We start from the raw sequence: 277,782 nt of genomic DNA on the forward strand, positions 1-277,782 counted from the left end.
TAGCTCCATTTTAAGTTTTTTAAGGAATCTGTATACTGCTGAAATGATCTTCTTTATACCTTCTGCCTAACTTTGGTTTGAAGTCCACTTTATTTGATATGAGGATGGAAACCCGTGCTTGTTTACATGGTCCATGTGAGTGATAAGTTTTTTCCCATCCTTTCACCTTCAGTCTGTGGATGTCTTTTCCTATGAGATGAGTCTCTTCAAGGCAGCATATTGTTAGGTCTTTTTAAAAAATACAATCTGCCAGTCTTAATTGATGAGTTTAGGACATTAACATTCAGAGTTATTATTGAAAATATGGTTTGTATTTCCAGTCATTTTGGTTTATTTTTGGTTTTTAACTTGACTTGGTTTCTATTTTGTTTGGCTTTTCCTTTAGTATACTTCCTCCCTTTGCTGATTTTTCATTGCTGTTTTTATTGTGGCTTTCTCTTGCACCTTTTAAAATTCTATCCTTATTCTGTATGCTAGGCATTTTTCATTATAAAGTGCATTGGTGTGGATCTGTTGTAATTTTGTACATTTGGTGTCCTGTAAACCTCTTATATTTGATTTTCCAATTCATTCTTCATATTTGGGAAATTTTCTGATATTATTTCATTGACAAGATAGATTGTACATTCTTTTGATTTGTATCTCTATGCCCTCCTCTGTCCTAATAATTCTTAGATTTGGTCTTTTTATGTTATCCCATAATTCTTGGAATTTTTGTTCATGGCTTCTTACCATCTTCACTGTGTGGTCAACTTTATTTTCAAGATTATATATTTTGTCTTCATCGCCTAAGGTTCTGTCTTCCAAGTGATCTAGTGTGTTGGTGATGCTTTCTGTTGAATTTTTTACTTGGTTTATTGTTTCCTTCATTTCAAGGATTTCTGTTTTGTTTTTTGTTTTCAGAATCTCTGTCTCTTTCTTGAAGTAATCTTTTGCTGCCTGTATTTGCTCTCTTATCTCTTTGTTGGAGTGATCAATTGTTGCCTGTATTTGCTCTCTCATATAATTCTTGGCTTTGCAGATCATTTTAATTATGTACATTCTGAATTCCTTCTCTGACATTTTATCTATTGTGCTGTCAATGGATTCTATTATTTCACCATCTTGGTTTGTTTGGGGCACTTTCTTCCCTTGTTTTTTTCATGTTCCAAGTGTCTTCCTCACTAGCAATGCGGTTCTGAGGTGTTACAGTTTCTACCCTACAATCTTGTAGTGTCCCTGCAGGTTACCAATACCTTGCCTTTAAGGGGGAGAACAATATTTGCAGCAAACAATATGCAGCCTTAAAAAACAAATAGCTCCTAGTTATACAATTACAGTTTTGTCATAATAAACAAATGATGTGTTTGATTAATATCTACAATATAAGTAGTAGGTTTGCATAAGGGCCTACAGTTTCTAATGGTGGACAAAGAGCGGGGGGTTATAGAATGTGGGATATATGAAGTAGTAGGTGAGAATATAGAGGTATTAGATCATAAGTATTAGGTCATAGGTATTAGATCATAGGCATTAGATCATAGAAGGAGGAATCAAGAGGAGTAGGCTACCAGGGTTACCTTGGTGTCACCAGGTCTGCAGGGACCTTGGTGATGGTCATCATCCTGGCTGTTGTCTCTAGATGGAAGCAGGCTGGGAGAGCTACTGTTGGTAGATAGGAGCCCTAGCACCGTGGATCCCCTCCTCCACCTGTATGTGGTCACTTTGCTCCTCCTCCTCCGCAGCTCAACTTTGCTCTTTTTGCTAAAAATTACTTTGCCTAATGAGGATTGCGAGATCCAAGCCAGCCTCAGCAAAAGCAAAGCACTAAGCAACTCAGTGATACCCTGTCGCTAATGAAAATACAAAATAGGGCTGGGGATGTGGCTCAGTGGTTGAGGGCCCCTGAATTCAATCCCCGGTACAACCCCCTCCCCCCCCAAAAAAAAAGTTACTTTGCCTATTTGGCTTTTCTTGGGGGGGGGGAGTTCTATACAAATTTTAAGATAGTTTTTTCTATTTCTGTGAAAAATGCACTTAGATTTTTTTTCATAGAGATAGCATTTAATCTGTAGATTACTTTGACAAATATAGTAATTATTATTATTAATAACTTTTTGCTTATCTGTATCCTCTTCAACTTATTTCAGGGTTTTATAGTCTCCAGTTTCCAGATCTTTCACCTCCTTTGACAAGTTTATTCCTAACTTAAAATTGTTTGCGTTTATCTGGGCACCACACTGTGGGGTGTGACTCTATAGTACCAGCCATTCAGGAGGTTGAGGCAAGCGGATCTCTTTTTTTATGGGGGGGGGGCGCGGGTACTGGCGATTGAACTCAGGGACACTCAATCACCGATACACATCTGTAGCCCTATTTTTGTATTTTATTTAGAGACAGGGTGTCATTGGGTTGCTTTGCAACTGTGTATGATAAATTTTCATCAAGAATACTTGATTTGTATTTCAATTTCATAAAATTTAGGGTTGAAAAGATAGATTCATTAAAATTAAATTAACTAAAGTTTAAAAATAAAAAAAACTAATTCATTAAAATTAAATAAAAGACTAAGCTGCTCAGTAGCACCAGGCACATTTCAAGTGCTGCTTGCCCTGTGTGGGTAGTGTTCTGGGCAGCACAGTGCTGAATGTTTCTATTGCTTGTTGTTCATACATTAAACCTGAACAGACTGTAAATAGCAGGATGCTTCCTACAGTAATCAGTGTGGCTGAAGTAAAACCCAAAAAGCACAGCATTCCAGAAGGTAAAAAAGCAGTTTTTAAGGAGAGAAGAGTCAATAATATCAAATGTTGCAAAAAGATCAGAATGTATCATGTCTAAGAAATCTTGTCCTAACTCCAGGCCAGTACAATTTTCTTCCGCCTTACCCTTTACATACATATAGATCTGTGATCCACTTTGATATTTTAAAAATCTTTTTTTTTTTTGTAGGTGTAGATGGACAGAATGCCTTTATTTTGTTTATTTTATGTGGTGCTGAGAATCGAACCCAGTGCCTTATGCAGGCTAGGCAAGCGCTCTGCCACTGAGCTAGATCTTCTTCAAATATACTAGCATTTTGTAATATTAAACATCTCATACATAGTGTACTTGTAGTTGTTTTCTGTATTTAATTTTTTTTTTTTTTTTTGGTACCAGAGATTGAACCCAAAGAAGCTCAATCACTGAGCCATATCCCCAGTCCCCACTACTTTTTTTTTTTTTTTTTTTTTTAAATAGGGTCTCCCTAAATTGCTTAGGGCCTCAATGAATTGCTGAGGCTGGCTTTGAACTTATAATCCTCCTGCTCAGCCTCCCAAGAGCCTGGGATTACAGGTGCGCATCACCATGCCCACTCTTATAGTAGTTTTTTTTAAATCATACAAATGCTATTGTATTTTAGATTTTAGCTTTCTATTGTACATTAATAGTATAAAAAGCACATTTTACTTTTGTGTGTTGAACTTGTATCTTGTGATATTATTAAACTCACCTATTCTAGGAGGGTTTTTGTTTGTGTTTTGGTGGTATGGGGCATTGGACATAGGGCCTCACGCTTGCACTACCACTGAGCCTTATCCCCAGCCCCTTTTCTAAGAGATATTTTGTAGGTTTGGGGGTTTTACACATAGGAAATAGTTTTATGTCTTCCTTTCTAATCATTATGCCTTTTATTCATTATCTTGCCTAACTTTAATATCTAGGACTTAAATTGTACAAAGTCTAGTGAGAGAGGACATTCTCTCCTATTTAATAGTGAAATTAGTTGTAGATATTTTATAGATGCCTTTATCAGACTACAGAAGTTTTCTTCTGTTCCTTGCTTGCAGTTTTTCATAATGGATGAACCCTGAGTTACGTCAATATTTTTTTTGCATCAGTTGATGTGATGCAATTTTTCTTCTTTAAGTTATTAATATGGTCACATTGATTTTAGAATATTTTAGCATCCTTAAATTACCAGTATAAATCCTAGTTGTGATGTCTTTGTTCATTTATCATGATAAAACACATAATGTAAGCTTTATTTTTAAGTGTACAATTCACTGTTATTATGTACATTCACAATATTTTGTGATTACTACCACTATCCACTTCCAAAGCTTCCTGATCATCTCAAATAGAAACTCTATATCCATTAAACAATAACTTCCCATTCTCCCCCTACAAACCTCCAGTAACCTCAATTATACTTTCTGTCTCTATGAATTTGCCTATCCTGAGCATCTCATAATAATGTCATATTTGATATAATATCTGTCATATTTGACTTAGTATAACTTGTAAGGTTTGTCCATGATATACCACTGATGAGAATTTCATAGCTTTTTATGGCAGAATATGTGTTAACATTTTATATATTACCTGCTTCTGTTTTTTAATATTTTTAAACTAAATATAGTGTAAATAAATAAATATTTTATACTTTTTATGGCAGAATTTGTGTTAACACTTTATATACTACCTGCTTCTATTTCCTAATATTTTTTGAGAATTTTTGCATCTAAGTTTTCCTGGAGACTTCCTCTTTGATACATGGATTATCTAGAAGTCTTGTTTAGTTTTCAAGTTATATTTGTTGTACTAATTCCTGGTCTACTTATGGCCAGAGAACATAGGTTTTTTTAAGGTTTGTCTTGTAACAGTCCACTTGATGCTTTGAATATAACCCTTGCTGCTCTGCCACTGTGGCTTATTTTTTTTTAAGAATTTTTAATATTTATTTTTTAGTTTTCGGTGGACACACATCTTTGTTTGTATGTGGTGCTGAGAATCGAACCGGGGCCGCACGCATGCCAGGCGAGCGCGCTGCCGCTTGAGCCACGTCCCCAAGGCTTATTTTTAAAATGGTGTTTCTTTCTCTTCCTCTCTCCCTGCTCCTCCCTAATCTCTCCCTTCCCTAATCTCAAGGGAAATAGGATTACCTTTCTTCCTCATCCTAGACAGAGTTAATCTTCCTTGAGTCCCTTGTGTTTCTCTTTTGGTAGTAAAAGCAGTAAGCCTTTTTCCTTTTTCTCAAAACCGTATCATTACTGGATTGGCATCAGGGACAAGGATTAAACTTTTGGCAACAGTCTTACATAGTCTATTTTGGCCAACAGTTCTGTGTGCACTTGAAAACAATGTGTATTCTGCTGTCTGAGGTAGAGTGTTTTACAAAGTTCAATTAGATCCAGTTGGTTGGTAGTGTTGTTCGGTTTTCCTATTCTTAGATGGTTTTCTAATAGTTCTTTCAATTACTGACAGGAGTATTGAGATCTCTTGACTATAATTTTGAATTTGTCTATCTCTCCCTTTAATTCTGTCAATTTTTGCCTTGTGAATTTAAAGTTCTGGTGTTAGATGCAAGCACATTTAGGATTGTTATGTCTCTTGGTGAATTGATGCTTTTATCATTATGTAATAATAACCTTTAACCCTGATGGTTTTCTTGGCTCTGAAATCTGCTTTATCAGATATGGCCACTGAAACGCTTTTTAAAAAATATATATATCTTTATTTTATTTATTTATTTTTAAATTTTTATTTATTTATGTTTGCATTACAATTCTTAATACACCATTATACCATAATCTATCATATCTCTGATTATATATAAAGTATGCTGACAACAAATTCACATCTTCATACACGTATTTTTTATAATGATGAGGGTCTCCTTTCACCATCCATGCTATTCCCCTTCTCCCTCCCTTAAACTGTGGAGCCAACCTAGGTGTCCTTCAGTGGATGAATGGATTAAAAAATGTGGCATTTATTTATTTATTCTAAGGTAGTGCTGAGAATTGAACCCAGTGCCTCACACGTACTAGGCAAGCCACAACCCCAGCATCAAACTCTTTTTTAAAATATATTTTTAGTTGTTGTTATGGTTTGGATGTGAGGTGTCCCTCTAAAGCTGTGTGAGACAATGCAATAAGTTTCAGAGGAGAAATCATTGGGTTGTGAGAGGCTTAACCTAATCAGCAAATTCATCCTGGATGGAATTAACTGAGTGTAACTGGAGGCAGGTGGGGTGTAGCTAGAGGAAGTGATTAATTGGGGGCAAGGCTATGGGGTATATATTTTGTATCTGGAGAGTGGAGTCTCTCTCTTTTGCTTCCTTATCCTCATGTGAGCCGCTTCCCACTGCCACACTCTTCCATCATGATGTTCAGCCTCACCTTGAGCCCTGAGGAATGGACCTGGCTCTCTATAGACTGAGACCTCTGAAAACCTCCAAATAAAATTTTCCTCCTCTATAATTGCTCTGGTCAGATCTTTTAGTCACATGGCAAAAAAAGCTAACTTAACCAGTTGTAGATAGACACAATACCTTTATTTTATTTATTTATTTGTGGTGCTGAGGATAGAACCCAATGCCTCACATGTGTTAAGCAAGTGCTCCACCACTGAGCTAAAACCCCGGCCCCTGACCACTCCCATTCTTTAAAAAGTATTTTTTTTTGTAGTTGTAGATGAAAAGAGTGCCTTTATTTTCTTTTTTCTTGTTTATTTTTTATGTGCTGAGGACTGAACCCAATGCCTCACACATGCTAGGCAAGTGCTCTGCCACTGAGCCCCAGCCCCAGGCCCCGCTCCCATTCTTGGTTAATATTTTATGGAATGTTTTTCTCATCCTTTATCTTTAATCTACATATATCACATTTAAAGCAAATTGCATGTAAACAGCATACCTCTGGATATTGTTTTTATACATTCTGACAATATCTTTTAATTATTAAGTTTATTTCTTTTGTATTTAATGTGATTATTGGTGTTTGACTATATATCATCTTATTATGTTTCTGTTTATCCCATTTTACATGAACCTCTTCTAACTTTTTTCTGCCTTCTTTTTGGTTATTAGAATAATTTTTAGCATTAGGATTAATTTATTTATTGCTTTTGAAAATATTTCTTTGAATACTGTGAGTGTTGATACTAAGGATTGCAAGTTATTTAACTTTGTCAAGACTATTTAGGATGAATATATTACTATTTCAGGCAGAAATGTAGAAAAACATAAACTATATACATATCTTTACCTTTCCCCTCTTCATGTAACATTTACATGCATCATAAACTCCACTAATGTTATAATTTTTGCTTTCAACCATCACTTTTTTTTTCTTTTTGCTGTACCGGTGATTGAACCTAAGAATGCTCTATTACTGAGCTATATCCCCAGCCCTTCTTATTTTTTGAGACAGGATCTTGCTAAGTTGGCCTCAAACTTGTGATTCTCCTGCTTCAGCCTCCAGAGTAGCTGGGATTATAGTTAGGTATACCACTCCCAGCTCAACCACCAAATATTAAAGAACAATCTTGGATGGATACACTAGATCCAGATAATAAAGGAAATAGAAGACTTGAACAATACTATAAACAAACAAGATATCTATGAAACAACTAACAACAGCCAAATACGGTAGCACACATCTATAATCCCGGCTACTTGGTAGTCTGAGGCAGGAGGATGACAAATCCAAGGACAGTCTGGGCAATTTAATGAGACCCTGCCTCAAGAAAAAAATGACAAGTCTGGAAATGTAGTTCAGCAATAGACAACTTACCTAGCATTGGGTTCAATCTCCAGTCTCCCCCCCCCCCAAAAGAAAACAACAGCAAAACACATTCTTCTTAAGTGCACATGAAACGTTCTCCAGGACAGACCATATGCTAGGGCAAAAGACAAACATCAATAAATTTCAAAGAACTGGAGTCTTAAATGTTATGGAACTGGAGCCTGCTGGGTTGAGTCAGAGCAGCCACTGTAGTCCTTGTGCTGGGCCTTGTGACTTCACCAGAAAGAATTCAAGCGAAACAGAGTAGTAAGCAAAAAGTTTAATAGAGTGAAAGGAGAGGATTACCGAAAACAGGATTCTCAAAAAGAAAAGAATAGGATTACCATATAATCTAGCAATCTCAGTTCTGGGTATCTATCTAAGAGGATTAAAAACAGGACCTAGAAGAGTTAATTGCACATATATTCATAGTAGCATTATTCGCAATAGCCAAGAGATAGAAGCAACCCAAACGTCCATCAGCAAGTGAGTGGATAAACAAAATGTGGTGTATATACACAGAAAATAATAGTATTCTGCTTTAAAAGTGAAGGGAATTGTTACATGCTACAACAGGAATGAAATTTGAGGTCATTATGCTAAGTGGAATAAGCCAGTCACAAAAATACAAATACTGTATGATTTCACTTGTATGGGGTATCTAAAGTAGTCAAATTCATAGAATAGAAAGTCAAATTCTGGTCACCAGTAACTGAAGGGTATAGGGAGAAAATGGGGAGTTACTGTTTCACACGTCAGTAGATTCATCTCAGTAGATTCAGAAAATGCACTTAACAAAGCCCAACCACCTTTCGTGATAGAAAAACTCCACACACTAGGAATAGAAGGGAATGTCCCCAACTGATAAAAGGAATACACAAAAGCTCCACAGCTGACATACTAATTGTGAAGGGATGAATGGGTTGCCAGGTGCTGTGGCACATGTTTGTAATACCAGAAGCTTGGGAGGCTGAGGCAGCAGGATTGCAAGTTCAAAGCCAGCCTCAGCAACTTAGCAAGGCCTTAGGCAACTTAGTGAGACCCTGTCTCAAAATAAAAAATAAAGTGCTGAGGATGTAACTTAGTGGTTAAGTACCCTGGGTTCAATCACTGGTACCAAAAACAAAACAAAACAAACAACAACGAATGAATGGGTCAGACAAGAATGTCTTACTTCACTACATCTATTTGTTGTACTGAAGGTTCTAGTCAGATTGATCAAAAAGAAAAATAAATTAAAAAATCCATGTAGGAGGCTGGGGTTGTAGTTCAGTGGCAGAGTGCTTGCCTTGCATGTGTGAGGCACTGGGTTTGATCTTTAGTACTACATAAAAATAAATAAATAAAATAAAAATATTGTGTCCATCTACAACTAATTTTGTTTAAAATCCATATAGGAATGTGAGAAATAAAATTATATTCACAAACACCAAGATCTCAGACATATAAACCCCTAATCAATCCTACTAAAAACAAACTAACAAAAAAACTTACAAACTATCATAGATAGGGGCTGGGGATATAGCTCAGTTGGTGGAGTGCTTGCCTTGCATGCACAAGGCCCTGGGTTCAATCCCCAGCACCCCCCCCCACACACACACACACAAAAAAAAAACTATCATAGACAACAACTCACTAACGTTGTACAATATACAAAAAGCAGTTGTCTATGCACACTAAGGACAAACTGAAATTAATAATCCCATTTACAATAGCATCAAAAATAATTATGAATGAATTTAATCAAAGAAGTGTAAAACTTGCCTCACATGTGCTAGGCAAGGGCTCTACCACTGAGCTACAACCCTAACCCCCATTTATATATATATATATATATATATATAAAATATTTGTCAATGTACCTTTATTTTATTTATTTATATGAGGTGCTCAGAATTGAACCCAGTACCTATACATGCTAGACATGCGATCTACCACCGAGCCACAACCCCAGTCCCAGCACCATTCTTAACAGCCCAAAGTGAAAACAACCTAAATGTCTATCTGCTGAAGAGCGAATTTTTTTAAAAAGTAGTATAGTCATACAACAGGATTATATTATTATAAAAGGACTGAATACTGATACACATAAAAAAGAAACAAATCATAAAAGCCCACACTATATAATTTTGTTTTTATAAAATGCCCAGAGTAGGCAAATTCAGAGACAGAAAGTAGACAAGTGGTTGTGAAAGGAGGGCAGAGAAGGGATGGGGGGAAATCTTGTGACTGCTACTATGAATGGGGCTCTTGTTGCGAGTGAGGTAAATGTTTTGTATAAGACTGTGGGATCACTGTATAACATTGTGGAGTTGAAAAAAAAAATCACTGAAAGAAGTTATATCCCATTTAGAATTTTTTTTTTCAGCACTGGGTATCAAACCCAGGCTCTTGCGCATGCTAGGGAAGCACTCTAGCACCAAGCTAAACGCCAGCCGCACAAATACAGATATTTTTGTCAAGGTAGGCAATCTTCCTGGTTAAATTCAGTCCACAAGTTCTAATCCTTCTTCAGCAATTTATTTAGTTCTGTCTCACTTGGGTGCCACCCAGTGGCCACTTAGGGACCATAGCATGTGTGCATATTTGTCAGCAGGAATTGCCCAGTTCCGTTCTCGTAAGTCCTTGGTGTGTAAAATGGGATCCTATGGATCTATGCAGGAACCATTTAGGAAGGAGCCCAGGGGTTCATAACATAAAGTTTTTGCTTTCCTGAGCAACTCTTTCAACAACCTCCCTGTTATTTTTGTTTGCGGGAACTTCTCTTACAGTCTTCCAATCAGAAAATTGAAGCTTTTTAATTACATCATAGAGAGCTGGAGGACAGAGCTGGAGCAACAGCAACATGGGTTGGTTGGGTCTTTTTGAGATCAGATCTAACTCTCTGGGCATGGGATAGAGGAGGCCTGGGCTAAGACTTCAAGTTCCAGAGGCTGCACCACAATAAATAAGGGTATTCATTTGGGGAAGAGGAGGCAAAAGCAGTAAATCTAAATGATGGAGGCCTCAACCGAGGTGAGAGGGAAAGTGACAGAACTTTCAACTTGGGAGGCCCTTCTAGCCTCCTTTCCTGCATGGCTAACTTCTATTTCTCACAAGGTACAGCTCCTCTAGAAAGCCTTCCCCGATCCCTGGAGGTCCTGCCGCTGCCATGTTACTCCATCAGGATACTTCCTATATGGAGTTGTAATGGCCTGTCTTACTTTCCCTGGGAAGGAAAAGAAATGCCAAGACTCAACTCACACAGAGCCCCAGGAATCTCCCTATTTAGGAAGTTTTAAGGCAAGTGAAGAGCCAAGGGATGACTGAACATTGGAAGGAAATGATCTGGCTACCAGCATCTTCCCAACATGCTACACATAGTGACTCAGGACTTGATGATTTCTGTATTAAGACATGTATGTACTTTGCTAAGAATCAAAAAATAGCATGTATAATGAGCAGAGCATGTTTTTATAATATTGCATAAATATTTTGATCTTCATATATATTCTTCAACTATGTCATTCAAATTAAATGATATACAACAGATTATTGTTAATAACTATGAACATTTATTAAGCACCAAGAGTACACTGCAATGGTTGCTATATAAAAACGTAATTATTGATATAGTTCCCTGCCATTGAGCTTACAATCTAAAATGAAATACAGAATGCTTATAAGCCTATCTCAAAATTTCCTTATCTGAGAAATGGTTATTTTGGCAAATGGATGAGGCAAAATGACCTATTATTTCAGGTACAATGTTAATAAGGCTTTGAACATTATCCATAGAATATTTTACTCATATTACATTAGGCTTGCTAAGAAAAAAGAGCACACTGAATTATTTCAGATTGCCTTGTAGGACTTTGTTTTAAACAAAGAGCTGTTTATTGGCCTGAGTTTTTCAGCAGCCAAGGGAAGTCCAATGTAAAATATGAACTGGATCAAGTTTATCTTCTATTTCACTTAAAACTTCAATTTCTTCCTCCTTTCCCATGCATAAGGGCTCCAATGATACCCCTATCAAGGAAGAAAACACTGTATCTAGATACTATAAAGTACTAGAGGTCTAATAAGTTGAACTTTGGGAAATATTGTTAATTCATATTTTAAAGGAGGACTAAGCGAAGACAGCAGTGGGCCTCTGGCTATCGGAGGTACCTGGCTATGTATGACTTGTAAACAAAGGCAAGAGAGTTCAGTCCATACATCTTCAGAGTGATCAAGAATATACATAAACGAGGGCTGGAAATGGAATTCAATGTTACAGCACTTGACTAGCATATGCAAAGCACTGGATTCAATCCCTAGTACCATACACACACATACAAAAGCTTGCTTTTCTGACCCATATTTCTAATGTAGGGGTATATACAAGACCCTATAGTATAAACTGTCCTATTTTGCCTATGTGCATAGTATAATATTTAATAAATACTTTCAAGGTTTTCATTGCTGGTCATTATTAGCTGACAAAGGCACACCAATGGGATTTTGATTCTAGTCAAATGCAAAGATTGTTTTAAACTACTGAGCACATACAATCTTACAATATATACTGATTATTTATTTTTGATCATTTATAATTCTTTTATCTCTAAAAGAACACTAAAAAATAAATTGGTTAAAAGTTATCAAAAACAGAAATAGAATTTATTCTATAATATGCATGATCAAAATTTACTTCATGCATAACAACATTTTAATGGCAGAGTGGTAGCATCCTGAGATATTCTTTATGGCAAAGTAATATGTCAGCAATTTTTTGAAAAACCAGTAATTTCCTTCTAGAGATCTATCTTGGCAACTTTCCTTTTAAATAATACAGCAGCAGTAACATTTTTAAAATGTTCATAAAGCTTTATATAACAAGTTTATCCAAAAAGAAAGGACCGGAAATTTCAGGATAATTTTTTAAAATGAAATAGAATAATTCACTAATTTTGACCTAAAAGTGATATTAAAACATCCCTCTTGCAGTTTAAGAGTACTATTTTATAATTTATACCTCCTACTTACAGTAGATAAATCCAATTGATCATGAGATTTGAGATGGAAAACCTGAACATAAACATCATTCTTGTCTAATAAGATGATGGGAATTGATATCTATAGGCTTTCTCCAAAATTAAGGGAAAAAACTTTTTAAGTTAACTGTGATAAGTGAATTTGAGTTTACCAATCTCAGACAATGCACTTATTTTTAGCTTTTAGTTGGTATTATATGAAATAACTATAATTCCTGATTAAAGTGTATTTTTCTAAGGCAAAGCAAGTTTGATTATGTACGAAGCATATGTATTAGCATGATTATAAAGGAAATATATGACCATTACATACACATCCTTTTTTTTTTTTTTTTTCCTTCTTTTTTTGCAGTGGTGGGGACTTAATCCAGGGCCTCATGCATGCAAGGCAAGTGCTCTCCCGCTGAGCTGCATCCCCAATCCCACATTCACTTTTCTTAAGTGATACATTCCAAGCTACATAAATTTAATTTCATATCCTATTTGAAGAATACGTGTTTTGACATTAAGCTTAGAAGCATAATTGATGTAACGCGTTAAAAATACTTTATTTTTCCAATATTATAAAGTATGTTGTATTTTCAGATACCTGGTGTCATTTTTTTTCCAGAAAAATTTAAATGTATACTACTAGCTAGCTACAACTATGTATTAAGTAAATTATAGAGAGGAAGAGTTCACAAACAAAATAGAAAAGTAAGCATAATAATTATTGCATTTGCCAAAAAAAAAAAAAAAATCAAGTAGTTCTGAACACACTTGTTTCTTGTCTTGGTAATGTGTATACTCATTTTATAGCTACCAGCTTGATAAACATACTAAGATTTGCTTTTCTTGGGTGGTTATTTTTCTTCCCAATATCCTCTCCAACAGCAGTGGGAGGCAATTTTGACCACAAAGTAAATCAATGTTTATATTTGTTTAAAAAAAAAAATTGAGTCAGGTAAAAGCCCACTCCTTTCATTTTGCACAGTTATGCATCACTTTAGAACCTTAATTAAAATTTAACATTTAACCATGTGGGTTTTTTTTGCTATATAGTCAAAATGTCAATAAACTAATATGGGTGAATAGGCAAATCTTAATTTCATCCGTGTTTTAAACATGATTATATTACTTTTTGAATGCGACAGAAGAGATGAAGAAAACTATTCTTAACTCTCAACAGTTTTGCAATACACAGTTTTAAATAAGGGTGGATCAACTCAAGTAACATTGGTAATCTCATCTTTGTATAGAAAAGAAAAAGTATAATGAAGTTATTTCCTTCCTAAGGTCTCAGCTAGTTTCTTAAGTCTTTTCTTCAGCTCCAGTGGAAACTTCTCATAGCACTTCTTACAGACTGGCTTCATGTCAAACTCCACAAATTTATTCCTAAAGACAATGATTAATATATATGAAAAAGATATTAGTGGAAATATAATAAACACAGACATAAATAATGTGAAATAATTCAGTTAGACTAAATAAAGATAATATCTATAGTCATATAAATAAGGAACTATAACTCCAATCTTAATTCTTACTGTGATAAATGTAAAAATTCACATTATCAGTTTAAAACAACAGTCCTTAAATTTGTTCCTATACATCTATCTGAATAACACAGAATATATATTACATTTTACTTAGTACTAAGTAAACAGGAAAATTAAAGTAAACATAATTTAGATAAGCAAAGTCAATCGCATTTTAAAGTACCATGAGACCTTAAAGAATAAATTTATTTAAAGCAAATTGGTTTTTATAATGTGAATGAATTCTTTATTTGAGGCAAAATAATCTTACCTAGTATTTTAAATTAGCTCTAAGTTTTCATCTTTCTGGGTATAAAATGCTTTTTTCATCCTACCAGCCAACAACAACAAAAATCTCACCTTAATCTTTTTTTAATTATTTTAAATCATAATGGGTTAATTAATTTAGTTGCCTGACAAAAAGTTGGGGAGGGAGATAAAGGAAAGTTTTTAGTCACTCTTAAGGAACACAAAGGTAATCAGGTCTCCCTCATATATTTCATAATTGGTGGTTGTATGGAAAACTCAATTCTTTTTTTAAAAGCTAAGACAAATACATATGACCAATTTATTTGTAAAAAGCCCTGGAGAAGAAAACTTTTCAGGGCCTCTGGACCACCTGTAATATACTTCCAATAGGAAGTACAGTAGCTTATTCCCATTGGAATACAGGCTGTTTAATTTTGAGCTAAAAATAGAAAACCTTATAACTTAATTTGTAAAATTAAGTTATAAGATTATATATTTTTAACTGTATATAAATCTGTAAAATTATATTTAGAAAACATCGGCAGAACAAGCCTAATGGTGCATTGTCATCTATTACAAACATAAAATCTGCTGATATAGTTCTTACCATATTTTTTTTTTTAGTTGTATCTGGACATAATGTCTTTATTTATTTTTATATGGTGCTGAGGATTGAACCCAGTGCCAGGAAGTGCTCTACCATTGAGCTACAACTCCAGCCTCTTTTTACAGTACTTTTAAAGTACACTAGACTTGGTTCAGGGTAATTTTATTTATTTATTTAAAATATTTTTATTAATTGTTGATGGACCTTTATTTTATTTACTTATTCATATGTGGTGCTGAGAATAGAACCCAGTGCCTTACAGGTGCTAGGCAAGCACTGAACCACTGAGCCACAACCCCAGCCCCAAGGGTAATTTTAAAGAGCAATGTTAATAACAAAGCTAATTCCAATCCTCACACTTAAAATGAAAATGTTTCTATTTTTAGAATACTAAAGTAGGAATTATTTTCCAGCTGTGTTTCAAAGAGACACTATGTTGATGGTAATTCAAATGTTACATTTCAACTGGCAACTCAAATGCTTCAAGGAGCTACAGTTTGATTTAAATAGTATGATTAAGTTAAAAACTTATTCCAAAATCTTGTAACAAAAACTATTAAAACTGCCATTTTTTAAAAGTTTAAATTATTCCTGCTTTCAGAGAAACTATTTAGTATGCATTCCATCATTTTAAGTTTATACTTGCATTTTAATTCCTCTATATAAGGAAACATGAAAACTGAAACAATGAAAAGTTTTTAGAGCTCAAAACGATGATAACCATGAGGGGAAAATGAAACAAATGTACTTAGTAATTCAACAGACAGAATGACAAAGATTGAAATACTACCCATAAAAATCAGGGATCAAAAAGTTTGAAAACATCGAGGATATGCATTCATGAATAGAAGTGCACGGGCACTATGTGAAAGCACACTTTCAACCACCACAGAGAGAAGATGCCTCACTGTGTGACACAGACTTGCTTAATGTGAAACATGCAGAGAGAACTGAATACAGAACTTAGAACACATGTGGTTTTAAAATTATCAAACAATACTTATAGTTTCTCAAATTATTTAAGACAAAGAAACTAAAGATAAGGATTTTAAAAGCTGAGGTTATTAGACAAAAATATTTTCAAATTTTTCCCATTATTGAAAGATTGGAACTCTTTCCCTTGAAAGAAATGATATCTATGCTATACTGTGATTTTAAAAAAGAGATAAATCTACAGATTAAGGGAAAGATATGTGCACAAGCTGGTTTAAATATGCATCTTAATAAGCTTTATAATATTTTATAATAATTAATAAGCTTTTTAATAAGTAAGCCAAAAGATCAACTCCATATAGGACAAATAGTTGTATTTCAATCTCTGATGGCTACAAAAACATGCCAAAAAGAAAAAGGGAAAGGAGGGGAAAAAAAGCAAAAGCAAAAGACATAACAGAACAAAAACATTCTGAAGGACTAACCAAAGAAGAAAGTAGTGAAAATGATGATAGAAGGGACAGAAAAGTTTACAAACAGACTGGCTTTTTCTTTTTCTGCTTGTCCTTATCCTTTGCTTCTCTCTCCCGTTTGGCAAGTCGCCTCTTAAATTCTTCTGGCATTTTCTCATAACAGTGTTTGCAGACTGGTTTTAGATCAATTTCAACAAACTTATCCCTTTGAACAGAACAAAGAAGGAACAGAAGAAAGAATAGGGAACAATTAAAGGAAGAAACTTTACTTTCAGAAGATCTCAAGAGAAAGAAGAAATAAGGAATCAAATAATTCTTTTTAAATTCTAGGAATATTCTTTTAAGCATCACCCCAAAAGTTTCAGTCTTAAGATTCACACTAGACCACTTCAGAGCCTTACTTGAGTGTTAACTTGGTATTGCAGGTGGAACAGGCAAAGCAGCTCACACACCAGGCCTTGTTAAGGGCAGAGACCACTAGAGAGAGAGAGAGAGAGAGAGAGAGAGAGAAATCTCATCATTTGGAAATACATTGTTAGGGGAAGCAGGAGAGCTTCAATAAACTCCGTAATAGAGCTAAGGCTATTCCCAAGGCACTTGAATGAGGGCCTCAACAACCTTTTTCTTGAGAGTTTCTTCTTAAAAAAAGAATCAAACAGCTGAAAAGCTAAGTGCCATTAAATAAAGTGCTTTGAATCAACCCATTTTGTTAATTTATTAGGTCTATTTTTCATATTATTAAAAAAACATACAGACTACGACGTATTTATACCTTCCATGATTTAGGCTTCAACTCAGGAAAATTACTGCTGCCTTTTCCAATCCTTATAGTTAATTTTTCTTTAAATATTTTTTAGTTATACATGGACACAGTATCTTTATTTTGTTTATTTATTTATTTACGTGGTGCTGAGGATCAAACCCAATGCCTCACATGTGCAAGGCAAGCTCTCTGCCACTGAGCCACAACCCCAGCCCTAATTTTTCCTTTTCCTTAAGAATCTGTGAGGTATTCAAATGGTCTGAACTATGTCTTACACTACAGATTGGGTCCCTTCAGTCCAGTGGACAGTGCAGCAACCTGTATGTTCATTTATGTTGCTCAGACAATTTTTTTTGACACAGTGTTTGCAAGCTAGTGCACTGTCTGCTATGTTTTTGTCCCTACCAATGTTGGTTCAAGAAATATAAACCAGATAAGTTAACTTTAAAAGATCTAGACATTAAGTTTTTTGCCAGTAGGAGTCTTTCATTCTAAGTTAACAATTAAAAAAAAAAAAAAAACCAGCTTCCTTTGATAGCTTCCCTCACTTCTCATGTAGAAGGAATTAATTTTGGGGGGTACTGGGGCTTGAACTCAGGGGCACTTGACCAGTAAGCCACATCGCCAACGCTATTTTCTATTTTATTTAGAGACAGGGTCTCACTGAGTAGCTTGGCGCCTTGCCATTGCTGAGGCTGGCTTTGAACTCAGGATCCTCCTGTCTCAGTCTCCACAGCCATGGAAACTTTTATTTATTTATTTAAAAAAATTTTAAATATACATATATTTTTAGTTGTAGTTGGACACAATATCTTTATTTTATTTATTTTTATGTGGTGCTGAGGTTCGAACCCAGCGCCTTGCACGTGCTAGGCAAGTGCTCTACTGCTGAGCCACAACCCCTGCCTGGAAACCTTATTTTTAATGGTACTAAAGATTTTTCTAAACTGCCCATTTCACAAACTACATATGAACAATGTTTCAGAAAATATTTCCTGAGTTAGGTGATGTCTGCCGAGAACCATGAAGCATACTGAAAACAGGATTGTTTAAAACCCTGTCAGGAAGTCTGTAGAAGAATTGTGCAAGTGAGTATTAGCAAACACAGCTGCTTCCTCTCTGTTTCAGTCAATCAGCCCTGCCTAATTACCACCATACAAGGGTGATAAGTTCTAGTTACATCTGCAGACAACTGCCAGGTTTTAGCATGTACAGGGTTAAAGTGACTCTTCCTAATTGTTACAGCAGATTAAACTGTTCCAAGTAAATATGACAGAGCATCCAGAGAATAGCTGTTCCAGAGGGCCTGCCAGGAACAGCTTTCACAATTACACGTTTAACAACACTGTGGCAGTGGCCTAAAGTACATAAATGAGTAACAAATCCAACTCTTAGATATCATCATCTCTCTGCTACAGTTTAAATCAGAAATATTCCAAAGACAGAGAAAAAGTAACTGATGATAATAACATCACAAACAGTAACAATCATCAACCTCTTTCAATTTTACATTACCCAAGTGTTTTTGTGTCAAATGGTGCAGATAAAACCTACAGATACTTACCATCACCTTCTATAACACGGTTGCAGTGGAAACAAACATCACCAAATAGCTGAAAAATTTTAAAAAGTTCAAGATATGGATTAGAATCAAGTTTTCGAACAATGAACATTCAATATAATTTCAGTTCTTTCTATAACTTAAAAATAAGTAGCTGGTTACCTAAGTTCAGACTTTACAGAAAATCAGCAGAAGTTTCTTTACTAGTTTTTACTTCTTACAATGTAAATGATTTACTTTTCATCACTTAAGAAAAATCTTTCTAGATGATAAAACAATTAATGAAAAATACTAGAATTTTTGAGTCCAAGTGGATGAGAAATGGATAAATCAGTGTACCTACAGACAGGAAAGAATAGTGGGTTCTTGCTCAAGCAGAATGTTGAGGGCTGACTGAGGGAGGAGCACATAGGGGCTGGACAACTATCATTTTTAACCTGAGCAAGCAAGAATCACAAAGGGGTGCCAAATCTTGGGGGAGTTTTGATGAAGAACAGGTCCTAAAGTGGTTGTCCACAGACTGCTTATTAGATGCAAGGGAAAGGGGGAAACAGCAATTTACAGTACACCCAGCATCATGCCTAGGGGGTTGCCATCAGGTAGCAATGGGTCCTGAGGAGGACACCCTGCCACTGCAGTGTCCTCGCCAGCAGCACACCACCTCAATCTAATCAAAAAGAACCAGCCAATGAGTCCATGTGAAGAGCAGTCTATTAAAGGCTCTAGAAATGTTCCAGCATTGAGGAAGCTAAAGAAACATGAAAACCCTGGACTGTGTCTAGTCTTAATAGGAAATATATGCTAAAAGTACATTGTCAGGCCACGTGAAAAAATGGAATAAATGTGTTAAAGTATTGTATCAACACTCATAATTATAGTTATGTAAGAGAGTTTAGAATTCTTGGACAACACACATGAAGTATTTAGGGATAAAGGACCATGATGAATTTATCATCCAATGTGTTTTTATACACACACATATAGGTATTTGTAAATATATATATATATATGAATGTGTTTTTAAATATCAAGATCAAACATATGGGGGCTGGGGTTGTGGCTTGTCGGTAGAGCACTTGCCTAACACGTGCAAGGTGCTGGGTTTGATCCTCAGCACCACATAAAAATAAATAAATAAGATAAAGGTATTGTGTCCAACTACAACAAAAAATAAATAAATAAAAAGATCAAACCTATGTAATGATCAAGCAAATGGTGAATATGAGTAAAAGATATACAGGTAGTCTTTGTATTTTTAGTTTACAACTTTTCTGAGTCTGAAATTATTTCCCAAAAAGTTAAAAAACATATCTCTGCAGACCAATGTATATTTTCCAAGAAGTTTTCTTTAGCTAAAATATTGATTAGCTTGAATTCATAAAAGTACATCTAGTATCCAACAAATGTAATCAATACCTGGTTATAGTGGGTTTCACAATATGCCAAGCCCTTCCTCTCATAATGGCGATGTCCAAGAAATGGTTTTTCACACTTGGCACAAACAAAATGCTGAAAAAAAATTAATACAAGTAATTAATAAATTGCCATGTTATATTGATCTAACAGTGAAACCTCAAAGTTAATCTATTCTCAGAGAAGATATATGATTAACAACAGAATGATCTTAATGCAAGTGTCTGTGAGTTTTTGATAGGTTACTTTAAGACACAGCCTCAAACAAAACAAAATGAACATCTTGTGTCCATAATAGAAGAACAGCTGCTGAATATGAACCATGACACTGACTGCCTCAAAAGAAGGCTTTAAGAACAAGGTGCACATCCCACATCATTACTCACAGATCACAACAGCAGTGTATATTCTGTATTCTTCAACTATCTTTAAAATGCTCATATTAAACCTTTAGAATCTCTTAATCTTGCTAGCATGCCTGAGCCATGGAAATTCGAAATACTGACTACCCCTGCCATTTAGCACTCACCTCCACATGCCACTGTTTACCCATGGCATTTACTACTCGTCCCTCAATGGGTCGCCGGCAGGCACCACAGATGGGGACTCCCATCTTATCATGGCATGGCAGGCAGTATAGTTCCCCTTTCAGCTCCCGGGCATCAGCAGTCAGCTCTTTCCTGTCCATGAGAAAGATACCCAAGTGAATACTACTACTAAGAGAAAACAAGCAATCAATATGACTAACACACTTTTTAGAAGGTTTTAAAATATATTACTATAATACTTCCTGGTAACATCTTTCCCTCTTAGAGGTGATCAGAGTAACCTGAATTAATAGGCTTGAATAGGTTTCATATTATTATCAAAACATCACCATCCCTTGTTATATTGTGTATATGTATGAACATGCAGCAACAAATCCTACCATTAAATATAATTATAATGCACCAATGAAAAATTTGGAAAAAAAATCAAAATCTTTATAGTAATACTAAGATACATCCAATTTATCATATTATACATCTACATACTATCACAGCATATTTTTTATTTCCTTGTCATAGTATCACACTTACAATTCATTTTTATTCCTTAAAAATTACAGTAGTGATTTCCAGAGTGAGCAGACTCAGTACTACCTCTTCATAAAGTAAGAAATTTAGAGACCAGTTCCATTTACTAACAATCACTGAAATTATAACAAGGTGTTTAGAACGTAGTTCATTGTAAACTTAGGTCAATGGAAAATAAACAACAAAATGTCCCCAATTTTACTCTCCAAATGCTTAAGTTAGCTATTATTTTGTGCCAATAAACATTTAGCCAGAGATGGCCCCAATTAGCCAAATGGACTTGTTTGAAATTTATCTGTTCCCCCCCACCCCAATCCAGTACTGGGTATTAAGCCCAGGGCCTCGCGAATGCAAGGCAAGCACTCCACCACTCCCATTTTTTAAAAAATTTTTTTATTTTGAAACAGGATTTTGTTATGTTGCCAAGCTCAGCCTCAAACTTGTGATCTTCTTGCCTCAGTCTCCTGAGTAGCTCAGATTACATACAGGCTTGCACCATCCAGCTCAGCTTCATCTATTTTAAATAATTTTTTAGGAATAAAACTAATGAACAATGGGCAGATAAAAATCATACAAGAGGAAAGATATGCAAGAAAACTAGATAAGGCACAAAATGATAATTCAATTATAAAAAATAACTTGTCTGAACTTATACCACAAATTGTTTTATAAATTCTTAATCTACTGTCTTTCCTTTCTATTATAATTTAGCATGTAAGCTCATGTCGACCACAGTAACAAATCTTTTTATATTAAATTTTTGTACTAAAGCTGGGCATGGTAACATAACACCTAAAGTCTCAGCTCCTTGGGAGGCTAAAGATGGAGGATCACTTGAGCCCAGCCTGGACAACATCTCATCTTGGGGAGAAAAAAAAAAAAAATCAGAAAATTCACACCCTAAAAGTGGTTTATCATGTTTTTTTAAAATACCTTTATTTTATTTATTTATTTTATGTGGTGCTGAGGATCGAATCCAGAGCCTTGCAAGTGCTAGGCAAGTGCTCTACCACTGAGAAACAACCCCAGCCCTTATCATGATTTTTTGAAGACAAAAAATTAAATATAAATTTAATTTTGTATATTCAAAGACAGCACCCTAATTATCACAACTGCAAAAATTATGTGTGTATAGAAAAAAGATCTTTTGATACTATATTGGAAAAACATAATGATAAAAACACTTTTATGGCTAAATGTAGATGTTTTAATGTGGACTGAATATCTGATGTAAAATTGTTGGTGATTTCCTTAGATATAATAAAAATACTATGATTCTATAAGAAAATGTCAGTATTCTTCAGAGAAGCATATTGAAAGTCAATCAGGTCTAAAACTGGCTTTCAAACTGTTCATTAAAAAAAATGTCAAGGCTATTGCATATGCACACACACATACAGACACATGTAAACTGAGGGGAGAGTGCGTATACTGCACACACTCAAGTGTGGCAAAACACTAACTGGTGAAACTAAAGGCAGAGTTTATGGGTGCTTGTTACATCACACTCATGACCTTTTGACAGGTCTAAAATTTTCCACAGTAAAATTAAAATGTGGAGAAAAATAATTCAGTTTGCTGGATGAAAAGAAATGTAAATAAATGTGATCTTTTATTTTGGTTTTACTGTTTATGCAAAAAAACAGGGAAAAAACCAGAATACCCGCAGTTGGCACAGTTGAAGTGGTCTGGGTGGTAAGGGTCATTCTTGAAGATCAAAGGCTGTTCGTCAATGATGGCATGGCATTTCTGGCAGATGTATTTTCCAAGGCCTCTGGCTTTCTCACGATTATGACAGGGGCGACATAAATGTCTAAATAGAAACAAAATGGAAACTTAAAGAGAAAGTATTTGTTTAAAAAATCTCTTCTGTGCTTAATAGAGCAGAATCACGCTACAGGAAAAAATTATTCCAACCCCAATAATCAGAGCTCCACCTGTGACCGTGTTTGTACTGGCACATAGGCCTACACAGCAGCTGTATGTGTCATATAAAGGTTGTTTCCCAGGGCACCAGATTAGCAGCATGGCAATGTTTTGGGTTCCTACACCCTTCAGCAGCACCTCACATCCCACAGGCAAAATGCACATGACTTGCAACAGACACTTCAGCCACCCACATCTGACAAGGAAGGGAAACTCCTACCTGCCAGCATTCTTGACAAATCCAATGTCTGCCAGAACTTCCTGGCAGAGGTCACAGCGGAAGCACTCAGGATGCCAGCTGTTATTCATGGCTTTGATAACTCGGCCAATGATGAACTCACCTGTGGGAAGTAACGCAAAGGATGTTCAAAACTATTTGTTAAAAACTATCTACCAGAGTAAACACCATTTAGAAAAAAACGGTCTTTATTTCATCTGGGTCCTTGTTTTGGATTTTGTGGCCATATTTGGGGGCTGATTTATCATATATCTGAATCTGGCTTTCCTTTTAATATCCGGGGCTTTCTTGATACGGTTTGGTTATTTCTGGTCATTCTTGACACAGACAACAGAAATCCATAGCATCTTCTTCCTTTCCTTTTCTTTTGTGCTGGGATTGAACCTAGTACCTAGCACATGCTACCCTCTGAGCTAACACCCCAGTTCCTATTGTACATTTTCTTATAATCCATATTTAATTTCTTCCTTCATTAAACCTTTACAACATTCTGTTCAGTTTCTCTAACCCCTGGAAACCTTCTAGTAGAGCCATAAGCATGAATTGTCTTAAATACAAGTCAAGCACTTAAATTCCTAAAATTCTCTACTCTTTTCTCTATAAAATTCAATTCTCTCAGGATCAATCTGATACTTTTCTATTTGTTATATGTTAATAAGAACGGAACAGATAAAGTACATCTTATAATAGTTATTTATAAGGAGCATCAAAAACCATTTTTACTGTTGGTATTTTAGAAGTTTTATAAATGACTTCAATCTTTTTGAAATTGCTTTTTACTTCACATTCAGCAGCAAAACTTACCACACTGATGGCAGCAAGGAGCAAAGAGCATCTGAAAATCATGTTCACAATATTTCCTTCCTTCAAACTGAGGAAGAAAGAAAGTACCATTAGCTTATAAATATGACACAATCACAGGAGAAATATAATTATTTCAAGGAGACATATAGGAAAGTGTTTCTATCAGGATTTTTTTCCTTTGAAGGGTAAAAATGTTTTAGAAAATTCATACTGCACATTTCAAAGAGGGTTACAGAAGAAAGCAAAAATGTTATCCTCCCCTCATTCTAGAAACAAATAAATAGGATATAACATTTCTTTATAAATCATGACACTTGAAATTTAGCACCAGCATTTAAAATGAATAAAAAAGGAACAAAAAGCATTTACAATATACTTCAGATTTCTTTGTTTGGGGTTATCCCTATGTGTCATTAATATTTCTTCTTTCAATTCATATTACCCAACATTTCTTTGTTTGGGGTTATCCCTATGTGTCATTAATATTTCTTCTTTCAATTCATATTATCCAAACAGTAAAAGCCAGGGAAAAAAATGTAAACCTAGTAATTGCTGAAACTGGGGGGGCTGTTCTCTTGTACTCTGTGCAGGCATCCCTGGAATTACCGTTTGCTGGAAAAATATGCTGACATTTTCATTTTGCAGTTGTTAGTTTCTCAAAAGAATAACAATAAACATTCTAATGTCCAAACCTTGATTAGTCTTCCACTTCACTACTTGATATTTCTTTGGGGTTGGTAAGGTCATGCTTTTTGCTTTACTTTTGAATGGTCATTAATTCTTTACTAAAATTCAACATTCTCCTCCATTCTCCTACAGATTGACGCAGGAAAGATAAACTGAATAGGTAGTTATTAGAATGAATGTTGTGCCTCCAGAGTCTAGGGGTCTCTACTCTGACTATGCTTCATTTTTTTTTTTTTGCTCACGCACTCTATTTGTAAGAATCCAGTGAAAACTGAGGAGTGAGGCAAGAGGGACCACAAGTTTGAGGCCAACCTCAGCAACTCAGTGAGACTGTTTCAAAATAAAAAAATAAAAAGGAGCTGGGATATAATTCAGTGGTAAAGCACCCTTGGGTTAGTGCAAGAGTACCAACTCCCCCCCCCAAAAGGATCAGTTTTTATTGTGTTTCATGAAAAAGAAAGATACATAGGTTAAAAAATAAAACATGAATCTGGCAGTTAACATATATATTGTATTTGTTAGTAGAAGACAGAAAATTGATATAAACATTACATAACATGACATAAAATTAACACTGACTGTAATTTGAATACATCATTTTTGGCAGAGTCAAGGACTAAACCAAAGGCTTTTGCACAATGCTAGGCAAGCGCTCTACCACTGAGCCATACCCCCAGTCCCTGAATAAATAAATCTTCTAAGATCTGATTCATTACAGGTAGGACATCACTTGGTGCATCAGGGTGCTACAAGTGTCTCTACAGTGTGCTTGTTACCTGTTCACAATCTTCTGACAGAGACTAAAAATTAAAAGAGAGATAATTTGGGGGAGGAAGGGAGGAAGTGCTGGGGGGTGATATTGGACAAGTCACATTGTTATATTGTGTGCAGGTATGAATATGTAACAACAAATCCCATCATTATGTACAATTATAATGTACCAATACAAAAATGGGGAAAGAAGGATAATTTATAATAGTTAATATTTATGTTATTTAAAATTGAAATGCAAAAATAGACTATCTGAATAGAGGAAACCCAATTTCAGTTTGGGAAACCCATGCTAATTACTACATGTGAACTGTGTATTTCTTTCTACTAAATAAAGATATTACCATCTTCATTATAAATAAATTGAGTGAAGAACTTCCCAGAGATGGTATATACTCCTCTTCCCTTTAATCCAGGATTTTGTACATGCTAAGCACCTGCTCTACCACTGAGCTACACCTCCAGCCACCCTCCTTGAGTTTGTTTGTTTTGTCATGCTGGAGGTCAAACCCAAAGCCTCATGAGTGCCAGGCAAGGGCTCTACTACTAAGCCACATCTCCAACACACCACCCTTGGGTGTTTTTAAACAAGAAAAAATATACATTCTTTAGGGCCTTTGTTAAGTGAATTCTTTATAAAAGTTCTTTCTAATTAAATTTATCACACAAATGGGAACTCTGACTGAAAATTCTTGAGACAAGACTATGATAGTCTGTAAAACTATGCTAAGATTATTTTTTAAAAATTAATATCTTTGCTGAGCATGTTGGCACATGCTGTTGAGCATGTGCCTATAATCCTAGCTACTCAAGAGGCTCACAGCAAGCTTAAGGGCTCAGCAACTTAGAGAAACCCTGTATCAACATAAAAAATAAAAGGGGCTGAGGATGCAGCTCAGAGATAGAGCCCTTTCCCTAGTGTGTGTGAAGCCCTGGGGTTGATCCCCAGTACCAAATAATAAAAATTTAAAAATAAAATAAAAATGATGACAACTACCGCTTTAAAAAAAGAAAAAATTGTTTACCATTTATTAAGCTTTTACCATGTATCAGGCACAATGCTCAAGCATTTTAAACATCATCTAGGGGTTGGGGGAGTCTGTTCTTAGGTAGATTTCTCTTTTCCCCACTACTGATCATCCCTTGATACTGTTTTTGTGTCTAATTATCGGTAGTTTGACCTTGCTCTAGTTTAATCCACTATACCATAACTTCCTTTAAGACTACGTCTACTGTTTCCATTCTATTCCTAGAATAGAAGAGGTGCTTGGCACACTGTAACTGCCTAATTAACAATATAAATGTTTGTTGGATGGATGGGCAGATCAATACATGAATAAATAAATGTCACTAAAAATCTCACAGATAGTCAAGGGTCTTTCATCCCCTTGTAGGACTTTTAAGAGTATTGCTCAGGCATTTTGTAAATGTCTGTCATTAGGAGTTTCTCTCACTTAGACTCTGATCATGGATTTTGGGAAAGAATATCATGGAGGTAATAATGTTGTTGTATCATATCAAGAGATGATATCAACATGACATTACTGGTGATGTCACCTGATCCCTTGGTTAAGGTGATGTATTCCCCAAGGTTTCCCTACTGCAACGTCACTACTTTAAACCTTCTTAAAAGTGAATCATTATGCCCAATTCATACTCAAGGAGAAAAGTATTAAGCTCTTTCTTTTCCTTTTAATGTACCCTCAGAAACGGAGTTGAAAATTATTTTTAAATTATCAGAATGGGGGGCTGGGGCTGTGGCTCAGTGGTAGAGCACTTGCCTAGCATGTGTGAGGCAATGGGTTCAATTCTCAGCACCACATACATAATTTTATATATATATGTCCATCAACAACTAAAAAATATATACATTTAAAAAACATTATTGGGGGGCTGGGGTTGTGGCTCAATGGTAACCATCTAGCATGTGTGAGGCGCTGAGTTGGATCCTCAGCACCACATAAAAATAAATAAATAAAATAAAAGTATTGTGTCCAACTACAACTAAAAAAAAAAAAATTATTGGGGTGGACTTTAAATTCCAAAAGTGATACTCTAACTGCTAGAAGTTGTTATTTTTTTAAAATTCGGACTCAATATATTAGATTCCCAATTTGATATGTCATAGAATATTTTCAGAATGCCAGTATCCCCAAAACTGTCCACCCCCCACTTTTTTTTCCCTTTTCAATATTGGGTATTGAACCCAGGGTGCTCTACCACTGAGATCAAAAACCCCTCCTTTTTTTAATTTGAGATCAGGTTTCACTAAGTTTCCCATGATGGCCTCAAACTTGTGATCCTCTTGCATCAGCCTCCCAAGTCACTGGGGTTATAGGTGTGTGTCATCATGCTTAGACTAAAAACATGTATTGTTCCTCTTCCACTGCTCCCCTGAAAAGAGCAATTACCCTTACAAGTATTTAAAGGCAAATACAGGAAATCAAAACTATTCAATTTCATGTTTACAACTCACAAATCATTTGTCAAAAAAATCAATGTGGTATGTACGTGACATGTATAGGGCTCACTGTAGTATTCTCTCAACTTTTCTGTAGGATTTTAAGTTTTCAAAATAAAAAGGAATTTCAGGGCTGGGGTTGTGGCTCAGTGGTAGAGCGCTTGCCTAGCATGTGTGAGGCACTGGGTTCGATCCGCAACATCACATAAAATAAATTTAAAAAGTAAATTTATTCAACAAAGCCTCAATGGCTTTAATCAACATATCAAGTCAGTGGTCTACATATGGTAACAACAATACATTACAGCTCAGAAAATCTACTTGAGGTTCTACCCAAAACTGGACTTTCTAGTTTCCATTTAAAAATTAATTTCTTTCATTCACCTTAACTGTATGCAGGCATGATAAAGCTCAGACAATGTTTATGTGATAAACAATAGGAACTAGGTAAAGAGTACCACAGTTTTAAAGAACAGCCCATTAGAAAATGTTTGATTTAATTTCTAAGTTAATATGTTAGCATTTTCTTGTAATTACCATCAAAGTACTGTGTGTGTGTGTGTGTGTGTGTGTGTGTGTGTGTATATATATATATATTACTGTATTTATTAAGTACCTACTAGACCTACTCTAACCAAGTGTTAGAGATACAAAATTAATTTGGACAGTCCTTGCACCAGAGGTATTCAGTTATATGGAACGATAAGCATATAAAAGTTATATATCACTAATAATATCATGTAATAAGAAATTTTATGATGGAAGCTAGAAAACAGGAATCAAGTGCTACCTTACATTCTTTCATGGGATAGATTACCACCTCAATGATAAACTTCAGGTTTAGGTTTTAAACCACATAATCTAGTAGGATATATGTTTACCATGAATAGGGAGCCAGTATGGGTAATAATCCTGGTAGGTGTTATATGCAGATAAGCTAGAAATACCTGGACTTATATCTCCAGAAAAATGCACAAGTAATCAGGTAGGAAACAAGGGTCTCATTCCAGACTTGTCCTGTGGCCCGAGAGAAGAATGTCCTGACTACCTAATCCAAAGCATTAGGAAGTTCCACAATAGAAGTAAATCTCATTTTCAAGGGGAAAAGTGAATAGAACTCCCCTATAGGTCTTCATAGTTAGTTTCCTAGATAAAAGAAAGAGTAGGGACTGTGGAAATAAGGGAAAGATGATGTTTTGATAGTAAGACAAAAACAATAAGAAAGATAGACTGGAAAAGATGCATTTTTTTTTTTTGGAGGGGGAGTACTGGGGACTGAATCCAGGGCCTTGGACATGCTAAGGCAAGTGCTCTACCATTGAGCTACAGCCCCAGCCCTGCCTTTGTTATTATACAAAATCTAAAGCACCTAACTCAATTTCAAATGGAAAGCAAACCAAGTAATAAAGCTCCCATTTCTAGAAAACATTTTATTGCTGGATGTAACTGGAAAGCTTATATCTAGCATTTGGATGTATTTGTTGAAAGCTATGGAAAGCTTTTCTCTAATATTACTCAACTAAGAGGAAAATTCTTATTTCCCACATACAGGTTTACAAATCCCTGACCTGGAAAAGAAGTTTAGACAGTAAACAATGTAGATAAAATAGTCATCTTCCTTGGGACCCAAAGAGCTTAAGCTGGGCAGTAACTCATTAATAGCCTTGTTCTTAGATTCATAGCATCTTCTGGAATAATACCAGGGAAGTTATTTACAGTTTGGAAGTGAAAGGGAGTGAAGGGTGGGCAGGAGGACAAGTGTGAGTCATACTTTATTCTGTTCTGTTTAAGGCCGTTTCTAAGCCTTTCCTTATGACCAAGTGCAACTGACAGGACAGGATGCACATGCAGAGCAGGTGTGCTGGTTAACCAAGGTAGCTCAACAACAGTATTCATCCCAAAGTGGCAAGCAAATGGTCAATACATGAGAAAGAATGTGATGAGGGAGCTGGGCACAGTGGCAAATGCCTATAATCCCAGAGACTCAGGAGGCTGAGGCAGGCGGATTGAGAGTTTGAGGCCAGCCTGGGCAACATGACCCTGTCTCCAAAAAAAAAAAAAAAAAAAAAGAAAAGAAAATGTAATGATGTAATGAGGAATTGGAGTTCCAGGGTACTCTCAGAGGAAAGAGTAGGCAGGGAATTATGAAAGATGCTGGGAGAACACAGCCTGCCTTTCAGAGTTCTTCTCCATTGCTCCTCAGGGTTGGCTCGCTCTTGAGGCCTCACCTTAGTTGGCATTTGAATAATAGTATCTTACATTTGAAAAGAGGACCTAAGGGAAAGAATACTATATATGATACTAGCAACCAATAGTTTTTCAGGTCACAAACCTGTTGTGTTTCAACCTCTCACAGCCACAAGGAAGAAAGAAAGGCAGGGTAAAAAATAGGGCTTATACAGTATGAAGACTAAAGTTCTCTTTTTTGTACTGGGGATTAAACCCAGGGGCACTTTACCACTGAGCTATATCCCCAGCCCTTTTTATTTTCAGACGGTGGCATCTCCTTCCTTGCCACAGTTTTGCTTAGAGGATCACTAAATTACTGAGGCTGGCCTTGAACTGGTGACCTTCCTCCCTCAGTCTCCTAAGTGGCTGGGGTTACAGGCATGCGTCATCATACCCAACCAATGTTCCCTCTTCAGCCCTATTTCTGGGACCCCCTTCCATTTGCTCTAACAGTGAGTTCCTATGGTTTCATGTTACCTCAATATCCACTGTCTATCCAAGCTGACTTTCTTACACCAGACGTGCAACTCAGTCACCCTGGGCACTTTCCAGACCTATATCTCCCCTAGTTCCTCAGTGTGGACAGTCCAGATGTCTATCTCATGCAACTATTCCCTGGAGACTACCTCTTCAAAGGTCAGCTAGATGCATCTTCAATGTCTCCGCTGACTGCATACCCCACATGGCTGTGCAGAGGTATGACACAGTAACTACCTCTCCGTGTGAACTAGAACTCATGCCTACTGCTTTAAACCCACCAAATAAAACTTCCTGAGAAGCCTCTTTAGATAATGCTTTGCACCCAGTGAAGGAATTGGCCCATTGGTTTTTGTATTTCTTTCTTTCTTTTTTTTTTAAATATTTTTTAGTTGTTGATGGACCTTTATTTAATTTATTTATATGTGGCACTGAGAATCGAACCCAGTGCCTCACACATGCTGGGCAAGTGCTCTACCGCTAAGCCACAACCCCCTTTTTTATTGTACTCCCTGACTGTACATGTATGGTCTTCCCAAGGATCTGTAAGTAATAAAACCTTTATGTTTATTTTGTGTCTCTTCTAATCACTGGAGGGGTGCTCTCCATTTTAATAATCTTAAATCAAACGGTCGCATCTCCTTCCTTGCCACAGTTTTGTGAGATTAGAACCTTTTGTTATAACTTCTGAGAAGCAGCTCCTTAGGTCCATTTCCCTAAATTGAGTCATGGCAACCACCAGCAGCAAGTCCCTTTCCCACTTGCTGCCTCAGCCCCAAGAGCTTCCTTGTCCCCCTCTTTACCAATCACAGCCTACCCATAGTCTCAGTGGAGTCTGACCCTGAAACATCCCCAGGAATTCCCTTCCATCCTCTGTTCTCTCCAGCTCTTGGACACTGGCCTGTCTTGCTCCTGTCACACCCATTGTCACTTCCTATCCCCACTCCCCAAACCACCATCCTTTACAAAAAGATTTCCACCTTAAGAAAGAAGTTAAGAAGATCTGCAAGAAAAAAAGAAAACAAACCTCTTTCTACTGCTAACGTTTTTGTTGTAGGAAAAGTGTGTTTCTGGGACCCAGAAGAAGCTCAAAAAACCCTTAAAGCTATTTCCCAAATTATTTTACTACAGACACATGTGCTTTGTGTACTCATGTATGGTAAATGGTTGTTTGGGAGGCAAGCCTGCAAACCTCACTCATGTAGGGTTATTTCTTTGAGAAAATGTTGCCTGAATGGTGAACAACTTTATAAACTATGTTTCCTTCCTTAGGCATGGCTTGTAAGGCATGGAAATCTAAGTCAGGAAAAAAAAATTTTTTTTTAAAGAAATCAAACAGCAGCCATCTTTATCTACAACATAATTTTATATACATAATTATTATATAGAGATGCACATATATACACAAATATGTAAGAACTAAGATGGAAAAGTAAACCACCAAATTGGTGTCTCTCTCTCACACACACACACACACACAAATGTATTTTCATTTACAACATGGGGTTAACCTCCCTAGACTGTCCCCATGAAATACATGTTTATTATGAGAAAGGGATTTCAATAATGGTGAGAACACTGAATATACTACAAAGGAAGTGTCAATCACATAATAACACCCAAGGATCAAGAAAAACACGTGTTTTGAAAACAAATCAAGTCCTGTAGAAGTGCCAAACATAGACAATTCACTCCAATACTCATTTCCAAACAGGATATTCTTTAGAAAACAAACACATGGACATTCCTGCTCATGACTGAGAAGTCAAGGAGTAAGACTTTAGAGAGGAGTCTAGTGGTGTTCTGAGAAAGAAAAGACACAGAGATGGGAACTGGCAAGCTATATTATGTAAGGCCAAGCCATGTGCACCGTGTGGTGAAGCCAGATACATTGCAGCTGAAGACTGAAAGGAGTTTGATTTGGAGCTGAACTGCTTGGGTCTGACAGGCAGTCACAAGGTACTGTCAGTTCTGAAACAGGAAGATCAACTATTCAGTGGTGAAGTCTGTAAGGACATCCCATCAAGGATATGGCCCATGTGTTTAGTACATATGCCATCAATGACATCCCAGGTACTAAATAACTGTCATCTTTGTGGCACTTCAATTCAATCTTTGATAATGAATTTGAAAATTAAGATGGAGACCTCAGAAAAGAAGGGAAGGTAGGGTGGAGAATGCTGACTTTCTGCTCCTGTCCAGCTTGACCCACCTCATAGAAGAGTCCTTCTGGGAACTGCTGGAAGCACTGCGCACACACGAAACACTGCTCATGGTATAGCTCGCCGTTACTGTTCACGATCTTCTCAGCAGGTGCAAAGCCTCCCTTGCAGCGCTCACAAGTGGCGCTGGCCAGGGCATTGGCCATGTTGCTGTAACACAAAAAAGACATCAAGTCACTGACTGTCAACCTTTTTCTTAGGCTTAAGACCAGACAACATGAAGAACTAAGGAGCAAATTCTATCTGATTACAAAACTTGTATTTTATCTATAAAGCCAGTTTATTGCTACTGCCTTAAGTCTTTCGATGCAATTTGTCTCAGTCTCTTTACCCCAGCACATTAGGTTCTAAAAGAGCCTCCTGCTTTGATTCTGTTTTTTTTTTTTTCTTTCTTTGGTACTAGTGATTGAACCCAGAGGTGCTTCACCACTGAGCCACATCCACATCCCTTTTTTATATTTTATTTACAGACAGGGTCTCACTGAATTGCTTAGGGCCTTGCTAAGTTGCTGAGGCTGACATTGAACTTGGCATCCTCCTGTCTCAGCCTCCCAAGCCTTGGGATTACAGGCATGCGCCACTGTGTCTGGCTTGATTTTATTTTTGTTTAACATGTTGGGCATTCTTCGTTAAATAAGAGAGAGCATTTAAGATGTATTAGACAATAGGGATAGAAAAGGAAGACACGAGATGCTTTCAGTCCTATACACAGTGCCATGAGCCTATGATCCCAAAACTCCTCAGGAGGCTGAAGTGGGAGGATTGCTTGAGTCCAGGAGTTTGAGGCCAGCCTGGGCAACACAAGTAAGACTCTGTCTCCAAAAACAAACAAAACAGCAACAACAACAAACTGCCCTTATGAAACTCAGGTTTCTGTTGGGCTTGGTGGCACACACCTGTAATCCCAGCAGCTCAGGAGGCTGAGGCAGGAGGATCATGAGTTCAAAGCCAGCTTCAGCAAAAGTGAAGTGCTAAGCAACTGAGTGAGACCTTGTCTCTAAATAAAATACAAAATAGGGCTGAGGATGTGGCTCAGTGGCCAAGTACCCCTGAGTTCAATCCCTGGTACCAAAAACACAAAAACAAACAAAAAATTAGACTTTAGTGAATGAGGGGTGCACACCTATAATCCTAGCAACTTGGGAGGTTGAGGCAGGAAGATCGTAAGTTTGAGGCCAACCTCAGCAACTCAGTGAGAACTTATCTCAAAATTTAAAAAAGGGCTAGGGATGTAACTCAGTGGAGAAATCCCCTGGGTTCAATCCCTAGAGTACCATAAAGAAAGAAAACAAGACAAAAAAGCAAAAAACTTGACTTTCTTTAAGTAGGCTTGAAAAAATGTCACCAAAAAAACGGAAGGAAAGAAGACAGGGTAGCATACTACTGGTCAAACCTGGCCAAACCTCAAATTAAATGAATTTCTACTATGTCATTTCAAAATTATTATGGGATGGGGAGAAAAATCTAGTTTCCTTCTATCCACATTAATTGTGACAGTTTCAGTGAAGCTCTGAAGAGGTGTGTGCTGTTTCTTTTCCCCTGACTAAAGTGCACAGGTGTCCGAGTGGAGAAGTATGGTGAGCCCCACATCTGCCCCAGTAATTCTCAGAACTGCTTTGAGAATGAAATAAGAAAAAAGTACACAAAGCCACTTGGGAAACCAGAGGATGATACTTAAACATGTGGGGTTATTAATAACTCTAAACCTTTTGAAAGATTCTCAAAACCTCAAGCGATCTTACAATGGAACTCCAAAAATGCTGAGAAACGTATTTTTTGAATGTCCTACTTTGTATTGCCAAAATCAGTGGTTTTCAGAGTGTATGGGTCACCATGACCCTTTAAGAGGATCTGAAAGGTCCTCTCTTTTCCAACCATATCTTTTTGGGGACAATTTTTCTTTCCTCATCCCTCATCTAAAACAATACACTGCAACAGGCTGAATATAGAAGCAGATATGCAAAAGTGTCTTTTATCAAGACAGACATTAATGAGATTTGAAGAAATGTGAAAAAAAAAGTCATTCTTCCCTCTAACCATTTTCTATTTTGGAAAATAGTAATTTTTATAAAACTATTAATATCATCAATTACTAAGATTATTAACATGTAATGAGTTTATTGTTATTTTAAAGTGAGTTAGTAAATATTTAGGATCTTTCTCAGTTTAAATTTCTCATACAGGACTGGGGTTGTGGCTCAAGTGGTAGAGCACTTGCCTAGCATGTGCGAGGCACTGGGTTCAATTCTCAGCACCATGTAAATAAATAAATAAATAAATACGGCCATCAACATCTAATTTTAAAAACCATTTAAAATAAATAAATAAATAAATTTCTCATACAGTAAATACTGATAATGAAGTTATCTGGAACTTCAACACTTGTTTATTTATTTACTTATTTTTTTTGGGGGGGGGGCAGTGTTGGGGTGAGTGTGAAGAGGTTCCAGATCAAAATGTTTGGTTACTACTGACATGTTCATACTTAGTACACTAGAGACTGTTTATATTTAAGTTCAAATATTCAAGTAGAATTAGCAAAATAGGTAGACACATAAAAACAAGCAGTTATTTCCCACACACAGGAAAAATAAACTGGTTTAGAGATAAAGCATTCCTTTTTAATAACAAACGGGAAAAAAGGAAACAGAACAATCACCCTGCTATCCTACTGACCCACTCATGCTTCCCTTTCCTTTCTTGTCTTGACCTTCTGGCATGGTGCCCTTCTTTTACAGTTTACTTTATATCTAAACTGCATATGATAGAAATTACTTTTTAAAAGTCACAAATGAATTATAGCTGCCATTCTGCCTTAAAACCTTCCTTGTTTCTAAAAGTCCTAGAAATGGAAGTCTCCTATGATAAGCCAAGCTGGTCTTCAAATTTGACACGTTTATCTGCAGATACCCACTCAGAGTACAAGCTCTACCTGCATGTGGGGTCCCCTAACACAGCTTCTAAGCTCCTAGGTATTTCATTAATCTACTTTGTATAATTACTTTCAGGGTTCTCCTGAATCTTCACTGTGAACCTGTGAGCAGATGATACAAAGAGGCTCCATTTTCAGACATGTTAATTAACTGTTTTTCTTCTATCAGTTTCCAAGTTTTACTGTAATTTTTCAGAATGATTTTTCACTAGCCAGGCGCAGTGGCACACGCCTGTAATCCCAGTGGCTTGGAGGCTGAGGCAGGAGGATCACAAGTTCAAAGCCAGCCTCAGCAAAAGTGAAGCGCTAAGCAACTCAGTGAGATCCCGTCTCTAAATAAATATAAAATAGGGCTGGGGATGTGGCTCAGTGGTCAAGTGCCCCTGAGTTCAATCCCTGGTCCCCACCCCCATCCCAAAAGAAACTCAGGTTTCCAGTTGGACAAGTAGCTTAATTAAAACATCCATAAGACAACATCTCAAAGCAAAATTCTTTCCTCAGTATCAAAAAAAAAAAAAGGGCTGGGGATGTGGCTCAGCGGTAGCGCGCTCGCCTGGCATGCGTGCGGCCCGGGTTCGATCCTCAGCACCACATACCAACAAAGATGTTGTGTCCGCCGAGAACTAAAAAATAAATATTAAAAATTCTCTCTCTCTCTCTCTCTCTTAAAAAAAAAAATTCCCGTGTTCCTGCTGATGGGCAGAATCACAGCCTTTAGGACAGGAGGTCCAATTGAGGTCTGCTCCCATTTAAAAAAAAAAAAAAAAAAAAAAGGTTTTAACTAAAAAGTGTTGATGATAAGGGACATAATCCTAACTGGCCAATCATGATTGATTTCACTGATCTATTTCAATAGGTCAACTCACACAGCAAATGGTATCATCCAGATTTTCATTATTCAAGTGCCTTACTTATGATATATAAAACACCTTTTCTAGTATTAAAAAAATGCAACAATAAGCAAAATCTAAAAATCATTCGGATCATCACTATGCAGTTAAAATTTCGGTTACAAGGATAATTCCCCCAACAAAATGTTCATCAATTCAATTTTTTACTGTTTCATCCAATCTGCCCCTTATCTTTGACAAGTTTAGAATATAAATTTTTCCTACTATAAATCCCAGCAAGACAAACTCTCAGCTTCCCTCACAGATGACACAATGAAAATGTACTATTACTAGAAATCTACTTAAGACAAGAACTTACTACTCTTCCTGTGAAGACAGCACTTTCCTTCATCTCTGTGTGTCCTCCAGCACAAGCTTTACATGACAAGGCAACCTGTTTGCCTCCCTGGAATATGCTGCATTGTGGGCCACCCTCGGGGCCCCAGATAACCCTGCAAAAGCCCTGCTAAATAAAACCATATTAGCCAGATCAAAATAGCTAGGGAATCAGGAGTTGAAGAAAGAACTCAAAGTCTGGAAGGGGCATTCCGAGAGGGAGGAAGACTCACAATTTCGCATAAAAGTCACAAAACTCCTTGTAGACTTTTACATCACTCTGTCTGCGCTGCAGTTTGGACACAGCTCTCTCGTCTTCATTCCCATTAGCCTCCTGGACACTGTTAAGAACAGCCCGGGGGATTTCTTCATTCTCTGGAATAGCACAGGGGCGAGCTCGGCCTGGGAAGGCCATCGTGGGTACTGAGGAGCACAGAGCTCAGGACGAGAGCAGCAGGAAGCAGAGACAGGAGAAACAATATCCAGGCCTCCCAGCTTCCTAGCCAGGGTCACTCCCACTGTTCCCACGCACGTCAGTCTGGCTGGCCAGGGTGGCTACCAACACTTCATATTAAGAGCTCGGTAGCAGAGCATTACTGGGCACAGCAGACTGGATTTACTGAGGGTTTCTAGAAGTTCTAGAAAACATTCCACAGAATAGTGGCAATCTTTTTCAGAGCTGCTTTCCTGGTGGACTGAGCCCATTAACACTGCTATAGGAATAGAAGGTTGCTTTGTAGGCTTTCAAGAGAAACGAACATATAGGGCCCTGGGTGTCTGTCACCAGGCTTCAACTCAACATCACCAACACTGTGAACTCAACATTGGTATGCACAGAACCTTTGGAGAGCTTGTGGAACACCCCCTGAGAAGCTCTGATGAGGCCATGATAAGAGCACACTATGAGGTATATCTGTTCCCTTCCCTGGCATGGGGTCCCACAACCACAGAGCCCAGGAATCCCTGAGCCTCTGAAACCAAGAGCTACATTTGTCTTCTATTATCTTCACTTTTGGCACATAGCAAGAGTTCACTAAAAGTTTCATTGAATGAATACAAGTGAAAATAGGCATATCCTACAGTTTACTTATAAACTGTGTTCTATTTAATACCAGTTAATCCTGCAATAGGTAAGTCAGGCTTCCCTAGTCTCTACCATGACTAAGGGAGTGATCACATGCTCTGGCATTCTGACTATATTCAGTTTGTACTACTCTCTTGTGATGGTTTTAATGATAATGACAATGATGTAGCACCAGCGGCTTAGAGTCTTTCTCTGTCTCCAGTCCTCTCAGCTCAGTAAGCTGTCTCACCCAAAGCAAGCAACAAAAAGGAGCTTGTGAAAAAATCTACAGAGTAGGCACAGGTACAATGATGAACATCTCAGGTTACAATGGAGACAGGAGAGCCTCAAGAGCAGAAAGCAACATGCAGCTTAGACCTGAATAACAACAATAAATAATGATATAAAAGTTAGTGAATAAGACAGGATTGATAGATAGTAAAACAGGCAGACAGTTAAAAATTAACCTGTTCCCAACATTGTAGCCAACTTCTTTGTCCCAGGACAGCAGGAAAAGGGGAGGCAGGACAGACCTGAGTGAAAGCTACAGACTTAAAGGCTAACCAATCAGAATGTTGGGGGCCGAACCAATAGCCTTAGCACTTTTCCAAAACCTGATCAGCATAAATATTGATCAATGAATGGCCCTGCCCAGTCACCCTAGACAAGTACAGTTAAGAGGCAACTTGTTATCAGATTCTCTTACTTCTGGCAAGAGCTCTGCTGCTTCTCACTTAAGTAAATCCTACCCTTTCACTCTCACCTTCTGTTGTCTGGGTTTCCTTCTTTGAATTTGCAAGACAAGATCCCAGAAAGAAGCTACTGACAGGGCTGGCTTGTGGCTCAGTGGTAAAGCGTTTGCCTCACATATGTAAGGCACTGGGTTCAATTCTCAGCACCACATACAAATAAATGAATAAAATAAAGGTCCATCAACAACTTAAAAAAAAAAAATGAAGCCACTGACAGGTATCCAGGGTCTGCTGCAACAACACAGCAGCAGTGGATGAGATTCTGATTTTATTAGCAGTTGCCCCAATCACGTCAGTTAATCTTCACAACATACCTATGAAACTGGTATTATTTACAGGTGAAGAAACTAAGGCACAAAGGGACTGAATAACTAGTATAAAGGTGCTATAGAGTATGTTTTGAGGTTAGGTATTATAATTCCTCAGGTGTATATTGGCTCTTCGGGGGTCTTTGTGGTTCCACACAAATTTTAGGAATGCTTTTTCCAATTCTTTGAAAAATATCATTGCATTTTGACAGAAAATGCACTGAATTTGTAGATAGCTTTGGAGAGTAAAAAGACATTTTAACAATCTTAATTTTTCAATCCATTAGAATGGATATTTTTATTTGTGTGTGTGTGTGTTCTCTCCAATTTCTTTCATCATTGTTTCGTGATTTCCATTGTAGAGATCATTAATTTTCTTGGCTCAACTTATTCCTTTATATTTATTTTTTGTAGCTATTATAATGAGATTGTTTTCTTGTTTTCCTTCCCAGAAGCTTCATTATTGAAATATTAAAAAAAACAATGATTTTGGTATTTTGATTTTATATTATGCAACCTTATACTGAATTTGTTTATCAATTCTGAGGATCGAATCCAGTGCCTCACCCGTGCTAGGTGAGCACTCTACCACTGAGCCACAACCCCAGCCCCAATTCTAACAGGTTTTTAGTGGAAGTTTGGGGTTTTTCTATACCTAAAATAGTGTTGTCTAAAAGCAGGATAATATGATGTCTTCTTTTCTATCTGGATGCCTTTAAATAGAAGTTACTTCAACATGAATTGATTTTATGATCAAAGAAATATATCATAAACACATTTTAAACTGTTTAATCAATCAGTATAATAGCTACTCTTTAGCAGCTATTCTGATAAGATCTATGACTTCTTATTTTTTTTTAAATATTATTTTAGTTGGACACAATTTTTATTTATTTATTTTTATGTGGTGCTGAGGATCAAATCCAGGGCCTCACCCATGCTAGGTGAGCACTCTACCACTGAGCCACAACCCCAGCCCTAAGGTCTATGACTTCTTAAAAAGTAACTGCTCGTTTTGTTCCAAGATTTACTTTGCATCATATAGAACACATGAAACTTATACTATATGCTCAGGATATAGCAGATCCAAGGGGGTTTTAAAGACATATCTGTCCCACCCACTATTAGTAGAAAATATTACATATCTGTTGAGTGAATAAACAAGTAAATACAAGACAGGCATGGTGGTGCACACCTGTAATCCCAGCAGCTTGGGAAGCTGAGGCAGGGGGACCGAAAGTTCAAAGCTAGCCTCAGCAATTTAGCAAGACACTGTCTTAAATAACAAATAAAAAGGGCTGGGGATATGGTTCAGTGTTTAAGCACCCCTGGGTTCAATCCCTGGTTTAAAAAAAATGTGAATACAAGTCACAGCACTGCTTCTATGAGTATACAATGTAGTCAGGGAAACAATATATAGATATACATATGGTTTCTGCCACATGCAAGCAAAATACGAAGCAGATTTCTAGGTCAGTGCCCAGTGCTGAATGAACAAGGTGGTCTGTGTATCCCTAGTGTCCTAAATAAGGATCATTTATCAAGAAGCCAACAGAAAGGTTAGGCAGCATCATTCTTCCACAAAGACTACACAGGCAGTCACTTCTCTGATTTAGCTACCACAGAGCAGAGTTAAAAGAAATGTGTTATGTTATTTTTCCAAGGAGGACAAGGGACTAATTTAAGGCCAAATAATCAAAATGAACACCACTGCTCAAGTTCTTTATGCATGCATTTTGTTACTTTTAAACCTTTTTTTTTGGCAATTATGTCACTTGAAGAAATGCAAACAATGTTTCGGACTGTGACTGTAACCTTGAGAAAAATATTTATCACAATGTTCTGAGTGAAACTGCTACTGCTACTACAGCAGCATCAAAATGGTCTTTCAAGTAGAATGAGAGGATATTTTTCAAAAATACCAAAAAAAAAAAATGCATTTTAGTTGAAGAGCTAGTCCATTAGTTGGGTTTTGTTGAAGAACTAGGGTCACTTGAGGTCCTCAATTAAGGATTCCTCCAAGAGGTTTTATGATTTAATTAACCCTCCTCATCACCAAGGCTAACTTGGGGCTTTGGGAGATCCTCCATGGCAGGTCTGAATCCTAAAACTCCTTAAATCCATCCAGACTACAGGGATTTCTCTTTCATAAAATCACCATTTTCTGACCATTTACTGTATGCCAAACTCTTATCATGTCCTGAAGGATTGATTTAGGCACTGGTTGAGTGCACCTGACATTTTATTAAGGGTCAAACCACAGCCACATCTGGTATTAAGCTGATGCACCAGTAAAGACACTGCAGTGCCTCAGATTCCACCAGTCTGCTAACTTCACCACTCCAGCCAAAACAAACTCCACCTCTGACACTCACTACCAAAGACAAATAGCCTACTGGGAGATATTACACAAAACATTTCAGTTATTTCCAGGACCTCAAAGTACTAGCTGACAAAATAAAAAAGAAACTTTTTTCTTTTTGGTGATGTTCAGGGTCTAACTCAGCCTCACCTCATGCTAGGCAAGCACTCTATCATGAGACTACACCCAAGCCCTCAAAAACATCTGTTTAAAATTGAAAGTTTAGAAAAGTTTGTTAGAGAAGGAAGGGAAATATCCTCAAGAGAGGATGGGTCATTTCAGAGAGAAGAGTGATAAAAATGCAGTTTTTTAAAAGCTGATATTTTTAAATTAAAATGCTCTCAAACTGAATCATGTTCATCCCTATGGCATCTGTAGCATTTACAAGCCAAACTAGACATTTTGACCAACTGCTCTAACACAAAGGACTTTAGTAGAGTTGTCCTTTAAAATCTGTGGATTCTGCTCATAGATTAAAACCTCAGATCAAACATATTTGTTTTAAAAAACTGCACATGTACTGAACATGTAGGGTTTTCTCATCATTATTCCCTAAACAATATCATATAACAATAATTTACACAGCACTTATATTTTAGTAGGTATTAATAAGTAAATCTAGAGATGAATTAAAGGATATGGGAAGATGTGCATAGGTTATATGCAAATACTATGCAATTTTATACAAGGGACTTGAGTATCCCTGGATTTTGGTAAGAGGGTAGGGATGGGATATAGGGTAGTGTTTTGGAACCAAATTCTCCTCCACACTAGGTAACTGTAGAGGAAAAGGGGAGTGCTAATAAATGCTTTACTCCTTTCCACATATTTACACAATTTATGACTAAATAAAAAAATCAGCAGGAAACCACTAGGATAAAACTTCTCCAACTCTAATAAAAGACTTTTGTGACATACAGGGTGTTTAAATTGGTGAGGTGGCCTGGCTAAATTACCACCTGGCAAAATGAACTATTTTCACTATTATTCTCCATCTCACTCAAATGGAAAATTTAATCTGATTTCTCCCAGACTACTAAAAACAATCATGACTTGCAAGTAAAGATAATGGAGCTGGAAAATTCTTTCCCATTTCCCAGCTTCCAGAACAAATGCACTGTGTTTTCCTTCAACAGACAGTGAAGAAACAGACAAAGGTTAGCCAGAAAAGGATATGAATTTATAATTAATATGTCGTTTTGTCTTGTGTTAAAACTATTTCCTAATTCTTAATTGCGCAAGCAAAAGAGAGAGAGAGAGAGAGAGAGAGAGAGAGAGAGAGAGAGAGAGAGAGAGAGAGGCTACCACAGAAGCACTAGAGAGGTGAGAAAGAAATAAGGCATACGTTTCTCAAACTGCCTTAAAATGGTGCATTTTTTACATGTTTGCGCTAGTGTTGTTTATCAAAGTAGAACAGAGGTACTTTGACTTTGTTCTTGTATGCTGAAGAAACTAAGTGAAAAAAAGTTATCTCCTAACAACCATGAAATAAACAGACTATATTATTTCCCTGCACCATCAAGGCCCTGTCTTAGGGACCAGGAAGTCCATCCCTAAGTCCAGCAATTACAATGACTGGGATAATGCTGTTTGCATCAAGAATCTCCCTTTGTGGGGCTGGGGATGTGGCTCAAGTGGTAGCGTGCTCGCCTGGCATGCGTGCGGCCCGGGTTCGATCCTCAGCACCACATACCAACAAAGATGTTGTGTCCGCCAAGAACTAAAAAATAAATATTAAAAATTCTCTCTCTCTCTCTCCTCTCTCACTCTCTCTTTAAAAAAAAAAAGGAATCTCCCTTTGAAACAAAATGTTTCTAAAAGTAAGAGACTATTTTTGGTGTGCATATAGATTTATAGAGAAGTGTGTTCATTTCCTTCAAGAGGAAAATGAGTGGAATGCTATTCAGTTGGTGGCTGAAAACTTTCAGGAAGTGAATTAGCAGGAACATACTTAGTACTAAAATCTTAGTACATGGAGGCTGGGCAAAAATACTTCCTCTGGTCTCCAAGTCCATGGAAATGAAAACTGCAGAAGAAGATAGTCACTCAAGAGCCACAGCCAAGAACGCACCATAGGGCAGCAGGGCAGGCAGAGTGCTCTGATTCCATGCCCACAAGCGCTCTGCAATATAAGCCAGGTCCTGAACATGCTTCCACAGCATTAGAAATACTCTGCCCAAGTCATCAAAAATACAAACAATAATAAATGCTGGAGAGAAATTTGGAGGAAAAGGAACAGTTTTACACTGCTGGTGGGATTGTAAATCAGTATAAACACTATAAAAATCAGTGCAGAGTTCCCTCCAAAGATTAGACACAGAACCACCAAATGATCTAGCTATAACACGTCTCGGTATTTATCCTAAAGAATTAAAGTCATCACCATGTCATCATGATACATGCACACCCTTATTTATAGCACCACAATTCACAAAAGCCAGCCTAGGTGCTCATCAATGGATGAATAAAGAAAATGTGGTATATTTACATAATGGAGTTTCACTCAGCCATAAAGAAAAACAAAAATTATGTCATTTACAGGAAAATAGAACTTGAGAACATTACGTTAAGAAAAATAAGTCAGGACTGGGATTGTGGCTCAGTGAGAGTGCTCGTCTAGTATGCGCGAGGCGCTGGGTTCGGTCCTCAGCACCACATAAAAATAAATAAATAAAGGTATTGTGTCCAACTATAATTAAAAAAATATTTAAAAAAGAAAAAGAAAAAGAAGTCAGGGGCTGGGGATATAGCTCAGTTGGTAGAGTACTTACCTCACATGCACAAGGCCCTGGGTTCGATCCCCAGTACCACACACAAAAAAAAAAAAAAAAAGTCAACTCAGAAGGTCAAGGGTCATGTGTTTTCTCTCATATGTAGAAGCTAGAGAAGAGAAAGAGAAAAAAAAGTGGCAGCAGGGGGTGGGGGTTGTTAGGTAGTTGGAAGCAATGAACAGTGAAATGTATGGTAAGATCATAAGTATTCCTTAAATTATTTTAGGGTCTTTTTAAAACTGCTTTCAAAGTAGACAAGAATACAAAGTATGATATTTAATTTGTAGAAAATAATAGAAGCCAAAGGAGCTAACTGGAAAATATGTCAAAAGAAAAGGATTAATGAGGGGCTGGGGTTGTGGCTCAGTGGTAGAACGCTCATCTAGCATGTGTGGGGCCCTGGGTTTGACTCCCAGCACCACATAAAGATAAATAAATAAAGGTATTGTGTCCATCTACAACTAAGAAAAATATATTTAAAAAAAGAAAGAAAAAGACAAGGACCATCAAGGTTAGAGTGAAGCTAGGAATTATGGCTATAGCTGTCTCCATTTGTCTAGGAAGGAAGATTCCTTTGGTAGCGCAGGCACACTAATGTAACTTCTGACTGGCTACTGATCCCAGTGTCCATATTAACATGGGACTGACTTGTAGAAGAAGCTCCCCTGAAAAGGATGGTCACCATGTCAGTGCTGGAGAGGACAAACTGAGGTCAAAAACATCATCACCTAATGTGAAAGAGGAGCTGAACACTTGACTGGCAAAGAGTACAGAAGGTGGTCCCCAGCTCTCCTGGTAAACATCAAACAGTAAATTATTTGGAAACAGAAGTATTTCCTTGTCATTCTCTTCATTGAGATGATCCACCTTCTCTCTCGACAGTGTTCTCTGCTTGTACCTTAGTTTGCTTTTACTTTAGTCTCATTTATAATAAAGTTTCTCTTGCTTGGCTTTTGGTGTCTGACTTTAAATTTTCTTTCATCAGAACATAAGAACCAAACTTTGAAGTTTCAGCTCTCTGCTTTCCTGTGACAGGGGTGTCTCATGAAAAGCAAAGGAGATCAGTAGACTAAAGGAAAGAGACCAAGGGGAGGAAGAAGGGGAGCAAAAAGGGAAATACTGGGTAATGACGTTGGCCAAATTACAGTGTTAAACTGTGTACATGTATGAATACGTAACAACAAATCCCACCATTATGTACAACTATAATGCACTAATACAAAAAGGCAGGAAAAAATACTTGGCCAACAATAGGCAGAAAATGTTGCAAATCAGTAGTTAATTTACTTAATATTAACCATTTTTTTTTCTCAATACTGGGTTTCAAACCCAGAGCTTCCCACATACTATGCAAACACTCTACCATTGAGCCACAACTCCAGACCAGTACTAACCAATTTAACAAGTACTGACAGCCTAGAGAGGCCTATTTTTCATGAAGGACTTCTCTCTGCAAGATCACTAAAACAAACTTTCAACATGACCTAAACAACAAAATTACATGCCTCAAAAGGATTTCAGTGTATGAAAGATATGAAGCCGGTAAAATTGAAGAGAGAGATGGAAATAAAGCTCTTCACAGCACTCTCCTCTTTCTCCAAGACTCTCTCTGACATTAACATTCTGAACACAATACAGCTGACTGGCTGCCTACACCTAGGGATCCTGCTCTACAATAATGAAGACATTTCCTCATACATCTCAACCCACTACAGAAAAAAAAGATTCAAGACTAGACCAGGAGATCAGCAGAATGTGCAGCAAAAGACACAACTACTAATGGCAGAACACTAAGAAATGACCTGAACGCCAGAGCAGCATATTTCTGCACACCTGTGCATGCAGATGTGTATGTATGCTGGGACAGGACCACTGGCCTGCACTATTTTGTTTTGGTAAACTGTAACATATCTCATTATAGAAAATGTACAAAAATGTAAAGTGTAGCTGGAAACAAACACTTTAACAGTTTGGTCTCTAAGAACATGTACATGCATGCGATTTTAATACAAGGTAACTATTTAGCATTATCTTAGTAAGTGATGATCAGCATTTCCAATTCTGGGTGACAGATCTAAAAGGATGTAAAATTACTGCCCCTTCTCTCTGGAACTCTGCCTCAGTCCTGCCCAGGTCTTCTCTTAGCTCCTTCTTGGGGAGTTGCAGCCTTCACTCATGAGTTCAGCAACTGAAATGTTTACTGTACATCTTGTTCAATGGATACGATTTTAGGAAAACAATATTATGCTCTGTATTGTAAAGGTACTCCTTATCTCCTCAAGGACATCAAAAGTCCCTGAAAGAACTCCTACAGCCTTTGTACCCCTCCTGGCACCAAGTACCCTCTCAGTATGCAAGTACTGTACATCCTGTAAGAAACAGAGGGCCTCTGACAAGACTGTGCACTGGTAGGCACTGACCCCACTTCCCACTCCGAAAAGTTCAGTGTCCTTAGTAGGACTTTGTGTCCTCAGTACAGGCAGTTGACTCAATGAGAATCACTGCAATTTAAACTCTCTCTCAATTTTTTTCCTCAACTGAATCTAATGGCCACTCAGGAAAAATGTTTGATTAATTTTTAAAAATTCTTAAAAATTTACCTCCTAGGTTAGGTGATTTTTCTCTGAAATTTTAATGTTTTCCCTGAAAAATGTCTCTGAAAGCAGTTCCTTCAATGTTTAAGTCACTTCTCCCTTTTATTCATATTGAGATCCATTAATATACTCTGATCCCTAAATGTTTTTTGAAAAAGATATTGCATTCTGACCAAAATAGATATATTTGAGGAAGCCCTGTACTTCAAATATAGACCAGGAGTATTTTTAGTAAGTGTTGACTTAAGAGATGCCCAGATTACTAGGGAAACCTCTGAGTGCATCCAGGAGCTCTTTATATGGCCATGGTGGCCAAGGAGCAGACTTTCTGGCTCTTCATTACATTCTTATTTTAGTTCTGACTCAGCAGGGCTATCTCATCCAGCACTGACTATCAGCTATGTCGTAGAGGAAGTCAGTGGGAGCTTTTATTTTGTGACTAAGCTTAATGTGAGGCCTACTTTCTTCAATGATAAGCTAAAAAGAAAAACAATTTCTGTATGGAAGGACAAAGGGAAAAAAAAAACATTTAACTTGTAAAAACTATTAACCCTTTCAAATTCAAATATACATATCTTTCATTGCCAGTACTTCCTGACAAAGAACACACACATTTTAATGTATGAATCAGCATTTGAACATATTGGCCAAGATTAAGCAGAGACACTGAAATTTCATTTTTGGAAATTTAAAAGGTTTCTTCTTTTTCAATAATTTCCAACTTTGTGATGTACAAAGAAAGGCAGGAAATTATTTTGGCTACCACAACTTAGTTTATCTTGCAATAAAAAAAAATAATGACCAGCTGGTGCGGATATATTGATGGCCAGCTCACAGTTGGGGCTGCAGCCTCTCCCAGGAATCTTTGGATACTCCTCCTCTTTTTTCTGGCTCTTGTAATTCAGCCCCTTTCTCATCCCCATAGAGTTCTCCATTCTCTCCCACAGAATGAAGTTCTAATTTTTGAAAATCACTTAACCCTGTGACAGCTTAAGTAGGAAGCTCTTTGGTCAGTTTCTTATCTCTTCTCAAGAAGAGGAATTCTATAAATCGAGCAATAGTGGATAAAATTATGTTAATTATGATAGAACCACTCATTTTCTGAGCTTTGCTGGAACACTGGGTCATGGTCACTGCCCCATGTTTCTCCTTTGTAAGCAACACTGAATCAGTGTCAGTAGAGGGCGCTGGAGAGATTATGTGCAGGAAGGGCTTGCTTCTGGCTCCCTTGGCAAACTCCTGGCATGCAGGGCATCCAAGGCACCAGGTTCCTACAGCACATAAGGCTTCTTCAGGGTTCAGCTCCCATAGGGCATGGTACCCAGTGGCAACTTTCCTGGTGTTAGCCCCTTGGTGGTTTTGCAGCAGAATATCCTACAGTACTGTAGGAGGTGCCTCAGGTTCCTGGTGCTGCAGCAAGCTAGCCAGAGACTTCTCTACTGTTCTGTGAGCCTGGCAGTGTGTCCTCAAGGAATGGAGGGTGGACTCCCCCTTGGGAACTCTATATCTCAGCCCTAGGGGCAAAGACTGCCCTAAGGCAGCTCTCTGATTATACTGTTGCTTTTTCTCCTCTTAGTAGACAATCCCTTATTACTCTAACACCCGTTAGAGTTAATTATTTGTTGTACAGATTAAGCTTTACTTTTCAAAATACCATACAGGTTTCCTTTCCTGATTGGACCCAGACCTTCAGAGGCCTATGTCAGAACTCTGTAGTTGAGTGTTTTTAGACATTTGAGCTCCTTACTCAATATGAGGAATGAGTCTCACTTAGTAACTTAACTATATTTACATCTGAAACTACAAAGGGGTGGAAAGAGTGGGTTACTAAGTAAAGGTATAGCATAGTAAACTGGTCATTAAATGGAAGTCCACATTAGTCTGCTCCATTCTTTGTTTGACAGTGGGCTCATTACTCAATGCAAGGACAGAGGGTTGCATGGCAGCCTCCTACTCCAGTATAGACCAGGGACCACCCCTCACTTCCTGACAGTACTCTCTGGTACTGGTGACATACTTGGGGCCAATCTATCTATGTTCCTGGAATATTTTTTACACTTGTGTCACCCTAGCAAAAAGGCAAACGGGGCACCCAGCTCTCCTCAGTCCTCAGAAGCAAGGGGAGAATGGAGGAACCTAAGGTCTTCAGTAAGCTCTCAATAATTGCCTCTGAAAATGGCAGCTAGAGGAGGAGAACGCAAGTTCTCAAGCATTCATTAAATGCTGACATAGAAGGTACTCTATGCTGTTTTACTGTGAGTGTCACATATCTTTTCTTGTCATGGCCATTCCTGTGTTTTCCCTCCTGTCACATTACTCCTAAATAAAATGAAGCAACAACCTGGTTTCTAAACAGTCCTTCTATTTCCGAATATTTTGGTGAAAAGGACCATAAGCACTACTCAACATTGTTATGTGGCATCTCTTCAAAGATATGGACATGAAAAGGTGCCACAGACAGAAAGCACAACTGGGGAGTGGGGTGTGTGCACACACGATGTAAAACAGCCCTGGGCTGGGCACAGTGTCACACAGCTGTAATCCCAGAGACTCTGGAGGCTGAGGAGGATGCTAAGCTTGAGGCCAGCTTCAACAAGTTAAGACTCAATTTCAAAATAAAAATCAAGAAGGACTGAGGATGTACTCAGTGGTAAAGCACTCTTGTGTTCTACCCTAGTACCAAAAAAGAAAAGAAAAACAGTTCTGCAAGGGTTAGAAGAAGACTCAGCTCATGCAAACACCAAGGACAATGTTCTAAACAAGCTTTCATGTTTCCTAAAAGGGATTGGGCAAAATCTGAAATGTAATACAATAATCATATGAACAATTTCTGTTACAAATTGAGATTTTATGAAATGACATTCCCTCATTCTCTATTTTCTTTCCCCACCATCCACCTCTCCCCCAAACCTCACAGGTATAAATTAAATTGAACAGTGGAAATATTGAATTAATGTCAGAGTTACTAAAAAATGAGTATTATGTGGAAGAGCGCAGTTGCCTATCAGAACATAAACTAGCCCCATAGTCATTCCTTCCCTTCCCTTCTGCAGACACCCTTGTAGGAGGAGATCTCAGCCTATTGGAGGACTATGATCCAACTCCCTCCACAGGAGCTCTGTTCAGCAGGCTTCTCCTTGCCTGCTCTTGCAGGAGCCGTCCCCTGAAGTCTGGCCATAGGCCATAGCCCAAAGTCAGCCACAAATCTCCACGCATGTTATTTCTTAAGAACAGTGTGCAAGAGAGAATCCAAAGAAACAATGGTGAAAATGGAAAGAACACCAATACTCAAGAGTATTCAGTTACTTTGGTAACTGAAGCACAAAGACACACATATACAGGTACCATGTAGCCTAAGCCATGTGTGTGTACACACCTCTTAATAGTTAATTACTGGAAGAATGTAAAATGAAACTTAAACCTTCCTGGAGGGCTAGGAACTCCTTGCTCTAATCCTTTTATAAATAGAACTGTTGCCAGGCATTTCAGTTCAGGACAGCAAAGGTGCACCTGAATGACTCTTGAGTCTATTCAGTCCTTTAATCCAAACTTTTAACCAAGAATTAGTGAAGAATAAGACAGAAAAATCTCTGTCATGGCAGTTCATAAGAAAGAAAGAATGAAATCAAAATTAACTTGGCACAAAGCCAAATTATTAGGCTGGGGAAATAGAAGAAAATAAGTTTTCGAAGAGCTTAGAAACTATTAGCAAATCAAATGATGAAATACAAAATGGTTCAAATAAACTAGTAAAACCATATGGATTTAACACATATAAAAGTACTATCTAGCCCTCTAATGATAGCATCTGTGCTGGTTCTATTAATGATTTTATTCTATTTCAAAGCAGTAGTCATTTTTATCCTTCCACACATGATACTAACCTAATCTATTAGAGACAAATAACCACATGATTATTTCAATAATTAGTTTTATCCTTCTATTTAAAACTGCTTTGAAATAAAGGAACTAATTCTATTTAAAAGGTTGAATTTTAAAACAGAATAATTGCTAAGAATTAAGATGCCAGCAAAAGTGAAGAGGAGGAGGAGGAGGAGGAGGAGGAGGAGGAGGAGGAGGAGGAGGAGAAAGAAAAGCAATTCAAAAGAGCAAAACCAAAAGTTTACACTGCTGTCATGATTTAACTTTTCTTTTGGGGGGTAGTTACTGGGGATGGAACCCTGGGGGTCTCACTAAGTTGCTAAAGCTAGCTTTGAACTCAAAATCCTCCTGCCTCAGCCTCCCAAAATGCTGGAATTATCACCACACCCGGCCTGTCATGATTTAACATTTCATTACCATATGGATGCATGAATAATTCCTAGAATGGAGGGGGCAAAATGTGTGTGGAGATATAACCTGGTACAGTTTCTTAATCTGAACACACATATAATAAGGAAATCAATAATATAATGTTTTCTCATCCAGAAATCATTGTGTACTCTTGCTAAGCAGTTATAGATTGCCTCTAAGGAAACTGCTTGTATAAACAGACTTTGAAAGGTCAATTTACCTTCCTTTTGTTTAAGATTTTCATCTAAATTTAGGCAGTCTGAGTCAGTATTCTAGTGCTCAGAGACCACAAACCCAGGGAGGGCTCCCATACAGCTCTATAGAAGCTGCTAAGTCATGCCATTATTCATATTTTGGCTCTATAGTAATATTTGTATTCCTTCTTACATTTCCAAAGCCAAGGAGGCAAAGAAAGAAGTCAGGAGGCTTTTCTCCAACTCATTTACCATTCACTCAGTCCTAAACATCATTTGTGCCACATGGGATGGGACTACCTGTCAGAAGACAAACTGTCTAGAAAACTGAGCACCTGCTCCCTTAGACTTTCCTCCTCATTTTATCACAATTTCTGAGAAAACTCTCTGCTCAACATGGAGACACTTTGCTCCTATATGTTTCACTGATTCAACATTTAACTTTTTTTTTAAAATTATAGTTGTAGATGCCTTTATTTATTTATTTTTAATTTAATTTTTTTTCAGTTGTAGAGGGACACAATACCTTTATTTTATTTATTTACTTTTATGTGGTGCTGAGGATCAAACCTAGTACCTCACATGTGCGAGGCAAGCGCTCTGCCATTAAGCCACAATCCCAACCCTTATTTGTTTATTTTTATGTGGTGCTAAGGATAGATAGAACCCAGTGCCTGACACACGCTAAGCAAGCACTCTGCCACTGGGCCCCAGCCCCAGTCTCTAGGCATTTAACTTTTTTTTTTTTTTTTTTTTTAGTATTTGGCGGACACAACATCTTTGTTGGTATGTGGTGCTGAGGATCGAACCCGGGCCGCACGCATGCCAGGCGAGCGCGCTACTGCTGAGCCACATCTCCAGCCCTATTTATTTTTTTTTTAAATGTTTTTTTTTTAAGAGAGAGTGAGAGAGGAGAGAGAGAGAGAGAATTTTTAATATTTATTTTTTAGTTCTCGGCGGACACAACATCTTTGTTGGTATGTGGTGCTGAGGATGGAACCCGGGCCGCACGCATGCCAGGCGAGAGCGCTACCGCTTGAGCCACATCCCCAGCCCCGGGATTTAACTTTTAACATGTGTTTTTAAAGGGAGAGAAGAGAGATAAATTCAACAGATAAACTCACTAACACAATGTACTTAGGCAGCAAAGAGCAATTATCTTTCTGCTTTTCAAATAGATGTGGTTTCCCAAATAGTTAAAATAGGAAGATTCCAGGCATTTGATATTTAAAATTTATTTAAAATAAATAAATCTGCTTGATCTATTAATAACAAAACAGTTTCTCCTTTAAAAAATTTATCTGTTTGTTTCTGTAGTGTGGGAGACTGAACCAAGGGGTGCTTTACCACTGAGCCACACTCCCAGCACCCCCTCTTGCCTTTAAAATAATTTTTAGTTGTTGAGAGACCTTTATATTATTTATTTATTCATATGAGGTGCTGAAAATCGAACCCAGTGCCTCACACATGCTAGGCAAGCGCTCTACCACTAAGCTACAACCTCACCCCAGTCCTTTTTATTTTTTATTTCACTAAGTTGCCAAGGCTGGCTCAAACTGGCAATACTGCTGCCTCACCCTCCAAGTTGTTGGGATTACAAGCATGTACTTTCTAACAATAAAGAAACACTGTTCTTTTTCAACACAAAATATGAAAATCTTAATAATCACCATATCTAGACATCCTAGATTAAGGTAAAGAATCTTATTTCTTTCAGTCCCCTTCTCCTATTCAACCTCCAAATTACACATGTCACCATCACAAGTGCTGAAATTCTGGTTTGGCTTCACACACATGGCCAAATACAGAAGAGGCCACTAAAGGATCTGCTATGTATCGGACTATTGTTATAGATGTTTGGATAGGGCACAACCACTCATAAGCCCCAAATAAAAAAAAGATTATAATGCAATAGTTACAAACATAAAATGTGCCATTCATCATGATACACAGACCCCAAATTTAAACCTCTTATTATTGAAGAATTCAACTTTTATTAAACTTTTATTATTGAATGTAATAAATCCCATTAAACCATTACCCAACTGCAATAGTTATCAAATCATAGTCAATTTTTTCATTTATTCCTCAACCATATATTATTTCATGGGGTGGGAGTAGGGATTGAATCCAGGGCCATGTACATGCTCAGCATATATTCTACCTCTGAGCCTCCATACAGTTATTTATTTATTTATTCATTCATTCATTCTATTTTTGGTACCAGGGACTGAGCCCAGGGGTGCTTGATCACTGAGCTACATTCCCAGACCCCCCCCCCTTTATTTTTAAATTTTGAGGCAGGGTCTCCCTATGTTGCTTAGAGCCTCACTAAGTTGCTGAGGTTGGCTTTGAACTAGCAATCCTCCAGCCTCAACCTTCTCAGCTGCTGGGATTATAGGCATGCACCATCATGCCCAGTTGCATAAAATATTTTGAAGCTAATTCCACACATAGCATCATTTGATCCATAAATAATTCAGCATATAAGCATAATATATTTAGGCTCTCATTTCCTACATTGGTGTTTAGTAGCAGAACGAAGTCTGAAGGAGCCTTGGTTCAAGTTAGCAAAATCACAGCCTTTAAGTAAGGATAGGCTGTCCTCTGCTGGCTTTCAGAGCACCTTCCCCTGAATGAAGGTTCTTTGGCTGCTGCCATAGGACAGTTGAAGGTGATCAGGACAAGAATCCAGGGCTGCGAGTCTAGCCATGAATTCCATTCCCTTCTCACGTCACAGAGAACTGCTGATTTACTTCATATAAATAGTACCCAGGGAAATCCTGCCAGGGAACCAATATCTCTTTTAAAGCTTCTGACTAGACCAACCCTGTCTTTTTACATTTAGAGGAAATTGATGTTCAGAAAGACTAAAGTTCACAGTCCCACTTCCTAATGTGCTAAACAAACAAGCTCACAAAGGTTACTAAAAGATGAAATGTCAAACAAATATAGTAACTACCTGCTCCTTTTCTCAAATGGAAAGTTTGCTATGTAACTCATAGTTGCATCTTTGGGTCTATTTTTATGATAATCAGAAGCTCTAAAAACACTGATTGTTTTTCTGAAATGATCACATATTTAGCTGTTTCTATTACAAATGAAAGTTCAACTCACTGGTAGTTGAGTCAATCATTTTCAGTCACTGTCTCCTTCTCTCTTTCTTTATAAACACCTCAGAAGGCCAGGCTAGGTTCATGCAAACAGAAGAAACCATTTTGTAAACAACACTGTAAGTCCTTTTTTCCACTCAAACATGACTTAAACATTACAAATTAGAACCTCACATTTAATCTGTGATCCACTCCTAGTTTCATGCATACTCATACTTCTTTCCTATAATCTTTCCATTTCTTCATTTCCATTACCTGTAAGCAATTAGAATTCTGAAAATAAAATGTATCATTTCATCTTAATATTACTGAACAATGCTTTCCTTTAAATAGTTATAATGGCAGATGGCAATAACAAGAAGCACAAGGATGATAGCAAAAAAGTTTCTGCTGAGCTGCAGAGCTGTTATGGTGGTCACTAAATCTATCGGTATTGCTTCAAGCAAATGTGGTCAAACATGGCTTTTTTTTTTTTTTAATTATACAACTAATCACTATCATATTTGTCTTTAAAAACAAATGCACTGAAATTTCTCTCCACATTTGATCATTTTATTTTATTTTGAGACAAGGTTTTGCTAAACTGCTTAAGGCTTCTTTCACTAAGTCGCTGAAGCTGGCTTTGAACTTGGAATTCTCTGTACTACTCAACTGGATAATAAGATTCTTTACTTTGGTGGGGTAGAGGTTAGAAGGAGGTACAATCACAAATTTGGTTTTTGGTGCTGGGGATTACCCTAGGGATTTGCACATGCTAAGCACATGTGCTACACTTCAGCTGCACCCTCAGCCCTACACAATATTGCTTTTAAAATCCTCGTTTATGCTATATTCTATCATTTTTATGACTTTTTTTGTGGGGGGGGGGACCAGGAATTGAACCTAGGGGCACCACTGAGACACATCCCCAGTTCTTATTTTATTTTGAGACAGGGTTTTGCTAAATTGCTTAGGGCTTCATTAAGTCGCTGAGGCTGGCTTTGAACTTGGAATTCTCCTGCCTCAGCCTCCAGAGCCACTGGGATTACAGGTGTGTGCTACCACACGCAGCTCTTTTTATGACTTCAGGTTTAGTTTGGAAAGAAAAAACCCAAACACACTATTTGATTTCATTGTCTATTCAATAAATGATCTGATAAACTGCTTTCATAACTAATTTCAGGCATTTATTCATTCATAAAGTTTATCTGAACTTCCACTAGTTTAAATTGTGCAAGTCATTAAATAAGAATTAGGAATGACTCCTAGCCTGAATTAGACAGTCACCTTGACATAGATGGTATCTGAGGCCATGAATACTGAAGAGCTTTGAGAAATACTGAAGGGAAGAAAAAGGAGAAAGTGAAAAGAGGTGGTAACTAGTAGGAAAACTACTTATATCATCATAGTCCCACTGAACTCCCCGGTCCTACATCACAAGTCCATTATTAACACTACTAAGAAAAGTAATGTGGAGATGAAGGGAAGAGAAATTTTTGTAAGTTTTAAAACTGTAAATTCCCACTGTAAGTTTTAAGAAGTAAAGGGAAAATAATCTGAGTTATGGTGAGAACCCTGAGGCTGGGAGATGGGCTTCCTCCTCCCTGCTCCCTAACAGCACAGTATTGGCATCTGGGTTCCCCCATGCCCTTGCCTGGATAACCTAGACTTCAGTGATAGTCCCTGCCTAGGTCTGTCCCAGCAATAAAACCTTGGCTATAAGGTCTGCTAACTGGTCTTCCTGGCTCTTGCCTATTCTGGTCCTGATTCTTCAATCTTCCCATTTCTGTTGATTCTGTGTGCAATCTGAAATCTTTCCAATAAAGTCATTCTCCACTTAAGTTGCCAAAGTCTGTTGCTGTTTCTCCCACTAAGAACCAAGAATGACCAAATTGGTCCAGGGCAGTAGATCATGGTGGGAATAGACACTGGACTACAGAGGTTTAAGAATCCAAGTTATGGGGTTGCTGGGACTGCCTGCCACAGAAGGAAAAGCTGGCTTTGAGGACTGCAGGGCATTAAGCATGTTCGCAAGAGGTTGGCAAGCTGTGCAAAGAGGGAGAGTGGTAAGTCAGAGGAAGAGAAAGAGACACATGACTACAGATGCAGGAGAGAGATAGTAGAATCAAGGCTACTATCAGAGGGAAAACACAATCTAACTCATGGATTGTGATGTAAGCCAGGAGGTCCAGCAGGACCATGCTAATACAAGCAAATATGATGAATATAAGGCTGACACCAAGCTATCATGGGTCTCATTTATTCATATAACTCAATGAATTTTTACTGAGTATTTATCAAAGCCACTGTGAAGGAAAAAGTAGAGAGAAAAAAACTCACAAGAACCCATACAAATTATCGAGACTTTGCCTTTAGACATCTTATACAGTGGTGTAAGAGCTGAGATATGGTTACAACTAACAGTAGCAAAAAGTGGGGTTGTGTCCTGTGATACCAGAGAAGCACATGGTGGTGCAGGGAGAACAGAAGGTGAGAAAACTGGGCTTGGAGCTGCCAGTCTCACCCCCTTAATAACTGGATAAAGAAGGAATTAAATAAGAGAACATGGGAAAATACCTAATAGTGCTAGGGTCACAGCTCTCCATGTGTTTGTTTTTGCAACACCAGGGGACTGAACCTGGGGCTTTGTGCATGTTAGGCAAACACTGTACCACTGAGCTACATCCCTAAACCTACATTTCTTAGTTTCTTTCTTGGATTCCATTTGATTTTGTTCAATAACTATTTACTGAAGGCTACCAATGAAGTAAGAAATGGAAATGAAAGTCAGGAAACATAGAAGATGGGGAAATACACGGGAGGCAGATGTGTTGCTGCTACATCATTCATGAAGATGCAAGTGGATCTTCCCTTCCTTCCTTCCTTTCTATCTATCTATCTATCTATCTATCTATCTATTTATTTATTTTTGTGGTGCTAGGAATTGAACCCAGGGCCTTGTGCATGCAAAGCAAGCACTCTACCAACTGAGCTATATCCCTGGCCCTGGATCTTTCTTTTTTACCACAGGGGAATCAGATTTTACTACATGGCTTCATGCATGCTAGACAAGTATTGTCCCATAGCGTTATACCCTCACCTTTTTTAAATTTCACTTTATTTGAGGCGGGTTTTGCTAAATTGCCATACTGACCTCGAACTTGAAATCCTCCTGCCTTAATCTCCTGAGTAGCTGGGATTGTAGGGATACACCACTATGCCTGGCTGCAAGTGGATTTTATTAAGACAGTAGTTATAGATGGCATGAGATGATTCACAGACATAAATACATATCCTAAGCAAAGAGAAATAGAGGGAAGATTTAACAAGCAGATAATTGACACTACTTGGTGATATCCTTATGCAGAGTATATCAGTGATTCTAAAGTACCTTGACTTCACATCTTCTGGAACCTGAGGCTTAGTTCAGTACATGGTCAAACCCCGTGTGGTTGTCAGCCACTGCAACCCTGATGGCCTCATCTCCTGGTTCTCACATCTTTGTGTCATTCTTCCCTCTTGAGCAAGGCAGGGACTTACTGCTTTTAATGAAGGCAATGCAGCCAAAGTGACAAAAGGTCATTTCTGAAATCATGTTACAAAAGACTATGGCTTTATTCTTGATCTGTTACTCTCAGATCACTGTTTCCACTGAAGTCCTGAGAAGATCACAGCCCAGAAACTCAACAACAAGCTCATCAAAGACCTTGAACCCAGAGGCACTCAGCTAAGCTGGGCCTGGATTCCTAATTCACAGACACTGTGAGATAATAAGTGTTTGCTGTTTTAAGTTTGCAGTCAGCAAATCAGTACCCACAGGCCAAATATGGTTCTCATTTGCTTCTGTAAATAAACTTTTATTAGAACACATAAGGTTAAACTCGTGGTTACAGGGTTTTTGTTTTGTTTTGTTTTGTTTTGGTACCAGGCTTTAAACCCAGGAACACTTAACCACTGAGTCACACTCCGAGCCCTTTTTTATATTTTATTTAGAGACAGAGTCTTGCTGAGTTGCTGAGGGCACCGCTAAATTGCTGAGGATGGCTTTGAACTCACAATTTTCCTGCCTTAGCCTCCCAAACTACAGGCATGCACCACAGCACCTGGCTCATTTATGTATTTGCTACAGCTGCATTCACACTACAATAGCAGAGCTGAGTGGTTGTGGCACTGACTATATGGCCCACAAGGCCTAAAATATTTATTACCTGGCCCTTTATCAAAAATAAAGGTTGGGGTTGGGGTTGTGGCTCAGTGGTAGGTAGAGTGCTCACCTAGCATGCATGAGGCACTGGGTTCAATCCTCAGCACCACATAAAAATAAAAAAATAAATATATTGTGTCCACCTAAAACTAAAAAATAAATATAAAAAAAATACACTCTGGTCAGGTGTGGTGGTGCACACCTGTAATCCCAGTGGCTCCAGAGGCTGAGGCAGGAGGATCGCAAGTTCAAAGCCAGCCTCAGCAAAAGTGAGGTGCTAAGTGCCCTGGGTGCAAAACAAACGAACAAAAAAACACACAACTCTGTTCCTACATTATCCTTGCCATCCTTGGGCAATAAAGTATATCTTAATTATTTATCTGTGCCTGTTTTTCCCACAATATGCTAAGTTACATGATTACATGTTAGTAGATAATGAATACATTAATCAATGTCATATCCCCAATTCCCTAGCACATAGCAGGACCTCAATACATGTAGACTGAAGCAAAACTTTCTAGAGAAATATATGTTACATAGTAAACCAGAAACTTACAATCTAGCAATATATCCCTTCAGTAAAGTACAACAGTAAATTAAGAAGATCCAAGACTATACTTTGTGTTGAACAGCTGAATCCATTTTAAAAGGTATTTGTGAACTGCCATACAAAGAATAATCCCAAATCCAGGAGGATTTTTGACCTTCTAAACTAGCTATACTCTTATAAAATCTCACTGTTTAAAATAACTATGACATCAATTTATCTCTGATATTTTTTAAAAATTGCCATTATTTTTACTGTAAAACAACGAATATCTTTTATAGCATTTGGAAATGTCAAAATTTTCCAAAACACTGCAGAATTTTAGATGGTCCAAATAATTCTATACATCTGAGTTAAAAATTAATGCTGGCAACAGAAACTGTCAAATATAAGTAAACACCCTACATGCAATGCTTAGGTGTAGCTTCTGGCCTCATTCTGGTTCCCCTTACACACTTTTTGCTATGGGCAAGAGGATAATATTTTAGGCAAGAGGAAAACACGGATGTTCTGGCAATGTTTAATTTTAAGTTACATATTCATTATGACTTATGCAAATGGAATATTTTCAGCTTTTTCAACCTAGATATTTCTCTGGCAAATATTTATCAACAAGAGGCAGGAAATTTTCATTTTTGTTTTAAACATATTACCCACAGGCAAGTGCAGGAGGTTAACCTTTATTTTTAGATTCAATGTTACATTTTTAACTTTTAAGATGATCAAGAGCATTCAGGAGTTCCATGTAACAAATCTTATTCTAAAACCTAGTGAGGCCACACAGTTCCCTGGATAAGAGCTCACATTTTTTCGAATTATATATAAATAAAATCATGCAATTTATATATAATTTTAAAACTGCAAACTTATCCACAGTGATAAAAAATGGATCAAAGATTGCCTAAGGCTTGAGGGGAGGAAAGGGAAAGATGAAAGCACTATAAACGGGCATGAGAAAACTGAGGAACACACTCGTTTTCTTGATTGTCGCTACGGTATCACTTGATATACATATCAATATTGATCAAGCTGAACAATCCAATTGGGCACTTTACTGAGATTCATTACTTTAACCTCAACAAAACTTGTTTTTAAAGACCCTGAAGACTGGAATGTTCTTTAATTTTTATATACTCTTATATACAAAGAGACCATTATTGGGTAAAAATTACATCCCCTGAAAACATTAAAATACTAACCTCTGGTACCTGTGAATGTGACCTTCTCTGTCACTGCACATATAATGAAGATTTAAGTTAAGACAAAGTAATACTGGAGTATTGTTAAACTCTTAATCCAACATGGCTGGTGTCCTTATAAAAAAAAGGAAGAGGAAACACAGATACGGCACAAAAAAAGGAAGAAGGCCTTTTGAAGACACAGACACAGGGAGAATGTGGCCATGTGAGAAAAGAGGCAGGACTTTCAGCTAGGCATCTATCTGTAAGTCAAAAACACCTGAAGCTGGACAACCTCAGCCTTAGCAGCTAAGAATCATAAGCATGTGCCACTGCATCCCAGTGAACAGTGCTTCAGTCAAAAGAAGACCAAAAAGCAATCAGCAAACTGCAAAACAGTAAGGAAACTCTATCCTAGATGGATCTATTCCAACCCCAACTGAACTCTATGCACTGACTTATCTGAGTCAAGAACAGGAACTGGTTGTGCAATGATGACCACCTTTTATAGCCTCCAGTTCTTCCTCTGTTACAGGATCATAAGAAGTTACACACACACACACACACACACACACACACACACACCTTTAATATGAGGATCCATAACAAGCATTTAATAAACTGTAATGTTTTATTCAGGAACACATGATTTGAGTATTCACTCTGAAATCAAGGCAAGGACATTTCTGTTTAAAAATGATTTTATATGCTATATCTAGAAAGATATGAGCTGAGAACGTTTACTCAATAACCAGAAAGAAAAGGTTATTTTTTCTTTTTTATGTTCCTGGTTATCCTAGCCCATTTAGCAACCAGAAGAAGGTCACTTCAAGATCAGTGCTAAAGGAAAAGAGAACATGAAGTTCTAAAGAATGACCAGCTTACTGCTACATTCCATTAACTTTACATTTTCATTATATTTTTAAACTATTGGAGATGCATGCAAGTTTCATATTACACTTTTTGACTAACATTCATTTCACATGGCCAACACAACCCTGATTTTATCCAGGCATAATAAATCTAACTGGGAGATGGGGAGAGGAACAGGCAGAAACATTAACAAGAAGTATCAGGGAATGATCTAAGGGTTCTTTATCTTAGCACTAGACCGTAAGTAAGCCAAGGGTTTCTGTAAAGGGCTAGATAGGAAATATTTTTTGCCTTTGTGGGCCATACCAATGTGAGTTACAACTGAAATCTGGCAAGCTTAATACAAAACCACTACAGACAACACCTACAAATAAGTATGGCTATGTTCTAATAACACTTTATTTAAAGATTCCAAAATATGATTTTCATATAATTTTCACATGTCAACAAATACTTTTTTCTTTTTCTTATTATTTTTCAATCATTTGAAAACATGAACTACATCACAAGCTTGTAGGCCACACAGAAACAGGCAGTGGGCCAGATTTAATTTGAAGGTCATTGTTCACTAACCCTTATATTAAACTAGATTTTAAACCCGGCTAGCAAAGTCTTGAATTTTGAGATGCCCCTATCATTCATTTGCAGACTGTGTATATCTGAGGCAGAGCAAAAGTGATTCTTTTTGGAGAATTTTTAAAGCACAAAATTTAACAGTTGTATTTGTCATTAAGGATTCCTTAAAAATCACCACATTCACGTACAACATAATTTAAGAAAGAATAAATAACTAAGAAGTAAGTATATGTACATGGGTATATGATAGATGTTATTTGGGGGCATTAAAATTTTCAGGGAAAAATGATTGATATCCTATAGAAAGAAGTGTGAGGCTCAGATTGATTTCTGAGTCCCCTGGAACACTATGACCTTCAAATACAGGGGTAATGTGCCATTGTTCAAAGTTAAGTACAATTGAATATTGCTTTACACAAGTAAAGTAATTTTCAGATCAGATGTAATACTGGAAAAAAAAAAGTAGAAACCCAGTGTTTATCATGTTGCATTTACATGTGTCTGTTTTGAACAATTTCAAGTTTGAAGCCAACTATTTTCACATATGTCACAGTGCTCTTTAAAACACTTTTATTTTGTGTTTTGGAGTGTAGTTTTTTTATTTATTTAAACTAATGAGAAAAATTTTTTTGGCAGTGGGCATGGCCCTTTCTAGTCTCTAGTGTTTTTTTCTGTTAAAGTTCACACACATGCCAAGAAAATGAACAGGGGAGTAGAGAAGGAATCAGAGTAGAAATGGTTCTTGAGCAACACTTGAGACAGCATGAAAATGTTTGATAGTACATGTATTCAAAGTCAAATAAATACTCATATGAAAAATGTTAGTCATATTCAGTATGCCAAAACCTAAGTGTTCTCTGAAAGGAAGAACTGTGTCTTATTCATAACGGCATAGAGTAGCCACTCAATAAAAATTAGGTGAATGGTACACTAACCCTATGATACCATCAACCCTTCAGCACCAATCACAAGATAAGACACTGCCTCAGGGGATTTTGAGATAGTAAACAATGTTGGATAACAGTAGTCATTTTCATCCCCATTTTAAAGAAAACCAAACCAAGGCTCAAAAATAATATATAACTTGTCAAACTGGCACTGAAATTGGAATGTAATGAACTTCAAATTCCTAAGACTTCCTTATTCCTATGAGCTGAAAAACCTGAGGCTTAATATACCTAGAGAGGGGAAATTCTCTCTCTCTAAACTGACTAAAAAAAAACACAAGAAAATGGAAAATTGTCTACTTTTCCTGGTAGAACTGCATCTCTAAATAAGGAAAATGGTCTTTTTCTCTGCAATAGGGGACAGCAGGGGCAGAAAAAAGTCCCTTATATCACTAGGGAACTACATCAGCAGAATGGGTGGAAAATATTTCTTTTCGACCCACCGGAACAAGAAACATTTAACCCTAACCTTTTAATTTAATTTCTAGATTAAAAAAAAATCTAGTATTTCAAAGGCCATTGTCAGTACATAAATAACCACCCAAATAGGTAACTGAATTCAAGGTACTTTTGGCTACTATCTCAAAATAAATAAAAGAGGTTGATTTAGAATGTTGTTTTATAGATCTCAGTTTTTTAAAAAAGAAAACCCCTAAAATGCAAAATATAAAACTAAAACTGTTTTTGGTAACTTCACTCTTGGATTCAGAGAAGATTGGAGTCTACAAATAAATGTTGATTTCAAAGGTCACTTCCAACCACCTACTCTGGTTAGCAATACAGAGCTCAATATTTTCACTAACTTCACACTTAAACATTGTAACAATAGAAACTGAAGCTTTTCATTTGTACTTAACTCTAATCAATTCAAAGTTCATACATTAAATTAGCTAAGACACATCTGACAGAACAAATGACAATAATAGCATCAATAACATTTCTTTAATGCTATTATTCTTTTCAAAAACTGAAGTTAATAACTTTAAAAAAAACATTTCCCCTTCTAAAGTTCCCTTCCAATACTATCATCTATATTTGGTTATAAAACACTTAAGTATAAATCTGGAGTTTAAAAAAGCTTATTAATTTCTTCACTGTCAAATTTAAATAGAGAGTTTAAAATAAACTCTGAAAATGAGTTTATAGGAAAAAGAACAATCGTACACAGGTAAAGATAGCCCTTCCACCATCTAATCAAAACACTCAAACACTTAAATTAATAATCCAAAACAAACTACTTTTACAGTAAATGAAATTTTAAAAAGAGGGAAGTCTATCTTTACTGCAGCCTGTCAGCACTGAAACAGGAACACTTCATCTCAGAAACAAAATCCAAACCTTCCTTCACAGTTACACAGTATTTTAACATGGGCTTAATGTTGTAGGGACTTTTCAGAACCACAAATCTGAAAAGAAATTTCCAGATAGTTAAAACAAAAAAACTACAATTGTGTTGTTATAGGCAAATTAACTTTGAAAACCAAAACCCTAACTTTTGAGTCAACACAAGTCTCCAGATTTTTGATGTCCTTCCTTCCTAGGTTACATTCAACATCTCCACTGCATTCCTTTGTTACGCCATTTCAATAACAAAGAATTCCATAAGCCCCTCCCTACCCCAAGCACCACAACTACCCCCAACAATGCTTAAAAACCTCCTCTCAGAAATGTACTCTAAATAAACCAAAACAAACTCTAAGCTATTTAGGGGGGAACCAACTGTTCTCAGTTTAAAACTTCTCTGATCAAGTGGTGCTGAAAGACACAATACTGCAGTTTTGAAGAGGAGCTACAACAACTTAAACATCTTGTGAAGAAGTGGGACAGAGTTCTAGTTGTGCAGGGTTCCAGTCAAGCACAACAAGGGGCTTGTGTGCACTCTAGTTACAGACTAAGAGTTTCCTTCTCAATGATTACTTCCCATTGCTGTCTCCACTTAGGCAGGAATCCCCACCACAATTATTAGGAGCCCTGACCTTTCACCAACCCTGACTTTGCACTCACCTTAGCTCTTCCTCCGGTAGCCCATTTACTTTCAAACTATCAGGACGCTCTCGTCTTCTCCTGTAGAGACCTGAATGTGAAAGCTCTTTAAGCTGTAATGCAGTCATAGTTCTCTCCATATACATCAATTACTGACACTTTAAAGCATTTATGCTCAGCAGCGTAGCTGCCGGCGCTCAGAAAGGCAGTGTTCCTTGCCGAGGGACCTCAGCACACCTGACTCAGGGTTAGAAACCTCCAGGCAGTGCTGGCCAGGCCGCTGAGCACAGCTTCCTGTTTCTCACTGGTACACACCCTCCTCAGAAAGGCATGACTTGCCGTGTCTCTGGGCCTTGCACCTTGGGGAGGGGGAGTCAGTGATGCACAGGGCGGGTTGCTCACATGTTTACAAATACGCAATATTCAATTGTTATGGATAATCAAATAAATTCCTTTATAAATCTCTACAGGATCAATTAAAATTGGCTAAAAAGCTCCAGTAAGGTAATAACTGGAAAAAGGTCCAGCCCTGTTTTATTTGCCAAGAAATCCATTAACATTTCACAGGCAGCTGTCAGTTTAAAGACGTGCCTGATGCATCTAGTGGCTCACAAGGACATTTTCTTAAAAAAAAAGGGGGGGGGCGGGGCAGAATTCTAAAGGGAAATAGTCCAATTCCTCCCTCTCACCACTCCATTTAAAATCCTCTTTAGAAGGGAAGGAAGTGTCTGATCCACCCCCTTCCCACTAAATATTACTCAAAAATTCATAACTCCCTTCATAAAAGGGAGACAGTTTCTTCCATCAGCTCCATTAAATAAATGATTTTCTGAATCTAACTACTCATTCTGAATAATCCCTACTCATAAAGCCATCTGGTTGGACATACACCATCTAACACCATCGGTCTAAAGGTTAGTTATGGTGCCAATGCAGTCTATTTATTTGTGTATTTGTCTTTTTTGTTTTTGAGACAGGAGTCTCACTGTGTTGCTCAGGCTGGCCCTGAACTCCTGGGCTCAATTAATCCTCCAGCACAGCCTCCTGTGCCACCATGGCTAGTTATCTGTGTATTTGATCTTAGAAAGAAGTACTGGATTGGGGTTGGGAGCTGGGGGTGCAGAAAATAGAAGACAAATATTATGGGCAAGTCTTTGTTACCAGCTCCAAATTATGTTAATACCACATCAGGCAAGGCTCTATCTTGTTTGAGTCAGACCCACTCAAGACTGGCAAGTTCTTAGGTAATAATCTGACTTCATAGTTATAAGCAATTTCTTGGGCAATTTATACCAGTCTCTTTGTTATATTCTTTTTTTTTTCTTTCTCTCTTTTAGTTGTTGGTAGACTTTTGTTTATATGTGGTGCTGAGAATCGAACCCAGTGCCTCACACATGCCAGGCAAGTGTGCTACCACTGAGCCCCAGCCTCTGTTATACTTGTTTGTCTTCAAATGTCCAATGGGAGGCTAAAGCAGAATTAAAGACTTGGCATTTCTACCTCCATTTTGCATCCATCTCCTTTGCTATAACTCACCTTAGATTCCAGGAACAAGGTCTGATTTGATAAACATATTGTGATGAGTTCAAGTACCACCCACCACCACCACCATCACAATTTTAGTATCAGAGATCAAGATCCTACCTGACAAATCCTGATGGACAGAACAAGTGATCAAGACCACACTTGATCAAGATCACCTGCTTTGACCCCATGAAAAGCCCCCTAAACCCTTACGTTCATTCTCCTTTCTATAAAACCTCACGGTCACTATCAGCCTCTCAAAGACTAGACTAAGGACACAGGTCCCCTAGCCTTCCAGGTGTAATTACACTGATTAAAAGTTCCTTTCATGCTTTTCACCATTACCTTTTCTGTTTGGTTTTTGGGGCAAGTGGCTGGACCTAATTTCTTGGATATCAGAGTCAGGCCTCTGGCCTAGGTCTCCAGTAACATTTTTTCCTTCTAGAATCCCCTCAACCATAAAAGCACAAGAGAAATAAGTCTGATACTTTTTTCCTTTTTAATATACTAAGGGTTAGGGAGTTAATATATTTCCTTAAACGTATCTATACCATAAATAGAAAAATTAAGGTACATATCTGCCCAAACGGAATTTATATCTTATTCCTTCATTCAAGACATAGATGCAAGCTTCCCTTGGTGCTACCTCTGTTACCCACATCACACTGGAAAATATGACTTTTTATAACTTCCATTAAATATAAATGCATGTTTAAAGATGAAGGAAAAAAGATTAACACGTTTTGTCATTAATAGTAGGTTTAATTAGCCTTGAGAGGTGTTTCACAAAAATCAGGTAACAGTCATATCTTTCTCTCTCTGGGAGGATATCTGCACACACCCCGAAATTTTAAAACAAAGGTAATATTGGTTGCTTCTGAAAAACCTAGAGGATAAGAGCAAATACATTTTCCATTACATATTATTTTATACCTTCTAAATTTTGAAAATATTGCCTATTCAAAGAAAGATAGTAGAATGAAGCACACATTATTACTTTATATATGTATGTGTCTGTAGGACCAATGTGATTCTACAATATGCATAATCAGAAAAATGAGAAATTATATCCCATCTATGTATGATATATCAAAGTATATAAGTGCATTCTCCTATCATGTATAACTAATTAAAACAAATAAAATTTAAAAAAAAAGAAAAGAAAATATTGCCTATTCAAAAATAAGTAGCAGGCTGGGAATGTGGCTCAGTTGTAGAGTGCTTGCCTAGTAAATCCTAAGACCTAAAATACAGGAAGATTTAAAGTTTACATTAATAAAACATAAAATTTGCAGTCTTAATAAAATTCTCTCGTTTTACATAAAAACAGATGATTAAAATGAAGAGAAACCATTACCAATCTTCCCCCCACCTCTATCCATCAAAATAGATGGCTGATGAATAAAATACAAACTAATTGTATACACTCTGCTAACACAGAAACTCCAACATGAAATATGACCTTTTTCTTGGGCCAGGGCTATAGCTCAATGTCCTTACCATGTGTGAGGCCCTGGGGATAATCCCCAGTGCCCAGAAAAGGAAACAAGCAAACAAAAAAGACTTATTTCTTTAGAAAAATGTAATTGTTTTTTTATTTTTAAAAGCTTTTAAAAAATTAATGCAGCATGCTGACAAGGAAACAGAGATTTGTGACTACTGAAATTTACCCCAGACAGGAAACACCAAACTGTGTGGGAGGGATCCTGAATCTGATGAGTCTAGGCTTAAGAGGATGTGAGGAAAGGAACAAAACACCAGTTCCAAGCCCTGTAACAAACAAGCTGTGTCAACTCTTGTCCCTTCACTTCTCTAATGGCTGGACCGACAAATAGGAATTTCAGTAAATCGATGCTTATGTTCTAATGAAACTGCTATAATAGAGTAAAATTAAATTCTAGGCCTTTGGGGAAGGCTCTTATAAGCACTGTCTTTACTGAGACGAGAGACAAAGGACCGCCCTCTTTTACCACATCCCTTCAGATATGTACCAAGACCTGACTGCTATAAGGAGAGCTGGGGAAGGAAACAGAGGCATCTTCATGCACCCCCACAATTGTTGAAAGTGAAATTCACAAATGCCACAAAATACACGACTGACTAGAACTCAGGCTGCATGCAGTCAGATAACCAACTGTCCCTACACAGGGACATCAGTACTGGGCAGGAGCACAAACCCAGCACATACAGCAGGCGGGTACAAGAAAGGGAGGTCTCAGGTCTCTGATCTTTTTTCCTTTTAAACATAGTTTCCCACAGAAATAGAATTCTCAACTGTGCCTGAATTCTCTATTTAAAAAGAGTTTCAAGTTTCAAATAGCTGTCTTAGAATGATTTTGACAGTACCAAGGGAGGCCTGGATTGGTGCATTTTTCATGGGTCTCTAAGAAACTTTTCATTTTTGTATTCTAAAAAGTCTTGGAAGGTGAGTTCCAGCCTCCTATTCAGTACAGAATTCCCCATCCTCAGTTTCCACAATGTCGCACCCCTATATAACATCACTTGCAGTGATGGGAATCTGCTGCATCATAAAACTTCCTAGGGCTTTCTTTCCCCCATGCTCAGTGTTAACCATGTTAACTGACAATAGTCTCTACAGGCTGTTAAGCCAAGCATCGTCCAGACTGCTTCATCTGTAAGCCTCATTACAACTCTCCATCTAACTCTGTCCTTCTTTCCAACCTGCCAGGTTCTCACTGAACCTGTACTTTGACTCCAGGCATAAACAGCAATCTGTTCAAATTTAACAACATCAGCAAACCTGATAATAATTTCTTCTACAAGTTTAGACTCTTAGTTGAAATGACTAAACCAATTTGGGGGAACTTGGAAGACCACATGTAACTCCTACTTTAGTCCCTCTCATTCATACTGATCTCCCCCTTCTCAAAAAAACTCTCTAATGCTGTAGTATAAGACTCTTAAATGTCACTTTTCGTTTGTTATATCTTTACTCTGAGCCCTGAAATGGGTTATATTCTGTTTTAGTAAAATTACTTTTGTCTCCCTATGATTTCTCTCAGTCTCCCAACTGATCTACCACCAATCTTATTCTGCTCTAATCCAAGCAAAGTGATCTTTTACAATATAAATCGATCACTTATTGACTCTGCTTAAAAGCCTTTTGATGGTTCCACTGCCTTCATGATACACAGCAAACAAGGGGAACAAGGTATGCTAGTCATCTGGTGCCAGCTGAGCCCTTCTTGATACTCCTCTGGCCCCCAGCATACTGGATGTCAGGAAGTTTCCAGGACAGACTGTGCTTCCACTCATTTCCTGGCCCTTCCACATGCAGCCTTGTTAAGACAAGGAGGATCCCTGGCAGGACCATCTCTGCCAAGAATCCTTTCTAGACCTCAGGCACCACAATCCCCTTTTGACTCCAAGGATCCCTGTATTTGCTTGTGATCCTATCAAAATCACATGGTCTCATGATAGGCTGATTTTTTATTCACCTCTGTCCTTGAACAGCAGCTCCTGGAGGGCAGTCATCTATCCAACATTTCCCTGTCTATGGGACAGGGACATGCAGGCATTCAAACTTGTTAAATAAAGAGGTTCTTTTTGTGGGTGTTAGTCTGTCTTTACTTCAAGACCTAATCACTCTGTAATATTATGTTTGGGATGAACTCTCCAGAATTTTGAAACTTTCTGGTTTCCCATTTAACATTCCATATTACATAAATAGATGTAAAAGGACACATCCTTTCCACAGAAAAACATGTACTTTTTTTGTGAGATTTCAGATATGTAGAATTAAAGAGTACCTTCCAAAAGTATAAACACTTATGGATAATAATAATTTAAAAACCCTTGATTTTTACCTAAAGTTGTCATAATCAAGTTTTCTGCATACTGTTGTAAGTAAATCCTCAGTCATAGAAGGATAAAGAAACCTAAATGAACATTAAGCCCTAAAACTGATCATTAGTGTTACTGAATTGTCCATTCTTTCCCTTTTGCAAGAGAGCTGCAACTTAGTGAGACCCTATCTCAAAATAAAAAATAAAATGGGCCAGGGATATGGCTCAGTAAGCACCTCTGGGTCCAAGCTCCAGTAGGAAAAAAAAAAAAAAAAAAAGTCTCTGAAGTCAACAAACACAGACACAATATTGCAAATTTTCCTGGTATATTTTCAAAAGAATTTAGAATGAAATTCCATGGCAGAGTTATGATTAAAGGGGCTCCTTACCAGGGCTGGTGTTGTGGCTCAGCAGTAGAGGGCTTGCCTTGCACATGTGAGACACTGGGTTTGATCCTTACCAGTAGCTTGGTACTAACGGCCTCTAAACTGTTTAAAAAGCTGTATATTTCCAGGCCATTAACTTCCTTGTATAATATCTAATAAGAGAAAAATTTTATGTTTTGCAACTTTGGACTTGATGGAAACAAGTCCTTTTTTGGTTTAAGTTTTATCTCATGGATAATCATTTACAGGGAAAACCAAACTTTCTCTAATTCAGCAAGAATATCTTTCTGCACTATGTCCAACACACATACATCTCATAAACGTTTATTTGCCAGCACACTACCTTCCTAAATGAGGTGTTTTGAGTTATCACTATGAAGGAAGAACACAGTGTTAGAGATCTGCTTCAGGAGAGTTCAAACAAAGCTATACCACTGGGAGTGGGTTCAAGTTAAAACTAACAGAATAAAGAATTTAAGAAGGCAGCATCAACTGTCAGAAAAATTATCCAGAATGTCCCATTCACAAGTAGATGACACTGCTACTTTCTATAGGTTCCTCTGATTTTTTCCTTAATCAGGCTTTCTGTAATCATGATACATCCAAACTGCCAGGTTGAGCTGTCATCAAAAGATTATGTGAGCCAGGAATGGTGGTACATACCTACAATCCCAGCAGCTCAGGAGGCTGAAACAGGAGAATCACAAATTCAAAGCCAGCCTCAGCTGAACAATTTAGTGAGACTTTGTCTCAAAATAAAAAATAAAATGGGCTAGGGATGTGACTCAGTGGTTAAGTGCCCCTGGGTTCAATGCCCACTATTAAAAAAAAAAAAAAAAAGTTCTCAGAAGCCACTGACACAATATGGCAAATTTTCTTGGTATATATCCAAAAGAATTTAGAATAAAATTCGAAATAACCTAGGCAAGTCTATATTTTTTTCCTTTTATTAGTGCATTATAGCTGTACATAATAGTAGGTTCATTTTGACATAGTCATACATGCATGGAATTTAATTTACTTCATTTCAATCTTTGTGGTCCCCCTTTCCCCTCCCACCTCCCTCTGTCTATATTCCTTCCTCTACTGGTCTACCTTCCACTCATTTATTTATTTTTAATTGATGCTTTATAGATATACATGAAGGTGGAATTCACAGAGAATATATGCACAGAGTGTACTTTTGTCAAATTCATTCCATATTTCCTCCCCTTTCCTGTCCCTCCTCCTTCCCCCTCAATCTCTTCCTTCTATTCTACTGATCTCTCTATCTTCATGATATTAAGTCCACACTTTTAAGGGGTCAAAGGAGAGCACAGGAAGGTTGGTAGAAGGATTCAAGAAGGAACCAGGAAATATTTAGCTGATAATTTTGTTTGGTAACTTATTTGCTGTGACTGCCATAAAAGTACACAGGAAGTCATGTAACTATCAAAGTCCTCAATTTTTGCATTTGGAAACAGAACTGGCTGAATTAGATCATCTCCATAGTCTTATCCCCAGATTAACATTACTCAACTTTAGGAAAGGACCTAGGATCCCTGATGGAGCATTCTTTACTTCTTCCTTGCTTCAGTCAGAATCCCATTCCTGAATAAAACAGGAATCCAAGGGCAGGCTTCATACCTTCTGCTACTCAACAAACATTTCTTTGAAGACCGCCTACATGCCCAGCCCTCAGAGTGTAGAAGCACGGACAGAGGAGAGAGACACTCACAGCCTTTCAGCTTTTCCTGTTCATTAACCCCTGCTCACTTTCTCTTTGGTCAGCGGTTCCAAGTATGCACGTGACACAAGATACAGAAGATCACAAAAAGGCATGCTGACCATCCTAGTCCCAACATACCCCTGCTGAAGGAGAACACAGACTCTGCCTCAAGAGACCACCTAAGTCTCAGGGAAGGAACAGGAGTTATGTCTGTAGGAGGACAATATTCTTTCTCCATGAGGGTAAATTATTATGTACCTCATTCAAGGTGGTAAACAAAGTCTCTGGAAAACTACAAAGTTAACTATTCATTCTCCAAATGAACTTGTTTTATAAAGGAATTCTAGTGGTAATCTTTTCACAAGAGCTGTATGTAAATCCATATTTTCACACAATTTGGTTTAAAACAAGATATACACATAGATACAACTTTTCAGATAACAACCATAACTACTGCTTGCCCACCTACCATACACTTGGGGTGTGTGAGTGTGTGTGGTAATTTGTATACATTTGCTAAGCACATTGCTAGACTATACCTTCATAAAAAAAAATCCAATAAGTGAAGTACCTATTGTATGTGAGAGGAGGAAAGACAGAGTTATTTTTACATTCCAAGATAGGCAGGTGCAAGCAGGCAATTCTGATTTTCTGAGAACCAGGAAGAACAAACATGGTTCTCCCTGCCTTGAAATTCAAGAAGTGTTATCTTAAAAATTAAATCACAATTCCTGTCTCACTCTAGCATAGGTTTCATTACTATAGTCAGTATTGTCAACACATCAATTGTCAAGTCATCATTTTCACTAATCATCATGTTCTGTGTAAAACCGCATCTTAAAGGTAAAGAAACAGTTGTGTTGCCTCATTTTGATATCAGCTTTATCCTATCATCATATGCAGAGGGTCTGTTATCTTTTTACCTTTTATCTTTTTCTTTCTAACTCAAATGAATGTTTAATGATGAAAGTAGGATTTAGATATATAATGACAGCCTCCTGCGGTCAAAACATGGTGAATGGCACCAGATAGCAGATGTGAAATCGGGCAAAATATGTGGACGAAAACAAACATGGAGTGGCCTTGCTTTATTAACAGCATTCCAAGGGTACTATTCTTAACCTAATTACCACCCACCAGGCCCCAACTCTTAAAAAGTTCTACCACCTCCCAATACCATTACATTGGGGACCAAGCTTATCCAAATTACCAGTGTTCATGATATACTAACTGTTAAATGAAAAAGAAAAGACCATAGGATACTATACACCAGAGATTGTATCCTATGAAAAGACCACATATGTATGTACCATATATGTGTATTCAGACATAACACAGTCTAGAAGAATATTTACCAAAATGTCTTTGGTTGATAAGAACTGAAATACCAGAAAAGATGTGAGTGGACAAAGGAGAGGAGACATGGAAGGCACTCCAAGTAGAGATCTCTATGTAATGTGACAACCTATGAGGGGACAAAACTGGAAGAGCTTCAGACCTTCCAAACCAAGAACATAGGTTTCAGGTTAATGCAGAAAAAACAGAAGTCATATGCAGGGGGTCTGTTGTCACTCAAGTTTAATGAGCACCAGGACAAGGCGATTGTGATGAAGGGGTAGAAAGAAAAACAACATTACCATGGTCTGATGGGAGGGTGGACTCAGCAATGGGCACAGGAGAAGGTACTGTGCCCCCCCCCATTCAGTCATTCAACTCTCACACCGTTAGTGAGTGCCTAACACATGCTGGGCCCTGCTCTAAGCAAAGACTCACTGACCTGGTGGTACCATTAGTGGGAGACATTGGCCTTAATTATATAATCACGCAAATAAGACTATAATTTAAAACATGTCAAGTTGTAAAAAAAAAAGTAGGGTGCTATGAGACTGCTGACTGCAGGGAGAGGGGTGGCATTCCAGGGGAAAGATTCCTGAGACAGAATCACTGGCTCTGATACCTCAACTACCTGGAAGAGCCTGAGGTATGGAGTGCAACCACGAGGCCGAGGGACAAAGTCCGAGGTGACATGGGATTAGGCAGACAGGCAGTGCCATGTTGCAATGGGCCTGGCATTCTCCATCCTAAGAGTGGTGGGAAGCTGCTGTTTGAAGGAAGGGACGGACAAGATCAAGTATACACTAAATATTCCTCTTACTGCAGGGGCAGAGCCGTCCTGGTCCTGTGTGACAAAGGGAAGAGACAGCAGCTTGGGCTAGGGTGGGAAGGTAAAAACAGAAAGGAGAATGAGCCTGAGGTGTATCAGGAAGCAAAGCCTGAGATGCCAGGGTGATGGACCGAAGGAGGGGCAGGGAGGGAGGCGGCAGGCACTGACATTGTTAACATTTTTCTCCACATTCTTTTATTGAGAAGCCAAAAAAAACAGACTCCTGAGTTGTACTTCACAAGGTCTTATCTTGTTCCCAGAAAGACTAGCATTTTAAATTCAGCTTGAACCTAATAGTTTAAAAAGAGTTCAAAAAGGGAGGGACACAAATATGTTTATCTCACACTACATGAATCTCTGTCAGACTACTTATCTAATAGAGTTTTTATCAGCAGCTGAGGTACAAATACCTACTGAGCACAATGTGTATACTATCTTTTTTATAATCTTCATCATGACCCTATAAGGTGGGTATCATTATCAGTCCCATTTTACAGATGGCAAAACTGATTCCTAAAACTGTTAAATTATAGGACCAAACAACGCAACCAATAAGGGACAGCGTACAGACCCAAACTCATGTCTATTTGACGCAAACATTCCTGTTTCAGCCATCAAACTACAACCCCAGCCCCCATTTCTACTTTCTTATTAGAAAAATTTCTCAATAAAAATACTTAAGTTAAAAAAAAAAGTTCAAAAAGTTGGGAAGGAAAGAAGTATGACTCCTTGAAGTCAGAACATGGTATGCTAATGTCCAGTTTAAGAAAGGAACAACACAGGGCTGGAGTAGTAGCTTAGTGGTAGAGCGCTTGCCTGACATGTGTGAGGCCCTAGGTGTGAGCCTCAGCACTGCATATAAATAAATAAATAAACAGGGCTGGGAATGTGGCTTAAGTGGTAGCATGCTCACCCAGCATGCGTGAGGCACTTAGATTCTCAGCACCACATAAAAATAAAATAAAGATGTGTCCACCTAAAACTAAAAAATAAATATTTAAAAACAAACAAACAAATAAATAAATAAAAGATCCTTTGGCAACTAAAAAATGTTTAAAAAAAAGAAAAAGAAAAAGAAAGGAACAACACACCGTGACAGTACCAAGAAGGTACTAGGCAGGATTACTAGGTTTAGTGGGTGATTTTTCTAATGAGGTTCTGAGGATGATTTATCTAAGGGATGGTAAACGACTTGCTGGAGATCAAATAAAGTAGATTAAAGGAAATGTTAAATTTTGAAAGGAGGTCCCTGAGAAAGAAGAGAGAATATTCTAGGTAGAGAAAAATGGGGGGGGGAGGTATAGAGGCTGCCCCAGGGAATGCTGGGCAGGAGCAGAAGACTGGTGGCCAGTCAGGTATTTCAGACTCTATCTGAAGACTGCCAATGCCAGGCTACATGACTTATGTGCCATGAGAAAAAGCCACAAAGTGTCTGATTTCAGGGAGGGAAAGTTACAAGTCTAAAGACATCCAGTTTTGGAGACTGTTCCAGCAGTAAGAGAAGCTGCTGGGGCAGGAGAGAAGAGTTTGGAGAGGGGTCGGTTGATTTTTTTTTCCCGTTAAACACGTTGCTAAGAACAAATCCAAACAAGAATAGCACATATATCTACATGGGACATTCTTTTGCATGTATGTAGCCAAATCATGCCACAAACAAGGCCAATTCAAACCCTCAGCAATTTCAAATCACCTATCCCAGCCTCCTTTCCTATCACTGTTGGCAGATAACACTCTTACTTTAGGCCTTAAGAAAGAAGCCACTTCAGAGTGGTCTGGAAGTCCTGTTTCCACTATTCTCCCACTTCTTTCAGGATGATTTCTGTTCCACTGGAGTTTATAATGTGTGTGTGTGTGTGTGTGTGTGTGTGTGTGTATGTTTATGTGCATGTGTATGTGTATGCACAAAATCAGCCCCAAGCTAAGTCTATATTACTGTCATCTTGTTTTAATGACAGTTAATAACAACGATTATGGTGTCAATGTTTTAAACAGTATTGTATTTGACCTTCACAATATCCTGTGAAATAAATGGACCTCTATTTTGCACAAGTACAAATGGCACACACACTTGGTACATGATAGCACCAGGATCTGGATGAGCACTGTGTGCCCAAAGGCCCCATTTGTCATCACTCTGACATACAATCACATTGCCTCTCTCAAAGTCAGCTAATAAGAAAATAGATTTTAAAAGTTGTGATCTCTTCAAAGGAATACTAGTTGGCTGTGAAAGAAAAATAATTCACCAAAGCTACATGAATCCACAAAAATAAACATAAAAATAATGAGAGTGAAAAAAATGAAATTTCTACAGTAACACAATAGTATATGCTATATAAAATCTGTAATGAAAGAGACAATCCCATAAACTGTTCATAATACATAAATGTGGGGTTGGGGGTGTGGCTCAGTGGTAGAATGTAAGGCCCTAATTCCAAGCACTGCAAAAAAGGAAAATATAAATTAAGTAATTAATTTAAAAGAGAATATGCCAATGTATAAAAGAAAGTATAAAAACATGCATAGAATTGAAAAATACCAAATTCAGAAAAAGTTGTTTTCTCCTGGAGGAAAAGCAGAAAGAGGAGAAAGAACCAGAAGAGAAAAATACACCAAAAGATTTCGACTATATTTGTAATGTTTGATTTCTTAAGGTTGGTTCGACCTATTCGGAGGCTCTTTTTATAACTTTTTAGGCCTACTAATGTTTTTTTATTTGTTTGCTTTTTTTTTTAAAGAAGAAAAGATGAAGGTACAGTGCAGACAATATCTTAGTGCATGTTTCTAAGCCTACTAAATTTCAAAGCACTATTTCTGCCACCATGTGGCTTCTATAGATATTACATGCGTATAATTTTCAGAAGATGAAAGAAAGGTCATCAAAAGCCATCGCTTAATATGCAACCAAAATTAAAAACACATCTTGAGCTGGGGTTGTAGCTCAGAGGTAGAACACTTGTCTAGCACGTGTGAAGCATTGGGTTCAGCACCATATAAAAATAAATAAATAAAGGTATTGTATCCATCTACGATAAAAAACATTTTTTAAAAAAATCTTGGGTTGGGGGTGTGGCTCTGTGGTACAACACTTGCCCAGCATGTGGGAGACCCTGGGGTGGATCCCCGTCACTAAGTAAATCACCTACATCCATCCATTTCCAAATGATGCCTAATAAAACAAAAGACATAAAACAAGGAGTTCACTCAAGAAAAATAATAATGAGAAAGTTACCGAATATAAACTATATAAAAAAATCAATGTGCTGGGTATGGTGGCACATGCCTGTAATCCCAGCAGCTTGGTAGGCTGAGGCAGGAGGATGAGAGTTCAAAGCCAACCTCAGCAATTTAGCAAGGCACTGAGCAGCTCAGTGAGACCCTGACTCTAAATAAAATACAAAAAAAGGACTGGGGTGTGGCTCAGAGGTTGAGTGCCCCTGGGTTCAATGTCTGGTACAAAAAAACAACAACAACAAAAAATCAATGTAAGATACATTAGAGTTTAAGTCATAAAACTAGCAAAAATAGAAGGGCAAGTTTTGCTTTGGTACAATTACCTAACTATGTAAATGAGGACCCATGTTCAGACTTCAAAACCTACAAATAAACAACAACAACAACAAAAAAAAAAAAAAAAACATACAATTTCACTTGTAAAATTTAGGGTTTTTTTGCTTGTTTGTTTGTTCTGTTTTGTTGTGTTTTTGTTAGCAGTACTGGGAATTGAACCCATGGAAGTGAACCACCAATGAGCCATATCCCCAGCCCTTTTATTTTATCTTATTTTACTTTATTTATTTATTTTGAGACAGGGGCTTACTAAATTACCTAAACTAGCCTTGAACTTGTGGGTCTCCTGCCTCAGTCTCCTGAGTCACTGGGATTACAGGCATGTACCACCACACCTGGCAAAATTTAGTACATCTAGCTGTAATATTTACTAAAGAGATCAATAATCCTTTTTGGAATATCCAGCTCTGAGAGAAATAAGCCTCAAGTTATACTGTAGTGAATACTACTAGATGTATAAAAACACATCCTATATGAAATCATCTGTACTTGTATCTACTACTGACATAATGGATTTCCTAGACAATTGGCATGTTCAATTATGTTCTGTTTGGTTTCATTTGGAGGGAAAAGGTGAAAATTGTGCAGCCCTACCCACCATGTCGTTTATCTTGATTCCATGAGTCCTGACTACATACCCAAGCTAAATTCTCTTCAGCTTCCTCCTCATCAACCCAGTGACCAAAAAGCAGCTTATTTCATGATTTCATACACGAATTGTCAGCTCCTTCCTCTTCCTTCCCTTTCTATTATCATTGCCCACAGGCCCTGGTTATGCCACACTGGCACTGCTACACAGCCAGCTTGACGTCACTGGTAGTCACATTCCCCCTTCCATAGAGGCCTTGGAATGCAGAGGTTCTGAGGCTTACAGTCGTGTTCTCATGACCTCATTTCCTCCCAAATGGTTCCAGCTTGCTAGGTACAGTCAACAAGGTTCAGATTCAGATCCCAGCTTTGATTTACTAGCTGTTTGTCCATTACAGCAGTGAAATTATTTAACTGCTCTGAGCCTGTAATTCTTTTTTTGGAGGTATAGCTTAGAGGTAGAGCCCATGCTTAGCATGTGTGAAGCCCTGGGTTCAATCCCCACCATCAAAAATGGGGTGAAAGGATAGTTATAGCTATCCACCATAGAACTATTATGAGGATTACATGGATTAATGGAAACAAAGTGGCATGTGGCAATACTCAATAAAAAGTACACACCAGGGGCTGAGGCTGTGGCTCAGTGGTAGAGCGCTTGTCTAGCATGTGTGGGGCACTGGGTTCGATCCTCAGAACCACATAAAAATAAAAAATAAAGGTGTTGTGTCCAACTATAACTAAAACAAAATATTTTTTAAATATTCATTTTTTAGTTATAGGTGGACACAAGATCTTTATTTTATTTTTATGTGGTGCTGAGGATCGAACGCAGTGCCTCACGCATGGTAGGTGAGTGTGCTACCACTGAGCCACAACCCCAGCCCTAAAACAAAATATTTTTAGAAAATAATAAAAAAAGTAAACACTACCATTGTCATCAATATTTCTTCTCTTAACTGCTGCCAAGTTATTTTTTCTTCTCTCTCTCTCTCTCTCTCTCTCTCTCTCTCTCTCTCTCTCTTTTTAATGCAAATCTAACCAACTTTGTCTCAGTTTAAAAGACTTTAATGGATACCTATTTCATATGGGATAAAGCTTAAAGGCCTTGGTATCTCTCAGTCCACTTGGTCACATTTGGGCTGGCCTATCAAAATACCATAAATAGGTTACTTATAAACATCAGAAATTCATTCTCACAGTCTGGAGGCTGGCAAGTCCAAGACCAAAGCACCATCAGATTCAGTGTATAGTGAGGGCTCTTTCACAGATGGCACCTTCCCACTGTGTCCTCACATGGTGGAAGAGGTGAACAGGCTCTGTTGGGCCTTTTTTTTCCTCTCTCCTTAACCCCCAAGCCACATCCTCATCCTTTTTATTTTTTATTTTGAGACAGGTTTTCATTACGTTGTTTGTGGCCTCACTAAGTTGCTGAGGCTGGCTTTGAACCCATCATCTTCCAGCCTCAGCCTCCACAGCCACTGGGATTACAGGCATGCACTACTGTGCCCGGCTCCCTTGGGCCTCTTTTATAAGGGCACTGATTCCATTCATGAAGCTCTGTTCTCATGATCTCATTTCCTCCCAAAAGGTTCCAGCTTGCTAGGTACAGTGGCTTATGCCTGTAATCTCAGCAACTAAGAAGGCTGAGGCAGAAGGATCATGAGTTCAAAGCCAGCCTCAGCAACTTAACAAGGCTCTAAGCAACCCAGCCTCAGCAACTTAACAAGGCTCTAAGCAACTCAGCATGATCCTGTCTCTAAATAAAATATATAAAAAAGCTGAAGATGTGGCTCACTGGTTAAGTGCCCTTGGGTTCAATCCTCAGTACCAAAAAAAAAAAAAAAAAAAAGTTCCAGCTTACTAACATCACCTTGGGGTCAGAAGTTCAACATATGAATTTTGGGGGACACATATAGACCACAGAAGTATGACATAACCCTTCACAATTCACGTAACTGGCCTCATCACCAGTGATTTTTCTCCCCCTTCCAACAACTGACCTGCTTCCCCACTACTGTGTCCTATATGCAAGCACACTCTTGCATTGTCTTGATACAACCATTTCTCTATGTAATGGTTAATTTGAAGCATCAATTTGATTGATTAAGAGATACAGAAGGGGTTGGGGTTGTAGCTCAGCAATAGAGTGCTTGCCTTGCATGAGTGAGGCCCTGGGTTCAATCCTCAGCACCACATAAAAAAAAAAAAAAAAAGTGGAGACCCTCTCTAAGTGTGGCAGCACTGTCCAGTAGGATGGTGGCTTGGATAGATAAAGTTGGAAGAACAAGCTGGGCACAGTAACACAAGCCTCTAATCCCAGTGGCTTGGGAGGCTGAGACGAAAGGATTGTGAGTTCAAAGCCAGCCTCAGCAACAGTGAGGCAACTCAGTGAGACCCTGTCTCTAAATAAAACAAAAATTAGGGCTGGGGATGTGGCTCAGTGGCCAAGTGCCCCAGAGTTAAATCCCCAGTAACCACCCCCTTCCCCACAAAAAGTTGGAAGAACAAGGAAGCAGCAATAGATGCAAGCTCTATTCTCCTTGTACAGGTAGGTTCTTGATTACTGCTGGGATCACCTGAGGACATCTGACAATCGTTCCTTTATTCTTTCAAAGCAAACTCTGACACCTGATATATCATATATATATGGGACATAATTTCTCATTTTTCTGAGTGTACATATTGTAGAATCACATTGGTCATGCAGTCACATATATAAAGTAATAATGTCTGCTTCATTCTACTATCCTTCCTATCCCCACATCCCCTTCCTTCCCCTCCTTTCACTTACCTCTACATAATTAATCTAATGTAACTCTATTCTTCTCTAGTGCACCCTACTTATTGTGAATTAGCATCCACATATTAGAGAAAACACTTGGCCTTTGGTTTTTTGGGATTGGTTTATTTCACTTAGCATGATATTCTCCAACTCCATCCATTTACAAGCAAATGTCATAATTTCATTCTTTAAATCTGAGAAATATTCCATTGAAAATACATACCATATTTCCTTTATCCATTCGTCTATTGAAGGACACCTAGGTTGATTCCATAGCTTAGCTATTGTGAACTGAGCTGCTAAACATTGACATGGCTGCATTACTGCAGTATGCTGATTTTAAGTCTTCTGGGTATAAACCAAGGAGTGGAACAGCTGGGTCAAATGGTTGTTCCATTCCAAGTTTTCTGAAGAATATCCATACTGCTTTCCATAGTGGCTGTACAGATTTGCAGTCCCAGCACCAATGTATGAGTGTACCTTTCCCCCACATCCTTACCAACACTTATTGTGCCTGTGTTCTTGATGATTGTAAATTCCCTTTTTATAATCATACTTCCTACTGATTCTGTTCCTCTAGAGAACCCTGACTAATACACTCTCCCTGGATGAACTAGCTCCCTCCTTCTTGGGTTCCCATGACATTCTCATTTTGTGGAGCCTTTCAGAGTTCCCTAAGAAGACAGGGGGAGCTGTTCTCTCCTATGAGTTCCTCCTGAACTTCAGACAAATCTGTTGTGTTGCATTTGTCATATCCTGTGTTGTTTGTGTGTTGGTTTATCTCTCTCACTGAAAGGTGAGCTCCGCAGAGCTGTATAGTAGGCACACAAGAAAAGTTTGCTGAATGACTGAAATTAGTTCTGAAACTTTACAGAAACATGAAAAGGTATTTACATATTTATAAAAATATCTTAGAAAGTTGTGATGCTTTTTATTATAACATGTATACACTCATATTAACACACATACATGAATGCTGAAGTTAAAAAAAAATCCTTGGTACACAGTGACATAGTTTGCCAGAAAAGGTAGATGGCTCCCTATAAATGGCTCACCATGGTGAATTTTGTAAAATGTACAGTCTGATTTTGAGGTTCTGAAAGTCAGCACAAAGCTGCCATCATATCTAAGTGGATCCACTTTTCCAGAGTCGTTTGCCAAGTTTTAGAGCTTGTGTGTAAACCAGAATTCCAACTTTAACTGCCAGGTAAACAAATATCTGGCTTTTCTAAGCAATATGTTATCTCCCTAGGTTTGGCCAATTGAAAAGCTAGATTCAGCAGATTAACTTTTATAAATTCTGATGTGCATGAATTTATAAAAGTTAAGTTCTACAATCTGAATATTCAGTGGCAACAGACTAAGAGAGTCAATCACTGCTCTCCAAAGGGGCAGGGTTGGCAATACTGACGTGATAATTGGACCTGAGGGCATAATTGCATGCTCCCCTGGTGCCTTTTTAACAGTTCATCTCTGTGACTTTCTGTACGTCTTCCATGTTCACCAAACCCTCCATACAGCCACATTCTTTCTTTAATACACAAAGCCACGCCATCCTGTTTAGGTGACCACAGCTCTCTACTCCTACATTAAGTTTGAAGTTTGACTCTCAGAGGATAATCTGAGATAATCTGACTTCCCTTCTCCCCAGGTTGTTGGGTTCCTCACTGTAGTCCCTCTAAGCATGGTCCACAATACATCAACACAAAGAGCCTGGTTACAAAGATTAAGACTTGGCTTGATGTCTTTCTCTAAGTGAGGGTATCACTAAAATCCAAATGCTGATATATTCTTGTGCTTTTTTTCACTGTTTATGTTTAACCATATGTTGGGCATGTCACTGGTACTCAGTATATACTTGTGGAATGAAAAAAGAGGAAAATAGGGACAATAGAAGCTATTAAAGAAAAGAAGTAAAAGTATCAAAATAGAAATTTGTTTAAAATTACAAAAAAGACATTTGAGTATTTCTTATAGCTCTCTACACATACATTTCTTTTTAAAATATTTTTAGAAGTATTTGGACACAATATTTTATTTATTTAATTAATTAATTTATTTTTATGTGGTGCTGAGGATCGAACCCACGGCCTCACACGTGCTAGACGAGTGCTATACGGCTGAGCCGCAATCCCAGCCCTCTACACATACATTTCTAAGATACAAGCAACACAACCCACCTTGTTAATTTTAAACAGGTCTTCATAATAAATATGTCTTATATTTAATAAAGGATATTGGGTTGATTAGAGAACCTGTAGGATCAACAAAGAACTCAGCATGTACCAACACTTTGCCCAATGAAGAAAGTCTGTCACCAGACTGCCACTCTGTACAAAAATCACTAAAGGATACCACCCACTCTGGACACTGGGACCTGCTATTCACACTGGTTACACACCTGTGTCATGGGTTCTACTCAGGCCATGCTCTTCAAGATGATCCCAGGCTCTTCCTGTTTCTTTGTATCTCTAGCTCTCAATTCATTGCCAACACAGGTACCCCTGAGAGCTGAAGCCTGCATCAAATACCTGTGTCCTGGCCACAGGGGAAGCTAAGAAGGCAAGCTTCTGGCATTTTCAGCTACTCAAGAGAGAACAAGCCTCAATATCCTGTTGAGACTCATAAATCAACACAGCATTACAATAAAAAACAAAACTATGTGACATTAGCACCTGCTCAGACCCAGGAAATCTTTTCCATAGGTGAATGGTCTTTCTTGGTAGGACTCACATTTCAGACTGCCAAGAGCTATCCACAGTTCAGATGCTGCCCTACAGTCTATCTAACCTACTTTACTTCCACCTGCTCCTCCTCTCATCTGACTCAGAGGAGCAGAGGGCAGCACAGTTGATCTTGGACAATTCTCTAGTATTCTTCCAGGGCAGAAATAAAAGCAGCTAGTAAATGCTAATTACACAAAAAAAAAATCTTTTCTTGAAGAAGGGGAAGGGTGATGATCATGCTAAGACTTATTTTGATACAATTAATACATGAAATCCCAATGACGCAGGAGACTGAGGTAGAAGGATTGTAAATTTGAGGCCAGCTTCAGCAACTTAATGAGTCCCTGCCTCAAAATAAAACCTTTCCCACTTATAATCCCAGGAACTTGGGAGGCTGACACAGGAGAAAGTAAGTTCAAGGCCAGTCTGGGCAATTTAGTAAGCCTCCCATCTTTAAATAAATATGTAAACAATTTTTAATGGATACTTATTTTATGTGGTGCTGAGGATTGAACCCAGTGCCTCATACATGCAAGGCAAGTGCTCTACAACTGAGCTACAACCTCAGCCCCAAAATAAATATGTAAAAATTTTTAAAGGGCTGAGGATATAGCTAAAGGATAGAGGGTTAAATCCCTAGTACCACTAATAAAATAAGATAAAATTTAAAAGGCTGGGGTTGTAGCTTAGTGGCATAACACTTGCCTAGCATGTGAGAATTCTGTTAAATTCTTAGTACCTTACACAAAAAGTTGATATTTTATCATTTCTACAAGAAGTGGATTTAATTTGAGAGGCTAAGAGTAAAAGATTTAAATGCAGTAATAATCCAATATTTAACAATATTAAACAATGTTTTCAAAAATTGCCTATGGCTCCTTTGTGGCAGGGATTTTCAGACTGCTATAAAGGGCCAGATGCTAAATACTTTATGCCTTTCTCTCTACTATTTTTCTCTTTTATTTTGGTACTGAGGATTGAACTCAGGGGCACTTGACCACTGAGCCACATCCCCGGCCCTATTTTGTATTTTATTTAGAGACAGGGTCTCACTGAGTTGCTATAATGCTTCACAGTTGCTGAGGCTGGCTTTGAACTCACGATTCTCCTGTCTCAGCCTCTCAAGCCACTGGGATTACAGGTATTTGCCACCATGTTTGGCTAGAATTTTCTTTATATGATGCTAACTTCCTTTATGAAACACTGGCTACCACATTTCCAAAGAAATACCCAAAACACCTACACAATCATAACTTTCCGAAAGGATCAGGACTAGGTTTATGATAACACGAAAACCAGACTCAGTTTTCACTATGCCTGCATTGGCACAAATGACAAACAGCTTGATTGGCATACATTTGCCTGGCCAGGCCCTTGCTCCCCACCAGATGACAACAAGTTGAAAAGATCTGACTGTTCAACAGCTGAACAGGAAAAAGGAATCACAACTCTCAGGAAACAGATATGTCCTCCTTCTTCCTCAAAGGATTCCTACCTCTGCAGTCTGCCAATATACATCAATCATAGCTTAATCATAAGCAAAATTCCAAACTAGGTATTTTATCTTCACTGACATTACAGATATAATGCTAACCATTTGGTGAACCTAAATTCAATCTTTCCTTGCAAATATAGTACTGATTAATCTCTCCTTTCTCATAGCTTATAAAATATCACAATTTTCTTCAATTCTATTAAAGGTATGGCAAAAAAATTCTGATAAATTTAAACTAAAATGTTACTTGGTAAAATTATAAATTCCCCACCAAATATCCTCACTTGACAATACTTTCAATATTTGGGCTGGGAGTATGGGGAATTATGTTCATGGTAGGAGTTCTCCCCCAACTCCCATATTGAAGACTGAATCTAGGAGTGCACTACCACTGAGCTATACCCCCATTCTTTTTAATTTTTTGCTGATGGGTTCTCATTCAGTTGCCAAGGCTGGCCTTAAACTTGTGATATTCCTGCCTTACCCACCTGAGTCACTGAGATTACAAGATTGTGCCCCTGAATCCAGTTAGTGAGAGGTATTTTGTTGTTGTTTTTTTTTTTTTTTCTTCAATACTGGGAATTAAAACCAGTACTCTACCACTGAGCTATATTCCCCAACCCTTTTATTTTATTTTGAGAGAGGGTCTTGCTAAATTGTCAAGGCTGGCCTAGAACTTGTGATATTCCTTGCCTCAGCCTCCTGATCACAGGCATATATGCCATCATACCCAGCCTAGTGAGAAGTGCTTTTGAGCATATGCCTGTAAAGAGCCTCTCAAATCACATCTAAGATCCACCTGGTGAAAAAAAAAATCCATTTGTAACCTGATAAGTTTGAGAAAAATCGATATTTGTTTTAGTTTACTGTGAAATCATACACTGGCAAATTTTCTAGTGGGGGCCTTAAATATCCAGCCAAATTCATAAACCAGTATACCCTGAAGGATGAGAGGACATGTTCCTAAACTACCCAGCGCACACAAAAGATACTACTGAGTGGCCATCATGATGACAAAGATAAGAAATAAGGAAATGAAAAAAAGTTTATAACTTTATCTGCAGAACAGGTAGGAGGAAGCTCTAAAGAAACAAATAGCATTTCTAGCTGGTCATGGTGGTATGCATCTGCGATTAAAGTAACCCAACCCGAGGCCGAGGCTGGAGGATCACAAGTTTGAGGCCAACCTCAACAACTAAACAAGACTCTGTCTCAAAATAAAAAATAAAAAAGGGACAGGTATTGGGCTGGGGTTGTGGCCTAGCATGCGTGAGGCAATGGGTTCAATTCTCAGCACCACATACAAATAAGTAAAAAATAAATAAATAAAAGGGACAGTGGTATAGCACCCCGGGTTTTACACCCAGTACTACAAAAATAAACAAATTAATTAATTAAAATAATAAATAAACAGCATTTGTATTATGGACAAGGGAAATGAAAAAAGGAATTCTTCTTCTAATACTGGTGGAGACAGACTATGTGTGTATGTGTGTTGTTTGTGTATGTGTGTGTGTAGACACACAGGCAAAGAACACATACAGGCACACACTGACAACCCACTACAAAGTGCCAGATCTAATCTGTGCTAGAAAACATCACCCTCTAGTGACTGCTACTGAATTTTCTGCATATTCTATGAAGAGCTCTACACCTTAGAATCTCAAAGTGGTCTGTGCACCCCTGAAAGAAGGTGGGGGAAAGATTAAGACATTTTGCTTGTGGGGAAATTAATGAATCATCCAAGTGCTCCAAGCTCCTGTTTTTGTAATGCATTCTTTATTTCTTTATTCCCTTATAAGGAATATAATATCTGACACCTAAATGAAACGTACCCATTTTTTCTATAAATTATGTAACATTAAATTAATTAAGAACACCTTAAAGGGTGTTCCTATTTTCCCCATCCCTTATGTTTGGAATGCTGTCATCATGTATTTGAGCAGACTTCAAGTAATTTTCCTCTTGAATGTGACTACCTCATCTCACAAAATAAAATCTCATTTTCTCAACTGTGTGACTGCATGCTACTTTCTGACAGTTCTGAAGGCTGAGAGAAAGCCACAAAGCCACAAAGCTAGTCTGATGGAGGGGCCAGGGAGGCTCTCTTGTCTTCAATGGATATGACCTCTGGCTGCTCCAGAATCATGAAACTGTAAACCTGCATTCTAGAATATAATCCTGTCAGCTAGAAAAAAAGGATGAATTTAAGGATCATTTTCTGGCTTTAGTTGAGGTTCATTCAGTGAAAATAATTTTCCCCCAAAACACAGAGCAGAAGTAGCTTAGCCTCCCAAGTATTGGCCACTGAAGTCTGTTAACTTTATTTGATTTTGTTTTTGTAGTGCTGGGATTGAACTCAGGGCCTTGTGCATGCAAGACAGGCACTCTACCAATATGAGCAATATCCTTAGCCCAGTTCACTTTATTTGAAATAAATAATTTTGACATCCTGACTGAAAAGAATGTTTAATAATGCATCATCATAATCCCTTAAGGGCAGGGCATGGTTAAAAAGTATTTTATAAAGGGGAAGTGATTGAAAATCTTCATCCTTGCAGACTAGAAATTGCTGAAATGAACAATTATTCTTAAAGCTATTCTTCTGAGGTATGTACTGAAAACTAGCAATGTATATATAGTAAAGTATTTTTCCTTACCTTTTTAAAAATTATTATTATAGGGTACCATCATTTATAAATTGGACAACAGTCCAAATTTTAAGTAAAAGTACAAATTGTATTTTGTTGTTATTGCCTAGGTTGGTCTTTAACTCCTGGGCACAAGTGATCCTCCCGTCTCAGCTTCCCAAGTGCTGAGACTATAGGCATGTGCCACTATACCTAGGTTTAGAGATATTTCTAAAAAAAAGAACTATATAATATTAAACTCATGGCGTTTTTTTTTTAACATTAATAGAACCATGTATAAAATCTGGTCGATGAATAATGTAAATAAAAACTTATGTGGGGCTGGGAGTATAGCTCAGTGCTAGAGTACTTGCCTAGCATACTTGAGGCCCTGGGGTTGATCTCCTGCACAGCAAAACAAACAAACAAAAAAGAAATAAAGAAATAAAGAAAAGAAAAAAATGATGTATATTTCTATCTCACATGATAAACTGATAAAGAGAGAAGGCAGGAAAGAAAGCCCAGAGGGAAGGATAAGGGACAAGGGCAACAAGGCAGTTGGAGGAGCCACCTCAGACAGATGCCACATTGAACTGCCTCAATAAACCCTCAACTGCTGGAGGGTGCCACCACCTACCTGAATTCTGGCTCTGGCACTCCACTGACCCCAGAGGGAAGCTGGACCACACTCATGAGGACATCCTGTGAGACCTCCAGTTACAGATTCTCCTACTGCCACGCACAATCATTTTTTAAGGATTAAATGGGAAGATGTTATGTTATGGTTTAGATCTAAAATGTTCCCCAAAGACCATGTGCTAAAGGCTTGGCTACCAACCTGTGATGTTATTAAGGTGTAGTGCAACCTTTAGGAGGTAGGGATTAGTTGAAGGAAGCAGATCACTGGGGAGAATCCTTTGAAAAGTATTTTGTCCCAGACTTTTCTTCTCTCCTTCTCTGCATCCCAGCTCTGCTCTACCATGCACATAATGTACTATCTCACCAATGGCCCAGCGTGATGGGGTCAAGTGCCCAAAGACTGAAACATAAGCCAAAGTAAATCTTTCTTCCTTTAAGTTCATTATCTTAGGTATTTTGTCACAATTACAGAAAGCTGAGTAACATGAAAGGCAAAGTAATAAAGTACTACACAAATGTTGGTTACTGAATGGCATGGGCAGGATAATGCTACCAGTATACAAGAGGTCAAATAGTATCAGCCCTTACTGTATCTAGCAAAAGTCAAAGCCTCTGACACATGTTCCTTAAGCATGTTTTAAGGCACCTCTGTCTGTACATACCAGAAGATGCCCCCCTATTCCTATGTTCCAAATCTTCACTTTCAAAGACCTACTCCAGTGTAAGCCTCCCACCTTCCAGGTTTCCCCAAGGCTGCCAGCTCTTACTTGACTTCAATCACTAAACAACAACAACAACAACTAAAACCTCACTTTACAGAGTTAAAAATCAGGGCTCTAATCTCTGTCAAGATCCCAGTGACTTTTATTTGAAAAAATAGAAAGTTCATCCTAAAATTCACATCAAATCTTAAGGAAACCTGAGTGCCCAAAACAATCTTGAAAAAGAACAAAGTCTCATACTCTCTGACTTCAAAATACACTACAAAGGTATAGTAATCAAAACAATATAGAACTAGCATAAAGATAAATACATAGACCCACATCTTCCTGTCTATATGGTTGAATTATTTTCAATAAAGGTGTCAAGAATACTCACTGAGAAAAAAAAAAGTTTCTTCAAGAAATGGTGCTGGGAAGCTAGATATGGACATGCACAAAATCAAGCTGAACTCGCCCCTGACACATCCACAGAAATTAAAATGGATCAAATACCTGATAATAATACCTAAAATATAAAATATACTCTATAATGAAAGAGAGGAGAAAAGCTTCATAACATTGGATTTGATAATGATTTCTTAATATAACACCAAAAACAGAGACAACAAAAGGAAAAGCAGATAAACTGGATTACTCACTAATCATTAGGGAAACATAAATTAAAACTACAATTGGATGCTATCTCATATTCATTAGGATGCCTCCTATCAAAATACCAAACAAAATAACAAATGTTAACAAGAACATATAGAAACCAGAGCCTTTTTATAATGCTGGTAGGAATGTAAAATGATGTTACTGCTGTGTAAAACAATATGGCTCATTAATTGATTAATTAATTAATTAATTAATTAATTAACAGCCAAAGGATCCAGCAATTCTACTTCTAGATATATACTCAAAAGAAATGAAAGCAGGGATTCAAAGGAATATTTGTAAACCTTTCATGACAGCATCATTCACAATAGCTAAAATAAAATTTGGATTAAAGAACAATGTAAATCCGATCAGGTGAGAAAAATCTTAAACAGCCAAAAGTTCCCATCAACAAATGAATCTATAAGCAAAATGTGCTATGAACATATATTGGAATATTACTCAGCCATGAAAGGAATCATGGATTCTAACACAATCCAAGAAGAATGAACCTTGAAGACATTATGCCAAGTAAAATAAAATAGTCACAAAGAACAAATACCGTTTAATTCTACTTATATGAAGAGTTCATAGAGACAGAAAATAGAATGATTGTTTTCAGGGGGTTGGGGAGGGGGGTCTATTGAGAATTATTATTCAATGACTCTCTATAAAGTTTCAGTTGAGAATTTTTTTGTCTCAAGTTGGGAAGATAAAGAGTTCTAGAGATGAATGGCACAATGGTTACATAATGTGAATGTACTTAACATTATTGAGTTGTATGCATAAAAATGGTTCAGATGGCAAATTTTATATTGTGTGGTTTTATATTTGTTTTGTGTGATGCTGGGCCTCAAACGCAATGCCTCATGCATGTTATCTACTACTGAGCTACATTCCCAGTTCTGTTTTTAACCACAATATTTTTTAAAAATGAGGCCCCAAGCTGTAAAATGAAGGCCCTGACAATTATAAAGGTTCTAACCTTACTCCTTTTCCCCTTTCAGATGAAGGAACAGAATTAAAGTCCCACAATGAAGACAACCAAGAACAAAAACAAGGTATACTGATTCCTGCAACATAGCTTACTACAAAGCCCACCAAAACCTAAAAAAAAGAAAACAAGAATAGTGAAGAAAGACAACATGAGGGAAGTAAAGTGGGACAAAGACAACAAAAGAGGCAGAATCACAGAAAGAAAGATGAAGGGAAAATTTTAAGAAGAATTTTAAAGTAAAAAGCATGGAAGAAATAATTAAAGATCTTATAAATACGGGATGATCTGTTTTGCTGGAATGGAGGTCTGAAACTTTCATTTGTGTTGCTCTGGGTAGAGCTGAGGTCTGGAAAATCCCATATAAGGTAGTTTGTTCATGGTTATTTCCTCAGGCAGACATTACAGCTTCCATCTGGAAAAGGCATTAGGGAAAAAAAGAGTTTGGCAACAACATCCATATATACATTAGAGGATGTGGTTACCATTTTTAAGGGTTATAATTTGCCAAAAGACGTCACTGACTCCCATTCCAGCCCAAATATAGTTCACCATTTAGCAGCTGACACCACAGAGTTTTCTGTGGCCTCCTTATTGGTGGTGGTGATAAAGGTCAGTCTGATCTTACTGTTCCCCTTCAGGCAGTAATGTCCTTACACAATATAGTCACATTCTTTACTTTCCTTCACAGAGCAACCCCACATTTTCTGTATAATACCTTTCCTTTCATGGAGCTTGCCATTTCAGGGGAAGCTGCTCACCAGCCTGCCATAAGTCCTCCTGATGGCTTCAAAGTGGGGCCTTACTTTTGATTTACTTTTAGGATGATTCTTCCTAACTTTTTTTTTCCAGTTTGGAGAAGTGACATGTTGCAACTTAAATGTGGCTAGTCCAAATTGAGATGTCCAAACAAACTGAGATATGCTTTAAGTGTCAGATATACACTGGATTATCTTGATAATTTAAAAATATTGATTACAAGGTGTGTAATAGCTTGGACATCATAATGCTTCACACATTGGGCTAAATAAAATATATTATTAAAATTAATTTCACCTGGGCTGGGGCTATAGCTCAGTGGCAGAGCGCTTGCCTAGCATATATGAGGCACTGGGTTCAATCCTTAGTACCACAAAAAAATAAACAAATAAAAGCATTCTGTCCATCTATAGCTACAAATTTTTTTTTTCTTAATTTCACCTGTTTCCTTTTGCATTTGGAACATGGCTACTAGAAAACCTCAAATTGCATGTGGGGCTCAGGTTACATTTCTGTTGGATTAGTACCACTCTAGACAACCTAAGCCCTATTTACTGAATTAAGAAATGTAGTCCAGAAAACACTTTGAGGAGGAGGCATGAAAACTCAGCCAGACCTGTTCAGATTCAAAGGAAAAGGAATTCTTGAATCCTTTCATTTCTAACCATGTAGCAAGTGGGGGGGGGGAGTGGGGAGCAGCTGCCTTGAGCAGAATACTGGCCCCCTCTCCTACTTGCTGGGTGAGTTTCTTCACCTGCAACTCAGATATCTATACTGTGAGCGAAATAAAACTCCCTCACAGGCCAGTAAGGACTAAAAACACAAGGAAAACATTTTAGCATTCAGCAACTCGAAGTATGTTCTCAACAAATGCTACTTCCCTTTCTGTGGATATGTTCAACAGTTGATTTAATCATCTTGGGGTGACTCATGGTACATCTGGATTCCAGTCCTTTTTACTTCTCCACTTTAATCACTTCCACAGAATTCACCCATATGAGGCAGGGTTATGTGTTGAATTTCCTCAGCAAAACCAATCCTGTTCCCCAGAGTTGCACTATTTACTCATACCCTGCACCTATTATATCCTGCTCACCCCCTCTCTGCTAGTCCATATACTAATAAGTTATTAAAATTAATCTCAAAATTCTGGCTACTGCTCATTTTACCAACAGCTCATTACTAATGTCTACATTTAAGTGTGGCTTTGTTGTAATTCTGGCAATTTCATTTGTGCATACTTCATTCTCCAAAGATGCATGAATGCATGCTTCATTTACCACTAGGGTCTCATTAGATATAAAGTGACTGAAGATTCTTACCATGTTCTTAGAAATAGGTAAAATAAAAACTGAATGATGAGTTTTAATTATTAGCCAACCAAGATTGTAAAACGATAAAAAGCACTCTTTTGGGGGGGGGGCATGTATTGAACCCATGAGCACTTAACCACTGAGCCACATCCCCAGATCTTTTTATTTTGAGACAGGGCCTCAGTAAGTTGCTGAGGTTGGCTCTGCATTTGCAATCCACCTGTCTCAGCCTCCAGGGCTTCTGGGATTACAGGCCTGTGCCACAGTGCCCAGAAAAAGCACCTTTTTCGACTAGGAAATCCCATCTGACTTGGCAGCCTGGGATTTATTTCTGGTTGTTTTATCTGTAGAAAATTCACCTTTACAATTCTCCCCAGTTATGTAGAGCAGTAACCCAAGCTGGAAGCTTTGGTGATTCAATTTTCCCGTTGGATGATGTTATTTTCTTACTCCCCACCCAAGACTTGCTATTTTTTAGTATAAGTGCTAATCGTTCTGAAAATCTGCTTTAAAGTCTACTGTGAATCAATGTAGTTTAGCCTCTAGGTCTCATTCCACTTCTATGACCCTTTCCAGGGGAACAACAGCTCTGGGTCAGGGCAGGGTTGGAGAGGGGAAAGGAGGACTAATCCTGCAAGATTCCTTCTGGGCATTCCTTTAGAAAAAGCAAGGAATGGCAATAAAGCAGAGGGTAAAGGGAAGATTAGTGAGGGAAAGAAAAGGGATGGGGATTTAAGAAAGAAAAAATAAAAGGGGCTTTGTTTTTTGTTTTTAAAGCAGTGGGGCAGTGGAAGGTTTGAAAGATATTTGTACCCCTTTGGAAATGAAGAAAAAACATGAAATTACCAGCTAAACAGAAGCTAGCTGCTTTCAACTCTAATAGTTCCAGATCTTAAAGAAGATACGCATGAGTGAAGTGGAGGTAGGGCAGAAGGCAGTTAGTTGTGGCTCTGGATATAGTCCCAAAGAACTGAAAATAGGGAAGACACTTGTACTCTCCAGAGCTCAAAGACAGAAACAACTCAGTGTCCTTCTACATATGAAAGGACAAACAAAATGTTGTATACCTATAAAAAGAAATAGCATTCATCCATTAAAAGGAATAAAATTCTGATCAAGCTACAATATAGATAAAACTCAAACCCATTAAGCTAAAGAAAGAAGTCAGACATAGAAGACAGTATGTTGTACAATTCCATTTATATGAAAAAATCTAAAGTAAGTAAATTCACGGAGAGTAGATGAGAGGTTAAAAGGGGCTGGGAGGTGGGAATACAGAGTTATAGCTTATGATTACAGATTTTCTATTTGGAATGATGAAAAGTTTTGGAAACAGTAGTAGAAAAGTATGAACAGTGATTACACAACATGAATGTAGCTAATGCTTCTAAATTTTAAAATAATTAAAATGGTGAACTTTATGTTATATATACACATATATACATGTATATGTGTATATATAACATATTATATATATAACATATATACATATTTTTTTAACCAAAATAATGGAAGGAGGAGGGCATTTGTTGACCATTTAGCTTCTACCAAATTCAAGCCAAGATCCTTTTACATACATTATCTCAATCAATCCTTACCATTCACATATTAAGATACTGCTGCCATTCATAGACAAGGAAATATGACTCATATTAAACAAATTGTTTAAGTGGCAGACATAAGATCTGAATCCAAGACTATAGTTCTAAATCCCATGGTTTCTCAATTATACCACAGTATTCCAAATATAAACAGGTTCAATGAAAAAAAGAAACAAGAAAAGTATATTCTCCTAACAAATCTGAAACTGTCAAATTGGTGAGAAGAAAAACCATGAAAAGCTAAACCCCAAAAATGAGGTGTCTAAATGTCCTTCCCAGGTGGCAAATAAGCTTCCTTTTAAGCACAGTTATTAAGCTATATGCATGTGTGTAATTACACACACACACACACAATTAAGGGACTATCTGCCTCCCTGCCGCGCCCTCATTGAATAAAACTATTTTTCAGTTTTTCTTATTCTATTTTTCCTATTCCAAACTATCATCTGGGATGTTAAAAGTATCCATTTCCCCTAGCAATGCCACCATATATTTAGTAGCAATGTTCAATGTTCATAATACTTTCCCAAATACAACCCTGTTTAATTCAATCACTCTATGGAATACTGACATCTCCTCCTTACTTTGACAAACTAAGCCCCAGAAGCTACATGCTGACTCAAAGGTCAAACAGAGCTCTTCTCTCATGTGTGCCTTGTTCTAAGAATAAATGGACCAATCAACACAGAACTAAGAACTTCTCGGAAAGATCTAATTCAGAATCACAAGAAGACCACTACATTAAAAATAATAAGTCTAAAAACATTTGTCGAAGTTCCCTTAAAATCTTCATCTTTTCTCTGGGAATTCTTTGAGCTGCTGACCCAAAGAAATTGTCAATGAAACTTCACTCTTTTCTACCCTCTGAAAAATGCCCAGGCTCAGATCACCACCACATTATTTGTTCAGACCTCTGCTGCAGAATGTACTGGCCCCACCAACTGCAACCATTTTTCAGTCATCTTTGAATCCCCAGAATCTATCACAGTACTTAGCATAAAGCAAACATTCAAAAGTTAATTGAAGAAACCACTAACGTAATCTTTCGTATGACATTGCCATCTCCACTCTTCCAACCTTCTAATCTATCCTTTATGCTGTAACATTACTTCAATGTAAAAAGCATAAACACTGCCTTTAAGCTCAAAAGCTTCAAGACCAATACTCCACGTGCAGTCTCACTCCCTGTCATTCTCACCCCTCAAAAACATCTTACATTCCAGTACATAAAACAATTTTTGAATTTTGCATTCATTATTTACTAAGCATTTACTGCTCTATGTATTAGGAATACAAAGGTGAGGAAGGGAGACAAAATTCCTGTTTTATGGATTTTACCATCTAGTGGAAAAGACATGGCATCCAAAAGGTATAGAACAGGTGCAGATCAGAATAAAGACTCTGGATCTAAGTAAGATGGAAGACAATAGAGGATTGTGAACAAAATAGTAACACTGACCAATAAACTTTCTCAGGTTCAAGCTGTCACCAATTCTGCCTGGAACCCTCTATCCTAACATTTTTTAAATTCTTCAAGCCCAATTTAAATGATTCCACCCCGAGAATTACAGGTCATTACTCTTTCTGGTTATCTCCCACATTTTAAAGTACTTATGTCAAGATGCTGGGTTACATACATTTTTTAAAATCAAAACTGTCTGTTCCCCTCTAGAATCTCTTATTCATTTTATCAGACATGTACAATGCCTTGTTATCTGTAAGCTAATATATGTATCTTTTTTATTAATTAAAACATCAAATTAAAGTGATCATCCTCTTTTTTAAATTTTTATTTATTTATTTACTTGTTTATTTATTTTAGTTCTGGTTGGACAAAAGACAAGGACTAAAGTTCACTACACATAGTGTTACATGGTATATTTTCTTCCCAAAGACCCTAGACACAAATTAAAATTTTAAATTTGTGTTAAAAAAAACTTAATGTGATACAATGACAAAAAGCATTACCGACGTCTTTTATAGCATAAGGTTTCACAGGAACAGTGAATTATTAAGCATTATTAAGGATAGCTGCCCTTCCACACCTGCCTTTACTTTGAAATAAACAATACATAAATTCAATAATTAAATATATATCTACAAGAAGTAAAAACCACAATCATTACCCTTTGAAGCAGGGAGGAGATTTTAATTAATACAACTAATGGTTACTGTAACTTATCCAAGGATTTAAATAAGTATCTTTCAGATTTGCTTTTAAGTAGTTATATATTTTAATAAAAAAAGTTCAGATATATATCTAAATTCTAAAATTGCTTTTAAATAACTGAGATATGTCAAAAGGAAAAACAATGAAAATACCAGATACAACAATACCCTGTACATGGCTGGTTTACTGTATCAGGTTCTTTTCTATTCCTCCATCTTAAGTCACTTTACACATACAGACCCACCTCTGCAAAGTCAGTGGAGACTGAGCTCTTTATCTGCAGTGTCTTCACGCTCCTTTTCTCTTCTCAAAATTAGGGATCTCCCTACTGGTACTTCTCTTATTTTAACTCAGTTATCTGGGCTTAGGCAGCCAGTTTCACATCACAGTGAATTATCTTTAAAAGTTCCTATTTCCTACACTGTACAGTACTTCCTCAACTTAATTTTGTGTCTGTTGCCTTAATTTTGTGTCTGAGCCAATGAAACCAAGTTGCGGTTTTTCTCTGCATTCAGTCAAATCATGTGACATGGTGTGTTACATGATTACCCCACACAGTTCTGAAGCAATAAGACAACACCCCTAAATGTCATAACTTACATCCTGTTGAGTTCTTTTATGTACTTTGTGAAGTTAAGACATTCATCCAAAAACTTGCATTTGTAATATGCAATTATTTAGAAAAATAGTCAATAAGCAATCCGTATAGGATGTGAACTTTCAGAAAACAGCAGTCTTTACTCCTCTGGATCTTGAAAACAACTGTATGTTTGAATTAATAGAGCTTCTTTACATCTCCTCTGGATGCTTTGACACTTTGGTGTCAAGTGGTTTTTCTTTACTATATCTTCCCAGTGGCAAGGCCCAGGGCAGATTAGAAATAGGCATCCCAGGCTCTGCTAGCTGATCAGGGGAAGCTGTTTTGTACCAGGTATCCTGCAAACAGTACCTAGGAAAAGCATGGTCAGTGTGCTGAGGCCCCACACACCCAACTGAGTCAATTCCCCCGAGACTCCTCAATGCCAAGTTTCCACTGGAGAATAAAGGGATCTTTGGTTGAGATTAAGGAAGAACTTGGGAGCCATTAATATAGACTTCCTCTTTCATAAACGAAGGCTTCCCGTACTGCTTCATTGAGAATAAAATGAAGTACTTTAGTCCAATTCCCTTTTTATACAGCAATGATTTTTAGCATAGTAAGTGCTTCTAGGTACTGGTGCCTGAAGTTAATCTTTTAAAAACAGGACAACTCATCACTTTGTCACCCATCACTAGAGACTAGGTGCTAGTAGCATTTACAGCTGGTGATAAGCAGAAGAGTATAGAACTGAAAGGTACCTGGAGGCAGTCTATCATCTATTTTACAGGAAAGAGTTTAGTACTCAGAGAAGTAGAAGACTTAAGTACAGCACAGTGAATTCTAGAACTCAGGGTTCCATCCAGGATTCTAGGGGAACATAGTCACAGGCTTCACTTTCGTACTGTAATCTAAACTCTATTCGAATAATTACTCAATATTTGGATTTCTTACACAATATTCAAAGCAGTAAAATACCAGGAAGAATGTTTTTCTGGCTTTGACTTATTTACTTTATTTTGGGAGTAGGAATGCAAGCTGAAGGGAAAAGGCTATTTCAGGGCAAGAGACAGCCCACCCTCAACTCCACCATGAACAGTCCTATACCACATAGATAAACCCTAGAAAGCAACTGCCATCTCTCTTGGGAGAGGAAAACCAGAACGGAAATCTTCTGCCCAAGATAATGGAATTCTAAGAAAATGGTTTATGTTATTGAGGTTCAAACCCAAAGAAGGGAGGTAGCTGATATCTTTTTGTGTTCCAGTCCTTTGCTGATCGCCATGCACTGTAAAAGAAACAAGCAGAATGTTGTGATAGAAAAGAGGGGCATACTTGTTAAGGGAGGATGATTAGGAGAAGCTTGAGGAAACATTTAAACTGAGGCTGAAAGAATGAGCAGCAACAATCTACATATTGTGGGGTCGGGCTCCAAATTCCTTAATAGGACGCCCATAGCCCAAGAGTTAATAACAAGAATAAACAAATGGGACTTACTTAAACTAAAAAGTTTTTTCTCAGCAAGAGAAACAATAAGAGAGGTAAATAGAGAGCCTACATCCTAGGAACAAATTTTTACCCCTCACACCTCAGATAGAGCCCTAATATCCAGAATGTACAAAGAACTCAAAAAATTAAACAATAAGATAACAAATAATCCAATCAACAAATGGGCCAAGGACCTGAACAGACACTTCTCAGAGGATATACAAGCAATCAACAAGTACATGAAAAAATGCTCACCATCTCTAGCAATCAGAGAAATGCAAATCAAAACCACCCTAAGATACCATCTCACTCCAGTAAGATTGGCAGCCATTATGAAGTCAAACAACAATAAGTGTTGGCGAGGATGTGGAGTAAAGGGTACACTTGTACACTGCTGGTGGGACTGCAAAATGGTGAGGCCAATTTGGAAAGCAGTATGGAGATTCCTGGGAAAGCTGGGAATGGATCCACCATTTGACCCAGTTATCGCCCTTCTCCGACTATTCCCTGAGGACCTTAAAAGAGCGCACTATAGGGATACGGCCACATCAATGATTATAGCGGCACAATTCACAATAGCTAGACTGTGGAACCAACCTAGATGCCCTTCAATAGATGAATGGATAAAAAAAATGTGGCATCTATACACAATGGAGTATTATGCAGCACTAAGAAATGACAAAAATCATAGAATTTGCAGGGAAATGGATGGCATTAGAGCAGATTATGCTAAGTGAAGCTAGTCAAGCCCTAAAAAACAAATGCCAAATGTCTTCTTTGATATAAAGAGAGCCACTAAGAACAGAACAAGAAGGAAGAGCATGAGGAAAAGACTAACAGTAAACAAAGACGAATGGGGGGAGAGAAAGGGAGAGAGAAGGGAAAGCATATGGAAATGGTAGGAGACCTTCAATGATACACAAAATTATAAGAGGTTATGAGGGGCAAGGGGGAGGGGAAAAAAGGGAGAGAACTGAACAACAGCAGAGGAGGTAGAGAGGGAAGATGGGAGGGGAGGGGAGGGGGGATAGTAGGGGATAGGAAAGGTAGCAGAATACAATAGTCACTAATATGCCATTATGTAAAAATGTGAGTGTGTAACAGATGTGATTCTGCAATCTGTATTTGGGGTAAAAATGGGAGTTCAAAACCCAATTGAGTCAAATGTATGAAAGATGATATATCATGAGCTCTGTAATGTTTTGAACAATCAATAAAAAAAATAAAAATAAATTTAAAAAAATAAAATTTTAGTAATTTTATCAGAAAAAAAAAAAGAATGAGCAGCACTGACAGCAAATATTTGGGAGCAAAGTAAAGTTTATCCTCTTTTGACATTTAAGCCACCCAAATACAACAAACTAGCCATTACCTCCCAGCCCCCAAGTCCCTCAACTTCAACCCCTGAACACTTCATCACTTGGGTCATCGTCTTCTTTCTCCATGATAACCACTATCATAATCCTACTACTTACCTCACTTCCACTTCTGCTCTTCCAATGGGAAGACCACCTGTCCCTGGATCACTCCCATTTCCTCTTTCCCTTTGGGCCTTCCTCTATGTTCATTACTTAGGCTGGATCCCACTAAGTAGATGAACTCCTGAGCTGGCCTATGCTAAGCAGATGACCAGGCTGTAGAGAGGCACAATGTTGTTAACTTCTCTATTCTTGGTTAAGTCCTGTCAATCTTCATCTTGAAGCCATATAAAATTCTCCTTAAGAACTATTTTACCATTCTTGAGGATTTCCCCATTATCAACCTCATCCATTTCTTCTTATCACTAAAAAATGATATTATTCCATTACCTCCTTTATAAAGAAAACATCTTTTGGAAGGTCTTTTTCAATTACCACTTTCCACCTCTCCACTCCAGCCCACTCACATGCTTTCCTCTTACTCTGGCCCTTTAGCCCCAGAGAAGGCCCATGTGAGGCCCATATCTAGACAGCCACTCCCCTCCTCTATGAGCTCTTTCCCACCAGGAGTTTGTAGACAGGTTTCAGTTTCTACTACCTTAAAATGAGTCTGAGTTGTTCTCTAGCTACTATCATGCCTCTCTCCTCTCTTCTGACAGACTTTGGCTCCCCCTACTTCCCTAAACCTTCATCTCGGGACACTTCCTGCCACTCATTTTATGCAGTGACACAGACACCATGCAGGCTCTCAGCTCAACACTGCTGCTTCCACTGGATGCTCCACCTGGAAGGTCTTACCCCAACTTCCTCTTGCTAATTTTAACATTTTGTACTTGGTGGAACATCAGGATTTTTAAAGAATCATTTTCATCCCTTCCCAGTCCCACTCCCCATCTTGACCAGCACCCCTCCTCAGTACTTTTGTGGCTCTTTCTTTAACCTCCTTCAGGACAGATTCCTAGTCATTAGGATGTCCCTTGTGCCTATCCCTAGCACACATATAAAGGCATTTAATATTTATAACATGAGCTCAACTGAAGCCTGTAGGAGAGGCACTGTCATTTTTACACAACACATGAAGAAAAGGAAGCCCAGATAGAGATAACACTCAAGGAAAAATCAGTTGCTACAGATCTACATATGTCAACCTTATATTTCTTTTTTTTTTTTTAATTTCATGAATGAACAATCTGAACTCAGGGCCTTCTAAGCGTGTGTCCAACCACTGAGCGACCTTCCCTAGCCCTAACCCAAGGAAAAAAATAAAGGAAGAGAACACAAAATGAAAAGCACACATGCTAAATTAAAAAGCACAATGCTAAATTTTTCTTGACAACAGAAGACTTCTCAGGGATAAGCATGGTGGGAGCAAGGAACAAGTCTACGTTTTCAAGTCTCGGATGCCTTGGGGCCTGACAAGGTGCTACTAGGCACACAGTTAAGTATTTAGGTGATAATGCTTGCTTACTATGATCACATTTGCATTAGATGCTTCTCTCCAGCAGATGGAGCTACAACTCCATAACACTGCAGCTGGGTCAGGGCCCCCTGGAAGAACCAGTCTTTTTACAATCCTGGCTGTGCTTCTTTACCACTCACATAGAAATGAAGTCAAGGCAAATATTTTCCATAGAATACTCTCTAGACATAGATTTACATTTTAATTTGTGCAACGTCCAATATACTTACATATTTTTCCCTCTCTGGACATTTAATAATTGGGGTTGATTTTACCCTACTTGATCTACCCAATCTACCAAGTAATACTCAAATTCTCCATCCTCATATTCTTCTCAGATCCTTTTATAAAACACAATTATTACAGCAGTTCATGATATTCATCTCTACAAATGTTCTTTTCCTGGCCTTTTACCCTATTTCACTGGAGAAAACATTAGTTTACCAACTATCTTTCCATCTGTCACTATAAAACAAAAAAGCTTTTATTTTTGTGGGGTGGGCTGGATTTGTTGGGGAGTTGTATTAGGAATTGAACCCAGGAGCATTCTACCCCTGAGCTACATCCCCAGTCCTTTATCTTATTTATTTTATTTTATTTTAAGACAAGTTCTTAGTAAGTTGTCCAGCCTGGCCTCAAACTTAACAATCCTTCTGCTTCTGCCTCCAGGTAACTGAAATTACAGGTGTATTATGGTTTGGATGCGAGGTGTTTCCCAAAAGCTCATCTAGTGAAACAACGTAAGAAAATCTAGGGATGAAATGATTGAGTTAAAACAATCTTAACCCAATGAGTGAATCAATTCCCTGATAAGGATTAACTGAGTGGTAACTATAGTCAGGTAGGGTGTGGGTAGAGGCAGTGGTCATGGGGCATATCTTTTGGATACATATTTTGTATAAGGTGGGTGGAATCTCTCTCTCTCTCTCTCTCTCTCTCTCTGCTTCCTGGTGTGATGTCTTGAGCTGCTTGCCTCTATCACATTCTTCTGCCATGAAGTTCTGCCCCATCTCAAACCCCAAATGAACTTTTGCCTCCTCTAAAATTGTTCTTGTTGGATCTTTTAGTTACAGCAGTGAAAAAGATGACTAAAACAAGGTGTGTGCCATCACACCCTATAACAAAACACTTTCCAAATATCCTAACCATTGTCTTAAAGGATTTTATCTTCTAAATAAGATAAAAATTAAGGATAAAACAGGGGCTCAGAGAGGAGGGGATAGCTCAGTGGAGGAGCTTAGTATACAGAAAGCTTAACAATCCCCAGCACCAAAAAAATAAAAATTTAAAAAATAAGGATAAGACAAATTAATGCCACCTATGAGAGTAAAAGCATAAAGTCCCAAGCAAACTTCATTCTTTAGTAGATTTACAATTTCCTGGCATTCCTGGAAAAGTTTAGTGAAACTGAGCAAAAGTACTTCATGATTAAATCTGAAACAGAGGAACTATGCTCAGATAATTATATAAAGGTATTTTTCTGTTGTTGCTACTGTTTTTAAATGACACTAAAGTCCTGTGGATGCATATTCTATGACATCCAGCACCTCTGGTACTATAGGCCCCTACTTAATGCCTATGGTGCATTTTGTCCCAAACTATTGAGATAACCAAAAATGCCCCACATGCTCCTTAGGGTATAGTTCTGGTTCCACCAAAGACTACTGACCCAAAGGATTTCTAAAGCCATTATGCAACCTAATGGCAAAAGCACTGACTACAGTATCTGAAAGGACCACTTGCCAGGATTTAAATTAGCTCATTTGACAAGATAACAACACTAAGTACTATTAAAATTAAAATACTATAACTAAAAACATTTCTACTATAAATTTATCTCTTTAATAAAGAAAGACTCCCATTTGCAAATATTTTCAAGCTCAAACTAAATTATTTTACAAAAACAGTATCATAAAATAGCAAGCTTCTTTTAACCCTAATACAACCCAAGAGAAAGCTCAAGCACTTGGTTCTTAACATTCACAGTTCTGGTAAAAAAAAAAAAAAAAAGCTACAATCCCCAATACCCACTTGGACCTGAACCTGCCCAAAGTATGGGAGCAGAAGAAGAAGAAGCAGTTTGTGAATTCCCAGAGCAAAATTGTGAGAAGGCCCTGGCAGCCCAGGGACACAGGAAAGGAAAGGGACAACAAGGGCAGAGACCACTATGTTGGACTAAGAGGTCTCTGGTGGCTGAATATGAACCATGGAAGCAATTCACTGGTGAACAGCTGTTTATACCTAGGTGTTTTATGTTAAATGTGGTCTGCTTAGTACTCCAACTAACACTTCAAAAAAAATTTAGTTGTAGATGGACACAATACCTTTATTTTATGTATTTATGTGATTCTTAGGATCAAATCCAGTGTTCCATGCATGCAAGGCAAGCATCTACCACTGAATCACAGCCACAGCTCTCCAACTAATACTTTTAAACCTGAATGAAAGTCCTATCCCTCTCCTGAAAACTAGCTCTCCCTGTAAGGAATCCAAGGGTCTTGCCCAAGCCAGAAACGTAAGAATCATCTATAACTCCTTAATCTTTCCAACAAATCTCCTAACTTCCAATTGCAAAGTCCTTTCTTCTCTGCCTCTTAAGTATCTGAGAATCTATTCTCTTCTTCGTCTCCTGAGAGACAATACCTACTTCTGGCACCATCACCTCTCACTTGAGTAATGAACAGCCTTCTACTGGTCTCTGCATATTCAGTCCTTCTTGATCACTACATTCAGTTCCTTCCTTCTCCAAGCCACAACATGCTGCTTTCTGGACAGTGTCCTCATTTCTGAGCACTCTGTTTCAGGTAATGAATCTTGCTATCCTGATCATTACCCAGACTGACTAGACATGGTGCTTGTTTCTGGCCACACAATTGGTCCTGGTTTGGGAGTACACCTGAACTAAGCCAATCAGATCCTATTTCTCAAACATAAATATTCTAAGACCAACAATCCGTGGTTGGAGCAAGTAAACTAATGACACTGCTCTGCATAGAAATTCCACAAGTTCTACTGAGTTGCCAGGAGTTGCCCTACTTGTTTGCCCTCTCAGACATCTGCATACTCAGCCCTTTCTTTAATTCTGGGAACCACCCCACTATTTTTCCAATAAATTCCTCTTTAGTTTATGTTTTTCAGAGTAGATTCCTGTTGTTTGTAACAGGGAAACTTAATTAACAGTAAAAACTGGCCTGGGTGACCCTGCCCCAGAACTCTCCAATTCCCCTCCCTGATTCCCAGGCTCCAAGGCAGCCATGCGGACCTGCCTGCTACATCTCAACATCCTGCTCTTTCCTCTTGGCCTCCTGCCTTCTGCTCTTCCTTCCTTGAAGGGCTTCTTTAGATAATTCCCATACACATATAGGACTCAATCTAGATGTCACTTCTTCTGGGAAATTTTCCAAAGCTCCTCAGGCTGGACACTCGTGCTCCCATAGGAATTTCTCTAATTCTTACTGGTCCAGTCCCAAGTAAAAGTCACTACAAGTGATGATTCTTATTCTCAGCCGTATCCCCCACACCCACGCACATGCCTAACAGAGAAGATAACTCTCAGTGAATACTTCTCAAACAAAATTAGAAACCCACTTAATTCAAACTAGTATTCACAGAAATTTAACAGAAGAATAAAAATAAATAATTTCTCTGGAATCAGGAAGTTCTGGATATTCAATATTAAGTTCATTATATTATATTTTATTTTTTTAATATTTATTCTTAAGTTTTAGGTGGACACAATATCTTTATTTTACATTTATGTGGTGCTGAGGCTTGAACCCAATGCCTTGTGCATGCTAGGCGAGTGCCCTACCACTGAGCCACAACCCCGGTCTTCACTATATTTCAGTATGAATTCATATTCGAAATCGTTTCACCATATGTTCACTTGATGAAAACTTTCCAATCTGCGCACTTACCTCAGCTATAGCTAGTAATAAGTTCATATGCACATAAACATCATACAGCTGTATATGGTACACTGGCAGTAAAATTATAGTCTTAATTGTACCTTTACTAGCTGTAACAAATTGGTTTAGTCAAAATTCTCTATATCCAGTACTGGCATCCATAAAATGGGATAATAACCATTTTGTTTAAATCCTGGGGCTATGGAAAAGATAAAATGAAATCATAATGGTGAAAATTCAAACAATGTATTTCTGTACAAAAGTCTGATTCACTGATTCACCGCAGGGTCAGTAAAACTTGAATTGTAAGAACTCAGCCTACAAATCCCATGAATGTATACTAAAAAGTGATATGGAATAATGATCAAGGATGCTAACCTTGAAATTTAAGATTAAATTTATTCTTTGGTGGGGAGCAGTACTGGAAATTGAATCCAAGGGTGCTCTATCATAAAGTTATAGCCTGTCTTTTTATTTTGAGAAAAGGTCTCCTCAAGTTGCCAAGGCTGGCCTCCAACTTACAATTCTCTCACCTCAGTCTTTTCCAGTCAATGAGATTACAGAAGTGTGCTACCATACCTGGCTACATTTATTCTTTTTTTAAAAAAAAATTTATATATTGATGGACCTTTATTTTATTTATTTATTCATTGCGGTGTTGAGAATCAAACCCAGTGCATTACACATGCTAGGCAAGTGCTCTACCACTGAGCCACAACGCTAGCTCCTACATTTATTCTTGAGGAAACAAAGAAAGGATATCCTAGTATCATTGTTTCTCTTGATAACTAGATTAAATTTTTTTTTTTACATTTCTTGAACTAAAATAAACATTTCTCATGATGACTAAAATGCTTTAAAAGTTCAGCGAAGGGCTGAGGCTGTAGCTCAGTGGTAGAGCCCTTGTCTGGCATGTGTGAAGCACTGAGTTCCATCCTCAGCACCACACAAAAATAAATAAATAAAATAAAGATATTGAGTGTTCATCTATGATCATATATCCATATATATATATTTTTTTCAGCTAAGGCATTGTTTGGTTAAAGGAATGTCAGAGAACGGGGTAGAGGAAAGCATATGCATATTCCTTACTCTATACAGTTAAAAATCTTATGATACCACCAATGTATATTAAGTTTAACATTTGAAAATAATTTCAAAATAAAATGCTTGCATTTATAGAGAGAATATCAAAATAGAATTGGGTATACAGATTGAAAATAGATGAAATAGGTTTATACATATTCAAATGCAAAGGATAAGCTCAGTTAATAATAATTTAATTGAGCTAGGTGTGGTGGCACACACTTATAATCCCAGTACTCGGGAGGCGGAAGTAGGAAGACCTAAAGTTTGAGGACAGCCTGGGCATCCAGTGAGACTCTATTTCAAAATTTAAAAATAAAATAAGGAGAATTGGGTGTGTAGCTCAGTAATAGAGCAACCCTGGGTTCAATTCTAGTGCTGCCAAAAAAAAAAAAAAGTTTAAGAAGGAAGATTAAATGAGTCATAATTAGAAATAACTAATGACTAATAAGCAAATTTACTATATGCTTCACTACAGCATCAAAACATCTACAACCTCTGAGCATTCAATAGTCACTTGGTAGATGGAGAGAACAGATGGGCAAGATTTTACTTCTCAGTAAATGTGGATCTTCATTTTTACCTGCTGAATCCAAATATGTTTTAAGTTACCAGAAATGCTTAAAACATCTGAAACATCACTTTCTTTCTTTCTTAAAAATAAAATATGATGTAGAATAATTGGTGTGTATTAAGAGTATAAATTGGTAAAAACATTTAGCTGGTAAAAATCAACCTTTGAGCAAATGGAGTGAAACTTTTTATTATTCACCCTATACTACAAAACAGAAGCATGAGTAACAAACAAATATGTATAAATGGAAACCTTCCTTTCATTTTCATTTCAGCAAATATTTGCCCAATGAATATATGTAACTATAACTTATAGGTAGAAGGCAGGTAAAGATGAATAAGGCATACCTTGCCCCTGAGTAACTTACAGCAAGGTACTCATGAAGAGCACAGGTTCACAAAGAGCTGTGGCTGGGTCAGACAACAATAGGAGAGGTCTGATGGAATAGGCTGCTGAAGTGAGTCCATTCACAAAGCAGCAGAGACAAAGGAAATTTTCAGGGAAAGGAATAACTTAAAGAGCACCAACTGCTCATTTGTGTCAGGCACTGTGCTAGTCTTAGGAAACAACACCAAGATACAATTTTGATGCTTTCAAAATGAACTTACAGTTCATTTTGAAAAATAAACAAAAAAGACAAGAAAGGTCACTCATGATAAAGCAATATGCTCTGTGCACTGAAAGATCACACTATATTTTGGGAGTTTCAAACCCATTTTCACAGAATTTGGATAAGTAAAGATCAAACAATATGTCAGGAAATGTGAGACCATTGGTGCAGACTTTGGAAGGGACACATGCTGCTATTGGAGAGCACTTTTCCTTCTCCTGGGGGGGTTCTCCCTCACCTTTGGGTCCTGATCACTCTGTACTTCTTAAGATATTCACCATGTGCTGCCATGAATCACAATCAATTTGGGACTTATTTGTTACTCCCTACTAGATTTTCACTCTGAAACCAGAAACTCTGTTTCTTGACCCCCAACTTTTCCAGTGCAAGATAGGTGAGCCTTGATCATTCTACCACTGAGCTACAACTCCATCACTTGCCTTCAGGTTTGAAGATTAGATTTAAAAAAAAAAAAACCCTTCCAAGATAAGCATAAACTAAAAGAATTCATGACTTATAAACCAGTACTACAGAAAACACAGAAATATATCATGCACATAAAGTGCAAACTTAAAAATCAGCAAATGAGTAAATCTCACTAGAAGAGAAGCAAAATAAAGGAAAGACTAGTCTGAAAAATAAATCAGAAATGAATCAAAATGGTAGGAATTAATAATCATCCCTCCATAATAACACTAAATATAGATAAATGGTCTCTACTCTCCAATTAAAAAACATAGACTAGGGCTGGGGCTGGGACTGAGTGGTAGAGTGCTCGCCTAGCACATGCGAGGTCCTGGGTTCGATCCTCAGAACCACATAAAAATAAATAAATAAAATTAAGATATTGTGTCCAAGCAAAACAAAAAAAAAGACATAGACTGGCAGAAAGAATTACAAAAACAGGACCCAACCATATGTTGTTAATAAGAGACCCACTTATAGATAAAGACATTCATAGCCTAAAGATGAAAAGATGGAAAAAAATATACCCTGCATATAGAAATCAAAGACAGGGTTAGGGTTACTCTCATATCTGACAAAGCAGACCTCAAGCCAAAATTATTCAGAAGAGACAAGAAAGGTCACTTTATACTAGTAAAATGACTATCCACAAAGAAGATGCAAAAACTGTAAATATTTATGCCCCAAATGTTGGTGCACCTACTTGCATAAAACAAACACTACTCTATATAATGTCTCAGACTCCAATACAATAATTGGGGGTGATTTTAACACATCTCACCAACAGATAGGGCATCCAGACACAAACTAAAGACTCTTCAGATCTAAAAGATACTATTAATCAAATGGGCTTAACAGACATCTATAGAATATATAATCCATCAACAACAGAATTCATTTTTTTCTTAGATGCACTTGGAACCTTCTCCACAACAGACATAAAGCAAGTTTTTTAAAAATATATATTTTTTAGTTGTTGATGGACTTTATATGCGGTGCTAAGAATCCAACCCAGTGCCTCACACATGCTATGCAAGTGTTCTACCACTGAGCCACAATCCCAGCCCATAAAGCAAATTTTAGTTGGGGGGGGGGGGTAATTCCTTGTATCTTATCATATCATAATGAAATGAAATTAAAAGTCAATAACAAGATGAAAACCAGAAAACAGAAGACACAGAGATTAAATAAATATTTTTTTATTATTGTTTGATACTGGGGATTGACAGGGGCGCTTAAGCAGTGAGCCACATTCCCAGCCCTTTTTTATATTTTATTTTGAGACAGGGTCTCACTAAGTTCCTTAGGGCCTTGCTAAGTTGCTAAAGCTGGCTTTGAACTTGTAATCCTCCTACCTTAGTTTCCTGAGCTGCTGGTGTTATAGCTGCTGCATTAGGCTGAATAAAGAACTTTTGAACAAGGAATAGATCATAAAAGAAATCAGGGAAAACTTTAAAAAAATCTTTGAAACAAATAAGAACAGTGATATAACACATCAAAATCTCTGAGACACTACAAGGAGTAAAGTTTATAGAACTGAGTGCATACACTAAGGAAAAAAAAAAAAAAAGATCCCAAGTAAACAATCTAATGTTACTTTGCAAGGCTCTAGAAAAGCAAGAACTAATCCCAAAGCCAGAAGACAGAATATAATTAAGAACAGAGCTGGAATTAATGAAATTGAAAATAACAATTTAAAAAAATACAAAGGATCAATACAACAAGAGTTGGTTCTTCAAAAAGATAGATAAGAGGGGCTGGGAACGTGGCTCAGGCGGTAGCGCGCTCGCCTGGCATGCGTGCGGCCCGGGTTCGATCCTCAGCACCACATACCAACAAAGATGTTGTGTCCGCCGAGAACTAAGAAATAAATATTAAAAATTCTCTTTCTCTCTCTCTCTCTCTCTCTCTCTCTCTCTCTCTCTCTCTCTCTCTCTCCCCCCCCCCGCCCCCTCACTCTCTCTTTAAAAAAAAAAAAAAAAAGATAGATAAGATTGATAAACTCTCAGCCAAACTAATCAAAAAGAAAACTACAGACTAGAAAGGGCATTTGACAAAATTCAGCACCCATTCATGATAAAAACACTGAAGAATAAGGGAGTGAAGGGACCTACATCAACATCATAAAGGCTATATATGAAAAACCTAAAGCCAATCTTCACAGTAAATGGGGAAAAAGTGAAAGCATTTCCTTTAAAATCTGGGACAAGACAAGGAAGGCCACTCTCACCACTCATATTTAATATACTGCTAGAAATTTAGTCAGAGAAATTAGGTAAGAAAAGAGATAAAAGTAGGAAAGGAAGAAATCAAATTACTACTGTTTGCAGATGATATGAAGATCATTTGGCAAAGTAGCAGGTTACAAAAACATCACACAGGGCTGGGGATGTGGCTCAAGCGGTAGGGCGCTCACCTGGCATGCGTGCGGCCCGGGTTCAATCCTCAGCACCACATACAAAATCAAAGATGCTGTGTCCACCAAAAACTAAAAAATAAATATTAAAATTCTTAAAAAAAAAAAAAATCACACAAAAATCAATACCCTTCCTATATACTAACAATGAATATTCTTTTTTAAGATTTTTTTAAATTTTTAATTGTTGATGGACCTTTACTTTATCTATTCATTTATTAATATGTAGTGCTGAGAATTGAACCCAGTGCCTCACACATGCAAGGCAAGTGCTCTACTACCCCAGACCTTTAACAGTGAATATACTGAGAAAAAAATCAGGAAAATAATTCCATTCACAGTAGCCTCAACAGACTAACAAACAAATAAATTACCTAGGAAAAAACTAACCATGGAGGTGAAAGATCTCTACAACGAAAACTACAGAACACTAAAAAAACTGAAGAAGACTTCAGAAGATAAAAAGACCTCCCATGTTCATGGAGAGGAAGAATTAATATTGTTAAAATGGCCATACTACCAAAAGCAATACAAAGTAAATGCAATTCCCATCAAAAGACCAATGACATTCTTCACACTACAAAAAAAAAAAAAAATTCATTTGGAAGAATAAAAGACCAAGAATAGCCAAAGCAATGTTGGAGGCATCACAATACCTGACTTCAAATTATATTACAGAGTTAGAGTTAAAACAAAACAAAACAAAACAAAAAACTAAAGAATACAAATGGGACAGAACAGAAGACACAGACAAATCCACACATCTACAGTTATCTGATTCTTGACAATGGTGTCAAAAACATACATTGGAGAAAAGAAGCCTTTGTAACAAACAGTGCTGGGAAAACTGGTTATCCATATGTAAAAGAATGAAACTATACCCTTATCTCTCACCTGAGCAAAAAACCTGGATCAAAGACTTAGGAATTAGACCAGAAATTATGCAAGTCCTAGAAGAAAATGTCTATATTCCAACATATAGACACAGACAATGACTTTTTCAATAGGACCCGTAAAGTTCAGGAAATAATGACAAGAGTTAATAAATGGGATGGCATCAAATTAAAAAGCTTCTCCACAGGGGGGAAAAAAAGCAGTGATTAGCAATGAGGAAAGAGAACCTACTGAATGGGAGAAAATATTTGCTAGCTACTCCTCTGACAGAGGATTAATATTCAGAATATAAAAAGAACTCAAAATATTTAACACCAATAACTCAACAAATAAATGGGCAAATAAATTAAGCAGAAACTTCTCAAAAGAAATACAAATGGTCAACAAATATACAAAAAAAAAGGTTCAACATCATTATCAATTAGGGAAATGCAAATCAAAAGTACAATGAGATTTCATCTCACACCAGTCAGAATGGCAGTCATGAAGAATACAAACAATAACAAATACTGGAGAGATGTGGAGGAAAAGGAACATTTTTACACTGTTGAAGGGGCCATAAATTAGTATCATTATGGAAATCAGTATGGAGGTTCCTCAAAAGACTAGACATGGAACCACCACATGATCCAGCTATACCACTCCTCAGTATTTATCCTAAAGAATTAAAATCATCATACTATAGTAATACCTGCATCCCATGTTTAATGGCATCACAATTCACAACAGTCAAACTATGGAATCAGCCTAGGTATCTGTCAATGAATAAATGAATAAAGAAAATGTGGTATATACACACAATGAAGTTTTATTCAGCCTTAAGGAAAAATGAAATTATGTCATTTACAGGGGAAAAAATAGATCTACAGACCATTATGTTAAGCAAAATAAGCTGAACACAGAAGATCAAGGATCTTATGTTTATTTTCTTATGTGGAACCTAGAGCAGGAAAAGGAAAAGAAAGGCAGGGAGGGGGATTTCATGAAAATCAGAGGGAGATCCATAGAGGAAAGGGATCAGGGAGTCAGGAGGCAGGGACTGATGAGTGAAGTGTTGGAGAGTGATATTAGTCAAATTATATTTTTATATTGTGTGCTGTATGAATATGTAACAACAAATCCCATCATTATACACAATTATAATGCACCAATAAAAAATGTACAAAGAGAAAAAAAGAGAGAAGACCTAAATCAACAGAGATGAAAAAGGAGATATCACCAGACATTACTGAAATCCAGAGGATCATTAGGGATTATTCTGAAAATTTATATTCCAATAAATTGGAAAGTCTAGAAGATATAGACAAATTTCTAGACAACATGTCACCTGCCCAAACTGAATCAAGAGGATATAGAAAACTAAACAGATCAAGCAACAAGATTAAAGTAGTAATAAAAAGTCTCCCAACAAGAGAAACCTGGGGCCAGAAGTATTCTCGGCTAAACTCTACCAGACCTTTAGAGAAGTAATGCGAATCTTCCTCAATTACTCCATGAAATACAAAGGGAAGGAACATTCCCAAATTCATTATTTGAAGCCTGTATCACCCTGGTACCGAAATCAGACAGAGACATCAAGTAAAGAAAGCTGCAGACCCATATCCCTGACAAAGATGGATGCAAAAATTCTTAATATAATATTAGCAAATCACATTCCAGAACACTTTAAGGGCTGGGGTTTTAGCTCAGACGCAGAGGCTTGCCCAGCATGTGTGAGACCCTGGGTTTGATCCTCAGCACTGAATATAAATAAATAAATAAATAAATAATAAAGGTCCACTGACAACTAAAAGAAAATATTTTTAGGCCGGGGCGGTGAGGCCTCGGCGCGGCCTACACGCTTCGCTCGCCCGCTCGCTCCCCGCTCCGCGCCCGGCCATGGCGGAGCCCGCGCCTGCCCGACGTCCGGTGCCGCTCATCGAGTCGGAACTGTACTTCCTCATCGCTCGGTACCTATCGGCGGCCCGTGCCGCAGAGCCGCCCAGGTGCTGGTGCAGGAGCTGGAGCAGTACCAGCTGTTGCCGAAGAGGTTGGACTGGGAGGGCAACGAGCACAACAGGAGCTACGAGGAATTGGTCTTGTCCAATAAGCATGTGGCTCCTGATCATCTGTTGCAAATCTGCCAGCGCATCGGCCCTATGTTGGATAAAGAAATTCCACCCAGTATTTCAAGAGTCACTTCTTTACTTGGTGCAGGAAGGCAGTCTTTGCTACGTACAGCAAAAGGTACCTTAATTTGAAGAAGTGTTCTGCTTTGTATTAATAGCTTAATAATTATTATAATTGTGACGTGATGTAAGTATTGTGGAAGAAAGGTGATATGTAACTAAATCATTCTGTGGACTATAAAATTCTCTGCATTTAGCATAGAACATTGAATCCTATTACCTAAGTGTTTAATGGGTTTTTCTGCATTTAAAAAATTGCTCAAGATACAGATGTTAAGCTAAAAAGCTTGAATTTATTATGAGATGTGTTTGAGGTTTTATCAATGTGAGTTCTTAATTTTTTCATTTTGTAGCTCACTCGTAACTTATTGAATGTAATTGTATGTGTCTAATAAACTCTTAAAATGCTAGAAGTATTTCCTTTGCTATTTAGATTCCGAGAGCCCTTTGTTACCAGGGGAAGTGATTTTCTAAGGTTGGTAGCGGTTTGAAAACAAGCACCAAAAATGTAAAATTGCATGGTTCTTTTTTTTACATTATTTTTTTGGCAAATTATGTGCTAGTAAAATGTTTGAAATTGCTATTTTTCTGTTAGCTTGGTACAAATGACTTAGACTTAAGTATATGTATGTGATACTATCTATGTATAATGTGGCTAAACTGCTAATGGGCAAGATGGTTGGTTCCTCCCATCCTGAGCCTCCTCCCTTGACTCTCTAAGAGCAGTCGCTGGGATGCTCCCTCTTTAGAGGCACCATGAGGATAAAGCTTGACTGAGGAAGAACAGCCTCCCTCTTGGTTCGCTGCCAGACTGGTTTGTCCAGGTAGCTGTTTCCTAGTGCTCTGTAGCCATGCCACATGTTGGCTCTAATCAGGAAACTGTTGGTATTCTTCCTTTTCTGTGTTCCTATTCACTTGTAATTACTCTGTTGTAGGCTGTTACTTAGTAGTTACTTGGGCAGCATGTTTTCCTCTGTTTTCTGTGTCAAGCTCAATGTTGTTCTGTGATGAGCACTGTTTTAGAATTGGCAGACCTTGGAAGAGACTTGGTCAAGTGCATAGGGTAGGGCCCTGTTTCTCTATTGTTTTGTACTGGTGCCATGAGAGGATGCCTGGTAACTGCTCTTTGGTCATGATAGTGGTAATGGATCCATTCATGTAAAACTATATGCCTGTTAGTTTGGGGCACCCGAGGCTCATGGAGGTTAAGTATGCTGCCATCCCTCCCTTGTCTTTGAGTTGTGAGGTAGCTAAACTTGAGCATAGCAGACTGCCCATGACTTGTGTTCTGCTGTTGTCTCCTAGGAGGAAAGACACTTTTTCTTCAGTTCTTTTCTTGTAGGTCAGGGAGGGATGGGGCTTTTTGAGTTAATGTTCAGACTCACCGATCCTACTTATATGCCCTTCTGTAAAGGATTATCTGTGATCCTAAAATAAAGGGAAAGCTATTTAATTTGTCAATACTTCCTAAAGAGACCAAAGTCGTGGCAGTATTGGCCAAATTAATTTTAAGACTAAACAAGTCAAGGACTTTTATATGTGAAAGAAATTAAAATTTTTCTCAATTTTCAATTTTTGAAAAGTTGGACCAGTTGTGATTAAGGTCTTTAATATTGTATAGTATAATTCTACATTGAAAAATTAACACTTATTTGGCATTAAATGGGACTTGAAAAAAGATCTGGTTTTATGGCCCGTTGTTACTAATCATTTGCGGTGGATCTCTTTAAAGGTCCTGAAATCTTTGAGCCTCAGTTACCTCACTTGTAAATTGGCGAAAATACCTACCTCACAGGGTTGTTGTGAGGGTTTAATGAGATAATGTATGTGGAAAGCACTTTGTGAACTGTAAAGTGCTACACAAATGTTAGTTGTTGTTGCTGCTGTATCTGAGATGTCCTAAGTTTTTTTTTTTTTTTTTTCCCCTTCAGAAATAGTCTAATAAACTTCCAGGGCTTTTCTGTTAAAGTATATTATAGTTGGTAAAACTTTGAATAAACAGTTTATTACAATATAAAAAAAAATATTTTTAAAAAGAGAACACTTTTAAGATGACGGTACACCATAATCAAGTGGGTTTCATCCTAGGGATGCAGCATTGGTTCAATATATGCAAATCAATAAATGTAATTCATCACATCAGTAGAATTAAGGACAAAAATCATATCACCATCTCAATAGATGAAAAAGAAGCCTTCAACAAAATCCAGCACCCATTCATATTACAAACCCTGGAGAAACTAGGGATAAAAGGAACTTATCTCAACATCATAAAAACTACAAAAAACAAACCCAAAACCAACATCATACTAAATGGAGAAAAACTGAAACCATTTCCTTTAAAATCACAAACATGATAGGATGTCTACTCTCACCACTCATCTTCAGTACAGTTCTTGAAACTCTAGTCAGAGTGATCAGGGAAGAGAAGAAAATTAAAGTGATACAAACAGGAAAAGGAAGAAGTCACATTATCTCTGTCTGTTAATGACAAAATCCTATACTTAGAAGACCCAAAACAATCCACCAGAAGACTTCAAGAGCTAATAAATTCAGCAAAGTAGCAGGATAAAAAATCAACACATAAAAATTAATAGCTTTTCTAGACTCAAATAATGAATCTGCTGAGAAAGAATCAGGAAAACAATTCCATTCACAATAGCCTCCACATAGCCCCCCCCCCCCAATTGGAAATAAATCTAACCAAGAAGGTAAAAGACCTCTAGAATAAAAATCATAGGATATGGAAGAAAGAAACTGAAGAAGACCTTAGAAGATGGAAAGAACTACCATGTTCATGGACAGGTAGAATTAATATTGTCAAATGGCCTGGTTACCAAAAAGTGCAGTCCCAATCAAAATACTAATGATGTTCTTCACAAGATTAGAAAAAGCAGTTGTAAAATTCATATGAAAGAATATGAGAGACCCAGAACACCCAAAGCATTACTGAGCAAGACGAATGATACCAAAGACATCACAATATCTACCTCAACTATACTACTGTTATAATGACAAAAACAGCACCAAAACAGACACTAAGACCAAAGGAATAAAAGACACAGAGACAATCCACATAGATACAGTCATCTGATTCTTGACAAAGGTACCTAAAACATACTCAAGAGAAAAGATAGCCTTTTTAACAAATAGTGCTGAGAAAACTGGATATCCATATGTAGAAGAATAAAATTACATCCATATCTCTCACTGTGCACAACAATCAACTCAGGGTGGATCAAAGATATAAAGAACTCAAAAAAACACACCAAAAAAAAAAAACACAAACATATAACTCAATCAATAAAAAGGCAAATGAACTGAACAGGCACTTCACAGTCAAAAAAATATGAAAAAATGTTCAATATCTCTAGCAATTAGAGAAATGCAGCACAATCAATTCTACTTTTATGCGTATCTGTAATGAACCAACTAAAAAACAAACAAATAGAAGGAAGACCAGTAGAGTACAGAAAAGAGATCATGGGAGGGAGGGAGGAGAGGAAAAGAAAAATAAAGGGATTGAGAATGAACAAATTGTTATATGCACATTTATGACTGTCAAGATGAACCCCACTGTTATGAATAATTATAATGCACTAATATATTTATATAAATTCTATTCTACCCCCTTTGCAGAAATGAATAAAACCTGAAACCTTGTAGTTGTCATTTAGTCAAGGTGATAAAAAACTTTTAAACAATTTTTCATATACCTAAATCCTCTAAAACCTTATCAAAAACAAAATTAAAATGATTAGGGAAAGCCAGTGACAGTAAATATCTATTATGGTTACCAGACTGACATTAACATCATGATCAGAAGTTCCCCCCCTCCCAAACTTCTGTTTATATCACATCTCATCTACCAAGTGTAGAAGAGCTTTGTTTTCTGATGCAGGAATAGGCATATGGGACACAAGCGTTATCTTGTTTTTTCCTAACTTATTGGCTATCTCTTTTGGTTTGTTTTTGGCTACAGAATCAAAAGTACTATAACCAGGTATGGTGGCAGCCACCTTGGCAATTTAGAAAGACCCTGTCTCAAAATTAAAAATTAAAAAGGGCTGGAGATATAGCTCTGCAGTAAGTCACTCTAGGTTCGATCTCCAGTACAGACAGACAGACAGATAGATAAAGTGTGTATATGTATATGTGTGTATGTATACAGAACATGTTGTCTAAATACTCTAAGTACTACCACCACCACATACACACAGAAAAGAAAGACTAAACAACCCTGATGACTCAAGAATGACCTCTGGAATTGTCAAATCAAAACATAAAGTTCTTTAAATAATAAAAATGAACAGTGCCTAAAAGGAAGCTGGAGAAGAGGGCTGCAAAGGAACATGTAGCTCTGGAAATGTTAGTTTAACAGTCTGGCTATAACAAAATGTCTATTACATTTGAAGTAAGGAAAACAGTGAACTATATATAAAACTTCATCAAAACAACAAGGCCCCAGAAAATTTTCAAGAACATTTTCTGATGCAAAAGTAATGAAGTACCAAAAACATCTGGATAGCTAATCCAGCTTTAAACAAAGAAGTAACTGTCTGTGCCTGCTAGGCTGGAGCTCTTGGTGAACCCTAAGGATAGTAAAACCATCTACTAATTTCAAGCTAACTCAGACAGGACTCAGATTTCACCACACAGTCATCAAAACTGCATTCTCTAACTAGATTTTTATTTACTGAAGAATGGTTAATTCATATTCTAAAAAGTGTGTGTGTGTACCCATGTTTGTAAGAATATAAAAAAATACCTCCTTCTCTAGGGCGGCGGCGCAGGCAGGTATAATACGGGCTCAGTGGCTTGTGGCCTCCATGGGCTTGACAGAGATGGGGGCATCAGAGCTGCAGACCTTGCCAGCATAATGCAGACTCCATTGGCCACTCCTGTGCAGGAGCCTGGGCTCTTCCAGGGCCCTGATGGCTTTGCCCCTAATGGATGCAGGGCCCTGCTAAAGCATGAGGCTACTGAAATCCAAGAGTGTCCCATCCTTCAAGAATCTCCAGAATCCCAGGAATAGCAGGCTGAGCCACCTTTTGAGAATGCTACCTCCGCAGCCTGCTGGCTATGGTGGGGTCACCAGGTGAGCTTCACATTGCACACGAGTGTGCATGTGGCTGCCCATTCTGGAGCCATTGACCTGGATGTGGCCAACGTCTACGCCTGTAGACTCCCATAGGTGTGCAGGTTGAGGCGCTGCTTCCACGTAGTGACATTATTTCATACTACTTCAAGATGTGAAGACATTATTGTGGTCACCTTTCTTCTGTGGCTTAGCCACAGTATCCCAGGCCTCCAAATGTTCCTGAGCCAGGCACTCCAGGCCCCACAGAGTTCTGCGCTCCCTGGGAATTTTGAATCAATCACTTCTGGATTCTTGAGGCCTCCAGGGTCTAGTTGTAAAATTTTGCAACCCTAGGAAAACTAGATCCCAAGAAATGCTCTACTCACAGAACTCTGGACTCTACAGAAAAATGAGACTGATGCCAGTTCCTGAAGAGTCGGGTGGGAAGGTGGGACTGGAGGAAAATGAACTGCAGAATGGGGATTTGTTTACTGAAGAGGTTGCAAAGTTCAACCACCTTAAGGTAACTCCTGCCAAAGAACCAATTACTACCTCCCCCACTCTCACCTCCATTTAAAAACACTACTCCAGGTTTAAAAACTCCATTCTCATCCCCTGACCTTGGAGTTACAAATGATAAACATATTAAGCAAGGGAATAAATAGTGTGAGAAGTTACTTACATGATCAATAATTCCAAAGGTATTAAGGCTTGTTACAGCAAGAAAAAGCAGGTATACATATTCCAAAAGTAATGAGTATTCTGCCAAATTCAGAAGTGTACTTTCACAAATTATTAAATTTCAACATAAAAACAGTAAAGGAGTGTAAAAATGACATTCAATTAATTCCCAACTCAGCCATCAAAAATGTACAGCAGGGCTAGAGTTGTAGCTCTGCAGTACAGTACTTGCTTAACACATGTGAGGCACTGGGTTGGATCCTCAGCACCACATAAAAATAAATAAATAAAATAAAGCTACTGTGTCCATCTACAACTAAAAAAATATTTTTAAAAAATGTGAAGTAAAATCAATATTACATTTACAACTTGAAACACATTTTCCATGGAAGCTAAATAAAATCACAATCAACTCACAAAAGGTTGCTTAATCCAAAATATAGCTGGGAAAAGAGATGGGGTAGCAGCAATCAGAGGTCATGGAAACCAAAGTCATTTATTTACTGGGGATGATAACCTTGAACACATTATTTAACATCCGTGGGCTTCTCATTTCTCACCTGTAAAATGGGTACAGTAATAAATGCCTTGACAATTTCATGCAGTGTATAAGCTCAAATGAGACTAGAATATCTACCCATCATAAAATAGTATCACCCCTCCTCCTCTTCCTCTCCAACCCAATCTAGGGCTGACAGAGGAAGGGAGACAATCCCAGGTTCAATAGCCATGCCTATAGGTGAAGGATTTAGGTTAGAGCTACTGGTATTTGCAGATGGGCAATCTTGATAATGGAGACTAGCCAGATGAGAAAAGGCTGCTGTCAAAATGTGGAAGACAGCTGTCTGTTAAGTATCATTCTTGAAAAGAGAATGATCACAAAATGTGGAAGAGAGCTGTCTGTAAGTTTCATTCTTGAAAAGGGAATGATTTACACAATCCTTATTTGATACGTTTAAACAAAAGCAATGTCTCAAAGCTTTAATCTCTTCTCCTTTGAAAATTCGTATCCTAATTTTGTCTAGTTTTAAACATTCCCCCAAAGCAATATCATCCATTTAAAAGTAGAAACACAATTACAAAACTCATGGACACTGTATCCTTAGGAAAAATGATATTCAAAGCCTTGGAAGATATCAGACCTAATCAAAAGCAAAATCTACATAAAGAGCAGTCTTTTAACCTAAAAAGAGCATGCTACAGGGTCACTGCTACATCGATGTTCATAGCAGCACAATTCACAATAGCAAGACTGTGGAAGCAACCTAGATGCCCTTCAATAGACAAATGGATAAAAAAAAAAATGTGGCATTTATACACAATGGAGTATTACTCTGCATTAAAAAATGACAAAATCATAGAATTTGGAGGGAAATGGATGGCATTAGAGCAGATTATGCTAAGTGAAGCTAGCCAAGCCCTAAAAAACAAATGCCAAATGTCTTTTTTGATATAAGGAGAGTAACTAAGAACAGACTAGGGAAGAAGAGCACGAGAAGAACACCAACATTAAACAAGGATGAGAGGTGGGAGAGAAAGGGAGAGAGAAGGGAAACTGCATGGAAATGGAAGGAGACCCTCAGGGTTATACAAAATTACATACAAGAGGAAGTGAGGGGAAAGGGAAAAATAATACAAGGGGGAGGAATGAATTACAGTAGAGGGGGTAGAGAGAGAAGAGGGGAGGGGAGGGGAGGGGAGGGGGGATAGTAGAGGATAGGAAAGGCAGCAGAATACAACAGACATGAGTATGTCAATATGTAAATCAATGGAAGTATAACTGATGTGATTCTGCAATCTGTATATGGGGTAAAAATGGGAGTTCATAACCCACTTGAATCAAAGTGTGAAATATGATATATCAAGAACTATGTAATGTTTTGAACAACCAACAATAAAAAAAAAAAAGAGGAGTCTTTTAGTCCGTATCCCTAACATACCTAAACTACACTTTTCCATACCTAAACTGGTTTCCACTTTTTTGGATTCAGGCATCTGTTAAAACTGAAGTATGGGGGCTGGGGATGTGGCTCAGCGGTAGCGCGCTCACCCGGCGTGCGTGCGGCCCGGGTTCGATCCTCAGCACCACATACCAACAAAGATGTTGTGTCCGCCGAGAACTAAAAAATAAATATTAAAAATTCTCTCTCTCTCTCTCTCTCTCTCTCTCTCTCTCTCTCTCTCTCTCTCCCCCCTCTCTCACTCTCTCTTAAAAAAAAAAAAAAAAAAAAAAAACTGAAGTATGGTGAGTGAATGAAAAAGACTTCAAAGCCTAAGAGAAAAAGCGACATTTATTATCAGTGAATTACTATTAACTGAGTAGCATGGGAAAGGCCCTTAACCCAAAAGAGTTCCTCAAATACTCTAGCTCCCATCCCATTTGCCTGCCAAGAGTATTCCTCTTCCTCAGCCTTTCAGGTCTTTGCTCCAAGGTCACATCAGAAAAGACTTTGTTCTTGCAGCTATGCAATCCTCACCTACATTTCCCCACTTCTTTCTTCAATGCATTGCTTTCTACATCATTTACCACCGTCTAATAATACACCATGTTTTGGGCTGGGGATGTGGCTCAAGCGGTAGTGCACTCGCCTGGCATGTGTGCGGCCCGGGTTCGATCCTCAGCACCACATACAAACAAAGATGCTGTGTCTGCCAATAACTAAAAAAATAATAAGTATTAAAAATTCTCTCTCTCTCTCTCTCTTTTAAAAAAAAATACACCATGTTTTATGTATTTGTTATGATGTCTTCCCCTCTCCAACAAAGATGTAACTACCAGGAAAGTTTTGTCAGTGGTTGTTTATTGATGTATTCTCAGAGCTTAACATATACCTAATTCCTAGCAGGCATTTATCACTATTTGTTACTTAATACATGAACACAAGAAAGTTCACGTATCCCTACAGTGGGACTAATATCACTTACTTTGCAGGGTTATTCTAAAAGGAACCTAGAAATAAAAAGTAAAACTGCTCTTCATCCTTTCTGGCATTACACAAATACTCTACAACTGTTAGTTTTCCATATCCGCCCAAATTTGCAGAACATTCCAAAGGGAAAACTCTAAAAACCTAGCCAAAAGATCAATATACACAGTAGGGAAATGATGGGAAACTCAGGAGAGCTGGAAGATATCCAGACCTAATCAAACCGCTGCTCATTGTGACCCAGGAATCACAAGAGTTTGTTGTCAATCTGTGATGAAACTAGTACAGAAATTGAGACTAGGTATTTAGAAATTTATGATTTGACACAGACTCTAAAGAGAATAAAATTTGGCCTTATTCTTATGATTTTTAAAAATTTTCTAATGATGCATTTTTATTATTATTATTTTTTACAGAAGTATCAATCAACAATAGACTAAAAAGGATTCTTTTTGAAATCTTCATTCTTCACCTTGGGAAGTATCAGTCAAGCACACACTTGGTGTGATGTGGCTCAGGAAGCTACAGAGCATACATAAGGTTCACTCATTGTAAGTTCAGAAATGCAATTTATGAGGGATCTAGGTCAGAAGAGGGCAGGATGGGAGGTAGGTAGGAAGGCAGACTCCATGGCCAGGAGTTGCCTCAGGAATCTAGATCTAGGTCAGTTCCAGATTATAGGGGATTTTTAAGACAATGTTTCCAGACATTTTCTTACATACTCCAAAGGCAAAAGAGGGGAGAAAGCTGGGTTCACTAAGGCACATATTCATTTTCTTTTCTTTAAGTACTGCTGGGGATTGAACTCAGGGCTTCATGCAGGCAAGGCAAGCACAGTACCATTAAGTTACACTTCCAGCTCATTTTATTATTGTGGTCAGGAGTCAAAATATACTGAAAAAATCAACAATGAAGGGAAATTTAAGGAAGGTAAAGGAGAACTGTAAGACACAAAAGATGTGGATATAAAGTCAGGGCTAGGATATAAATCCCATGATAAAAAAGCTTAGTCCCTCAAATCTTCTTTCAAAATAACTTTGCTAATGGCTTTGTAATAGGATGTGCATAATGCCACCAGTTTTTAGAAATAAGCTCAACATGTATTCAGTGTGTGTGTGCTTATTACAGTTTTGCCATTATTACACTGAATTCAAATTTTCCAATGGAATATCTCCTTACTCATCCTTTTTTAAAATCTAAGGGTCAAGGTTCCTGGCTTGAAAACCAGCTGTTATTCAGCCCAGTGGAACTCCAGAAAAGTAGATGGTACTGAATCAAATAAATTTCAACAGCCTCTCAGTTGTCCCCTCCCTACATCAAACAGTCAGTCCTCCTGGATAATATCTCTACATTCATGCTCTCTTTTTTTTTTTTTTTTAAGAGAGAGTGAGAGAGGAGAGAGAGAGATTTTTAATATTTATTTTTTGGTTCTCGGCAGACACAACATCTTTGTTGGTATGTGGTGCTGAGGATCGAAGCTGGGCTGCACACATGCCAGGCGAGCGCGCTACCGCTTGAGCCACATCCCCAGCCCCCATTCATGCTCTCTTATCTGTATTTCCTGATCATCTAGTATCATTTATCAAATTATCAGAAACAATAAAGTGAGAGTCTTCAAAAAATAAAGAAAATAAATTACCACACCATCTAAAATACATATTCCAACTTCTATTATTGCATTAATACACATTTGTACTACCCAAATAATATTATGTGGGAGCGCTTTTTCACTAGGGAAACTGTACAAATGTAAGCTATTATATGAAATCTTTTTAGGACTATTTAGTGTCCCACATTAGATGAGTAATGTGGATAATAAGCAATTATGTATGTCTATGTTTATTTTCAGAAGTGTATACTCCATTTTGTGAAAATCTCAGAGTATCAAGCATCGAAAATAGTAGAGGAATATGACCCAAAACACCCATAATTACTATTCACACCAACATGACTTACAGAATCAATTTTATAGAGTCTCTTGGTGTCTCCATGAAAGATGTAATATGATCAAGGACCCAGATCTACAACATTAGATACCATATTTAGATCATTGTCTCTATCCCTAAAGACTTTTCTCTCAAAAGGTTATCTGGACAAACTTTAGTCTTATTCTTACCATCATTACCACTGAAATGGTAAATAAGTACTTAATTTATAAACATTTTATCTTCTCTACTGCGCTATAAGATTTTCTAGGGAAAAAATGCATAAACACGTTCCTTGCAATGAACAATATACACAGATCCTTAAAATATTTGGTGCATAAAGCAGAAGAAACAAAGATACAAATAAGATTTTCATAACTATTTTAAGCCCAGAGAGTTAGACACCTGAAAGGTTTTTAACAACTTTGAGAAATGCTATCATATTAGTTGAAAAACTATGTAACTTTTTTTACAGTTAGCTATTTGAAAGCTCCTCCAGACTGAGTTTTTCTGGAAAGTCTACATTCTGGCCAGCTGAGGGGTAACATTTTGGGGAAAGAGGAACAGTCAAGCCTGCCTCTCCTCCCCTTCCACTATAGACCACAGATCACACCTTCCTCAAGGTCACCTCCACTCAGCACTTCTTATCTCCATAGCTCTCCTTGCTAACTTTTCCTGTTCTTCTCTGCCTGCCAGGGTTGACCACTTTCCCTTTGGGACACTGCTGCTCCCTCTGTGAATCAAGCCATCATAGCACAAAGAACACAACTTCTCAAGTTGTTGGCTTTTTTCTCTTCCATGTTCGTTTGCTTGTGGGAGTTCAGGGTCTCATTAGTTTGCCATTACAAAGATTTCCTCCACAAATTTGCCAGCAACTTCTAGATTTCAGAAACCATATGTTTCTGGAAAGTTGGTCCTTTCTTAGCCAAAGAGAATACAGTATTAATGTAATGTCTTGATTTGCTTCCCCAATACAAACACATATAAATAATACTTAAATTCCCTCTACATCTAAGAAACAAATCTTCAAAATTTTAGTAAATATACCTTATGAGCAAAGATTTATATAAACTTTTTTCCATTTATGTCATGGCAAACAAGATAAAAACTATTCAGTATTATTTTTACCCCAAATACCTATCTCCTTTCATCACTCTTTCTCTCTTCTACCCTTAAAAACCAGCATGATATAAACAGTCTCTTCAACAGTGTTGGGAAAACTGAATACCACATGTGAAAGAATACATCATTCAAAAGAACTAACTCAGAATAAATATCTACAGGTAAAATTCGAAACTACAAAACTCCTAGAATTGGCAAGGACGACTTCTATATAGCACCAAAACATAGGCAATAAAAGCAAAAACAGACAAATGAGTCTACAGCAAACTTAACTTTTGTGCAGCATAGACAAAATCAGAGTTGAAATGACAAACTATGGGAAGGAAGAAAATATTTGTAAATCATATTAAATACTAAGGGTTTACTATTCCATATACATAAAGAACTCCTATAACTCAGCAACAAAAAGAATCAAATAATCTGATTTGAAAAATAAACAAAATACTTGAGTGGACATTTTTCCAAAGATGATATACAAATGGCCAACAATGCCTGAAATCATTAATCATCAGAAAAATGCATATCAAAACCAGAATGAGATATCACTTCACATCCATTAAGGAGACTACATTAAAATAAAAACCAAACTATACACACAACAAAGAATAACAACTGTGGTAGGACATGGAGAAACTGAAACTCTTGTGCACTAGTGGGGGGCATCTGCTATGGAAAACAATATGACAGTTCTTTAAAAACTATAAGTCAAACTACCATCTGATACAACAATTCTACTTCTGAGTATATATTCAAAAGAATCTAGCTGGGTATGGTGGTGCATGCCTGTAATCCCAGAGGCTTGGGAGGCGGAGGCAGGAGGATCACCAGTTCAAAGCCAGCCTCAGCAGAAGCGAAACACTAAGCAACTCAGTAAGACCCTGTATAAATATAACACAAAATAGGGATGGGGATATGGCTCAGTGGTCAAATGCCTGAGTTCAATCCCTGGTACCCACCCCTTCCCAAAAAAAGAATCTAAAGCAGGTTCTTGGGATGTTTGCACATCTATGTTCATAGCAGCACTATTCACATTAGTCAAGAGGTGGAAGCAACCCATGTGTCCATCAACAGATGAGTGGACAAATAAATGTGATGTACATAATAATGGAATATGCATCTTTAAAAAAGAAGGGAATCCTGTCACATGTTGCAACATGGATGAATTTTGAGGACATTATGCTAAGTGAAATAAATTAGTCACAAAGGGACAAATAATATAGGGTTCTAACTATAAGACATTTAAAATGGTCAAATTTATAGACATGGAAAGTAAAATGGTGGTTAATAGGGACTGGAGGCAAATAGGGAGTTGTTTAAAGGGTACAAAGTTTCATTTCTGCAAGATGAAAAAGTTCTGGAGACCTGTTTTGCAATAATATGAATGTTTTTGACACTACTGAAGTACATACTTAAAAACAGTCAAGATGGTAAATTTTATAATGTGGGCTTTTTTAAAATTAAGAATAAAATATCCAGCATGTTAAAATTTGAAAGAATATTGTGGACTCTAGTTTTATAAACTCAAGTTTGAAGCCCTGTTAGCTCTACTTACTGTTTAACCTTGAGCAATATACCCTCTGAGAATCTGCTTCCTCATCTATATAAATAATATATATCTTAAAAGGGATCTGAAGATTAGATGAGAACTGCTGACGACATAGAAGACACAGCTGAATTCCTTAATTCTTCCCCGGGGACTATATCAACACGTTGCCCTCATCAAAACAACTAAAAGGAATTAAAGGCTTACTTGTCTTGCTTATACTGTTCTGGGTGATTTGCCAGAAATCCACATTTAATCCTTGCAGAAAGGAAAGTAGACAGGACTATATTCCCCACTTTGCTGATGAAGGAAGCAAATCAGAGAAGGGGTCTAACTTGTCCAAGCCCCAGAGAAGTGATGGAACGTGATAAACCCTGAAATGTGTCATTTTACTGTATATAGACATGAGATAGAATTAGTAACACTGGAAATAAAACCAATTATATAAAAAGCAAAACTCAAAATGGAGATGCTATGGTTTGAATGTTTGTATGCCCTCCAAAATTCAGGTTGAAACTGAATCCCCAATGCAACAGCATTAGGAAGTGGGACCTGTGGAAGATTAAGCTCTCATGGATGGAACCTGCGCCTTTTAAGAAGGGCTGGAGGCGGGGTTGGGGGAGGCAAGTGCTCAGTGGTAGAGCACTTGCCTAGCATGTTGGAGGCATTGGGTTCGATCCTCAGCACCATATAAAAATGAATAAATTTTTAAAAGTATAAAAAATGTATCTATTTTTTAAAAAAAGAAGAAGAAGGACTGGAGGAAACTAGCTCCCCCTTTTATCTTTCCACCTTCCATCATATGAGGATAGTATTCAAGGTGCCATTTTGGAAGCAGAGATAAGGACCTCTTTAGTCACCAAACCTGCCACTACCTTAATCTTGGACTTCCCAGCCTCTAGAAATACAGGAAACAAATTTCTGTTGTTTATAAATTACCCAGCTTGTAGTATTTTGTTATAGCAGCAGGAACAGATTTAGGAGCATAATATCTAAAATATACTATAAGAATAGTATAACAAAGACCAATTAAATGATCATACACAACACTAAGTACATCAATTTTATATTTACAATTTGCATTTAAGACTGATTTAAAAAGTCACTAAATCTCCTCCACTACCTTTTAAACAAGTTCACTCCTTCCCTAAGCATTCATTTTAACATTCAACAGTTTTCCAAGACAGATTTTAACTTAATCATGGTACAGTTTAAGTCAATGTACTTCTTACTTCTTTCTCCAACCAAAAATAGTTGGTTAAGACCCTCTATGATTACTGAATGACTAAGTTATGTGTCACTCATATTTTATCAGAGATCTTTGTTTCTACCAATTTCTAAAGGATTCATTTTTGTAACCTTCCCAGAAATTATATCATTTTGGCTAAATTCTAAACATGACAACATAGCTATTACACCTTTGCAGATAACCACTTCAACCACCCTGCAGAATATAAACAGAATATCTAAGAAAGAAAAATAATTACCTCCTGGCTTTTAAAAAGATCCACAGTGAACAAGTTTGAATGAAAAGAATCAAGTATTGACATAAGTTAATTCCGCTATGGAGCAACTCTGGATTTTGACAGAAATGGACTTGGAGAAAACTCAAGAGATCTTGTCCAGCACACATACTTCTGGAAACTACGAGTCCAAAAGAGCTGGAATCCCAGGAATAAATATTTGTAGAATAAATGACTCTCAGAAAATGGTTTTTAAGGCTGACTTAAAGTCTCTGAAACTTTCCCTCCCTTAATTTTGGGGCAACATGACTATAGTACAAATGCTCATTTTTAATGATTACAATTCTGCCACTGAGCTATATTCCAACCATTTTATTTTTATTGAGGCAGGATCTTGTTTAATTGCCCAGGCAGACCTCCATTTATGATCCTCTTGCCTTAGTCTCCTGAGAGCTGGGATTAAAGGCGTGAGCCACTACATCTAACTGCATGTTAATCTTACTGTATACCAAGCACTGAGCTAACGGTTTTATGTAAGAAGAGGCAAGACATAATGGCAAAGGCAACTGAGAAATAAGGTTGAGTTTGAATGCCTGCAGATGGTCTTTGGGCTTGAATTGCAACATTGGCTCTTCCCTGAGTCTCAAGATTGTCAGCCTATCCTGCAAATTCTGGATCTGACAATCTCCATACTCCTGTGAGCCAACTCCTTAAAATAAACCAATCGATCCCCCACTCATTATCCCTCTCTCCATCCCTCTCTCTCCCTCCCCACACACCTGCATACCAAATTGGGTTCTGTCTCTCTGGAAAGCCCTAATACAGACTATTAATTTATATGTGACTCTGATCATGTTGCTTAGCCTCTCCAAAGCTCAGTTTCCTCTGCAAATAGCTAATAATAGTACCTATTTCAGGGCTGGGGTTGTAGCTCAGTGGTAGAGCTCTTGCCTTGCACGTGTGAGGTACTGGGTTTGATCCTCAGCACCACATAAAAATAAATAAATAAAATAAATGAAGATAAAAAAATAGTTCCTAGGGGCTAGGGATATAGCTCAGTTGGTAGAGTGCTTCCCTTGCATGCACACTGCCCTGGGTTCAATCCCCAGCAATAATAATAATTCCTATTTCACAGGGCACTTATAAAGATTCAGTATGTTAAACTGAGATTTGAACAGATTAAAAAGTTATGAAAGGCCAGCCAGGCATAGTGACATATGCCTGTAATCCCAGCGGCTCAGGAGGTTGAGGCAGGAGGATCCAGAGTTCAAAGCCAGCCTCAGCAAAAGCGAGGCACTAAGCAACTCATTAAGACCCTGACTCTAAATAAAATGCAAAATAGGGCTGGGGATGTGGCTCAGTGGTTGAGTGTCCCTGAGTTCAATCCCCAGTATCTTAAAAAAAAAAAAGGTTATGAAAGGCCTAACTGCAACACTCAGGCTCCCAACTACCACTATACCTAATAATAAAGATTCCAAACATCTAATCCAGCAAACTGTCAAAATTTCTCCCATTTAAAGAAGAGGAAATATGGAATACTTCTATTCTGGCAAACCTTCCAATTCTCCCTGAAATGATAACCATTTTAGAGAATAAAATACAATGAAGACTTTCCTCTGGGAAAGTCCAAGTGAAGAGCTGTGGGGATGGGTAGGTGGTGAAGATGACTTAAGCAAATGACAGAAAGATGAGAGAGATAGTTGAAGATGCCTCTATGATACGACACTGCATGAGTATTTAGAGCAAACATAAGGGTCCTGTCAGCACATTTCACTATGAATCTCAGCCACATTCTTTCATTTGCATTAGCTAAAAAACAAAATACCAACAGAATGAGAGATTCTAATAGAAGATAAATGACAAATGCCAACACCATTGAGAATGAGATGTATTCTTGTGTTTGCACTTTGCAGCCAAATGACAAATGAAGCTCATAATATTTTTTTTCTTTCTAGAAGCCACTAGGCTTATTAGGAAAGGCCATGAATCAACCTTTCTGTTTTCCAACTAGAACCTGAACCAGACCAATTAGGTCTCAAGGCTAATTGTGACTCAGTCACAGTGTAGCAAAACCAATAGTCATTTATCAGAGCACACAGAGACATACAGAATGCATCATTTTGGTTCTATTCAAAGAATATTTTTGGCATGGTTAAGAAGTTTTTATTAATCTGACAAATAATGACACTAACAGACATTCTTTACCTATTGCAGACACAAAGACAAAAAAAAACAGAAAAATTTTTGCTTTGCTGGTTCTTATAGTATAGAAAGACAGATGACAACAGAATTAAGTCATTCATTCATCCATCGTGGTGTGTGTGTGTGTGTGTGTGTGTGTGTGTGTGTGTGTGTTTTGAATAGGCTAGAACAAGGAAGGATTAAAATTTCTGACAGGTTAGGTAGGGAAGGGTTCCCTAGGAAGAATGAGCTCTGCTACCAGCAAGTCATCTGTGGGCAAAAGAACAGTGGCTGTAAGGCTCTGGGCAATACGGGAGCCTCGCTGGTGAGTTTGAGAAACAGCCAGTGGCCAATGTGGCTGATGGAAAATGAATAAGTGGAAGATGAGGAGATGAGATTCGAGGGCAGCAGGAGGCCAGATACTGTGAGGCATGATAGGTCAGTGTAAAGATTATGGCTTTTCCTCAGAGGGAAATGGAGACCCACTGGATGACTTGAAGACAGAGTTAATGGGATCTAAGTACTTTTAACAAGATACCTTAGACTGAAGTGGGAAGGAGCAAAGAGGAGAGCAGGGAGATTAGTCAGGAAGCTAATGGAGAGGGTACAGAGACCTCACTATTCACTCCCTCACTTATTCATTCAACAAATACTTGTGGGACACCCACTCCATGCCTGACCCTCTCCTGGCCCTGGGAACACAGAATTAAAAAACTTCCCATAGAAAGGGTACCCAGGAAGGCCTTCTCCACCACTCTTCCTCAGGGCAGGAAATAAGAGGCAAAGGACTTTCTAACCATAAAGGACTCCCAGGACTCCATGGTGATGGGGGTTGATGGGTGGGCTCTATTTGTTCACTGCTAAATCCCTAACACCCAATATAGTCAGTCCCTGGAGTAAATAACTGTAGAATAAATGACTTTCAGATGTTATTCAAAATTGATTTAGTGTCAAACCACTTTATAACTGTTTGCCTATTTAAATATTTATCAACTCACTAAATATATTAGAAAAGGACCCACCCACCCATACACACCCCTACATACAAATATACCCTCATTTCACCCAAGATTCCAGATTCCACAACAGCCAAGAATAAGGAACATAAGTAATTAGATATCATAGACAATTAAAATCAACTCATATATTCAGAATAAGAAATAAGTCAAAAGAAACTTTTTCAATTACAAGTAATTCACACTTTAGAAGTTATTTTCAAGTGTCTTTATGCTGTTTGAAGACATTTAAAAATTGGTTCTCAGGAACCAATTCTCACATTCTTCAGATTAGTATTTCTATCCATAGATGTCAAGTATTATAATTATGTCTTCATAGACTTCCCAAGAGGATTTTACACTCAACTCCGAATTAAAGCTAGTGTCTAAGGGTATATAAATTATTCCACAGAAAATAATTTCCTGGAAGTTAATGCTCAGCTACTGCTCAATTAGTCCCAACCCTGGTAGATTTTTTTTGCAGGGTTGTTCCTTCCTACCTTTAAAGTATTCTTTAATGGTTTTAAAAAGTTGATGTAAAAGGATATTTTTCTCCAATACACTTTACAGACCAAATCAATTTGACTAAGTCATTAAAAAAAAAGATTGAGAAGGGCCAGAACAGTAAAGGCATTTTGAGCACTATAAAAATGTGCACACGCTCAGATAGACTGACAGAACTGATCTTATAATTTCAAGAAAAGGAAAGGTAATCATTAGTTTGTTTGTGTTGTTTTTGTTTGTTAGTTACCAGGGATGGAACCCTAGGGTGCTTAACCACTGAGCCACATTCCTTTTCTATATTTTACTGAGACAAGATCTTGCTAAGTTGGTCAGGGCATCACCAAGTTGCTGGGGCTGGCTTTGAACTTGTAATCCTCCTGCCTCAGCCTCCCCAGTCCCCAGGATGACAGGCATGGGTAATCCGTTTTGAACCTTCTAGTCCACTTCAGAGATACTGTAACAAGAATTCTCACATTGGTTTTCTTCATGCTTCTATTTTTTAGGTATCAATAGTCCTAGGTCATTTCAATTCACTAGAAAGTGTTAACAGAATTTGAAGATCTTATAGTTTACACCCACATTTTCTTCATTATACATTTCTTTTTCACAGACCAAAAAGATATCATTGTTATTATTAACAGAAATAAACCAATTCATTCTCAAACACACACACAAAGTTGGGTTCCTGAACAACAACAAACTCAATGATCATTTTACACTTAGATCTTTGAAACTTAGGCTTACAGAATCTACTTATTTTTCAACTTTGATTAAGAATAGTAATATATAAATCTGTTAGTATGTTCAATGTGTTAGAAAAGAGTTAATTCAGAAATTCTATATTAACCAATGAAAACACTATAGTCTCAATTTAAGCATACATGTATTTTATAATGTATGTCTGAATATATAAATAACAAGTTTTCAGTAGTCTGGCAGTTTCTAAAAAAGGTAAACACAGAATTACTATATGATCTAGCACTTCTACTATTGAGTATATGCTTAAAAGAATTAAAAGCAAAGACTCAGATACCTGTCACAAATATTCATAGTGACAGTATTCATAATAGCCAAAAGTGAAAGTAACCTAAGAGTTCATGAAAAGATAAATACAGGGACTGGGGTTGTGGCTCAGTAGTAGAGCACTTGCCTAGCATGTGTGAAGCACTGAGTTCAATCCTCAGCACCACACAAAAATTTAAAAAAATATAAAGATATTGTGTCCACCTAAAACAAACAAATAAATAAATAAATAAATACAGGTAATTTGTGCATCTACAACTAAAATATATATATACATATATAAAAGATAAATGGATAAGCCAGGTACAGTGGCCGTACACCTGTAATCCCAGAGCTATGGAACCCTGAAGCAGGAGGATCACCAAGTTCAAAGCCAGCCTCAGCAACTTAGCAAGTCCCTAAATAAAGTAGAAAAAAGGACTGGGGTGGCTCAGTGGTTAAGTGCCTCTGGGTTCAATCCGTAGTACAGAAGGAAAAAAAAAAAGATAAAATGGATAAACAAATGTAGTATATACATGTAATGTAACATTATTCAGTTATAGAAAGGAACAAAATTCTGATACATGATACAATATGAATGAACCTTGAGGACATTATGCTAAGCGAAATAAGCCAGACACAAAAAAGATAAAAAATACGTAAGTCCACTTACACGAGGTACCTATAGTAGGCAAACTCACAGAGACAGAAAATAGAATCAAGATTTCCAGGTGCTGGGGACAAAAAAGAATGTGGAGTTATTCTTTAATGGATACTGAGTTTCTGGGGGAAGATGAAAAAGTTCTGGAACTAGACGGTAGTGATGGTTGAAAAGCACTGTGAATGTGAACTTAATGCCACTGAACTGCATATTTAACTATGGTTAAAATCATAAATTTTGTTATTTATATTTTTAAAATGAATATTTTTAAAATATATATTTATTTTTATTTATATATTTATTTTTATTTATTTATATTTATAATAAAAAGGGAAAAATTAGAAAGGAGAATTAAACTGGGGGGGGAGTCAAGTTTTCAAAGCATTTCAACCCATTTCCACTGTTTATGATTTTTTTTTTTAAACAAACAAGGAAGCTGAGATTCAAACACCAAATTAAGGGCAAAGCATGACTCAGCACTCCAGTCAGTGGGCTCTATGGCCAAGCTCACAGTACTTCAGGAAGCCTCCCAATTCTACTTTCTTCTTTTATAGCTCTCCTTTCTCTATGCCAACCTTCATCTGCACAATTTAATAATCACTCAAGTGTAAAAGCATTATTCACAAGATTAGAAGAAAAACCTATGAGCATGTGAAGAAGTAAGATATTTTTTAGGAGGATGCATATTCAACACTTTATGCACAGAGCATCCATTTCCACGTCTAAGTATGAAAAGATGTTTTTAATTGTAAGTAAATAAGAAAAAAGCAAAGTCAACCTGGGATAAACCATGAGAAAATTGTGAAATAAGAGGCAGGGAGAGTTCCAGACATATATCATATAATCAGCAACCCAATGCCAGAATCAAGAATCCAGATTCCTCTGTTTTTCTGCTCTGATAATTTCAGTGTCATATTCATCAAGATTGATGAATTGCCAGTAGAAATAAGGGGAACATCCATACTTCATTATTTGTTCTCCATTGCTGGATAAGAGAAAAAGCACCCAAAACAAAAATATAAATCCTTATGACTGAGCCAACATAGGTCATATGACCATCCCTGATCCATCAACAATTACCAAGGGAAAACTACACTTTGACCAGTGCTAACGGATAAATTCTCGTGGCTGTCGGAGGGTAAAAGAGGAGGAACTGGAAAAAATCTGCATTTTGTTATTGTTATGGTTTGGATATGAGGTGTCTCCCAAAGGCTCCTGTTATCTAATTCACAGTTGAAGTAATTGGATTGTGGGAGCTATAATGTAGTCAGTCCATTCTACTTTGAATGACTAGGGGGCAACTATGGGCAGGCAGGGCGAGCCTGGAGGAGGTGGTCACTGGAGACATGCTATGGAAGAGTTTTTCTTCCCTGTGTCCCCATCTCCCTACCGGCTCAGCTTCCTTGATGCCATGAGGGCAGCTTCCCTCTATTGTGCCCTTCCCCATGATGTGCTGCCTCATCTTAGGCCTAGGACAATGGACTGGCCATCTATGGTCTGAGACCTCTGAAACCAAGATCCCCAAATAAACTATTCATTCTCTATGCACTTCTTGTTAGGTATTTGATCGCAGCTCTTCTAACCTTAACTAATTAAATTTGAACTTAAGGAAATGGATGCTGACAGGCAGCCAATACTATGCATGGTCAGTGCTTCTCAAACTTGAATCAGCTCACAAATCCCCCTGAAGATATCACTAAAATACAGATTTGGATTCAGCAGGTCTGGGGTAGAGCCCAAGATTCTACATTGCCAATAAGCTTGTAGGTAATACTGATGTTGCTAGTTCTTCTTGGCATCAGTTTTTGTATTCCTTACTGAAGAACTTGCTTCCCCAAGTTCCCAGTGTCTGGCAGTCTCCTGAGATAGTCACACTGTGTGTATTTGGTCAGTCTAACTGACATCTGAGCTCTGGATCTTACATGCCAGCACACTCCTCTCAGCAGCAATGGGACAGCAAATAATCAATGGTAATAAATAAACAATATGTTCTAGCTCTAATGGCAAGCCATTATGAATCTCTCCCATTTTCTGACCCTATTTGTTTCATAGTTTCTACCTGTAGAATAAAGGAAGAGCTGCTTCCTCAAAAAAAGGCTGTCTTCTAGCAATACAAACCAGAGGGACCGTATGCTAAAAACTCAAGGGGCAAATGATAGATCCTTGGGAATCAATGTAGACTCCAGAGGCCAAAAGTGAAGTCATGTGTGGATCTGGCTCTCCTGAAAAAAGGGAAAGGGTAGTGTCAGGTGAACACATAGGAAATAAGCAGCAATGGCTCTTAAATTTGATAGGATCTCAGTATCATCTGACCCTATCAAAAGCTATCATTACACTACCAACTCTCCTATCTTCATTCTAGTAGCTGGAAAGGCGAAATTCAAATTTTTTTATTTCAGCATAGCAAGTTTTAGATTTTGCTCCTCACCACTGAACAAATTTCTTAGAGGTAGTTCAATGCCACAGGAAACCCATGAAATTTGAAATTTCAGGATCAAAGTCTCAATCTCAGCTCTGCCGCTTTACTAAGCACCTATGTGACTAGACAAGTATTCTTAGTCTCCATAGGCTCATCTTAAAAAAAAAAAAAAAGAGGATGATAATAGCCATGCTTCTCCACAAAACTTGTGAGGGTTAAATAAAACAGCATAGGAGAAAATTTTTTTTGTAAATCATAAAACACAAATGTCTGTCACTATCAGAGCTTTGGCTCTCTGTATAGAAAAGGAATAATCTCAGGTTTGCCCATTCCAGAGACCTGACAAATTTTGTACATTCAGACTGGGGGTGATTCAGCCCACGACTCCTCCATATACCAATAAAGTTCACCACAGTCCCAGCAACAGTTATGTTGGTGTGTGGCACTAAGCCAGGTCCCCAGAGATTCTGGGAAGCCTGGGTTGGATCTGTGCTAGTCTGTAACTTGGAATTTCCTGTTTCTTAGCAGTTTATGACACTGATCAGGATGGTTTACAAAGTAAGAAATCATTTCTAAGCAGAGAGAATACCACAAAAATTGTAACCTCAACACCACTGACATTATTTCTAATGAGAGAATTAAGTAGTTTTCTAAAGTTTCTCCTAGTTCTAACATTTAGAATTCTGTGATCCTGAGCCTTGCCTCAGAGAAACTGTAGCCCAGATTTCACTGCTAACAAAGCGACTATTATCATGACCCCCAATTTATTCTGCCAATTGTCAACCATTGTCCTCAAGTAGCTCTTTAAACTTATGTAACAGTTACCATTTGCTATAATCATGGAGCAATGATTTTTAAAAAGAACCAAAAGTTAAAAGTACTCAAACAGTAATGAGCCCCAAGAAGAGTACTGATTCTCTTCCTCAAGAAGTTTCCTACACCGAGTTTGGTTGAATTCTGGGCAGGAAGGCAAGGAAACCATGAACCTTATAAACTGTTCTAGGAGAGTAAGGAGGTCCATAGTAGTAAGCAACAGCATACCCTTTCTTGTTAAGGATGGGCTCACATGAATTATAACTCTTTTTTTAAAATATTTATCTTTTTTTAGTTGTAGATGGACACAATACCTTTATTTTATTTTTTATGTGGTGCTGAGGAACAAACCCAGGGCCTCGCACTTGCTAGGCGAGCACTCTACCGCTGAGCCACAACCCCAGCCCAAATTATAAGACTTTTAATGAGATTCACTTTTACAGCCTTTCAGTGCCAGCAGTGATTTCTGATGTCTTTTTTTTTTTTAAGGGCCCACCTGATTAAACTTGGTTCATTTTATTTTATTCTTTTTAATGAGATATGGCTATGTCAGAGGTCTTAGATGAACAGCCTTCATTTTCTCTCAATCTACCTCAATTCCTTATAAGGATAAAACTTGGTTTCTAGTATTTATAGTATATTGTTGGACTATGGAGGAGTGAATTTTCATCAACACTATTTACCTAGCACCTCCCAGAGTCAGGGGCTTGAAACTTGATTAAACTCCTTATTAAATAAACTTGAACAACCTTCCTACTCTCCTCCATTTTTTCAGACTAAAATAGTATTCTCTACCTCAGTCATCATTCCTTTGAAGTCCTACTGCATCTCTACAATCTGACTACAAAACTTTTATCCTCTTCCATCTTCTCCCACCCCACCCCTATCTCTGACTCTAACATTTTTTAAAGGAAGAAAATGGAAGTTTTGGGGGACATATCCTATTGGGCACTAGTTTCTTGGATGAATGGGAGTTGATTTACCTTTTTTTGTGCATGTGGTGCTAGGGATTGAACACCCAGGACCTTGTGCATGCTAAGCACATATTCTATCAATAATCTACCAATGACTTACACCCCCCACCCCAGCCAGACCCTTGTTTTTACTGTTCTTGTTGTTGTGGATTTTTAAGGATCAACCACAAATAAAGCCCTTGTAGTAAACAGATATTGTTTTTCCTAATCCATTCTCCTTGATGAAACTCACTATAGGAGCCCTAACTTCCACAGGCCAAAGGTGAGCACATGTCCAAATTAAGCCAAACAGACTTCTCTACTCCAGATAATCTTAAACCAAATGACACAAGCATAAAACACAGCTGGAGCAGACTCACCTCAAGAAAGACAACCTAGGGGCTGGAGTTGTAGCTCAATGATAGAGTGTTTGCCTAGCACATGTGAGGCACTGGGTTTGATCCTCAGCACCATATAAAAATAAATTAAAAATAAATAAAAAATAAAGATGTTGTGACCAACTAAAATAAATAAATAAATATTTTTAAAAAACACTAAATAATTCCTTCATTGTTTACTGCCAAACAAAGATGGCATTTAAGAAGCAAAGATGAATGAGTACTTTCAAAAAGTAATACCCTAAAAATTTCATTAGTGCAAAGCTGGAAGAGTCTACAATGTTGCAAAACACAATGCCCAAGATTGACATTGTTGTAAATAAGGCAAGATTGCAAGATTCTGGCCATGACAGCTCATTTGAAATCTGAACATATTAAAAACTCTAAAAACAGAATTACCTTCTTGAAATGTGCCAAGGAAAATGATTGCAAAAAAAGGAAGCTGTGATAAAAAAATAAAAACTCAAAAACCTGGGTTCAACTGAAACTCCAGCCTGCTTCATCCAGAGAGGCACAATTCTGAAGTTCAAATAACAGTAAGAATGAGCTGAAGATGCTGTACCTTATGAATTCACGGCATAATGAGTATTTTAACACTTTTTTTTTGGGGGGGGGGGATACCAGGGATTGAACTCAGGGGCCACTGAGCCATATCCCCAGCCCTATTTTGTATTTTATTTAGTGACCAGGTCTCACTGAATTGTTTAGTACCTCACTTTTGCTGAGGCTGGCTTTGAACTCAAGATCCTCTGGCCTCAGCCTCTGGAGCTGCTGGAATTACAGGCATGCACCACCACACCCAGCTAAAAACAGACTCTTGAACACTCAGTCTGAGTCCAAGTTACCACAACACCAAAAAATAAAGACATCGCAAAACAAGAAAACTGCAGAATATGGTCATTATGAATTCAGATGAAAGGAATCCCCAAAAATACTAGGAAATCTTTAAAAAAAAATAGTAAACATCTAAAAAGAATTATAAACCATTTTTAAGTGGAATTTACCCCAGAATTCCAAGTTTGTTTTAATTTCTAAAAAACAATCAATGTAGTATACCATATAATAGAATAAAGCACACAACACAAAACCCTAATTATCTCAATGGATGTAAAAAATAGCAATGACAACACCTTTTCATGATTAAAAAAAAAAAACTTGGCAATCTAGAAATTAAAGTTCCTTTACTTGATATCAGGTGTCTGTAAAAACTCACAGCTAGTAGCATACTTTTTTGTTGTTGTTGTTTTTAGATATATATGACAACAGAGTATATTCTGACATATTATACATATATGGAATACAACCCATTCTAATTAGGATCCCTTTTTGTGAGTGTACATAATGAGGAGTTACACTGGTCGTGTATTCATATGTAAACAAAGGAAAGTTATGTCCAATTCATTCTACTGTCTTTCCTATTCCCATCCCTCCTCCCTTCCCTTCATTCCCCTTTGTCTAATCCAATGCACTTCTATTATTCCCCTCCCTACCCTCCCTTGTTGTGGGTTAGCACCCACATATCACAAAGGGCATTCAGGCTTTTTTTGAAGAGGGGGGGTAATGGCTTACTTCCCTTAGCATGATAGTCTCCAGTTTCATCCATTTACTGGCAAATGCCATAATTTCATTCTTCATTGCTGAGTAATTTTCCATTGTGTATATACCACAGTTTCTTTATCCATTCATCAGTTGAAGGGCACCTAGGCCGGTTCCATAGCTTTGCTATGGTGAACTAAGCTGCTATAAACATTGATGTAGTTGCATCACTGTAATATTATGATTTTAAGTCCTTTGGTTATAAACTGAGGGGTGGGATAACTGGGTCAAATGGGGGTTCCATTCCAAGTTTTCTAAGGACTCACCATGCTGCATTCCAGAGTGGCTGCACCAATTTGCAGTCCCACCAACAATGAACGAGTGAACCTTTTTCCCCACATCCTCAACAACATTGTTACTTATATTCTTGATAATTGTCATTCTGACTAAAGTGAGATGGAATCTCAGTGTGGTTTTTTTTATTTTTTTTAATTATAGTTGGACACAATACCTTTATTTTATTTATTTATTTTCTATGTGGTGCTGAGGTTTGAACCCAGCACCTCGCACGTGCTAGACAAGCACTCTACCACTGAGCCAAAACACAAGCCCCTTCGCAGTGTGGTTTTGATTTGCAATTCTCTAATTGCAAGAGATGTTGAGCGTTTATATATATATTTGTGTGTGGCAGGGGTACAAGAGACTGAACTCAGGGCACTCAACCACTGAGCCACATCCCATCCCTATTTTGTATTTTATTTAGAGACAAGGTCTCACTGAGTTGCTTAGCACCTCAATTTTGCTGAGGCTGACTTTGAACTCACCATCCTCCTGCCTCAGCCTCTCAAGCTAATAGGATTACAGGCATGTGCCACCGCACCCAGCTCATATATTTTTTGACTATTCATATTTCTTCTGTGAAGTGCCTGTTCAGTTCCTTTGCCCATTTATTAATTGGGTCATTTGTTTTTTTAGTGTTAAGTTTTTTGAGTTCTTTGTATATCCTGGAAATTAACTGTCTAGCTGAGGTATCGGTGATAAGATTTTTCTCCCATTCTGTAGGCTCTTTGTTCACGTTCTTGATTGTTTCCTTAGATGTGAAGATGCTTTTTAGTTTGCTACCATCTATTTATTGGTTCTTGATTTTCTTTATTGCGCTTTAGAAGTTAGTATCATACTTAATTGGGAAAATCAGAAACAAGACCAAGACGACATTTCTGTTCAACAGGGTACTAGAGTTTCTAATCAGGGCAATCAGGCAGGAAAAAAGAAAGAAAATAAGTAAAAGGAATCCAGATAGGAAAGGAATAAGTAAAACTACGTTTACTTGCAGGTAACATGATCTTGTATACAAAAAATCCTATGGAACAGATATCCAAAGAAAATTTAGAACCACTAAACAATTTCGGCAAGGTTGCAGGCCAGAACAACTATGTTACAAAAACTAACACAAAAATTCTATTGCATTTCTATACACTAGAATGAACATTCCAAAAGTTAAATTAAAAAATTTTTAATTTACAATAGCATCTAAAAGAACCAAACACGACTATAAACATTGTTGAAAGAAATAAAAGACCTAAATAAATGAAAGACATCATGTTTATGGATTGGAAGGCAAATACTTCCCAAATTGGTCTATAAATTCAACACATTCTATCAAAATCCTCACTGGCATTTTTTTCAGAACTTGCAAACTGATCCTAAAATTCACATGGAAAAGTAGGGGGACTCAGAATAGAATAAAAGTCTTTAAGAAGAACAAGGGTGAAGTACTCATGCTCCCTGATTTCAAAAATTATTACACAACTATAGTAATAAAGACAGTATGATAATTAGTAAACAGGATTTTGAATGTTCCCAACACAAAGAAATGTTGAAATGTCTGAGGTGATAAATATGCCAACTACCCTGATCTTATCATTATACAACATATGCATGTGTTGAAATGTCACACTGTACCCCACAAATACATTCAATGTCAATTAAAAATTTTTAATATTTTTTAAAGACAGTAAGGTAGTTGTAGCATAAAGATAAGCATATCTTTATATATCAGACATATAAATAGAGGAATAAATAAATTAGAAAAAAATTAAAACACTTAATAAATGGGCTGGAGATGTGGCTCAGCGGTAGCGCGCTCGCCTGGCATGCGTGCGGCCCGGGTTCGATCCTCAGCACCACATACAAAGATGTTGTGTCCGCCGAGAACTAAAAAAAAATAAATATTAAAAAAATTCTCTCTCTCTCTCTCTCTCTCTCTCTCTCTCTCTCTCTCTCTCTCTCTCCTCTCTCACTCTCTCTTTAAAAAAAAAAAAAAACACTTAATAAAGATGTATAGATCTAGTTAGAAAAAGGTCATTAATGATCTTAGAGAAAAGTGGTCTCAGTGGTAAAAAATAAAATTTTCAGGGCCTGGGGTTGTGGCTCAGTGGTAGAGTGCTTGCCTAGCATGTGTAAGGCACTGGGTTTGATTCTCAGCACTATATATAAATAAATGAATAAAATAAAAGTTCATCAATGTCTAAAAATATTAAAAACAAACAAACTTCCAGGAGTAATGTGGGAAGAAAGAAGGTGATTAAAAAAAAAAGACAGTAGACAGAGACCATTCATTTAAGAAAGCTTAAGCGGAATAGGAAGAACATTAGTGATGAAGGCAGAACTAGTGGAAAAGAATTGTAGAGACAAGTTCCCTCAGAAAGCTGAAATGAAATGGATAGAGAGAAGAAATGGAGGAACTCTTCAAAAAGATGAGGGAAGATACAGAAAGAGAAGATTGATGGCCTACTTTCTAATTTTGGCTTGCTAGGGAAAAACTTTTTCCTTTTTCCCACTTGAACATTATTCAACATATAAATTGCAATCATTTACTTTAGTTTAAATAAAAGTACTTTACATATTCAATATCATTACCATTAGAAATAAGCAAATTAAAGCCACAATGAAATACCACTACACACCAAAAGAATGGCTAAAATCAAAGTAACAATAAATGCACCAAGTGTTGGTGAAGATGTTGTCTAAGTGGAATCCTCATCCACTGCTGGTGGAATCAGCTACTTGAGCAGTTTCTTATGCAAAAATCTTTCCTTATGGCCCAGCAATCTCAATCCTAGGAACCTACTCTAGAGAAATGAACATATTTGTCCATGCAAAGATGATACACAAATGTTCACAGCACATTAGTCATAATAGACAAAAAGTGGAAACAATTCAAATGTAGGTCAGCTGGTGACTGGATAAACAAAATATAGTACATACCAATACAATGGAACACTATTCAATAATATAAAGAAGTGAACTACTGATGATTGCTACAGCATGAATATAATAACCTAAAAAAAACATTACGCCAAGTCAAAGAAACCAAACACTAAAGACTACACAGAATTCCATTTACATGAAAGGTTAAGGAAAGGGAGATTTACACAAACAGAAAGGGTTAGTGCTGGGGGTCAAACAAATAAATTTACTTCCAGATGATGGAAATATTCTCAAAAAGCATAGTTATGGTGGCTATACAATTCTGTAAATATATAAAAACCTTACCAACTTACGATGATGATTTTTGTGGTATATAAATTATACTGCAATATAATTTTTTAAAAGCACTTTTTATTTTTCCCCACTATTTTATGCTTAAATGTTGTAATCATACCATGCCTAAAACTTCACATACTGCTTTTCTATTATCATGATGTAATATTATAAAGCTTTAATAAATATTTTTTTGATATTTATTTTTTAGTTGTAGTTGGACACAATACCTTTATTTTATTTATATATAGTGCTGAGGATCGAACCCAGGACCCCGCATGTCCTAGGCAAGCACTCTACCACTGACCCACAACCCCAGCCCAATAAGTATTTTTAAATTATATTATTTCACTAAATTTTAGGGTGTCATAGATATTTTAAATGACTTATGATTGTTTACTTAGGTAATATAAACTTTCTGCTTATCTGAATAATGCTGCAAAAATCTTTTCACACCAAGTTTTCTCTACTTGCTTAAGTTTATTTTACAGAAATGAAAATTACAGATTACAGATTACCAATCAGTTCAGTCCTGACATAACACTGCCAAATTATTTTACTCACAGATTTTATGAATTTACTCTTCCTTTGAATAACTAGTGCTTTGCTATTTTTGCCTGTTCATTCTTCCCAAGAACCTTGAAGATAAGTTTGTCAATTTAACCAAAAGAACTTCACCTGAAATTTTGATTAACATTATTGAAACTACATATTAATATGAAAAAATGAGAAAGTTCATTAAAAAAAGTTAATGTTAGATCTAAAAGATTTAACCCAATCACATAGTAGCTTCATTTATCCAGAATATAGCGTCTTTCCATGTCAAATAACTATTCCTTCATTGACCTCTAACGAAGAAAAGAAATACTGTGCTTGCACAGTATTATTGAAATAATCCAAGTCTAATTCAGTGCCAACTGAAAGGTTCCTCATTAGCATCTACCACATAACATTTTATGGCAATATTTACAGAAATATTGAACCACTGAACCAAACAAAAACTATACATACCAAATAAAATACATCATCATTTATTCATTTGACAATTATTTATTAAGTGCCTATGATGTGACATGTACTATTTTATGAGTGGGATATATAATCACTCTCCTGGAAAGAGTGATTAACTATGACTGAGAGAAAAAAAAAATTCTTTGTAAAAGTTTCCCAAGCCTCATATCCTTGGAGTTCTCATCATCCCCATCCTGCACATTCTAAAACCTATCACCATGGGCTGGGGATGTGGCTCGCCTGGCATGCGTGCGGTCTGGGTTCGATCCTCAGCACCACATACCAACAAAGATGTTGTGTCCGCCGAGAACTGAAAAATAAATATTAAAAAAATTCTCTCTCTCTCTCTCCTCTCTCACTCTCTCTTTAAAAAAAAAAAAAAAAAAAAAAACCTATCACCACACCACAACTTCCTTCACAGAAAGCATTCTAAATGACTGGGCACATCATCAGGAGCAAATACAAATTTTTTGTTTTGTTTTGTTTTTCTTTAAAAAAAATCAAAGGGACTCAAGTTCAGAAAACACTTCTTTTTAAGTCTATTCTCACGGTCCCAAAATGACCCTTGTGGGGGAAAAAAATAGACCTCTGAAATTTTAAGGAACCACTGGGACTTTTGTTTTCTGTCAGATTTAGCAGAGTTCTGTATTAAAATTAAGCATCATTTTCTATATTTCACCAATATTCTTTGTCATAAGTATCACTGACAAAGGGAAAGCACCTAACAAGTACTATAAAATTCAGATATAAAGAGAAGAAGGTTTCATACTACATATAACATACATCCTTGTGAATAAAACATTTCATTGCACAACACAAAGAAAATGATTTAAACAGATTGCAGATGTTCCATACTTTGTACAGATCTGGCCAATGTCCAAAACACAAAATATGTTCTCATTTCCTAATGTGGGTTAGCCAGCATTTTTTTTTAAGTGAATTAAGTGGACTCAGAGCATTGCCTGTACTTTGCATGCTGGCTTCTTACAGAATTGTATGTAAGTAACTCAGGAGGAAAGTCCAGGCTAAAAATGCTGTCATGTATTACACTGCTTCCCATGGTGAAAACTAAGGGGGGAAAAAAGCACGTTAAGTCCAGAAACACATTAAATTGCTCCAGAAATTAGCATTGGCCTTATAAACATCTCAAAGTTATATCATTATAATTATGGTCAATCTGATAAACCAGACAGATAATCTAGTGTTTTATACATATATCTTTTTAAAATTTTTAAACACATTTTTCATCATTATCCTCAGTCATGTAAATACACTCAATGACCTAAAATGGGTTAGTGTGAAGATAACTTTTCAGATTCTGTGAAGCTAGCTTTCACTTTATTGGATCCATTTTTTTAAAAGAGAAAACCAGTCTCAAGTCATGTTTACAAAGCCTTCTTGCCTATTACAAAAATGCCACTACCCACACTCCTAAAACAAAAGTCTGCTCAATTGGTAGATGAATTACTCTATCTTCAGATTTCAATGAAAACTACTCCATCTTCCCTAAAACACGCTTCACTCTGACAAAGTCTACACTGTATTCCAAAGAACTATTATGGCAGCAACCCACTAAAACCCAAGGGAATCAAAATATTCTAATGCAGGCAATGACATTCAACTGTGATATTTGGGACATCATATCCCCACACTCTCTGAAAGAGAAAACATAAGAGTAGTGATTGAATGTTTGTTTTGTTCTAAAACTTCCCATTAGAACAACAGGCATTCAACCTAAGCCTGAGGAACCACGCTCAAGTTTAACTATATTCATATACTTTGGCTTCTAGGATGTCCAAAGAATAAATCTAAGCTCATTTGAAGATAAAAGTTAAAATGTCAAACGTCCTTTCTGGCTAATTACAAGCTTAGTGCATGTCATTTTTATCTGAGAACTTCTGCTTCTGTTTCTATGAGCCCAGGTCTGGGAGACTACCAGGAGGGCATCCAGCCCCTTGAAGCCAACAAGCCATAAACCAATCTGTGCTGGATATACTCTCACAATCATGTCTAAGTGTTTAAAAAGATATTCTCGCTCACCTAGCCCAGGCGGGACCCAGGTTCAATCCTCAGCACCACATAAAAATAAAGGCATTGTGTTTTTTTTTTTAAAAAAAAAAAGACATTCTTAACCTCATCAAATTCCACCTCTGTCCTACTGTCCTTCAGTAATGACATGTATGTCCTGGCTGAAATATAATTTATCTTACTTCCCCACAATTTGAAACTTAACTATAATATCACTAAGCATGGAAGCAACAGTCTAACTGCTACATTGTCAGTCTTGTGTTGAAGACAAATTGCCATTTTGGAATCCAAACGGTGAGGAAAAACTTTATTCAAAATGTATGTTTAACTTAAATTTAACTTCAAAACACAACTCCTCTTAATGAACTTTATCATCCTTTCTTCTTATAATGAAATCAGAAACTCCAAACCAGTCATTCACAGACCAAGTCACGTTACTCATGATACAAACATGAGACACAGGGAAACATATACTGAAAATAAAACAATTCAAGCACAACCATCAGTAAGGAAAATTTGTTATCCATTTAAAAAATGATCATGGTTAAAATCCAAATGATTTACAGGGGCTTTTCTTTTTTGGGGTCAGGGGGATCAGGGATTGAACTCAGGGGCACTCAACCACTAAGCCACATCCCCAGGCCTATTTTTTGTATTTTGTTTAGAGACAGGGTCTTACTGAGATGCTTAGCATCTTGCTTTTGCTGAGGCTGGCTTTGAACTGGCTATCCTCCTACCTCAGCTTCCGGAGCAGCTGGGATTACAGGTGTGCGCCACCGTATCCAATTACAGATGCTTTTCAATAGTCTCCATAACCAACGTAACTGTGCCCATTAATCTAGACACCTTTAATATCTTTCAATGAAAATATTTAAAACCCCACATAATATTTAACAAACATATTTATACCACTGCTTCTTTTTTTTTTTTTGGTTTGTTTGGGTACTGGGGATTGAACTCCAGGGCACTTTACCACTAAGCTACATCCAGCCCTTTCTACTTTTTATTTTAAGACAAGGTCTTACTGAGCTGCTTAGGGCCTCACTAAGTTACTGAGGTTGACCTCAAACTTGAGATCCTTCTGTCTTAGCCTCCCAAGCCACCAGATTACAGACATGCACCACAGTGCCTAGCTTATACCACTGCTTTAAAAGGGGGGGGGGGTCATTCAAGTTACAGCCAAATTTGCTAAGGAATAGACAGCCAGGTTCTATGAGTTCAGCTGTAAGCTGTAAATGATCCAAACATTAACTATATCCTTCAATGGAATGCTAATCAACTAATAATCCTTTTTTTTTTTTTAGAGAGAGAGAGAATTTTTTTTTAATTTTTTTTTAATATTTATTTTTTTTTAGTTTTCGGCGGACACAACATCTTTGTTTGTATGCGGTGCTGAGGATCGAACCCGGGCCGCACGCATGCCAGGCAGTACTACAGCTGAGACTTGAAATGTCTTAAACAACAATCAGAATATCACCATTTTGCATTTCCCCCTAATGAAACAGTGATAAAATTGAAGTCTGCAAAACAGCACCCAGAGGTCAAACCAGCCTGTTACCTGCTTCTGTATGGCTTTGAGTTACATAAAATAGTTCTCACATTTTTACACTTATTAATGAAGAGTTTTGTTTCTTCATTTTTAGCTAACAAAAAATGTAATAATAGCAAACACTACTATTAACCTGCTTGGGCACTGCTCTGCATGTTTGACACACAGTAATTTGTTTAACATTGCCACAACCATATTGTGGGAGACATTATTTGCCTACCTCGTTGCTATTATTTTTCTGAGAGTTTTCCTGATTTTTACCACATGCTTTTTCTGCACTAATTGATATAATCATACTAACTTTCTTCTTTAGCTAGTGAATATCCTGTATTACAACTAACCTTCACCATGTTGCACCAGCTTTGCGTTCTTAAAAATCCATTTAATCACAGAGTACTACATTTCTTTTTATATATTGTTGTTATATTTGCTAATATTTTGTTAAGAAACTTTTACATCTATATTCATATATTCATTTGGAATATTGGTCTATGGTTTTCTTTTTTTTTTTTTCTGGTCCTGGGGATTGAACTCAGGGGCACTCCGCCACTAAGCCACATCCCCCACCCTATTTCGTACTATTATTTAGAGACAGGTTCTCATTGAGTTGCTTAGTGCCTCACTTTTGCTGAGACTGGCTTTCAACTAGTGATCCTCCTTCTTCTGCCTCCTGAGACACTGGAATTTTTTCTTTTTGTGCATTCTCTGTTTTGGGCAGCAAGATGTACTAGCTTTATAATTTTATTTTATTTTCAGAAAGGGATTGTGTGCAATTTAAGATAAATGATGCTTTTAGAGGAACTGTTCCATTTCATCTAAGTTTTCAAATTTATGTGTAGATGTTAACATAATTCCTTTATTACCCTTTTAATGACTACAGGGTGGTATATCCCTTGCTTTATTTTTTTAAATGATTAATTATTTAATTAATTAATTATCAATTTTTAATTGATTTATTTTTAGTTGTTGATGGGCCTTTATTTTATTTGCTTATTTATATGTGGTGCTGGGAATAGAACTCAGTGCAATCAAACCCAGTGCCTCACACATAGGAGGCAAGCTTTACCGCTGAGCTACAACTCCAGACCCTCCCTTGCTTTATTTTTGATATTGATGATTAGTGTCTTTCCCCCATCAATTTTGCTAAAGTTTTGTCTACTATATTGATCTTTTCAAAGAAACGACTCTTTTCACTGATTCTTAAATTTTTTAGTTTTAATTATATTGGTTTCTCGTGTTTTTTGTTGTTGTTGTTGTTATTTTTTGGTTTGGGTACTGGGGATTGAATTCAAGGATGCTCTCCCACTGAGCCACATCCTTGGCCTTTTTTATTTTTTGAGACAGGGACTCACTAAGTTGTTTATTGCCCCGCTAAGTTGCTGAGGCTGGCTAGGAACTTGCGATCCTCCTGTCTCAACCTCCAGAGCTGCTAGGATTACAGGCACACATTACTGTGTCAGGCTTGATTTCAGATTTTTTATTTTCCTCTTGCTTGTTTTGGATTTATTCTCTTCTTCTTTTTCATTATTTACTTTTTTTTCTTTAACTTGGAATTGAACCCAATGGCTTAACCACTGAGCCACATCCCCAACCTTTTATTTTTTTATTTTTATTTTTTTTTTTTTTTGAGATAGGGCCTTGCTAAATTGCTGAGTCTGGCTTGGAAACTGTGATACTGCTGCCTCAGCCTCCCAAATTGCTGGGATTACAAGTGTGCGCCTCCATGCCTGGCTTTTTTCTTTCTTTGAAGGTTCTTAACATATGAGAGCTACAATTACTGATTTGAGACTTTTCTTATTTTCTAGTGCATTCAATACTATATATTTTCCTCCCAGCTCTACTTTATGTCCTACAAATTTTGATATGTTGCATTTTCATTTTTACTTAGTTCTCTCTTTCTCTTTGACTTATGAACTATATAAAAGAATGCTTTTTAGAAACATTGTTAGATTTCCCTTTGATATTTAGGTTCCTGACTTGTAGTTTGATTTCTAGACTGATTCCAATTCTTTTTAAATTTTTTGAAGTTTATGGATCAAAATATAATCTATCTTGGTATACATTCCATAGAAACTTTTTAAAAATTTTTTATTTGTTCTTTTTAGATGTACATGACATAAGAAGTGCCAAAGGAACTTGAGAAGAAAGTGTTCTGCTGTTGTTAAGTATTGTCTCTGGTAATTTACTTTCTCTCAAGTCCATTTTATCTGATGTCTATATGATTGACTATAATAAAGTCATCTTTGAGTTCCTTTGACTGAATTTTGCAAAACGCAACTTTTACTTTCAATTTGCCTATACTGTTATATTTGGAGTAAGTTTCTTAGCTGGCATATAGTTAGATCATGTTTTTTTAATATACATCAAGCTCTTTCAATTGGGAAATTAAGTATAATGGGCTTTCTCCTCTCCTTTCAGGATTCCAAAGACACAAATCAACAAGAGACATGCCACATACTATGTATGAAATATGCAAGAACCTAATACTTACCATCTATGTGTAGACATGGGATATGATGGAGATCAAACCTGAATCTTACCAAACTCACTTCTAGATCAGCAGTTTCCAAGGTGACCTAAGAAGCCAGACTATTTTCATAACACTAAGATTTATTTTGTTTTTATTTTCTCACTAGTATACAGTAGAGTTTTCCAGAAGCTCCATGACATGAACTATTATAACTGATTGAATACTCGTTCTCTTCTAATAAGATTTAAAGAGTCTCACAAAAAAACTTTTTTTTTGTTTTAAGACACTCTTTTCACAAATTTATGTTTTTAAATACTTATTTTTTAGTTATAGATGGACACAATATCTTTATTTTATTTTTATATGGTGCTGAGGATGGAACTCAGTGCCTCATGAATACTAGACGAGCGCTCTACCTCTGAGCCATAACCCCAGTTCACAAATTTATTTTTTTGAAAAATAATTACAAAATACATTATTTATTTTAATGTGCAAAAAAGTTTATTAAATTTCAAATACTGTGAAGCTTTTCAGGGTACTTGTCTCAGTCTATTTTGTGCTGCTAAAACAGAATACTGAGACTATACACTTTATAACAAACAGAAGTTTATTTTCTCTCAATTTTGAGAGCTAAAAAGTTCAAGATCAAGGTGCTGGCATCTGCTGAGGGCCTTCTTGCTGCCTCATCTCATGGCAAAAGGTGGAAGGGCAAAGCACCAAGAAGGAACCAAACTCTCCCTTTCATAACGTCATTAATCATATCTCTCAAAGTCTCCCCTCCCAATACTATTAACAGCAATTAAATTTCAACATGAGCCAGGCCCAGTGGCTCAGGAGGCTGAGGCAGAAGAATCCCAAGTTTAAAGCCAGCCTCAGCAACGGCAGCGAGGTACTAAAAAACTCAGTGAGACCCTATTTCTAAAGAAAATACAAAATAGGGGCTGGGGTTGTGGCTGAGTGGTGGAGTGCTTGCCTCACATGTGTGAGGCACTAGGTTCAATTCTCGGTACCATATATAAATAAATGAATAAAATAAAAGTCCATCAACACTAAAAAATATTTTAAAAAATAAAATGAAATACAAAATAGGGCTGGGGATGTGGCTCAGTAGTTGAGTGCCCCTGAATTCAATCCCACAGCAACCCCCTCCCAAAAAATTTCAACATGAATTTAGAGGAAACATTCACACCACAGCAATCCTCAATAATTTATAAGTGTAAAGTGGTCCTGAGACCAAGAAATTTAAGAACTGCTTCTTTAGATCAAATCAACAATTTTTATAACAAAGGATGTTATACTATATACCCCAAGGGCGCAATCTACCAATCTAAACTACAGCAAATTATTCAGGGCAAACAACAACAATAACAAAACAACATCACAAAAGCAATAAAAAAGATGAAAAGGTACCTATGTGCTAAAAGAGGCTGAAAGACTTATTAACCTTCAAAATACATAAGCCTGGAGGCTGGGGTTGTGGCTCAGTAGTAGAGTGCTCACCTAGCATGTGTGAGGCACTGAGTTCAATCCTCAGCACCACATAAAAATAAATAAATAAAATAAAGGTATTGTGTCCATCTACAACTAAAAAAAAAAAATTAAAACCCATAAACCTTCTTTAGATTCTACTTTAAAAAAAAACACAATAAAATGTTTGAAACAATAGAAATTTGAATATTAACTACGAGATGGTGACACCAAGGAATTAGTATTAATCTTTTTCAAGTGTGATGATGTGGTTAATATTCTTAAAGTGCTTTTTAGAAGTGTCTTTATCTTTTAAGGACACATATTAATACTAATATCTCTATACATGACATAGAGGAGAGAGGAATGGAAAAAGATTGGCCATCAGTCAAAGATTTACCACCAGTCAATAATTACTGAAGCTGGGTAGCAGTGCATGGAGATTCATATTCCAGTTTTGTATGTTTGAAGTCCTCTATTAAAAAAAAAAAATGGGTGCATAGATTTAATGTTCCTCCCCCAAGAAGGCTAAATCATCTGTTTTCAGCATAAGTCCCATGCCATGATTAGTCTATGTATCCCAAGTTTTGAGAGAATTGCTTTACCTAATTCATGAGTTTCCCATATAACATTCAAATAAATCTGGCCTCTGATTGAACACAACCATGATTGACATTTTCCTACCTCCTGAGAACCAAACATTTGGCTATTCCTAGTGTCTTAAAAAATAACAATTTTATTTTACAATAACTAGTGACAAATTACCATTTCCTTACTTAAATTTCTTAAAGACAGGGCTGGGGTTATGGCTCAGTGGTAGAGCACTTGTCTAGCATGTGTGAGGCACTGGTTTGGAGTCTCAGCATCACATATAAATAAATAAAATAAAGGTCCATTGACAACTAGAAAGATTTTTTTTTAATTCTTAAAAGATTTTTTTTCAAACTTTTCTTATGGTACAGTACATACATAGTTGTTAATACAAGGTTTGTCAAGAGTTGAAGAGAGAATAATGGAAATCTGAGTTGCACACAAATACCTAATACATTCTATAGAAGGTCAAGAAGAAAAGCCTAACGGGTGCTAAAACAAGGACACCATCTTCAAAACAAAGGAGTTTAGGCTGGAGGCCTCAGATTAAGATTTGAGAACTCCTGCCCCTTCAAAGACAAGGGGGGGGATTATTCCTGGCACAAGAATAACAAAAATCAAGGATTGTAATATGTTTTGCAATAAGATGATGTAAGCTGAAGAGTACTAGGGAATAAAACTGGATAGGTTGGTGGAGCTTGTAAAGGCCTTGAAACCGAGGAAAAGTAGAGAACTGTGATCCCTTTTCCACCAGTTGTGTGAACTGAGGAGACACAGGGCTCTGCAGGGATCTTCAGTGTAAACCTCAGCTCTGTCAGCAAAGTGTGACAGTGTTCTTGGCCATTTGAGTTCCTCACCTGTAAAATAGGCATAAAAATCCTACCTCAATCATGGTGTGTCTGTGACAATAAAATTTATTGTGTAAAATAATAACTTTAAAGTATTTGTGTAAAAGTAGATAATTAATTTAAAAAAATTATTATTACCAAGAGTTGTTTTTTTTTTTTAAGTGGCCTGGCAGGGGAATGAAATAAACTAAACAAGGAATTATATCATATGAATTTCTTTCCAATGCTCCATAGATGTTGGGTCCCTACCACTATATATTAATGCACGATAGAGTCAAGTTAAGCCAAATGTGAAAGCTATCTTATTTTCCTCAAAGTTTTGTGAGTTTATTCAAACAATGTCATAGACATTAAGCTAGTCCTAAACTTTTCAATTGCTTAACAAATGAGGTTATAAAAAGAAACATAAAGCCTATTTAGATATAGATTATATATCTTTGGATATTTAATATATTTGATTAAGATATTCTTTTACTTCCAAAGATTACAATTTGACAGAAAAGATTAGACATATATACCCAAAACCATAATACAAAATAGAAATTGCTTGGGGAGAATTGATAAAGCTCTAAATTTCTAACTTCTCAGCACATGGCAGGAGCTCAACAAATGTTCCCAAAATTCATTACTTCAAGGGAAAAGTGGCAATTTTCGGGGCTGGAGATGTGGCTCAAGCGGTAGCGCGCTCGCCTGGCATGCGTGCGCCCCAGGTTCGATCCTCAGCACCACATACAAACAAAGATGTTGTGTCTGCCAAGAATAAATAAATAAATAAATATTAAAAAAAAAAAAAGTGGCAATTTTCCTCCAGCTGCCAAGAAGACACAGTACAGGCCAGGCGCAGTGGCATACTCCTATAATCCCAGGGGCTCAGGAGGCTGAGGTACATGGAACACCAATTCAAAGCCAGACCAGCAACTTAGTGAGACCCTCAGCAACTTAGCAAGACCTTGTCTCAAAACAAAATATAAAAAGGGCTAGGGATGTGGCTCAGTGGTTAAGTGCCCCTGGGTTCACTCCCTGGTACCAAAAGAAAAGGAAAAAAACACAGTAGACAGTAATTCTCTAGGCCGAACAACATGAGGAAAAGCACTGAAATAGGAAATCATTAAATGTTTCTAGAAAATGGTGGTTAGGGTTAGAGAAACATAGACTACTGGAATAGTTTGGGCCAAAGGTGGGGCCAAATCACAAACAATCTTAATTATAGGCTCTAAAGTCTAGACCTTATTTGATAGGAAATAAGAAACTTATTAATATTTTGAAAACAAGGGGTAATATGACCAAAGTAGTATTTTATGAAAATCTGCAACCAGATGAATGAAAGAACAGTTAAAATTCTCAAGAGCAGGGACCATGTCTTATATTGCATTTCATCAGGTGTACTGGACAGTGCCTCACACATTTAAAAAAAAAAATCTGTTGAATATACTGCATTGAGGAGGAGGAAACTAGTGTAACAAATGCTGCATTTGCCTACCCTCTGGTTCCTTACTGTGCTAATAAGACAGATTTACAAGTAATAGTAATGTGCCCTGCTTTAAAAATAAATATTTCCCAATAAGAAATAAACTTACAATCCATTTAAGCAAATGTTGACAGTATTCGTCACTTAACTGATCAGTAAAGAAGCCAGTCAATAGAAAGGAATCTCTTAAGACTCTGACTTGTGGAAACACTGGACATGGATAAGTGAGTAGACCTTAGTTTCTGAGAAGATTTCCAGGTGTAGACAAAGGCACCAAAAATACCATGCATCCTAGAACATATTTCACAAAAGTAATCTATCCACTTAAAACACAGTGATATCTAGGACCCTGTACTAGAACAATTTGGGGACAATATTTCCAAATCCATTCAGATATTTCCAGAGTTGTTACTTTGTTAGTGGAGTTGCCAAGGTTTGAATATGACTTGATTATGTTCCCCAACAATTCAAGTATCAGGAGCTTGGTTTTTAGTGTGTAATTGCTGACCAGATGTCGGGACTCTTAAGAGATGAGGCTTAGTATGGGGTCCTTAGGTCACTGGAGCACTGCCCTTAGAAGGGCTTAAGGCAGTATCTGTGGGACCCTGAGTTAGTTCTCTGGGAGGATAGTTATAAAAGGGGCAAGCCAAGCCCTCTCTGGATTCCTGTTTCAAGATGTGATCTCTCCCTTTTGCAAGAACTTTCATCACTGTCGACTACTATGAAGTAACACAAGTAAAGGGAACCTTTGCCAGATCCTGTGCCATCCTGTCTGACTTTCAATCTCCAAAAATTGTTAAATAAATTTCTTTTCCTTATGAAGTTCAGACTGTCTTGGGCATTTTGTTCCAGTAATGCAAAACTGACTATGATAGGGAGTTCAGATATACCTGACAAGGTGATGGCCTTCATGACATTTACAACATAGATAGGAAGGTAATATATAATGCCGTTTGAATACAGCAACAGAGAAAACTAGCATAGCACAGTAGGAGACCTCACACTAATATCAGAAGTTTGCACTCTATTCCTAACTCTGAGCCAGGCACAATAGGCACATTCCTATAATCCCAGGGACTCAGGAGGAGGAGGCAGGAGAATTCCAAGTTTGAGGCCAGCCTCAGCAACTTAGCAAGACCTGTCTCAGAATTAAAAACTGAAAAGAGCTGGGGATGTGTCTTGAGGATAAAGCTCCCATGGGTTCAAATCCTAGTATCATGCCCCCCAAAATAAATAAATAAAAATCCTTAAACAAAAGAAAAAAGCAGTTACAAACAATTTAACTTTTTTGTTTTTGTTGTTTTATAGTAATTGTAGATGAACACAATATCTTTATTTATTTTTATGTGGTGCTGAGGATCAAACCCAGTGCCTTACTGCAAGGCAAGTGCTGTAACACTGAGCTATAGCCACAGCTCCACATATAACTTATTTTATTTTTTAAGACATTGATGGATCTTTATTTTATTCGTTTATTTATATGTGGTGCTGAAAATCAAACCCAGTGCCTCATACATGCTAGGCAAGCACTCTACCACTGAGCCACAACCCCACCCCACCCCCACATATAACTTCTAATTCCATTTCGGTACAAAAGGAATGGGTATAAACACTTGTTATAAATGTTTTTATCTTTATGTTACTTGACTCTGAGGCTCCATACTTCTAGTATCCTAATGCTAGATCTTGTGCCTCCTACCACCAGGAACACACTGTCAGCACTCAAACTAATTCCTAGCACCCCTCTTTCTACCTCTCAAGGCACTACTCAAAGCTTGCTTTGTCTGCAGCTTCCCCACCCCTTTGTTAAGTGTCACTGCAGACTCATCAAGCTTCAAAACATGCTCCAACATGAAAACAATGCAAAAAATGCCTACTCTCCCCACCCACAGAAATGAGATGTCAGGATGAGAAAACCGCTGCTGCTGAAGAATGTACGGTATATGGCAACAGGTATTACAGCCCACCTGAAGTATTTCAAAATTAAAGTTTTTGGAAGACAATGTAGCAACAGTCCAGCATGTAAAGTAGATGATATTCTCATGGGTAGAAAACCACAACTTACAATACAGTTACAAGAACTATAAAATCGATAAATGGTTTGAGATGATTTTCCTTCTATTTAAGTGCAAACCTTGTTAAGAACATGACTTATTCTGAGGTTTATTTAAATGATTACCGAAGAACAAATATAACATTAATGAAAATGGAGACTCTCCTGCTCTGATTTTTCTAAAGTTGTTGAGTTTCACTAGCCCAGTAGAGGGGCTCTAAGGCCCTCTGTGGGAGGAAGAGAAAGTTACTTTATCCACAAAAGCAAAAAAAAGAGCCACCCACAAGATAGTCAAGAGGCTACAACAAAGGAAAAGGGGAGGGATAATAAATTAAAGGTAGCACAATTCTGATAGACAGTTTTCTCTAAGCCTTCACAACATAGAACAACCTAGAACTGAAGGTATCTTTTCTTTCTTTTTTTTAATATTTATTTTTTAGTTGTAGTTGGACACAATACCTTTATTCTATTTATTTACTTTTATGTAGTGCTGAGGATCAAACCCAGGGCCTCACACGTGACAGGCGAACACTCTACCACTGAGCCACAACCCCAGCCTTGAAGGTATCTTTTCTACCACCAAATTTTCACTGGCTTTCTTTCTTAAAAATCAAGAACTCAACCTCCTAACCATTAAAAACTGACCCAGAACACTGAAGTTTTATGAAGACACTCCCTGCCATTACAGTTTCCCTCTTCATGATGGCACTAGACATCAGAGGACTCATGGAAAAGCCCTAAGGGCAGAATTTCCATATTGATTCTTCAAGTCTTAGTTATTACCTCCTATTACAACTTCCCAAGACTACAAAGCACACACTACAACCAGCACTCAACAAGCATTTTTAAGAGTAGTCTTTATAAATGCTCCCTTTTAATTACCCCAATGCCTTCACATCCCTCATCAAATAGGATTATGTCTTTTTAACAATGCTTCTCAAAGAAGACCTTTTCTAGGGGTTTGCCAGCTGCTGGTCTTCTAGCACTTACCAAGGCAGTGATAGTGTAACTAAACTCTTCATCTACACAAACTTGCAGAAAAAAAAAAAATGCCTATTTCACTTTTAAGTATCCTCGATAAAATGGTATAGGCACTTTGGAAAAATCTGTCCATTTCTTAAAAAGCTGAACATACAATTACTGTACAATTTGGCAACTGCTCACTCTTGAACATTTATCCCAAAGAAAGGAAAACTTACGTACATAAACATTCATAGTAGCTTTATTCTTAATTTCCCCAACTGGAAATACCCAAATATCCTTCAGCTAAACACTTAAACTGTTGTAGACCCACACCATGGAATTTTATTCAGCAATAAAAAAGAGCTATGATACATGCAATAAGTATTTATGATTCCACTTATGTGAGGTATCCGTGGAAGTCAAAATCATATAAACAGAAAGTAAAATGGTGTCTGCCAAGAACTGGGGGAAAGAAAGAATCAGGAGTTATTGTTTAATGGGCACAGAGTTTCAGTACTCTTTATTTCAGTACCAACAAAGGTTACTGAAACTGAAGGCAAAAAGTTCTGGAAATGTCTGATAGTGATGGTTGCGCAACAATATACATGTACTTAATGCCAAAAAATAAAAAACAAGGGGTTATCAATAGAAAATTCAGAATGGGAAGAGGATGGAATCAGAGTGGGACACTGGGTCAGGGAGAGACTGGAGGACCTTAAGAAGGAAACAATTATTTTCTATTCTTTGCTTATACTGTACATCCATTATTCTTTGTATGTCCCATGTATTTCCAATTCTATATCAACTTAATATTCAATACTTTTTTTAAAAAAGAAATATCCATGAAACAGTACAAATTATCATTATTAAATCTTGACATTTGTGCTACCTGGGGCCTAATGGCAGGTATACATAAAGCAGTTCCGCTGCATACCAAAATAATAGGGTTGTCTCAAGGAAAAGGACGTGAGTGATTGAGCGAGGATTTGACTTAGATGCTTTCTTCAGAAAACAACATCTCTACTGTAAAAACATGGGACAGACAAATCACTATAACTTAGACTTACATTTGTCAGACATTTCCTTCAAATTGAACCTGAGCTTGTCACTTTGAGGAAAACTCTCAAATATATTTTGTTGTCAAAGATAATAGTTAAACTTTCCATTAAAAACCAAAATTTTGGAAGATGAGTATCCACCACCTTGAGTTTGAGAGCTTCCCAATTCTCAAGGACTTTAAAATGTTACTATTAACAAATGTTATTTATTGATATGAATGAAATGCATTAGAATTTGGGGTCTGCCTAATGCAGTGAGCTAATATTTTCCAAATGACAAACATATGATGTTTCAAACTATCAGAGCAAACCCAGGAATTTTAATGTAATATGGTGTGAAACGACTTCTGATTCAGCTGCCGATTTCACAGTCAAACTAACCATGAAAAATCTACCACTTCTGAAGTTTTGGATACCACAATAACCTGGAAAGGCCATTCAAACAATCCTCTCTTTTCCAACTCCACGTCTCTGAAAGATCTCCTCCGCGGAGTTCAGTCAACGTGTGCACAGCAGACTGCAGAGCGCACGATCCAGGTGCCTTCCACTGAGCCCGATACACACAAGAGACTGGGGCGAGGCAGTGGTAACCCTGGCTTAGGAAATCCCGCTTCCTAAACCCGAGTCACGCGTGTTAGCAACACGGCGTGAGCTGATTCAATGAATGAACCGACCCTGGGCGGTTCCGTTTTCCTTTCGGCCACAGCCGGCGTCTAGGGACCCGGCCCAAGGCTCTCTGGGGTCCTGCATGTTTTCGGGGGGTTCGGGAACCCGGAGTTCGAGGCCTGCCGGTCGGTGCCGACTCCCGGGGCTGGGCCGGGAGGGATCCACTCGGCCCAGACCTACCGGGCGGGGACCTGGGCCCGGCGCCGAGGCGGCGGCCGCCCGCGCTCCCTCCACACCCACCCCGCACCCTCCCGCCCGCGAGACCCGGGGAGCGCGCCGCGGGCCGCCCGCCGGAGCCGGCAGCCGGGGCTGGGCCGGGAAGCCGCCCGCGAGCGGCCGGGGGGAGCGCCACCCGACAGCCGACGTGGCGGCCGCAGGGGCGCGGCCCGTACCTGTGGGTCAGGCCGGCCGCCACGCCCAGCATCGCTCCGCTCTCGACGCCGCCGTCCTCGGCCCTTCGGCTCCCGGCGCCGCTCCAGTCACGTCCCCGACCCTCGAGACGACCGCCGGCTGTGGTCCGGCAGGCGGGCCCCGAGCAGGAAGGAGAGGCGGGCCAGGGGCGGGGAGACCGCGGCGGCCGGCCTCCCGCGGCCGACCCAGGACGCGTCCGGCCGCACGGGGGCGCGCGGGGGCGGGGCGGCGCCGGCCGCTCAGGAGGACCCACCCCCAGCCTCGGCCGGGTCCCGCTCCCGCCGCCCGCCCCGACCCCGCCCCCGAGTCTCTCTGGCCCCGCCCCCGGTAGGCGGGCCCCCAAGCCTGAGGCTTTTCCGGGGCTCCTGGGGGATCCCTGCGGCGGGAGGCGGCGCCGGCCACGTGACCGCTGGCCAAAATGGCAGGACTGGCCTTTGCCGCCCCTCGGGGTGAGGGGCCGACGGACGGGCCCGGCGGTCCTGCGCTCGAGTCACCTCTGGCGGGACTTGGCCAGGGGCGTGGTCCTGGCCGCCGGCTGTGAGAGCTGCACCGGGTGGCGCTCGCCCTGGGAGGGTCCTGCAGCCACTGCCGGTTCCTTCGAGTCCAGGGCGTCGAGCGACTGCACCAGCCACCCGAGTCCTGAGCCCGGCCCAGAGCCTGCTGCGCCTGGGGTGCTCTTCGTTAGGACTTTCCTTTTGCCTTTGAGTGGAGTCCCTCTTGCCCTCATTTCAGAACAGTTGGCTAAAACCGCGGCTGCCTCCGGGCCTCCCAGGAGTGGTTTTAAAGTGGTCAGACGTTGTCGTCTGGTTGTCCCCTCAGGAACGCCGGTCAGGGTGAGCCCGCTGCTGTGGCTGACCCACGTCGGTCACAAAGAAAACTTGGGAAAATACTGTCTGACGCTCTAAAATGGGAAAACTGAATTTCTTACTGCTCCACTTTCTACAGATGTTTCCACGACTATTCATTCGTTTTTGTTCAGGCTGTCAGCGCCCAGCTTTGAAAAACGAAATTTGGTATTTAAGACTATTCTGTTTGTATGTACACACACACACACACACACACACACACAGCACAGCACTGGAAACATTTTAAAGGTTCTATTCATAATAAACAGTTACTGAATATGTTTTTTCTTATTTTCTACCGCCATTAATCTCCATCAGACAAGTACATTCATGAGAATATTTTCCTGCTCCAAAATAGGAGTCTTGTTAGATGACTCTTCTACTTCTTCAGCACTCATTGATTTTCATCTCTCTTCTGTTACCATAGAAGAGTTAAACTGTATGGTGAAACAGCTGCATACTAATTGAGAATGAAGTCTTGGAATCAGTCTGGCCTGGGTTCAAACACTCTCAGCTACCTATTGAGTGCCTTTGATGCATGCCATCTACCTTCTGTTGATATTCTACATGCCTTTTTATCTTTAAAAATGATTTATTATCTCCTTAAAAATATATTTAACTGCAGTATTGTTATTATTTACCTTTCCTGTTTGTTCCATGAGATCCTTACCTTAATATTACCTTGTTGCCTTAATATTCTCCTTGTATGTGATACTGGTCACGGGGGAAAGATGGGTGTGGCTCTGAACAGCATTCTTGGGGCCAAATAGATTCTCTGAAAACACCAAGGGTTTTACAAAGGTGATGGGTTGCTGCCTCAGAGTTTCAATCAGGGGGGCCAGAGCATCACCAATAAGTTTCCAAGGCTGGTCCCGACTCCCTCTTGATAAAAGGCACCTATTTCTTATGTGTTTTTTTTAATTTGGTTTTGTTTGCTTTGTAGTTATAGATGGACAGTTTATTTTTATGCGGTGTTAAGGATCAAACCCAGTGCCTCACACATGGTAGGCAAAGGCTCTGCCACTGAGCTACAGCCCCAGCCCTTATCACGGTTTTTGTTTGTTTATTGTTTATGGTGCTGAGAGATGAAACCTAGGGCCTCAGGCATGCTAGGCAATTGCTCTACCACTGAGCACATGGGCAAGTAGATAATATGCAAGATGTTGATAGAAAGAGAGTTTACCTTAAACATTCCTGAAATTTTACTCGGTTGAGCTGTACAAGAACAGTCTCATAACTCACTCCCACGGTATTTTCAAGTCAGTAAAGTCTCATAAAAATCCAGTCTGACTTTACCATATGCCCTGGTGACCTGTATCTTACTATTTCACTCCTATGAAGGGAGCTGATTATATCAAAAATGAATGATTGCATATATAGAAAACGCCAGAAAAAAATACACCAAAATGTTAAGTGAGCTTTACACTTTTTGAATTTTTTTTTTTTTTTTGTACCTGGGATTTAACCCAGGGGTACTTAACCACTGAGCCACATCCCAAGCCCTTTCTTTTTAAGATATTTTATTTAGAGACAGGGTCCCAATAAGTTGCTGAGGCTGGCTTTGAACTCACAATCCTCCTGCCTCAGCCTCCCACGCTACTGGGATTACAGGCATGCACCACCATGCCCAGCACACTTTTGAATTTTTTAACTCCCAGTGCATAGAACTAGATTAATTGTAATTCTTAGTTCATAAAATATTTTCATCATTTACTTATGTTTACTTAATTGTTTTGTTAAACACATGACTGTTTCTAATAATGTAACAGGAACCCATGAAAGCACCACTCAAAATAAAAACTAGATCTTTCATAGAAACTTACATAAACATATGGTTATCCATTGGGATATCTCCCTACCTCTTTCCATCCAAGGCATCCATCATCCTGAATTCCTTGTCTATCATTTTCTTGATTTTCTTTTCATATACTTTTTATTGACTTGGTAAATTTTATTCATACATATATATCATAAAGTTAGTTTGGCTTAACTTTATAAAAAGATGTACACCAAGGGTTACATAATAGTTAAAAGCTATTGAAACTTGCTTTTTCAGTTGATATTATATTGGTAGGATTCATTGATTTGTTTGACTACTGTGTTATTATATCATAATTTGTTAATTCATTCTCTAATTCATGAGCATTGGAGTTGTTTCTTTTAGCTATTTTCAGTAGTTCTCTTATAAAGATCTTGAACATGTTTCCTGCTATATATATGTATGTATGAATGTCTCTTACACTTTTGTACCTTGGGGTGACAGAAGAATAAACTATTCTTTAGCTTTAGGTGGACACGATATCTTTATTTTACATTTAGGTGGTGCTGAGGATCGAACCCAGTGCTTCGTGCATGCTAGGCGAGCATTCTACCACTGAGCCACAACCCCAGCCCCAGAACAAACTATTCTTTTAAAGCATTTGCTCCAAATTGCACTCCAATGGCAATGTATAAGAGGTCTGAAGGGCATATAGCTTCTTTGACCCTTAGTAATCACTTTTCCTTTTGCCAACCCAATGCTTATAAAATGTTCTCTCCATTTCAAGAATAGCAATGATAAGCCATGCAGGGTGACACTTGCCTGTAATCCCAATGGCTCAGGAGGCTGAGGATCATGAGTTCAGAGCCAGCCTCAGCAAAAGCGAGGTGCTAAGCAACTCAGTGAGACCTTGTCTCTAAATAAAATACAAAATATGGCTGGGTGAAGGGAAAGTGAGGAATGAGAAATGGGTAAGCAAGAAATGGAAGACGAAGACCAGGCAGAGATAACACAGGGAGTTTGTCAGAGCTGACAAATAAAGGCCATCTCTCGGTAGGAGAGAGAGGCAAAACAGGCTTGAGTGCTGGGATTTTTATGGGGGAGGCTCAGAGCTGGGCAGGTCCTAATGCGGTGGTTGGGGGCGGCAGGGCGTTAATGGTTGGGTTGGTGTGAGGGAGTTGTGAGGACTAGCAATGATAGTGACTCTCTCTTCAAGTATTTGTGGGACACAGGTATTTCTATGATCAGTCTGCTCGTGTATTTTATTTTATTGAATTGTTTATGCTTATCTTAATGATTTGAAATAGATCTTTTTAAAATTTTTTTAGTTGTAGATGGACATAATACCTTTATTTTATTTATTTCTATGTGGTGCTGAGGATCCAAGCCAGTGCCTTACATGTGCTATGCAAGTGCTCTGCCACTGAGCTACAACCCCAGCCCAAGAAAGAGATCTTTAAATTCTTGAAATCATGCTTATTAGTTACTTTTATGTTAACATCTTCTCCCAGCTTGTAACTAATGTTTTCACTTTCTTTAAAATATCTTTGATCAGCTCACCAAATCAGGCAAACACAAAAGACTATTGCAGTCCAAATTTACCACTTTTTTTTTCTTCAGTAGTTGACACCTGGAATCTTTTTAAAAAAAATCCCTTTTGTACATTATTTTGACGAAAGTCCATAATTTACACCAGGGTTCATTCTTGGTATTATATATTCTGTGGGTTTTAACAGATATATAGTGACACGTATCCACCATTACAGTATCACTCAGAATAGTCCAAGTGCCCCAGAAGTTGTCTATACTCTGCCCATTCACCTACCTCCCCAACTCCTGGAACAACTGAAATCTTTACCGTCTTCAGAGTTTTGCCATTTGCAGGATATCAGGCAGTTGGAATCACAGAGAATGCAGTTGGTAGTAGTAGGAAAGACAAACTTATTAAACAACTGATTTCTCCTATCTCAATTCCCAACACTCAACACAGAACACTTTTCTGATCACATGTCAGAGGGGTTTAGCACACCAAACAATTCTTCAACTCTAGAATTCTGTTCAGTTTTTCTGCCTGAAGTTAAAATCAGTCCATACTGGTTAAGCGTTCAGCTCCCCCAAGACTGCCGCCCACTTAGTTCTCTAATTGGAAGTGGTAGGCAATGTCACCTATACCTCCAACCTATCCCCTAGAAATCAGGATTCTCAACACTGACTCCTTAGATTTGACGAATTCTCTGGAAGGCTCACCGAACTCAGGTAAATACATAGTTTATATATTAATAAAGGATACAGATGAACAACCAAATGATGAGGTACAAGGACTGGAAGGGTCACGAGCATAGAAGCTTCTGTTCCTGTGGAATTGGGGTACACCATACTCTTGACAAGTAGATGTATTCACCAAACTAGGGGCACTCTATTGGGGGTAATACTGGGTATTGAAATCAGGGATGCTTTACCACTGAGCTATATACCAAGCCTTTTTTATTTTTTGTTTCAAGACAGGGTCTCGCTAAATTACTGAGGCTGGCCTCAAACTTGCCATCCTCTTGCCTCAGCCTCCCAGGTCACTGAAATTAAAGGCATGCACCACAGCAACCAGCTCCCAGGGACACTGAATTCCATAATTAAAGAATTTTTATGAGGATTTTATCACTTAAGCATGGTTGAGGATTAGGGCTGAAGCTATAATCATGGCTCTTCTAGGCTCTTCATTCATTTTTCCTGCCCTTGCCCTGACATCAGCCACTTTTCCAAGGATACTTGGATCCTTTTATTGGAGACTTAACCAAGAGCTAGGCATTACGTATGTACACCTAAGCCTTCTCAGTAGATTGATCTAAGAATAGATACTTGCCCATTTACCATGGGCTTATGTACTGATAAATCCATTGTACATTGAAAACGTTGTAAGTTGAAAGAGCCTTTAATACACTTAACCTACAGCACATCCTAGCTCAGTGCACAGAGTTCTGTATAGCATCAAGGGCTTTCCTTACAGCTCACAGCATCACAAGATGGATTGGATTAATATAGTGCTGGTCCCAGAAACCTACAAGTCCAGAAGTCAAAATACGATTTCTACTGAATGTGCATTACTTTCATACCATAGTGAAGTCAAAAATGCTTAATTTAAGTACAACCATTGTGAGCCAGGAATCATTTTTTACTAATCCCTGGGTATACAATTTCTATTTCCATCTTTCTGTATATATATACATGAGATGTACATATACATATATGTAAATATATAATATAAATATTTTAAAATTTATTTATAGATTATATATGTATATACATGTATATGGTTTTTTTCCAGGGCTAGGGATCAAACCTAAGGCCTCATGCATACTAGGTAAGGTCTCACTTAATGGCCCCACTGGCCTTGAACTTTCAATCCTCTGACTCAGCTACAGAACAGCTGGGATTGTAGGCATGCACCAACATGCTCAGCCAATTTTTATTTATTTATTTATTTATTTATTTTTTTTTTTTTTTTAGTTTTCAGTGGACACAACATCTTTGTTTATATGTGGTGCTGAGGATTGAACCCAGGCTGCAAGCACGCCAGGCGAGCGCGCTACTGCTTGAGCCACATCCCCAGCCCGCTCAGCCAATTTTTAAAACATGATTTATACTGATGCCTCTTGCCCTAATCTGACATCATAGTATTCATTTTGGAATTCACCCTTAGTTTATTTATAATTTTTTTTTCTATGATAATAAGAAACCTGGCTTACATTCTGGCTAAAATTTTTATTCAGAATTTTCAATTTAAAATTTTGTTGTGAAAAATACAATGATTTTATACCCTGTATTTATTTCAAGGCTTATAAATTTTCAAGTACTCTAAAGGTTAATGTAAAAGTTTCATATGTTTTTTAATCTTTGAGAGAAAGGAATATTTTAACTTAGTCTGTTATTCATGGATTACATTGTAAAAGTACTCTTGTAGCTCTCCGAGAGCTAATTTTTCTTGGCCAGGTTTTAGGGAAAGAGCAACTTAATCATCTGAGTATACAGTTGGTACTAACATAAAAATAATTCAAGCCAACTTTTCTCAATTTACATTTAAAATAGGAACTAAGTAGTCACCAAAATATAACTGGTATAGTGAACATGGGGAGTGAATATTTTTCAAAGGAGGTATCTCATCCTTGCAGGCTTTCATAGATTGGAGTTCAAGGGAACCCCTAACTTGGCACTTTATTCCTGGAATGCATTTGGAATTAGTGTAAGAATTTAACAGAGAAATTCTTTTTTGTTTTAATTTTAAACAATGACAGCGGAATGCATTACAATTCTTATTACACATATATACCACGATTTTTCATACCTGTTTGTATAAAAGGTATGCTGACACCTAATTTGTGTCTTCATACATGTACTTTGGATAATAATGTCTATCACATTCCACCATCCTTGCTAATCCCCTGCCCCTTCCCTTTCCCTCCTACCCCTCTACCCCATCTAGAATCAATTATTTCTCTCATGTCCCCCTCCCTACCCCACTATGAGTCAGCTTCCTTATATCAGAGAAAACATTTAGGCATTTTTTTTCCTTGGGATTGGCTGACTTCACTTAGCATTATCTTCTCCAATGCCATCCATTTACCTGCAAATGCCATGATTTTATTCTCTTTTATTGCTGAGTAAAATTCCAATGTGTATATATGCCACATTTTTTTTTATCCATTCATCCACTGAAGGGCTTCGAGGTTGGCTCCACAGTTTAGCTATTGTGAATTGTGCTGCTATAAACATTGATGTGTCTGTGTCCCTGTAGGATGCTGTTTTTAAATCCTTTGGGTATAGTCCAAGGAGAGGGATAGCTGGGTCAAATTGTGGTTCCATTCCCAGATTTCCAAGGAATCTCTATACTGCTTTCCATTTTGGCTGCACCAATTTGCAGTCCCACCAGCAATGTATGAGTGTACGTTTTTTTTCCCTACATCCTCACCAACACTTACTGTTGTTTGTCTTCATAATAGAGTGAGATGAAATCTTAGGGTAGTTTTGATTTGCATTTCTCTAATTGCTAGAGATGATGAACATTTTTTCATATATTTGTTGATTGTATATCCTCTTCTGAGGAGTGTCTGTATATGTCCTTGGCCCATTTGTTGATTGGGTTATTTGTTTTTTTGGTGCTTAGCTTTTTGAGCTCTTTATATACCCTAGAGATTAGTGCTCTATCTGATGTGTGAGGGGTAAAAATTTGCTCCTAGGATGTAGGCTCTCTTAACAGGGAGATTCTTAAGAATAGCTGTGTGAGCAGGGCACAATGTTCACACCTATAATCCCAGTGACTTGAGGCTGAGGCAGATCACTGAGTTCAAAGCCAGCCTCAGCAATTTAGCGAGGCCCTAAGCAACTTAGCAAGACTCTATCTCAAAATAAAAAATAAAAAGGGCTGGGATGTAGCTCAGTGGTAAAGGGGCCCTGGGTTCAATCCCTAATACAAATAAATAAACAAACAAACAAATAAATAAATAACTGTAGGTAACAGAGACGTAATGGGAGTCCCAAATGTGATCACTGCAAGTCATTTTAAATTTTCTAGTAGCCACATTATAAAAAATAAACAGAAACAGGTGGAATTGACTTAAACAATATATTTTATTTTTAAACTAATATGTTCTCAGTGTTAAAAAGTCAACAAGTGCAGGGTGCAGTGTCACATGCCTGTAATCCCAGCAGCTTGAGAGGTTGAGGCAGGAGGATTGCAAGTTCAGAGCCAGCCTCATCAACTTAGTGAGGCCCTAAGCAACTTTCGGAGACACTGTCTCTAAATAAAATGTTTTTTAAAAGGGCTGGGGATGTGGCTCAATGGTTAAGTGCCCCTGGGTTCAATCCCACATACCAACAAACAAACAAACAAACAAACAAACAAAAAAACCAAACAAAAACAAAAACAAAAAAATTCAACAAGTGATTACTATAGAAATTATTGAGACATTTTCTTCATACTTTTAGAACTCTAATGTGTGTTTTTTACATCTCGTTTTGGAATAACTACATTTTTAATATATTTCTTTGATATTTATTTTTTACTTGTAGTTGGACACAATACTTTTATTTATTTATTTTTACGTGGTGCTGAGGATTAAACGAAGGCCCTTGCATGTGCTAGGTGAGCGCTCTACTGCTGAGCCACAATCCCAGCCCTGGAATAACCACATTTTAATCGTTTAATGACGAGTTGTACTATATTGTAGTAGTTCTCAAACAAAGGAGTTCCTCTAAAAGTATTTCAAAGTCGTATCTATAAGAGAATTTGACAGCTGATCTGAATGATTTCTCCTTTTCCCGGAAAGAATCAGAAACAAAATTAAATTAGCTGCATATTTTAAGAGTCCCAGGAGAAATAAGCATGGTTCAAGAGAAAGATCAAAGTCAGAAACTCAGAATGAAACATATGAATCAAACACTGAACAATGTCCAGTGCTCAACATAAGTTTTTAGTTTATAAGAAGATCACATTATACCCACCAAATATAGAAATTTCCTAATTATGCTTAGTGCAGGAGGTTCATTGTTACATTATTCTATAGAATACTATAGTTCTACATTTTTTAAAAAAACTATCTTTCACTCTTTGGAAATTGTATTTATTGTAATCTTAAGTTATACTAAAATAACTAATATAAAATACCTGTGTGGGGCCGGGGTTGTGGATCAGTGGTAGAGTGTTTGCTAGCATGCATGAGACACTGAATTTGATCCCCAGCACCACATAAAAATAAACAAATAAAATAAAGGTATTGGGGCTGGGGATGTGGCTCAAGCGGCAACGCACTCGCCTGGCATGCGCGGGGCACTGGGTTCGATCCTCAGCACCACATAAAATAAAATAAAGATGTTGTGTCCACAGAAAGCTGAAAAATAAATATTAACAAAATAAAAATAAAATAAAAGCATTGTGTCCATCTACAACTAAAATAAATAAAAAATAAATAAACAAGCACCTGTGAAATTGCTCAGAGTAGGTCGGAATCCTACTTTAGTTATAAGAAAGGGAATAAAAATCATGCTTTTGTATACTAGCTATACATCTAAAGCAATGAGACCATCTAAGCAAACAAGCATGCTCTTCCCAAAGAACAGCTCTTTCTAAGAACCTGGAATACCATTTAATACCAGATGTACCATTTAATATCAGTCAGTTCAAACACTATTTTCCAGGTTTATAAGCTTGTTTTTGTTGTTGTTGTTGTTGTTGTTGTTGTTGTTCTTTTTAGACATTTATGACAATAGAGTATATTTTGACATATTATACATACATGGAATATAACTTATTCTAATTAGAATCTCCTTCTTGTGGTTGCATATGATGTAGAGTTTCATGGTGGTGTATTCATATATGGACATAGGAAAGTAAGTTTCTTTAGTTTTATAAGCAGTTAAAAAAAATCCCTTTGGGATGGGAATGTAGCTTAGTGGTATGTAGAGTGCTTACCTCATATAAGCAAAGTCCTGGATTCAAGCCCCCACACCCACCCTCCAAAAAAAGTTTCCTTTCATTGAAATACAAAGTTTGATTGGACTTCATTTATCAATTTATTCTGCTAGACTAACACTGCCATAGCTATTCAGTGGGTAACATTTATATTATGATCCAACAAAGCAACCAGAAACATGCATCACTGCATAATAAAGATATTCTGAAATCAGGCAAACCGGGTTTCATAAAGTAAAGTTGATGAAAGTAAGGACTTGGTGAAGTTGATGAAAGTAAGCACTACCTTTAAAACAAAATTGCTTCCCCAGGGAGTGTGACCTTCTGGTAATCCCTTGGATAAGAAAAAACAAACAAGAAGTAGCCAGCTCTCAAAACAGGCTTTATAAGGGAAAAATAACCTATGATGTGGGGTTTTAGTACATCCCTTGGAAAAGAACTATAGCCACAAACAATGATTTAATTCAATAACATTAGACTTAAGTCTCCTGGGTACTGGTAGTGATAATGGTGTGTTGAAACTAGCCTATAATTACACTTCTGAAGTCGAACACAAAAATGTCTAAAAGTTTATTTTCTGTGTCTTATGTACCAGTCACTATGCTGGGTCAACCTTTTACTTGCACTAATTACTTAATTAAGGTTATGAGTTTATTAGTCTTACTTGAAAATTAGGAACGAGTCAGTGGCATTCAGTAGGAAGTATACAAGCAAGGAATTATTTTTCTCATATAACAAAAATTCTAAGATTAGTTGTGGATAGTTCATTAATAAAAACACAAGTTCCAGGCTGGGGATATAGCTCAGTTGGTAGAATGTTTGCCTTGCATGCACAAGACCCTGGATTCAATCCCCAGCACCACACACGCAAAAACAAAACAAAACAAAAAACCCACAAATTTCATTTGTAAATCCACCATTCTTAGCATATTTGTTGCCAGGGGACTTAACCACTGAGCCACATCTCTGACACTTTTTATTTTTTATTTAGAGATAGGGTCCCACAAAGTTACTTAGAGCTTCGCTAAATTGCTGAGGCTGGCTTTGAACTTGGCCATCCTCCTGCCTCAGCCTCCTGAACTGCAGGGATTACAGGTGTATGCCACTGCACCCAGCTGTCTTTGTTTTCTTTTTTTCTTTTTTTTTTTTTAAAGAGAGAGAGAGAGAGAGAGAGAGAGAGAGAGAGAGAGAGAGAGAGAGAATTTTTAATATTTATTTTTTAGTTTTCAGCAGACACAACATCTTTGTTTGTATGTGGTACTGAGGATGGAACCTGGGCTGCACGCATGCCAGGCAAGCACGCTACCGCTTGAGCCACATCCCCAGCCCCACTATCTTTGTTTTCTTAAAAAATTTTAAGGCTTCCCAAGTGTTCCACAGCTGACTCCTCCTCCTCCTCCTCCTCCTCCTCCTCCTCCTCCTCCTCCTCCTCCTCCTCCTCCTCCTCCTCCTCCTCTTCTTCTTCTTCTTCTTCTTCTTCTTCTTCTTCTTCTTCTTCTTCTCCTTCTCCTCCTTCTCCTTCTCCTCCTCCTCCTCCTCCTCCTCCTCCTCCTCCTCCTCCTCCTCCTTCTTCTTTTTAAAATTTTTTTAAAATATTTTTCTCAGTTGTTGATGGACCTTTATTTTATTTATTTGTTTATATGTGATGCTGAGAATCAAGCCCAGTGCATCACACATGCTAAGCAAGCACTCTACCACTGAGCCACAACCCCAGCCCACTGATTTCCTTATTCTTTTTATTCATTAGACATCAATTACCTGGCCACTTGTAGCTGTAAGAGACATTGGTAAAGTATCTGACTTTTAATATCTCGAGTGGGAGGAGCAAGAGAGAAGGAAGTAGGAATAGCTGAGGGTTAACCAGTTTACAGTATTCCTTCACCATTTAGTAGATTTGGAAACTGAGGCACAGGAAGATGAAGTTACTTACCCATATTCATACAGACAGCAAATAGTCTACAAACTCTTTAAGCCTGGCAATATGACTTCAAACTCTAGCACTGCCTTCTAGACAGAGTGAAGGCAGTTGTAGAAATCAGGAGATTTTTGTACATAATAATGTTTTGTTTATAAAATTTACTATCTTGGGTTAATAGAATGTCATTTTCCAAAACAATCTCTGTGTATCTTTTGGTCTCTATATATACATGTATGTATGTGTGTAGGTAAATATATATATAAAGAGAGAGAGAGAGAGAGAGAGAGAGAGAGAGAGAGAGAGATTGAGATTTGGATGTGTGTGTGTTTGAGGTTCTAGAGATCAAACCCAGAGCTTCATCCATGCTAGGCAAGTACTCTACTAGTGTTATGGTCTGGATGTTCGGTGTCCCCCAAAAGCTCACGTGTGAGACAATGCAAGAAGGTTCAGAGGAGAAATGATTGGGTTGTGAGAGTTTTAACCTAATCAGTGAATTAGTCCCTGAGAGGGATGAACTGAGTGGTAACTGATGTGGTAGGGTGTGGCTGGAGGAGGTGGGAATTGGGAGCATTGCTTTGAGATAGATATTTGTATCTGGCAATGTGGAATTCTCTCTCTGCCTCCCGATCATGATAAGAGCTGCTTCCCTCCACCACAATTTTCCACGATGATGTTCAGCCTCACCTCAAGCCCTGAAGAATGGAGCCCCTGCCTTCTATGGACTAAAACCTCTCAAATTGTGAGCCCTCAAATAAACTTTTCCTCCTTCACAATTGTTCTGTTCAGGTCCTTTAGTCACAGCAGCGAAAAAGCTGACTAAAACAACCAGTGAGTTATGTCCCCAGCTCCCCAAAATATTTTTATTAATGTGATTATATCCAAAGGATATCAGTGAAATTAACTTTACGGATAGTCAGGAAAATGTAGATGAAATGAATACATTAGGAATTTGTGTTTTAGGGGCTGGGTTTGTCGCTCAATGGTCAAGTTCTTGCCTACCATGTTTGAGGCACTGGGTTAGATTCTGAGCACCACATATAAATAAATAAAATAAAGATCCAGCAACAACTGAAAAAAAAAAAGAAATTTTTTGGGGGAGTGGGGTACAAGGGATTGAACTCAGGGGCTCTTGACCACTGAGCCACATCCCCAGCCCTATTTTGTATTTTATTTAGAGTCAGGGTCTCACTGAGTTGCTTCAGTGCCTCACTGTTGCTGAAGCTGGCTCTGAACTCACCATCCTCCTGTCTCAGCCTCCCAAGCTACTAGGATTATAGGCATGTGCCATCTTGCCTGGCTAAAGAATTTATTTTTAATGTGGGATGCTATAACATAAACCACATGTGATAAATAGTAAGGCATACTGGGAAAGAAAAAACAAGGAGAGTTGTTAAATTACTTCCCTAAGGGAAATATAGGATTTAATTTTTTTCTTTTCTTTCTTTATTTTTATACAGTGCATGCTAGGCAAGTGCTCTACCACCACGCTGCACCCCTAGCCCTTACGAGAATGTTTTTACATATAGTACCTGTGATTGCTAATCTTAAGTGTCAGCTTGACTGGAACAGATATTTAGATATTTACCCAGATATTTAGTTAAATATCTGGAACAGATATTTAGATATTTACCCAGATATTTAGTTAAACATTATTCTAGAGGTGGCTGTGAAGGTGATTCTGGATGAGATTAACATTTGAATTTGTGGACTAACTAAAGCAGATGGCCGTCCCCAAAGGGTGGGAGTTCATGAATCCCTTGAGGCTTGGATAGAATAAACTGGAGGGTAAGGGAGAACTTGCTTTCTGCCTGGCTGCCTAAGGTGGGCATCAGTCTCATGTATTTGGATTCTAACCTACTCCAGAAGGTCTCCTGGTTACCAGGCTTCAGACTCCAACTAGAGCTATGCCAATAGCATTCCTGGGTCCAGTGTGTGGAGGACAGATTGTGGGCTGTTTCAGCTTCCCTAGTCGTGTGAGCTAATTCCTTAGGATAAATTTCCTTCTTATCTATCTCTCTATGTAGATATTCTATGTCCATAGATTTGTCCTATATCACATGATATATCATATCACACATTACATATGTAATACATATATTATCCTGTTGGTTTTATTTCTCTAGAGAATTCTGACTAATATAGCACTGCATATTGAAACAAGGTAAAATACGTTAATTAAGTCCTTTATAATGAGAAGTATTAAGAATCTTAATGATCCACTAAATATTAATGCTTTCTATTGATATTTGATATCAATTTTTTATCCAAGGTCAGTAGATTTAATAAATACAACCAAAATATAGAGAGTAGTTACAGATCCTAAAAATACAGCTTTCACACATGTACTAGTTTTTAAAAACATTTTAGATGGATACAATACCTTTATTTCTTTATTTTGTTTATTTAGGTTTTTGTTTGTTTTTTATGTAGTGCTGGGGATTGAATCCAGTGCCTTACGCATGCTAGGCAAGTGCTCAATCACTGAGCCACAATCCCAGCTCACATGTACTATTAATTGGCTTTGGATGCCATAACAAATTACTAGATGGTAGAAAATAGAAATTTATTTTTTCACATTTCCAGAGGCCAGAAGTTCAAGCTCAAGGATCCCAACAAATTGGCTTCTGGTGAAGGCTCTCTTTCTGGCTTACAAATGGCTGCCTTCTTACTATATTCTCACAAGGGCTTTCCCTTTATACATGTGCAGAGAGCACAAGCTCTCGTCCCTCTTCCTCTTCTTATGAGGATAAATCCTCCTGAATTAGAGTCCCACTCTTAGAATCCCATTTAGTGTATGAGAACTGACCCCAAGGTGCTTCAAGATTGAGAGAGAGGAGAGAGAGAGAGAGAGAGAGAACAATTTATTGGAAACCCACAGATCCCACAGACAGAAGCATGGTTCTTGGTGGCAGCAAAACTGAGTGTATCCCTGCAATTTGGGTCAGAAGGAGGGGTTTCTGTGTTGGTTAGGACAAAAATGACTTTATCCTGGCCAGAATGTGTCTGGTTGGTCTTAAGCTAAAATTGTAGAGTCAGCCAGATTCCTGGCTCCAGGATCTGGTTGTAAAGCTCCACATGCCTCGCTAATGTTTTTGCCTGCTTATAGTTTGCTGGGAAGCTATCTGGGGAAACCACTAGGGTTATTCTGGGGCAACCATGGCAGTTACGACTCAAGATGGCTACAGTCATGTCAAGCTGAATCCATACATGCCACCTCTGGTACCTGGATCTTTCAAGTCCATATACCTCCCTCTTCCATGATGTGCTCTGAGCCTGTGTGGGATTTCAGCATTGTGTAAGTGATATATTGCAAAGCCATTTGTCCAGCTTGTAAGCAGAGGCCACAGCAGCAGTAAAGGCACATGCAGAAAAGAGAACGAAAGCAGGCAAATGATAACCACAACCAATTTCCTCCAACCAGGAGCCCCAGATGTGTGACATCAGGAATGTATACGACATTTTGTCTTGATAACATCACAGGTTCCATGAAAAATAACACAAAAAGTAAAAGACCACTGTGTGGGCTCTCTCTCGCCCAGCGAGGAGGTCCGCCGAACAGGGTAGAGGAGAGTGTGGCTGTGGAGTCGCTAATCAAGACCTCTGGAGACCAAGCAGGAAGCAGGTCTGATTTTATAGTGCAGTTACCATGTCTATATACTCAGGCAGTAGCTAGCTATATATAGGCAGCCACAAATGCAATTTCTGGCCAACTGTCCCTGCAGCGACCAATCGAGGAGGGGGCCATAGAGCAAGTGCAGGGACTACAACACGTGGCCTTACGCCCAGGGCTGTGCCTATGGGGTAAGCAGTTTGCTACTTATACGCCTAGCACTGGGGAGTGGTTTGCCACTCAGACGCCCTTACTGTATGTCATATATGCTGTACTCCATGCACTTGTCCCCACAGACCACAGTGAAGGGCAGAAAAATAGATGTTTAATAGGGACTTGTAAAGGTCAGTGTGCCCTATCCAGCAAGACAATGCTTGCAACATCATCTCTACCAGGCAAAACATTGGCAGCAGCTGGAGACTGATACCATGGAGCATACTACACATGTTAGCCAACAAGATGGGGTCCATGGATGATTCCTAAAACAAATGGTGAAATAGCATGCCAGACCATGAGGCCAACTATTGCCCCCCAGAGCATAAGTCATGACCATAGGTCAAGTCTAACAGGAACACCTGGAACCCAGGTGAACCAAGGTAGGAGGGGTCAGAGACTCTTCCCACCATGGCAAGAAACAGTCGGCCCATCCAGCTGGAACAAACTGAATGATCCCCTTGAGCCCCAACGGAATTGTCTGCTCTTCTGCATTTAATGCCTGCAGCATGGAAAACAGCAGAATTCTGTCCACATGTCAGTCCTGGCAGTACAGCATCTGGATGCACAGGATGGTCTTTGAGGCAGATGCTGGAGCCCCAGGGTACTCGTAAGGAGGATGCCTGCCAGCCATAGGAGTATTTAAAATGTTGACATTTCTCCAAGGAGTCCATCAGGCGAAGTTGGGCTTGCCTAATAGGAGATCTGCTGCTTTAAGAAGTGATTCTTTCTTCCCACTAGCCCTGATGCCTGAGGACTAGTTACATGGCAGATGAAAGTGCCGTGGGACCTCATGTGCTTGTGGGAATCCTAGGCAGCAAGTCCTGTGCAATGGGTGTCCCCGTCACTGTCCATCAGGCACGGGTACCTATACATGACACTTAGCTTCTTAAGACCTTTGGGAGTGGCAGAGCGTTTTCACAGAAGCTGTGTCTACACAGGGAAAAGTACATTTATGTCCTTTGCTCTTTGGTGAAGGGCCGATACACTCCATCTGTCAATATGGGTTGGATGCCTCAGTGTATCTGTCCCCAAAGCTGGGTTAAACAATGGGGCTGGAGGCAGGAGCATACGTGACATTGGGTTGCAGCCATCACTAAGTCACTATATTTAAGGGGCAATTCTGTTGCCTTAGCTATGTTTCATTCCACTTTACCGCTTTTAAAAGTACTTTCTAGGTAAGCAAACCAGATGGTGCACAGGGCCAAATCTGCTGCCTTTGTCAGGGCCCATGCCTTAAAGCATTCACCTCCGTAAGTCTTAATGTGAGCAGGTACATGACATACGGTAATCATGTCCCTGGTTCATGTAGCTATTTCCACAGTTGTTGCCACACTGTGGCTCCCCAGAGAGGCTCTCCATGTATTGGTCATTGTTCACTTGCCATTGCACTTTCCACAATGTAAGACCCTGTTCCACTGCCCAATAGTCAGTACAAACTATCACTGGCCATGTCCAAGAGTTGCCACCAGTTATACTGCCTGTAACAGCTCATTGACTGCTGCTAGTGGTAGGTTGTATTGCAGTCACAGTCCACTGCCTTGGGCTCCCCCTGCTGGACCCTGAAGACTAAGCATTTTCAGGTACAGGCCCGCCCCCTCTGGTGTTAGTGAGATTGTAAGCACAGAGGCCACCTGTGTGGTAAGGTGGTTTCATAGGTAATGGGGCTCAATGCGGTCTGCAGCTCAGGAACAGTAGGGGGTCTGTGCTACAGAGGATTGAGGCTGAGGGAGCAGGCTCTCCTGAGTAGGGAAGTTTGCACTGTGACTAGTAAAGTCTTGGTCAGTGCTCCACCTGCAGCAGGGCATTGTATGTGCTAGAAACTGCCATTCCCAGAGGGGGAGTATTTAGGTCGGCTTCCACAACTGTGACACATACCTAGAGGTGGCCTTTGTCTTGTTGTTCTTGTCAGAGAGCATAGCTCATGCCATGTGCTATTCAGGTGACATTGAACTGTAATCAGCACTCCTGGCCAGCAGGTGCCCAGAGCACCTTCGTTTCTCAAATGCTTCCTGTTGGGGAACACCCCTGTTCCATATGGTTTCCTTCTTCTTCTTCTTCAATTTTTTTTAAAATTTTCTTGTAGCTGTAGATGGATGGCATGCCTTTATTTTACTTTTTTTTTATATTGTTTTTATGTGGTGCTGAGGATCGAACCCAGTGTCTTACACATGCTGGACGACCACTCTGCCACTTACAGCCCCAGCCCCTGGTTCCCTTCTTATTCAGCCGATACAGCAGGTTTAGGCTTTGAGGTAGGGGAGGAGAGGAGCACGGCCAGAGCCCAGGAGCCCCGTGGAAGCCGGTACAGTCTGTCTAGGAGATGGAGTGCTGTGGTTCTAATCAACTAGTTGCTCGGCTACCTTGTCTGGGGGGCGGGTACAGACGTGGAATCAACACACAGACTCTGGGAGCTGGTGAGAGAACTGGCTGGAGACCCACCTCGGGTCGTCATCCAGTCGCTCAGTTTATTTTTGGAATGCACACGACTGTTATAGGGTTCGAGGGGGGCATGCCCGTCAATCATACATGAGCAAGACAATATCCAGAAGCCAATCATCTTCTGCCTAATGTAGCCACACTATGAGGATGTTCTGAATATTGCTATCATCAGGAAGGGTCTCTGTCCCTAGGGGAGGGGATTTCTAAGTTAGAAGTTCCATTCCTGAAGCTCCTGGCTATCAGTTTTCGGGCCTGGCAGCTTGGCAATGCCAACCACAAGTGCTAAGGATGTGGTTTCACTAACGGCTCGCTAGAGCAGAGCATCCCATCCTGTTCCTATCAGGCCTGAACAAGTGTAGGTTCTTCAAGCACTCCGAGCTGCTCATAGCTGCTAGCTGCTAGCTCTAAATTGAAAGTCATTCCAACAATGGAGGAGGTTTGCCTTTTATCTTTCACTGCACTGGGAATCAAGTGGATCTTACCCAGCCAGTACACCCCTGGGAACTTCACAGATGGATCTTGTTGGGGTTGACAGCACATCCCTTTGTGTGTGGATGAGGGTATAATTATTAAACCAGGGAGATTAGCACCCACTATGTAATGGGGGATACTTTCCCAATTCCTAGATGCAACAATGCTTATTTATTCTGATGGGTCTCAACTCCATACCCATCAAAACCTTCCCAGGGCCCCAGAAAATGTGCTGGGTTGCTTTGGATCAGTATACTTCAGCACCTTCATCTACCAGAACGATGGTCTTGGAAGACAAGTAAAGAGTGAGCTCTATGTGAGGCCGTTGGTGGCCTGCATGGCCCTCAATCTAGGGTGGCCTTGGCACCACCCCTGCTCAGCCGAGTGCAGGGAATCCGTCCTCCATCTCTGGAATTCCTGACCTCCTTCCCCAGGTGGGGCAGAGGGAGAGGCGGATCTATTGGACTTCAGTTCCTTCCACAGGGCAAATCAGATCGTACCACTGTGTTTATCTTTTCTCTGTAGTGCTGACACAAAGCAGATCATGTCGCATCTCTTTTTTATTATCTTAATTGGTCCCCTGTTTTCTTTCCCTCCTATTTTTAGTTGTCCCATTTTCCTATCAGGCTTTGTGAAAATCACATCCTGTTCCAGCCACCCTCAGTCTTTCCACCATCGCCTCAATCACCTCATAAACATGCTGCTTGGGACAACCCAGGTAAGGAGGAAGACAAAAGAGCCATACCATTTTGGAGAGGTGTTTTGCAATACTTTGTTTTTCATTCTTGCCGCTGTCTGGCTGGGCACAAAATAACCCGGAGGTCACGAGCCACTTGTAGGTTCAAACAGGAACTACTTTATTGCCCGAACCCAAAGGGAACTCTCCAGAACCCCATGGAAACTCTGTGAGAACCAACAGGAACTCAACGGGAACTCCGCGGGAACTCCGTGAGGACTCAAAAGTAGCGGGCACCCGAGATAGCAGGAGCCGCCTTATTGCCGGACAGCAGAGGTTTATATACACAACTGAATACACAGTTTATTTCAATTTAGCATCATCCAGTTACAGCAATCAGTCATTATCTTAATAATTATACACAGCTTAACTTAATTATCATCATCTTAATGGCTCGATGGCGTTACTTCTCAACCACTCCTTCTGGCAAAATGCCAGGTGCCATCTTGACTTGGTTGTGGCTCTCAACACATTCTGACAATAAAAATGGCTTTATCAGGTCCTTTTTTATTTTATGATATTTTTAAAAAATATTTTTTAGTTGTAGTTGAACACAATACCTTTATTTTATTTTATTTATTTATTTTTCTGTGGTATGAGGATCGAACACACATGCTAGGCGGGTGCTCTACCGCTGAGCCACAACCCCAGCCCCTTTATTTTATGATTTTAAAAATTTGCTTTAATTAGTTATGCACGATAGTACAATATGCTATGATAATTGTACATAAATGAAGTATAATTTCTCATTCTTTTTGGTTGTACATGATGGAGATTCCTACCAGTTGTGTAGTCCTATATGTACATAGGGTGATGATGTCTGATTCATTCTACTATACTTCCTACACCTATACCCCGTCCCCTCCATTCACTTCCCTCCACCTATTCCAAAGTAACTCTGTTCTTCCCTTATTGTAAATTGGCATCTGCATATGTATATATACCACATTTTCTTTATCCATTCATCTGTTGAAGGGCACGTAGGTTGGTTCTATAATCTATTGTGAATTGAGCTGCTGTAAACATTGATGTCACTGTGTCACTGTAATATGCTGATTTTAAGTCCTTTGGCTCATAGACCAAGGAGTGGTATTGCTGGGTCAAATGGTGGTTCCAGTCCAACTTTTCTGAGGAATCTCCCTACTGCTTTCCATAATGATTGCACCAATTTGCAGTTCCACCAGCAATGTATGAGTGCACCTTTTCCCCCACATCCTTGCCAATATTTATCATTGCTTGTATTCCTTTTTTTAAAAATATGTTTTTAGTTGTCAATGGACGTTTATGTTACTTATTGATAAGTGGTGCTGAGAATTGAACCAAGTGCCTCAAACGTGCTAGGCAAGCGCTCTGCCTCTGAGCCACAACCCCAGCCCTGTTGCTTGTATTTTTGATGACTATCATTCTGACTAGTGAGATGAAATCTTAGAGTAGTTTTGATTTGCATTTCTCTAATTGCTAGAGGTGTTGAACATTTTTAAATATATTTGTTGGTCAATTGTATTTCTTCTTCTGTGAAGTGTCTGTTCAGTTCCTTAGCCCACTTGTTGATTGGGTTATTTTTTTGGCGTTAAGTTTTTTGACTTCTTTATATATCCTAGAGGTTAATGCTTTATCTGAGGGGCATGTGTTAAGATTTTCTCCAATTCTGTAGGTTCTCTCTTCACATTACTGATTATTTCCATTGCTGAGAAGCAGCTTTTTAGTTTGAATCCATCCCATTTATTGATTCTTGACTTTACTTCTTGTGCTTTCGGAGTCTTGTTAAGGAAATCAGTTCCTAGGACAACATGGTGAAGATTTAGGGCTACTTTTTCTTCTACTAGGCACAGGGTCTCTGTTCTAGTGCCTAAGTCTTTGATCCACTTTGAGTTGAATTTCATGCAGGGTGAGAGATAGAGGTTTAATTTCAGTCTGTTACATGTGGATTTCCAGTTTTCCCAGCACCATTTGATGAATGGGCTATCTTTTCTCCAGTGAATGTTTTGGCACTTTTGCCTAGTGTGAGATAACTATATTTATGTGGGTTTGTCTCTGTGTCTTCTATTCTGTACCATTGGTCTACATACTTCTTTTGGTGCCAATACCATGCTGTTTTTATTACTATAGCTTTGTAGTATAGTTTAAGGTCTGGTATTGTGATGCCCCCTGTTTCACTCTTCTTGCTAATGATTGCTTTGGCTATTCTGGGTCTCTTATTTTTCCAAATGAATTTCATGATGCTTTTTCTAGTTCTATGAAGAATGTCATTGGGATTTCAATATGAATTGCATTAAATCTGTGTAATGCTTTTGGTAGTATGGCCATTTTGACTATATTAATTCTGCCTATCCAGGAGCATGGGAAGTCTTTCCATTTTCTGAAGTTTGCTTCAATTTCTTTCTTTAGTGTTCTGGTAGTTTTCATTGTAGAGGTCTTTCACCTCTTTGTTAGATTGATTCCCAAGTGTTTTTTTTTTTTTTTTTTTTTTTTGAGGCTATTTTGAATGGGGTAGTTTTCCTAATTTCTCTTTTGGTGGATTCATCACTTACATACAGAAATGCATTTGTCTTATGGGTGTTGATTTTATATCCTGCTACTTTGTTGAATTCATTTATTAGTTCTAGAAGTTTTCTGGTGGAATTTTGATCTTCTAAATACAGAATCATGTCATCAGCAGATAGTGATAGTTTGAGTTCTTCTTTTCCTATTCATATCCTTTTAATTTCTTTCTCTTGTCTAATGGCTCTGGCTAGAGGTTCAAGGACTATGATGAATAGAAGTGGTAAAAGAGGACATTCTTGTCTTGTTCCAGTTTTTAAAAGGAATGCTTTCAATTTTTCTCCATTTAGAATTATGTTGGCCTTGTGTTTAACACATATAGCTTTGACAATGTTGAGGTATGTTCCTACCATCCTTTATTTTTCTAGTGTTTTGAACATGAATGGATGCTGTATTTTGTAAAATGCTTTTTCTGCATCTATTGAGATAATCACATGATTCTTGTCTTTAAGTCTATTGATGTGATGAATAATGTTTATTGATTTCTGTATGTTAAACCAAACTTGCATTCCTGAGATGAACTTGATCATTGTGCACTATCTTTTAATATGTTTTCGTATGTGATTTGCTAGCATTTTATTAGGAATTTTTGCATCTATGTTCATGAGGAATATTGGTCTGAAGTTTTCTTTTCTTGAAGTGTCTTTGTCTGGTTTTGGTATCAGGGTGATACTAGCTTCATAGAATGAGTTTTGAAGTGTTCCCTCCTTTTTTACTTCATGGGATAGTTTGAGGAGGATTGGTGACAGTTCTTTGAAGGTCTGGTAGAACTTGGTTGAGAATCCATCTGGTCCTGGGCTTTTCTTTGTTGGTAGGCTTTTGATGGTGTCTTTAATATCATTGCTTGAAATGGATCTGTTTAAATTTTCTGAGTTCTCCTGATTCAATTTGGGTAGGTCATATGTCTCTAGAACATTATCGATGTCTGATTTTCTATTTTGTAAGAGTATAAATATTCAAAATAGTTTGATTATCATCTGTATTTCAGTAGTGGCTATCATGGTATTTCCTTTTTCATTACAAATTTTAGTAATTTGAGTTTTTCCTTTCTCTTTGTTAGCTTGGCTAAGGATTTATCAACTTTATTTTTTCAAAGAATCAACTTATTGTTTTTTTTTTAATATTTTGATTTTAATTTCATTGATCTCATCTCTGATTTTAGTTATTTCCTGTCTTCTACTGCTTTTGTTGTTGCATTTAGTGTTCTTCTTTTTCTAGGACTTTGAGATGTAATGTTAGGTTATTTGGTGACTTTCTATTCTTTTAATGAATGAGCTCAATGCAATGAACCTTAGGTATAAATTTAACAATGAGATGCAAGATTTTAACACTGATAACTATAAAACATTGTCAAAGTAAAGACCTACATCAACAGACATTCTATGTCCATGGGTTGGAAGGTCAAGTATTGTTAAGATGGCAATATTCTCCAAATAGATCTACGTATTCGACACCATCCCTACCATAATCCACCTTTCATTTTTATAGACCCTGACGTGAAGATCCTAAGATTCATATGGAAATGCAAAGAACTCTGAACAGTCAAAGCAATCTTGAAAAGGAAGAACCAAGTTAGAGAACTTGCATTCCCAATTTCAAATCTGACTGCACAGTGGCTGTAATCAAGATAGTGTTGTACTGGGATACAGACAGAGACATCAATGCCATAGAACTGAAGTCCAGTGCAAAATCTTACATTAGATGATTTTCAACAAAAGTACCAAGACAACTCTGTAGGGAAAGAACAGTGTTCTCAATAAATGGTGCTGGGGGCTGGGGATGTGACTTAAGCGGTAACGTGCTTGCCCGGCATGCGCGGGGCACTGGGTTTGATCCTCAGCACCACATAAAAATAAAATAAAAAAGATGTTGTGTCTACCGAAAACTGAAAAATAAATATTAAAAAATTAAAAAAAAATAAATAGTGCTGGGACAAATGGATGTCAACATGCAAAGAATGAAGTTGGACCCTCCTATACCATAGATCAGAGCTAGATAGAGACCTACATATCAAGAGTGAAAACTAAAGTTATCAGAGGAGAACGTATAAATGTATCTTTGTGAACTTGGATTAGACAATGATGCCTTGGATATGATACCAAGAGCACGGGAGGAAAACAAGACAAAATGGATGTTGTTGAAGATAAAAATTTTTGTGTTGTAAATTATATCAAGAATGAAAAAGAGCTGGGTGTGGTGGCACACACCTGTCATCCCGTGGCTTGGGAAACTGAGGCAGGAAGATTGAAAGTTCAAACCCAGCCTCAGCAGCTTTGTGAAGCCTTAAGCAATTTAGCAAGACAGTTTCTCAAAAATAATAAATAAAAAAATGTTGGGATATGGCTCAGTGGTTAAGTGCCCTTGGGTTTAATCCCCAGTACCAAATATATATATATATATATATACACACTGAACATCTTACATCATTACAGAAATGCAAATCAAATTTACAGTGAACTTTTACATTTTTTATATTCACTTTACATATACTAAGGTGGGTATAGTAAAAGGACATAATTTTTGGTGAGGATGTAGAGAAAATGAAGCCTGGTACCTTATTGATCTGATTGCAAAGTGGAATAGTGAGTTTAGAAAAAACAGTTTGGCTTTTGCTCATAAAGTTAAACACAAAGTTGACAAAAGACCCAGCAATTCCACTGTAGGTTTTTACCCAAGAGAAGTAAAAACATAAAAAGTTGTGTGCACATTTTTATAGCAGAAATTTTCATAATAGCCCAAAGTTTAAAACATCCAAATATTCATAAACTAATCAAGAGGTATGGTATAATAAAGAGGTAAGGTATAATAAAATATGGTATGGTATGGTATGTCATGCAATGGGATTTTATCAAAAAAGGAAAAGACATGAAGTACTGATACGTGCTCCACAGGAAGGAACCTTGAAAACATTATGCCAAGTGAGAGAAGTCAGTCACAAAAGACCACACATTACATGATTTCATTTATATGGGAAGTCCAGAGTTGATAAATCTATAGACAGAAATTAGATCAGTAGTTGCCAAGGGGTGGAGTGTGGTGATTGCCAATGGGTAGAGAGTTTCTTTTTGGGATAATGAAAATTTCTGAATTTAGTTTGTGCATTTCACAATTCTGTGAATATACTGAAACCAAAGTATTCATATTTTAAACCAATGAATGTTATGGGATGTAGATTATATCTCTGTAGGTTTGAAAATAAAATATACATACAACAAAGGAGGTATGATGGGCTGGGGTTGTGGCTCAGTGGTAGAGTGCTTGCCTAGCATGGGTGAGGCACTGGGTTCAATCCTGAGCATCTCGTTAAAAAAAATAGATAAAATAAAGATATTGTGTCCATCTACATTAAAAAAAATTAAAAATAAATAAAGAAATAAACAAAATAAAGACATTGTGTTCATCTACAACTAATAATAATAATAATAATAATAATAATAAATTTTTAAAAAGAGGCATGCTTAAGGTGGAGGTTGGAAAAGAGCCCAGAAAATGAAAATGTTTGTGCCAGATTTAAAAAATTCAACTCACTGTCACCCTGATTTCATATAGTGTCCACTTTTGTCCTTTATATAACTTGTAACATGTAATTTCAAATATAAATATTTCAGCATTTAAAAAAAATTTTTTTTGTTGTTACTTTATTGATTTATATGCCATGCTTCCTACATGCTTGGCAAGCATTCTAATCACTGATCCACAACCACAGCCCTCGGCATATTTTTAAAAAGTAAGAATTATTTTTAAACATTGACATCTTATTATTTTTATTTATTATTATGAATTGCAGGAAGCCACCTTTATCTCGGCTCTACTAGGAAGATCCCTGGTAGTAGCTCCGGAGATGGCTGTAAGCCGTTGGGAACTGGACGGCCCACCTATAACCTTTTTTGGTGAAGAACATTCTTTGGAAGGCCTTTGACGTTCCCTCATATAAATAAACCAAGCCCAGGGGCCATTTTGCTTTTTAGTGTAGAAGTTTGATCCGTCTGATTGGCTAGCCCGTCCTGCCAGGCTTTCTGAAAATATTTTCTGTGTCCTGTGGTTTTTTTTTATCATTCTATTTTTCTTAGCTTTTTTTTTTTTTTTTTTTTTTTGCAGCCAGCCCATTCCATTACCTGCAAGGAGGCGAACCCCATTTCCATTGCCTGCAAGGGCTGCGGCTGAGAATTATTATTATTGCTACTGAGAATTGAACTCAAGAGTGTTCTACCACTGAACTATTCTCTGCCCCTTTTATTTTTTAATTTTGGGGCAGGGACTTGCTATTTGCTGTGGCAGGCCTCAAACCTACAATCCTCTGCCTTGACATTTGCTCGTAAATCCCTACTGAGTTGCAGGGATTACAGATGTGTGCCATTAAGCCTGGCTAAACATGAACATGATATTAAAACTGAAAATTTAAGAATTTCCTTAATATCAAATATTTCATCAATATTCATATTTTCAATTGCCCTTTTCCCAAGAAGAATTCCCTTTTGGTGTGTTACTCCTTCCTCTGTTTCCTGTGTTTGCTGCTCTCCAGACCTGCAGTCCAGCTCTCATCCTGATATTCTTCTTCCCCATTTCCATTCTTCTGGGTTGAATTTTTCTTTTCTTTTTTTTTGTTTTTTGGTGTGTGTAAGGGTACTAGGGATTGAACTCAGTGGTACTTGACCACTGGAGACACATCCCCAGCCCTATTTTTTGTATTTTATTTAGAGACAGGGTCTCACTGAGTTGCTTTGTGCCTTGCTTTTTGCAGAGGCTGGCTTTGAACTAGTGATCTTCCCGCCTCAGCCTCCCAAACCGCTGGGATTATAGGCATGCGCCACTGTGTCCGGCTTTTTCTTTTCTTGTTTCTTTGTTTTTGAGCAAATTCTCTTTGATAGGTTCCAAGAAAGTGTTATGGTGAGTAATTTTTTTTTCGTTCTTAAGGATCTGAAAATGTTTTTCTTCTCCCATTTAATTGGGAGTTTATTGTTTATAGAATTTAAGGTTGCAAATAATTTTCCCTCAGAATTTTGAGGAATTTCTCCACTATCTTTTTAAAATTCATTTTTATTTTTATTTTTTAGCTTTAGATAGACACAATATCTTTATTTTTATGTGATTCTGAGGATCAAACCCAGTGCTCACGCATGCCAGGCGAGCGTGCTACCACTTGAGGCACATCCCCAGCCCCTCTCCACTATCTTTTGATGGACAGTGTTGCTGTCAGGAGCGGTGAATGGATGATAGTCCTTTAGCTGTTCAGTGACAGAGGTGATGCCCTCCTGGGAACTTGCAGCACCAAGGTGTTGATTTGAGACTGCCCAGTTGCTGCGGTGACGCCCTGTTCAAAAGGTTCTGTGGGCTGGGGGTTGTGGCTTAGTGGTACAGCACTTGCCTTGCATGCGTGAAGCACTGGGTTCAATTCTCAGCACAGCATATAAGTAAATAAAGGTCCATCAACAACTAAAAAGAAGTTAAAAACAAAGGAGGTTTCGTGCCAGCCACAGAATTATCAATTCATCACCTTGGGTTCAAACACCAGCTGCTGGAGGGTGTAGAGAATCATGGGTGCAAGCTCATAGTTCTAATCCGGCTGTTTATACCCTAACTTCAGTTCTGCTTCTTTATAATATATATGTATTGGAACTGATGTTTCAGTTTTCTTATTTCTTTAGAAATTCCTTCTTGTTTACATTGACTTTCAGGGACTCCTATTAAATTCTGAGCTTCCTGGATTAGGATGTCTTTCTGTTTTAATAGTTTACATTTGTCTACCTCTTTCTCATCATGTATTTTTGCTATTGCAATTTAGTTTTCAGGAGTTCATTCTGTGTTTTGATTGCTCATATTCATTAACACGTTGATCTTATTTCATGGATGAAACATTCTCTTAGCTCTCTAAGAATATTACCTTTTTATTTATTTATTTATTTTTGTATCTTGAGATCTTCTGGTTTTTGAAGGCTTGCCTCAAATATTTGATTAGCTGATCTTCCTACTTAAGAATCCTACTTAACAGTTCCCACCTCCAGGACCTCTCACACCCAGGCTCACACAAGACGGGTGGTGCCCTGGTCGCACTGCACACCTGCCACCTGAGAGCTGTTGTTGTGTTGGGTGGTCACTGTGCCAAGTTATCGCCACTGGGGGGCAGGGGAGTTGGATACCTGGTACCTGGCCAGATGGAGATCAGATCTGAGAGCTGCCCCAATCAATAAATGGGATGTAATCAAACTAAAAAGTTTCTTCTCAGCAAAAGAAACAATCTGTGAGGTGAACAGAGAACCTACATCTTGGGAGCTAATTTTTACCCCTCACACATTAGATAGAGCACTAATCTCTAGGGATATAAAGAACTCAAGAACTCAAAAAGCTAAGTACCAACAAAACAAAACAAAAAAACCAAACAAACAAATAACCCAATCAACAAATGGGCCAAGGACATGAACAGACACTTCTCAGAAGAGGATTTACAATCAATCAACAAATATTTGAAAAAATATTCATTATCTCTAGCCATTAGAGAATGCAAATCAAAGCTACTCTAAGATTTCATCTCACTCCAGTCAGAATGGCAGCTATTATGAAGACAAACAACAATAAGTGTTGGTGAGGATGTGGGGAAAAAGGCACACTCATACACTGCTGGTGGGACTGCAAATTGGTGCAGCCAAAATGGAAAGCAGTATGGAGATTCCTTGGAAATATGGGAATGAAACCACCATTTGACCCAGCTATCCCTCTCCTTGGACTATACCCAAAGGATTTAAAAACAGCATCCTACAGGGACACAGACACATCAATGTTTATAGCAGCACAATTCACAATAGCTAAACTGTGGAGCCAAAGTAGATGCCCTTCAGGGGATGAATGGATAAAAAAAATGTAGCATATATACACAATGGAATTTTACTCAGCAATAAAAGAGAATAAAATCATGGCATTTGCAGGTAAATGGATGGTGCTGGAGAAGATAATGCTAAGTGAAGTCAGCCAATCCCAAAAAAACAAATGCCTAAATGTTTTCTCTGATGAAGGAGGCTGACTCATAGTGGGGTAGAAGAGGGGGAGCATGGGAGGAATAGATGATTCTAGATAGGGCAGAGGGGTGGGAGGGATAGAGAAAGGGCAGGGGATTAGCAAGGGCGGTGGAATGTGATGGACATTATTATCCAAGGTACATGTTTGAAGACACCAACTAGTGCCAACATACTTTATATACAACCAGAGATATGAAAAATTGTGCTGTATATGTGTAATAAGAATTGTAATGCATTCCGTTGTCATTTTTTTAAAAAAAAAATCAATTAAAAAAAGACTCTTACTCAAGAGAGCTGTCAATTTTGGGTTGGTGGGAGGGTTTCTTGGAAAGCACCTTAACCACTGGATAATGGCAACAAACATCACTTCATTAGGGAATTTCCAAACGTCAGTGTCTCTTGGTGTTTTCTTTTCTTTCTTTTTGGTACCAGGGATTGAACTCAGGGGCACTCGACCACTGAGCCACATCCCCAGTCCTATTTTGTATTTTATTTAAAGACAGAGTCTCACTGAGTTGCTTAGCACCTCACTTTTGCTGAGGCTGGCTTCGAACTTGCAGTCCTCCTGCCTTAGCCTCCCAAGCCGCTTGGGTTACAGGCATGCGTCATTATGCCTGGCTTCTTGGTGTTTTCTTTAGAAGTTTCTTTTTTTTCTTATTTTTTAAAAATTAAAAAAAAATTAGTTGTAGATGGACACAATACCTTTATTTTGTTTATTTATTTTTTATGTGGTGCTCAGCGTGGAACGCAATGCCTCACACATATGAGGCAAGTGCTCTACCGCTGAGCCACAGCCCCAGCCCCTAGACCCCCTTTTTTTTTTTTTTTTTTTTTTAATATTTATTTTTTAGTTCTCGGCGGACACAACATCTTTGTTGGTATGTGGTGCTGAGGATCGAACCCGGGCCGCACGCATGCCAGGCGAGCGCGCTACCGCTGAGCCACATCCCCAGCCCCTAGACCCCCTTTTTAAAATAGAGTTTTATGTTCCTTTCTGACTTATCTGGTATTCTTAATACTGGACCTGAAATTATACTACAGAGCTACAGTACGGGCAGAGCACTTGCCTCACATGGGTGAGACACTGGGTTTGATTCTCAGCACTGTATATAAATAAATGAATAAAATAAAGGTCCATCAACAATTAAAAATTATTAAAACAAACAGCATGGCACTGGTACCAAAACTAGCTGAGACTAACTGAAGTCACCAAGACTAACTGAATGAAAGATACAGACACGAATTCACAAAGATTGTCATCTGATCTTTGACAGAGGTGCCAAAACATACATTAAAGAAAAGATGGCCTTTTAAACAAATGGTGCTGGGAAAACTGAAATTTAATCCCTATTTCTCATCCTGCACAAAACTCAACTCAAAGTGGATCAAAGGCCTAAGAATTAGACTAAAAACTGTGACTTCTAGAAGAAAATGTAGGTTCACCACATCAACATATTGTACAGGCAATGATTTCCTTAAGACTCCTGAAGAGAAAGAAATAAAATCAAGAATCAATAAGTGTGAATAAATTAAAAAGCTTCTCCACAGCAAAGGAACGAGAACACGAAGAGAGAGCCACAGAACGGGAGATCTTTGCCACCTTCTCCTCAGACAGGGTACCAATATCCAGAATATATGAAGATCTAAAACAAAACAAAACAAAACAAAACACAAACAAAAAACCAAATCCAATTAAAAATGGGAGAAATATAAATGGCCAATAAATATATGAAAAAATGTTCAGCATCTCTAGCAATTGGGAAAACAAAAATCAAAACTATATTTGAGTCAGGCATGGTGGCATATGCCTGCAATCCCAGCAACTTGGAGCCTAAGGCAAGAGAATTGCAGGCTGGAGACCAGCCTCAGCAAGTTAGCAAGGCCCTGAGCAACTTAGTGAGACCATGTCTCAAAATAAAAAGGGCTGAGGAGGTAACTCAGTGGTTAAATGCCTCTGGGTTCAATCCTGGCACCCATCCCTGCAAAAGGACATTTGTTCATCAAAAAACTCAAAAAAGTGAAAAGATAGGTTAGAAATGGAAAAAATATATATTTTGCAGTTCTCATGAGCCAGGTTTAAAAGACAAACAACCAATATAGAAATAGTCCATGGAATACATGAAACTGAAATTTCTTGGAATAGGAAATAAAATGGTTAATAACATAAGAAAAGGTGCTCATTAGGAATTAGAAGGATATAATTTAAAAGTATAAGAAAATTATAAATTAAAACCACAATAAGATTCCACCCACCTGAATAGACTGGCAAGAATTAAAAATCTGATATCAGTTGATGAGAATGTGGAGCAATAGGAATTCTCAATCAAAAAACACATAGAGGGGCTGGGGTTGTGGCTCAGTGGTAGAGTGCTTGCCTAGCATGCACCAGACATTGGGTTCAATCCTCAGGACTACATAAATGTAAAATAAAGACATTGTGCCTACCTAAAACTAAAAAATAAATATTAAAAAAACCACATCGATACCATCAACTCATTTGGCATTAACTAGTGGAATTCAACACATGTATACCCTATCATGGAGCATTTCCATTGTCCATATATGCCAAATTCCTGTATCTAAGTACTGTGAAAAATGCTGAATAATGTTCATTGCAATATCATTTATAAAGAATACAAAAGTACAAACAACTGAAATAGCTATTGATAGATGGAATAAATTGTGGAATATTAATAAAATGGAATACTAGATGGTCATGAAAACAAACAAGTATGGCTACAAGCATCAATATGAATTATCTTGTAATGTTGAATTTGAAAGCAACTCAGGGGCTGGGGATGTGGCTCAAGCGGTAGCTCGCTCGCCTGGCATGCGTGCGGCCTGGGTTCGATTCTCAGCACCACATGCAAACAAAGATGTTGTGTCCGCCGAGAACTAAAAAATAAATATTAAAATTCTCTCTCTCTTCCTTTCACTGTCAAAAAAAAAAATCAAGTCAGAAGAAAATGTGGAGAATAATTCAAATTTTATAAAGCTATAAGACAAGGAAACATAATGCATATAAAACATAGAAATGATTTGTATGAAGTTCAGGAAATTATTTACATATAGGAAGCTTGAGGGGCTTTTGATCTTGGGAGGTGAACACAGGGAGTTTTGAAGGGGTTGGTATTTCAATTTTTTTGGCACTGGGGATTTAACCCAGGGGCACTTCACCACTGAGCTACATCCCCAGCCCTTTTTATTTATATTTTATTTATTTACTTAAAAATATTTTTTAGATGTTGATGGACTTTTATTTTATTCATTTATTTGTATGTGGTGCTGAGAACGGAACCCAGTACCTCTCACGTGCTAGGCAATTGCTCTACCACTGAGCCACAAGACCAGCCCTCCTTTTTATTTCTTGAGATGGGGTCTTGCTAAATTGCATAAGGCCTAAGTTGTGGAGGCTGGCTTGGAACTTGCAATCTTCCTCTTTCCGTCTCTTGAGTTGCTGGGATAATAGGTGTGCACCACTGTGCCTGGCAGTATTTTATAACTTTTAAAGGTGAGTGGTGGATCTGAGTTCATTATGTATGCATGCTATATTCACTCTTTGTATTTATGACTCCTCACAACAATCACCACAAGGTGATTGTGGTGACAATCTTATCTTTCCTACTAGAGAGTAACCTGTAGATTAATTCAATAGGTGCTCTAGCTTCATTTCTAGCAGGTGGTCCAGGTGGAGCATGTACAGGTGGGGGAGTTACATTCGAGCTGGTCTTATCACTTCCCATTCTACCATCTCTGCTTCCTGTACTGCAGGGTGGCATTGACACTTCCCTTCCAAGCTGGGCCTCTTCTGAGAATGAGAGTTAGTGTTACTAATATTATATAAGAACAATTGGTGCAAAGCCACACTGTTCTAGGCAGAACAGGATGCCAACCATTTAAAAAGTTTCCTTTAATAAATGCATTTTGGTAGTATAAACGTATTTTAGCTTAAAGTTTGGGAGCCTAAAAATGTTTACAAAGACATTTCGAAGAGAGCTGTAGACCAAGTCCAGCATTAGTCACAACACTGGACTTAGTCTGGAAATTTGGATTCCAGTCCCAGGTCTGGGCAGGTATAGTCTTGAGAAGTAAGTTGTCAAAGGGAACAATGTAAGCATTATATTAATTTACTGATGAACTCAATCCCTCACTCCTGAACCACGAGGCATTGCTGCCATGTCTACTCCTTTCCAGGGTCACCCTGTCCCCTTGTTGTGGCATCTCCTGCTTTTCTCTTTCACTTTCTCTGTCCCTGCCCATTTCCCAGTTCAAATGCCCAAAGGGCCTGAACAAAACCCTTCATTCAAGTCCCTCCTTCAGCTGTAGACCAGATAGGCACCTGCCTCTGGTAGAATTAATGTCTATCTTATTCAAAGAAAGGCCAAGGCCAACTGTTGCTTCCAAAGCCACATGTCAGATAGAGTGGGCATCAGGGTCAACCTGGTGCATGCCAAAGTGTTGTTCTACATTCTTTGTGTTGGACTAGGTAGGGGTGGGTGGTCTCAATAAGGCCATGCTGGAACTCCTGGGCTCAAGGGAGCCTCCCAAGCAGCTGGGACTACAGGTGTGCACCACTGCAGTGGCTTGGTCTATGTTCTCTTAAGCACCCAGTAGGTCCCAACTGTGTAAGACAGTCATGAAGGAGTTTGCATTTCAAACTAATAAGGCAATTTAAAACCTCAAAGAGTCAGTGTCTAACAGAAGAAGAGTAGGCATAAAAATATAATATAGTTAAATATTTAATAGATATTAAAATAATCATTACATTTCCTCATTGCTGAAGCCAAAGAATATGCCTTTTGTAATCAAAGTAATTTTTATCATGCAAAAAGATGTTTCTGTTATAATCATAAGCATAGACTATATTTCAAGACAAGTTTAGATAGATTTCAAAAGGCCTAGGCTAAAAGAGAAAGTGAAATTTATTTAAGTAATACAGTTTACATTGTATGCTGCTGGCATACTCATATTCACAGTTTTATAAAGTAAAAAAACCTAAACTTTTAAAGTCAACTCTTAAATAGATGAATTTTCTTTAATACATTCACTAGTTAGGTCTGTTCTTCTAAGATGGGAGAAAAGACAGAAATAAGAAATATTTTTTGAAGAACAAACTCAACATGTCAGCAGCAAATTTCAGTTAATCTAAGTTGGAAACCAATGTACCCAGTAATTGAAGTACAAAGTCAGTTCTCTAGCTGAGCCTGAACATTAAGAATATAAATTGCAAGACTTAAGAACTTGAGAGAGCATACTGTGTAGTGATTTATTAACAAATAAATATTAAAAATAGAATTCTCAAATTTTGATTTAAGAACACAATTTTGATCTAGTCAATAAAATATATCCAGAGGCATCAAAGGTAAGTAACACCAACATCGAGGGTTATTCACCAGAACTGTGAAGACACAGCACTGATCTACAAGTCGTGTTTCTAAAATCCCATGGGATGGAATGCACAACACTCAAACACTAGAAGCACCAGTTTCAGGTTTAGATTCGATTCTAAGTAATGCAGTTGTTATTCTGAGAAGTTCTTATTTGGGGAGATGGAGAGAATTCTCAAAAGAGACTCATGACTTGCAAGTAGTGGTACCATAACAAGAACCTAGAGACGTATCACCAAATTAACCCCTGCTAAAGTGGTGGTCCCATGTATTCATAGTCAGTGTTACATCAGCCAGTAAACCAGCACTTTTGACAACATAACAAGTGTTGAGATAATATACTTTGGAGAAAAAAAAAAAAAAAGAACAGTTAATCTGTAAGCAAACAAGTAAATTGCAATTTAACTTAACCTCATAATTAACTGAAGAATATTTACTTCACAATCCTTTAACAAACAAAAATCAACAATAAAGCATTTTCCTTCATATTCTAATCGCCAAATTTTCTCAGCAACTTATTAATAACAACTTATCTGCAAGTCTGATCTTGCAAAAAACAGTCTTGAAACATTATTTTAAGAGCTTATATTCCAGTTGGTATGGTACCAAAATTTAGTTTAACTTCAAAATTCACAGTACTGCCTAGAAACGGGCAGGTCTTGAGATTTCAGAAAGGGGAGTGACTTCATCCTTTGTTTACATTCCGGTGTCATGCAAGGCAGATCACAGAAACTGCACTGTCTGTGGTGTTGAGCTACAAGGCTTGCGGACTGGTGTCAACACTTCAAGCTCTACTTTTACTCCAAGCTGAGACTCTTTATATACATCTGTTATATTTATGTACAGATATAGGAGGATGCAAACATATATATACATACTTTTTAACAGAAAAATAACAGTAATATAAATGACCATATTTTTTTTTTTCCAAAATGGATTCTATTTGGTAAATAAAGAATCTTCTTTCCATCAACCTATCGAAGTCCAGACCAACTATGCAGATAGGATGCCCATCCAGAAGAACGGGAAGCACTTTCTTCCTCACCTGTGGAGGGTTAAAAAAAAAAAGTATTAATTTTTTCTCAATATGAAATCTATATTTTAGAATCACTCTGATTATATGGCAACTAAAAGACACATTTGTTACTATTCTAATTTCTTAAGAATATGAAATTGGATTTCCTAGGTTGAATCAAGTTAATGCTACTTTTATGTTTTATATTTTAATTTCGAAACAGTGACATGTAATCTAGAATTTAACACTTCAAGTGCATTAATTTCTTAAAAATCTAGCTGTAAAAATTACACAAAAATGATTCTCTACAAATAAACAATATCACCAATACATAAGAAATGCAACCACTTATTCTGAAACAGCATCTCTGCACATGATATTTTGATGTTATGAATCAATGTCTGTTCTTGGATATTCAGTATATGTCTTCTTCTATAAGACAACTTCATAATAAAGTTCCTAGCACAACTAAGTAATGTTGACAACAAGAGAAATTTCTTTATATTCTTTTAAACAGAAACCTTTACATAACTTAACTTGGAGTCTAAAACCAATAGAATTATGGTAAACCACAAAGCTAAACCCTAAACAACATTTTAACCATTTAAAAATCAGGTTTATTTACGTACAGTGAAATTCGCCCTTCTTGGAGCATTGCACTGAGTGGTGATAAATGCATATAGTTTCATGTACCACCACCCCAAGAGATGGCACATTCCCTCCTACTCGGAGTTCTCCCTGGATCTTCTTGGCAACATATGGTCTGTTTTTTTTTTTTTAAATACTGGGAATAGAACCAGGGAAGGTTTACCACTGAGCTAAGTCCCCAGCCTTCCCCCCCCCCCCTCATTTTTGAGACAGGATCTTGCTAATTGCTTAGGGCCTCACTAAATTGCTGAGCCTGATCTAAAAACTGCAATCCTCCTGCCTCAGCCTCTGGAGCTGCTGGGATTTCAGGTGTATGCCACCATACCCTGCTATTTTCTGCATTTTTTTAAAAGTTGTAGATGGATACAATACTCTTATTTATTCGTTTTCATCTGGTGCTGAGGATTGAACCCAGTGCCTCTCTCATGCTAGGCAAGCACTCCACCACTGAGCCAGAATCCCAGCCCTTCTGCATATTTTTATATATACAGAGTACATGTTGGACTTTTATAAAAAGTATCAAACTTTCCCCAAAGTATTGTAACATTTAAAAAAATATTTTTTAGTTGTCAATAGACCTTTATTTTATTTATTTATAAAATCTAGCTATAAAAATTGAGGATCGAACCCAGTGTCTCACACATACTAGGCAAGTACTCTACCTCTGAGCCACAACCCCAGCCCTGGCTGCAACATTTTGTACTGCTGAGAGTTCCAGTTATTCTTTTTGCCTTTTTATGATTAACATGATGCTGGCTTAAAGTCCAAAAAAATTCTAGGCTTCCAAGAAAATTCCAGAGTCTCTCTTGCTTTTTTCTTTGTAACATAATTTGTACATTAACATGTCATACGATCTATATTTTCATAACCTTGGAAGTGAACACTCCTTTCCATCACATCCTTTCCCTTCTTCCTCCCATCCCTAGAGGTAATTGTTATTGCATTTAGTGTGTACCCTTTCCAATCACCTGTGTTTTCATACAGATATATACAATAGTTGGATCTCATGGAGAAAAGCATCATCAAAATTTTAAATGGAAGAACTCTTTCTGTGGTTGACAAGCCATTTCCTTTCCTTTTTTGCTATAGTCTGCTTTTACTCTAATAGTATTACCTATGAACTTCTGTGTAACAAATCACTACAAACTTGGTGGTTTTAAACAATACACATTTGTTATCCTGCAGTTTCTGTGGGTCAGGAGATCAGGAATGGCTCTGTTTCAGGGTCTCTTAAGGGCTGCAGTTCAAGATGTTGGCCAGGCTGAACTGGAGGATTTGCTTCCAAATTCATGTGACAGTTGGCAAAATTTGTTCCTTGAGGCTGGTGGACTGATGGACTCAGTTCCTTGCTACATGGGCCTCTCCACTATGGCAGGTCGCTTTATTGAAATATACAAGTAGAGAGAGTCTTCTAGTAAGACAGAAGTCACACTCTCTTGTAACCTATCCATCTTGCTGTATTACTGCTTCAAAATAAACTCACTAGGTCAGCCTTCTGACCATCAAGACAAGATTACATAAAAGAAAATTTCTAGAAGAGGGAATAATGAAGGTAAGGACTTTCTAGAAGTCTGTTTTCTGCAATCAGCATGGAGAATAACTTAAAGCTGAAAAAGGGTCAGGGTTGTGGTTCAGGATAGAACACTTGCCTAGCATGTGTGAGGCACTGGGTTTGATTCCTGACACCACATAAAAATAAAAACAAATAAAATATTGTGTCCATCTACAATTAAAAAGATATTTAAAAAAAGAAAGCTGGAAGAATAGATATTGTTAGGGGATGAACAACTGTGTACTAATTATATTTTCTGAGACCCACTTGCTCCCAAGAATAATGAGTCAGAAGATTGGAAACATTTCCCCAAACTGAAATGCAGACTGTGGATGTTCACCTGGGCTGAATGGTATACTCGAAGTACAAGTCTTGTGACACAATAAAAATTCAGCTGTGTGCTCATTTCTAGTAGGGCCTGCCCTGATTAGATAATATTCCTGGCAGCCATTTTTTCTCCCTCAATAAAAAGAACTGGAGAAAAGCTGGTCAAAGATAGGATGCATTTGCTCCTGCTCTGAGCATCTGTTTTCTTCTGGTAAGTTTTTTATTCTCTGCAAATCAAATCAGATGAGTATGCATGCTCTTTCTGCCAGTTTGCAGATAATTTGACCATCTTGGCCTGTTTTCCTGTTGTGTTGATAGCCATTTTCCTCTTTATTTACTTTTAAATATTACTGGACCTTGGCGAATATACGGTGTACTAAGTAACAATACAGAGATCTGTAAATTGTAATCTAATTGAAGAGTAAAGAAAATGTAGAGAAACAACTTTTAGTTGTAGCTTGAACAGCAAAACTGAGACTCTGATTCTGCACAGAGTAGTACTGTACCGCTAACTTATTTGAGGAGCAAAGCTGCTTATCATTAAGTTCTATCTCAAGTAGAAAAGAGAAAATTTCTAAACTGTGCTGAGCTCTAACAGAGAGGGGGTAGTGTGAGTTAACATTTGTGGTGTAAGCAGAAGAGCAGCCTATACTTCTTAGCAGTATCTATTTGACGCTACTTGTGTAGGGACTACTGCTATACTCTATGTTGATTTATCATACACAGAAATGTCACAGACTATCCTGAGCAGTTCATAATACCTGCTTGGGGTTTAAGTTGGATTTGTAATGAGTGTTTATCACAAGGAGTTTGATGTTACTTTTTATTCTCTTCCTAAACTGATGTTTTGCAAATATTTTTGACCTTACTATACAATGAGAAAAACTAAAATTTATAGCAGGAACTGATATAGGCAGAGAGACACCAAAACTCATGTACATACCTAGAATTTCAAGAAATAATGCTAATTTTTTTCCCCTCTGGTACTGGGGATTAAACCCAGGGCCTCACAAATGCTAGGAAAGCAACCTACCAGCCCTTTATTTTGAGACGGGGTCTAAGTAGGCCTTGTATTTGCAATCCTTTTGCCTCAGCCTCCTGAGTAGCTGGGATTACAGGTGTACACTGCTGCTGTGCTTGGCTCAAGAAATAATTCTTACCTTTACTAGATTCAATGTATTCTTATGTTTGTCTTATTCTTTTTATTGTATTTGCTTTTTTATATGGTACCATGGATTGAACCCAGGGGAGCTTAACCACTGAGCCACATCCTCAGCCCTTTTTTTTTAAATTGTGAGATGGGGTTTTGCTAAATTGCTGAAGCTGTCCTTGAACGTGCAAGTTCTCTTCAACGTGCAATCTCTTGCCTCAACCTACCCAAGCCACTAGAATTATAGGTGTGCATCACTGTACCTGTATGATTCTTTTTATTTTATTTTTATTTATTTATTTTGGGTACCAGGGATTGAACTCACCTGATCACTGAGCCATATCCCCAGCCCTGTTTTGTATTTTATTTAGAGACAGGGTCTCACTGAGTTGCTTAGTGACTCACTTTTGCTGAGGTTGGCTTTGAACTCTACTTCCTCCTGTCTCACACTCATGAGTTGCTGAGATTACAAGTGTGTACCACCTTACCAGGCTATTCTTTTTATTTAAAAAAATATATTTTGGGTGTTATTCACCAAATTAATTTCAGTGTCCACTAATTGGTAACGACCTAAATGAAAATTTTGCTATCTACTTTATACAAAACCAGACATGATAAATATTGCTATGAAGATGATGAAGGAGGCGAGAGGTACCTGTGTTTTGCTCCAAAGGTCCAGTTCCTTCAGTTCAGGAAGAGTGGCTCTTACACTCTTTATGATATCCCACACGTGTTGATGATTATCTGTAGTTTAGGGCCTTGGCAATGATATGTGGGCCATCAGGCTGAAGGCTCCTATCTGTACTACAGTTATGAGTTTTCTCTGTGTCTTCCCTTCTTGCACTTCAGATCTACCTAGGGAGATTTCCTTTTGCCTACAGAATATCCTAGAGAATTTCCAGTGAGGGAAATTTTTAAAAGTCAGTTTGGAAAAAAAGTCCATGAAACATGCTTTTTTACAAGGTCGGCAGTTATTTCTTTGACTGCATTATACCAATGCTGTTAAGAAGTCCATGGTGAGGCTTACTTTTTTTTTTTTTTTTCCAGTACTTGGGATTGAATCCAGGGGGCCTTTACCACTGAGCCACATCCCCAATCCTTTTTTAATTTTTTACTTTGAGACAGGGTCTTGCTAAGTTGAATAGAGCCTCTCTAAATTGCTGAAGCTGAACTTGAACTTGCAATCCTCCTTCCTCAGCCTGCAGCTGCTGGGATTACAGGCATGTAGCACCAAACTTATTTGTTACTCTTTTGTCTTGGGTACTGGGTATTGAATTTAGGGGCATTTAACCACTAAGTCACATCCCCAGCCATATTTTGTATTTTATATAGAGACAGGATCTCACTGAATTGCTTAGTGCTTCAACTGTTGCTGAGGCTAGCTTTGAACTTGCGATCTTCATGCCTCTGCTTCCCAAACTGATGTGTACCATCAGGCCTGACCCTATTTGTTACTCTTTTTTAGGTGAGGAAATGTGTCTTATTTCTCTGGCTGCGTTTGAGGTTTGTCTTTATCTTAGTCTTATTTACTTATTTTTTAGGGTTTCCTGTTTGAGATTTTACTGGAGTTTCTGAACCATGGCTGGATATCCTTCATCAGCCAAAAAAAAAAAAATGTCAGCCATTCTTTTCACATATTATCTCTGCCCCATTCTTTCTGTCTTGTCCTTTGAGAACTTTTATTATTTTAAAACAATGATGTCATTTATGTAAACTGTTTATTCCAACATACACACATATACAAACACAAATGCATATGTGCATTCACTTAAAATTATAGGACTAAATCAGCAACTCTGACCAAATCACAACTTTCTCTTCAATTCCCCTTCACCCTAAATTGCTTCTCTCAAATTCTCCTTCCTGTTCTGGAAGACTTATCAGAAGTCTGCAGGGTTAGTACAAAGCATATTCCCAGCCCAGATCACTCTGTACTTTTCTCTAGGAGTGTAGGACACCTTCCTTACCAACTTCTTTTTCTAAAGGATTTTTCCAATGAGGAACTTCATTTTATAATTCTAAGCCAAAAGCAGTGGGTGTGGGAGGGAACAGGGCAGTCTTCATGTAGAAGGTCCCAATCTTGCCCAGTCTCTGGGAAGGTACAGAACTTCAGTTATTAGATATATGGTCAATGTTTTCATTCTATCGCTTTTTACATTTTATTTTCTTGCTTCTTCATGGTAAATTCTGCAAAATTCCTTCTAACCTGTATTCTGGTTTATATATTCTCTCTTAAATCATATCTGCTATTAAACCATCAGTTTTTGATTTTTATAAGTCTGCACTTCATGTGTGAGGTCTTGAGGGATTGAATCCAAAAGCCTGAGCCACATTCCCAGTCTTTTTTATTTTGAGACAGGGTCTCACTACGTTGCTCAGGGCCTCGAAAGGTTGCTGAGGCTGGCTTTGAACTTGCAATCCTCTTGCCTCAGCATCTTAAATTGCTGGGATTGCAGGTGTATAACACTACACCTGGCTATAAGTCTTTTTTTAAACAAGTTATCTTTTATCCACACAGATAAGAAAAGTAAATGATATATAAAGATTTAATTTGTTTAATAAATTAGTGGAGTTTTCCTGTTCATTTACAGGATTTTCCAAAAGTAGGCAATAAAATTCTAGATTTCTACAGAACTCTTCTATTTATTTTATGAATAATTATTTTAAAAAACACTGTTATGGAAACTTTTAGGTTAGTTTCTTTTAATCAACACATCTTAAACTGAATAGGAATCACTTGGGTTTTTATAGCATTTAAATTACATAAAACAGGGGCTGGGGATGTGGCTCAAGCGGTAGCGCGCTCGCCTGGCATGCGTGCGACCCGGGTTTGATCCTCAGCACCACATACCAACAAAGATGTTGTGTCCACCAATAACTAAAAAATAAATATTAAAATTCTCTTAAAAAAATAAATTACATAAAACATACTAGGCTTTTAAAAGGGAACTGTTATTCATGCTAAGTATTTTGATAATATATCAGTGTTCTAAAAAAAGCTATCTTTGAATTTAAGAATACATATGTCATTCTGAAAATAAGTTAGAAATAAGTTTTTAAATAAAGAATGGCATATATTGGGCTGGGGGGTGTGGCTCAGTGGTAGAGCGCTTGTCTAGCATGTGTGAGGCACTGGGTTCGATTCTCAGCACCACATACAAATAAATAAAATAAAGGTCCATTGACAACTAAAATCTTTAAAACAAACAAACAAAAAACAAAAAAAAGAATGGCATATAAAAGCAAATTTATGATTTAGGATAACTATCTTACTAAAAATATACATGATATATTCTTTTTTTTTTCCAAAATTTTTTTTTTTAATATTTATTTTTCAGTTTTCGGCGGACCCAACATCTTTGTATGTGGTGCTGAGGATCGAACCCGGGCCGCACGCATGCCAGGCGAGCGCGCTACCGCTTGAGCCACATCCCCAGCCCACATGATATATTCTTATTTTGGATATTGTGACAAAAATACTCTTGTGGCTATGGTAATATACTCAGTAGTTAGCAAAACAAAGTTTACCATCAGTATTCAGACTATTCCTGCATCACCAGGAAGATGTGTTGTAGGAAAACAGATTCAAAGAATCTATTAATACTAAATGTGAAGTATTCCTGCAAATAATTAGGTCTGAATCTTATCAGGCCTTTGGATCAGGGATTCTGAAAGTATGATCTCCAGGAAAGGATTATCAGCATCAACTTGCTAAAATGTAAAATGTTGGCTACAGGTGTAGTTAGGTGGTAAAGCACTTCATGTGTGAGGTCTTCAGTTAGATTCCTAGCACCAAAAATAAAGAAATAAAAATACAATATCATAGGTGGGGTCTAGCCATCTTTTTTTTTTTTAAAATACTAGAAATTGAACTCAGGGGTACTTAACCACTGAGCCACATCCCCAGCCCTTTTTATATTTTATCTTGAAACAGGGTCTTGCTAAGTTGCTGAGGCTGGCTTTGAACTTGTGATCTTACTGACTGAGCCTTTAAAGCCACTGGGATTACAGGTGTGTATCACCACATCCAGCTTCCATCTGAGTTTTAGTAAATGCATCAGGTGTTTCTGCCCACTCAATTTGAGGACCATTCTAAATTTACCAGTTAGGATTTACAGGGGACAGAGAAACATGTTAAAAAGCATGAATCAGATGAGAAAATCAGTTGAAAGTGGTACATCTATACATTCTGGGTCACGTGATGTCTCAGAAACTACACAATGCTACCTCAAAGATATTTTTGCCCCTACCCAATTGCATCTCGATCTAATCAGAGAGCCAACTTCCTACTTATGTACAATACTGGAACAAATATTGCTACCTTGGAAGTACCAAATTCAGAATACTGAACTACCATAGGACAAATGACTAATTTCTTCAATTAATAAATGGCATATTTAATATGGGAACATGGAATTATTGTGTACTAAAACAACAACAACAACAAATCTAAACATACAAAAAAACACAAGCTGCCTGGTGCGGAGGTACATGCCTATAATCTAATTTCAGCTACTTGGGATGCTGAGGTATGAGGATGGCAAGTTCTAGACAACCTCAGCAATGTAGTGAGACCCTGTTTCAAAAGACAAACAAACAAACAAACAAAAAAAAACCTGGAGATGTAGCTCAATGGTAAAGTATCCCTAGGTTCAGCCCTCATACCAAACTAACAAAACAAACCCCCTTGAAAAACAAAATACATCCCTCCAATGAAAAATCAAAACACAACAAAACAAGGAAAACCAACCAAATGCAATGCATGAGCCCTATTTTTGATACTTAAAAAGACATTTGGGTTGGACTGGGGTTGTGGCTCTGCGGTAGAGCACTCGCCTAGCATGTGTGAGGCCCTGGGTTCCATCCTCAGCACCACCTAAAAATAAATAAAGCTATTTTGTCGATCTATAAGTACAAAAAAAAGAAAAAAGAAAGAAAAAGACATTTGTATCTTTTTATAGGTATATGAAAATGAACTGAGTACAGATGATGGAGGAATTCAGGGAAATGAATTGAATTGTGCAATTTGCTTTAAAATCTCTAGTGCTTCCTATGTCTGCCAAAAGACTGACCACGAGTTGAAAATTATTAGGGATGGGTGACAGCTACAAAACACATTACTGTAGTAATTTCTCTGCACACTTGAAAATGTCAAAAATAAAGATGTTTTAAAACTAAACCCTGGCTGGGGTAGTGGCCAGTGGTAGCGCATTCGTCTGGCATGTATGAAGCATTGGGCTGGATCCTCAGCACCACATAAAAATAAATAAATAAATAAAATAAAGGTATTGTGTCCATCTACAACTAAAAAAATACTAAAAACGAAAAAACAAGACACTAACCCTAAGCCAGGCATGGTGGTGTGTGCAGATAGTCCCAGTTACTTGGGAGGCTGAGGCTAGAAAATTGTTTTAGCCCAGGAGTTTCAGACCAGCCTGGGCAACACGGTAAGACCTCCATGTCAAGAAAGAGAACAAAAACAAAAAATGAAACAAAAACAAAAAAACTAACCAGAAAATAAAATCATGATGCTTAAGATGTAGTATGAAATCAGGAACTGTAGCAGCTGTATGAGAAGCATTTCCAAGTGTTTATACAACACACCATCAAATTTACATGAAAATTTAAACTCCACAACAGGACAGCTTTACAGCTTCATTCACCTGGAAAGAGGACAGCAGGATATGGGCCATATAACTGCTGTTCCTAGACTGTCTGGAGGTGGGAAGAGGATGAGGGTGAAATAGGAGAGGAACAGCTCAATATTATGTTTTTTTTTTTTTTTTTAAAGTATGCTGGGCACAGTAGCACATGTCTATAATTCCGGCAGTTTGGGAGGCTGAGGCAGGAGCATTGTGAGTTCAAAGCCAGCCTCAGTGGTGAGGCTCTAAGCAACTCATTGAGACCCTGTCTCTAAATAAAACATATAAAAAAATGGCTGTGACTGGAGTTGTGGCTCAGCAGTAGAGTGCTCGCCTAGCACATGCGAGGCCCTGGGTTTGATCCTCAGCACCACATAAAAATAAATAAATGAATAAAAATAAAGGTATTGTGTCCAAGTACAACTGAAAAATAAATATTAAAAACAAATGGCTGTGGATGTGGCTTGGTGGTTAAGCACCCCTGGAACCAATCCCCAGTACAAAAAAAAAAAAAAAAGTATGATCTAAAACAAAACCACATTCATATTCAACTCAATACTAGAATTCAACTCCAGAATACAAATCTAATCTCAAAGAGTGAGAAGATCAAAATAAGCAATGTATTATATTTTCCTGAGTGTTAAAATTATATAAATATACTATATGTTAAAATGTCAACTTTTCAAATCTAGTCACAGGCATATATGATAGAATCAATTCAAGTGAACAAAATTAATTTAATAGCTACAATTTTAAAAATTATAGTATCATGAAATATGTGTAGGCACATAAATTGTTAACTATAGGCCAATGGTTAGTATAAGTTATAAACAGAAGTGGAGGCTCCTGTCACCTACCTTGAGCAATTGTAGCAAGTTTTCCCTTTTCTTCTGGGCTGAGTTGCAACATTGTATCTATAACAGGAAGAAGCCTCTCTCTTTCACTACCTGGTTTCAGGAAAATGAACTGCAACAAGACATTCTTCAAGTACTCCAGGTTAGCAACAGACTTCTCTCTCTCTTGATTTCTTTCCAATCTTCTTATTTCACTTTTGAGGAGCTGTTAGAGAAATGAGTTAAAAATAGGTTTTACTGGTTTCTGGTCAAACATGGCAGACTAAACACATGCATTTTTCTTTTCTCTGAACATCTGTCTCCCCGTGACAATAAAGAAAGCACTAGGAGAGGAAAAAAGAATAAATGAGATTTATCAAAAAATTCCAAGAAGATGGGAAGCAGATAAAGGAGTGGAAGTGACTCAGTCCAGTGGCTTCCCAAGTACCACTAACTAGAGGAGGGGATGCATCCTGTGTAAACACTGAGAAGTTCCTGCCGTGGAAGCACAGGGCATCATGGAAATGGGGGCTGAAAACTGGAGGACTACTGGAAAATCTGTAAAATGAACAACTGCAGACATAAGCTAGTACTATGATGCTCTCACCAACCTCTACTCTCTGTAGAACATGAGCTGAGGAAGGTAAGCAAGTTTGAAAACAGGCACTGAAATAAACGTCCACAACTTCTACTAACCTTATGCCCTTGCCTTGCTCACAGAGCTCAGGCAGGTAAGATGTTCACAGTGAACAGCACTTGACCAAAACAAAAGTCAAATTCAGGATAATGTGAACATTCAGGAGCTTAAGACATCTTAACTACTACCAGAAAAATGAGGTAAAGAATGATACAAAAAAGGTAGGAGGAAATTAAAAATCTTTGAGGATGATTTCTAGGTTTAAACAAAGCTGTAGTTTTTGTTATACAGTATTTTGTAATTTTAGGTTAGTCCAGGAAAGTCAGTTAACTCTGTTCTAAAATCCAGGGTCATTTAAAAAAAGTGACCAGAGAGTCCAAGAAATCATGCAAGTGTAAATCTGTGGAAATACAACATTTAAATACGTCACTTAGGTTTATTGGGCTAGTCAATGATTTGTGAGATATAATGATGTTTTGATAGATGAAAAAATGTTTTATAAGTAAATACTGAGGTATTTAGTAATGGAATACCATATATATATGTAAAAGTACATAATTCAACATTAAAAAAATAATAATCTGACAAGGATAGGTGGTGACCCTACACAGAGGCAGGGCAGATCTATCTGGAGCAACAACATGCAGAAGCAGAAGCATGTACTTCTCACGCAGCAGTTAGAATTTTGCCCCACCATTTACCAGCTTCATTTTTTCCCCCTCCTTTCCAGGGACTGTGAGGGTTAACTAAGACAATATACACGCAAAGTTCAGGACCTAGGTTTTGAACACGGCTCAAGTACCATGAGTTTATTCTTGGAGGTGATTTATCAATGAGCCAGGGTGGAAATATATCATTTAAGCAATATTTAACTGCTCTGAAACATTTCTGGATATTTCATGTTGACTTTAAAGAGAAAAAACTTCCTATGCCACTTTGCTATCTCTGCCTACCAACTGTGCTAAGTTAGTTCAGTGTCACAAACATCAGGTGAATAATTTGAGTTAGAAGTGCTCCATTGTTTAGAATTGAAGGACCCATGCTTATTAAGTTTTACTTAAGCATACGTGGAACTTATATCACTCCAATTTCTAAATCTATTATGATTTCTTAGAAAAAGAAGGAATTAAGAGTGTATATAGGGGCTGGGGTTGTGGCTCAGTGGTAGTGTGCTTGCCTAGTACGTGTGAGGCACTGGGTTCGATTCTCAGCACCACATACAAATAAATAAAGGTCCATCAACAACTAAAAAATATATATATAAAAAAGTGTATATAGGGCTGGGGATGTGGCTCAAGCGGTAGCACGCTCTCCTGGCATGCGTGCGGCCCGGGTTCAATCCTCAGCACCACATACCAACAAAGATGTTGTGTCCGCCGAAAACTAAAAAAAAAATAAATATTAAAATTCTTTCTCTCCTCCCTCCCTCCCTCCCTCTCCCTCTCTCTCTCTCTTAAAAAAAAAAAAAAAAAAAAAGTGTATATAGTAGACATAAAAACAATCAATATTTCTTTCCATCAGGAATCTAATATAGGGAATAATCAAGATGTTACAGATAGTCTGAAATATGAAGATTTAAACTTGGGTATGTGTAGAGGGTCAGACAATCAAATTGGTGCAGAGCATTCTCATGGTGGTCAGATTTTTATTACCTCACCTTGATTTGCTCCATAAGAATGGCATTGGTTGCTTCTGTTTCCCGAAGCAGGCCATTTAAGTGATCTGCGCTTTTTGTGGTAGAGCTGAGCTTCTGAACCAATTCTTCTTTGGTAAATTCAGCATGCCATACAGGAGGTTCTGCAACATGTTGTTCTAAGAATTAATTTTCACACCAGAGATTAAAGATAAAGATTCTAAATAAGAAAAACATTTAGGGGCTGGGGAAGTGGCTCAAGTGGTAACGCGCTCGCCTGGCATGCGCGGGGCGCTGGGTTCGATCCTCAGCACCACATAAAATAAAGATGTTGTGTCCACCGAAAACCGAAAAATAAATATTAAAAAAATTCTCTCCTTTAAAAAAAAAAAGAAAAACATTTATATATAAAGTATATAAATAAGTAAGAACTCTGCACTATTATGTAAGTCAGCTTTGTTTGCCATTCATTCAACATACCCCAATTCAAAGGTTACATGCTGAATAACACAAATAAGACAGAATCTGTGTTGTAATGCATATAGTTTAAAAAGGAATACAAGCCCTGTGAGCCTTAATTCTAAATTCTGTCAGAGCTTGTGTTTTCGGATTTTTTTTTGTGTGTGTGGTGCTGGGGACTCAACCCAAGGCATTACACATGCTGGCAAGCACTCTATCACTAAGCTAAATCATTTTATTGGTTTCAGTATACACCTTCTTTCCATCTATTAATGTTCCATGAGCTTACATTATTTCACTTATGAATGAGGAAAGCTTTAACATTTACAGTTCATTTATATCAGGAATCTCCGTAAGAATCTTCTATGAGGTAGGAGAGGTATCATTATGCAAATTTTTATAGATAAGGGATCTGGCTCAGGATTGACAAGTAATTTTGACAAAAATCACAAAACCAAGTCTCATTCTGGAGTCTGCCACTACAACATCAGATCATTCCTTGTCACAACTACTGATTCTACCTAAGGGAACCATAACTTGCACTTTTCACCCATACAGTCAATGACCATGGATACAAATGGCTCTTATTCTAGGTGGTTCCAAAACTTCAGAAAGATGATATATTCCCTTCTAAATTATGAATAGTAACATTCATTACAGATAAGAACAAAATATACCAAAACTACATTTACTAGAGCAAATTTAGCACTACTTCATCAAGAAGAAAAACTGAAATTGTCAGTGTCTTCAAAGGGTAAGAGACTAGTTTATTTACTTGCTAATACCACTAAAGGACTTTCAATCATATATTTCTGGCTCAAGCGTAGGGTAGAACTAGCATTTTATTTTAAAAAGACATCTGTTTCACACTGCAGGAAAGTTTTCATTTGAATAAGTAGCAGAATATTGAAAGGTATTTTATTGGAAAGTGGCTCAAAAGGCTGTAAAAATTAGAGTAATATTAATTCAAAAGATAGTAAAATTGAATAAGAGAAATATTTAGACAGTGTAACATACCAAGTTTAGTTTCAGGGGAATTAAGAAGCTGCTCTAAAGACTGTGTGTATGTGCTGGCAGAAGATGCAGACTCAGTATCAGTTGTTTCCATTCCTTCTCCCTCTTCTCGGGTTACAGTGTGCATATCTAGAAGGGGTAAGTCTGTGTTTCTCCTTTCTCGAAGGTTCTTCAAAGGTTGGTGGGAAGAAGCTGGGCCTATTAAATATTTTTTTTTTAAAGGGTATGAGAGTGTTCAAAACTGATGGATTCAGCTTTTAACAAAGATACTCTATTAAAATAAAATGATTCTGGGGATGGCAAAGGAACTTAAAGAACTAAAAGACAAATGGAATATGAAAAGAAAAGTGCTAAAACAAGTCTGAACAATAGTCACTGAATTTTTAAATATTTTAGGCATTTTTTTTTTTTTTTGGTGGTGCTGCCAATTGAACCCAGGGCCTTTTACATGTAAGGCAAACATTCTACCAACTGAATTATATCCCTAGCCTAAACATTTTAGTCATTTGAGCAGAGCTATTAATTGCTACCATCTAGCTATGATAAACTGTTGGATAAGACAAAGATCATAATGTTGTACTACTTATGTTCATTCATTTATGGGAGAGGGCTAAACGGTTACTAAATTTTGGTAAAAATTCTACCTATTTTTGTGGGTTAGGTATTTCCCGTCACTGCATTCTTTCTAACACAAAACACTGCTGCAGTCTGCTGGGCAGCCGATCTTGATGATGCTGATAATGAACACTTGTACAGAACTGTCATGTTCATAATATAGTTTCAAAATACATTACTTTATTGAGTCTAAGAAATCTGAAGTACAGAGAACTTTAATGACTTCATCCAAGGTATCATGGTTGTTAGAGACCAAATTCTAATCCAGGTTTTTTTGTCCCATGAAGTTGCCTCTACTGTTCTTTCAACCCTAAGTTAGCTCTCTGCCCTTTCTGAAGCATTTTCCTGGTGTTCTGATATTTTACCAAATGCTTATTTCCACTGTTCATTCCTAGAATACAACCTCTTGTGTGACTTATTTTTCCCTGGCTGATTACTTCCTATTTTGACTCTTAGTACATGTCAAAAGTCTCTGAAATTGTTTTCTGACATTGACAAGTGACCTGTAGCTGCCATGTTCCATTGACAACATTATCTGTGTGAAACAAACACAATAAAATTATGACTAAAGCATTAAGATGGTTGACAATTTCCCAATTCTTCCTGGGAGAATGCAAGATGTTGGGTATAGCTGAATTAAGACTCCAATGAATTAAAACTTAGAAAAGGAAAGCACTGTACTGGCCAATAATTCTACGAGTCAGTGCTGCTTCGCCCCTTGCTCTCTCTCCTAATGGTTTTAGGAAAATTTGATATATTTTGATGATCTACAATGGAGAACATAAAGTATCTAGTGGTGAATACTAGAATTAGAGTATTTCCCATTACAATGAGTATGTCTTGAGTCAGAGAAAAAGAAATACTCATTTACATGGAAGATAATAAATTCATGAGAATCAGAATTTTAAGAGGTAACACAGGCTGCTCTAAGTATAATCCAGAAGGGTTCAAATGGTTAAAAAAGGTTCTTAGTAAGCAGAAATTCAAAATTTTAATCACAGAACTGATACTGGTTGCCATCTAGTAAATTCTGACTTTCTTGTGAATTTGTGAACAACGTGTGTATTCAAGTGACATCAATATGTGAAAAACATGAACAACTAGTACTTCCTTGGGTACATACATACTTCTTGTGGTTGGTTCACTCTTGAGCTGGAAGAGTTGAGCTTCCACCTTAGAGAGCTGCTGCTGTAAAGTCTCCACTGTCTTTCTGTGCTCTTCTTGCAAATGTCGCACTTGATCTCTGAAGCTGTTGCGGAGGACCTCGTTCTGGGATGTTAGCTGACTTACCGTCTGAGCATGTTCAGACTTCAGCATCAGGTTCTCAGATTGTACTGAACATAACCTGAAGAGTGAAAGGAACTTAATTCATATATTGACTCAGCCTTTCTCAACTGGATTCTGCAAAAGAATCCTGAGGACATCTAATAAGTGTATGTATGAACCAATTTGTCGCCTATACATCTATAATGTACTGCTGTGTTAAAATCTAGATGACTAGCTGTCCTCTAGTTAGAAGTCTTTTTTTTGTGTTCTACAGTTCAGATACAGAGCCTTGGTTCAGGGACTCTGTTGTGTGATTTAGGCAAGGAAATTTCTTAGTGGTTCATCATAAAATAGGACTATATTTAGGGTATAACATATACTATCATAATTACCAAAATGCCTATCATCATCCTCAACATCTTCCTAGCTTATATAACATCTTTATTAAAATAATATATTTTTTAAAGACATATAATTTCCCAGTGCCCCACGCATGTGAGACAAGCGCTCTACCACTGAGCCACAACCCCAGCCCTAAAATTATGCTTTTAATTAACCTATTTCCTCAGGTCATTCTATGTGGTAGCTTCCACAAATATAAGATTATTCTTTTCTCTATTACCATGAAAACATGAAAAATAACACTTTCTATAAAGAAAGTCTTAAAGGAAAGTATGCATTTTTGAGTGAATTAATATAAAACTTAAATACAAAGACTTCGTTTACTGTAGCTGCTTCCAAATTTGAGTGTACATCAGAATTGTTGGAGTTCCTCTTAAGAATTCAGACATCTGGTTGTGGCCCAGCGGTAGAGTACTCATGTACCACATGCAAGGTGCTGGGTTTGATCCTCAGCACCACATAAAAAAAATAAATAAATAAAATAAAGGTATTGTGTTCAACTATAACTAAGAATAAATATTAAAAAATAAAAAAGAATTCAGACGTCTAGTTTTCATGCTACAGTCACTGAATCAGAATCTCCAGCAATAGCTCTAGGAATTGCCAACTTTTAGCAGTTTTTTCATGTAATCAGCATGACACTAGTTAGCAGACCTTACACTTTGGGAATAACTACTTTTAATGATTTACTTGTAGTTTTAAAGTTTTATATGTTTGGTTTTGATTAAAAAATTTTTTCCTTTTGAGTTTTTTGTTTCTTTGGTATTGGGATTGAAACCAGGGGCACAAGAAAGTCAAGGAAGAATTGTTAGGAAGTCACAACTTTCTAAGAGAATAAAGAAACACTTAAGAGCCAGGCAAGGCTTCTAGCTTTCAGGCAGTATCAATGACACTTCTGAATTTACCCATGTGAAAACTAGATGAGCAAACCCCTTTCATATGGAATTGGGATGAATATGCTAGTGAAAGTTCACTTTCCTATCCCATTTGTTACTGGGATGTTACATTACCTGGGCTCTCTGGATAATGTATGTAACAGGCTAGCATAATTAGCACATTCCTCTGGAGCTGTTTTTATAAAAAAAGTATAAATATTCAAACATTTAAATAACATAGACCAAAGAAAGTATTTTTGAAGGAGGAAGGCCAATTTTTAGTATTTAAAAGAATACATAGTAGGTACTCAAAATATTCAATGGATGATTAAATACTTTAGAAGCATCAATTATTAATTGTCCTTTGTGTTAGCAATAGTGGATACATATACACACACGTGTATTTTATACATATATATACATACACACTTATATACACACACACACACACACTTTTTTTTTTTTTTGTGGTGGTATTAGGGATTCAGGGGATTGAATTTAGGGGTATTTTACCACTGAGCTATACCCCCATATATTTTTATTTGTTATTTTGAGACAGAGTTTCACTAAGTTACCAACTCTAGCCTCAAACTTGCAATCCTCCTGTATCAGCCTCTTGAGTCGCTAGGTTTACAGGTATGTGCCACTGTACCTGGCTAGCAATGCTTTTGTAATAACTTTTCTATAGTAAAGAAAAAATGCTGAAAATTTCTGATGTAAATATCAAGTAAATGTAATTATTTATAAGCTAATCTAATGGAAACCCTGCTGATAGTAGTTAGAATGTTGGTAGATCTTCCCTGAACTTTTGGTTTATGTGATTAACATATAAATTACATGTTAAAAAAAAAAAGCGTAAGCCAAGAAATCACTTCCTTTCCTTTTTCAGGTTAGCATAAGATTATGTATATACTATAAACACACTTTAGGCAGGTAAAGTACCCTAAAACCCTTGAGGAAAGATACTAAAAGAAGAACTCTTTCTCAGTGCCCTAAGATACAACAAATATTACCACCAACTTCCTATTATAGGAGGTCAAAAGTTCTTCTTTGCAATAAACTATTTATTCTGCCTATATTCCTGAAGTCTAATAAAATATTGTAATGATTAACAAGATATGATAAGTTGAAAATAGAGTTGCAAAGGTGAGCTGCATTTTATTTTTTAGTTAGCAGCTGTTTAATGTTTTCCTTTGGAAATGAAGAAAAATGCTTATAATTTGACACTTGGGGTGGAAAGTAGCATTTTCTTTCTTCTGAGGCATTAATTGTCTTTTGTGTTAACAGTATATATATATATACACACACACACACACATATATGCATATATATACATATAATTTTGATATAATCCATGCAATATTCTATATAATATATATAATCCTTCCTCTTTTTTTGGTGGTACTGGGAATTGAACCCAAGGGCACTTTACTACTGAGCTATGTCCCCAGACCTTTCTATTTTTTAAAAAAATTTTGAGACAGGGTTTTGGTGGTAACAACTATATACTAGTAACTCTTTTTAATAACACTAATATTCTAAAAATGACAAATACAAAAACAATCCAAAGAGGGAGGCTTTATGGTAAATGAAACAAAGTTATTAAGCCTTTAGAAATGTCTACTTATTTTTAAATCTGTACTTATTCCAAGGAGCAACATATTAGTAGTTCTAGCAAAGAAACACTGCTGACTGCTACAAATAGCATTAGCGCTACTAGCAATCTTACTTTTCTCGAAGTTCCGCCTCTTTGGACACTGTTTCCTGAAGCATCCTGTTGTGCCTCTCCAGAAGAGTATCATGCTCAGACTGCAATGTCTGAAGTTCAGCTACATTAATCTGTAAGTTACTTTGGCTTTCTTGTAATTTGATTTTCAGTTGATCAATTAACATTTCCATGTGTTCCCTAAAATAGAAATAAATAGTTATAAAACATGAAAGGAGTGAAACTCCCTTTTGTGGTTTCCAATATATTTTAATCATTTAATCTTTCCATGTCATACTCATTATTATGAATGATTCTAAAGCAAATATAACTATTGTTAAGGATTCAAAGAATAGGATTAGATATAATAAAAAAAGATGTTAAGATTTTAAACCTCAGGTGCTACAGATTTACAAATAAGAAGTCTCTGAATTTTAAAAATTTATACAGTGGAATAGAACATTAAACAGCATCAAAATAGCTTATTTATGTTATGAATTATGCCATTAGTTAAAAAATAACCAACATAGTTCTATATTAACCATTATGAGAACTATATTTAGACCAAGCTACAGTGAAAGACAAGACCTGAAGAAAAGCAGGTCTTTCTAGAGTTAGAATAAAATTTAGAAGAAAACAAATATTTAAAATCCATAATTTTGACACGATCCACACAATATTCTATTCATTTCTTTTCTTTTTTTTTTTTTTGAGAGAGAGAGAATTTTAATATTTATTTATTTTTTTTGGTTTTCGGCAGACACAACATCTTTGTTTGTATGTGGTGCTGAGGATCGAACCCGGGCCGCACGCATGCCAGGTGAGCACGCTACCACTTGAGCCACATCCCCAACCCCTCTATTCATTTCTTTAAAAAAGATTTCTTTTTTGTAGATGGACACAATACCTTTATTTTATTGATTTATTTTTATGTGGTGCTGAGGACTGAACCCAGTGCCTCATATGTGTAAGGCAAGTGTTCTATTAGTGAGCTACAACCCCAGTCCTATTCATTTCATTTTTTAAAAAAATATTGACTGTATAAGAAAGTGGAAAAAAATGTAAAACATTTACATTCAAATGGTTGGAACCCAATCTTCAGGCATGCTCAAGAATGGCTCTTGAAAATGGTGACACTTTTTCCTAAGGCATCAAAATTATATCTTGGAGAAAAGGCAGCCTTTTTTAACAAACGGTGCTCGGAAAACTATACAGCAATATGTAGAAACATGAAATTACACACCCACCCCCTCACCTCGCACAAAACTCATATCAAAATGGATCAAAGACTTAGGAATTAGACCAGAAATTTTACAACTAGAAGAAAACATAGGGTCAATACTCCATCATATTGGTGCAGGCACCAACTTTGTTAATAAAACCTCCAAAGTGCAATAAATAATACAAAGTGGAATGCTATCAAACTAAAAAGTTTCTGCACAGCAAAGTAAATGAATTAAGAACACAAAGAAAGAACCTACAGAATGGAAGAAAATCTTTGCCAGCTACTCCTCCTACAGGAGATTAATATCTAGAATATACAAAGAACTCAAAAAACTTAACATAATAAAAACTCAAAACAAATAAATCAATAAATAGACAAAAAGAACTAAATAGAAACGTCTCAAAAGAAGAAACACAAATGGCCAACAAATATATGAAAAATATATGTTCTAACATCTCTAGCAATCAAGAAAATGCAAATCAAAACTACACTAAGATTTCATCTCCTTCTAGTCAGAATGGCAATGGTCAAGAATGTCAACAACACATGCTGGTGACGTTGTGGGGAAAAAGAAACATTTGTACATTGTTGGTGGGATTGCTGACTTGTACAACCACTCTGGAAAACAGTATGGAGATTCCTCAGTAAACTAGGGATGGAACCACCATATATGACCCAGCTATCCCACTCTCTGGTATTTTCCCCAAAGCTCTTTAAATTTAGCATATTGTAGAGATATATTCACCTCAATGTTTACAGCAGTACACTTCATATTAGCTAACTTATGGAATCAACCCAGATGCCTCTCAGTAGATGGGATTAAGAAATTATGGTTTATATACACAATGGAGTTTTTCTGAGCCATAAAAAGAATGATATTAGGCATTTGCTGGTAAATGGATGGAAATGGAGAATATCATATTAAGTGAAACAGGCCAAACTCAGAAACTCAGAGGTTGAATGTTTTGTCTCAGGTGTGGAAGCTACAGTAAAATAAAAGAAAGGAAGGGGGAAAGATAGGACTATATAAAGAACCAATCAAGAGCTAGGGATATAGCTTAGTTGGCTAGTTTCAATCCCCAACACCAAAAAAAAAAAAAAAAAAAAAAAAGAACCAATCAAGCTAGATGAGGTAGCGCACACCTATAATCCCAGTGGCTCAGAGGGCTGAGGTTGAGGCAAGAGGATTGCAAGTTCAAAGCCAGCTTCAGCAAAAGTGAGGCACTAAGCAATTCAATGAGACCCTGTCTCTAAATAAAATACAAAATAGGGCTGGGGATGTGGCTCAGTGGTTGAGTGCTCCTGAGTTCAATCCCTGGTACCTCCCCCAAAAAACTTAATCAAATATAAATTAATAGACTAGCAAAAGGAAGTCAAGTAGAGTAGAAGGAGAATGAGAAAAGGGAGGGAGGATGAGAGGGAAAGGGGGAGGGAAAAGGAAGGGATCATGAACTGAAATCAATTTCTATTGCATGTATGAGTTTCTTGGAATGAACTGAACTACTACATTCAACCTCTATAAGAGAATTTCAAATTTTAGTCAAAGTGATGCCAAATGTTTGTTAGTAATTGTTAGGTTGGTTGAGGTGGCTAAGGGAACAAAGGACCAGGTGACCAACTCATGCAAAAGAACTACCAATCAGGTGTCGACAGAACCACCTGTCAATCAGCCAGGTCTCCTGACCAATCCTGGATCTCTGCAAGCTCCCCCGACCAACCTAGTAGGACAAGGGACTCTAAAAACCTCCCTTTCCTGTCCCAAGCCCTTCCTTCCTGTCCTAAACCCAATAAAAATTCCAATCCGGCTGAGCCTGCTAGTCCTCTGGACCTGCTCTGTTGGATTGGAGGGTCTTGCCTGGGAACAAATCTCAATAAAGCCTTGTTCAGCAGCCTTTTAATCTGCCTACTTTTGGTCACCGGTCCCTGACCTTACAGTAATAATATACATAAAATTCTATAGTTGAAAGAAATCAAAATAAGATTTTCAACCTACTTGGTGAAGAACCTGTGTTTCATGTTTTTTTTTTTTTTTAAAGACTTTACCTTTCTTGTTTAGCTCCTTCACTTTCAGCCTGAGACACAGATTTGTTTTTCTGTTGCTTTAAAACGTTGTGAACTCTGACTTTGTAGCTCTCAAATTCAGAAGTTATAGCAGCTTGTTCTGCCTATGATATTTAAAAGAAAACATTTTCTATTATAACATGATCCCATTTTCTTCCAGGTTAACAAACTAAGATGAAAATTTGTTTTTGAAAATGAATAGCTAAGATTCATTTTAGCCTCAATTAACTTCATAAAAAAGTACACTTCTGTTGGTCTTACACTTTTTTAAAGCCTTTCAAGGATATAATTTTGTCTAACAAGAAATTCTTAGATTTATTGACTACCCATAAACTTTGCACTATTTGCTTTTGTAATTTTATAAAGTTTTTTTTACTTATAAGTTAAATTCTGCGTCATCCACTGAAGTGATTAGTAAACTTCCACAACACTACTGCAAGATCATTTATATAAGAGCTGTACCTCTACAAAATTACTGTATCATTTCTAATTGTTTTGTATGTTGAAGACAAAAAGTTAGGTTCCTACGAACAAACACTCTATTAGAATGTCATTTTATAACTTGTAAGTCCTCAGATAATACTTTTAAAATAAAAAGGTTTTACAATATATCAAGAACTATGTAATGTTTTGAACAACCATCAATAAAAAAAAATGAAGAAGTGACAAATCACTCAAAAAAAAAAACAAAAAGGTTTTACAAATAAGTGATTTTCTTTCATACATAAATTACACAACAAGATTTAAATGGAAACAATATGTGCTCATATTTTTCTTTTTAGCAAAAATTGCTATTCAAATGATTCTTAAGGTGAGGATGCACTTTGGGGTAGAGTAGGCTGAGCCAAACCAAGAGCTCATTTAATTAAGTGCCCATAACTGCAAACCAATGAAAAGGAGATCACAGCCCTGAGTAAACTGCTCACTAGCAGTTAATAAAATCCCCTTGGAAAAGGCTTCTGTTATGAAGGATACACCTTTGCAGCACGGCTCTCTTCCTGAAGTGCAGCCACTCTCTGCTGGTATGCACTCATTGTGCGTTGGTGCTGCTCTGCAGAGGTCTTCAGGAGCTCCTGAAGTTTGTGTTTCTCAGATGTTACTTCAGCGAGTTGAATCTAAAAGGTAAAAGCTTTAAGCTTAGCTCTGGTAATTCATATCTTCACTGGTTAAAGATATTTTCCTTAAAACGTGAACTTTGAGATAAGTATATATAAATGATAGAATTAAGTAATGAGTGAAAAAATTTTAGGTATTATTTATTATTATTAAAAAAGTAAAGCAATATGAAAAGACCATTTATTATGCTAAGGTGATTTACTTTTTCTTAAACCAACATTAACAAAGAAATCAATCCCCTAAATACCAGATTGCATATTTAACACTTCAAAACATTTTATACACCCACACACACAAATATATTTTAAACAAATATATAAAACTATTTCATGAATTGCTTTGTGTCAATGCAATATCATTCAGAGGATTCAGATGAGGTTTGAGGCTATATTTATTTTATTATGAACTATATTCTACATTTATTTTATTATGAACTATATTCTTCAAATGCATGAAAATAATCTGGCCTGAACTAAATGGTTTACCAGTTTTATACTACCTGATTTACTGCTTCTACTTCCTCAAAATGTTGAGAAATCCTTTTCAATATCCTTAGAAGGTAATTCCTTACAGGATAAATAAAATCCCTAGAAAATAACTCATTTCAATATGGAATTTTTTTTTTTAAAATCTTAAAAAGTACAAGGAACCTTACTTTATAGACTTCCACTTGCTGTTGACTGGCTTCCAGCTCACCCTTTAATGATGCTTGAAGTATTAAATGATCAGTTTCCTACAGAATGAGAATCTTGGTTAAATTAAAAAATGAAATTATTTATAAATAAACTATGAATACATATTAAAATGCAAAATGAATAAATTAACATACTGCCTGCTTTGAATCTGCTAGTTCCTTTTTTGTTTTCACAAGTAACTGCTTGATTTTGGTGTTTTTTTCTTCATACTGTTGCACTGAAGACTGTAGTGAAGCTAGCATGGGAAATAATTTCAGCAGAAAGAGATGAAACAGTTTTTAATGAGTGAATATAAATATGTCAATGATGAGTCTTTTCTTTGTATTGTTACCTTTGTATTAATTTGTTTGAGCTTTTTATTATGATATATTTCAAACATACTTGACAGTAGTAACTAAGGTACAGTAAACTCCAATGTACCATCATTCAACTGAATAATTACTAATACACCCAATCTTATCTCACCCAGACAAGGAGTCAGCAAAGTCACAGGCTATTTTTGTGAATATAATTCTATTAGAACAGCAAGGCTCATTCATTCAAAACAGTCTATGGCTGTATTTGTGCTAAAACAGTGACTTGAGTAATCACCACAGAGACTGTGCAGCCCATAAAGCCTAAAATATTTACTATCCGGCTCTTTATGGAAAAAGTCTGTCAACCCCTGACCTATACCTTACCAGAGAGTATCTCTGAATCCCCTCTGGATTACTTTAAAGCAAATCTGTTCATCTGTAAATATTCAGTGTATATCTCTAAAATAAAGGTCTATATTTGCTCTATCTCTAAAAGATAATTGTAAATATACAGACTCTCTTTTGAGGTACTTTAAATAAGTACCTCAAAAGAGAGTCTGTATATTTACAATTCTATCATATTAGAGGCACATTCCTATTTGGTCATCTTTTTTCTTATAGTAACTCGACGTTTTAAAAAAAATTTTAGCTGTAGATAGATACAATATCTTTTTTGTCTTTTATTTATTTATTTATTTTTATTTGGTGCTGAGGATTGAACCCAGTGCTTCACGCGTGCCAGGCAAGCGCTCTACCACTGAACTACAGCCCCAGCCCGCAGATGTTTTTTGTGAGAGGGACTGTCAGTGAAAGAGAGCACACTGAGGAGCCAATCAAATCATAATAAAGAAGAAACTTTGCTGCTTACAGAGGCAAAGAAGGAGCAAATATCAAGTAGGAATAAGTGGATTAATTGTGTAGACCACAAGGAGCCTCTGCAATGAGCAGGACAAATCTGGCTGCAGTCTGTTATAAGACAAACCAAGACTATGTAACAGTGACTTTGTGGTCTCTGAAGCTTCAGAGATTTACAATTTGGTCATTTACAGAAAAAGTGTGCTTAACTCCTGATCTAGACTACTTACTTACATGGACACTATGTGGTTGGACTGCTGAAAAATCATATAAGCAATGATTAACTGTACAAACTTAAATTCACACACATAGATTACATTACTTGGCAAACAGGAACAGGAGTGTCTTAACTATACTTTGGTAGTAAACCTAATTCAGTTACTTCTTGGCAAATATTTATCCAATTCTGAAAAGTATTTTATAAAGTCCAAATTACATATGAAGTCTTACAAAGTGCTCTAGGAGTTATAATAAACAAGATAGCACTATTTAAAAGTTAGAAAGAAAAACAAAAGGTTACATAGCTCCACGTCTAAAGGTTATATTCACTTTATGTGAAACTCTGAGGGAGATTTCACAGAACAGGAAGCATTTAGGATTAAAATCAGGATTTTAGTGTTAAATGCTTCCTGTTCTAGGATAGGCATGAAAGAAATGAGGAGAATGAGGTCATGAAAAGAAGAATCACAGTAGATGAAATATACACTTGTGGAAAACATCATGTCTCAAGAAAGCTTACAGCCTTCTTTACAACTGTGAGAATAATGAGAATTAAGAGGTTTGAAATTAAGATGAACCTACCTTAATTTATAAGGCAGAGTGAACAAACTACATGAAAATTTTGGTTTTTCAGTTGTAGATGGTCACAATACCTTTGTTTTATTTATTTATGTGGTGCTGAGGATCGAACTCAGTGCCCCACCCATACGAGGCATGCGCTCTACAACTGAGCCACATCTCCAGCCCTTTTTGTTTTTTATATTGAGACAGAGTCTCCCTAAGTTGCTAAAGTTGGACTCGAACTTCCTATTTCCCCACCTCAGCCTCTCTAGTCCCTGAGATTACAGGTGTGCGCACTGCACCTGGCTGGAACACTATCTTAATGCTTCCTTTTCTGCTAAAAGTCCTTAGGGCAGCAATTCAAGGATTTCACTGTCATGAGGTTGGTAACTTTTTCCAGATTCTCTTGTCATCTAAATACTCCAATATAGCAGACTATCTTCCCCATCTTTGAAAGTGAACTGAATACTTCACCTCAGTATTCATATCCTTCATAAACAGGATAAAAAATACATATAAAATCTGAAAGAATGTTGTTTTACACGATGTGGTACCAGGGAAAGCTGTTTCTTCATAAGCTTGCTTTATTATTGTGGATACTATAAACCTTGTAACTGATGTTTCTGTCTTTCTTCTGGTTTCTAGGATGCTAAAAGTCAAATTTAAAGGAGACCTCTAGAAAAAGCAAAGAAGATGTATACTTTATGTTTTAATCTTTTATCTGACTCAACTGTTGAGATCTATCTCAACGTTTTCTTTCATGCTAATTCCTCCTCACTTATATCTAAAATTTTATTGTAAGGTAATATCTTTGTAGCCACCTTAAATTATTTCATGGAAATTCTGCTTCTTGCTGTGAGTAACTGTTAACAGTCTAGACTTCCCTTTCTGTCATAAACTAGGAAATGAAACAAAATACATAAAAAAACCCTTTTCTGACTTCAGACAATGAGCAGTACAGGACTGTGATTCCCTGAGAGAAGGTAAACAAACATAGTAAACCTTGTTACTTGTCTTATCTCTGCACAGAAGCAGTTTCTGGACTGATGCAGGGATGTGAATCTGAAATAGAGCTGGTCATCTGAAATGCAAAGAACTGCTGTGGAAACAACAATAAACGGAGAGTTGTAATCTGGACAACTCTGAGGGATATAAATCAGATGAATCTCTGCCAGCCAGAGGGAAAAGACTTTGCAGTCGAACTTTGATGAGCACCACCTTAGTGGTAGGTTGAACCAGACCTATAACCAGACCTACACTCATCCTAAAGGACATGAAAAATAACTCATAAAAATACAAAACTTAAATACAAATAACTTGAATGTTGAAGTTTAAGTTTTTAAATGAACACAAAAATATCTAGCTTTCAGCAATAAAAAATTCACATCTAAATTTTTGTTTACAAAGAAGCAGAATAATGTTATTTACAGGAAGGAGGGAAGAAAAATGAATCAATCAATCAACAGAAATAAACAAGTGAAGTAAACACAGAAAGAGTGAAATTAGCAAAAAAGGGCGTCAAAATAATTATTAAATATGCTCAAGAATTTAAGGAAAACAATCATATAGAGAAGAGAGAAATGGAAAATATATTTTAAAAAATGGAAATTGTAGAAATGAAATATGCAAAATCTAAAGTAGACATACTGCTGAATGGGATTAACAAATACTATAGATCAGAGAATTTGAAGACACAGTAATAGAAACTATCCAAAAAGAAGTTTGGAAAGTACAAAAATCAAACAAGCAAGCAATCAAGGAAGCAAGGAAAAAAAAAAAAGAATAGAGTATCACTGACCTATGGAAATATATCAAGTGGTCTAAAATATCTAACTAGAGTCCTGGGGATGGGATGTTTAGACAAAAAAAAAAAAGGAAATAATGGCCAAAATGTACAAAACTTGAAAAAATTTTATAAAAACCCTATACATCCAAGAAGCTGAATAAACACAAGCAGGATACAAAAAAGGGAAAAAATATACCATAGAATTCTATACCGAGCAAAAGCATCTTTTGGAAATGAAGGCAGAGTAAAGACTTTTTCTAATAAACCAAAGCTGAAAGAATTAATTGACAGTAGCTTATGGGCTGCAAGATATAAGAAGCTATTCAGCAAAAGGAAAGTCATACCTAATGGAATTTGAATATACACAAAGGAACAAAGAATACCAGAAATGGCAAATATGTGGTTAAATACTGAAAAAATTCCTAAATTTTAATTTTTTTTAAAAAATAGGAGTTGGTAAGCTTCTCCTAAGAGGTTGAATAATAAATAATATAGTATTGCCAGCCATTAATCTCTATTTCATCTGTGCTGTTGTCACACAAGAACAGCCAGACACTATAAACAAATTAACATGGCTTGTTTCAATAAAACTTTATTTATAAAAACAGGAAGCTGGCCTGTGGGCCATAGTGTGCTGACTTCTGCTTTAAAAAATAACTATTATAGAAGCTGGGTTTGTCGCTCAGCAGTAGAGTGCTCACCTACCACATGGGAGGCACTGGGTTCGATCTTCAATAAAGGTATTGTGTCCAACTACAACTTAAAAAGAAAAGTTTGAGACTAGCCTCATTAACTAAGTGAGGTCCTGTCTCAAAAAAAAAAAAAAAATTTTTAAAGAAGAAGATAACTATTACTAGGTATGGTGGTATGTGCCTGTAATCCCTGTAGCTCAGGAGGCTAAGGCAGGAGAATTGTAGGTTCAAAGCCAGCATCAGCAACTTAGCAATACCCTGAGCAGCTCAGTGACACCGGGTCTCTAAATAAAATATTTTAAAAAGGGCCAGGGATGTGGCTCAGTGTTAAATGCCTCTGGGTTTAATCCTTGATACCAAAAACAAAAAACAAATAAATAAACCCAAAACTATTTTCAAACAAAAATAACAAAAATTTGAATTGAATTAAAATATGAATATAACATATTCATTCATGAAATGCAACTAAAGAATGCCTAAAGGGAAAATCATAGTTTTCAATGCTAACAACAGAAAATATTTTATGGAATCAGGTGTGGACCAGTTATTTCTGAGACAAGAAGACTGCAAGTTTGAGGCCAACCTTGGCAACTTATTGAGACTCTGTCTCAAAACAAAAAATAAGAAGGGCTGGGGATAAAGCTCAGTGGTAGAGTGCCTATGGGGTTCAATACCCAGTTAACTCCCACATTAGAAAAAAATTATGGTTAAAATGGATAGAATTACATTAAAAAGAAATGCTTCACTCTAAGGGTTCTGTATTTGGGACTGGGGTCTCTGATGACTTCATGGCTGTGGTATGCTTAGCTGCTAGGAAAGTTTCTGTGCAAAGGTATGGAATGCCTAGCTGCTATAGCAGTGCCCTACATGAGAAGGCTCTGTGCTACAGTCTTATCAGCCCAGACCTTGATCTCAGGCACACAGCTCCTGGGAATAAACTCTCTTGTTACAAGACAACCATAATGTTTTACCAAGCTCTACTGAGCCTGAACCTGTCCACAGAGCAGTAACTTTTAAACAATGGACTTTCTTGAGAGAGACACAAAGCTCCTAACATTGCACATTGCAACTATAATATGCAATATGCTGCATAATGTTGCTAACTCTGTAATCAGCCTAATGACACAATGAACAATAATGTACTAATGATGCCAGTGACCTAACGTAACCTATTGATATAAATAAAGCTGGCAGCTTGGGCAAGAGGCCTTCATGCCATTTTGCCATCCTGCCATTCTGCCACTTTGCCTCTGCACCTTGCTTCCGTCTCCTTTTGTTTTCATTACTATTTAAATTTTCCTAATCTGTTGACAATCAGCAAATCGTGGACAAAGATTACTTGTATCTTCATATTATTCACATAACAAAAACTTTAAGAAAAAACACTAGCATGCACTGTCAAGACACACAGTCAAGCACCAGCATGGACTGTAAAAACCTTAATGGCAAATGGTTTTACATTCCTTCTGGTTCTAAACAATGGTTAGCACTATGTTAGACACACCCAGTAATGCCCCTTCCCCAAACCTGTTACAATGAAACAATTTTAACATAAAGTGAATTTCATTTTACTCACTCATTTCTTCTTGTAGGTTTTCTTGTTTTTGTTTTTGAATTTTTATTTCTTGCTCCAAATCCTCTATCTTGCTGTTTTTATTATTTAACTTTTGATTTAGTTCTTTCATCAAACGTTCGTAATCGGCTATTTCCATATTCATCAATGTAGTTTGTTGGGCATCCTGTACATTTTATAAAAGATTCAGTTATTAATTTCATTTGTTAGATTGCTAACATGATGCTATAGGAATTAACAGGTTGTTATGCTCTTCTATAATACAGAATAGTGTAAACAGTAATGAAGAAAATAGAAGTTGGATACTTAAGTTTCTAATTTCATAAAATCAAATATATATATTTTAGCAGCTCAATTTTCTTAGCTATATTGTATTTCATTAAAAAAACTTTCATTAACCATAACTAGTAGTTCAAGTCTTGTGGGGACTCTTATTTATGAAATATTACTATTATTTTTTTGGTACTGAGGATTGAACTGAGCCACATCCCCAGCCCCTTTTTAATATTTTATTTAGAGACAGGGTCTCATTGAGTCCCTAAGTGCCTTGCTAAGTTGCTGAGGTTGGCTTTGAACTCGTGATCCTCCTCCTGAATGCTGGGATTATGGGTATGCACCACTGCAGCCAGCTGAAATATTAATATTTTAAGTGGCTCTTATAGTACTTTTCTTTTGACTTTAACTAAATCTTCATAGGTCACATAACAATCATGTATAGAAAATGATATATCAAATCAAACTCTGATAATTTATAAGCTCAGATTCTTCTGAAAAGACAGAGAAATGAATTAAAATTCCAATTTATTGGGCTGACAATTTATGAGGGTTATTTTAGTATCATAAACATTTAAAAATATTCCTTTTTGATATGTACAGAGTAGCTTCATAATATGAACAATGACATCAGTTTTCTTTTCTGTTTAGCAACATTTAAATTTTTTTTCGTAATTGTTGATAGATCTTTATTTTGCTTATTTATATGTGGTGCTGAGAATCGAACCCAGTGCCTCACACATGCCAGGCAAGTGCGCTACCACTTTCAGCCCATCATGAAATCAGTTTTCAATCTTGGTATTTTATTTTACCTTTTTAACCAGCTCTAGTTCTTGCATAGTTTTCTGAAGCTGTTTCTTTTCCTTTTGAAGTTGTACTTGAAGTTCTTCGAGTTCTTTTATAGTACTGGAATGTTCCTAAAATTAAAAATACCCCCCCCAATTCGATCAACATTAAAAAAAGTATGTGTGTTAGAGGTTATAAAATAAATCTGATACACAAACACTCAAAAAATTTGGTGACCTTTCAATATTTAAAGAATAAACATGCAAATATCACATCTTAGATTCTCAAAATTAGAGCTGGCATACATAAAGCAATTAATTAAAGACTCAATTGAGTCATTTCCTCAAATGATATTTTGGTAAAAATATCACTATACATACGTGAATCATCTCATAGGATTGTTTTTACCTTTATCTTCTGTTCCTTCTGAAGTTTTTCCATTTCCAATTCTTTGTCCACCATTGCTTTGGCTTTTTGGACTTCTAAAATCTGTAATTCTAATAACTTGGCATTAGATTGTAGTGTTTCAATACGAGCCAGGAGATCTTCATTATCAGAATTTAGTTTTTCACACTGGAATAACAAATGATTCATTTTTGTAAACATGCAAAAAATATATTTAAGAGAGGAAGAAAAGGTACATTAATAAGAATATTGGCATACTGTGAAAAATGAAAATTTCAAAATAAATTCTACAGGATGACAATGTTAAGTTTCAAAACCATCAGTGTTAATATTTATATGGCAAAATTTATAAAAGACCAGATGCATCTATAAAGTAAAAGATGAAAATGAAAAACAACAGGAACAAAACAAATCCAGTGGGACTGAGATCAGAGCAATAAGTTATTGTTTTGTTAAATTCATCTCCTGATTCGGGGTGAGGGGAGAAATACTGTTCCTGATTGTATTTTAATTTTATGCAAAAAGTATTGGAGATTAAAATATATTAAAATTTTCATGTCTGAATTTACTCAATTTAAAATTACCTGAAGAGTTGAATTTCTTAATTGTTTAGTAAGATCTTCTACTTGATGTTCAAAATTACTAGCACGTTCTTTTTCCACATCCAACTGCTCTGATTGCTTATCATATTCTAATAAAAGATTCTTCAATAAAAGACAAAAATATTTAACTTTAGGTTATTATTATTCATTCAATAGGTCAGATTGTACAATCAATAAAGCCTGACATAAAATGTATAAGTCCATTTGAGATGTTAAATATTTACATATAAAAATATGTCAATGAAAATGTAAATTTACATATAAAAATATGACAAGATTAATATTCTTAATATTTAAAGAAATCTTAAAAACCCCAAATTTAAAATTTATATATGAGCTTATTCATCTTTCATGAACCAGTTATACTGGAGAAAGATATAAAGATATATATATATAAATTTTTTTTTTTTTTTTTGTGCTGGGGACTGAACCCAGGGCCTTGTGCATGCAAGGCAAGCACTCTACCAACTGAGCTACATCCCAGCCTGCTCCTTTATATTTTAAGAGACTTTATAATCTAACCTAATAATTTCCTTCAGAGGAAGACCAGGTATACTAATTTAATAAAGTTCAATTTACCAATCTACAGAAGTTACTTAAATTGCTTTTAAATTTAAAAAGTCTTTTGTCTTATATGTGGTGCTGAGGATCGAACCTGGGCCGCACGCATGCCAGGCGAGCGGGCGAGCGCGCTACCGCTTGAGCCACGTTCCCAGCCCAAGTCTTTTGTCTTAGAAGTCAGTCAAAAGATCAAGTCTTTTATTCTAGATTAAAAAAAAAATACTTTTCAAAAATCCTAATCCACCCAGAATTAATTTGGTGTGTGCAATAAAATAAAAAACTGATCAAATCCTCTCAGTAGCTTTCTAATTCCTTCTTTTGGCACTGGGGATGAATTCATGGGTGCTCCACCACTGAGCCACATCCCTAGTTCTTATTATTTTTATTTTGAGACAGGGTCTTGCTAAGTTGCTGAACTTGGCCTGTAACTTGGGATCTTTCTGCCTCAGCCTCCGAAGTAACTGGGATCATAGGCTTGTGCCACTGTGCCTGGTTACCAATTATTTCTTCAGTGATTTCTTTTTCTTTGTTATCAGAGACATAACCAGAGATGCTTAACTCCTGAGGCATATCCCCAGCCTTTTATTTTTTTTTTTAAGTTAGAGACAGGATCTCACTAAGTTGCTTCGGGTCCCAACTAAGTCTTTGAACTTGTGATACTCCTGCCTCTGAAATCGCTGAGATTACAGGCTTGTGCTACCATGCCTGGCAGTGATTTCTATTTTTAAGTTTTCCTGAGATAGTATAGCTTAGTTGGTGAAAGAACAGGTCTGGAATAGTTGGTAATATCCCAGGTTTGCTATGTTTTGGGACCCTGAAGTCTCTAACTTTTAGTCTGTGACCTTGAATCTCTATGCCTCACGATTCCTGACCTATAAACTGGTGAAGCTAATAACATACTTCTTGTGGTTGTTTTGAGAATTAAGCATACTAAGACATTTAGAAGACAGCCTGGCATAAAAGTATATGTTGTTGTATAGAAGTCTCTCTCTTCTGTTAATTCTCTCTCTTAATGCTTAAGAGAAAAAAAATTTAGTGTGTAGAGGTCACTTCCCTTTTACATTTTCAGAAGAATTAACTAATCTTGCTAGCTTATTTTCCATTTAAAATTTGGATTAACTGTTATGATCCCCCCTCCAAAAAACCCTAGCTATTTTTTTTTTTTTTTAGAGAGAGAGAGAGAGAGAGAGAGAGAGAGAGAGAGAGAATTTCAATATTTATTTTTCAGTTTTCGGCAGACACAACATCTTTGTTTGTATGTGGTACTGAGGATCGAACCTGGGCCGCACGCATACCAGGCGAGCGCACTACCGCTTGAGCCACATCCCCAGCCCCCCTAGAATTCTTAATAAAATTGTTTTTGAATTTATAAACAATTTGAGAACTCGTATTTCAATAATATTCAGTTACCCTACATAAATTTTGAAGTTTTCTTTATTAAGTACCCAAATGCTTATTAAAGTTCTCAAAATTTTATCTTTTGTCTACTAAGGGATTTTCTCTTTTTATCAAATCCTACTGATTACTGCTCATTCACTTCTTCCTATTTACCTTTGTTTTGCTACATAGTCTGTATCATGTCTTTTTTCTGTTTGCCCATTATTGCCACTGGAATGTAAGTCCTAAGAGGGCAGGAGTTCAGGATTATTTGGTTGGTGGTAGTCTGTTTGGCTGACCACCATCAGGTCCAGAGCTTAGAATTCAGTCTAGGCATGTAAATATTTACTGAACAAATAAATACATGAAGAAATGTAATGACTTTTATATTGTACTTGGTAACTTTGTTGGATTTTATTTTTTTATTTTTATTAAAGTAGATAAGTATATTACTTCCAAATAACAATGCTTCTATTTCTTGTTACAATTTGTGTTAAACTTCACATTCATTCAACTTGGTTAGAACAATATTACATAGTTACAATAACAGCAACCTTCTCTTACTGGTTTTTATTAAGAAATCCCCAAACAGAATTTTACTTTCAAAAACAATAGATAAAGGTACTACTTAAAGGCTAACCACACTACAATGTACAAAAAAAAAAAAAAAAAAAAAAAAGCCGGGGAAAAAGATTTACTAACAAGTACAAAAATACAAGATGATTATTCTATAGATAGGAACTTTACATTTCCAGTTCCTTCCTTCCTCCATCCCTCTCTCTCTTCCTTCTTCATTTTTGGTGATACTGGAGATTAAACCCAGGAACATTCTACAACTGAGCTTCATACCCAGGCCTTTTAATTTTTATTTTGAGACAGGGTCTTATTCACTTGCCAAGGCTGACCTCAAACTTGTGATGTTCTTGGGCTGGGGATATAGTTCAGTTGGTAGAGTGCTTGCCTTGCATGCACAAGGTCATGGGTTCAATCCCCAGCACCAAAAACCAAAACAAAACAAGACTTATGATGCTCTATATGCGTGTGCCCCTGTACCTATCTTTCCAATTTTTTTTAACTAGTTATGAATATAACTTGCTATTAAAATAACTATTTTACCTTATAGCTTTCTGCTCCTTGAATGAGATCTCTCATGGAAGTAGACAACTGATCCTTTTCTGAACGAACAGATTCGAGTTCTTCCCTCAAAGTCTGGGTCTATTTTAAAATACACAGTAAATTAAGAGTAAAAACTCTAGATTTTCCAAAACCTAAGATTCTTGAATCTTGTGTTTTTTGAGTTGGCTTACCTCTTTTCTGCTGGAATCGAGTTCTTTCTTTGCTTTCACAGCAACTAATTTTATCTTACTTATTTTTTCCTCCTTCTCTTTGGATTCTCTTTCCAGATTTCCTAAAAACAGAAAGTGAAAGGATTATATGTGAAGTACAAGGAAAAAACATCAAAGTTATCTGATTTTTTTTTTTTTTTTTTTGGTGTGTGTGGCTGGGCGGGGTACTGGGGATTGAACTCAGGGGCACTCGACCACTGAGCCACATCCCCAGGCCTATTTTTTTTTGTATTTTATTTAGAGACAGGGCCTCACTGAGTTACTTAATGCCTCACTTTTGCTGAGGCTGACTTTGAACTCTTGATCCTCCTGTCTTAGTCTCCAAGCTACTGGTAATATACTTGTTCATTTTAACCCTAGAAACTGATTTATTTTGGAACATAAACTCTTCAGTTTGAAGTTAAAGTAGCTAAAACATCAATGTTATCATTAAGTGAAGGCTTAATCATTCATTATCTAAGTAATTTTCAGTTCTTAAAACACTACACTTTTTAATAATCTTGGATTTGGAGAGGTTAAGACTCCTGTAGTGTTGGATTTTCTGGAAATGCAGGTATGCTAGGATTTTTGGTGTTAGTTTTAAATTGGGACCAAGTAGAAAAGGTATCAGATGTGGTAAGTTTCTTTTTTTTTTTTTTTTTTATATTTATTTTTTAGTTTTTGGCGGACACAACATCTTTGTTTGTATGTGGTGCTGAGGATCGAACCCGGGTCACACCCATGCCAGGCCAACGCGCTACCGCTTGAGCCACATCCCCAGCCCATGATGTGGTAAGTTTCTATGCACAGACCTCATCTTGGTTGGTGGATCTAAATTTCACAGCTAAACATGAAATATATTAGACCTAACCAACTTTGATCTTTCTCCTTAAGCTCTTTACTTTTCCTATATGAACTCTGGGGTTCAGGACTTTTTTTTTTTTTTTAATAGTTTTATTTAGTTGTTGACAGACCTTTATCTTATTTATTTATATGTGGTGCTGATAACCTAACCCAGTGCCACACACATGCCAGCCAAGTGCGTTACCGCTGAGCCCCAGCCCCTCAGGACTTTACTTTTTGTTTTTTTTTTTTTTTTTTTTTTTTTTTTTTTTTTTTTTTTTTAAATACTTATTTATTTATTTTTAGTTCTCGGCGGACACAACATCTCTGTCTGTATGTGGTGCTGAGGATCGAACCCGGGCCGCACGCATGCCAGGCGAGCGCGCTACCGCCTGAGCCACATCCCCAGCCCAGGACTTTACTTTTTGAATCTTTACTTATGATCTGAATTCCTGTCCTTACTTATTAATCAGTGTGTACCTGTGCCACACTGTGCAGCAAAGGCCAACTGTTCCACTTCTGCATTTCACTGCAATGCCATCTCACCTACTCTGGCATTAGAGCAGCAATTTTACCCTCTCCAGTGGATTTCCCCCCAACAGTTTATAAACATGCAACAAGAAAAATATCAAGACATCAAGATCAGGAACAAACAGTGAGGTAGTTACAAAGGTCAGGGGAGAGATTGCAATTAGGTGAAACATGCTATTTTTCCGATTTAAAAAAACAACTCACTGCCCCTCTTTTATAGAAACACTCTTCAAAGAATTGTCTATACATGCTCTCCAAATTCTCTTCCTCCATTTTTTTCTTGAATCCACTGCAATCAATCTTAGACACTAGCACATCCTGAAACTCCTCTACGTTGTTTAGTCTAATGGTTAGTTTTCAGTGCTCATTTTACTTGACCCATCAGCAGAACTTGCTATGGATAATATTTCTCTACTTTTTTCACTTGCACTTGTCTTAACTCGCAAGAAATTTTATGTTCCAGGTTTGTTTGTTTGCTTTTTAAAACTTATTGGCTGTTCCTTCTCAATTTCCTTTGTTTTCAGCATTTAAAAATAGGAAACTGTCTATCTCTGGTCCTCATCTTTTTTCCATATTGCTGGGTGATTTGAATCTCATGGCTTTTAATACCTACTATTTAATTACAAATTTTTATCTCCAGCCTAGTTCTCTCCCCTTAACTCCAGATTTACATAAGCATTCTATAATTCCAGATTTACATAATCACTTTATCTGACATTTTCACTTGAATTTGTATTTAAAATTAGTCTAAAACTGAGCATCTCTCCATGCCCTAGTCACCCACCACAGAAAACCGGAAGTTATTCTAAACTCTTTCAATTTCCCCGCCTATCCCAATCTAACTGGTTATTAAATTAAGGAATCATGAGCATGTTATACAACACTTCTAAATCTTCATTTTTAAATGGGAATAAAAGAGTTATTCCATGTAAACCATGTGGAATAAAAAGATAAGAATAAAGTCTCAATTCCTCTGCACATCACACTAGCATGTTTATGGTCAGGAACTTCCTGGTCTGATCCTTGACTCTGAAAATGTTAACATATGAACACCTGATGTTCTTTCTTGCTGCAATCCCTTCCTTTCTTCTTGTGTCATATTTCCCAATCTTCAAGACCTAGTTGAAGGGTTGGGGTTGTGGCTCAGTGGCAGAGCACTTGCCTGGCATGTGTGAGACACTGGGTTCAATTCTCAGCACCACATTTAAATAAAGAAAATAAAGATCCATCAACAACTAAAAAAATTTAAAAAAAGACCTAGTTGAAAATGCTTTTCTCTGATATTTTTCTTAACTTACAACAGGCAACTTTTTATGCTATCAACATTATATCTTTGTCTGCACCTCACACTATGGTACTTAGAGCTTCCCTAGACAGTGAACTCTTTGAGAACACTGTCTATATGTTATTCACCTTTCTATTAACAATGTCTAGAGCAGGTGGACATTCAAATAATATTTGCTCAATGAAAAAATCCCCAAAGTAATCATGCAACCATTTACAAATGGTGTCATATTAGTGTTTTGTTGGGTTAAACAGAAAGTGACAATTGAAAGGAAAAGCAAACAGATAGCTGGGGGCAATGGAGGTTAAAGGCAAAGATAGCTACATTATGTTTTTAACAATGTATTAATTAGCTACTTTCCTGATCTATTCTAAACAGAATTTGTCTAATGGTGACAACATAGAAAAGCATAGTTACCTATTTTTTCTTCCAGCTCTTTTACTGAAGAGAGTTGATCATTATTTATAGAAGATGATTTCTCTACTGAATCCTAGATTTTACACGGGAAAATAAAACAAAAAACAATAACAGAATTTATTTACTTTCCCATGATGAAAAAAGCAAACTGATTATCTGTGTTGACAAACCAGGTAACGCTAATGTTATGTATATGGCATTTACTTTGAGAACTAATAGTACTCAGAGGCAAGAGTAACGTGTTAAGGGCTGGGGATGTGGCTTAAGCGGTAGCGCGCTCGCCTGGCATGCGTGCGGCCCGGGTTCGATCCTCAGCACCACATACAAAGAAAGATGTTGTGTCCACCAAAAACTAAAAAATAAATATTAAAATTCTCTCTCTTTAAAAAAAAGAGAGTAACATGTTAAGTATCAAATATATGTGTAATAAAGAAATGATCAAATGGTGATTATAGTTTATCAACTTTTACAACACAATTTTTTTTAAAGAGAGAGTGAGAGAGGAGAGAGAGAGAGAGAGAGAGAGAGAGAGAGAGAGAGAGAGAGAGAGAATTTTTAAACATCTTTGTTGGTATGTGGTGCTGAGGATCGAACCTGGGCCGCACGCATGCCAGGCGAGCGCGCTACCGCTTGAGCCACATCTCCAGCCCCCATACAACACAATTTTTAAAGAAAACCTTAAAATTGTAGCCAAAGTGAAATAGCCTACTTTTTGTTCAATAGTGTTTTTTGAAAAAGACACCATGCATAAGAATGTAACTCAAATTTCTTCATGCTTGTGACTACACACTTTTGACCAAAATATTTTAAACCCCTCATCATTTAATCTTATATAAAAGTTCAAGGTTTTAAAATGATTACACCCCTCCAAAAAAATCAATGCAATAAACAGGATATATAACATCAAAATATTTTCAGAAATTTGCCACTTGAGCATAAATGCTAAAAAATTTACTTCTGACTTAAAAGTGGAAAAATGTTAATATAAAATTTTCTAGAGTCTATGACCAGAACTAAGAATTTATTTGAATCAATAAAGTTTAAATAGTTAGTACCTTTAATAATGTCAACTCTGCTCTCACATCTTGCAATTCAGTTTCTTTTTGTTCTAGTAATGCCGTTAGGTTTTCATGTTCCGTTATACAAGATTTTTCATAATGGGTTTCATTTTTGCTATGTAATTTCTGAGATACTTCTTCAACCTGAATTAAAAGATTCTGATTTTCAAGTCTTGTTTTTTCATTAGCATTCTTCATTTCTAGAAGATCAAGTTGCAGTGCCTCTTTTTCTGACAAGATTTCTTCTAACTCTTTTCTTAAAAGAACTTTTTCTTGTTCATAGTCTCTCAGTAAAGACCTAAGTTCTTCACACTGAACAACATTCTCTTCTTGAAGGCACTTAATCTCCTTTTCTAACTCTAAAACCCTTTCATCACATTGAAAAATCAAGTTGTGTTTTTCTTCATTTATTTTTGTTAAGGATTCACCTATAGCTTGTAGGATATTCCCAACATCATCTTCTTCATTTTCTTCTAAAACCTTTGACCCTAATTGTTTCAGAAAACTATACAACTGGGTTTTGACAAATGACTTCTGGACTTGTTCATTTTCAAAGAGTTTATTTAAATTTTCTCGCTCTACAACCATGACCTGAAGTTTCTTTTCTAATTCAGTAATATGTTCTTTTAAGATAAAATCTTCTTTTTGAGACTGAAGAGCTTCCAAATCCTTACTCAACTGGCTGTTTTCAGAGTTCAGTCTACTATTTTCCTCATGAAGAGCCTTTACTTCAGATGAAAACGTTGCCCGGTCTTCAGAAAGGGTTTTCATTTGAACCATAAGTTTTTCTATTTTTTGGTCATTTTGATCCTTCTCTTTTAAAGTCTCATCTAGTCTTCCTGTTAACTCATTTACCCTTTGTTCTAGTTCACTGTTGTACTGGGCAGTTTGCTCAACTCTTTCCTTTAGTTCTATGGCTAAGCTCTCTTCCCTTTTACATTTTTTATGGAGACTATCTACTTCTTCATAGGAATTTTTAATTTTACTTATAAAATCATCTTTTTCCTCAGTAAGAGAACTTATCTTTGTTTCTAATTCTTGTAACATTGTATCTCTTTCACTGAGACTAACTAAGTACAATTCATTCTTTTCCTGAAGGCTTTTTATGGTATTTTCAAGTTCTGGTACTAATTCTTGTTGAGATAATAACTTTTCATTTTCTCCCTGGAGTCGATTCATAGTTTCAAGAAGAGCATCTTTTTCATTAAATGCGGTTCTAAGCTTCTGCTGAAGTTCATGGACATCAGATGCTTGCTGTTGTTTCATTGACTCAAACTCTTGACTTATTTTCCCAGCAGACTCCCCCAGTTCTGTTTGTAAAATTTCCATAATCTCTCGCAAACTCTCATAATTTAAGATTGCTTCTTGCTTTTCTTGTTGTAGGTTTTCACACTGTTCCCTAAGACCCTGTATTTCAAACATTAATGCTAATTTTTCTTTTTCTGAACCTGACAAAAACGTCTCATTTAGTTCTAACATTTCTTTTTGATGTTGTTCCTTAAGACTGTGCACTTCTTTGTTATGTTGTTCTTTAGTAAAGCAAAACTGTTTATTTAAATCTTCTAGCTCATATTTTAATTTTTCTATTACACACCCCTGTTCTTCTTTAGCTAATAGTAGTTCATTAATTTTAAACTCTAAGTCTTCTCGTTCATGAAAAAACTCATCCCTTATATGTTGGGCATCCATTTCAAGTTTTAATTTAAGATTATTCATATAAGTTACCTCATCTTTTAAGATACTATGTTGAGATTCAAGTTCTTTTAAGGAATCTTCTAATTGTTTTACTTTTTCATTTACTACTTGTTCTACTAAAGTATCTTCTTGTAAAAGCATAGAACACATTTGATTGTCTTGGTTAACATTTGAGGTGGACTTCTTTAAGTTTTCCAATTCACATTTCTCTTGACTACTCTTCTCAGTTGCCTCCCATTGTTTTACTAAGTTTTCATTTAGCTTGTTTAACTTGTTTATTTCTGTTTCATGTTCTTTAGTTGATGTTTCAATTTGGCACATCAATTTTCTTACTTCTTCTTTGTGGGTAGCTTTCAACAGCAAAAGTTCTTCTTGTAAACTATTAATATCTTTTTGGTAATGCTGAGAATTTTCCTCAATGACTTTTTGCAGTTGAGTAACCTCTTGTTTTTTTTCATCAGTGGTAGCTTCTAACTGCTTTTGCAGATATGAAATTTGCTCCTCAAAGGCTGACCTAATTTTTGGAATTTCTTCTTGTAATTTTTTAACAGTATCTTCAGATTCACTGTGAAATTTGAGCTGTTCTGAGAGCTCTAATTGTTTATTCATTGCTTCTTCCAGTTTCTCTTGTAATCCAGCTTTATCTTCACTGTGTTTGGAATGCACTACCATCAATTCATTTTTCAAATCTTCAATTTCTTTCACATAGTTTCTATGTGATTGTTCCACTTCCTTGTGCAAATCTTCCATTTTAGTTACAGAATTCTGTTATGAAAATAAAACAAAGAAATCAAGTAAAACAAAAGAAACCCATACCCTGAAGAAAGATATTGACACTGGCCAATAGAGCAAAGTAAATGGAGGGAAATATACTAGAGAAATATGATACTGAGATTCCAACAATTTTCCTTAGGCTCTATCTACTTTAAGTAGAACAACTAAGATTATCAATATTAAAACTATTAAAGTAATACCTAACAACTAGTAAGTAAGTCTTTTGAATTTAATTTTCTTTTAAAAAAGTGACAAATCATATAAGTTGTATAAGGCATAAAACTTCAACCTGAGTAGATTACCTAACAGGCAAGAAAGTAGAAATATGATACTGAATATCCTAGAACTGAATACATAACAGTATTTAGAGTTATGTGAAAAATGAACTTATTTTCATTTTTATTGACATTGTAAGTATTAAAAGAAGATATAACAAGTAATGTTAGCTTTAGCTTTGTATAACTGAATGACTGCATTTACTTTATTTTTTCTTTTTGTCTTAATCTTTGTTCCTTTTTTCATAAAACTGGATTAGATATTTTTTTCCTTTTATTTTTTTGTACCAGGGATTGAACAAGATGCACTTAACTACTCAGCCACATCCCCAGCCCATTTTTTATTTTGAGACAAGGTCTTACTAAATTGCTTAGGGTCTCCCTAAATTGTTGAGGTTAGCTTTAAACTTGGTATCCTCCTGCCCCAGCCTCTCGAACGGGTTAGGGTTAGGGTTAGGGATCATAGACATATGCCACCAAAACTGGCAATTAGATGCTTTTAAAGGGTTTAGTTAGCTAAAAAATTCATGCCTACACTATATAAGTTAATAAAAAATAAAATAACATTAAATATTGTCTTACCTCAACCTCTTGTTTCATTTTAGTATTTTCTTTCTTCAGAGAAAGACACTGTTGTTCAGTCTCTGCTTTATCCAGAAGAATAGCATCCAGACGTTCAGTCAATGCCTGTTTTGGAATAGAAGGATTTGTTTGCCTGGGGTTAAAAAAATGGTGGTCTGGGCTGTGGTTGTGCATCACTGGTAGAGCACCTGCTTAGCATGTGTGAGAGAGGCACTGCGTTCAATCCTTAGTACTACATAAAAATTAAGTAAAATAAAGGTATTGTGTCCATCTACAACTAAAAATAAATAAACGTTATAAAAAATGGTGGACTGACCACAGGCATAGTTATCACATCTTTCCCAATCCATGTTAAAGGGAAAATAAAAGATTCAAAAAGGTATAAACATAAGAACAAAGAGAAAAGGAGAAAAGATATAGGAATATGAGAACTTCAACACATTTTTTGGAAAACTGAAAAATCAAGTCAGAAATTGGAAAAAGATATTCAAAACATGCATAATCAAGAATATATCTATGTAAAATATATAAAAAGTTCTACAAATCAATTAAAAAAAAGGCTCACTGGTCCATTAAAAAAAAATGGACGTTGGATAAAAAATGAGTGATTCCTTTCAGGATCACCATGACCTTTCATTTTACATTTACTTAATTGGCAAAAATAAAATGTAAGACAAAACCTAGTGCTGAAGAGGATATGGATCTATCGGATCCTGGGTATGTTATTGGTAGAAGTGAAAGTGATTTCAAATACTTTATAAAACTGTTTGACATAATCTCCTGCAGCTGAACATTCATGAAACTTTTTTGGGGGTGGGTACGGGGATTGAACTAAGGAGCACTCAACCACTGAGCCACATCCCCAGCCCTATTTTGTATTTTATTTAGAGAGAGGGTCTTACTGAGTTGCTTAGGGCTTCGCTTTTGCTGAGGCTGGCTTTGAACTTGCTATCCTCCTATCTCAGCCTCCTGAGCCACTGGGATTATAGGTGTGCACCAATGCGCCCAGCTAGGATAATGGCTACCTTGGGTATGAGAAACTGGAGGGGCAGCATAGGATAGTAGGGGACTACTTGGGAAGATGTATGTTATTTTCAAGATACTAGATTTTCTTTTGGGTTCACAAGTGATCAAAATATTTCAACCTGAAGGAAACAGAAAATGCAAAAGCAGAGGTAAACTTTAAGACAGCATGAATTTATTTCCTCAGAAAAACAGAACATGTTAAATTTTCAAATAAGATGTATAAATTTTCAGATATCAAGAATGAGCTCTTCAAAATTAAACATTCAAACCCCCAAATAGAAATTTCAATATAATTGTGGAAAATTAAAAGTCAATGACATTTCTCAGACAAAATGGAAAAGTGGAATGAAAATATAATTCTAGATTAGTATTCCAAAAAGTTCTGTGGCATTTTCTGTAGACTGTCTCGTTTAACCTCTATGATCAACTATTTTTTCCTCATCTGTCTTTTTTATAGATACTATAAAGGTTAAAACCTTAAACCTCAGGCCTCCCTAGTTGATAAGATAAAGATGCAGGAGCACAGAGATGAAGGAATTGGTTGTGATGACACCATTGGGAGACTGAACCAACTCTAGGACTGCCTCCCTCTGAACTCCTTAGTGAAAGAATATTAATTAAAAAACAAACAAAAAACCCCCTGTGCTATTTAAGGAAACAAAAACAAAGCAGATATAGAAAAATTTAGAAGTTCTATATCGTGTTATAGCTACCCATCAAATAGAGTAGGATAAAGGCATTTTTTAAATGCACCTACAATGCACTCATTCTTAAGAAGCCATAGAAAGATGTGCTCTATCAAAATGAGATGGTTAACTGAGAAAGTGAATGATGAGAGATCCTAGCAAATGGGGGCCTGATGGAGGAAAGCAGTGTAGAGGTTCACAGGATCATCACCAAAGCCAGTTCCAGGAAAAATGTGTAGCAGACCTAGAAAACAAGCAGACCAAACAAGTATATGAAGACAGAAGGCAGGAGAGAGCCATGCAAATGGAGAGAAAGCTGAAGTAAAGCTGAAGTAACCACAAGTCTTTGTAACTGATACATGTAGAGGATAAAGGAAATTGCAAAGTTAAAGCATAAGTCAAAAAGCACAAGCCCAGTGGTGCTGCTGACCCACCCAGAGGAGGGGATTTGGTCATGTTACACTTGAGAAGATGACAAGTGAAATGTGTGAGGGTTTTTTCCCAGGCCCCTAGAAATACAACTTCAGATATGGGTCAGTAGGCACATCTAATGATGTAGATCCACCTACAGATTACAAGTATCTTTAGAACAATGAAATTCTGAGCATGGCCAGGTTTTCTGAGAGGGGCAGGGAGGAAGAGGGCAAAGACTGAGGTATTTAAGAAGTATGTGGGAAGAAAAGGGGAGAAAATATTCATTTCAGATAGAGATCTAGAAGTCATTAGCCCTATTTTTTTTTTTAATAGTTAATCAGAGTGGTAAAAACTTAACCAAGTCCAGAGAGGAAGTGGTAAACAGAATGCCAGATAGCCTCTAGCAAACTGACATCCCTCAAGGAAATTCTATTTATCATCTGACATTTCCTTTTGGTAAATAAAAATTGAAGCAATATTCACAATTGTTTCATTACCTTAATAATATCATCAGTTCCTCCATCAACAGGTTTTGATTTGAATTCTTCAATTTCTTTTTCCAATTCTAAATAATTTGAAAAAAATTTCCAGTTCAGAAAATAATCACTAAACTGATAAGTACATTCTTAAAAAAAAAAAAACCTCCATAACCTATAAATTTGAATATATTTAAGAAGCAGACACTTTGAGAAATATTGACTCACATAATAGCATCATCTTTTCTTTTCCTTTTAATGTGGAAAACTTAAGATAAAAAAGTAGAGAAAATAGTATGATTAATCTGTATATACCCATCATCCTGCTTTAGTGATTATCACACTGACAGTATTTCATGCTTAATAGCACTCACTTCCTCCTTCCCCCCTTACCTATTATAAAATTTGAGACAGGGTCTCACTATATTGCCCAAGCTAGTCGCAAACTCCTGGGCTCAAGCAATTCTCCCTTGTCAGCCTCCAAAGTAACTGGGACTATAGGCATGCACCACTGTACCTGGCCATCCTGATAATTTTGAAACAAATCCTAGACATATTATTTCAGTTATAAACATTTCTTACTGTATAATTTAAAAGCAAGAACTCATATTAAACCTCATATTAAACAAAAAAACTTGGCTCTGGAGCCTAGAACATCATTTTCAAATAAATTACTCTCTTAATTACAAGCAGATTCAAATTCTAAAACATAATTTGACTTTCTGATATCAGCCACTTGAGCTATTAGCATTAATTTCCTTTTGAAATAAAAATTAAACAGAACAGAAAAATCAACCAATCCCAGCAAACGTATACATTTCAGATTCCCAGGAATTTATTACTTTACTTAAGGACATTGACTATGTCTTTGGGCTTCCCACTTTGTATCTCTAATATTTTAACTGACTCTTCTAGAAAACACACTTAACTCAGAGGAATCTACAATCCACATGAAGGAAAAAAAAATGCTTAACTTTACAAAATTTTAAAAATAATCCTCCCTAACTTTAACGATTCAAAGATAACTGTAATTTAGATATGCAAATATTAAAAAAAAAACAATAACAAAACGAAACAAAACACAAAAAGAGGTTAAGTGTTGTTAAGTAGTGAGATTCTACAAGTGACTAAGATGCATTTGGAATCATGAAAACTAAAAATGGGCCAATGTACTATTTAAACTACCATTTTGGGCTGGGATTGTGGCTCAGCAGTAGAGCGCTCGCCTAGCATGGGCTAGGTCCAGGTTCGATCCTCAGCACCACATAAAAATAAAGGCATTGTGTTGCGTCCATCTACACCTAAAAAATAAATATTAAAAATAAAAATTAAAAATACCATTTTTAAACAAGATAAATATTTTCAACCTAATACCTGTACACCTTGACTTAGCTTTCTGTAACAGCATCATTTGCTTCTTGGCGAACTTGATGAGATCTTCCTTGGGCAATGTTTCCAGCTGAAAGGTGTAACAACTTGTTATCACATTTCCAGAATGTCACAAAAAAACCAATGTCTGCTTAAAAATAAAAACATTCTACTGACTAAACCTTTAAGCCAATCAAACACCATATTTTATTGCACATTTTTAAAAATAGCAAATGCACCTTCAACTCAAGAATCAGTCATTAGCAAAAAGAGCACTTAATTTCTTACACAGATTATTGTGACAGAGGTCACTTTTCTAGATTTTGATTTCTTAAACTGTACCATTAGGGATTGGAACTAATACTTCTTAAAATTCCTAAAGAGCTGTAAAATTCTAGGCCAAGCTGAAAGAAATCTCTGGTCAGATGAAAATTTATAACTACAGCAACAAGATACATCAGGAAACTTTTCAGCTTTAACTAAAAAAACTGGGCTTTCACAACTTTTGAAAATTACTTAACCTCTGTGGATTCTCATTTGTAAAATAAGAATCATCACAGTACTATCTCAGAGTTATCATGAAGCTGAAATAAAGAAACCCCGTGCTTAGGCAAGGGCCTGAAACTTGGCATGCAAACAATAATAAATCTTGGCAGTAAATCCCTATCATCTGAAATCATTGAATGTTAAATATTGTCAGGGGCCATAAAAAATGATCTAACTCAACTCTCTCTTTTCACAACATAGGAACCAGAGCCCCTTGTCTCCTACCCTAACTCAATGGTTTTTCCCCTGCATCACTAGAGAAATCCTCCTAAACCAGACGGCTTCACTGAACGTCTGAAAAGCTGCAGGATCTCTTAGCAGTGCAAACCGGGAGCAGGAAGTAAACAAGAACGGGTTTCTCTACCAGGAAACCCAGGTTGGGGGAATGGGAGCGAGAAGCGGAAAGGGGTGAGTGACTGTCCATCAGAGCTGGAATGCCTGGAAGCGGCTCTTCCTTTTACACGGCCTCCCCCTGCCCACGTCCAAGTGCCTCCAATCCATCACCCTCCACTGCCGAGCGAGCCCGCCGGTCACACACGCGCTTCACCTTAGACTTCCCGGTGCCCGGGGGCGCTGGGGAGGCCACCCCATCCTGAAGAGGATCCTACAAAACAAAATCAGACCCGGGGGTCAGGACTCGCTCATCCCGGGCTTGGCGCGGACCCCACGGTGGGGACCCACAGGTGGGAACCCCGCGCGGGGAAAGCCCTCAGGGGAGAACCCCAACAGGGGGTGCTCCCGGGGACAGGTCGCCCCGAGCAGAGTCAGGGAAGGCGGCGGCAGAGTCCTCCCGGGGTCCCACCCTCGTCCCAGTCGTGGCGCGGGGGGCTCGGCGGCGGGAAGACGGACCCGGCCAGGCCGCCGCGGCCGCGTTACCTCCATCGCCGCCGAGCGCCGCGGGCCCGCGCCTCGGCCGCCGCCGCCGCAGGCTTCCGACTGCGGCCGCCTCCGACGCAGCCTCGGCCGCGGGTCAAAGGTGGCGCTCTGGGGGCGGCCCCGCCTCCTGCGTCTCCCAGGCGACACCTCAGCGGCTTCCGCTTCCGCCTCTCGGCTCCGGGGGCGGGTCCCTAGGCTCCCGGCCGGCTCTGGGGCCAGCTCCGCGGACGGAGCTGGGGGGCCGTCGGGTGTGCGCGTCACTCGGCTGGGTCCCGGGCCCGCGGGTCGCGAACCCGGTCGGTCTGAGTTCTGGGACTCCCTTATGTGGGTGACGGGGTCCGCGCCAGGGGAGAAAAAAGACCAGAAGAAAGCCTGGACCCCCTTCCCCGGCACCCCACTGAGATCTGCTGGTGGGATCCCCGAGCTCCTCCTGTGCCCGGATCGTCCCTCCAGTCCCCCCAGCAAGCCTTCCTGCTGGACTACTGGAGAGTTTGCTGGCACCCTGACCTTCCAGGAGTGTCTCCCATCACTCTCCAATTGATAAGGTCACCTGGAGCGACAGCTCGTTTCCCTGTGGTTTGAAATGGCCGAAAGAACGCCAAGAGGCAGCGCGCAAATAAATGGTGGCTGATTGTGTCAGCTACAGGAGGTGTCAACTAGAAGAGAGAATGACTCCTGGAGACTTGAGGATGCTCCATCATCTGCTCTTCCTCTTCTAACAGTGTAGCAGCCCTAGTGTTTGGTGGGTTCAGGGATGACATGCTACACAGTGTGTAAAAGCAGGGAGATTTGGGCCTTCTGTTTAATGTTTTGACTTAGTGATGATTTTTTTTCCTTTGGATATGATTGAAGACACATACATCTCTGATTCCTGGCAGATTTGCCACCATCATAGAAGGTAGCCGGAGGACAAAATTGATAAGAGGAGAAAGACAGGGCCGAGACCATCACCTGGAGTCAATAAATTCCTTTTACTAAGAGAGCCAATGGGCATCAGGGTTTGCTGTTCCTTGTAACAGTGTACAAAATATTTGGGGAAGGAGTTTTTCAAAGTGGAAAAAAAAAAAAGAATCTCTCAATAATGAGATGGCTTGAGAAAATGACCATAAAGTTGGATTTTGTGCAGCGTGTAAGATGAGTAACTTCCTTATGAGACTAGAAAAACAATCTCAAAACCATAATTTGGGAAACTGACTCCTAAGAGTCGCAAAAATTCTTAATGTTTTCATGGTAGCAAAAGCTATTAAAGAAGAGTGAATAAATGGTTTGGCAGAAAGTATTCAATAGGGCTGGGGATGTGGCTCAAGCGGTAGCTCGCTGGTCTGGCATGCGTGCCGCCCAGGTTCGATCCTCAGCACCACATACCAACAAAGATGTTGTGTCCGCTGATAACTAACTAACTAAATAAATAAATAAATAAATTTAAAAAAAAGAAAGTATTCAATAGCCTTAGGGAAAAATAGGAATTTGTTTTCCCTATATCTGCAAAATTATGTTGCCTTTTATGTAGTAGGCACTACCTGAATACTTAATTTAATCTATTAATTATTTGACATAGAAAAAATCAGAAGAACAGAACACAAGATCACTAGTCAGTTTTTTCCAAGTTTTGAAAAAGGTTAGAATTAAAATGTCAGGGGTATTTTTTTCTGTTTCTTAATATAAAGGCTATTGTGTGGCATGGTGTCCCACGCCTGTAATCCCAGTGGCTTAGGAGGCTGAGTCAGGAGTATTGTGAGTTCAAAGCCAGCCACAGCAACACAGTGCAGCCCTAAGCAACTCAGTGAGACCCTGTTTCTAAATAAAATACAAAAAAGGGCTGGGGATGTGGATTAGTAGTTAAGAGCCCCTGGTTCAGTCTCTGGTACCCCCCCATCCCCCAGCAAATATATATAGGTTATTACAACATTTTTTCCCCTTCCTGTATGGGATCTAGGTAATATGGAATATTTCTACAGCCTTTCTTGATCATTTACAAAATTAACATTTTTGAAGACTATAGTCCTTGCTTTTTATTTTTTAAATTGACATAGAGCAAAATGGACTTTCCTTTTGACTTGCAGTTCTTTCAATTTTAATATATAGACTCATGCAAACAACAACACAATCAACACAATCAAGTTACAGAAAGAGTTTTATTATTCCCCAAACTCCCCATATCTACTCTATTGTAAGCACACTCCCCCTCTCCCTAACCCCTGGCAACCATAATTTATTCTTTATAAAGAACACCATATAAATGGTTATAGAGTATCTAAACTTTTAAGACTGACTTCTACTTAACACAATGCCTTTGAGATTCTTCCAAGTTGTTACATTTATCAATGATTTTTTTTTCAATTTTATTGCTGTGGATTATTCATTGTATGGATATATCACAGGTTTTCTTTTAATCCCTTCAACAATTGTAGAACATTTGATTTTTTTCCCTAGTTTTGGGTGACTATGAATAGACCACTGTAAAAATCACGTACAAATTTTTGTGTACATTACTCTCTCTAGGATAAAGAGCTAGGAGTGAGATTTGCTGGGTTCTATAATAGGTTTATGTTTGACTTTTTAAAAAACTGCCAAACTCTTCATTGTGATCATTACTTAAGATGCAACTGAGAGGAGTTGATCTCTTTCTGGGACAGCTGCATTTAGCGACCAACTGCTTAAGCAAGATGACACACCACAAGATGAGAGAGGCAGTCAAAACCTTTTCAAGTTGATTTTGATGGAAGCTCTTTCAGTGGTCAACAATACCAAATGCCTGCAGATGGCAAAGAAAATGGAAGGATGGAAGGTCAATTGAATACTTTGACTACCAACCCATTGTGGAGTAATGTTTTTTTGCTTTTATTGGTGCATTATAATTGAACATAATAGTTGAGTTTATTCTGACATAATCACATAAGCATGGAGTTTAATTTACTCAATGTCAGTGTCCCTTTCCTCCTCTTTCCCCCACCATTCCTCTTTTTCTATTCCACTACTCTACCTTTAGCTCATTTGTGTATTTTTAATTGTGCTTTGTAGATATAAAGGTGGAATTCACTGTGGTATATTCATACATGCACATAGCTTAATTTTGTCAAATTCATTCTGCATTTCCTTCACTTTCCTGTCCCTCCACCCTCCCCCTCAATCTCCTTCTTTATTGAATAGCTTTTGCAGTGAAAGGTATGCTATGGTCAGGTGGCAAATTGTCCAGAAAACCAAATACATGCCATGTATTAGTTTTAGAGGCCACAGAAGTGTGAGTGCAGTTGGTAGACTGAACTGAAATTATTATCATGGCCTGAAAGTGTCAATGATGATGAAACACCGCCAGTAGCCTGGGAGGGGCCCGAAGTCCAATGTTGTCAGCCTGCCAGGAGAGCATTATAGCAACTTTGAGTAGGACCCATAGTCTGGCATTCAGTGGCAGCCTCTGCAGAAGCAGATATTGCTGATAGATGTGTTCTCATGTCTCCTGTGATGACGGATCCAGGCAGTAATAGAGTAGCATCTAGAACAGTGCAGGTTCAGTGGGCAGCTTGATTCTGGTTAGTCTCATCAGAGAATGGGCCCTTCCTGTGGGTTATACATGTGGGTCTCTGAAAGTTTAATCAGCAGCTGTGACTTTTGCATTTCATTTAATCAGCATCCCCATTTTTGCATTTCACAGGGATGCTTGAGGGATGTCTTTTTTTTAATATTTATTTTTTTTAGTTGTAGTTGGACACAATACCTTTATTTTATTTTATGTGGTGCTGAGTATTGAACCCAGGGCCTTGCATGTGGTAGGTGAGCATTTTCCCTTTGAACCACAACCCCAGACCTGGAGGGATGTCTGCCAGACTTCAGTTTGCAAAGTAGCAGACCAAATAGCTAGGCCATTGGCAACAGCCCAGGGGTCAGTAAACATGTAAGACAGTTCATCAAGGGGAGTATTGGCAGAGCTCTGTGAAGGGCCTTGAATTCTATCTGCTGAGTGGAGGAGGTACCACATGTTTTTGGTTCTGCAGATCTGGTACGGAGGTTGAAAAGTCACTGTAGTGCAGTAGAAATCATCAAGTGTCAGCTTAGTCAAACCAGGCTTTGTGCTAGTGAAATGGCTCACATGGCTGATTGGGGGTAAAATTTTCAGCAGATTGATACCACTCTTTAGTGTTAAGTCATATGTATATGGCACCAGCCCAGCTACGATCTTGAATATACCATTTTCTTTTCTGTCAGTCATAGAGTCTGCATTGAGCCACCCAATAATGGGAATATCAAAGTTGAAATGCACGAGGCTTCTGACTTGCCAGTGTACAGCTCATTAACTCTATTGGTAATGCTTTGGACATCAGAGGGGAGAGGCATTTGCACTAAATCCTGACTCTTCCATTGACACTTACGGGATAAGAAGTACAAGTGTATAATCTAGAGGTTCCTATATCCAGACATAGGAAAAACAACAAAACAGCAGTACCTAGAGTCAACTGAAAGGGCCTTCCCACAAGGTCACTTACCTTCCCTCCTGCCTATGAATCCTTCCTGACCTTTTAGGTGAGTTTGAGTTTTCCATTCCCAAAAGAAACCAGGTAGGATGGTCACTTAGATGTCTTTCCAACAGAGTCATAAAAATTTGAGTCCCTTACTTGTCAAGTTCTCCTGCATATTGGTGCAAATGGGCTTATATTCCCTTTTCAGATAGACCTCTGCCCAAAACTAAATCACTTTTTTTGTATCTTTATTTTATTTATTTATTTTTGTGTAGTGCTGAGGATCGAACCCAGCACCTTGCATGTGCTAGGCAAGCACTCTACCACTGAGCCACAACCCCAGCTCCTTAAATCACTTTTTAAAGCAGAAGAACAGAGAGAATAGAGGAGGAAGGAGGAATCCATGGGGCAGAAAGAAAGAGCGGCTTCATATCAGTAAACAAGACATGTTACATTTTGTTTAGAGCTGAGTGGTGACTGTTTGGGGACCAACCAAATAAATTTCTAATGTCCATGACCTGTCAAAATTTCTATTACCCTCATTGGTAACACCATATATTTTAGTTGTACAACATCCTGAATAGTTCACATAAAAATCTGAAGGTTTCTCTGCTTGAAAAAATGTACAAAAATGTGAGAATTCCGGGCAGAATTGGTCTTAACAACGTGTATCCTGTGACCTTGCTAAACTCACTTATTAGTTGTAGGACATTTTTGTTGGAGATTTTTCTCTTGGGTTTTCTTTTTTACCATCATACCTGGTTTCTTGTGGAGATCAAAAACTGATGCAACTGACAGATCAGAAAGGGTCAGAATGGAGGAAGGAAGCCAAAGTGATCTTGTGGGAGGGCCCGATCGGTTGACTCAGTGTCCTGTTGCTTTGTAGATTTTCCTGTTTCTGAAGGTTATTATTGTTAATCATGTAATCTGTGAAGAGGGACAATTGTGCTTATTCCTTTTCAATAGGGATGTCTTTTTTTATAGCATAGGCTTAGACTTCCAGTACTGTGTTGAATGGGAGGGTAAGCATACATGCTTGCCTTGATCTAATCACTGGAGAAAAGCAGTCTTTCACTGTTGATTATGTTAGTTGTAGGGTTTTGTGTGTGTGTGTGTGTGCGCGTGACCTTTTATGAACCCCATGAATCTTCAATTTAAGCACCCTTATGCCTTTCATGAAAATTAAGTGCAGGAATAGTGAAAAATGTTTTGCTCAGTCTACACTCCTGAAAATGCTTCTATTTTTATCATACTTCCTTTGATGCACTGTGTGACTAACTCCTACTTTTTGTACTCTTAGGTGATGTTCTCATTATATATGTCTTTTTTTTTTTTTTTTTGGTATCAGGGATTAAACCCAGGGGTGTTCAACCACCAAACCATATCTCCAGCCCCCTCCTTTTGATACAGGGTCTTGTTAAGTTGCTTAGGGCCTCACTAAGTTATTGAGGCTGGCTTTGAACTTGCAGTTCTCTTGCCTCAGCCTCCTGAGCCATTGGGATTACAGAATGAGCCACCATGCCCATCTACACATGAGTCTTTTAAGTGTCACTCTAAAATTTTGGTCTTATGTATAGACCCTTTGCTCCATTGTGGTAACATGGCCAGGGAGATGGCCATATCCTTTCATTTATCTGTCTGTCTACCCATTCATCCAGCCATAGCTATCTATCTGGTTTGTGTTTTTATATTCATACACACATGTGAATAGTTCATAGGTAATGGAATTCCATTAAGAGATGTACAAAATCTGTCATCTTATGATGGTGGCAGTGATTGATGATCATTTCTTGGATCCATTAATTCATTAGGAGTTACAAACATGTACACCCATGTGTATTCATCATATAACTTCAATAATTGACAACATGTGACCATGCTTGTTTTGCTTCTATCCATATCTACTACTCCTCTAATTTTCCATATTATTTTGAAATAATCCTAAGACATTATTCACGTACACATAGAAAAGTAGAACAACAGCATTGTCACACAAATAATGGTAAGGTTTTTTCATTGTTGTTCTTCAGTACTGGGGATTGATTGAAGTCAGGGCTATGCCAGGTAAGCATTTTATCCCTGAACTACATCTGCAGCCCTTTTTAAAAATTTTGAGACATGATTTCAATAAATTTCCATTTTTGCTTTGAACTTGTAATCCTCATGCTTCAGCCTCTGAGTAGCAAATACAGCGAATTCTTAATATTACTACATACCAATTCAGTGTTTATATTTGCCAGATTTTCTTAACACATTTTTAGAGTTGATTTTTATTTTTATTTTTTTTTTGATACTGGAGACTGAACTCAGGGGCATTTAACCACTGAACCACATACCCAGCCCTTTTTATATTTTATTTAGAGACAGGATCTTGCTAAGTTGCTGAGGTTGGCTTTGAACTCACAATCCTTCTGCCTCAGCCTCTCGAGCCACTGGGATTACAGTCGTGTATTATGGGTGCCTGGCAGAGTTGGTTGTTTGATTCAGATTTTAAGAAGGCCTGTACATTGCAATTGAATTCACCTAAGTCTTCAATCAGAAGGTTCCCCCTCTATCTACTTTTCCATGCAGTTCTTAAAGCCATTGAGTCATTTTTCCTGAAGAGTTTCTTACAGTTGGGTTTTATTGATTGAGTCCCTGTGTTCTCATTTATCATTCTCTTTGTCTATGTTTCCTATAAATTACTAGTTAAATTTAAAGGTTTGATCAAACTCTGGTTTGTGTTTTTATATGCATACACACATTCGAATAGTTAATAGGTAATGTAATTCTATTAAGAGATGTACAAAATCTGTCATCTTGTGATGGTGGCAGTGATTGATGATCATTTCTTGGATCCATTAATTCATTAGGAATTACAAAATGGTGATATTATGATTCTATTGTTGTTTATTAGCTGAGGTACTTTTTTGTTTATTTATTTATTCTTTATTTTTAATTGATTTTTAAAAAGTAAATGATGGCAGAATGCATTACAATTCTTATTACATATATACAACTCAATTTTTCATATCTCTGGTTGTATATAAAAAATGTTGACAATTCATGTCTTCATATATGTTCTTTGGATAATGATGTCTATCACATTCCACCATCCTTACTAGTCCCCTGCCCACTCTCTTTCCCTCCCACCCCTCTTCCCTATCTAGAATTCATCTATTCCTCCCATGCTCCCTCTCCCAACCCCACTATGAGTCAGCCTCCTTATATCAGAGAAAACATTTGGCATTTGTTTTTTTGGGATTGGCTAACTTCACTTAGCATTATCTTCTCCAATGCCATCCATTTACCTGCAAATGCCATGATTTTATTCTCTTTATTGCTGAGTAAAATTCTATCAAGTATATATGCTACATTTTTTAATCCATTCATCTGAAGGGCATCTAGGTTGGTTCCACAGTTTAGCTATTGTGAATTGTGCTGCTATAAACATTGATGTGTCTGTGTCCCTGTAGTATGCTGTTTTTAAATCCTTTGGGTATAGTCCAAGGAAAGGGATAGCCGGGTTGAATGGTGGTTCCATTCCCAGATTTCCAAGGAATCTCCATACTGCTTTCCATATTGGCTGCACCAATTTGCAGTCGCACCAGCAATGTATGAGTGTGCCTTTTTCCTTACATTCTCACCAACACTTATTGTTGTTTGTGAGGTATTTTTTTAATATTTTTTTAGTTGTGTTTGGACACAATACCTTTTACTTATTTATTTTTATGTAGTGCTAAGGATTGAATCCAGGACCCCACACTTGCTAGGCGAGTACTCTACTGCTGAGCCACAACCTCAGCCCAAGCTGAGGTACTTTTTTTAAAAATATATTTTTTTAGTTGTAGATGGACACAATATCTTTTTTTCTTTCTTTCTTTCTTTTTTTTTTTTTTAATGTGGTGCTGAGGATCGAATCCAGTGCCTCACATGTTAGAGGCAAGAGCTGTACAACTGAGCAACTGCCCCAGCCCAGATGTACTTCTTCAAGAAGAAATTTTCCTTCATTTAACACTTTTAGTCTCATAAGTTTAATGTTTGAGTTTCACTATACTTACTAGTTTTCAAAGCAGTGGATTTCAAAGCAATCCTCCTAAAGTGACCAGTTATTTTTTTCCCAGAATCAGCCATGGATCTAAAAATATTTGAAGAATTTCAGTTCATTATAGCTCTTACCTTTCCCATTGTTCAGATTGTCCCATTCTTGGCTTTTAGGAAAGTTCCTCTTTACTTTGGTTTTGGAGTTGACTGTGTTCTTTCACATAGACCTTTAAGTCCTAAGATTAGATGGAACCTTAGACATTGCTTCTTTAACCTCCATTCTTTTCTACTGAAGCTCATTTCTGCTCATCAAAGAGCCCTAATTATGTATTTACAACTAGCTTCCTTATTGTGCTAATTGAAATGATTCATCATGTTGTCCCAACATTAGCAATCATTCCTTGACTGGGTTTAGAATATTTTTAAACATTTTTGCTTTAACCTGACAGGTTCAGATAAGGTAATTAAAGCACATATATACAGACTGGGCTGAATTGGAAAGTTATTCAGCATATCATCCCACTGTTTTCAACTCTAATTTCTCAGTCCCTTCCAATTTTATTCCTTATAGTTGAGGGGAAGCAGCATCATCTGTAAGACTGAAGAAGAAAATCATTGTTGCTGCCTCCCAACTTAGCTCTTCTGTTCACTGCTTCTGAGGTGAGTGGTGATAGGAAAAATCAAAATGCTTTGATTTTTTTGAAGTTTCTCTACAGTGGACCAAGGAGCACAATGAAGTTGGAGTAAACAGCGTGCACGAGTGTGTGTGTGTGTGTGTGTGTGTGTGTGTGTGTATCTATAATGTGTTTTAGCATGTATGTGTATAAAATATATTCATACACAAGATCTCAAGAAATCCCAAGTATATGCTACTTCTTATGGCCCAAATTATTTCACTCTACTGCCAAAGAAACTTAGGGTAGATTCCTATTTTGTTGAGCAACTTGAAATCACTTGCAATAAAAGAGCCAGTTAAGTAGATTCTGTGTTCATCCCAAACCTGTAAAAGTTTCTTAAACACAATCAGAAACAGCTATATTCTCGGATTGCAGCTCCATGAATTACTCCAGAACTGATGTTCTCACAGAACTCTTTTTCACACTTGAAGCCAAAGAGAGCCTTTTTTTCTTTTGTCCTTCCCCCCTCATCCACTCCTCCCTTGCATTGGCTTGAGTAAAGCTGTCCCTTAGTTGCTGTGGCAGGCAGAGCAGCACCTTCTGGGGGTCCCTGGAAGATGAGGGTCCATGTACTCCTAACACCCCAACTGCCTCACAACCACTCCATTTCACCACCGTCTGCTTTTCAAGTTGTTAATGTACAAGGATTTTTTTCCTCTGAAATGGTGGAGGCAAGCATAATGTCCTTGACCACGTGATGGCCTCTTTGTTCTTTTTTTTTATTTTTAAGAAAGTCTTTTAGTTGTAGATGGACACAATATATTTTATTTATTTATTTATTTTTATGTGGTGTTGAGGATCGAAGCCAGTGCTTCACACATGCTAGGCGAGCGATCTACTACTGAGCCACAACTACAGCCCCCTGTTGTTATTCTTAAGGAAAAAAAATCTTGGGACTAGGTTGTAGCTCAGTGGTAGAGTACTTGCCTAGCACATGTGAGGCACTGGGTTCAATCCTCAGCACCACATGAAAAAATAAATAAATAAAACAAAGCTATTATGTCCCTCTACAACTAAAAAAATATTTTAAAAATCTTGTATTTCTTACCTTACTAGTTTATAGTGAGTGCAGAAATCTCCTAAAAGTATTTATTATCTTTTGTACTTTAAAGAATATTTACAAATTGTGAGCATTCTGAGATGTCCCAATATTCTTAAACCAATTGCAAAGAGCTTATTTTGGTTTTAGAAAAAAAAATCTTTATATTTCACATCCTGTGGACTGCAGATTAATTCATGTTTTTAGAATGTATGGTAGCTTGATGAGTCAATTCATGACTTGTTCAATGAGTATGTTCTTTTCCAATTTTAAAAGTAACAGGTTCATTAAAGAATATCAGGAAAATCTCAAAAAGAAAATAAAAATCACCTTGAACTTGTTACAGAAGCAGAAAATAGGGACAATGAGTTTGTCAATATTATGTGCTGTGTTACTGCATACATTGTATACCAGATGGAGACTGCTTTATGTTAACTATCACTCACTCCTCCCATAATATAAATTGAGGATATTACAAGGCCCTGCCCATGTAAAACTACCAGTTGGGCGTGGTGCCACCATTCCATTAAAATGCACCTGTTGCTGGACACAGTGATGCAACCTGTAATCCCAGCAACTTTGGAGGCAGAGGCAGAAGAATCACAATTTCAAAGCCAGCTTCAACAACTTAGTGAGGCCCTAAGCAGTTTAGTAAGACCATGTCTCAAAATAAAAAATAAAAAGGACTGGTGATGTGGCTCATTGGTTAAGAGCCCCTGGGTTCAATCTGTAGTGTATATATATATATATATATATATATATATTTTTTTTTTTTTTTTTTTTTTTTTTTTTTTTTGCTTAGTGAGGGGCCAGAGACACCCGATCTTTTTTCTTTATTGTTAGTACAGTGGTAAACTTTATTTAGAAAATTCAATCCTTGGCTCTTTTCAATTTCAGTTATAACTCAACATTGGTGTGGAAGAAGTACATTATTAATGACCAGTGTGGCTAAAAACCACATCATATTTCAGTTGATTTTTTTTTTCTGTAGGAGATTGAACCCAGAGGTGCTTTAATACTCACATCCCAGCCCTTTTTATTTTTATTTTGCCACCATGCCTAGCTCAATTTACTTTTAATATATATAGTGCTTAGAATAGAAGTGGGTATAGTTATTCTGCTATAACCCTTTGCTCTTTATACCTCATAAGAAATTGAGGCCAGAATTTATGGTGCTTGCTAAAGGTCCTAAAGTAGTCAGTAGCAGAGATAGTACCAGAACTAAAGATTTCTGACCCTCAGTACAATGCTATCTTTTTCATGACAAAAAAAAATAGTTATCCGGTATTATATTATAGAGTCACATGAACATACTCCTGCCAACACACATTATGTTTTAATTTCTTAAGTAAAATAGTATAACAATTTTGAACACAAATGTCCGTGATTCTTTAAAAAAATTTTTTTAGTTGTACATGGATGCAATACTTTTATTATTTATTTTTATGTGGTGCTAAAGATTGAACCCAGTGCCTCATGCATGCTAGGCAAGCACTCTACCACTTAGTTACCACCCCAGCCCAATGTCTATGATTCTTATATGTTCATGGTGGTAAATTCTGATTTCTACTTTAAGTCAGAATGGGCTTCTTTGTGTTCATTGTATCAGGTTAAAGGATTATTAGTTTTCTAAGGCTTCTATAAGAAATTACCACAGATTTAAATCACTAGTGGTTTAGATCACAGACATTATTGTTCTGGAGACCAAAAGCCCAAACCACTTGGCAGACAGGGTTTGTTCAGAGACTCTGAGGGAAGGATCTGTTCTTGGCTTAGAAATGGGTATCTTCCCCTATGCCAAATTTCTGTATTTCTGTAGCCAAATCTCTCCCCTTTTCTCCCAGTTATATTGGATCAGGGTCCATCTGTTGAACACATATAGTAACTTCCCTCTGTAAAGACTCCATTTCCAAATTAGGTCATGTTCAGCATATGCTGTGAGTTAGAGATTAACATAATGTACCCCATAGAAATTTTATCCTAAAAAGGCATATAAAACCAATTCTAAGGCTAAGATTCAGAAAAATATGCCTCTAAGCAAACAGAGCTGATGATGCCAAAGACCAGCAGTGGTAATGCCTGAATGGTTGGGGGGCAGAATAAGAAGCTGTCAGAGGCAGGACCAGGAGCAAGCTGCTGGTTGTTGACCCCAGTGGAAGGTCTTTCTTCCTACTCCATGATCCACTTAGTCCTCAGATTTAAGAGAAAAGTTGCAAAAACAATAAAGGACTGCACACCTTTTACCCAAATTAACAACATGCTTTATCCTTCTTGCTCAGTGTCTGAATAACATAATTTTTTTCCCTAAAATATGGAGAGCAAATTGTAGACATCATGTTCATTTATCCCTAAATACTTCAGTACATTTCCTCAAAATAAGAAAATATTTTACATGATCATAATAATTAAAATCAGAAAATCAACATTGATACTATTAGTATTCAATCTACAGACTACTAAAATGCCACCCACTGTCCCACCAATGTGCTACATCATCCAAAGTCCTAAGGTGGTTTACAAGGCCCTACATGGTCCGCCTCCCAGTTACCTCTCCAGATGTAACTCTTACCTCTGCTCCTGCCCGTCCTCCCTTGCTGTTCTTTCTGCTGGATGACTTTTCCTCAGGTGCTTTCCTTGCTCACCCCACACCTCCTTCAGGGCTTCCCTGAAATGTCATCTCCTCAAGGCTTTCCTTGGCCATCCTACTTAGTATTTCAATACTACCTTACTCCCTGCATTCTCTATTTCACTGGTTTGTATATTTTTAAAAATATTTTTTTAGACATTGATGGGCCCTTTTTTGTTCATTTATTTATATGTGGTGCCGAGAATCAAAATCAGTGTCTCACATATGCTAGGCAAGCACTCTACCACTGAGCCGTAACCCCAGCTGCATGGTTTGTGTATTTTTAAGCTTTGGTCCACAATATTAAATACATTTACTTGACATCGTTACTCAAGTATGCACACAAATATACACACATATTTAAAAATCTGAAACAAAAAATTCCAAAACAAAGCTTACTATTGCCATGTGCAAGTGCTTGATGTTTTCTTTTTAAAAATTTATTCGAATTAGTTTTACATGACAGTAGAATGCATTGTGACACACTATACACAAATTGAGTATAACTTCTCATTCCTCTGGCCCTACATGGTACTGAGTCACACCAGTAGCGAAATTATACGAGTGTATAGGATAATAATGTCTATAATAATGTCTATCTCATTCTACCGTCCTTCCCATTCCCACCGCACCCCCCCCACTCCCCTCAGAATCCAAAGTTCCTTCATTCTTCCCTGCCCACCCCCCACTATGGATCAGCATCTGCTTATCAGAGAAAACATTTGGCCTTTGGTTTTTTGGGATTGGCTTATTTCACTTAGCATGATATTCCCTAGTTCAGCACTTGATGTCTGCTATGACGTAAAATAGATCAATAAGAGAAAGTATTCCTGTCATTTTTTTGTTCATGGTAATAACTCCAGTGCCTAGGACAATGCTTGGCATAAAATAGAATTTAGTAAATATTTGTTGACTGAACTAAATCAATAATAGGCTAGCGTGGAAAGTGGTGGCATGAGGTGTAAGTAGGTGAGCAATACATTCATGGCCTGGAATGGAGGAAAGAAGCACCTCTTGATAGAAATGAGCTGGGAGCTGAAGGAATCTGGGACTACAATGTTGTTACTAGAGTGGGCTGGGACCTTCGGAATTAATACTGTAGGAACAAACATCTGTGTAGGCTGGCCTTTCTTTTCTGTTTTGTGTGTTTTCCTTATTTATTAAAAAAAATTTTTTTTGGAGATTTTTCCTTAGCTGTAATTAGGAGACACAATGGACAAGTTTTGGTAACTGAGCCACTTCTGAGAAGGGAGTGGCAGCGAGACGGAGAGTGAGGAATCCTTATAGGAAAAGGGGAACTTGGGTACAGGAGTTAGGATCTCTTGGTCAATTTATTTTTTATTTTTGGAGAGCCTTACTCTAGGGCTAAAACCTGGGGAGCTGTGTTCATTTATACTATTTCTCAGATGACATATTTTCTTGGGCTTTCAGTATTCAGGGCTTTTGTAGTTTCACATATTGAAAATCTTTCTTTTATTTTTAAATTTCTATTCAACTCATAGTAGCCAGAAAACAGAGAGAGAGAGAGACAGAGAGAGAGAGAGAGAGAGAGAGAGAGAGAGAGAGAGAGAGAGCGCGCGCAAGTGAGCGAGGAGGGGCAGGGAAGGGTCCAAAACAAGATATAGTCTCAAGGGCATGCCACCTCCCCAACACACTTCCTCCAATCATGCCCCACCTGCCTTCAGTGTCCACCACCACTGAGTAGTCCATCGGCTGTCAATGGATTAATCCACTGATGAAGTCAGACCTTTTACTGTCTAATCCCTTCCCCAAAGCCCCTCCTGTGAACACATGAGCCTTGCTGGGACACTACAGATCCAAATTGTAGTAGTGTGCCCTTGTCAGCTCCAGGCTGAGCTGGGACATGCTGAAGTTTCAGACCTTTGTTAAAGAAGAGGTGTTGGGTGTGTCTAGGATCCCAGCACAGTCTGTCCTCAGGCAGGAGCCCTTGAGAGTGGTCCCTGATAGTCCTGGAGCTGGATTGAAGGAATTTCAGGTCTGTTGCCCAGGCCTGTTCTGGGTAGTGGGGGTTGTCCTACTGGGTTCTTGTGAATATCACTGACTGTCCCCCTGTCTCTGTCCCACCAGAGCTTAAGATCCCTGAAGACACCAATATGTTCTATGCCATGAACTCTATCACCACCTGTGATTTCATCTTGAAAAAGTAGACCTTCACTAAGTGGCTAAATGTTCAGCACAGAGCCAGCTTGAGGCAAAGATGGCTCAAGATAGCCAAGGCATCTTCTAAGAACATCTCCTTGGGGTCTGCCTGGCCAATGACCAAACACTTTCAGACTAGAGTGCCCAAGTTAAGCAGGCTTCTTTTGTCCACATGGCAGCCCAGAATATAGTTTGACCCATATATATCCTCCCCTGATGCTGGTTTTAACTAACACTGCTATTCAGCAGGCTGAACTGGCCTCCCTGGACCACTCACTGCCTTAGGTGCCTTCTGCCCTCGGGAACCAGAGGACTAGCTGCTTGTTGTCAAGAAGTGCTGCCAATGGGCATGACATCCTGCCTGCCTCAGGTACTGGCCTCCCTACACATTTCTAATACCTCCCTAGGTGATAGTCACTGCCCTGGGATGACCTTTCCAGGTGGAGTTCACTGCCCATGGGCAGCCCAGAGTACCCTGCCCAGCAGCTCTGACGCCTGCAGTTCTCTCCTGGTGCCCTCAGACACTGGCCTGGGAACTTCCCTGGCTCTTTTCCTCTCCTCTTACTACTATGGACTGCTTTCTCCGTCTCCACCGAAGATTCCCTCCTCATGAACGTCTCACCCATTTATGCTCAGACTTCCCCAGGAGCAGAGAGAGAAACCTTTTTAGGAACCATACTCCTTAACTGCCGTTGAGGACAGCACCAATGTTGAATCTCATGCCATAGAAAGTGCCATTCACCACTGCATCCTAGGCTTTATGCAGATGGGCTTTACCCACAGGAGACGAGGGTTTCAGAGGGAAGGAGGACTTAGAGAGCAACTAAATATTTGCATGAAAAGCAAAATAAATGTTTACTGATATGCATGGGGCAATATTTGTTGTAAATAGTAAATGCTAGACTTGATTATTATATTAAAATCCTGTTTCTACTACAGCATACTCATTGTGTTTTTTTCCCCCTTGTTTCAATTAGAGAACTCACAGGATTCTCAATGTATTTTGTACACTAGTGGAAAGGACCAGCTGCCATTCTCCAGGCGAAGGACTGTGCATGTCCACCTCACATGAAGCAAGTGTTTATTTTAGTATGATTTAACTGACATGCTGAGATGCCCTGAGAACTCCTGGGATTAGAGTTTGGAGGGGCTTTCACAGAGCATGGAACAATCTCTGAGAGGCCTGAGAATCATTGGTGGCTTGAAGGCCACATGGTTGTCCCAGAAGTTATCATGGGGGCACCCTTGATCTTGGCACTCTTGTCAAATACGAACTAACCATAGTCATATAAGTTTATGTCTGGATGCAAGATTCCTCTCTATTAATCCTCATGTCATTCCACACTGTTTTGACTACTGTAGCCTTGAAAAAGTAAGTTTGGAAATCAGGAAATAACCTTGAACTTGATTCTTTACAAAATTGTTTTAGCTATTTATTATGTTTCCTTCGCATTCCCATATGAATTTTGGGAATGATTTCTCAATTTCTGCACAGAAAGAAAAAAAAGATAGTTGGGATTTGTTACGGGGGTTGCATTGAATCTATAGATTAATCTAGGAACCAGTGGCATCTTAACAAGTCTTTCAATCATTAGGTATGGAATGTTAGGTCTAGTTGGTTTACAAATTTGCTCAAATCAACAGTATCTTTGCTGATCTTGTATTCATTATTGAAAAGGGACTGAAGTCTCCAACTACTATAGTTCATTTCTCTTTGATTCTATCAGGTTTTGTTCCATGTATGTTGGGGCTCTGTTTTTAGGTGTATTCATGTTTATAAATTATTTTATTCATCTTTTATCATTGTATAGTGCCCTCCTTTGTCATGAATAAATTTTGGCTTAAATTCTATTTTTACTGTAGTATCATTTATATGAAATATTTATAAGAGACCAATTCATAGAGACAGAGTAGATTAGAGGTTACCAGGGACAGAGGGGAGAGGGAGATGGGGAATTATTTTTTAATCATTGCAGAATTTCTCTTTGGGGTGAAGAAAAGTTTTAGAAATACAGGAGGTAGTTGTACAATATTACGAATGTGATTAATGCTGCTGAACTGTACATTTAAAAAGGGTTAAAACAGCAACTTTTGGCTAGACTTTGATATCAGCATAGTCACTCTAGCTTTCCTTTGGCTGTTTATTAGCATGGAGTAATTTTTTTGTTGTTGTTCAGTTTCTGTTACTGTCCTCTTTTGTGTTGTCAATATTTTCTAATGTATCATTTTCTTTCCCTTGTCATTTATTTTACTACATATATAGTAAAATGTACTATATAATACATAATGTATATTGTTACATTATATACAGCAATATGTATCACTACTTATTATACTATATACATATTAACATTGTATTAAACTATCTTAAACTTCACTGTTTCTTCCCCTTCTGCTTGTTCAAATCTTCTTTTGAGCTCCTCTGGTGAATTTTTCATTTTAGTTACTATATGGTTCAACTTTCAGAATTTCTGCTTGATTCTTTTTTATACTTTGTTTTTACTAATGTCCTCCAAAACTGTCACCTTTATTCCTTTATGCATGCTTTATTTTAGATCTTTGAACATGTATAAAATCAATTATTTCACGTCTTTGTCTAGTAAGTCCAACATCTGGGTTTCCTCAAGGACAGTTTATTTTTTCCTTTTCTATTTTAGTTTTAAAAAATTTCAGTGCATTATCATTATACATAATAGTGAGATTTACTGTTATGCATGAACACGACATAATAAATAAATTAATAGATTTAATAAATCAATTGCATGGCTCCCCTTTCGCTCCCCTCCTCCCTTCTCTGGTCCCCTTCCTCTACTAGTCTCGCTTCTGTTTTCAGAAGATCCTTCCCTGCAGTGTTTTTCCCCTGTTCTCTAGCTTTCATATATGAGAGAAAGCATACACTCTTTGAATTTGTGAGTTTGGCTTCTCTTACTTAACATAATGCTCTTGTGTTTTTTCAGGGCAGTTTCTATTGATTACTTTTAGCCATAGTTTCTCTGCATACTTGGCAATTTTTGTTGAAAATTGAACATTTTGTATGTTGTATGTTGATGTGTGCAAATCAGGCTCTCCCTTTCCCCCAGGAATTGTAGTTGACTCTGTAGTTGGTGTTTCTTTTTCTTTTCTTTTGGTGCTAGGAATTGAACCTAGGAAGGCTTAACCACGGAACCACATCCCCAGCCTTTTTTTTTTATATGTATATGTTTTTTAGTTGTTGATAGACCTTTATTTTATTTATTTATACGTGGTGCTGAGAATTGAACCCAGTGCCTCACCCATGCCAAGCAAGTGCGCTACCACTGAGCCACAGCCTCAACCCCCATTCCCAGCCTTTTAATTATTATTATTAGTTTTTAATTTTGAGAAAGGGTCTTGCTGAATTGTGTAGGGAATCACTAAGGCTGGCTTTGAACTTGTAATGCTCCTGCTTCAGCCTCCTGAGCTGCTGGGATTATAGGCATGTGCCACTGTGCCTGGCTGTAATTGGTATTTCTTTAATGACTTTTCTGAACTAATTTTGTGAAGTCTGTGTTCTTTTTCATGTCTGGGGAGTCTAATAGCTTAAGGGTCAGCTAATAACTGGGCAGAGATTTCCTAAAATGCCTGGAACCACAACAATCCCCAGTCTTTGCAGAGGGCCTCTGTATGTTGGGGCACACCTTCAACAGTTTAACTTTCTCTTGGCCTTACTTCTGCTTCTGTAAAGCTTTAAGATCAACCGGAGCTTAGAGTCTTTTCAGAATCTTCCTGAGTCCCTGGGCCTATGTGTATCTTAAGTACATCTGATTCCCTAGTTTTTCCTGGCAATTTTTGGATAGCCTAATATTTGCCCCTACTATTATCCATTGTCTCAGGCATCAGTGGCTAAAATATTCACTCATAAATGTTGGACAAATGATCCATAAGGAGCAACTCTAGCACTGGGCAAGTTTCTGATTATCAATATGCAGAAGAATGAAATTAGTCTCACTCACACCTTACACAAAAGCCACTCAAAATGAATTAAAGACTTAAATCTAGGGCTGCGGTTGTAGCTCAGTGGTAGAGCTCTTGCCTTGTATGTGTGAGGCCCTGGGTTCCATCCTCAGCACCACATAAAAATAAATAAATAAAAATAAAAAAGATATTATGTCCATCTACTACATATATATATTTAAATCTAAGACCTGAAACTGAAAAACTATTGGAACAAACATAATGGAAAAAAATATATGATATTGGCCTGGTTAAACATTTTTTTAGATTCTCTGAGAAAAGAGACACCTATGGATTGGGAGGAAGTATTTGGAAGTCATACATCTGATGAATACATTACAAACTCAAACAACTCTACAGCGCTCTCAGCAGCAGAGCACTCACTTAGCATGGGCAAGGCCCTGGGTTCGATCCTCAGCACCACATAAAAATAAATAAATAAAATAAAGGTAATGTGTCCAACTAAAACTTAAAAAAAAAGAAAAGAAAACTAAGTACTGACAAAGATGTGGACCAAAGGAAACCCTTGTTTACTGCTGGTGGGAGTATAAAATTAATAAGCCATTATAGAAAACTGTACAGAGGTTCCTCAAAGAACTAAAAATAGAATTACCATAAGATCTAGCAGCACCTCTTCTGGTATTTACCCAAATTATTTGAAATTAGTATGTCAAACCAATGTTTGCATGCCCCTGTTCGTTGTACCATTACTCAAATAGCCAAGACTTATAATCAACCTAAGTGACCGTCAGTGGATGAATATATAAAGCAAATGTGGTAAATAAAACCATGGAATACTAGTCAGCCTTAAAAAAAGAAATTTTGTCATTTGAGACATTTATGAGAGTAAATTTCAAATACTCTTACCACAAGATAAATATTTGAGATGTATTAATTAGCTTGATTTAATTGTTCTACATTATATTCATAAATCATTCTTTGTTATCTTAAAAAAATATGCAACTTTAACTTGTCAATTTACAATAAAAGTAAATGAAGGAGTTCTAGAGAGAAAAGAAATGTCCTTGGCTTATTATTTTTTATATTGATAATGCTTTGGTAATACTGGTAAAAGAAACTAGAGAGAGAAAAAGAAAAACTCCCCAAGTAACCAGAAGTTGTTTCCATGTAGAGGCTATCTCAGTATCTTAAGCCTCTGCTCTGGATTCGTCCGCGTTCTGCAGCAGCCCTCCTCCATCAGGTGTGAAGAACCAGAGATGGCAGAGGAAGGGAGGGCACCCTGTGTCCAGCCTCAGGAGGTGAGCAGCTGCAGGTAAGGTCCAGTGCCAAAGATAGGGGTCCAATGGCAGCAGTGCGCTGGCCACAGGGCCATGTCAGCAGGAATAGCCTAGAGTCGCTGCTTCCCTGCAAGACTCCAGGAGGGGTGGGAAAGCATTCACACTGCACCGATGGGGAGACTGAGGCCTGGAGAACAGGCCCCCTCTGCTCGGCAGAGGGGCAGAGCCAGGATTTGAACCTAAAGCCTGCGAGACCCCTTGGGGCCTCATGGACAAGAAGGCTACACCCAGCTGCCAGAGGAGGGACTTCTGGGCTCTGCAGTTCTGAGAACTTTTGAGCAGACAGAAGCCCCATTCTTTCTGCTTGGAGGCTAGTCCCAGAACTGGGAGAGTTGAGAGCACACACCCCTTCCCTATTCCACACCCAGCCCAGGTAGCAGGGGTGGCCCTGTCCCCCAAGTTCAGTGAGAGCTCCCAGCTAGGAGGTTTAGGCCTCAGGGCCAGCCCAAACCCCTGAGATCCAGAGAGACCTCAGTGAAGAGAGGCAGTTAACAAGGCCCCTATCTCCAAAATGAGAGATGAGGGTCTTTGTCCTGCTCAGCCTTTTGATCTGGGACCCCAGAATTGCTCTAGACCTTGGATTTCCGATCTGTTAAGTGAAACAAACAAACAAACAACTGGTTGGTCTGATGGGTTGTTGTGCAAATAACTAAGAAATGACTTGTGAGACACTTGCTCTAGGTCAGGCCTCTGTATGGAGCCACCTGCCAGGTGGTCATAAGGGCCCAGGATCTTGAAGTCCCTCCACGGACGGCCCTTTCTGCTGGGTGATCCCAGGACATTCAGCAGTATTTAGGGAGGAGTGATGAAGACCCAGCATGACACCACGTCACAGGTGAAGGACTCAGGGAAGGGCAGGTGGACACGCAGTGTGCCTGCTGTATGGGTCCTAGCTTAGGAATTCTACTCCTGGGCTCCAGACATTCAATTATTCATCCATTCATGCACTCATTCATGCCCCTATGCAGCAAGCACTCGCTGGCCCCCACCATGTGCCCAGCACTGCGGCTTCCTCAGTGGGCCTGACACCCCCTGGTCTTGGCCCTTGTGGCTCCACAACCACTGTGTGACCTGAAAGGGCAGGGCTCTAGGGATGAGGGGCTCCAGGATAATCAGCCACTTCATTAGAACTTGTCTGTATTTGAAAGAAATAAGGGAAAAAGGCTTGCTTGGCACTTTATCATGCAAAATGAAATAAAGGCATGAAAAATATCTTGGCTTGTGCAGGGCTCTGCTTAGGATGACTCCTGGATCCTGGTGGGTTCTGTGTGGGCTGGGCTGTGGTCTGTGAACCCACGCGGCTTCCTGAAGAACCAGGGCAAAAGGAAGGCACAGGACGCACAGAGGAGCTGGCTGTCCTGGAGCCCTCCAAGCCCTGTCTTTTTCCCCCACATTATTTTATTGATGAAATCTGTCTTTTTAAAAGAGCACGATGGGGGCTGGGGATGTGGCTCGCCTAGCATGCGTGAGGCACCGGGATTGATTCTCAGCACCACATAAAAAAATAAAACAAAGATATTGTGTCCACCTAAAACTAAAAAAAAAAAAAACAAAACAAAAAACAAAAAACAAAAAAAAAAACCCCACTCCGTAGGGAAGTTCTTCAGTGTTCTGTTCAAACACATCCCACCTAACCCCAGTACATCAAACACAGGATATGTAGCTTGGGGAAGCCAGGAGAGACCAAGAGTCCCCCACCAGGGGTTCAGGAGCCAAGCTTGACTTGTACTTAAGGATCCCATCTCCTCTTTTCACAGTGTGGAAACTGAGGTTTTGTTCAGGGTCATCTAGCAAACCAGGGACAGAGCCCTGGGCAAATGGACAGAGACTTGGGGTCTATCTTTGCTACCTAAACTGAGGGTCATACTGATGTTCCAAAAATCAGTGTCTGGGTCTGAGTTGAGATTTGCACAGAGATCTGCATGTCAACCAGGAGGATGCTGGTTCTTTATCCAAACAGAAGTTTCTTCCTAGGACAAGGAAAGTGAGCTACCGGGCCTGCCTCCACCCTGCCCAGCCCCCTCTACCTCAGTTCCATGGCTGGGAAAGCTCCACACGCTCCCCATGCAGATGAGAGGCCTGAGGAATCCTGCCACCTTGATCATCCAAGGTGTCCAGACTCGCCTGACCATGGAGTCCCTCACTGTTGTGAAATGCTCAGGCATCCTCTGGCATCCAGAGAAGGCCACAGTTGGGGACCAACTGTGGAGGGTATGGCATGGTTTAGAAGCCCAAGCATGGGGCTTGGAATCAATGGCTCCCAGCCCAGCTCTGCCACTAAGCAGAAGGGGGACCTCAGGCAGTGCTCTGAAAGAACATCACCGTTGTTCCCTCCATTGACCCACACTCCAGCTCTCCGAGGCGGCTCGTGGGAAAGAACTCCTTTGTCCATCTTGTCTATCTTCATCACGGGAACTAGGGATGGATTTCCTCCCATGTCCGTTTTACAAATGAAAAAGCAGACAGAGGAACTAGACAAAGGAGCCCACCACACAGGGACACAGGGTAGAATGCCTATGAATGTCAAGTGTGAATCAGCCAGTGGCCCTGTTCCTTTGGGGGCTGTGGCAAGGCAGCACATCATGGCAGGACTTCAAGGTGGAGGAAGCCGTTTAGCCTCATGGCCACAAGAGAGACACAGGGAGAGGAAGGGGCTGAGGTCCCACAGTCCCCTTTAAGGGCTTGTCCCAATGGTCAAAGACTTCCCACTAGGCCCCACCTCTTCATTTCTACCAACTCCCGGTGACATCTATTGGGGGACAGGACTTTAACAGATGGGTCTTTGGGGACACTTATCCAAAGCACAGCATTATGGATCCCACACCCCCTCAACGACAGACCTTACTCTGGTTTGTCCTGGAACACAGGACAAGAACTTGTGCATGACTGGCCCATCCAAGCAGCTGCTCTGAACTGAGCTCAGGCCACATGCCTGTGATGTGCATGCCCTCCCTCAATCCCCACAGGGCTGGTTTGCACTGAGTTTATATTTCCAGGCCTCCAGCAAAGAGCCTGGCACACCGAGGGCACTTACTGTTTACTGAGTAAATCAATGAAGGAATCACCAACCCTAGGAAGTAAGTGCCCTTGTTCTGCAAATGAGAAGCCTGAGAAACAACCCAAAATCTTGGGTTTGTTCATTCCTGCATGCATTCAGCACCTGTGTCTGCTCCCTGGTGGGTGCAGGCCCCTGGAATACAGTGATGAATCCCTGACGCATCCCCTGCCTTCAGAGCTCACAGTCTGACAGGCGGAACGCATCACACCACAATCAGTAATGGGGCCTTGGTCTGGGATCCAGCTCCAGTGACCTGCTGCCTCCTCAGAAGATACTGACGTAATATTGAGAGTTTTTACATAGGTTTGTGCATTTGCAGAGAGAGAGAGAGAGAGAGAGAGAGAGAGAGAGAACTGGCAAACTGGCACTGAGCTGTCCCCTCGCCTCTCTAATTCCTGTGTTTAGGTTGGTTTTGTTCCCCTTGGCCTCTGGACCCTTGAACATGTAAGATTTCTGCCCAAGTCCCCAGCTCAATTCAAGCACACCTCCCGTGTTTCCCCATCTTTCTTTTCCTTCCGAATTGTTGCTAGTTACATTTTCAAGGCATGGGGGACTTTTTGTCTTCATCATTTCATCAGCCCCTTCCTGGCCAGTATAGTCAGAAGGCTACATTTGTCCTCCTCCACTTTAGGGGTAGGTGTAGGATACAGGCTGGGCCTGCAAAGGGCTGTGGTCAGTAGGCAGTGTCCTGGGCCTGTCTGGCAGAGCTACAGGGTTAGGTGTGCCTTATCTTGCACATCTTTATTACAGAACAGTTACTGGGGTGGTACCAGTGACCATAAGGAAGACCAGGAACTTTGCAAACATAAACTAAGTAAAGAAAATGAATGAGGTGTTTCCTCAGGTCATAACGAGCTAGGGTTTCTGTAAGAAATGTGGGCACATCTTTTCAATCAGCACTTACCAGCTTCTGAGCCTCAGCAGACCCCTTTAAAATATTTGTCAGGTAATCCTTAACCCATGTCATCTCTGAGCTCACATCTCTCATCTCATTTAGTTTGAGACATTCTGCAGTAACTTGAATGAAACTTCAATTTTGTGTCTAGGTCTGATTAAATCTTGTGTTTTAGCAGCTTCCTCTGACACAGCTCTAGTGAGTGGGACCTCCTTATTGGCAGGTGTGGGTGGAAGTCTATGTACCAGGCCTCCACGGATAATATTAAGGTTGGGACGATGTGTTGTTAGTCAGCTTCCTGCTCCTGTGACAAAATACCTGAGATAAACAACTTAATTAGGGAAAAGGCTTATTTTGGCTCATGGTTTGAGAGGTTTTAGTCAATAGCTGGTTGGTTCCATTGCTTTTAGGCCTGTGGAAAAGCAGCACGTCATGGCAGGGAGCATATCGTGGAGCACAGCTGCTCATCTAAGGGAGGCTGGGAAGCAAAGAGAGAGGAAGAGAAGGGACCTGGATTCTAACAGTCGCTTTAAGGGCGCAGCCTCAGTGCCCTTCCCCTGGGCGGCTCCACCTACTAGGGGTTCTGCCACTTCCCAACAGTGCCCTGGGCTGGAATCCGAGAGCTGGATACATGGGCAGTGTTTGGGGAACACTGAAGACCTAGCGGAAGGGAAGGGTACCTTCCAGGTGGCTGGCAGGGGCAGATACCCTCGTTAGCACCGCTGAGCACTGCAAGTGCTGACTATCAACAGCAGCTCTCCCTTAGGCCTGCTCTGAAACCACCCTAAAGGGTGAGAGGGGAACCCAGTGCTGTTGGCTGGCGGCAGAGGTCCAGGCTCGATAACAGGGAATATCCAGCTCAGGTCTCCTAATCTCTGCTTCTGTTGGCCTTTCTGATACCACCGTGGTGGGGCGTGGGAGAGGCTGAGGCGTCTTATAACTGGGCAAGGGCCACCAGGCCCCACTTTGCTGGCAGTTTGGGGGTAATAGCACTTAAGATTTTATACATGATGTTTGGTTGGAACGGAGTCATTATTGTTTAAGTTTTGCTTTTGGCTACAAAAAATAAGATTTTGTTAAATTTTGTTTTTTACTGTGTTCATTTACATCCTGGATCGCTGATTTTTCCAGTTCCAAATTTAGTATGTAGGAAATAAAAAAGAAAACTCAGGGAACTTACCTCTTATATCAGCAACCCTAGTTGCTATAACAAAATACCAGAAACTGGGAGACAAGAGAAGTCTCTTTCCTCACATTCTGCAGTTTCGAAGTCTTAAGACCAAAATGTCAGCAGGGTAGGTTTCTCTGGAGGCCTCTGTCCTGCTTGGAGGTGTCCATCTCCTTGTGTGTCCTCACGTGGTCTTCATCTGTGTACATCTCTGATATCTAAATTTCCTCTTCTTAAAAGGACACAAGTCATATTGAATTCGGGCCCACCGTGAAGATTTCATTTTAGTCACCTTGAAAAACTTTTTCTCTGAATATGGTTGCATTCCAGAATTCTGGGGATGAAGACTTAAACATAGAATTTTGGGGCAACGTGGGCTGGGGTTGTAGCTCAGTGGCAGAGCGCTTGCCTCGCATATGTGAGGCACTGGATTCGATCCTCAGCACCACACAAAAAATAAGTAAATAAAATAAAGATATTGTGTCCATCTACAACTAAAAAGATATTTTAAAAAAAGAAATTTGGGGCAATGTAATTCATCCCATAATACCACTGTCTTTCCTCAGGTCTTGAGGTCCCTAGGCAGTCAACCTTCTCCTATTCACCTTCAGAATCTTATGTTTATATATAATGTCCAAAATTTTTATAGTACTTAATTGGAAGATTAGGAAAAGTATGTCCATCTCATTTTCTTGAAAATGAAAGTCTCTTTGCATTTTTCTTTATATTTGTTTTCTTAAAAGTTGACTGGTTAGTAAAACTCATTTCCTAATCTCTGGCTAGGAAAGGACAGAGCCAAATATTTTGACTCTTTCATCCTGGGTCTCTATACCAGTTCACATTAGTTTCACTTCAAATAAAATGTATATGAAATATAGAAACAATTCAACAAGTACCAAAATATTGACTTTTTAAAATATTATTAGCCTGTTTTCTATTTCTATAACAAAATACCTGAGGCAAACTGACTATATAAGGATAAGAGGTTCATTTAGTTCACAGTTTTGGAGACTAAAGCCTATGATCAGGCAGTCCCATAAGTTCAGCCTCTTGTGAGGGCCTAATGACATCATGGCATCACAGTGACAGAATGCACGTAGAAGGAAGAAATCACATCTTCTTAATGTTTTTAATTTTATTTTTTTGTAGTTGTAGATGGACACAATACCTTTATTTTATTTATCTTTTTTTTACGTGTGTACATTCTTTATGAACAATATTCTTCAACATTACCAAATGCAGAAAAATCTATTATTTTAAAGTCAGTAGAAACAACAACAACAAAAAAAACAAATACTGATTATTAAACTTTGCTAAAGGATTATCCAGAGAGAAACAGAATTTAGTAATACCTCTGACATGAGACAGCCAAACCAGCCTTTTCAACAACATATATTCACACTGTGGATCCCTCCCTCCTTACTTCTACCTCCTACCTGGAGACGAGGAAACCCAGAGGTGGAATTAATTGAACCCATTTGTTTAGCTAGAAGCAGCAAGAACCCCAGTGCTAATAAAGAGATGGACTCTCAGTCTTCACAGGAGAAAGCCATAACATTGATGGTCTCCAGGCCAATGGGTAATACATGTTATAACTTCCAGTGTCCAAATTTCCTACAAAGAGATACATTGTTCTTATGATGTAAAGACAGCTCCAGCCAACAAAAACATACATATATATATACATACACACACATATACATATATATGTTGATTTATTGTTTTATTTCAAATACTTGACCATTTAATAAGAACTTCTAAGTGTCTATGTAAGTTCTTTCTTTCTCCCTCCCTGGATGGTGGGCAGCTCTCCATTTTCCAGAGAAAGAGAAGCAGGATTCCACAACTTGGTGCTGTGAGTCAGATTTGCCTGGGATTTGCAAATCTGATTTGAGGAGGAGTCCCATCATCTCCCTGATGGCTAGAAACAGTAGGATGTAGCAGGTCCTTACTCTGTCTAGGCCAATGTTCTAAGCACATCAAGGAGAAAGAGTAAAGAGGATGCCTGTCTATGAAGATCTCAATACATAATGAAGGACATAGAGAACGTAAAAGCACTTTTACACATCCCAAGGTACAGATAGGTAGAGCACAAACCAAGAAGCCGACGGTCCATGTGGAAGAGAACAGAAGTGTATCTGGAGCCAACTGGGAGGAAAGTGTCTTCATCAAGCAGCACCCAGAGTGACACCCCTGCCTCTCACACAATTTCCCTTTCTCCAAGAGACTAGCAGAAATGAAAATTTTGAATTTCTGAAAACACAAACTTTTCTGGTTGGGAAAGTACCATAAGTACCATAAAGAATGCTCTCCAAGCTTGTTGACTCCTGGCTTATACTCTTATTAGAGATGGAACTCAAGTTATATGGGGAACAGATATTTCCAGCATGTGACTTTAGAGGACAAGGATGATTTTAATTCATCTGAAAATGAGAATCACTTTATGAAAAAAAAAGTTTCCTATGAAATTACTGTGCCTTCTATTCTGATTAACAGGTAAGGGCTTATCCAGGCCAAGAGTTCAAATAGTAAACGTTGCCCAAGTTCCTCATCGCATAACACGGAAAGCAAAAACAAATCAAAATTTCGAAAGATAATTTTCCTGGCTCCTTTATTAATAGCCGCATCTTTCTTTTTAAAGAAAATACTCCACTATCCACCTTTTAACTGCCCTCCGTCTTTGGGAAGCTTTGTTGACTGTGCCTGATTCGGGAGTTATTGCTGGCACTAGAATCCCAGAATGAAACTTTTCTGGAGGTGCTTGTAAGTGGGAAATCAGCTCCTTGAAGCCACAAAGGTCGTTACCAGGCCACAGCCACACCTCTGACTATCCTCAGTAGCTCTGGAGCTGTGGGGCTTTCACTAGGGAATCATCTCAGGGACTTAAGGCACAAAGAGCCAAGTCAACCATGGGGCTGAGAGAACCAAACTGAAGACTCAAATTTCATCAGTTTAGGTAAAGCTGGGGGGGGGGTGGCGCGGGGGGGGGTATGGGGGGAGGGGACGGGGGGGGGAGCAGGGCGGCTGGGACAGCATATGGCCTCTGAGAGCTTTTCCTTAGACACAAAATTAAAATAACCTGTATCAGAATATTCCTAAGGAGGAGGAACAAGTCATAGGAGCAGATGTGGGAAGATCATATGAAGACTACAGTTTAAAGACAGTTTATCAAATCCTACCCAAATGGTGGGACATTTTACATACCTGCTTCCAGATCATGCCGAAGGAAGAGCAGCATGAACCAACTTCTAGACACCAGTGAGCCTCGTCACCCTGGAATGCGGACTACTTGAGCTGTGTGGCCCGAGGTGAGGATTCTGAACCAAACTTGAATTTTAGACCAGAACTATTCCCTCGGTGCAGTGAGGTTTTCTCTTATGAAATTTCTTCTCCAACTTCCTTTGTGCCTGGAAAGAATCAGTTCATGCTGAACACCAGCTGTGCCTGTTCAAGCCAAGCCTGTCTTGGTAGGCTCTCCCAGGAAACAGCCGGGAACCCGCTGTGGCCAGAGGTGTACAAGAGGAACCTTTGCTTCTGAGCAGGGGTCCCGGCTGATGAGTCTCTTCATCTGCATCGTAAAACTCTTCCTCTTCCTCACTCTCACTCCCTAAAGGGCTCTCCTTGTCTGCAGGCTGCGGAGGATCCAAGGTCTGTAAGGACAGGGCTTCCTCCCCCAGCCCATGATAGGAGTACATCTGAAGGTCACTATTTTATTTATCTTTATGTGGGGCTGAAGATCGAGCCCAGGGCCTCACATGTGCTAGGCAAGTGCTCTACCAATGAGCTATATAACCCCAGCCTCAAGAAATCACATCTTGAAACAGGGAATCAGAGAGACAATTCTGGGGCGTCACAAGAATTACCTTAATTCTTTTTGAGGACAGCTTTCCAAATGACCTAAGCCTCTCCAACCAGGACCCACCTCATAAGGGTCCTACCATTTCCCAGCACCACATCTCCAGTGACCAAGCCTCCAACACATGAACCCTTGAGGGACAAACCACATGCAAACCCTGACATTCTGTCCCCGACTCACAAGGTGCATGGCATTGTCATGAGGCAAAATGCCTTCACTCTGTTCTCTGTTGTCCTACAAAGTCTAAACCATTCCAGTAGCACTCAAAAGCCTGAGTCTGCTGGGCGCTAGTGGAGCATGCCTCTAATCCCAGTGGCTTGGGAGGCTGAGGTTGGAGAATTGCAAGTTCAAAGCCAGCCTAAGCAACTTTTCGAGGCCCTAAGCAATTCAGCAAGACCCTGTCTCGAAATAAAAAAATAAAAGGGGCATGTGGCTCAGGGGTCTAGTACTCTTGGGTTCAATGCACAATACCAGAAAAAAAAAAAAAAAAAAGGCCCAGGTCCAAGTCTCAAAGAAATTTTTTTTTCATCTATTGAACATCTAAAAGACAAAGCCAAGTTACCTATTCCAAGACCAAGTCAGGGACAGGACAAACACTGCTATTCCAAAAATAAGAAACTAGGAAGTAGAAAAGAGAAACTGAAACTCAGCAAGGCAGACATTAAATCCTAAACCTTCAACTCGGGCATCCTCTGCATTCTGTGGCAAAGCCCGGAGGTGCCCTCAGGGCCCCCAGCAGCCCCACACCTATAGCTTTACTGCTCACAGGCCACATGGTTTCCCTTTAGGTCTGCACATTCTTGGGGAGTTTCATGGGTGAGGGTGGCATACTGCTGATTGCTTTACATCTCTGGGGAGTCCACGAAGCCTGCCCCACTTGAGGCTCCCCTGTAAGGACTTCCACCTGGCCTCCTAGGCCTTCCTTCGAAATCCCAGTGGAGCCCGACTCTTGCATTGTGTGTGCTGGCAGAACCAGTCACACGTACAGCTCATGAAAGTCTGCTGCTGGGACAAGTGGTGCCTGGACCTGCTTGAGGCATGGCTGCAGCAGCCACAGTGACATGATGCCAGGTCAGAATCTAGGGACGGCCCTGCACAGCAAGCAGGTGCAGGGACCTCAGGGCTCCAGGAAACACTCTGCCCTTTCCAAACCTCTGGACTTGTGATGAGAAGGGCAGTTTTGAAGATTTCTGATTTGCTCTGGAGGATTTTTTTCCAATTGTCCCAATGGAAGCAACTGGCTCATTTTTCTCCAGTTGATCTGTTTAGAAAGCAGCTGCTCAGCTACATCTTTACACACTTTTTCTTTGTTCCGTCCCTGATAAGGCAGTGAATTTTCTAAATCTTTCAGCTGTTTCCCTTTGCTCCAAATCAACTGAAAGCAGCCCAAAACACTTATGCAGCCCTTTCTATATTTGGTTTAGAAGTTTCTTCTACTAGATAAACCACTCCACCACTTTTAAGTTCATCCTCCTACAAATTTTCAGGGCATAAATACATCCAAATTCTTTGCAACAGTGCAACAAAGATGGCCCTTCTCCAATTCCTAACAGCATCTCCATTACCAAGACCACTTCCTGAGTCTCCTCACCGTCTGAGCCCTTTGTCAGATCTGCTGTAATGTTTTGCTGAGTCTTCTGGGTTTTTCCTGGTCTGCTCCCCCAAATTCTTCCAGCCTCTGCTGGGCACCCAATTCTAAAGCTGCTTTCATGTTTTCAGGTAGTTATAGCAAGGCCCACTCCTTGGTACAATTTTTTTGCATGAGTCCATTTGATGTTGCAAATAACAACATCACAGGCTGGGTAAGTTTTAATGAAGAGTTATTTTGGCTCAGAGTTGAGGTGCCATTTCTGGTGATAGCTTCTTGTAGGCAGAGTTGTAGTCCCAGACATCACATGTGCATCTTCTGATCTCTCTTATAAAACCACCAGCATTCGGTCCTGGGAGTTCCACTTGAGGTCCAGATCTAACCCCCATCACCTCCTAGGAGCCACCCTAAACATCACAGTTGGATTAAGTTTTGACCCTCTTAATATCTCACATGGGGATAACATTTCATCACACAAACATCTGGAAGACACGCTCAAACCACATCTGAACTGTCAGAAGTTTCTTTCTTTCTTTTTGGTACCAGAGATTGAACCCAGAGGGTGCTTAACACTAAGCCACATTCCCAGACTTTTTTTTTTTTTTTTTGGTGGTGCTGGGGATTGAACCCATCTGCACACAAAGCAAGTACTCTACCAACTGAGCTATATCCTCAGCCCTCTCAGACTGTTTTTTATTTTGAGACAAGGTCTTGCTAAATTGCTGAGGCTGGCTTTGAACTTGCAATCCTCCTGCCTCAGCTTCTACTTTTTTCCCTTCCCATAGACATAGATAAAAATGTCCCTTGTTCCCCAAGGTGACTAAGCTACAAATAGGACATTATCAAGAGCCATGTATATCAATCTTGGTGGTTAAAGCAACGAAGCCCCACTGCTATCTTTGAAGCATAGCGCATCATGCTACTGTGGTAATAGTTCTCAGGAAAATGCAGTATTTCAGCTCCCCATCTATCAAAGGTAACAATCAACCATGAGAGAGTACAGACATATAGAAATATTAAAACTCACAATTATTCTGTCCTAGGAAATAAATGAGGATTTCCACAATCCCGACAGTCTTTTGAGGGCAAACTAACTACTAGCAGTGATCAGAACACCATTTCACTCAACACAGCTGCCGGGTCAAGGATGAAGTCAAGCTCACACATAACCAAGAATCCTTAACCAGCATGACGGTCCCTCCAGCCAGGGCTGTGAGGTTACAGCTGGAGCTGGTGGGCTGTGTTCATTATCCAGGAGGGAACACTTGAAAGCCAGTATATTCAGAGTGATTTGGACCTTGCTTGAGCTACCATGATTGCCTCCGAAGTGACAGATCAACCCATACCAGTCTCTCCTCCCTGCCAGCCATAAATGACGCCTTTAATCAGGATCCACTTTCCAAATGTGAGGGCAGCACTGTTTTAGTCTGGGAAGCAGTAACAAAATCCAATAGACTGGGTACTTTATAAGCAGCAGGAATTTACTGCTCATAGTTCTGGGCTGAAAAGTTCAAGATCAGGGTAATGACAGACTTGGAGTCTGGTGAGGGCTCATTTCCTGGTTCACAGATGACACTTTCTCATTCTCTCCCACTTGGCAGAGGGCGTAAACAAGCTGTTGCACTTCTTTCATAACATCACTAATCCTATTCATGAAAGCCCCACCCTCCTGACCTAACTGCCTCATGAACACCTCACCTCTTGGTACTATTGCACTGGGGATGAGGTCAACATGTGAATTTTAGGGAACAAATATTTGGACCACGGCAGCCATCTGTCCACCTATTCATTCCTTCCCAGGCCTCCCAATTCCACTCTCCTCTCTTCCCAGGGTATGCACTGCTCAACTCAAAGCTCACATTATCTAAGTAAGCTCACACTACATGTTTCCTTAAGGTGAATTACAGGAAAATCCTCTTCCATTTCTTTTCCCCAGCCTGAAAATATTTTATGAGAATTTTAGGGAAGAAAACCAAATAAATGAATCCCATGTCTTAGCAAGTAACAAGGTTAAGAGAATTCTGGACCCTGGGGCCTTTGGGTACTTCCAGGTCACACTGCCCAGCTGAACACCACAAAAACCTGAGCCAACCCTGTATCAACTCTGGGTCCACCACTGGATGTTTCAGTAAGTTTCACAACTCTGTTCATCCTACCTCCATAAACGGTGTCTCACTTAAGTCTGGGTCAAAATAATGGGAATCAAAAATAAGAGACTGGGATGTAGCTCATCCTTAGCATACACAAGACCTTAAGCTCCTTCCCCATCAACAACAACAAAAGGCTGTGAGGGGCTGAAGCACAAGATGTTATATCATCCTTGATTCCTCTTTCTCTCTCACACCACATTCAATCTACACCAGTCTTAGTTCCAGAATCTTCTGGCAAATTTACCATGATAAAGAAAATCATTACATCCTTGGCCACGTCCCAGAGACTCTGATAAGAAAAACACACTCAATTAAAAACAAATCATAAGATGATCTGAAGGAGAGGTGAGTCTCTGAGGTATCACAGGCTGCCCAGTTTTTAGATGCTTTTCACTTCTGTCCCGCCACCTGCTCAGGATTTTGTTGCTTTTTTTTTTTTTTGGTACCAGGGATTGAACTCAGGGGCACTCAACCACTGAGCCACATCCCCAGCCCTATTTTGTATTTTATTTAGAGAGGGTCTCACGGAGTTGCTTCCTCGCTTTTGCTGAGGCTGGCGATCCTCCTGTCTCAGCCTCCCAAGCTGCTGGGATTATAGGCATACACCATGGTGCCCGGCTTTGTTGCTGTCTTGCAGAATTAACCTACTTGGAAGAGGTATTGCTTTAACTTATTGTCTTGTTCTTCCATTGATTTTAAGAGGATATACAAAATCCTAACATTAGGACTGAAAGAGTTCTGAATAAAAACAAAAGCTCTCAAAGTATTCACTCAATGATCCCAGTTTGCAAATCTCTCTACCTAAGACAAAAGGCACTTCTTTTGCTACATCTGGTCTGCCAGAGGACACAAAAACAATTCTAACACTAGGCGAGATCTGAGATTTCACACAGCTAATACAGGCTGAGTGTCCCTAACCTAAAAGTCCCAAATCTGAAAATCTTTG

The 277,782-nt window shown here is 38.0% G+C and overlaps 2 protein-coding genes and 1 pseudogene across 9 annotated transcripts; 1 reads left to right on the plus strand and 2 right to left on the minus strand.

Moving 5' to 3' along the window:
- Positions 1–12,820: 12,820 nt before the first annotated feature.
- On the minus strand, positions 12,821–160,612 carry Lims1 (LIM zinc finger domain containing 1). 7 transcript variants are annotated; one of them, XM_026380236.2, is made up of 11 exons: positions 37,340–37,580; positions 32,939–33,098; positions 24,102–24,168; positions 23,280–23,400; positions 22,797–22,946; positions 20,587–20,737; positions 20,061–20,153; positions 18,648–18,696; positions 16,722–16,797; positions 16,390–16,525; positions 13,828–13,915 (listed from the first exon to the last, which is right to left on the minus strand). In XM_026380236.2, the coding sequence occupies exons 1-11, from the start codon at positions 37,519–37,521 to the stop codon at positions 13,910–13,912; spliced, it is 1,191 nt and encodes a 396-aa protein (XP_026236021.1). In that variant the 5' UTR covers positions 37,522–37,580; the 3' UTR covers positions 13,828–13,909. The 7 variants fall into 7 exon arrangements, with proteins under 7 accessions (XP_026236023.1, XP_026236021.1, XP_026236024.1 ...); XM_026380239.2 differs by lacking the exon at positions 37,340–37,580 and adding an exon at positions 160,430–160,612 and having other exon boundaries at positions 13,829–13,915; positions 16,333–16,525; XM_077791800.1 differs by lacking the exon at positions 37,340–37,580 and adding an exon at positions 54,561–54,613 and having other exon boundaries at positions 13,829–13,915; positions 16,333–16,525.
- Positions 113,764–114,599, plus strand: LOC144249752 (bromodomain and WD repeat-containing protein 1 pseudogene; annotated as a pseudogene).
- Positions 160,613–194,224: 33,612 nt separating the features above from the next.
- Positions 194,225–243,954, minus strand: Gcc2 (GRIP and coiled-coil domain containing 2). 2 transcript variants are annotated; one of them, XM_077791783.1, is made up of 23 exons: positions 243,873–243,954; positions 243,544–243,600; positions 242,457–242,541; positions 241,104–241,171; positions 238,481–238,585; positions 235,152–237,614; positions 234,097–234,169; positions 231,003–231,103; positions 230,812–230,910; positions 227,740–227,859; positions 227,159–227,323; positions 226,777–226,881; positions 225,695–225,857; positions 219,844–219,944; positions 219,670–219,747; positions 218,876–219,013; positions 217,881–218,002; positions 214,637–214,813; positions 211,492–211,709; positions 209,753–209,947; positions 208,301–208,440; positions 206,031–206,232; positions 194,225–195,884 (listed from the first exon to the last, which is right to left on the minus strand). In XM_077791783.1, exons 1-23 carry the CDS (start codon positions 243,876–243,878, stop codon positions 195,814–195,816), a joined length of 5,052 nt encoding a protein of 1,683 aa, XP_077647909.1. In that variant the 5' UTR covers positions 243,879–243,954; the 3' UTR covers positions 194,225–195,813. The 2 variants fall into 2 exon arrangements, with proteins under 2 accessions (XP_077647909.1, XP_026236018.2); XM_026380233.2 differs by having other exon boundaries at positions 208,301–208,455.
- Positions 243,955–277,782: the final 33,828 nt, after the last annotated feature.

The sequence above is a fragment of the Urocitellus parryii genome, chromosome 12 (assembly GCF_045843805.1).
Source record: "Urocitellus parryii isolate mUroPar1 chromosome 12, mUroPar1.hap1, whole genome shotgun sequence".
NCBI lineage: Eukaryota > Metazoa > Chordata > Mammalia > Rodentia > Sciuridae > Urocitellus > Urocitellus parryii.

Excerpts from the sequence above, each read along its gene's own strand:
- Lims1 (XM_026380234.2), bottom strand. The coding sequence starts at position 37,521 with ATGGCCTTCCCAGGCCGAGCTCGCCCCTGTGCTATTCCAGAGAATGAA. Across the intron at positions 33,099-37,339 it reads TGTGACTTTTATGCGAAATT|CAACATGGCCAATGCCCTGG; the intron begins GTGAGTCTTCCT and ends TTTGTGTTACAG. Across the intron at positions 22,947-23,279 it reads TTTGTCAAGAATGCTGGCAG|ACATTTATGTCGCCCCTGTC; the intron begins GTAGGAGTTTCC and ends GTTTCTATTTAG.
- Gcc2 (XM_026380233.2), bottom strand. Across the intron at positions 219,748-219,843 it reads TAGCAGATTCAAAGCAGGCA|GAAACTGATCATTTAATACT; the intron begins GTATGTTAATTT and ends CTCATTCTGTAG. Across the intron at positions 219,014-219,669 it reads AGCAAGTGGAAGTCTATAAA|ATTCAACTCGCTGAAGTAAC; the intron begins GTAAGGTTCCTT and ends TTTACCTTTTAG.